The 256,628-nt window shown below is 40.6% G+C and overlaps 11 protein-coding genes and 3 long non-coding RNA genes across 32 annotated transcripts in view; 8 read left to right on the top strand and 6 right to left on the bottom strand.

The window, feature by feature from the left end:
• The window catches only part of LOC147181029 (uncharacterized), an 11,295-nt gene extending 1,893 nt beyond the window's left edge, over positions 1 to 9,402 (top strand). The window contains exons 3-13 of the mRNA XM_086087431.1: positions 184 to 393; positions 1,104 to 1,202; positions 2,930 to 3,080; positions 4,025 to 4,338; positions 5,202 to 5,312; positions 5,635 to 5,785; positions 5,856 to 6,169; positions 6,260 to 6,361; positions 7,241 to 7,382; positions 7,463 to 7,573; positions 8,944 to 9,402. Coding sequence (XP_085943557.1) covers positions 184 to 393; positions 1,104 to 1,202; positions 2,930 to 3,080; positions 4,025 to 4,338; positions 5,202 to 5,312; positions 5,635 to 5,785; positions 5,856 to 6,169; positions 6,260 to 6,361; positions 7,241 to 7,382; positions 7,463 to 7,573; positions 8,944 to 8,999 — 1,761 coding nt within the window. The 3' untranslated portion in view covers positions 9,000 to 9,402. The remainder of the gene's footprint in view (positions 1 to 183; positions 394 to 1,103; positions 1,203 to 2,929; positions 3,081 to 4,024; positions 4,339 to 5,201; positions 5,313 to 5,634; positions 5,786 to 5,855; positions 6,170 to 6,259; positions 6,362 to 7,240; positions 7,383 to 7,462; positions 7,574 to 8,943) is intronic.
• A 3,678-nt stretch (positions 9,403 to 13,080) lies between these two features.
• hnrnpca (heterogeneous nuclear ribonucleoprotein C a) lies at positions 13,081 to 29,222 on the bottom strand. 3 transcript variants are annotated; one of them, XM_086077108.1, is made up of 9 exons: positions 29,017 to 29,222; positions 22,496 to 22,624; positions 20,205 to 20,473; positions 18,436 to 18,508; positions 18,307 to 18,354; positions 17,979 to 18,226; positions 15,164 to 15,277; positions 14,440 to 14,633; positions 13,081 to 13,621 (listed from the first exon to the last, which is right to left on the bottom strand). In XM_086077108.1, exons 2-9 carry the CDS (start codon positions 22,498 to 22,500, stop codon positions 13,514 to 13,516), a joined length of 1,059 nt encoding a protein of 352 aa, XP_085933234.1. In that variant the 5' UTR covers positions 22,501 to 22,624; positions 29,017 to 29,222; the 3' UTR covers positions 13,081 to 13,513. The 3 variants fall into 3 exon arrangements, with proteins under 3 accessions (XP_085933234.1, XP_085933224.1, XP_085933243.1); XM_086077098.1 differs by having other exon boundaries at positions 18,307 to 18,357; positions 29,017 to 29,212; XM_086077117.1 differs by lacking the exon at positions 22,496 to 22,624 and having other exon boundaries at positions 18,307 to 18,357; positions 29,017 to 29,212.
• A 2,275-nt stretch (positions 29,223 to 31,497) lies between these two features.
• Positions 31,498 to 44,518, top strand: LOC147181027 (uncharacterized). The gene is made up of 9 exons (XM_086084502.1): positions 31,498 to 31,613; positions 35,039 to 35,730; positions 35,820 to 35,981; positions 37,364 to 37,471; positions 40,257 to 40,329; positions 40,411 to 40,495; positions 43,434 to 43,486; positions 43,568 to 43,678; positions 43,865 to 44,518. Exons 2-9 carry the CDS (start codon positions 35,140 to 35,142, stop codon positions 43,966 to 43,968), a joined length of 1,287 nt encoding a protein of 428 aa, XP_085940628.1. The 5' UTR covers positions 31,498 to 31,613; positions 35,039 to 35,139; the 3' UTR covers positions 43,969 to 44,518.
• A 954-nt stretch (positions 44,519 to 45,472) lies between these two features.
• LOC147181026 (protein lifeguard 1) lies at positions 45,473 to 51,709 on the top strand. The gene is made up of 6 exons (XM_086077071.1): positions 45,473 to 45,565; positions 47,139 to 47,421; positions 48,323 to 48,523; positions 48,842 to 48,970; positions 49,038 to 49,181; positions 50,520 to 51,709. Exons 2-6 carry the CDS (start codon positions 47,140 to 47,142, stop codon positions 50,652 to 50,654), a joined length of 891 nt encoding a protein of 296 aa, XP_085933197.1. The 5' UTR covers positions 45,473 to 45,565; position 47,139; the 3' UTR covers positions 50,655 to 51,709.
• On the bottom strand, positions 48,590 to 77,759 carry parp2 (poly (ADP-ribose) polymerase 2). 6 transcript variants are annotated; one of them, XM_086077032.1, is made up of 18 exons: positions 77,447 to 77,759; positions 74,962 to 75,171; positions 73,862 to 74,038; positions 61,033 to 61,103; positions 60,888 to 60,938; positions 60,720 to 60,816; positions 60,579 to 60,654; positions 60,402 to 60,504; positions 59,092 to 59,245; positions 58,762 to 58,900; positions 58,370 to 58,433; positions 57,508 to 57,645; positions 57,291 to 57,418; positions 57,112 to 57,211; positions 56,249 to 56,347; positions 56,052 to 56,176; positions 55,140 to 55,310; positions 48,590 to 51,826 (listed from the first exon to the last, which is right to left on the bottom strand). In XM_086077032.1, exons 1-18 carry the CDS (start codon positions 77,514 to 77,516, stop codon positions 51,814 to 51,816), a joined length of 1,986 nt encoding a protein of 661 aa, XP_085933158.1. In that variant the 5' UTR covers positions 77,517 to 77,759; the 3' UTR covers positions 48,590 to 51,813. The 6 variants fall into 6 exon arrangements, with proteins under 6 accessions (XP_085933158.1, XP_085933148.1, XP_085933140.1 ...); XM_086077022.1 differs by having other exon boundaries at positions 73,862 to 74,035; positions 74,962 to 75,174; positions 77,447 to 77,758; XM_086077014.1 differs by having other exon boundaries at positions 74,962 to 75,174; positions 77,447 to 77,757.
• On the bottom strand, positions 62,752 to 73,833 carry LOC147181025 (uncharacterized). 3 transcript variants are annotated; one of them, XR_015094926.1, is made up of 5 exons: positions 73,338 to 73,833; positions 71,327 to 71,518; positions 65,386 to 65,505; positions 63,390 to 63,461; positions 62,752 to 63,235 (listed from the first exon to the last, which is right to left on the bottom strand). It is a non-coding gene; the product is annotated as an uncharacterized LOC147181025 (long non-coding RNA). The 3 variants fall into 3 exon arrangements; XR_015094925.1 differs by lacking the exon at positions 73,338 to 73,833 and adding an exon at positions 71,957 to 73,305; XR_015094929.1 differs by lacking the exon at positions 73,338 to 73,833 and adding an exon at positions 72,466 to 73,305.
• A 158-nt stretch (positions 77,760 to 77,917) lies between the features above and the next one.
• On the top strand, positions 77,918 to 83,335 carry mettl17 (methyltransferase like 17). The gene is made up of 13 exons (XM_086088362.1): positions 77,918 to 78,080; positions 78,464 to 78,605; positions 79,212 to 79,361; positions 79,430 to 79,517; positions 79,629 to 79,710; positions 79,780 to 79,853; positions 81,138 to 81,232; positions 81,326 to 81,396; positions 82,051 to 82,158; positions 82,233 to 82,352; positions 82,423 to 82,509; positions 82,609 to 82,805; positions 83,182 to 83,335. Exons 1-13 carry the CDS (start codon positions 78,006 to 78,008, stop codon positions 83,297 to 83,299), a joined length of 1,407 nt encoding a protein of 468 aa, XP_085944488.1. The 5' UTR covers positions 77,918 to 78,005; the 3' UTR covers positions 83,300 to 83,335.
• A 465-nt stretch (positions 83,336 to 83,800) lies between these two features.
• Positions 83,801 to 87,141, bottom strand: sdr39u1 (short chain dehydrogenase/reductase family 39U, member 1). Its single transcript, XM_086088375.1, has 6 exons — positions 86,997 to 87,141; positions 86,080 to 86,186; positions 85,917 to 85,999; positions 85,389 to 85,510; positions 85,158 to 85,310; positions 83,801 to 84,468 (listed from the first exon to the last, which is right to left on the bottom strand). The coding sequence occupies exons 1-6, from the start codon at positions 87,010 to 87,012 to the stop codon at positions 84,005 to 84,007; spliced, it is 945 nt and encodes a 314-aa protein (XP_085944501.1). The 5' UTR covers positions 87,013 to 87,141; the 3' UTR covers positions 83,801 to 84,004.
• Positions 87,142 to 88,161: 1,020 nt separating this feature from the next.
• LOC147181021 (acyl-coenzyme A thioesterase 3-like) lies at positions 88,162 to 92,643 on the top strand. Of its 2 annotated transcripts, none has more exons than XM_086076983.1 (5): positions 88,162 to 88,554; positions 90,392 to 90,869; positions 91,489 to 91,676; positions 91,882 to 92,252; positions 92,351 to 92,643. In XM_086076983.1, the coding sequence occupies exons 2-5, from the start codon at positions 90,398 to 90,400 to the stop codon at positions 92,601 to 92,603; spliced, it is 1,284 nt and encodes a 427-aa protein (XP_085933109.1). In that variant the 5' UTR covers positions 88,162 to 88,554; positions 90,392 to 90,397; the 3' UTR covers positions 92,604 to 92,643. The 2 variants fall into 2 exon arrangements, with proteins under 2 accessions (XP_085933109.1, XP_085933116.1); XM_086076990.1 differs by lacking the exon at positions 88,162 to 88,554 and adding an exon at positions 88,847 to 89,005.
• LOC147181019 (uncharacterized) lies at positions 91,298 to 117,958 on the bottom strand. 2 transcript variants are annotated; one of them, XR_015094924.1, is made up of 3 exons: positions 117,837 to 117,958; positions 112,954 to 113,097; positions 91,298 to 92,554 (listed from the first exon to the last, which is right to left on the bottom strand). It is a non-coding gene; the product is annotated as an uncharacterized LOC147181019 (long non-coding RNA). The 2 variants fall into 2 exon arrangements; XR_015094923.1 differs by lacking the exon at positions 117,837 to 117,958 and adding an exon at positions 116,386 to 116,525.
• On the top strand, positions 96,096 to 109,148 carry LOC147181020 (acyl-coenzyme A thioesterase 2, mitochondrial-like). The gene is made up of 6 exons (XM_086095495.1): positions 96,096 to 96,499; positions 97,013 to 97,069; positions 97,432 to 97,909; positions 98,108 to 98,295; positions 99,710 to 100,080; positions 103,722 to 109,148. Exons 3-6 carry the CDS (start codon positions 97,438 to 97,440, stop codon positions 103,945 to 103,947), a joined length of 1,257 nt encoding a protein of 418 aa, XP_085951621.1. The 5' UTR covers positions 96,096 to 96,499; positions 97,013 to 97,069; positions 97,432 to 97,437; the 3' UTR covers positions 103,948 to 109,148.
• On the top strand, positions 116,568 to 148,527 carry LOC147181018 (zinc finger E-box-binding homeobox 1-like). Of its 4 annotated transcripts, none has more exons than XM_086076971.1 (8): positions 116,568 to 116,619; positions 129,635 to 129,826; positions 132,598 to 132,792; positions 134,267 to 134,466; positions 136,540 to 136,663; positions 140,105 to 141,768; positions 143,661 to 143,829; positions 144,055 to 148,527. In XM_086076971.1, exons 1-8 carry the CDS (start codon positions 116,616 to 116,618, stop codon positions 144,711 to 144,713), a joined length of 3,207 nt encoding a protein of 1,068 aa, XP_085933097.1. In that variant the 5' UTR covers positions 116,568 to 116,615; the 3' UTR covers positions 144,714 to 148,527. The 4 variants fall into 4 exon arrangements, with proteins under 4 accessions (XP_085933097.1, XP_085933071.1, XP_085933080.1 ...); XM_086076945.1 differs by lacking the exon at positions 116,568 to 116,619 and adding an exon at positions 116,624 to 116,746; XM_086076954.1 differs by lacking the exon at positions 116,568 to 116,619 and adding an exon at positions 116,759 to 116,972.
• Positions 148,528 to 165,346: 16,819 nt separating this feature from the next.
• On the bottom strand, positions 165,347 to 241,930 carry LOC147181016 (contactin-associated protein-like 4). Of its 4 annotated transcripts, XM_086076838.1 has the most exons (24): positions 241,744 to 241,930; positions 225,860 to 225,970; positions 212,285 to 212,478; positions 210,177 to 210,324; positions 208,392 to 208,604; positions 205,483 to 205,658; positions 205,270 to 205,395; positions 201,499 to 201,778; positions 200,876 to 201,019; positions 200,640 to 200,814; positions 198,887 to 198,993; positions 197,481 to 197,600; positions 197,212 to 197,412; positions 195,888 to 196,050; positions 192,581 to 192,708; positions 188,329 to 188,499; positions 182,340 to 182,558; positions 180,510 to 180,749; positions 179,984 to 180,223; positions 175,513 to 175,646; positions 171,767 to 171,854; positions 170,168 to 170,386; positions 169,321 to 169,383; positions 165,347 to 168,071 (listed from the first exon to the last, which is right to left on the bottom strand). In XM_086076838.1, exons 1-24 carry the CDS (start codon positions 241,823 to 241,825, stop codon positions 167,875 to 167,877), a joined length of 3,939 nt encoding a protein of 1,312 aa, XP_085932964.1. In that variant the 5' UTR covers positions 241,826 to 241,930; the 3' UTR covers positions 165,347 to 167,874. The 4 variants fall into 4 exon arrangements, with proteins under 4 accessions (XP_085932964.1, XP_085932956.1, XP_085932972.1 ...); XM_086076830.1 differs by having other exon boundaries at positions 205,270 to 205,658; XM_086076846.1 differs by lacking the exon at positions 169,321 to 169,383.
• Positions 209,939 to 222,058, top strand: LOC147181017 (uncharacterized). Of its 2 annotated transcripts, XR_015094906.1 has the most exons (7): positions 209,939 to 210,008; positions 210,127 to 210,811; positions 212,303 to 212,494; positions 212,571 to 212,645; positions 212,739 to 212,878; positions 217,103 to 217,279; positions 221,423 to 222,058. It is a non-coding gene; the product is annotated as an uncharacterized LOC147181017 (long non-coding RNA). The 2 variants fall into 2 exon arrangements; XR_015094904.1 differs by having other exon boundaries at positions 212,571 to 212,878.
• Positions 241,931 to 256,628: the final 14,698 nt, after the last annotated feature.

Raw genomic sequence — 256,628 nt, 5'->3', positions numbered from 1 at the left:
TGAAGATTAAATTTCCATTGACGTTTACAAAACCACGCTGAAGACTACATACTCGATGTTTTCAGAGCAACAAAGTCCAAGACTCAAAATCACCTTTGGCGCTTCCTGTTTTTTTGTTTTGCAAAACTGTCCGACTTGCTTTCAGCAAATAATTAAAGGCAAATCTTTGCATGGTCTTCTCAGGCAAACGTCACCCGAGAAGGCTGCGACGTCACCAATCTGTGTCTGGAGACGCCAAACGACTGCGACCCTGCGGGCAACAACACCGAATGTCTGTTTGTGTCCTTGAACGCGGACGCGCCCATGTCCACCGACGGCTTCAACCTGTCCGTCAGTCTCAGCGGAAACTCCTCGGATTTAATTGCCTTTGGACTCACGCAGAATTTCAATATGGTGAGAGGAACATGAAACAATATCAGAGAGCCAGCCAAAAGAAATTGTCAAGAATATTTTGATGGTGCCCAGTAGAAGTCACGTAACTCCAAATTTCCGTTCGCCTTGAGATGTCAATAACTACTTGACTTTCTAACAACATTGAAGGCAACTAAAGGAAATAAACAAGAGTATATTGGTAGCGCGCAATAGAAATGAACCTGAAATACAATGATGTTTGCGTCATCATTAAAGGAAATGTATGAGTCAATTAGAAATCACTGCATTCCGTGAATCCAAAATACAAAGACGCCCACAGAGGGTAGCCACATTTTGTCTATGGATTTCACATTTGTAACTTTCCATCATCATGAGGAGAATATTGTACCGCTCAATAGAAATTAGTCATCTAATCATTTTGCGAACTTTTGTTTTGTTTATCCAACACCCTCACCACCGGGAGGTCCAAAAATGTCAGGAATTTTGTTTAATAGTGAAATGAATATCATGATGACAAGGAATTTATGGGAATTACACAATAGAAATCTCTGATTGAAACATTTGGGACTTGTGTGGTCTCATCAGAACCAACAAAAAAGCCAGCGTAGTGTTGGCAAGATTCCATTTATTTTCCAAATGACAAAACTTTTCACCATCTTTAGAATGGTTGATTGTCTTAAAGGCCGTTTTTGTGATCATGAATGAACTCATCAGTCTTTGTCATCACACAGAGCACCACCCAGCTGTTTGTCTGCGGAATCAACAACGGCTCATTTTTCTTCCAAACCCTGCAGAGGAGCTCGAACGGTACTCTGATGCCAAACGAGAGGGTAAGCCATCCATTCTTCCTTCTTTCCTGCCTGCCGTCGTCCCAAAACCATCTGTCCTAAAATGTCTTGTGATCAAACATTGTTGTTGAGCTCATGTGACGGCTTCGCATGCAATTAGTCAGTCAAAACCCGTTCCTGTGTCAACTCCAGCAAAAAGTGACAGCAGCTCGAGAATGTTCTCAGCAAAGTCAAAACCAAACGGCCTGAATAATTCTTATGGGAGTCGTTTGCAGGGAAATAGTTTAGACCGCTTTCATTTAGATTTTTGTAAATACATTCTTTTTCCACCAAAAAGCTATTTTTTGTTGATGCTGGTATTTTATAGAAGTCACTATAAAAAAAAATTAGCATAAAAGTCACAGAATACATCTTTTCACAAAAAAAATACGTGTTTTCTGCATTTTGGGGTCCAAAATGGGTGGTTTGGGTGAAACAAAGCCATGTTCTACTGATTACTAAAAAGAAGAAAAAATAATAATTTTGTGGTGAAAGAAGATTGTCCAATCTTTCGTCTGGTAGTTTCTGCATTGTACATAAAACCCAATATTTAACACGTATGATGAGACAAAATTCTCTAAATTGGTTGGCTGTCTCAATAGGTTTTCTTTTTTTTCTTTTTTAAAGGATGGCACTGAAAGACTTCTTTCAATTTTTATTTTATTTTAATCTTTTCATTCAAAACATTTTGACTATTTCATTTCAGTTAGCAATACAGAAATGCAGTGTAGCAAATGTTTTTCAGAGTTTTCAAAGTAAAAATATTTTTTTTCAAATGTTTTATTTTGGGGTGGTTGGGGGGGGGGGCAAAGCAGTCAGCTTTCTTGGAGGACAATATTTTTTTATTTCAAGGATTTGTACAACTTTAAATTAAACAAGGTATCTAATTATCAATACATTTAGCAATTAATTTGTGTTTAGTTGCTGATTAATTGATGAACTGCTGCACCTCTAACAAACACGCCAAAATAGAGCTGATTCCATAATGTCCTATTTGACATGCTTAAACCAAACTGCACGATTTTGATTATAATCAAGAAAAAACATGAGCGATTAGGAGCTATTTTTGTTGTCAACAAATGCAGCTTAAGATGTATATGCCATTAACAATGGGCAAAACATTGAAGAAGCAAGGATGGTCTAATCTCATGATTTTTCCCCCCGTGCAGTTGAGCGTGCCCTTGTAAACAAAAATATTTGAATTTTTTTTGTGTACCCTCAAATGCCATATAGGGTTCATTTTTATTGCCAAGATTTTTTTTCTTAACGATCTACTTTGTCAGGATAAAGTAATTTTTTCCCAAAGTTGGCAAAGGTTAAGAAACAAAACTCAAATATCACTTTTATTGTCATTGTAATATAGTCCAATTTTTTAACAGAATGTTTGTTTGTTTTTATTCTTTTGTTTCAAAAGCTTTTGCAATACATGAACAAAAAATCCCTCGTGCGATGATGTTGGATTGGCCTTAAAACTGGTTTAGTTTGTTTTACGCATGCCTCCATATATGGGCATGAACATGTAAAAAAAATATTTTAATGCAAATGATTTTTATGTATGACATCATACACCGACAACTTCATCAAAGTTACTTTGCAATGGAGGCCTCAAGGCTGTTTGTTCTGTGCACATGAATAACAAACAGAAGTTGTTGGGTTTTTTTCCCACCTGTTTACATCACGCCTCATGTGAGCCTCACCCTTCCTAACTTCTTTCCTTACCACTCCGTCAGAACACGAGCCAGATCCGCAGCAGAGTGAACGGCACCCTCATCCAATGTGAATTTATCATTCCAAATGTGAACACAAGCATGAAGGGCGAGACCTTGGACGGCACCACGGCCGTTGTCGTCGCGGGAGATGGAATGGTGAACGCTTCCACCGGTAAGTGGCGTGTCTTTTTTTTGGGTCTTTTCAATTGGCTGCTTTCACACCTGGAGTTTGACAAACGGGTTCATAAACAATGCCGTGTTAGAGCCCGGACGACCACGCCTCGCAGCAGGTCTTAGACCGGTTGATTTGGTTTGGACCTGGGAGGTTTCATCATGAGTAAGACAACGGTAGGAGAATTACAGGGAATATATCAATGCCGCCCAATAGAAATCATCTAGTTCCACGTTTGGTAATCTTAAAATCAAAGAAACATGTTCTATGGTAGCAACATTTTTTACGATTTCCGACATTCTGTCATTATTGAGGAGGAATTTACTTATGGAAACTTGAGAAGTACAAGGGAAAAATTATGATCACTTAATGGAAATCATGTTGTTACACACTTTATGAAGGAAAGAACCGAATCTTAAGGTTGCCAAATTCCATGGGTTTCCAAAACAAAGAACTTTATGACACCATTCAGGGGAATTTATGGGAATTACAAAAAAGATGCCAGTGCCTAATAGAAATCAGAAATCTTAATATTGTGATTTTTTGTTAAAAAAATAAATAAAAATAGACAATGGTTGACAAATTCTGTGAATTTTCGAAATTGAGAACGTTGCATCATCACTGAAGAGAGTTGGTGATAACCCAGAATGTATCTGCACGTCCCAATAGAAATCATGTATCACCAAATTTTACGAGTCTTATATTTGAAACACTAAAAAAACAATTTTCCAAATTGTGAACATTACACAATCGTGTAGTGAAGTTATTCCAAAAATTACCAAAAATTTGCTATTGCCACCCAATAAAAAAATCTCCAGATTCTGTGAATCCGAGTGTGAGTGCAAGTGTGAAAGCTTTTTACAGTACATACGTGAAGGGATTCATGTCTGGAAGTGGACGCATGGAAATGTTCTAATGTTCACTCTTGTTTCTGACTTCTTCAGGACTGACCGAGACTTTCACGCTCCGTCTGTTCACCGCTCAAGCAGTCAACCTCACCAACGCTGTTGGCACCGTCACCGTCACCGAACCCACCCCCGCCCCTCCAATTACTCTGAACATCAATCGGGGCGGCTGCGGAAACATCAAACTGTGCGTTGAGACACCGGACAACTGCAACCCTCAGGACGACGGCGAGTGTTTGTTCACGTCGTTGGACACCACCGATGCCACGATGGAAACCTTCAACATCTCGGTGGAGCTCGCCGGACAGTCCAGCGGATACGTCGCCATGGGACTCAGATCAAATCTGTTAGAGGTGAGATACAACCGGGATCGCCGAATGTTCGAAATCAAATGCGGTGATGAGATTTGGTGATTTTTTTTACCAAAAATGATTTAAAATTAATCTATGGGAATTACAAGGATTTTGGTGTCCAACAGAAATCTGACTATTTTATTGATAAAAAATACAAAAAAAAAGACCACCTAGTGTTGCAGAAATCTGCCCAGTTGAAAGAACAATTGTGAACTATCCATTATTAGGGAAAATTGTGTTGTTGCCCAATTGAAATTCTCTTTTTTTTCAAGTTATGTTTCAGGGGTATTAATGGGAATTACCAGGAATATTTTGTTTCCGCCCAAGAGAAATCACATATCTCAAAATTGTATGTAGTGCATATCGGTAGTTTTCTCCGAAATACAACGGAGCCTATCTAGAAGCAAAAATGTGGGATTTTTTCATATTTAATTGTGAACTTTAAATTATTATTCAGCTACATTTCTGGGAATTACCTGGAAGGTTTTGTTCCCACCCAACAGGAAACTGGTCACATCACGAAATATGATGGATTGCGTAGCTTCAAATGAACAAAGGAGTTTACCTACATGCAAAACCATGTGTTTAAAAAAAACGAAAACAAATATTTACTGTGAACTGTCCAGGAAACTATTGTTTCCCAAAACATAAATCTCTAAGTTGTGGTGACTTTTTTTTCTTAATTCAAAAGATTTTTATTTTGAAACTGTGAACTTTACATCAAGACTAAAGGGAGGACAACCAGGAAAATGTCTTCGCCCAATAGAAATCTCCAAGCCCATCTCGGGTTGCAGAACTCGGATTTGTGTGTGCTTTCAGTCATGAGTAGAATTTCATCCATCTTTCTATTTGTGTCTCCTCAGAGTGTCATCAATCTTTACATCTGCGGCAGAAACAGCAGTGACGACAACTCATTTGTGTTCCTCACACGGGACCTAAACACCACCAGCAATTCACTCACTCCAGTGCAAAGGGTGAGGCTTCCAATTTAATTCCACATAATTGCTATCTATCAGATGCTGGGGTGCGAGCAGGTCCCAAGTCTTACTTTCGAAATTCAAGCAAGTCCCAAGTTGAAAATCGAGCAAGTTGAGTCCTTACTAAATATACATTTTTTAAATCAAGTCATTAAAAGTCCTAAAATTGCCAACTTAAGTCTGACTCAAGTCAAGTCACATGACTATGGTGACTCAAGTCTCTGGTGTCAACAGCTCCTTGATAAATCCTCATTTGCCCCTAATTACACGCCATTTTGTCTAAATGTACACCATGTCTGCTGTTTCTCTGTCTTCACAGCAAGTGGCCGATGTCCGTTACGCCGTGAATGGCATGTCCATCCAATGTACCTTCACCATCGTCGGCATAAATTCCACTTCCATGAGCAGACAGGATATCACAGGAACCAGCAACATCGTGGTGTTGGGAACTGGAGCATCCATACAAGATGGTAAGTGAGACACTCGAACCTGTTGGCCATGACGATGAAGACATTCCTCACCCCTGCTTCCTTCCTCCAGATGTAATTAGTGCGTTTGTCAGCAATGAAAGCACCGAAGTCTTGGACATCTCGGACCCTGACGCCAACGTCGTCAACATCATCGCACCGGTGGTTTTGTCCTCTTTGAACATCACCCGGGAAGGCTGCGGCACCACCAATCTGTGTCTGGAGACGCCAAACGACTGCGACCCCGTGACCCAACCCATGTGTCAGTTCATGTCAAGCAATTCCTCCGTGTCCAGTAACGACATTTTCAACTTGACCGTCAGACTAAGTGGATATTCCATGGGATACGTGGCACTCGGACAGTCTCAGAGTCAGGATTTAACGGAGGTGAGGCAAACTGTCTGATCAGATGGCGTAGAACCAGAGGGAGGCGGTAGAAAACTGACGGCAGGATTTTCGTCTCCATTTTATTCACAGGGCACAAGCTCAGTTTTCGCCTGTGGAAACGACACTGGCGTATTATTCATCAGAACCTTCACCAGAAACAACACGGATGGCACTCTTACTTCAGTTAGCAGGGTGAGGTTTCCACTTGGCACTTGCCCATTGCTATCTCCTCATAATGCTACACTTGGGCATTTTCCCCCTCTCAAATATGAGCAGAACCAGTAAATTAAAGGTCCCGGGAGCAATGGTGCTTAACCTTGAAAATAAAATAAAATATATTCAAGATATAGAGTTCACTGGTGAGCAAAATGAAGAGGGAAAGTAGCCGTTAAAACAACCACCGCTGCTTTCACAAGATGGGGACCCAGGGGCAGCAGACACAATGAAAACAGCAGAGGCCCCAGATTGGAACCCTGTGGAACACCATACATTCCGTTATACATGTGAATTCATATCGCACATATTCATCCGACCAATTTCTTTTTTTTGCTCAACATAGTTAGTACGGAGGGGTTACAACAAAGACATCACACGATGTACCATGATCACAAGAGTCTAAAGTCGACTGAGTGCACCAAATTCCCCGCAGAACAATCAGGCCAAGCAATGTAGCGTGGTCGTCTTCAGCCAATGATGGCCACACAGGGCGGATCATCACCAATCATATGAGTCGGGTGTGTGTCTTGACCTCTGGCGAACCTCTGAGACTGACTTACAAGACAACTAGGTAAAAGCTTCAAGGGCAAGCTTCTTGAACCTGGAGATGATTAACCCACGAGCTGGGTTGGTAAATTACTAAATAAATTAGTTCACCGGGTACAGCTTCTAAACCACTTAAGAGTATTAGTTCCCAACAGGATTAGTAACTCTAAAGGTGCCCAGCATAGCAAGGTCAGAAACTTACCCCAGAAATAAAGCCAGGTTGTTTACTGCTCATTGCTATGAAAAAACCCAATACGTTGTCTAAGGCATGTTCTCAACAACCCTCCCAACACTACCTTCTCTCCACAGGACGTTGACAACTTGGCCATCGCGGTGGACAGAAGGTCCATCGAATGCCAGTTTACCCTCCTTAATTTGAACTCAGTGGACGCCAGGGAGACCAACGGGACCGTCGCACAGGTCTTCCTAGCAAACGGAACGTTGGCTGATGGTAAGTCCGAAAACGCTCAACCAAAAGTAAGCATAGAGGTGTTTTGGAGGGTTTCACCTCTCTTTGCCATCACTCTACAGATGGTAGTCTCAACGCTTTGAATGTCCTTGTGGCGCAGCGGTTGAACCTTACCTCACCCACTGGTCAGGTCATCATTATGAATGGCGCCCGGGCTGAAAGGAGCAGTGGCGGTAAGACAAAATTTAATTTTAAATAGCTCTTGGGCTGGGGGGGTGGGCGCGTTAATTGGGTCAAAAATGCCCCCACCCAAATTTTGGAGTTATTTAATGCAGAAAGGGTCATATTAAATTAGTAACCCACAAAGCAACCCAACCGACCCAATTTTTTGACCTAAGTAGAGGATTGGTAAAAAAAATAATTTAAAAACAGTTTTTACCCTACATTGTTTTATACAAAATGACCCTTTTTTTTTTTAACCCAAGTAAAGGATCGAACCAATATTTATGAGTTGTTTTACACTGAAAGAACCATTTCTTGACTCAAAGTTGGGTCAAATTGACCCATAAAGTGGATCGGTCCATTTTTGATCCATGATTGGGTTACTTTTGACCCAAATGTTTTTAGAGTGTTGGTTATTTAGTAGACCCAAATTTTGGGGTTAATTTAATAACCCAATTGAATTGGGTAAAAAATTAAACAACCCCGCTTTTGCGATTATTTAACCCAAAAAGGGTCCAATTAAATTAATAACACACAATGTTACCATTTTAGGGGGATTGTTTTGCGAGTTATTCATTCGACCCAACTTTTTGGGTTAAGTGAATGACCCAAAAAGTTGGGTTGGCCCCTCTTCGACACCAATTTTGGGGTATTTTTTACCCAACTGATTTTTGAGTGTATGCAAATGCATCTTGCATTGTTCCTGAAAGGATTAGGCCGCATCGTTTGGAATCAATGCAACCACAGAGATATCAAATCGACGCCTCCTTAAAATAATCGTCTATGGTTCCCCCCACCCAGATTTTTCAAGATGCACAAAAAATTGAACCATTTGCATCATGAGGAGATGATTTAGGCAAAAATTACTTTGTCAATTATTTTAAGAGGGTGACAAAAGACGCAGCAGGACAATCGACGACACACCGCCAATGCGCCAAGGGCCAACGTCAAAATACAAGCACAGACAATAATGACGTAGACATCAATGCTTTGTTAAGCTTTTATTTTGAAGTTGGCCACTGCATCTGCCGAGTGTTGAAAGCACACCTCACAACTTAACAAAAGTTCTCGCAGTCATAATACCAAATTGCTCCTCAAAAAGTTCCAAGGGCGAGAGTTAGGTTTCCGAACCTTTCTCGAGAGGAGCACTACCCAGAAACATTAGACAAGGGTTCTTGCAGTCTGAATTGCTCAATTGGTCCTCCAAAAGTTCCTTGCCTGAACATTTGGGACAACTCTCCCATCAGGCTTAGTAAACTTACCCCAAAAAGTCAAGTAAGACAAGAGTCTTGGCGGCAAAAAGAAATGCATTTGTCAATTGTCGGGTTCAAGTCATGGTGGAAAGTTACTCAAAAATGTGTCCATTCTCTTCCCCTCCCAGCCATGCTGATCCTGCTGAGCAGCCTCGTCACACTGCTGGCCGCGTTCCGAGGCTAAGAAGAGTCAGAAACAAGACGAGGCCGCCAACCGTTTTGCTGACGATAGTTACAGTGCTCGCCGCAATGCCTGTAAAAACACATCGTGTGTTCTGACACATTTTTTGTTTGTTTTTGTCTGTTTGCATGTATTCTTTTTTTGACTACTTAGCAGTGTAAAAAGCCGTTAGTGGGATTTGCGTTGAGCTGCGACGTCTCGTGTGACGGGTGCAGTCTTCATGAAAACAGCTCATTAGACTCTCTTAGTCGTGTCTCGTCTGACGAGTTTGAATTGTTTGAGTTAGAAACCCAGCCCTCATCACAATTATCTCTTATCCGTGTTCATTTGTTATCTGCCAGCGATGTAAAGTATTTATGGATGCCTAAACAGCATGAATAAAGTTGAAACTATGAGTAAACTTGAAGATTGTTCAGATGTGATTGTGACACATACGAGATCCAAAATGTCCTCCGCAAAACAGTCAACAAAGAACGGGAACTTTTTGCCTTGAGAAGAAATTCCGTTTTTGTTCTTAAGACTTAGTCAGTAGTGAACCGCTTAAAATCCTAGCCTGGTTTCCTTTTTCGATAGTTTGATATTCATATGCCTCCCGAGCAGAGCCCAAAAAAAAAGTTTCAAGAAGCTAAATTAGACACCACAAGTCTGCTTTTTTTTTTTTTTTTTTTTTTTTGCTTTGAAGCAGCCATTTTAGGCTCATTTGATCCATTTCCATGGGTTCTTCAAACAGAGACTGGTAAAGATTTCCTTAAACAATATTTCAACCATGCGTACAGTACTAGACAGATACATTTGAGTTTGCATTATTGCCTGTAGGAGTGCCGCGACAGCAACGTTTCATAACTCACTATGAACCACAAAGCTCTAATTAAACAATGCTTGAGTCATTATATGCTACAATTAAGTTCAATCAGGAAGTTTCTGACTCAAAGGCGAGGTGCTGTCGCCTCGCCTCACAGTGGAACGACAAATCTTCAACATTAAGCTGAACGGCACGTAATCAGCCCATGTGAGGAGATCATGTTTTCACTGCCATTTGTTGCTGGGATTATGCCAAAAGAAACTTTGCCAGTTCCCATAACTATTGGTTGGAGGGACAGAGCACCAAGAAGGGCGTGTGAAACCTCAGACCTTAATTTCCTCCTTGAGTATGCCAAAGTATGCAAGAGATGTTCGCTATTACAAATTATACACGTTTGGACTTGGCTGAGGTCTGTGCGAGTGACTTTCAAGCTCACTTCTTGCAACGTATATGCAGGTTGCTAACATTTTTAGGCCATTTGTGCCATGTGTGTCTTTGAGTATAATTTTACTTGTATGTAAACCACAGTCGATGCTCATTTCTTGTTGGCATGTTATGCAAGCAATATGGTCAATTCCGGTTACTCTCACATTAGCAACATGTCGATTCGATTATAACAAAAGATCAAGGGATGTCAAAATCGCAATCATGATTTAATTTAGTATTTAAGAAATGTCCTTTTTTAATTTTTTTTACTGATGATATCTTTATTGACAGACTCAAGTCCATTAAAACAAACAATACAACAAAACACAACAAACTAGAATAAGCACACAAAAAAATTAACCCTTGGTTTAAAAAACATACAGTTCATGTAACTAGTATTTCCAGAACATTGCAGTGTGCCTAAAATCACTTAAAGTAGCACTTAGGAACTTTTTAACCTTAATAAAATATTTTCATAACTCTTCTGATGAAACATAGACTTAAAACTAGTTGAATGGTACCTTTGCCATGGCCTGAGGGGGTCGGTATAATTTTTCCTGGCACCAAGCAACTTTGAGGAGGATGGTAGGAACACTGCCACACAAAAAAAACTACAAACGTGCCGACTGCTTTATGGCATACGTCACTTCCTCCTTTCCCCATTTGTTACAAAGATGGAAGTCAATTTGAATGTCAAAGCTCGATGGCATGAGCTAAAAAAAATGACGTAATGCGCTTGTCCTCATGGGAAATGAGGTCTTCCTTCAGGCATAACATTTTGTTCATATGGCGGCGCCATATTCAACATAAACTGAAAGTTCCTTAGTGTTGCTTTAAAGAGGGATCATTTATTGACTTTTTAATTCTGTTATCAGATCTGTTAATTCTGCACATAAATTTATAAATAAAATTCCTTAACAGCGCGTGAAATGTTGGAACATTTGAGGAAACAAACAAGAGACTTGCACTCTCCCAGCTAGGATATTTTAACAGGATTCGGAGAGCATCATTATATGCAACCATAATCTTATTCATTTTCCCTTTGCTAGAGTTGCGCCATAGATGTGGGGAATATAACGGAGTAGGCTCTGAAGAGTTCAATTTTGACATCATCAGAAACACATACTAAATTTGCGCGCAAGCATATTTGCTTGAGCATATTTGCTTGAGCATATTTGCTTCCTGCACTGTCGCAGTACGTCACCATCATCACTTAAATCATTCCTCAAAACATGGCCCAGATATTTAACCTCTGATACAATAATAAGTTCTTGTTTGGACAAATAAAAAGATGGAAACATTTGCTTTTGATCCGCCTTAGAGTTAATTATCATTACCAGTTTTCCTGGGGTTATAATGGATGTCATATTGCACCCCATACTTTTAGTTGCTGTAGACCGGCACGATAAAAGGTGTCATTAATACCAAGTCATCTGCATACATTAAATGATTAATGAGCCCATCACCCAACATACATCCAGTCTTACAGTCAGTTTCTTTGACAGTTCGTCCATGTGCAAATTGAACAGGACCGGTGACAATAACCCCCCCCCCCCCCATCTTACCCCAAAACTTGCATGTTTAAAAAAAAAAAAAAAAAATTTAAGTATGCCAGTAGTGCATAATACGTAGTAAGTATGAAGGAACCCCTCGCTCTTGCAGTTTGATAAAGAGTTTGCCATGGTTGATGCAATCAAAAGCCTTAGATGCATCCAAGAAGCACAAAAACACAGTTGAGTTGTGCCCATTATAGTTGGACACCACTTATTTTTTAATATGTTAACACATAAGTCTGTGATATGTTCCTTTTTAAAATCAAATTGATATTCAGAACTCTATGTATTCCTGGAGTCTGTCTAATAAAACTTGCTCTAAGACTTTTGATTTAAAAAAAAAAAGAAAAGAAAAAAAAGAAGACTTTAGATAGATGTTTTTCCTTTAAAAAGGAAAAAACTATGATCCTTTTATGAAGACAACTGACAACTAATTATCCATCCATCCATTTTCTTAACCGCTTGTCCTGACAAGGGTCGCGGGGTGACAACTAATTCAATTAAATTCATTCACAAAGGTTTCCAAATAATATAGACTAATGCAGTGAATGACATCTGTGACATTTTTAATACTTTTGAATATTAACTCATTCACTGCAATTGACGGATATAGACGTCAAAATTGTATTTGAACTATTTCTATTAGTTTAACATTTTTCCCCCCACTTTTGTTAACAAGAGTATGAAAACCTTGATTTTTTTTAAATTGTATTAGAACAGATATAAAATTTGTGATTAATCATGATTTAACAAGTGAAATCATGCGATTAATTACGATAAATTGTAATCTCCTGGCGCCCATCATTTTTAATAATCTTTTCTTTAAAAATATATATTTTTAAAGATTAAAAATTAAATAAAAAATGTTTTCTTTGTTTAAAAGAAAAGATTATAAAAAATTAGGGGCATTAGGTGATTACAATTTGTAATCGGAATTAATCGCATAACTACACTAGTTAACTCACGATTAATCACAAATGTTATATCTGTTCTAAATGTACAAGAAAAATGCTAGGTTTTAATACTCTTGTGAAACAAAAATGGGAAAAAAATGTTAAACTAATAGAAATAGTTAAAAGGATTTTTTTTTTAAGTCTATAGCTGTCAATGGCAGTGAATGAGTTAAACTTAAGGCAAATTTATGAGTTTGGGCAGAAAAATAATCCCTTTCCTTTACTTTCTAGAAATAAATAAAATTATATATTTGACGTTCCAATTTGTAATAGTGTGCAGTCTTCCAAACACATTGTGCAAATGCTACCATCCCCTAAAATCCTACTAAAATCCAAAACAAAGCGCTCCATTGTCATTTTAACATTTTATTGCAATTTATTCCTTTACAGTAAAACAGAAGGTGAAGAGTATAAAAAAATGGACACACGAGGCATCAAAGCAACTGACAGACAAGACGACGAAGGAAGCGAGCGAACATTTCTACGAGAGCTAAAAGAAAAACAACACGAGCGCGTGTGTGCGCACGTGTTGCTTGCCGGTTGGGACGCGCTAAAAAGAGGCTACACAGCAAATCACAGCAGCCACAAATGAATACACTAACTGTGTGTGTGTGTGTGCGTGTCTACGCGCCATGCTCGTTTCCGTGCACGTCTGCTTTTTTCCTTTTTTGTTTTTTTAATGGTTGTTGTCAAATCCACATTTGAGTGATAAAACGGAAGTCCGATTTCCTACTAGTAGCGTTACACCGCGATGAGCTGAAGTGCGGTCAGTCGGTCGGCGGCCTAGGAGTCGTTTTCGCCGTTGATGCTGTCGCCGTCGTCATCCCCTTCCACGTGCTCACCTTCCTCCTCCTCCTCCTCTTCCTCCTCCTCCTGCTCTTGGCTCTTCAGCTGTAGCAAAAAACAAAACAAAAAAATTCACATTAGAAATGTAGCACAGCAACATTTAGGAATGCTTAAAATTCAATTAGATCTAAGCGAAACAAGAAAAAACAGATTTAGATTTAGATTGCATGTTGGACTCCCACTATTAAATATTTTTAGAGTCGATTATTCGCCAGATTAAATTGAATATGTTTTCCTGATTGTCATTAACTGATGATTGTTGTTTATTTGGTACTGTTTAATGATTAAACAATACCAAATTGAAATCCCACAAGAGGGAGCGACGTACTCACCAACGTTTTGAAAAATGTGAAAGGCTCAAGATTGACTTCTGAGACTACATGTCAATGTTTTTCATAATATGACTACCAGCAACAATTATTTTGTCATAGATTAAACGGACTATACATTTTTTTTTTGTTGCATGAACTGATTATGATTCAGTTACTGGTTTGGTCTGTAACATGTCAGAAAATAGACAAACATTTTTTCAAGACTAAAAGGAGATGTTTGCAAAGGTCTTATTTTGAGAAAACGTGAGATAATCAGAAATTTGACAATATTTACAACTAACTGAGAGGCTGAAATCAGGGGATTTTGACTATTAAGTTAAACAGTGCCTCTAAATCAAGAGTCACCAACTCCGGTCCTCGAGGGCCCCTATCCACCTGCAGTGCCTGCTGATGAGCTGATCAATGAACCAGGTGCGTTGGAGGAGGGAAGCAGGACAGGGGCCCTCGAAGACCGGAGTTGGTTACCCCTGCGATTAATCTATTACTTTTGACACCTCTCGTCAGCAATTTTTTGGGGGGTGTCAGTCGTACCTCCTCCTCTTCCTCCAGCAGATCTCCCTCCTCTTCTTCGTCGTCGTCTTCCTCCTCTTCCTCCTCCTCCTCCTCTTCCTCCTCCTCAGTGTCGTTCAGCTCCTGGCTGTCCCGCTTGAGGGCCTCATCCTTCTTGTTGCTAGGATGAGGCGGGGAGGTCACTTCGCCAGGCTCGGGCTTAACGGCTTTGGACTCTGCCAGAACACAAACGGGATCGATTTCGAACAATCATTAAATGGCATTCGATCAATCTTGTGGAGGTGCCTTCCTGCCTCTCAAATTTCATGTTGCGAAGTGTAACCGGCCTTTTGCGGTGAGTTTTATGGAAAATCGTGGTAGCAAAGAATGGCCCACCCACACGCAAAACAATATAACCGATTTCTTGATCTCATCCAGAGTATGACTCAGATTCAACTTGTAGGACCCTTACTCTGGCTAAAATAACCCGAAACTGGCCCATTCAAATCAAAATAGACATCTTATCCTGTGGGTCTACGACACCTAACAAATTAAATACTCCTAAGGGAAACTGTCATTGGGGATATGCCCCACCCACAAGCATTGTCAAAAACTCAAAATTCCTTGCAGTTTACTATGACCCATCTGTCCGTTACAGGTGCTTTAAACTGGAAAAGAATGAGACAAAATCTCAGGAAGTGCATCTGGAAATGTGCAAAATGAGGCTAAAATGGCTGTCGACCTTCCCAACCATTAACTGGCGTACCAGACTTCTTGCTGTGGTCCTTCTCCATGCGCTCGAGGCTGTCCAGGAGGTCGTCCACTTTGCTCTTAATTTGAGTCAACTCGCGCTTGATGGTCTGCAGCTCGTCGAATTTCACTAAGAAGAAAAAAGGGACAACATCAGACTGGATGACAATTCACGGTGACTATTCATCTGAAGCCATGTGGGCCGCTACTCGCTACTTTTTTATATTCATTTTTTTTAAACACTAGAAAGTTTGTAACACAGTGCTTGGTTCATCATTCGTGCCCCCACTAAATTGCGGCTCTTTAGGGTTTAAAGGCAAGTCCGGATTTAGAGTTGAATGCCTTCAGTGTGGGGGCACCACAAAATCTACTTGAGGTCTAAATTGAAGAAAGGCAGCATAATGAATGTTTCCAAATAACACCCAGTAATAATTGTTCCCACAAAGCAGAGAGAACAACTAGTGTTGTCAGGCATGAAAAAAGGTCAGGTTTTGAAAAAAAAAAAGAAGACAAAAAAGGGGGGGGGGGGTGTTGCATGGGCGGTGGTGGTGCTTTAGAAGAGTGGTTCTCAACCGTGGTCTTCGAGTTCTCCTATCCAGCCTGTTTTCCATGTCTCCCACAAGCAACACAGGTGTTTCAAATGATCAGCTATCAGCAAGCTCTACATGAAGCCTGATAACAATCCTGACTGACCTCAGCTGTGTTAGCTGGGGAGACATGGAAAACAGGCTGGATAGGGGTACTTGAGGACCGGGGTTGAGAAACACTGCTTTCGAAGACCAAATCTATCTATGTATGATAAAAATACAGGGTCACGTTATGCGGAATAAGAAGGACTGGCAACTTCTCTCATGCAATGTGCAACAGCACAACATTTATGGGGTTAAATAAATGTAAACGGTTTTTGAACATATTTGCAACCTTCAGTGTTGGGAAAGTTCCTTTCCTGTGCAAAGTTGAGCACACAAATTTTAAAATGAACTGCTTCCCACTCCCTTTTTGAGTAGCACATGCTTTTTGCCATGATTATTTTCTGACTGTTTGTTATAATGTATTGCTATGTTTGGCTTTTGGAACATGACACATTTGTTCAATCTACTCAAAAACAAAACAAATCAACTTCCGTTCATAGTTCATAAACATTTTTCAAACTAAATTAATCGTTCATAGTTCATAATTCAAAGCTTTTGCTTCCACCCGCCCCGTCATTTTCAGTCTTGGGACTTCGTGGACTAAGCTGGGATCTGAGTAGGGGTGTTCGGCAATATATCGCGATATTACAGCGCGCAATTCTCGAATCTCTTCGATATGCGGCCGAACCGATTTTTAAACCTCAATTTTTTATGGAAATATTCAACAAAACGTCTTACTTAGGGTTAGGATTCACACATTAAGAATGGAAGAATGTTATATTAATGGAACATTAAGCCTTAATATTTTATTTTAGTGCTGTTCAAACATGAAACAGACTGCAACCTGTTTGTTAAATGCAGTGGCTCAGTTATAAGCCTGAATTTTCAGATAAATAAATACATTCTCATACATGTATAAGTTTACTGATTTGTATTTTCTAAATTTTAGTAAAAAATAAATAAAATAAAAAATAAATCGCAATAATCAATTCATAGATTTGTATCGGGATTAATCGGTATCGAATCGTGATTTATGAATCGTGATATGAATTGAATTGCCAGGTACTAGAGGCAATTCACACCCCTAGACCTGAGGGATTGTAATTTGTACCATACCATGTGGAAATGTGTGCTAGTATATTTGGATATCGGATATTTGTATACTTGAATTTTGAGGAAAGGAAAATTCCTTGAATCCTTGAAAATTAAAACTGTAAATATAAATCAAAAGAACAAGGAGACAGAATAAAGTTACATTTAATAACTAATTTTTCACAGATTGGTAAAAAAAAATTGGGCCTGTGAGTAGTGTTATCTTACCTGTGTGTATGTGTTTCCACAGCGTTTTGTGGGTGAATATTTGTTATTTGAAGGAATAGCACTCCCAAAGTCGATGCTAATTTCCCGGTAGCATGTAAATGGTTAGCGATGTTTTATAAATGAAGCAAATTGTATATAAATATACAATGTGTGTAATTCTTCGTTGAGTGTTTAGTTTTACAGTTAACTCCAACTGGGGTGTCATTACACAGCTTAAAGTAACACTAAGGAATTCTTAGTTTATGTTGATTATGGCGGCGCCAAATAGGACAAAAGCAGTATTGTTATGTCTGAAGGAAGACCAGATTTCCTATGAGGACAAGCGCATTGCGTCGTTTTTTTTTTTTTTTTAGCTCACTCGAGCAAGTGAAATCTGGGCCAATGTTGATCCTTGACTGTCTTTTCATCCAGGGTAGCTTTTGACGTATGCCATAAAGCAGTCAGCACATTTGTAGTTTTTTGATGTGGCAGTGTTCCTACCATCCTCCTCAATGTTGTATAGTGCCAGTAAAAATGATACAGACCCCCTCAGGCCATGGCATAGGTACCATTCAACTAGTTTTAGTCGATGTTTAATCAGAAGAGTTAAAAAAATATTTTATTAAGGTTGAAAAGTTCCTTAGTGCTGCTTTAAAGAATTCTTGGAGACGGCAGAAATACATACGCTCCGCGCGTCTGCAACACAAGCAACATGGGGCAACAAGACATCACATTTTGATGACGTATGCGCCTTGCGACTGTTTGCATCAACTGAGATTGCCAAATAATGGCCTTTTCCATCTAATAAAGGCTTGCTTCCGGTGCATTTACCTGATCTTTCTCTTTGTAGTCTAACAAGAGAAAACACAAAAGTATTTACATTTTTAAAAAAGTACTCACTACTTCTCGACGAGTAGGCCCTTGGGCTGCTCTTGGAGGACGAGGAGAAGCTGCTCTTGGTCCGCCGGCTGCTTCCTCCTCCTCCCCCCCCTCCACCACCACCACCACCACCTCCGCCGCCGCCGCCGCCACTGCCGCCACCTCCGCCACCACCACTAGTGAGGCTGACCCTTGGGCGCTTGGACGGGATAATGGCGCGGGAGAGCGGCGGAGGCGGGGCGGGCACACGGGATGGGTACGAGTACATTCTGTGGTGTCAAAACAAAATGACTTGTGAGAGCATTTTGCACCAAGAGATATGTTTCTGCAGCGCTGGCAACAGACTCACCTGTCGTAGTAGTCTCTCTGGAAGTCGTAGTCCAGCTCAAAGGAGGAACTGCTGCATGGGAGAGAGAGAGGGGTTAAAATTCAGAATTGTGTGAGTTAGCGTGCACTGTACAAAACTCGCTGCACTGACCTGTACATGTCGCCAGCTGAACGTTTGGTGGTTTTGGAACGGTGCGGTTTGGGCTCTCCGGCAAGGTTGATGTCTGAGGGGAAGAAACTAAAAGATTAATTTAAAAAGAAAAGACCTCCCCCTGAATACACTTCGCTGCTGATTGTGGCGAGGAAGTGAGAAGATATCACACCAAAAATATAGTGAAGGATAGGAAAGTGGGAGTTTCCTAAATGCTATACTTTGTCCAGGAGGTAATTGAAAATTCAGTGTGAGGGTTTAGTTAGGGTTATGGTTTAAGGTTAGAATAATCGTTGAGGTCAGGGTCTGAGTTAGGTTACTCATAATAGGGTAATGGTTGGGTCAGGATTAAGAGTTTGGGTATAGGGTGGCATTTGTTTCAGATAATGGTCGGGTTAATTTTAGAGTTGAGGCTACTTTTTGGTTCTGAACCTTTGTTGGTGCTCAACCCCCATCAGTTTCCTTTGCGCATTCCCCAAGACATCCTTTATGGAAAAATGTGACCCCCCAATTCAAGACATAGGTATGGGGTTTACTGGTGAACAAAATGAACAGCCTTTTCATCGAATCTGGCCCTCTTCACCTTTCATTCAGAAAGCGTATGCTCTTATCTCCATCTTCTTCCATCTTAAGGACGCATTCCTTTTGTTTTGCTCGATAGCTAGTTGTGCTGGGCTAGAATTGCTCACCTAGGCAATGCACATTGTGCAATTAGGACAATTTTCTTTAAAGAAATCACACAACGTGCCAACACACCCAAAAAAATCGATACTTTGATATTAATCGATAATAAATCTAGTGTGAATACAAGATATTCCATTATTTTGGTATCAATACTTTTCAGCCTTGCAGCCTCATTCAGATTACACTGACGCACGCTGCTTGTCGATGCCAACGGCGCCTGTTGCCAGCATTTAACGGCAGCTACAGCGCCTCTAAAGCTAATGCGACTAACGCTGCTCGGGTAGTGCAAGGGCTGTTTGATTACTTTTGTAATGACTGTGTGCACTTTGATAATGACAGCCTGATACAGTTGCCGTGCTGAATCTGATCATTTTATAACAAACCAGGCTTAATCCATGCCGATGATTTAGCCAATTAGCAAAAATTGCTAATGTGGTCACCTCGTCTCATAAATCAAAATCTATGGGGAGAATTTCTAGAGCGGAAAATGTATGCTTTAAAAAAAAAAAAGGGGGGGGGGTTGATTATGTAAAAATGAAAACCAATTCGACTTGGTCGCTCATTAAGTAAAACTTGTTTTATATAATTTTGTTATTTGGGCAAAAAAATATATTTTATCTGAATAGTCCATAGAATTTTTAATAGGATATCCAAATGCCAAAATATTTGATAGCTGCAGCCCTGAAACTATTCAGTAAGTGGAAAGAACTCAGCTGCAGCTGTTACTGTATGGCAGCAGCATTTGAAAAATGAGCCTGTAACAAAAGTGACTCTCCTTTTTATGTTTACATTTGCACTTAAGAGCTAGACCGTACATTTTCATGCAGGCTGCTCAATAAAAGAACATTTTGAACACTAGAACATTTATATTAGGCATTTTTTTTAAGTTATAAATTTTGCAAAGATCTCGTCTCGTGGGATTTGTGTCTTGTCTTAAGCTTAATTATCACCGTTAGTGTCAAGATTTAAGTAGGGTTAAGAGGAAGTTTATAGTTGGAAGTTTGGGTGTGTACAATGGACCACAGTCTACAGAATTTGTTTATTTTTAGATAGCCGTGTTGGTAGGAGTAAGAGGTCTTCCTTACCGAGCACTTGGCCGACAATCATCCGGCCGTCCTCCCCGCCGACGGCAGCGCGGGCGTTGCGCTCGTTGGCGAACTGCACAAAGGCGAAGCCCTTGTGCACGGAGCAGCCCACGATCTTGCCGTACTTGGAAAAGATGGCCTCCACGTCCGTCTTGTTGACCAGCAGGGTGTTGAGGTTGCCAATGAACACCCGCGAGTTGAGTGAGCGCGGATCTGTCTTGTTTGTGATGTTGCTGGCGGTCATCAGGCTGGCGGCGGTGGGCGAACGACTGGTGGGCGGGGGCGGTGGGTGGGGAGAAGACAAAACACAACGTGCGTTTAGCCACCGAGCGACACGCAAGAAGGGTAAATGTCTTCCAGATCGCCAAACGAAGAGCTGGAAATTTCTATAGAAGAGGTTCCTCCACCAAGGAAGTTTTGCTGTCATCATTTTTATTTTGGTGAAAGATACAGCTAAATCTACCGAACTGATGACCGGGAAACTTCCACAGGACTGTTTTGATTCGATTCCTTTCCATCAATGACATTATCCTCAAAAAGCACAGTGACTCAGGTTATGCTGTTTCAATTTACCGTACAAAATGCTAAGCCCTGGTGGAGTTCTGCTTTTGAGGCAAAGTGTTATTTTCTTCGCATTTTCGGGGTTTTTCCTCAAGTAGAAGTCATGGTGAATGTGTAAATTTAAGATTGTGGTGTTCCAAATTAGGATTGCCTTGCCTTGGTGGAAGTCTACACCTTGTTAAGTTTTTATAATATAATAATAAAAGATAGTCAGTGAAACTAGACAGCATGGATTACAAATCATTAAAGACATTTTTTGCTTCGGTAATCAATTCGACCATTTTGTGCTGCTCAAGACTACAAAAAGAGCTACTAGTAAGTGGCAACCTGCAAACAAGGATTCATCAATGGGTAACAAAATCGTAATATCAGACATTCCAATAAATTCAAACAAAAATTGACAAACAAAATCATGTTATCATAAAGATCGAAAAACAGTTAAATTGTCAAAAGCTGATAATGAGAAAACAAATAAAAGCCTCACTTGGTTAATTGAGATCATTTAATCAACATTTTATCAAAAGTTTTGTGTTTGTTTGAAAAACCAGCAAAGTTGAAACAGGAGGTTTGAAATAAATATTGCGCAAACATGAATGCTGCATTCGAGGATGGTCACCAGGAAGTGTGTCCGGGAATTCGGAAATCCTACTTGCGAAGTCAGGGGACCGACTGACTACAATGTGACGTCACTCTACAATGGCGACCCCCTTTGGAAACACAGACCGTCACGTGGATGGTAAAACACAATTTACTCGAGTATAAAACTAGATCACTTTCTTCAGTCATAAATATTCAACATAACTCCACATAACACAATGTGAACGTACATGACAGTATGCTGCCATCTCCCTGCATGAAATTATACGGTGAACTACTGAACTGTATGGAATGCTTATGAAATAAGATAAAAAATAATAAAGGAAGTAAAATTGCGAGAAAGCAAGTTTGCTGTAAGTCAAAATAAGTTTTGAGGACCAAAATAATAAACAATTTATAACTATCCGCCATTTCGGTTGTTTACTTTCGCCTCGAACGCTTTCAGGACTGGGAAAAGCCAAATGGGATAAGTCAGATTTCCGACCTTCCTCGAATGCAGCACAAATGCATCATTTCCTCAAATAGTGACCTCTGCTGGACTGAACACCTTGCCCCAAAAATGGGGCTGCCCATTTCAATGACCTTTAACTTATTGATGAATGGTCTCACCAAGAGTGTCAGTAGATGTTTTTACCACAACAATAAACCGCACACGTGGCATCTGTAAAGCTTAGAAGAGAACCAAAAAAACATGAAATTATGTTTTGATATTTTATTGAAAGAAGCCCCAAAATGTCGGCTATTCGACTTTACTGCATATAAAAATAAACGCCACCCACCAAACCAGTTCTCATGAGCCACCTTCTATTCTGTAGTTGTTAATAAACACCCTCGGCCAAATACAAGTTAATATGAAGATTACAAGTCTGAGATCACTTTTGGATGAAAAATAATCATCTTGATTTTCCTCAGCAAAATGTAATGGAGGAGCACGGTGACAATGTGTTTGTTATTCCTATGTCATTACTACTTTATTACTGTGTAATGATAATTTGGGGAAATAGAACGCAAGACCTCGTCAGATTCTCACCATTTAGTATCCCCCACAGAGCAAACATAAAACAGCAGCGGAATCAACAGTAGGGGGGGAGGGGGGTATTGTTTGAAGGTTGTTTGGATTAGTCATGACTCACTCCATAGCGTCTGTGTGCAGGGTAGTCGTCTGTTCTGCCTGACACTGTGGGGTGGGGCTCACTTTGGCCTGAGGTCTCGAACCTTCACCTTTTCGCCCCTCTTTTCTCTCTCTCGCCTGAGACTTTTAACTGAGGCGACAGAAAACAACAACCACACACCTCAGTCACGCTAAGCAGGGGTTACGGCGCAGCAAGTCATCTTACCTGTGTGCAGTGTAGGTAGGTAGGAGGAGTGTTGGTGGTGAAATGTTGAGTGGCTAGTAACAAACAAACACACAAGCGACCGATAACGAGCCACCTTGGAGGGCTAGCTAGTATTTCCAGTAATAGGACATGAAAGCACACCAATTTCTAGAATTTCATAGATGTATGAGGACCGACTTCAAGTACGAATCCCAATTTTTGAGGGACAAAAATAAGTCATTTTTAGAGGGGTGGCACATGGGCTTATTTTGTTTGGTCTGCACTCTTTATAACTCTTATTTGAAATGTTTGAAGATTGCCCCATCTCAGTGAAGGTTTGTGTTCAACTGAAGTGCATTTTAGCTGCAAAATGTTAGGGACTCCTTATTTTAAAAAATCCAACAAAAAGCTCACATTGCCATATTTTTCTTAATGCTTAAAGAGATCGTGCATGCTGCACCAAATTAGGATTGCCTGACACTGTGACATTATGACCTTGCCAAGTAATTTTTGCGGTAAAATTATACTTTCTAATAGTGATGGGAAAATGAAGCTTCATGAAGCACTTGATTTTATTTATTTTTTTAACTCGTCTAGATAGCACTCTTGGCATAAAGATGCAGCGGAAATGTAATCAATTGCCATTGAAACCAAGGGCACCATCTAGAAGAGTTAAAAAAAATATCAAGTGCGTTATATAGCTTCATTTGTCCATCACTGCTTTCCAGTAATTAAAATTAACATGATCCTTAATTTTGCCCTTTCTATGATGTTTGGGCTTATTTTGTGTATGCATGCACGCAACTAAGTGTCAGTTTTGCAGTAAATTTATATTTTCCTCAAGTTAGGAAAACACAGCACTTTACATCATTTTGCATTTTCTTAAAATAGTTTTCCTTGTTCCAAATTGGGATTCCCCAGCCTTGGTGGAGGTCTGAGTTGGACTGTTTCCTAAAATGGTTGGTTAATTGTAATGCAAGCACTCCAAGAGAGTGTTATTAGTTCATGTTATTTTTTTTATGCTACACTTACAATGCATGAACAACGAATAAAGGTTAATGCAACTGTATCAACGATACGGCTTTGGATATTGTCTTTATTAAATATGGTCTTCAACTAAAAAATAAATACATGTGAATTTAGGGGGGGGGGGGGAGACAGTATTTCCTGTGATAAATAAAAATTCCTTCAAACCCTTCTTGGTTATTATCAAACAAACATCTAAACAATTTTACTGTAATTGATGATAACTTGAATTAACATTTAATAGTTTACCATTTCAAGCAGTTTCTCTCAAGGGGTGTTCGTTTTAGGGCAATTCACAATTCCAAAATTTTGTATAAGCAGTATTTGTCTCATAAGTGCACAGCCATGAACCAACTGTAATAGGTTGTGTGCTAAAATGCTGGTTGCGCAAGTGAAGTTGCACAGAGGCTGTTGAAGAAAAATAAGATGATTATAGAAAAAAGGAAACCAATAGGTTGTTCGTTACTCATTGAATTGTATTTAGTATATAGTTTCAGAGAACACACGATTATTCTATACAATTATCATTAGTAAGCAGCAGCCCTAATTCAACCTCCATGTTACATTACTGTATTTTTGTTTAGTAAAATCCTTGCCCCTGAGATTAACCTAAAAAAATGCTCTTTGAAATTACTAAATTTATTGTTATATTAAAATAATAATAATAATTTTGAGCCTTGTAATTTAATTCCCGTTTGACATTCAAGCACATTATGCAGAATTTTCTAACTACAAAACTAAAACAAATACATGTTTTTGCTGATGCACTGTAAAAAAAAAAATATATATATTTCAATTTGAACATGTGGACTTGGCTTAATGTGCTAAATTTGTGCAGAAGCCAGATCTTGTAGCCACAAAGCCATATTAATGCGCCGCACATACTACTTTTATAAACACTATCATCCTACAAGTTAAAAAGGCTACTGAGGAACCTTAATCTGAACAAACGCTGAAAGAAAAATACACCAGATTAGTCTGGTCTCTGCCGCTAACTGTTGGTGGAACAGTCACCTGTGTGGATCAACTTGAATACAAATATACTTTTGAGTCCTACTATAAGTCTAACATGCACAAATACAAAGAAATGTTGTGTAAATCACCATGAAGTATTTCTGCTTCAGAGACAACCAGTAACTCATTTTGAGTTTGCCAAAACAAAAGAGTCACGTTTTAAAAATGCAACCCAAAAAACTGCAAAGGTAACATTTTGGGGAAACGCATTAGAGAAAGCCCACACACTCGTCACCATGATGCATCTCCTGTGAACACGAGGTCGTGCATTATGACATCACAAATATGCGACACTACCATAGGAGAGGGGAGGGGTTGAGGAGTTGGGCACAATTTGAGCCACAACCACAACAGATTTCTTTATTATCTGGTTTATTTGTTTGGCGTCAAATTGGTTGATAATTGCCAATAATGAACGGCCACCAATATTATCGTGCATCCCTACCTTCAACACAGACAAGGGCCTTTTTGTTTTAGGTGTTTAGTGTCATTTGGAAACGACTTGAAGGGTCCTATTGAGTTTTTTTAACAGCAGTCAGAAAACTGATTTATTAGACTTATGTAGCTAAGTAAACAGAATGTTTTGGGGTGATGAACACACTGTAATTTAACATGCCAAGTAGTTGCTGATGCTATTTTGATAAGAAATGTGCAGCAATTACAGTACATCTTTCAAACGCTCTTTGCTGGCTCACAATCGAACCTCTAAATTGAGAGTGAAATAATTGAGAGTTGAAATGGCATTTTATGAAAAAAAAAACACCTTTCACCACTCAAATGCTATAAGATAAACTGCTCAAGTGGGTTTTGCTTTTTTGTGCGTTTGTCTCGTGAAGATTGGTGACTAGGGGTGCACTGATCACAATTTTCTGGCCGATCACCGATCTTTTAAAAAGTCTGACCTGCCGATCCAGATTTTTTTTCATTACAAGCAACATATACCTTCAGTGTTCCAATCTTGTTTTATTAAAAAACAGTGAACAATATCGGTGAACTAATACAAATGGGTTGCTTTAACTGCACATGAAGTAGTTCTCTCAAATAGAAATGAAAATCCTATTAGTTATCTCAACAGAACAGGACAGTGGCTGACTTTTTCAGACCCCTAAAGAGGGAGATGAGATTGGTGGAAAAGATCAGTTCATTTAAGGGCTCTGCCGATCACCGATCTTCCAAAATCAAGTGGAAAAGCATCTTACTGTCTAACACACCAAAGTATCTGGCAGGTCAGTATAAAACGACCAACACAACTAATTGAACATCGATTTCGTATTACATCTGTGTCTTCAAGTAAAATGAGTCTCCAAAGTCTGACAAGTCCTACTTCATTTTTGTTTTATTGCACAGCACTTAACTTTTAACGTTTATTCACATACAAATATTCAGACGAGACTCGACACATTTTCTGGCTTCATTTTGGCAGTATGGAACTATTTTTTTGCATTCTTTTTGGCATGAAACAGTTTTGAAGTTTAAAGGCTAGCAGTGTCGGCCACGACCTATTGTAGCTGAAAAGGGTTGTCGCCATTTGGAAAACACATTTGATGAAAAACCATCTCTTATAATAGGCCAATGTTGCGCTAAAATGCTCTCGCTGGCACCAAGCAAACAATAAAAGATGCACAGGTGTCAACAAGGAAGTAAACTGAAGCTGCCCTACAAGTATTTCAAGATGTACCTCCTCCATGTGCGTCAATGGCCATTTCCGCAGGAATTTTTTTAATGAGCATGACAGGAGGTGAAACCCATAAATCAGGTTCCTATTAGAATTACTGCTGGATGACTGATTGGACAGAAGTGGGGAAGCATGTGAGATATGTCTGGCATTAAGTGCCTCCAGGTACACACGCGTAGCATCATATATACATACACAATGCAGGATGTAAGTTGTTTATTCGTAGCCAACAGGAATGAGATGGTTTAGCGAGATGCATGAAGTCATCGACGGTTGCTACCGTTTACCATTTTGAATGTGCAGAGTGTCGTTCAATTAAATATATCCTTGCAGGCTACAAAAAAAAAAGGCAATTTTGTGGAGTCTTGCATTAAAACGCTGTCAATTACCAAGTCTATTGAAATAAAAAGTCATGTTGAATGTCACTGTTGTCTTACCAAGTACCTTTTTGTGAAGACTTGAAATGTATGAATTTTTGGTTGCTGCCGTTTGCGATTTTTTATTTGCAACAATTACTGTCTTGATTACGTGAAAAATCATTTTTGTAGCTACCACTTATGTTTACTAATTTGCAAAAGTACAGTAGTTTAAATGTCAATTTTCACTATCGTCCACACAACAGTGCCCAAGGGCTCAGGTAACTACTTTCACGGCTCACCTGTTTTCTGGGTTTGGTCAGGTGACGTTTGTTGGGGTTTTAAGTGTGTGGGAGAAGAAAAAAAAATCACTTTCTTTAGAGCCACTTACAATTAAATAATATGCAAAGAGAATGGTAAAATATGTCACTGTTATCCTTTCCAGTCACTTTTGTGGGGACTTTCTACGTGAAAATGTATTTTGGTTGCCGCTATTTACGATCTCTAATGTGCAACAATCAAATATGCCACTGCCATCTTTTAAGTTAATTTTGCGCGTTCTTGCATGTATGAGAAACAAAATGTTTTGTCACAAAGTTCGGTTAGAAAGAAAATATTAATCACGATTATTTTTGATAATAATTGAAATCACAATTAGGACAATCATTTATTTTTTGGTACAAAACAAGAAAATGTTTAAACGGAAAAATTATTAAGACAAATAAAATGTGTTTAAACACTATAATTATGCATGTTCCTTTTGGATGAAACAAAATGTAATTAAAAAATATATAAATTCAAAAAAGGTGCAAATGTATAAATTTAAATAACTCAAAATTAGTATTAATGATCTTTTTTTGAAGGTTATACTGATTTTGTAATTGTGGAGTGTAATAATCAAAATTGTAATTTAATTTCAATTCATTGCACAGCCCATTGTCACATATTTGGTACTTTCATCTTTCCAAGTCAATTTTGTGTTATCTCATGTGCATGAAAATCAATTCAAGATCGCAGCTGCTTACATTTTTCTAATGTGCTAAAATTGTCAGTTAAATATATCTGTGTTGTCTTTATAAGTACATGTCTTGGGGTCTTGCAGGCATGAAATTTCATTTTTGTTGAATCAAATGTTGAATATGTTTCTGTCGTGATTTTAAGTTAACAGTGTGGTCTCACACATGAAAATACATTTTAGTGGGGGCTGCTCACAATTTCTAATGTGCACAGTACAGAGGGTTATGTTTTAGTATAATAAAACTTGGGAAGCATACATTTTCATCTGTCACCATAAATGTGATTTTCAGTTTCAGCTCCCTGCTGCTGTTTATTGGGACCACTGAAGAGGCAAGTAAAGAGGGGGTTTCATTTTTTTTCTCTTACAAATATAAACCACCATCATACTTTTTCAGTTAAACAGACTTTTAATTAATTAAAAATGTGAAAGTAACAAAACTGAAGCCACTTGTAGTCCAGATAAAATTGAGAGAAAAATGTCCCCTTGTCCTCAAAATGGCCCTCGTCCTCAAAATGGCCCCCCGTCATCCTCATCATCATGGGAGGGGGGGAAAAAAACACTCTCCAAAAAGAAAAAATTAAAAAATAACCGACTGTTCAGTCTGAGCCTGAAAAGCAAAACCATGTTTAAAAAAAAAAAAAAGGACCTAAACCACCCCAGCAAACGCGCCCCAATAGCGCCACCATCTGCCTTCAAAGAGCATCACATGCTCCCCTTGCGCTTAGCCTGAGCTAGGCTAGCGCTAGCGTGGCTAACATTAGCCAGGGAGCTAAAAATGCGCAGCAAACATCTCAATATCCACCAAAAAAGATAGCAAAACCGGCAAAAGTCTGCGACGTGTGGTCGATAATCAGGAAGGGGAGGTAAAACTACCAAACCAGACGAGTTAACTAGGGCTAATCTTAGCCGTGTGCGTGTGAGTGAAAGGGGGAGGGGGATCGTCGTCTAAAAAGCTTGCCAAAAACACATCAGTCCAGTCAAATGGTAGGATTCCCCAACAATCGCCACAAAAATATACCTAGGCCAACTTGCAAAACTGGAAGAAACTGCAGCTAGGATGCTTCCAAAATGTTTTGTTTTTTTGTCGTTCAAACCACAAGCATTTTTTTTTTAATCAGGGGAGCAGCAGGAGGAGGATGGCGACTAGCGTCTAGCTCGGCAAAATCGAAAAAGCATCGCTGAAAAAAAAATCCAAAAAGAAAAGAAAAAGGAAGGAAAAATGAAAAATAGCTGGGAACAAAATACTCACCGCGACCCTTTACGAGCACAAAATGCCTTGCTTTTCGGTAAAATCGCTCAAATTTTGTGATATTTAGGTCGTCCTTTAGGCGAGCGCAGGCTTCTTTTCGTGAAGCCTCCGGTGAGCAGCGAGCTAGCGTTCGTCGTCTTCTTCAGCTAACGTCACGGGCTAATGGCGCATTAGGGATGCTGCGTTTACTGCACGGCGCGGCGCCAGCGAGCGGGTGGTTGTGGGGCGGGAGCTTTTCTGCGCTCGGTGAGATATGGCTCAAGAGCTCATGGCGGGGAGCCGGTGTGCCTGGTTATGTACAACCGCGCTCACTTGTTATCAAATCAGCAGATATTTTATTTTTACTGGAGCTACATTAAAAATAAATCACATTAACACTCAAAGTGGACATAGAACGTTTGGCTAAGTACTGTCCCAATCGTATATCAGCAGCAAATATAGTAGCTTGTAATCAGTTTAGCTCAGCAATTCGTAGAAACAACAGAAACGTCGCTGGTGTACTTCTGAAGTCTGCCAACAGAGGTTACTGTTGGACTATGATGTCAATTGATTTGAAACGTATTCCAAACGCGAAGCTAATATTCAATGAATAAATACTGTACACGGAAACAAACTATTAACTAACTACAATATATTTTTTTAACAAGCCGTGATTAAACGGTTAACACTTTCAAAATCGCCTGCGGAGAATACTTTTTTAAAACCCTCACAAACATTAAAACATCTGGGATAAACCTCCACTAAGTGTTTTCTATGAAAAGCGGGGATTATCCACAGACATTTATTCTTTATCAAGGACTATAGTTCTAGCTGTTGAATGTAACTATGGTTGTATTATACTGCCTCCAGGTGGCCAAGTTGGGCACACCAGAAGGCTCAGCATCAGCATGGTCATTAGATTGAAGCAAACGTGACAAAAACCTGTTTATTTTACATTGTGTTTAGGCCAATACTGCATGTTTTATCAAATACAATATTATGGAGTGCCGTTGTCATAAAGTTTGACATCCAGCAGTGACAATGCAGATATTTGGCCCCCATGTATCAATATTGCAATGTCATATGTTGCTATTTTATCCCAGAATGAATACATTCTATTGTTTATTGAGGTTATTTTGACAAAATCACTTTATTTGGATTAGAAGCAATACCAGATGTTTACCACATGGCCTTCTCATCAATGATTAGTAACAACATCATGTGAGTTGCATTCACTTGAGGTCCAAAAATATGTTTATGTATCTTAATTTTATCTTACTCTTTTGCCAATTGTCCATCTGGTTCTGCAGTGTTTGTCTCCGACTTTGTGTTTGTTTGTGTTTGTGTGTGCGCGCGCGTGTGTCTGAAATTTCCTGGGATTCTCCAATAAAAAGTGTGGCTTGCAATTCCAGAGTGTAACCAGATCCGTCCTTTGTGTAGCTCCTCCATCAGGCTCATGCCGGGAGCAGATGTTTGAAGAGGGGCTTCACCTCCCCTATAGTTTAGTTATGATGACATTCACACATGTGATAGCAAAAACATCTCAGCTCAATTTGTTCACCGACAACAGCTTGAAGAAATTCTTTATTGTTTTAGTAAGAGGAATTGTGTGAAAATGCAATATGCACAGCAGACCATTTTACAACCCTCTTCGCAACATTCTCGATCGCAAGTACGGGCGATAGCACCAGAGCCACTTGAGTAGATGATTGGAGCTCATTGCCATTGATCTCCTGAGAAAAAAAAACTCACATATTTGGTCAGGCTTTTAAGAGCTGTGTCATTTTGAAGCAATAGAAGGTCACCAAAGTTAGAAATGGCACTCAAGGGTCATAATATTGTGGCCTGTCAGTATACAGTACTGTATATATATCTTTTCCACAGATTTTACATCCTGTATTCTGATATTAAAAATGTTATTTAGCATTTTCTTCTTGAAGTCTTAAAATAAAAATAGTTTTACACATTTTTCTTTTTTTTGGGGGGTGGCAGGTTCTTGTGATGAAGAATACAGTGATAATAATATTAAAAACAATATAAATTGTAATTATTTTTGTTTTGAGCAAATATTTTTTCTTTTGTGGTTCCATAAGGAAATATTATTGGTGATAATAATAATTAAAAAATAATAATGATAGTATTTATTTATATTTTTAATTCTTTTTAATAATTAAGCATTATAATAATAATAATAAAAATAATGATAGTATTTTATTTATTTATTTTTATTATTATTATCATTGCGCCAATTATGATATAATAATAATAATAATAATAATTGTTATTGTTATTATTTAATTATTATTATTATTATTATTATTATTATTTAATGGTGACTGCTATTCAAATCAATAGTAATGATAAATACTTTTTTATGTATGTATTTATTTATTTATTTTTGCAGCATGTGCACGCACCACACATGCAAGCGTTGGCTCCAGCGGGCACGCGCACTCTGGCAGACAGCTCGGACCGGAGCAGAGTTGAGACGTCAAAGACGCTCAGCATTCTTGCAGAAGTCAGCACTCAGCAGCAAGCTGGCTTCACCTGATTTGCGACACGCTCTGACCTCAACCTCACGCTCGGTGTCAAGTGGATGTTAAGGAACATGCCATGACGTGAGTGTATGTATTCTACTTTTATTCCAAATTTGAAGAGTTTGTCTGTTGAGTGTGCAACAAATACTGTAGCTATATTGTAGCCAATATTGCACAATAATTGTTCAGTTACAAAGAATGGTAGATAATTATAGGCATATTTGTTATGAATAAGAATTCACTGACACTACACAATTTGGATTTTATGCAACTTCTTTACAATTGATATCTACAGTCATAAATGTACGACATCTAATAACTATCGTCTGTGATTGCTATCGGCATGTGTTGTTGATGATTGTGTTTTACCAAAATATATGATAGACTTTACACCGATCTGATCAGCTGGATTTGGTTCGGACGATATTATGCATTTATGCAAAATCAATTACATCATTGATCGGGTCCGCAAAATATCACGTACATGTTATTTTCAATGTTTATCTGATTTTTGAATAATTTTTTGGGCTTATATTTTTTTTTTTCCATACATTTCAATTTTCACTATTAGTGTGCTGGGCCAGTCCCAATACCCCGCGAATGGCGGCGGCTGACTGTAAAGTTGTTTGAATAGATATATTTATATCTTTATATCTTCTGATTGAATCGGTCTTACTGTTTTTCTCAAACTGACTGGTCGTTGAAAAATCCTGTTTGCGTAAAGCGTAATATCAACTATCTCAAAATTGTTGTATCGTGGTATTATCGTTAGCGAGACATCATCGCAATATCTTATTATGTGTGATTCCCACCCTGATTTCCTAATGATCCCCCTGAGCGTTGTGAGGGGGTGGGGTGGGGGTGACGATTCTTCCCTGCAAAAAAGTTGGGTAGGTTGACAAAAGACTGACTCCAAACTCCCAAACTATGGGGGCTCAATGCCCAGGGGCAGTGGTTTAATCTCGGGTGCAAAAGTTGGAAAAACACCCACCCCCAATCCAGGAGCTCCAGGATCTGAAACCATGGAAGGTAGAATCTCAGAATCCAAATTCCAAATATGGCGTGGAGACAATTTAATTAATTACCGTCCGATGAGAATACCCTACCCCTAAAGGTGTGAGCACAACTTAGTAGGCCTCACACGATGATGTTATTTTGAAAACGGGGGCCCTGAGCTCCACAAGTGTAAACTATCGGACCGCGGCCAACTATCGACGCGACTGTGGACATACGGGGGGCTCACGGGTCGTTAAAAAAGCCCGGCAACGGGTTGTGAAAACAGTTACGTCATTGAAGAGTTATCTGGGCCGTAAGATGTAAGAATAGCGCATCGACGTGCGTGCATCTCTGGATCCTAGTGACATTTTTCACTCGCCATCTGGACCAGGAGGCACGAGCGTTTGTAAGTCAAGAGCACACATTTGCTGGTTTTGAAAGGCCACAGCTGTGTTTAGCTAAACTCAGCCAGCGCGTTTTTAAAAGACACCACATGAGACCGGGTTGCCATTTTGCCGTAGAGTGTGCTGGCTCGCAGTGGGTTTTGTGGGAAAACTTTTCTTAGTTTTACCGTAACACTCTTCTTTATGGACCACAGCCCAGAGTGTTTTTTCTTGATGGTTGGATTCCTTGTGGAACTCTGCATGGGGGACTGATGTGATGCTTCATAAAGCCTATCAGTATCATTAGGCTTAAAACTGCCCCTAATCCAAACCCCTCATTAAGGTAACACTACTCCAAACACAATTCCCAACCCCAAAATGATACTAACCCTAACCTAAACCTATCCCTAACCTGAGAGGACCTTAACCACTAACCATAGCTATAACCCCTAAGCTTCCTTAGCTAACAGTAACACTGTGGCTGTGTCCGAATGTCCACTGTTAACCCCAAACCCCTCATTCATTATAGTCCCGCACAATATACGTAGTGGCCTAATATATAGTGTCCTCATTCTGTTTGGCGATTCGGAAAGCCAGCTCACTACTTTCTCCTTTTTCGCATATTACGTGACCAACGTCCACACACCGGCGAATAAATCCTGACCTATTTATTGTTAATAAAAATGTTTTAAAACTGTATTTTGTTTTCTTTGTCGTACATAGTTTCAACTAAAACAAATTATTTCCTTAGTATATAGTTAAAGTATAGTTTCGATGTTCAATACTTTTCAAAGTGCATTGTGGGTAATTTTGAGGTCACTAAATTTTTGCTCCCTGGACATTCGGACACCCCTACAAAATGGCGTGAGCCCTGAGTAGTGCCCTAGTGTGCTCGACACGATTCGCAACTCCAAATCCAAAATGATACTAACCCTAATCTAAACCTATCCCTAACCTGAGTGAACCTTAACCCTTAACCATAGCTAATGCTAACCCCTATAGCTTGGCTTAGCTAACAGTAACTAGTATGCCAAGCAAAACCTTAACCATAGCTAACAATAAACCTAGCCCACAATTTCGATACCCTAACCCTATCCTTTAGCCCAAACACTAATGTAGCTATCGTTCATCCCCATCCCTAACAAAACAAAACGTACCACCCTAACATAGCTAACTTTAACATTAGCAAATCTTAATCACTTAGCCCTAGCTAAAACTATCTTCTTATCCTGCCATATCACTAAGCCTACTCTCGCTAAACTCGCCTGCAGGCAGCATGGGTTCACAATTTTAAACGCTGTATAAATTTTAAAATGATTTTATTTCAATAAATAATTGCTTAATTTATTATAATTTTGTTAATTGTACATACTATTTTACAATGAGAATGAATTATTTTGTTATTAAAATTAACTTTTTACATAGGCTACACATTCTAACATTTCTTTTAACTTCATCCATGAATGAACTGGCTCATCTGTCCATTTTAAAAATGTAACACTTAATGATAGAAGTTTGCTCACCCCTGTTCCAACCTGAGCAAAACTTAACCCCTGACCCCAAACTGCGAATCCCGAAGCTCGTCCATCTTTGCAGATACACATTGTAAATCTCTCTAAATAGGATTGGCTCTCAATTCCCACGCCTCCATGTTACAGTAAGGACCATAAAACAGTAAACCAGACTATACCAGTAAACCACGTGCGTGAAGCATACACTTAGAGACCGGCTGGTCTGTCAGAAGTCCACTTACTCATCGTCTGAGCCGCATCCGCATTAAAGAACCCGGCCGGGTCGTACCCATGACTCATTACCCGCTGTGAATGACATCAGCCACATATGAGTGAAGCCACTTGAGATGGTTTGTCAGTCCCAACGACCAAAATTGTGGACCAGGTTTCAGGCATTAATTTTTGCTGCCTCAAAAGTGTGCCTAAAAACTTGGGTCAATAAAAACCAAATAGTCAGAAGGACTTTTCTAGGATTGTAAAAACTTCTCGCAAAAGTGTTTTCCTAAACATGAACACTAGAACCAGACCAAAGTCATTGGTGTAAACCCTAAAGATTCCTAATGAAAGGGACTTTTCTTGGATTGTAAATTTTTGGTATCATGTTTTCACCACACAGCACAGTGAAGATGTCTGTGGAGACCCCACATGTTGAAAATGTGACGCTCTAGAGCTCAGAGAAGTTCGGGACAGCTTGACGGCATCCCACTGACACCCGAGATGTGGCCCCCAGACTTCGGACCCACGGATTTCGGACCACCGGACGCTCAGATGACTCATCCGGGTTTTTATGAAGACGTGGAGGACCAGCAGGGACCGCCGTATTCCGGGGTTCAGTCGTCCATCCTCTTGGGTGGCGTTGGGGCGTGCTGTGCATCTCGGACTTCTATAGGCTCTATGGAGCTCAGCTGTAGGTCAAACCCTGACAGAACTGAGACGAGATCCTCCACTAGTCCTAAAACCTCCCAGGGGTTCTCCAATAGTTCCCAAACTCCCCTACCTGCGCCCTACAATCTCCCTGGTTGGATCACATCTCAAAAACTCCTGGAGGACCGTCTCTGCGTAAAACAAGAGCCCGCAGAGGACATTTTATATGACCAGCAGTGTCTTTGGACTGACTGCAGAGCCACCTGCAAGAGTCGGGAGGAACTCGCAAGACACATTGAAAAAGCACACGTGGACCAACGTAAGGGCGAGGAATTCGCCTGCTTCTGGGCCGACTGCATCCGGCGCCGGAAGCCCTTCAATGCACGGTACAAGCTGCTCATCCATATGAGGGTGCACTCCGGGGAAAAGCCCAACAAGTGCATGGTGAGTTGGTACGACAAAGGAACAGATTTCATTGAGAAAAAGATCAATAGATTTTAAAAATGGTGATGTCTCGGTTGCAATTTCTACAGTTTGAAGGCTGCTCCAAAGCATTTTCCCGCCTGGAGAACCTGAAGATCCACCTGAGGAGCCACACGGGGGAGAAGCCATACGTCTGCCAGCACCCGGGCTGCTTCAAGGCCTTCAGCAACTCCAGCGATCGCGCCAAGCACCAACGGACGCACCTCGACACGGTTGGTCAACTATTTATCATCCGCAGCGTTTTAACTGGTTCATTTCTGTTTCAAAAAAAAGGGAAATTTGACTTCCTGTAAGTTTGGGCAAAATAGCACATTTGTTCCAAACATGCTTCACACTTTGTTTGTAATCCGGTGAGAAATAATGGCGCTATTAACAATAGTAATCATTTAAAGATAAAAATCTATGTTTGAAGATCATTGCTGGAAATATGCAAAGACTGAAAACTGGTTTTCACAGTTTGTTTTCCAAATTTTTTGGGGGGTGCGGCAAAATTAGTATCTCTGGCATAAATCACACTGCACCTTTTTAGGTATCAGTGGTTTTGTGGTGCAACTGTGACTTGTAGTTAGCTAGCGAGCTATGCCTGCGCCCCGAGAATGCAACATGATCTCTTTGGATAGTCCACCGGCATGGCCCCTTAGAGTGCTTTATTGTCGACCCCGAGCGCGCATACATTACACAGAGAAAGACTGAAAACTCGGGGGGCGTGGGGAGTAAAAAACAAGCCAACAAAAAAACAGACGTGACAGACAGTGGCTGTAAACGGCATAGGAGATGACGTCTGAGCCGCAAGTATTCAGAATCCCTGGAAAAGTGATTTTGGTGACACATTTTTTAACTCCGAAACTCATTTTGTGCTAAACTGTTAACAACAAGGACATGGACATGAATATAGAAATGTGTGCAAAACTGCATCAGCACTCACACAACTCTTGCATAGTTGCCTGACTGGGCTCTTTTTTTTTTTTTTAAGATTGTGAAATCTCAATGCCCGCTGAGAATCGATGCCGTGAGCCACAATTATTTTTACAACTGCCGGCAAGCGATGAAGTGTGAGCATTGATCCGGCAAATGTTACACTAGTGAATTGTTATTGTAACAAAGCGAAAGAGCCCCCCACCCTCCTTCTTGTGGCTTCACGGAGGCAAGCTTGTTGCCGGGCGAATCAAGAGCTTGGAAAATGGATGGACACTTGCCCAAAAAAAAAAAAAAAAGACTCCTGTTGTCGTACTCTTCAGGTCATAAGTGAGCGTGCTTAGCGGGAGACTCGTTTGTTTTGATGGCTCTAGAATGCCTGTTGCCCAAAACACTTTTCCCTGAAGTATTCAGAGAAATTGAGGGAAATATGCGTCTCCTGATCCCAATACCGTACCGCTGTTGTGCGTTGTGCATGCTGGATGTGGTTTAGCTTTAATGCTAGTTGGTGACAAACATTTAAGCCTTGGTGGAGGTCTGCTCTCTCTCCAGTTTCAAAGGTAGACAACCCGTTTAGCCATTCCAGGTTTATTTTGAATGTTGACATTTTCTTTTCTCCTCATCAAGCATGTTGTTGCCCGCCACATAAAACCACCCGTTGCTGTTTTTTTGGTCACAGAAGCCGTACGCCTGCCAAATCCCGGGCTGCACCAAACGCTACACCGACCCAAGCTCTCTGAGAAAACACGTCAAAACTCATTGGGCCAAAGGTGACCAGGAGGCTAAGGTACAACAGTGTAACACGGATATGCATGGACCTGCATTGCACTGCGTTCATTTTGCTTGTATTCGTAGTGCGATACTTTTTTCGCACAGGTGTTACGACTGAGAAGAGTAATACCGTACCTTTTTTTTGACCCAAATATAATAAGCTGAAAAAGAATGACGTTTTTATCCATCACACAAACCGCGCAGTGACAATCGACGAAGTCTTTCTCTGAACGCTCATTTTGTTTGTTTCTGTGGCTTTTTCAATGAAGCCAAATTGCCTCTCATATGTTTTAGGTACCTGGAAAAGTAATAGCACACCTGTCCCAATCAAGCCGCACATTTTGGCCTTTTTGGCGCAATGTCATCAGTTGAGACATTTCTTCCATATTTGCGGCCATCTCCTTGAACCTTACAGATACGGACCACAGAGCGGTGGGCAGTGATGCAAGTCGTAGCTAAGACTTTTGAGAAATGACAAACACCTTCCAGTCCGTCATTGCACGACGAACGGGTGTTTGCAGAATTAGCATGCCATAAACTGGAGCATTCCACGCACATACCCTGGAAGTTACGATGAGGGAGCCCATTGTTCTGTGCTATCTGGACCCCATTTGTTGTCTTTGGAGGCAAGTGACACGCTGAGAGGTTTTGTTGGTTTTAAGCACAACCACGTGTGAGCTCGCGTGCCGCAACATGCGCCAAACTGCACTTTGAGGATTTGAGCCAAGAACCACACAGGATGAGGACCGGGAACCACATGGGATTTGACCCTGAAACCGTAAAGGATTTGGACCATACAATGTGCACCACCAAGCATATGGTGTATGGATGTGATTCCAGATAGGATTTGAACTAGAAACCGTATGGGATGTGGATCAGGAACCACATTGAGTATGGATCTGGAACCATATGGAGCTTGTTCCAGAAAGGATTTAGACGATACACATATGAGTTGGACCAGGGACTACATAACGTGTGTACCTTTAATAGGGAGGTCAACCTTAAAAAATTCTTGACAATATGTTATATGAGACCTCACTAGTCTAAACATGACATTCTGATTCATATTACATTTGTGGAATATGAGTTGTGCAGGAAAATTCAGCACACCCGTAGTGAATTCCCTAGCAGAAGTGCAATTCTTCCAAAATGGCAACATGAAACCAAAGTGGCTGATTTCCGGTTTAATTTTGGTCATGGGTCCTTGAGAGTAAAAAAAAATAATCATTTTATTATTATTGTTTGCTCATGTATCTTGTTATAATGTCATGTCTAAAATATTAAGAGCTTCTTGGTGAAATTGGTGGCAAGTTAATTTTTTTTTTCGAGTTTCTGAGTGAGAACAGGCGGTATATTCGTCGTAATAAAAACTATGTATCAATACCAAGCCTTATTTCAAGGTATTGGTACTCACGACGGCGAACGTGACTGTTTTACGATCAGGAACTAGTAATTAGAATATCAAATTGCCATTAATTTCATGCAATTTTATGGGAATATACTATATTGGGATATATATATATATATATATAGATAGATAGATAGATAGATAGATAGATAGATAGATAGATAGATAGATAGATAGATAGATAGATAGATAGATAGATAGATAGATAGATAGATAGATAGATAGATAGGTCTTTCTTTTTATTGTCATTGTTTCTTGTTGTTTTTTAAAAAAAGATTTTTAGTATCAAAAGTACTGGTGGTATCAGTATTTGGTATCGGTATTGATGACTACTCAAGAGCTGAGTACTCGTACTGCTATCAGTCTGAAAAAAAAGTGGCATCAAACATCAACCCCAACCAAAACCAAATCGATATAGTTAATCAATTAATTGCTTTGCATATCCCTAATCAAAACATAAATGTGTTCAAAGACGTGTTTTGTTGTGGTTCTAGATCAGATTAAGGGTACTTAAAGTGGAAGTCAACCTTAAACATTTCTTGACAATAATGTTGTACGTGACCTCACTAGTCTAAACATGACATGATTAATATTACATTTGTGAAATATGAGTTATGCAACAAAATCCAGCCGTTTTTATCCATCTCAGGTGGCGGCCATTTTGCCACTTGCTGTCGACTGAAGATGACATCACAGTTGCTCACAGCTCACCTGTTTTCTGAAGCTGAGCTGTGATTGGTTGTTACCTAAAACCTGAACAACTGTAATGTCAAAATGGCCGCCTTCTGGATTTTGCTACGTATTTAGACTAGTGGGGCTGCCTATATGTTATTGTCAATAATGTTGTTGTTTTTTTGGGGGTGGGGGGCTGGGGGGGTTTACTTCCCCTTTAACAAAACTGAATTTGAATTAAAAGATTTGAACCTAAACCCACACAAAAAGAATTTGTACCGTGTTAAACGTAAAATTTGTACCTGGAACCAAATTGGATTCGAAATTGGTTACACATTGGATTTGGACCTAAACTACATACGGTTTAGACAACAACAAAAAAACACACCTGATATGGACCTGTAAACACATTGGATTTGGATCAGAAATCATACTGCATTTGAACCTGGTCTCAAGATTTCAGTCCAGGGGCCAAATTCGGTTTAGGCAAAAGGATTTAGACCTGGAACCACAAGTTATTCCGGCCAGGAATTGTACAGGGTTTGTAGCTGGAGCCACACACGTTTAGACCGTGAACCACATTGGATTTATGCCTGAAACACCGTCGGATTTGGACCTGGAACCACACCTAATTTGGATTTGTAACCACATGTACACACTTGTTATAAACCCAAACAGTTTTATTGATACCTTTTACTAAATCTATTTTTCATTTTCACAGGTACACTTGTACTCGGTACCAGAATCGGACCTGTTGAACGGCTCATCTCTTCCGAGCTTAAACGACTTTCCAGGTGTACTACCTGTACACAACCTGCACAACTCCCCCCACCAAACCCTTGTGGTTGACTAATACTCAACTGTGTCTCTTTCAGGTTCTTACACACATGGAGGTAGCTTGGTGTCCGCGCCCCCCCAAGTGGACATCCACTATCTCTGCACGGAGGGAAACTTCCACGGGTCTGTGAAATGCTCCACTTCCTGTTTGATTTTTCTATTTTTGTTGTTGTTTACTTAAAATCTTAGTGTTCCGACATCTGGGGAGTTCGGCTCCAGAAGTTCCACTGTGGTTCTGTTAAGTTGACATCCAAGTAAAACTTCAGATGCTTTGGACACAGGAAGTGAGTAAGAACATGTCGTCCAATCAGATGCGAGTGCAGCTGGCCAGCCACCATCAGGCTGATTTATGAAGCTTCCAGCAACGCCAGGTCACCCCCCCCCCCCACACTAATCCTCCCCCACCTCGAGGGACCCACAAGAAGGAACGCTCCATCGTCCATCCAAACCCCCGTTACGACCCCCCCCCCCCCTGCATATCATCCCTGCAGTTGCTTTTCTTTTTGCACTTGGCAGCCTTCGGTTTCCATGTTGAGTCAGAGTGTTTGTGCACAGTCAGTACATTCCTGAAAATGCCCCTATACCCCCCCCCCAAGCTAAGGTGAAAAAAGTATAATTATAGTAATAAGAAAATGTTTCCACTCAAGGAGATATTTTTTTAGGGGTGTCAAAATGAGTGCGTTAATTTTGAGTTAATTTAAAGTTCCTTTAATGCCACCCCAAAAAAAAATTTTAACGCACGATTAATGACCTGTACTTGGGGAATTCCAGTCGCAACGGAGCAGACACATCCACTATATTATTATTGCAGAATTTCACAATTGAGTTACTTCATGTGAAAGATTAGATAGCTCTTAATATGAAAAGAAAAATGCACCGAGCTGTCACCAATGTCTTACAAATGCAACTATGCCATCTAGTGGCAGATTTATGACCTCAATACAAATCAATATCATTATCATTATTTTTTTTTACAGTACAGTACATCTTTTTAATTTTAACTCGATTTTATGAATTATTTTGAAATTACTGTGTCAATGACAAAAAAATGCAGTCATATTTTATTCTATTAGTTCAACATTTTTTCCACTTTCATGCTAACAAGAATATGAAAACGTATTCTATTGTACATTTTATTGTACATTTAGAACAGATATAAAATTTGCAATTAATCATGAGTTAACTATCTAAGTCATGCAATTAATTGCGATTAAAAATCACCTGACACCCCTATTTTTTTCTTTAATTCTTAAATATTTGAGGACCAACGTTTGTTTCGACATATTGTCTAAATTTTGTCATTTCAGATACTACAAGCGCTCTTAGAGGCTGCTTTTAGTAATGAGAGCAATCTGACTGGACACATTTAACGCATATAATCTACCTTAGAAGTTTGGGAAATTTCTACTTTTGCTCAAAAACGACCCACGAAATGAACAAATGACCCCAAATGGACCCTTCAAACCAAAATGGCCTACTTTCAGGCAGAGATTCTGGATACTTTTTTGTGGGTCAACTCATGATAAACATCGCTATTAAATTTCATGTAGCATTAGAACAGAGAGCCACTATCCATGTCTCCCTCCTTCAGCGCAGCTGAATCTAATGATCAGCTCATCAGCAAGCTTTGTAGAAGCCCGATAACGATCCCGAGCATGAGTCAGGTGTGCTGGCGGAGAGAAACTCGAGGACCGAACTTGCCCACCCCTGCATCAGAGGATCTTCAACAAGCGACCCGTCATTTGGCCCCAGCCATGATTCCCATTTGGGGGCGTTTGAATCACGTAGCAAACATGCGTCAGAGCGTCCGAAGCATCGTTAACTTCACCGCACGACTTTTAGCAAGCACGAGGTCATCCAGGCATTCTAAACGTCAGACGTCAGAGCCTCCCCAGGAGATCAGTTTATGCAAGCAGCTTGGAACCAGGCCAAGATTCAACCAAACTATACTCACAATCTTACTTACTTGCATATGGACAGCCTGCATCTCTCTTACGAAGGAGTGAGAAACAGAGAAGTATGAATGTGAATTCAAAAAGAAAGCTTTTAAAAAAAACAAAGTTTCACCAATGAACACATCATTGGACAGATGTCCTTAACAGGACCCACGAAAAAAAGTCTCAAAGTGTAAGTCACTAATCACTAAACACTAATCTGATTAATATCATGTTTGTGGGAAATGAATTAAGCAGCAAAATACACCCGTTTTTTATCCATCTCAGGGGGCAGCCATTTTGACATTTGCTGTCGACTGAAAATGACACCACAGTTGCTGAGGGTGCAGATTAACGATCAATCACGGCTCACCTGTTTTCTAGGTTTGGTCATGTGACATTCACAAGCTGAAGCGCGATTGGTCGGAGCAACTGTGAAGGCAAAATGGCCGCCCCGAGATAGATACAAATGAGTGGATTTTTGCTTAATTCATATTTCCCAGATGCATAATCAATCAGAACGCTGTGTTTAAACTAGAGGGGCCAATAGAACATATCACAACTGTAAATAGAATTTTTGGGTTGACTTCACCTTTAACTCATTCACTCCCAGACATTTTCACTGGAGCAATCCCCTTCGCTCCCGGCTGTTTTTCTGGATTTTGACTGATTTTGCAAGGCCCACAGAATATTGTGTTCGATTGCTATAAAAAACATGGAACCTACCAAAACAAAGATGAGAGTCTCTTCTTTCATCAGGAAGAAAAAAATATTTGCAGCAATTAGCATTAGAATATAGTTATATAAGTTTCATCATTATTCACAAATCTGTTTAAAACATTGGGGATCTCTTATACTCTGCTTCCACCTGCTGACCGTTTTTGTAATAACTACCATTGCTTTAAGGGTTCTCTTCAGTTCAGAGACTGCATCAAATCCTTCTGTATGCTCTAGCACAAAAGTTTTTGGGACAATGCCAATATTTAAAATAAAACGTTTTTATACGTTTTTGGGAGCAAATGGGTTAAGGAGCGTACCTGAAATCGAACAGGTAGCCATCCATCTTGCATTTAGTGAGAATTTTTTTTAAACTATTGCTGGGATTTATGTCGCATTTTGATTGACAGGAGGAACGCGCCGTTTACAACCTCACATGATGCCCGACTGCAGCAACAACAAGGTAGTCATGGCAACCAGCCACCGCAACAACCCCAGGATCACAAATGCGGCTTCACTCTAGTTTGACTCCGCTTTGCTTTAGCGTTTCTCGGTGGACTCGTTGGGGAGAGGAGGGCGTCTCGGCCAGTCGTTGACGGAGGCTTTGTCGAACCTTCGGCATATTTTCCGCAAGCCTCAGCAGCGCCCCCTACAGGTAGGCCATGTTCAATAAAAGAAAGGTACAATCAAAAGTGAATTCAGTGATTCTGTTGTGCACACGAGGGGAGCTCATACTGCACTTTGATAATCACTGGTTGAGTGCATACAAGATTAGTCGTGGATACTGATCCACATGCTGCTTCACCAAGTCATGTGAATCTGTATTCTCCCCTCCTTCCAGGGTTTGACTTGATCCACAACCTTGGTGACGATGACTTCCTGTTCCACACAGGAGCTGTGGACCGCCGCCTCGGTCTCGTGGATGCCGTCTACCTGGACTCGTGAACACTATGCCAAAAACAGTAACAACAAAAACAAATCCCTTTATTTTTGGGGATCCGTTTTTGCAACCATTAGGGTATTTTGGAATTTACTTACACAACTGCAGAAGGAAGATGGCTGTTATTTTCAGTGCCCAAAAAAATCCAAGAGCTGTTTCCTTCTCAATTTTGCCATTAAAAGCACTTTAACCGTTTTGCTCTCTATGTCAATAAAGTTGTTGCAACATGATAGGTTCAATTGGCAATTTAGGGATGTTGTGCTAACTTCAAGCCATGAATAGCATTTTTATTTACAATTGTACAACTTGCATAGCCTATCTGTTGTTGTAACGCTGCCACCTAGTGTACATATATATATAATCATGCATAATATCCATTCATCCATTTTCCAAACCGCTTATCCTCGCGAGGGTCACGGGTCAATTTAAGTCATTTGTATGAAACTTTTCTTTGAAAGGTGAAACTTTTTCTATAAATACAGCTTTACTTAAAAAAGAAAAAGACTATTTCCTTCCAAAAGAATGACATTTTCTTGAATGTGTACAATGTAACAGATTTGTTTTTGCAAATAAATAATATAAAAAGTATATATATATATATATGTATATATATATATATGTATATATATATATATGTATATATATATATATGTATATATATATATATATATATATATATATATATATATATATATATATATAAACAAAAACAAAAAAAAGAAGATTCCCCCCAAAAGGTGGTTATTTTTTGGGGTGGAGTTCTTGAAATGTTTGTTTTCTCCAAATATTTTTTTTCTCAGTAGATACAGTAAAATTACAACTTCACATTTTCCCCACTAAGAAATGTACCTTTTCTTTCCCCCTCTAAATGTATATTTTAAAAGCTTTTCACTCTCAAATAATTGACTTCTTTTTTTTTTAACTAAAATGATGATAATGATAAATATGACCACTATTACTAAAATTCATACCTTCTTTTTTTAATTAAAATATATTTGTGAAAAACGTATCTTCCTTGAAAAATACAAGCTTTTTTTTCCTCATTTCCAACTTATCTAATTTACCACCTCACCCCATACTCAGTTACTTTGGCTAATGACCACCACCATCATCATCATCATCATCATCATAATAATAATGTTCTTAAATGGAATTTTCGTTAGTGGCACATGCTTGTTCTTTTCCGATTTTGTACTCTTGGTTCTTTTAAACATCTTATTTCACATTCTAAAGCAGTTGTTTCATCAAGTCTTGATGAAAGTAATAGAACACCACAGGATATGTCTCCATATTGCAACACTTCCATAACGTCACATTTCAATTTGGATTTTCTTGTGTACGAGATGTTTACATTAACTTTAACAGTTTTTTTTTTTTATCTCAATAAACAATGTTTATAAAACAGTGTCAACGTGTTCCTTCTTTGCTTGTTAATTTGGTTTTCATTTCAAGTAAAATGTTAATGATTACCATGTGAAACAGCGGCAGTGGAGTTTCCAGTTGCCTTTTTTTTTGTTGGTTTGGTTGAACTTCCCCTACAAAAGTGTCAGGAAGTGGTCTCGCACCTTAGAGTTGTCGGTCGTACACAAGCAGCAAAAACAGGTAAGAGCCGCACTTTCTCACCATCAATAATTTCATCAAATCACTTTTTTTTTTTTCATTAGGGGATTAAAGTACATTAAAGATAATTTTTAACTCATTCATTGCCATTGACGGCTAAAGACGTCAAAAATTCATTTGAACTATTTCTATTAGTTTAACATTTTTTCCCACTTTTGTTAAGAGTATGAAAACCTAGATCTGTTTAATTGTACATTAAGAACAGATGTAAAATTTGTGGTTAATTGTGAGTTAGCTAGAGAAGTCATGCGATTAATTACAATTAAAAAATGTAATCGCCTGACGTCCCTAGTTTTTAATAATCTTTTCTCTTTCTTTTTTTCAAATTGCATCAGGTGATTATCATTTTTAATTGTAATTAATCGCACGACTTTAATAGTTCTAGATTTTCATACTCTTGTTAACAAAAGTGGAAAAAAAAATTAAACTAATAGATATGGTCAAAATGAAATTCTGACGTCTTTAGCCGTCAACGGCAGTGAATGAGTTCAAGTGTTTTGTGTCCAGCATGTATAAACTGTTTTTCTTAGTCAATTTATTGTATTAATATTATGTTATTTTTTTAATGTGTGTTTATATATATATATACATATTCTTTTTTTAACATGTGAACAAATAAAATATATTACAAAACCATAAAAGTAAAAACAATGTATAATATTAAATTAGTACTTTAGTTATGCACCCTATAGTTCTTTTTTTTTTTTTATCTGATCTTGAATGCATCCTTGGCTCTAAAGTCTGAAAAGAGAGATATAATATTGGTGCATATAAATGCTGGAATGCATGTGCAGAAAAATTGCTTATTTAGCAAAATGACATTAGGTGTTTAACTTTGTATGAATAAAATCCATTACATTTCTCGATGATTTAATATACTTATTCTAAATAAAACCCTTTAAAAAAAAAATCTATCAACGCACCTTTCCTGCCAAACACCAATGTTTACCAGTGACTTTGAATGTCTCTTTACACTCAACATCCTTTTTTTTTTTTTATCTTCAGGACGTGTATATTCTCGATTTTGTTGTTTTAAAACTGAGGGATAATAATAAATACATAATAAATATAATTGTCAAATTAGAGAATATAGGGAGAATAAAGTGCAAGATTTCAGGGGACTTTTGCAACTTTTGTAACCTGGCGACGTGATGCAACACAGGCTTGGCCAACCATGTTTCACACCCTTTAAGTGTTATTAAAAAAAATCAAAATGATTCGACTCAAACCACTTCAACTTCAAACTAGTCAGTCCATTTAGCTTAATGCTGACCTTATTGACATGCTAACAATTAGCGTTGATTTGTGCTTTTGAAACGGTTTAAGCAACAGATATTTGCACACAACCATAGCAACTTCAAGTTTCCCGTTCTGCATTTCAAATTCAATTAATTCCACATTTCAGTTCGCCGCCAGCTCTTCAACATTCACACGCAATTGAATTCCGTACTTTCGATTTCAAATCATCACATACAGTTTTTACAATGACAATAGCATTAAAAGAAAAAGGTGCTAATCAATGTTTGTTTTTTTTTGGTCCATTTTTCATAACTAGAATGTCGGATCAAGGTGAGACGATGTTCGAGCCCCCAGGTTCCGATTTGTCCGTTCAACAAACACCGCCACCGTACGAAGAACCGGTGCAGCAAGAGCCGCCGCCCTACTCCCATGACTTATTGGAGGATGGCGAGATCAAAGGTGAAACGGCGGGATGCGACGTGACAGAGGGCGAGCAGTCCTGCCCCGATACCAAAGCTGAGGGTCAGCCGGAGGAGGTCCCGCTGGCCGAGACGTCGGCTTTTGAAGACAAGACGGTCAGGAGGGCGTTTGTTCGCAAGGTTGGTGACGCGCCAGATGTTTAGCCTGGAATGGCGCTAGTGACAAAAAGTCAGAAAAGTGTTGGAATTGTCTGACAATTAAAGGCTAGGAAAGTCACTTGCATAACTTTCTTTTCCATTCAACAATACTATTTGATAAGAAAAAAAAATTACCAATTTATTCTCAGAAGATTACAAACTTTTCTCTCTCTAAAAAAAACAACTCATGATACTATGAATTTTTCAGTTTGTGTAAGATTACCATTTTTTTCTTCCTTTCACTTTTTTGTCACTCGAAAAAAAATCATTAAAAAAAATTAACTTTTCAACTTCACTATTGTGTGTATATATATATATATTAGGGGTGTGCCCCAAAAAAATCGATTCTCATAAGAATCGCCATTCTCATTTAGTACGATTCAAAATCGATTTTATTTAAATTATTTTATATTGTCTTGCCTTTGTCTGTGTGCGCCTTTATTTGGAGCGCTGTTCATGTTGTACCCGGTTTGGTCACTGAGGGGGCAGTGTGGTTCCACGCGGTCTGATACACTGTTAAGTTGTAGCCAATTTATAGAGTCGAAGAAAAAAAGTCACGATCAAGTTATTCCAATAAAAATTGTTTTTGTGCAGTGTGGAGCCGTTCTTTTGAGTGATAAAAGTGCCGCGAGTAGCGCGCTAATTAGCATTAGCGAGTCAGACGAGTAGATCATTACAATTCCTTGCACATCTATAGATTGAAGCAAAAATCATTGTCAATCAAATCATTTTGAATCAAAAATCGTTCTTAAACGAAAATCGATTCTGAATCGAACTGCATACTCAAAAATCTGAATCGAATCGTGAGACATTCAAAGATTCCCACCCCTAATATATATATATATTTTTTTTTTGACTGATTGAATGGGCGTCTCCGATGTAGGTGTTCTGCATCCTGACGGTGCAGCTGGTGTTCACGTTCAGCGTGGTGTCTCTGTTCACCTTCTCCACGGTGGTGAAGAAGGCGGTGCAGAAGAACATTTGGGTCTACGTCAGCTCCTTCATCATCTTCGCCGTTGTCTGCATCGCCCTCAACTGTGCCAAGTCCCTCCGCCGCAAATACCCCTGGAACATCATCGGTCTGGTGTGTGTGCCACCCCCCCCCCCCCCCTGAAGGCCTAATATATAGTACCCCAAAGATTGGTTATGGTGTTCCTCAGGGATCAACTCGAGAGCCCCCGTTATTCTCCTTCATTGCCTTTTTAAACCCCATGGGTTTGTCAAATGAATAGCAATGTCATTATAGACATTTACCACTGGTATCCTTTCTAGGTTAATGTTTTTAAAAAGTGTTTCAAATTTGGGTTTGAAGCCCACATTAAAGTTTTTAACCATGGTTAAGATGCCAAGCACGATTCAGGGTTCAAGCCAATGTGTGTGTGTTTTTTTTTAACGTCCTCAGACCATAGTGACGCTGAGCCTATCATACGTGGTGGGCACCATGGCATCCTACCATGACACCCGCGCCGTCATCATCACCATGGCGACCACCTTGGCTATCTCCCTCACCATCATCGCCTTCTCGGCGCAGGTCAGGTTTGACCCGCGACATTTGTAAGACAATGGCATTGTGACGGGACTGGTTACGCCACACACAGACACGCTACGACTTCTCCTGCTGCTACGGCCTGCTGCTCATCCTAGTGGTGGACTTGGTGATGTTCGGCGTGTTCAGCAGCTTCTACTACACGCACATACCTCAGGTTTGCTACGGCTGCTTGGGCGCTCTGGTGTATTCTCTGGTAAGAACCGCAACGACTCGACGTAACATGTATCGAAGTTGGGTTGCAAGCATGGATTAGCATTTCAAGTTTGGGTAGGAAGTGTTACGATGCAACATGCTCAGGCACGCGTCCTCAGTTCCTTCAAATTTCAATTTGGGTTAGAGTTTCAAATGAGTTCAAACAAGGGTTAGGTTTTCAAATTGGGGTTAGATTTCAAGAGGTTTTTTTCCCTTTCTTTTAACTAGGATGAGTTTCAAATTAAGGTTTGTGCCATGAGATAGGATTTCAAATGAAGTTATCAAGACTGACTGTGTCTTTAAAGTGAGGTTTAAAACAAGAGTTGGGGTTTCAAATTAAGGTGTCAAGGCTGGGTTAGGTTATGGTTTAAAAGTCAGGTTTTAAACAAGAGTTGTGGTTTAAAATTTAGGTTTGGCTGGATTTACTATTGGGCTTTCAGACCAGAATTAGGGTTTCAAAGTCATCTTTCAAGTCTGGATGGGGTACTTAAAAAACAAGTTTCAAGACAGGTTTAGGATTTTAAATTGGGATTAGGGTTTGAAAAAAGTTTCAAAGGGGTGTAAAACAAGGTTAATTTAAGTCAGATTTCAAATTAGGCTTTGAAGACAGGGTTTGGTTTTGAATTAACATTGCAAGGTTATGGGTCCAAGTAGTATTTGGCTTTCAAATTAGGGTTTCAATACAGGGGTGGAATTTAAAATGAGGGTATAAATACAGTTTTAGGGTTTCAAACTAGGTGTAGTATTCCAAATTATGTTTTTAAAGAGGAAGTCAACCCCCCAAAATGTTCTTGACAATATGTTCTGAGCAGACCCTCTAGTCTAAATATGGTATTCTGGTTAATATGCAAATATGAGTTCAGCAGCAAAATGCAGCAGTTTTTATCAATATCAGAAGGCAGCCATTTTGCCACTTCTTGTTGAGTTAAAATGACATAAGAGTTGCTCAGGTCTCAAGTAACAACCAATCACAGCTCCGTTTCAGAAAACTGCGATGGATAAAAATAGCTGGATTTTGTTGCATAACTTATATTTCACTAATGTAATATTAATCAGAATGTCATGTTTAGACTAGTCAGGTTACATATTATTATCAAGAATTGTTTATGGGTGACTTCCCCTTTAAAACATGGTTTAGGTTTCAAAGTACGATTTCAAATTAGGATGTGAAATCAGAGTCTGGGTTTCGAAACAGGGTTTAAGATTAAAGTTAGGGTTTCAAAATCGATATTCAAGCCTGGATTCGAGTTTCAAACTCGGTTTAAAATGATGCTTTCCAATTAGGGTTTGAAGTGCGACCTAACGACTTTCCCGACTTGCCGTTGTCTTCCTGGCTCAGTTCCTGATGTGCGACTGCCAGCTGATGATGGGTGTGCTGAGCTACCGCCTGGACCCCGAGGAGTACGTCAGCGCAGCTCTCACCATCTACCTGGATGTCATGCTCATCTTCATCTACCTGATGGGGAGGCACTGACACCCTCCAAAACGACTCCGCCTTCTGCCGATCATCTGTTCTGCTTCTCTTCCTGCTTCTCAACAGTCATGATAGCATTTGTCAACGCATCACAGGCAGACATTTTGTGGCTCTGAATGAAAACGGTTTCAATTGTTCAACAGCAGCAAATGTGCCATTCAAATCTAATTTTTGAGCTTCTATATCTTATGTCAATTAATAATCTATAAAAAAAAAAAAAAGATTTTTACTTCAAAGTATAGTGGTTTTAAAGTAGGGTTTCAATCCTGTGTTAAGGTTTCAAACTAGGGTCAGAGTTTGAATGGAATGTTTCAAGACAGGCTTATTTCAAGCCTGGGATAGGGTTTCAAACTAGAGTTTAGGTTTCCAATTTGGGTTTCAAGCCTGGGTTAGGGTTTTAAACCTGGATTAGGGTTGTGGGTTAGGTTTAAGAGTTTTTAAGTCGGGTTTCCAGTCTGGTTCGGCGTTCAAAATTGGTTTCAAGTGAAGGTTTGAAGCCAGGGTTGGGAATTCAAATTTAGATTTTGAGCCAGAATTCTGATTTAAAGTTAGGGCTTGAATGTCAGATTTCAAGCCTAGATTAGTTTAATATTTGGTTATGGTTTCAAGCGAAAATTTTAAGTTTGGGTTAGGAATTCAAAGTAAGGTTCCAAGTCTCAGTTTTCCGGTTAGGGTTACAAGCCTGGCTGAGGATTTCAAGATAGGGTTACAGTTCCAAGCCTTTGTGTTAAGGTTTTAAACTATGGTTAGTGTTTCAAGGCAAGAGTAGTATTTCAAAGTTAGGTTTCAAGGCTGTAATTGGGTTTAAATACAGGATTAAGGTTTTAAGACTACATTTTAAGTAGTGATGCACCGAATATTCGGCTACCGAAATTTCTCCCCTTCTGCACCCGGTGTTCCGTCCCACCACGCGGCTGGAGGTGGGGTGGGCGCGGGTGCCCTCGCCGCTTCGCTGTCCGGCCCCTCTCCGGCACCGATGCCTGGGTACGGGGGGTCCCCGGGGTTCGGAGTCTGGGGGTCTGGTGGTTGGAGATGGGGGTGTCTGGGGGCCTGGGACTGGGTTGTGGTGGGCGGCGGGGGTGGATGTGGGTGGGGGGATGTGGGCCGGTGGGGTGCCTGGCGGGCCTCCTGTGCCAGTTGCAGTTGTTGGACTCGGCCGTTACAAAATTTTACTGGAATAAAAAAAAAAGCAAAGATTAGTCTATCTACTCTTCAGAAAAATTAATCCAAAGGAGGTCTAGAGGCACCAAATTTTATGCACTACTATATAGCTAACCAGCTACAATATATCATTTTATGGGCACAACCCAACAGAGATACTAACTGTTGGCTGGAACTAGAACAGAAGGATTGTAATAACCTCAGACTTCTAGATTTACTCTTTATTACAACATCGATTAAGCGACATAATTGTTCTAAAAATCCAATGATTTCCGCCACCCTGACTGCCTGGTGGAAGGCACTAGAAATGACAAAAGCCCAAGTGGAGCCCAGCGGGCTTTCTCCCCTATGGCATAACCCCGACTTTCAACTTAACAACCAATCATTTTATTTGAATGTGTGGGAGCAGAAAGGAATTACACATCTCCACCATCTCTTCTCAGATAATATGTTTATATCATATACATCCTTGCTCCAAAAATACAAAATCAAAAACGGAAATTTTTTACATTATCTGCAAGTTAAAAGTATGATAAAGAAACAAATTCCAACACTTCGGGGTACGCTCCAACCGCCTGTTTTAGCTAAAGATATTACCAAGCTTTCTCCGACAACAACAAAAAACCTCTCAAAAATATATAAGTTACTTTCATATACTGATAAAACGTCTTTACTAATCTCGAAATGGGAGACAGACTTGTATATAGCTTCGGAATCTGACTTTTGTGAAAACGTATATAAAATGACAAAACACACAAATTTACAACTTATCCAATATAAATTTATTCATAGAACATACATTACTCAATAAATGATGAAGAAAATGGGACTCTGAGACTCCAACATTTGTCTCCAGTGTTTCCAAAACACTACAGACACTTATTTTCATGCTTTATGGTTATGTACTCCGGTTATGTGTTTCTGGACTAAAGTCTTAGAAAAACGTTCCGCTGTCTTGGACTGTAGGATACCTTTATCTCCAAACTTGTGTTTGCTAGGTGACTTAACAACTGACTTAGCACATAAACAATTTCAATATACACTTGTAGCCCCTACTATCGCAAAAAAACCAAAAAATAAACAAACTCTGAATATCGACCAATGGTCTAACCTCCTCATAAATCACATTTTAATGGAAAAAATATCTGCCTCAAATAAAAACCAAATATCAAAATTTAAAGAAACATGGTCTACGTATATAGAATATTTTAACCTAAACCTGGTTACTTAATTCTGCCTGTTAGCGAGAGCCACCGCAGCGTGATAACTTGCATTGATGTTTCTGTATTTGGCAATTTGTAACTAATGGTTGTGTTTTTATAGTCAGGAACCCGGCTGCTGCCAACAGGATCGAGCAGATTTGCCTCCAATGGGCCCTAAGGGTTAATATTCGGATTCACTGCATGCCAGTGGGTTAATTCTGTGGGTGCTGTCCCCCCTGGCTGGGCGTGGGCGGGTCTGCCCCTCTGTTGGCTGCTGGGTGGCGGCTGCGTCTTGGCCGTTCCCTGGGTCTCTTGGGGGGTGCTGCGTTGCGGGGCTCTCCCTGGTGTCCGGGGCGGCGCCGCCCGTCGCTCCGGGCCCGGCGACGCGGTTCGGGGCCTGTGGGCCGCCGGGGTGCACCGTGGTTCCCTCTCCCCTCCCCCTTCCTCCCCCTTGCTGCCTCTCCCTCCTCGCCTCTCCCCGCCCGTCCTCCGCCTCCCTGTCCCTTTTCCCTCGTCACCCTTCTTCCTCCACTCCCCCTCTCTCTGCGTCCCTGCCGCTGCCCCCTGCCCTTCTTGTCGTCTCCTTCCCCCGTCCCTTCCCCCTCCCCTGTCCGCCTTCCTCCCCCTCCCCTGAGCCGGGGGCTCCATCCGTGGCCCGGATCTCGGGGCTCCGGGGGCCGGGCGAGTGGGAGGGGTGGTGTTGTGCCCGCCCCGCTCCGGTCGACCTCCTGGCACCTCGGGCGGGCCCCAGTACCCGTGGGGCGAGCCCTATCGCCCGCCGGGCTGGTCCCATATGCCCGCCGGGGTCCCGGTGGGGTGGGTGGGGGTTTGGTGGGCGGGTGCGCCTCCTGTATAGAGCAGTGCTGTAATCCCCTGTCCGTGTCCGCGCCACCGGTGGGGGTGGGTGGCTTGGTTGGGGATGGGGGGTGTCTGGGGGCGTCTATGGGCCGGTGGGGTGCCTGGCGGGCCTCCTGTGCCCCGTCCTGCTGCGTTGGGGGCGCGGGCCGTGTTGGGGTGCGCTCCTGGCTCCTGGGTTTGCTCTCCTGCCGGTGGCCCCTGCGGGGTTGTCCCTTGGCGCTGCCAAGGCCTGGGGGGCTCTGGGGGGTTGTGCTTGCTCTGTCCTGGCCGGGGTCGACGGCGCCCCTCTTTGGTGGAGATTTTCATGCATGCCAGATCCACCACACCAGCATCTATCGAAATTCAAACACAATCTGCTTCTTCCTCTGGTCGTTGAATCGGTGGAAGCTGATGTCTGTGGATCTCACTCTGCTTCGTCTGTCCTTCCTTCCTTTCCTCGGTCTCTCCGGTTTGTTGGAGTTTAGATGTTTCTGGGGTTGGTGAAAGACTGGTTGGTGGCCCGGTGGATGGTGGGTGGTGTCTGGTCGTTGCTGGATTTCACTTTCCTTTCTTTTCTTTGGTCCTTCCTCAGGTCTCCTGGCAACCTCGCGACTAACTGGATTCTGAAGTATTCGGTTTAGGTGAACAGTATGGGATTTTTAATAGGTTTTAGGTGAACTAATGAGTACACACTCACACGTGCACACACACGCACATTCAAAATAAAAAAAAATAAAAAAGAGAGAGCAATGATGACATGTCTAATCAATAAAATTACCGAATGAACAATACTGAGCTCTCAGAAAAAAAATAAAATAATAATAAAATAAATAAAGGTTTCAAGCGATTTAAAATGAGTTATAAAACAAGGTTAGGGCTTCAAATGAGGTTTCAAGCCTGGGTTAGGATTTCCAGATTTCAATCAATGGTTAGGGATTCAAATGGCCAATTCCATAAATATACACAATAAACATCCTCACAATATACAGAGGATACAAAAAGTCTACACACTCCTGTTCAAATGCAAGGCTTTTGTTATATAAATATATATGTATTAAAACAAAAAACAGACCAAAATAAATAATTGAAAAACACTTTTCACCTTTAATGTGTGCCTACAGTAAATAAGACTTCATATGCATATTTTCAAACTGGAGTATTTTGGATGCTAACAGCTGAATTTATTGCAACATTCCTCGATGTGAGGCACATTAGTAAGCAGTAAAATATTCTAGCATGACATGATGCTGTCCCATAAAGACACGTTCACATAAGCGTAGGTTACCACAGGGAGGCATAGTTGAAGTTGACCCTCAGCAGGTAGCGCATGCGCGTCTGAGCCGGGTTGTACACGATGAATTCGTTGTACAGGAGCGAGTAAGCTACGTCCTTAGACAACCCAGCCGTCTTCTTTGTCGTCTTGACGCCAGGGCCCATCGGAACCGTCATGCCCTTCCTGAGAAATGTCCAACAATTAATAAATGAATGTGACACAAGGACAAACATAACATGGTTCCTGTTGGGAACATTATAGATGTTACTGCGAAATAAAACGGTTTAATTTGACCAGGAACATCAATGCTGTTGCCCGGGTCAAACTGACCCATCACTATTGTTCTTGAGGACCAAACTTAACAGTACTGTTACATGCGCCCCAGGTTAAAATTTACCCGGAAATATTGTGGTTCCTGAGAAACAAACTGAACAAGTGACGCTGGTAAAAATGACCAGGGATTATTATTGATTTTCCCTGATGAACACACCTTGGGTCAAACTGACCCAAGAATATTACTGCTTTTGAAGAAGGAGACAAAAACAAGGTGAAACACATCCTGGGTCAAATGTACTTGGGTAATATGATGGCTTTTCATTGGTTAAACATGGTATGGGTCAAATTGACCCGGTCAGTATTGCTTATCCTGAATATAAAAAGGTCTAGGTCAAATTGACCCTGGAATAATATTGCTACTCCTGAGAAACAAACCTAACAAGGAGGGTTACACATGCTCCGGGTCAAACTGACCCGGAACAGTACCACTTTCAATGAGTTAAAACACAGTAGTGTGTTAAATTGACCCAGGAACATTTGATCTGTTCATGAGAAACGAAAAGTGTAGGAGGGTTTACCACGCTACGGGTCAAACGGTTTGTTCCTGGGTCACATTGACAAATTGATGCATTGAGAACAAGTACTTACAGAGTGACGAAATTCTGAGGGTCAGGTCCAAGCTGCCCGATGCCCTTCGTACTGAGTTTGCCCGCTGGCAGGTTATTGGCGTTGTAGTTAGAGGCAAGGAGCTCGTTACTGTCTCCCAGGGCAACCTGTAAATACACGCATCAGCGGCCATTCGTACAAATGCAGAAACAAAACAGTTACCGATGCGAGTCGGATACCTCACACAGCAGCAGCAGTCCGACTTGGTTGTGGTTCCTGGCAAAACAGTAGTTGGCGCTCTTGGAAGACATGTCGGCGAAGTAGATGCCTTTGCCAAACTGCATTCATGCATACACAAAGTTTATGATTACAGACTATATTGTTTACAGATAACCTCCTTCGTGCAGGTAAAACTATTATCTATTTATCATGTGCAGTGTCACGTTATTATTGTACTCGATTACCTCCGCCAAGGCACACTTTTTTTTTTTGTCGATTTCAGTGAAACTTCATGTCAACAGTTTAAAATGTAACATACATGTTATACAGTAAATGGATATAAATAAAGACAAAAGCGAATCAGTACCAACATAAAATAAAAATGAGTATATACAAATTTTCATTAAAATACAGAAAAAAAATTGACATTTCTAAAAACAAATAAATACAGAAAATTAAAACCTATAACAAGTAAATGAAATAGAAAATATGCATGTAGTACAAAATAAATAACATAAATCAAAATCAAAATGTATCCATAAAAACCATAAGTCTAAAATACACTTAGAACTAAATAACAGAAAATACATAAACAAAAGTGTAATTATAGGCCACTGTACCATTATATGCAGCTTGAACACTGCACTGAAATACAAGCAAATTGAAACTAATAAATAATTCAACTAAAATGAAATGCACTTAATTTAAAAAAAATATTGTACCAAAAGAATTTTTGGGAAACCAACTCAGTGTTTCTTTCGCATGCCACCAGAGGGAGCCCACCTATCACACTGAGAATCACTATCCTTGACGGTGATTGTTCACTCATTAATTTCACAAACGCCTCAGCGGATGTCTGTGCTCACAAGATGATTTTCCCTACCATGTGACCTGTGACAGGAGCTTCAGGGGGCGCCACTCTCAGTCCCTGGCTGAGGATGCCCACCCAGTTAGAGAGACGGGACCCGTGCCACAGCAGCGTCCTGGCATAAAACAAACAACCAAACGATATCTATGGTGGTAGACGGCCAGCGGTTATCCCGCCCGCTCTGCCATCCAGACCTGTTGTGAATGTGTGACAGGAAGTGGCTGCTCTCGCCATCGCGGTCCACGGCAAAGACGTCCATCACTCTCATTGTGTAGTCGCAGTGCGTAGAGGCGTGCGTGGACTGCAGGTACTTTTCGATCACCTTTGCGTGAAAAAATGCAAAAGGAAAACAAATAGTCAAAGACATCAATGACACGCTGGTAGAAAGGCCTCCCAACTCGAAAAGTGAACCTTGTATTCTTCGCCGATGGGGTCCAGGGGCTCAAGCAGGCAGTTGAGGGAGCGGTAGTGGCGGTCCAGAGGATGCTCGTCGTGGCCATCGCCGCCGCTCTCGACCATTTTCACCGCGATCTGGATGTCACTAAGGGCCTGAGAACAGGCACATTAAAAGGGAGTTTTAAGAGCTTTGTGCTAATTAAAGACCTCGCCTTTATTAAATGTGACACGCTATTTTCAGAAAATTGGTAATATTACGACACACAACTTGGGACCTCTCCTCTCCTTCAAAATTGTGCCGACAAGGAATTCAATATAGGCTTAACATTGCATCACAGTAATGGTACGAATAGTGAGTAAATGTAAGACTTTTTAGGCCACTTTTATCAAAACTAAGACCTCTTGTCTACAGATTTAATACTACAAAATTAGAGACAGATTTAATACTACAAAATTAAGGACCTCTCCTTCATTAATTGTGACAAACAGGAGCTGGGGACAACTTTATTTCACAAGATTTGTGTATTTTTTATATATATATATATATATATATATATATATATATATATATATATATATATATTATGGAATCTGCAGGTTTAAGGAAGGCACAAGTAAGAGTTTTTAAGAAAATAATAAAAAATTAAACACCTCTCCATTATATTTGACCACAATGAGCAGTCAAGGCAAATTCTCTACTATCGCTATCATTATAGCACAATATTTTGAAAGACTTCTAAGACCGCTGACCTCAAATTTAAGACCTTCCACTTATTAAAAGGTGACTCTCATGGGGGGGGGGGGGGGGGGGGTACATATATTTACATTCAAGCTACTTTAACACATGATTAATCGCACACCAAACTCAAAATGTTACCTCTAGCAACTCAATCTTTTTCTTCAGCTCGTCTTCTGTCCGGATGAGAGGTGGCGTTTTTAGCCTTGGGGGAGACAAAGGATAAAAGTTTACAAATACATACCGGTAAATAATCATTATCACCTTGTTAAATGAATGGCCGAAGTCATATTTTGATATAAATTCTTTTTTTCGCATGATGCTTGCCACCTCTGCTATAATGGGCTACATCTTTTAATTATTACTACTAATTAAAAAGATCATTCAATTCTACCCCTGAAATGAAATCCTTAGTAAATATAATCAGTATTTGGTTCAGTAAAAAAATAATAATACTGACGTGGGCCATTATTTCAGGAATTATTTTAGGAGGGTGACGATATGTTACTATAATAAAGTAGTATTCTTCGCACCCAAAATCATGCGGGATGCGGGTGTAAAACTGATTGCAAGCTTCCACCAGCTCGCGGCCACCATTTTTCCTCTTCAGACATGCCTCGATCCTCTTGAGAGCCGTATAGCCAGCGCTGATCTGCTCCGTGGTCAGCTTGCCTACAGTACAACATGATAGAATAGAATAAGCTGTGATATTTGTTTTAATACATCGAGACTGAATCCAACAAGTGCATGTAGAACCTGCAAGTGAATAATAAATGCAATATACTGGACGCAGGCGTAATTATGAGCAGCGGCTTCTTGCTAGATTTAACCACGTCGTGTGCACGCTATCGTTTTAGACTGACCAAGGGGAGCCTTGCGAATGTCAAACTTCATCTCCAGCACCACCTCTTCCATGGCTTTGACGTCACAGATGAGATCCAGCAGAGACTGGACCTTCACGTTCAGCTTGGAGGTCTTCTTCAGTGCTTCGGGGACCGTAGGGGTCGGCTTCTTCTCCTGCATACAGGAAAACAAATAGAGGGAAACAACACTTAATGGGCATGACAAGACAACATTCAGCGAGCGTCGAGGTCTAGAAACGTTAGTTCGTTAAAGCAACACTAAGGAACTTTTTAACCTTCAGAAAATATTTTCACAACTCTTCTGATGAACATTGACGTACAACTACCGTCGTTGAATGGTACCTTTGTCATGGCCTCAAGGGTCTATATCGCTTTTACTGACACTAAGCAAAAAAATACAAATGTGCTGACTGCTTCACGGCATACGTCACTTTCCCCTTCCATTACAAAGACGGAAGTCGATTCGAATGTCTACCCGCGACTGCTGCTGTCATGGCAGAAGATGGAAAACAACCGAAAAGGTTTGTCTGAGCCGACAAAAAGAAAAAGAAAAAAGGGAAGCTACCCTGATAAAAGGACAGTCAAGGATCAACGTTGGCCCGGCTTTCACCCACTGGAATGAGCTCAAAGACAACGCTATGCGCTGGTCCTCATGAGAAATGTGGTCTTCGTTCAGGCAAAACACTGCCGCTTTTGTCCATATGGAAGAAAACTCAAAGTTCCTTAGTGTTGCATTCAACATTTGAAGGAAAAAAGAGGTAGAAAAAAGATAATTAAAGAAAAAACATTTAATGGGGAAAAATTATTTAAAAAATGGAAAACTATTTTTTTATGACAAAAAAGAGACAAATAGAGCTAAAAAATAAATTAAAAAAGAAGCAGAAAAGGATTTTATTTAATACAAACAAGAAAAAGGCAGGAAAGGGGAACAACATAAAATGGTATGGGCAAACGGAAAAAAGAACGAGAGGGAAAATCATTTTGAAAAGGAGAATAAAAACGACAAAAGCAAAGAGAAAAAAATTGGGGAACAATGAGAACAACTTGAAAAAGACATTTGAAAAAATAAAAACACAAAAAAAGGGGGGAACGGATGCAAATGATAAAAGAAAAAAAAGAGTAAAATAGAAAAAGGGAGAAAAAAAGACTAATAAATAAAACTTGAAAAATGAGAAAAGCCAAGAGTTTAAAATGAAAAAAAGGGGGAACTTAGTAGAGAATGTAAAATGTGGGAAACAAATTAAAAATGGTGAAAAGGGGGAAAAAATAATTTTTTTTATCTTAACATTTAAATAAAAATAAAAAACTACCTCTGAACTTGTGCTGTAGTCCACATAGACCATGTCGTACTTTCCAGCCACCTTCTCAAAGCTCGCCCTGCCCTCCCACACATTGTTGGTCTTATCCAAGAACCTGAAGCCAAAACCCCCCCCCACAATTAACCATTTTTAAAAATCCACGTAGTGACCAGTCAACCATCATCTCACTTTTTCTTGAAGATATCTTTGGCCTTCAGCAGATCACCACCACAAGACGCCATGCTGGACTGACCCACTTTGCCCACTGGGGGACACCAAAGAGTCAGTTTAAAAATGTAAAAACATTTGAGCGCACCACAAAGCACTCACCTCTGCCCCACCTCATCCACACACTGAACACCTTGGCCACGTCATCCTCAAGCAGCTGGATCAAGTAATATTTGTTGTTGTTTACCTGAAGATTGGTCTACAGAAAACAAAAGAAAACAAAAGCTGGCTTCTTTGCACAACTTCAAATAAAGTCTCAAAGCAATTTACTTGGTTCATCATCACGTCGTAAACGTCCGCTCCTTCGCTGTAAACGTGGGCCTGCCCCGAAAGACACAAATACTCACATTAACCCCAACCCAAACCCTTCTCAGCGTAAAATGTAGCCACGTTTGTTTTATTTGGGAGCGGTTACCTTCCCGAGCTTAGCTTTGCATTCCACATCCACCGGCGCTTTTCCCTTCATGACAACTGTCTTCACAACTTCTGGAATGAGAATGAAACACACCAGGTATGAGTGGCAACGTGACAAGATTTCCCAAACTATGTCTCAACTCACCTCAACTTGAGAACAGTGCACCAAGAATTTTCAAAATCGGAAAAAGGGTTACACAATTGTTTTTTGGAGGAATGTTGTTCTATATTGCTTATAGAAAATCTAAACAGTACAAAACAGTACAACCCCCTTGTATATCTGGCCAGCGTAGATTTTTGCTATGGGCAATGAGGGCGATCGCTCAGGGCGCACAACAGATGACCCCGGAGTCAAGTGTGTGTGTGTGTGGGGGGGGATTGCGACTGCAGAGGGGGGAGGAAGCGAGGGATAGACAAACTTGTCGGTCGAGAGTCGGCATGAAGTGAACACGTCACACATCAGTGAATGTTGTGCCCAAGCAAGACACAAGACGGTGCATCCAAAGTCCTATATTAACGTTGGAAATAATGGTATCGGTTACTCGTTAGTACTTGCCGATGCCACTAATGTAATGCAGTATCAGGGCCTCTGCAGATACTGGTATCGGAACAACACTAGTTAGAGGATTGTAGAGACATTTGAAGCGTTCATCCATGTTTTTGTTTTTTTAAACAAAATCCATCCAAGCCACTTGTCACGCTGCTAGTGTAAGGATCAAACACATAAAAAAATTTTTTTATGTAAACACTAAGGCTAGTTCACACTGCAGGGCGTGATGCCCAATTCAGATTTTTTTTGTTAAATCCGATCTTTTTATGGACTGTTCACATTACAAAAACAAATGTGACTTCAATGTGAACGCAACGCGCCCGTGATGTTAGTTGCATGCGCAAAGAGCACACATCTATTGATGTGCACCCAAAACAAATGACGTCACGTTGCAGACTTTACGTAAATAAATAAGGCCCGTCTCGACGCAACGTTCTCTCTCCAGCCAAGCCGCCACGCGCTACTGATTGGTGGGCTGGTGTTAAGCGTTGGATTCATGTGTCTTGCCTGCATAAATTATGCAAATTAAGCTGTGCGAACGCCCGCTCTCGATTGGTTGACTGTTTTCACGATCGCTCATGTTTGGCTGCTGTCCTCGGCTTCCTCGAGCGTCAGTGTTTACAATCAGAGCAGAAACCCGTCAAACAAGCATTTGGACAATTGTAAATTTAAGAAAGGCATCAAACAATTAATTTACTATCAATAAAAAGTATAGATTAATTTGATAATCAGTAAATCAATGCACCTCTAAAATTGATTATGATTCAGTGACTGGTTTGGTCTACAGAATGTAAGAAAATTAACATAAATGTTGATTATTGTTTTCCAAAGTAAACACAGATGGCCTTATTTTGATTCAAAATGAAGATAAGATAAGATAATCAAGTCTGCTTTCATGGAGGACTTCAGAAATCTGAGAATATTTACTGTCGAGTGGCTGGAATTTCGAGGATCCGCCGCAGCTGCAAATAATTGTCTCTTAAGGATACCAATTGTCAAAATAGCTGGCAATTAATTTTGTTATTTGATTAAGCATTGCACCCCTATCGTGAAGTCATAAAGCTTCACTTTCAGAATAGGTAACCTGTAAAACGTATATGGACCGCATTTAGCATATAAACAAACATAACTGTACAATGCAGACAAATACTGAAATAAAACTGACGGACCTGAACTTTTGATGTGACTCAAATATCAATCATGACATAATGGAGGTACAAAGGGTTGTTTACGCATGTATAAACTTTATTTTGTTAACAAAAAGTGTAAAAAGTCAACATAGTAAAATAAAGTGGTTTTCTTATACTGCAATTTCACATTTTTCATCAGAATAGGAAAAAAAAAAAAGATAAAAAATACAAGCCTGTTCACTTTTTAGTAGCATTGTCACTCAGACATTTGTTCCAGTTGTTTCAAAGTTACCGTTGTAGTGTCGCCTCGTAAATCAATTTATTAATTTCAAATTTGACCCGTTCCTTGTGTTGGGGTGGCATTCGTTGCAGTGAGGGAACCAGGCTTTTCAGGAACAGCTCATCTTCAGAGGGACGGGGGCGTGGAGCAGAGTAAATATGCCGTTTTAACAAACTTAACAGTTGTTCCAGAATTTCACTTTCCTTATCACACGCTGTAGCGCTCCTTTTACCGTTTCTCATTTCTGTAGGAAATATTCGGGAAAGTTTACATTCATTATTGAAATGAGTGCACAACAAAGATGGAAGCAAAAATAAATAGTGCATAACTTTAAGTGGTTAAGTATGTAACTATTATCGATTATTTATACCATAAAAATCCTATCCAAGTATACGTACCCACAGACGATCTTTTGACAGAAGCCGCACTTTGGGGCTTCTGTTCACCCTCACCCAACAGATCCAATTCATCTGTAAATAAAAATAAATAAATGGAGAGTGTGTGTTTGTGCGAGTGTGTTAGAGAGAGATGGCCAGACAGAGGGCCTCATTAAATGTGCAGAAATGTTGCTACTCTGCACATAAGTTTGAACGTGAATGCAAAATCACTGTCAAGTCCATATTGCAATTTTACGTGATTTAAACGAAAACTAATGAAAACTATTTTCTTTACCCCACTGTGTGTACAATTGGGTTTCCATCCAAATGTTTTAAAATGTTTAAGCGAATTTAGTGAAAATGAGCAAAACGAACATGTGACTTATGCCCGTTAGCATTTGTTGTTATTTTGCGAATATTGAGCAGAGGATGATATCATGAGAGCATGTCTCTGCCACAACACGCAAGGCTGACCGTCAACAAAAGATGTTCGATGTCCAGAAATACTTCAATTTCTTCGTCCCCCAAATATACTGGTACCTATAATTAGCCTCCACCAACTAATATTATTAAAATATGCGCATCCAGTCAAAACATGAGCTATGTTGTCCGGTCCTGTCATTATTTACAGGGCTTTAAGTAAAAAAAATAAATCCTGAGCCTGAACTTTTTCCGAGGAGCGGTGGTGCAGTGTCCAACGTGCTGATTCCTTGTTCGACAGACATCAAGCCATCGCAATTGGATTTGTGGGCGTGTATGGACTGGCCATTTGGTAAACTCATGAAATTCCCGATGGCCAGTCCTCCCCAAGTGTCAGGTCATCTCTTTCATTATCCACTTATATTATGTACAGTACAGTATAATAGCACTACGGGTTGCAGTCCCCTTTAGTGCTGCAACTATCGAATATTTAGGTATTCAAATTTTCTACGGAAAATTCTATTGAATGATCAGGTATTTGGATAAAAAAAAATTCACATGGTAAAATAACAATTATAAATACAGAAGACATAAAAAAAATATATTTCTACTTAATAATGATCGACCAAGTTTCTTTTCTAGATAATTTACTTTATTTTTTTATTTTTTTAACTTAAATTGTGCTTAACAGCACATTATTTTCCTGTCTAGAAAGTTCGAGAGATTTTCGACAAATCTCTCCCCAAGGATTTTGGAATGACCTTCCGTTAAATATGAGGAATCTTCCCTCTCTACCCACTCTTAAAAAACATCTTTGTTCTTTGCCGTTTGACTCATCATTGTTTCAATGTTTTATGGTGCCTGCTGTATTTTATTATTTATTTATTTATTTTATTGACTTACCTACTTGTGTTATTTTATTGACTTATTCATTTACCCACTTAAGATAATTATTCATGTATTTGGTGTTATTTTTGTTTTACCTGTCTTAATTCCATGACTGATTTTACTCCATGTAGAACACTTTGTATGAAATAAAATTCCGAGTTAAGTAGTTTTTGGTCTGTGAGACAAAGTGACGTCAGAACCACAGGTGTGATTTTGCCGACTGTCAAGTGCACAATTGAGTGAGCTCGGTTTATTAAACTGATCTTTAGGAACGGCAACTGTGTCTGGCTTTCAGTATCAAAGTGTGCAAATCATCACGTCGATTAGGCTGCCTTTGAAAAGTGCAAAACACTGGCAACAGGCGACGTGCAATACATAGCCAGCGTAATTAAGTCTTTGTTAATTTGGCGATTCGAACGTGATTTCTGTACGAAGTTGTTGTGTTGACTTTGGTTTAATTGTTTACACAGGCAATAAGAACGGCAGACACACGTTCCGCAGGACTCGTCAAGTCATCCGTTTCGCCGCGACTGGCAAAACGCTTCAAAAACGCTATTTTTGCATACGCATGGTCTAAAGAGGTTCTAAATGTATTTGCAGAATATGTAAACAAATTCATATAACACATTTCAAGTACGAATATATTGATGAATGTTTGTATTTGCGCGTACACAAGGTTAGTCAATGAGGCTCAGAGAGAGTGACCAACCTTCTGTGTCAATCTCGGATTGCCCCGTAGCCTCTGGATCGTCTTCCTGTGCCAGTCCTGTTGTCGTCTCTTGCGCCTTCCGTTCGTTCCTTAAATGCAGGTCACTGAGGCGTCTTTCCTCTAACAGACAAAAACAAAAAACAAAACATCAACATCGCTACATAGTCAAAAAAATCATTAACATTTGAGGCAAGACAACGCGCAAATTAACCAGAAAGTTCAGTCAAATTGACCCACACAACGGATGAAAATATTAGGGATAGACCGATAATCGGCTAGGTAGATAATTGGCGCCGATATTCAGAATTTAGGGCGCTTTTCTCCTCAGTCTGCTCTGAGTCAGCGGCTGTTGACTCCCTGCAGCATTGGCCCGCCCACAGCATCATCTGATTGGTTGCTCGTGCAGTGCTAACAGCCAATAAGCAGCAATTAGCGGCTATTTGGGAGTTATCCCAGGGTTAGCGTGCAGGTGAACAGTTAGCCCACGAGCTAACCGTTAGCTCGCGAATTAGCGGCTATTAGCCCGCGAGCTAACCAGCTAGCTTGCAAATGAACGGCTATTAGGTTAGCCCGTGAGCTAATGGTTAGCTTGCGGGCTAACCTAATAACCATTTTTTTAGCGGCTATTTGGGAGTTAGCCCGCGAATTAGTGACTATTTGGGAGTTGGCATTATAGTTGGTGCAAGAGCTGATGGCAAACAAAAAAAACCTTTAAGATGTTGCAAATCACAAAAGCTGTTTAATAAACATGTGCTTGAAGGCATTTAAGCAGTCAAGTGCTGGAGTTTTTATTATTATTCTATTATTAAAAATGTTGACACCAACTTTTTTTTTTCCTGCAAATGTATATCGGCTTCAAATATCGATTATCGGCCTCCCTGAAGCGTATCGAAAAAAAGAAAATGCGCATTTTGGCAATGGAAACAGGTTTTGCGAATAAGCGACAAGACCAGATATACGTCGCACGTTTTGACCGATACTACGTCACACGCACGTTTGTAGTCACAATAACTGGCGGCTGATAAGTAAGATATGTTTGGGGAGACGAAGAAACACGAGTCTTTTTAGAATTAAAGAAAAAAAACATGAATGCAATTTTAGATGGCTTTATTAACATCAGCTCTCAATGCAACGACACACTTCACTTACATGCGGGAGGGAAGCCAACAAGACAAACTACTTCCGTTCAGTCCGTCAAAACCAACATTCCCACCTGGACCTCCCCATTGTCCCAAAGTTCCGTCACTACAACGTCATCTCGCGACGCATATTTGCAAAAGAAGAGAGGACGGAAACGGGCATAAGTCGCATGTCCGTTTTGCGCATTTTCACAAAATTCGCATAAAAATGTCGAAACATTTGGATGGAAACCTGGCTAGTTTCAACTCTCTGGTTTTCAGTTTCACTTCTCTCTTTTTTTTTTTTCAGTTTCAACTTATTGGCAGTGTTTTAACGTGGGGGGGCGGGGTTGTGGTTGGAGGCGGGGCTTTGAGCGCAAGAACGCCTTCCAGCTTTTCAGGAGAGGAGAGAGGAGAGCACGCCCTTTGTTGGCTTAAGGCAATATTCATGGATACAAGTTCGCCAGGAACCCCTAAACGAATTCATTAGGACTATAATGTCAATCTCAAGAGTGTAGGTAGTAGTTATTTAAAAAAAAAAAAAAAAAAATCTACACTCACTCACAAATATAAACATGCTCTCCCAGGTGGGGAAGCAAACTCATGCCGCCCACATTGAAGGCAAGCGATGATACAGAGTGTAGGTAGTACTACGTAGTAGTGGTATTACAGTATTTAGTTTGTATTTAGCTGTTCCAGCAGCACAATACTTGGCATAGACATAAAAACAAAAATGAAATGCATGGCAGTAAATAATACAAGATGAATTTTTTTAAATATATTTTGGGGAAAAGTGTTGCTATACAGTCAAAATTAAATATAGTGTCAGCATAGGAACTCCATTAGCACAATTCCATTGCAAGTGCCTACACGATTTTATTTTGTCATGAAAATAACAATTTATGGTAGTTAAGAATTAAAAACACAAAACAATACAAGAGGAATTTTTTTTTAGAGGAAAAGCTCACATTACATGAAAGCTATCACGGTTTAACAATTATTACGTATTATGTAAAAACTTGAAAATTATCAGTTAAAAGTGTGAATCTTATGTAAAACAGTATCATGTAAAAAATGTGAAAATGATCCCGTAAATAAAACGTGAAACTCAATGTTGAAAACCGGAAGTTCCTACGCAAGTTCATTTTGGAACGAGCACCATCTATTTCCTGCCCTGGCAGCATCGCATCGCGACAGTTGAGCCAACCTCACAGTGGAGGTCTGCATCCATCCAGTATGTGCTAGTCAGTAATCACAGGCAAAAGCAATACAATACGCAGTTTGTTTTACCGTTTAAAAGGAAGCATTTGCATTGCGTTGCATTGTGTTGTGTTAGTATCAGAAATGTTCGGAATTATCAATACTGTATATATAATTTACCCCTACACAAAACAGCAATTATTTTCATCGTCACAAAACAACAATTATTTTCTCCTTCAAAAATCTAAACGACTCACCAAGCAACTCGTCGGCGAGTTCTCACCGTCTTTTCTTCTTTACATGTTTGCTTCCACTGCAGTGCTGTTTCAGCGAAAGCCAACCTCCCCTACTGTAGCTGATCACTTTCCCATCGCAAAGACGGCAAATCGCTTTCCCCGGATCTCGGTGTTTAAAAAAGAACTCCGAGAGACGGCATCCATCAACCTGCTTATCCAGCCAGGACCAATTCCATGGTTTCTTGATCCCTGCATCTAAGCCTGACACTGTTCCGCTATCTCTTTTATGGAGGATGCATTTTTGCCACGACATGTTGAATTAAGTCTAACGTATAAAAAAACAAAGACACCGAGGGCAGCCAAAACGCGTTTTATAGCAAAAAACACGTTTTATAGCAAAAAACACGTTTTATCGCAAAAAACACGTTTTATAGCAAAAAACACGTTTTATCGCAAGGGTGCGGCCATATTATAGGTACGAGACAATGAGCCGACTCCGCCCATATTCGTGACGCCATATTTGTGTGACACGTCACGCCAAGTCGGTTTGAGCTCCTCTCAGAGAACGCTCTGGCTGGTTAAAATATTGTTTTTTTGTACGATGCCGACGAAAATGGTACATGCCAAAATTTCAAAGATGGCGTCTTCGTTCTGCTCGGATCCTTTCCTTAATTCTCTACATGTTGACGAAATGTAAAAAGCATTTTGTGCCTTTATTCAAGCTATTTTCACTGACAATGAGTTTTGTTTTTTTTGTCACGTAACCTACATATCGTGTTCTCGTGCGTTATGAATTCCCGAACGAGAACAAGCTTCGTATTCTGGTATTTTTTTCTTAACCAAACATAATAGCAGATATCTAGTCCAGTTGTGCGCAAACCTTGGTGCCGCGCACGCGCATTTCTGGTACTGATGGTCCAAATAAACAGTTATGTCACCGGAAGAAAATATAAAAATTTAAAAACTGAGCATACGCCAATCAAGTACAGAAGTCACATTACAAACAATCCAAGCTTGTTTGTTGCATTTTTTTTTTTGTAGTTCATTTTTTTTTCTTTTTTTTTAAGAGCTCAGTATTTATTGTTCATTCGGAAATGTCATCATCATTGCTCTTTTATTATTATTATTATTTTTTTTTATATATATATATATATATATATTTTTTTTTTTTTGTGTGTGTGTGTGTGTGTGGGTGAGTATGTGTATGTGCGTGCGTGCGTGCGTGCGTGCGTGAGTGCGTGCGTGTATTTGTTAGCTCACCAGAAAACCTATTAGAAAAAATCTCATACCGTTCACCTAAACCGAACACCAGGAGACCCGAGGGGACCAAAGAAAACCAAGGAAGGTGAAATCCAGCACCGACCAGACACCCCCCACCAGAACTCCTCCCCAGCCCAAGAAACATCCAGACCCCAACAAATCCAAAAAACATAAAATCAGGGAGGCCTCAAGAGACCAAAGGAGAGACCGAGAAAAGGAAGGAAGGACAGACGAAGCCGCGTGAGATCCGCAGACACCAGCCTCCACCGATTCAATAACCTGAGGAGGAAACAGATTGTGTCTGAGTTTCGGTAGATGCTGGTGTGGTGGATCTGGCATGCATGAAAATCTCCACCAAAGAGGGGAGCCGTCGACCCCCGCCGGAACAGAGCAAGCGCAACACCTCAGGGCCCCCCAGGCCGCGGCAGCGCCAAAGGACGACCCCCGGGCCCCGCCAGGGCCACCGGCCGGAGAGCAAACCCAGGAGCAGGAGCGCCCCCCGCCCCAACACGGCCCGCGCTCCCGGCCCAACGCAGCAGGACGGGGCACTGCAGGCCCACCAGGCACCCCACCGGCCCCCAACCCCCGCACCCCCCACGACTCCCCGCCCCCCATCCACCCCCGCCACCCACCCCCAGACCGCAGCACTGCTCTATACTGCGGCCCCCAACCGATGGCACCCCCACACGCCCCCCCCCCCCCCCACAAGTTGTGTGGTGTATTAAAATTGGAGGGGAGTTGTAGGGTGAAGACCCTTTCTTTTCTTTCTTGAAGACCTTTTTGTAGTTCTTATAAACTAAAAACAGTGGGCGACACTTCGTGAATCTGCATCTATGGATACATTTTGGCTAACATTTTCATGATTAACACATCCAGATAATATGATTTATAGGGATGTTCAGTACCACTTTTTTTTAGACCGATACAGATACTCAAATCTTTAGTACTCACCGATACCAAGTGCCGTTACCATTAGTACTTATGATGCATGAAATTTCCCCAAAAACAATGACAGATATATATATTTTTAAATACCTATATATAGCAATTTGAGCACATTTCCTTAATATTACTTGAAATTATTGGCAATTATATTTTTTCAATTTGCTCATAAAAGTCATTTTGCATAGAGCACACAATAAAATGAATTTCAAAAAACAGATAAATAAAATGAAACAAATAATCCAGCGGCCAGAAAAAAAAGTCCCAATCAAAATATGTGGTTGTACAACTTCTTTTTAAGGAATACGGTGAAGTGCAAAGAATTCAATTCAATACAAAAGTGTTTCAAGTAATTTAGTAATATCTACCATGTTAAGAAATTATCAAGCTGTTTAGAGTGTGTGATGTTTAATTATATCTTGTTTTGATATCCATGCTTTTAATTTGGAAGGCTGCTCTGTATTTCCGTTTCCTGTTCGTCATTCATCTCATAGCAGTTCAGTAGTCAATGATAATATACGATATAATATACAAAGATCTGTCTGCACTTCAGAGCTAATTAAATTGTTGAGTACAACTGAATCCTTAATGGAGCCCCCTGTGGTGGTCAATAAATGCTAAATAACCATTTCAGCCTTTAGTTCCTGACTGAAAAACGGCCGCAAGAGCAGGGGCCGATAACAGTATCGATATCCGTCGCAAGTATTAAAACCGTGAAATGTGTCCTGGTATCGGTACTCGTCTATCCCTAATGATTTATGTAATGTGTTAACGGCGATGTCTGAATAGCTGTCCTCAATTGCTTCACCTGGATAAATAAAGTTTGAATAAAAAACAAACCTATTTGAGTAAATATTTTAGTTTTCTCTAGGACAATGCATTATTTTCCTAATTTTACTCAACTGTTCGCATCTTCAACTACTGCCTGACAAGTGCGAAACATGCTAAGTACAGTATTTATTTTTCTTTGTATAGATGGCCACATAGTAGTCCGAGTCAAACCATGCATTGTGTACACTAGTGTTTTTGTTCCATTTTTAACCGCACAAAACATTTACAGCTAAAAAATGTCCAAGACTAAAGCATCGCCTTCATTTAATTTGCACAATAAACATGTCAAGAATGTTGATTCAAAGTTGAATATACTATCATCATTCATTGTCTCCATTATTGGTTTGCACATACCTTGAAGCCAGCGCTGTCCAAACTCGGTCCTCAATCCAACGCACCTGTTCCAGTGAACAGGATCGTTATCAGGCTTATGCGTAGCTTGCTGATGAGCTTCAGGTGGGTTGGAGAAGAGAAACATCCAAAACCTGCAGCACTCCGGCCCTCGAGGACCGGGGCTTGCCACCCCTGCGGCTTAAGCAATTCAAGCTGGAAGGTAATGATGGTTTTATATGAGCATGCTGCTTGCAATGAGCTACGGTTTACACATGATCCGAATAATTGACGAAGAGTTATCGCAAAAATAAGCAGTGATTAGTCGATTATCAAAAACATCATTTGCGGCAGCCCAAGCTAGCTTGTTTCACTGTCAACTACAGGGAGTGCAGAATTATTAGGCAAATTAGTATTTTGACCACATCATCCTCTTTATGCATGTGGTCCCACTCCAAGCGCTATAGGCTTGCAAGCCTACTACCAATTAAGCATATCAGTGATGTGCATCTCTGTAATGAGAAAGGGTGTGGTCTAATGGCAAAAATATATTGATTGTAAATGTCATGGTGCCAACACATTTCAAAAAAAGTTGGGACAAGTAGCAATAAGAGGCTGGAAAAGTCAATTGCACACAGCTGGAAGACCAGTTACCACTAATGAGGTCCATTGGCAACTTGATTGGAGTATAAAAAGAGCTTCTCGGAGTGGCAGTGTCTCTCAGAAGCAAAGATGGATAGAGAATCACCAATTCCTCCAATGTTGTGCAGAAAGACAGTGGAGAAATATCAGAAAGGTGTTTACCAGTGAAATATTGCAAAAAGGTTGAAGTAACAATCATCTACAGTGCATTACATCATCCAAAGATTCAGAAAATCTGGAACAATCTCTATGTAAGGGTCAAGGCAGAAAAATCAGACTGGATGCCCATGATCTTCGGGCCCTTAAACGGCACTGCACCGCAAACAGGAATGCTTTACTGTAAGGGAAATCACAGAAAGGGCTCAGCAATACTTCCAGAAAACATTGTGGGCGAACACAATCCATTGTTTCAGATGAAACGCGACAGTACAAAGAAGAAGCCATTTCTAAAGCAGACCAAGAAGCGCAGGCGTTTCTCTAGGCCAGGGATTATTTCAAATGGAGCGTGGCAAAGTGGAAACCTGTTTTGTTGTCAGACATCTGGAAAGGCATCGGCAATGCAGAAAGGTATATTCAGATTGGAGAACAACACATGCTCCCATCCAGGCATCATCACTTTCGGAGAAGATCTTGCATTTCTCAACACGATAATGCCAGACCACATGCAGCACCAATTACAACATCATGGCTGCGTATGAAAAGGATCCGGGTATTGAAATGGCCAGCCTGCAGTCCACTTCTTTCACTTCTAGAGCACATTTGGCGCATCATAAAGGGGAAGGTGCAACAAAGAAAGCCCAAGACAGTTGAACAGTTAGAGAGACGCGTGTTAGACAAGAATGGGACAGCATAACGATTTGTAAACTTGAGAAACTTGTTTTCTCGATCCCCAGACGTTTGCAGACTGTTGTAAGAATAAGAGGGGATGCCTCACGGTGGTGAAAATGGCTTTGTCCCAATTTTTTGTAGATTTGTTGACACCATGGAATTTTAAATCAACATAGTTTTCCCTTCAAATGATACATTTTATCAGTAATTTTTTTAACCTATTCTCTATGTTCTATTCTGAATAAAATATTAAAATTTGCCACTTCCACATAATTGCATTCAGTTTTCATTCAGAATTTGTATAGTGTCCCAACTTTTTGGGAATTGGGCTTGTTTTTGTGTTTTGTTAAGTTGCCTAATAATTATGCACACACAATAGTCACCTGCACACGCAGATATCCTCCTAAGATACTAAAACTAAAAAAGCCCCACTCCAACTTCCAAAAATATTCAGCTTTGATATTTTATGAGTCGTTTGTGTTCACTGACAACATAATAAAATGAATCTTAAAAAATACAACTTGCCTAAATAATAATAATAAACAATTAACATAAATATACTTACCAGATACGGTAACTTCGTTGTCCCCCATTTTCCAGGCCAGCTCTTTTGTTTCCGTACAGTCCTGGCATCGGTAGCAGGAGTTAACAAAAAGCTCTGGGTGCCCACAAACAGCGGCGATCATTTTATCCTCCGTCGTTCTGCCCAACGACTCCGGGAAGTTGTGTAAGACGCAGAACATTCTCGACGCCGAATGGCTGTTGTGACGAAGCAGCACCCCAATTTGTGGCTCGCGTTGAAATTTTCAAACTTTCGCCTGACTCGCATTCAATCAAACACACCTTTCATAATACCCAGCATAAATTGATGCCTATTTGCGGCAATACATTAACTTTTTTTTTGTCATCGTATCGCACGGATAGATCACTTTGCATCTTAGCATGTTGAGCGCTAATGCGTGTCAGTTGTGGCCATGCAGCTAGTGTATAAATGTTTTATTTTGTTACCATTTGTAATAAAGTGATTGAAAGCACCCCGGTGGCTGAGTGCATCTGCTCAAGCACACCAGGTGTGCGAATCCAACGCACCTTCACTTGGCGTCTCTTCCTTGAGTTTCTTCTTTGTGGTGCTGGCCTGGCTTGTGCTCTTGCCTCGTTTCCTCTTGCCTTTGGTAGGCTGCTCCTTGCTCTCCTCCGCTTCCTGTTTCACCTCCACCGGACCCCCGTTGGGAGCACTGGGGTCTGCCACTGTGTCATCAGAACCTGCTTGAAATATGATACAAGAAACTGAGTGAGTATTTTACATGGTGATAGACTGATGTGATGTTTTTTTTCAGGGCCAATACCGATATCGAGTATCGTCAAGGAGACCGATAATCGATATTCGGAGCTGGTATTAATTTGCAGTAGAGTGGACCTCTGCATACTCAGGTCATCAAATCATCATCAAATTTGTTGTTCAATATTTCAGTTTTGTTTTTTTGTTTTTGTTTTTAAATGGGGCAGAGGGTACGCATATTGAATGTTTATCAGTGTTTTGTTTTTTATAATTTGGGGGTTTAACATTGTTTCCCCTTCCAAATGCATTTTAATGAGCATCAATAATAAACAAACTTTCATTATTTGTGGGCCAGTTTGGTCTTTACCCCCCCGAGAATACCGGGGGTCCACTGCAAAAGAGAAAATATTGGCATCAAAATGTAAAAAAATTTAATACAAACTTTTGTTTTTACTCACAACTGTTAACTAAGCATGTTTGCTAAAAGAACTGTTCAAATTTGCAGCATATTGAAGATTTTTCTTTTACTTTTGCACATATAGAGAATAGATGCTTAGTTTGTTTGTTTGTTTTATTACAAAAAGTGCAGGTAGCTCCAGAGCCATTGGCTTGTCTTAAGTTAAATGAAAACCCAGACCCTTGTTTGAAACGGTAAACCGGACCCTTGCTTTCACTTCAAATTTTAAACCCTAACCTTTGTCTCAAACCTTGGTTTCTAAGTACACTCATAAGAAACCTAAAAGCCTGTTTGAACTCTAACATGAAACCATACTCTTTGTTTAAAACAGTAACCCTGGTTCAAAACTCTCAAATTGAATCACTTCTCAAAAGTTATCAAATTTCAGGTCGATTTGTAGTTTTCCATTTGTATTGCTGTCTAATAAAAAATGAATGTTAAACACAGCCTCACCTGCTTTTAGTGTCTGTGTGCGGATCTTCCTCTTGTACTTGGTGACGGCGTTGACCTGGACCATCTTCTTCAGGTCCACCTGGTAGACTGACCCTGAACCCAAAGTCAGGGACACGGAGGTCGTCCCCGAGGTCTTGGCGGAGTCCAGCAGGACACAGTCGGATGGAGAGTATGCCTCCCACTGGCCTTCATTGCCCTGCCACTGCCACACTACTGACATGTCACATGACACTGTCGTTAGCCAGGTAAGGGACCATTTCTGGTCTGTTAATGACATAGCAAGGCAAGGAAGATTTTTCATTTAAGGTTGCATAACCTGGGCAAGGAACCACGGTACAAACTTACATGACATATGCAGACAAGAGGATTTAGCTATGGAAAGGAAGTGCCATTATAGGTACTTTTATGGCTTAGCCATACAAACGAACACCAATTTTGATACATTGTATGAAGAATCATTTTAAATGCATTCATGGCTTAGCCCTCATAACCAGGAAAGCAACCATTTTAGGCACTTTAGTGATTTATCTCGACAAGGAACTCGGGTTGGAAAATTACGGGAGTTTTCAAATGCATGGGAATTAGCGGGAGTTGTAGTGTGTGTGCGTGTGTGTGTGTGTAACAACTTGTAGTGTGTTACATTTATGAAATCAAAGAACCGCAAAAGGGAACACAAAACAGTACTTCGTGAAAGGAAAACATTTTGAACTCCGAAAAAAAAGACTTTGAAATAGAATAGTCGATGTCTATTTGAGTTCATATTCATGAAATTAAAGCCAAGCTTAAAATTATCCACCGTCAGCAAACCAAAAATTTAATCTCCTTGTACATCGTGTCACCTTCATTTTCACATCCGATTGCAAGTTGCCATATATAAGGCTTGTTTTGAATATAGTTCATGTAGGTATAGGCATAACATTAAACATTCCGTTTTTTTGGGGGGGGAGGGGGAACTTTCTTTTCTTTGATTGGATCCATGGCTTACCAAACGGAGTCAATGGTCGCACATTGCCGTGTGACGCTGCGCTGACGCATACATTGATTTGTTTTATCTTAACATAACATCACTCAGGGGTTTGAGGATCCACCAAGGAAAGAGTGGGTTGCTTGAGTGAGCAGAGACAAGGGCCTCGCATTGACAAGTACTTCTTACGAAGCAACCAGTCAAATCAGTCGATTGAAGCACAGCGACAGGACAAAAACCAAAGTTCGCAGAGCATCAATATCCGTCACTGAGGATAATACAAGCCCATAAATGCTGGTGGAGGACCCCGGCCAACCTCAGAGGCCTCCCAAGGAGGAAAAGATCAAAGGGCGCAGACCGAGTGTGAAGTGGCCCAACGCTGTTGAAGAGAAAGAGGGGGAACGAAGCATGACCTCATACGTTAAGAAATGGCTCGGGGTCCCACGCTGTCCGACTAACATCAGCCTTTATGGCAAAGGGGTCCTTGAATTGCCTATAACAAGCCTAACCGAAGAGTAAAAGTGCTCTAAAGACCCGGCAGCAGACGCTCAGCAGAAAGGGTGGAATACAAAAGTCTATCCGGCTGAAGTGGGATGCAGGGGGTTTGTGGCTTCTTCCACCATTAGCCTGTTGAAGCTCCTTGGGATTCACGGACAGGCTGTGCGGCAGACAATAAGATCAGTCTCTGAAGCAGCCGAGAGGAGCAGCAGGTGGATATGGGCGAAGAGGAAAGATCCTGACTGGGCTCAAAAGAGTGGCGGTACTGCCCGCTCGCTAAAACATGCCACCTTTTAAAATTGGGTAACTCTTATGATTGGGTATAAAACGCAAGCTCAGGCGTGATCACCCTGTAGCTGGCCACCTTTGATGAGGGTGTCTAGTGTTGAAAGGCCGAAACACCCACTGATTTAAAGGAACACTACTGATGATGTGTCCCAATTTTTTTTTTTTTTTAAAAGGCCAGTGAATGGTATTGCTCTCCTCTCCATGTCAAAATACAGCTCCCATACTTTCAAAGCGTACCTCATGTGAATACCATCTATTGGCACAATGGATATTTTACCATCATATCGTGTGTTTAATGATTCTAATATTACAAAAGCACCATTTAGTTACATTTGCAAAATGAACAAAGAACAAATTAAAGGCAGTAATTGTTTTTATTCATGTTTCAAAGTCACAGATGTGGCTTTAAAGACGCAGGGTGCAGTCCCTTGAACTAGCTGGACGCACCATATTCTGAATAATACGTACACACGAACGTCATGAATGATTATAATAAACGCCATCACTTATGTCCACTCAAGCACGATTCCTGCCATTTCGAGACTACTGTATGAGACATTGTTTGGAGTCTGTGGACAATAAACACGTTTAGTACAACACTCAGATCTTCGCCGACATAATCAGTGATGAGTTATACAACAGTAGATGTTTTCTATACCACATATGAAGAGCGATCAAGAGTACCACAGCGTTCATGTGCATCCACTGTCGTAGTACCAGCATGCAAGCGCTCACCTGTCTCCGGTGGGCTGGCTTTATTTTCGGGCACAGTTCTGCTTCTGGAACTTCTTGTTGACCTCCTCATAACTGTTAGTAAAATGAATGATTAAAAGCGATAAGTCCGCACCACGCAGCGTAAACAAAATCGGTTGGATAAAAAGTGGGCGGAAAACTTTCCACTTCCTGGTCAGTAAGCCGGCAAAGCCAGAGATCGTAAATTAAAAAGTGAGCGATGCTTTGCTTAAACATTTTGGACAAGGAGGAGGAAAGGAACCGCTGTTTGTTTTCAACGCATGCGCGCTGGTCGTGTTTCTTTACATCTTGGAATTAATAACGAACAAATAAAAACGCAAATAATTTATTCAATGTTTAGTAAAGTATAACAATAAAAATTATGTCTCAGAGTGAGACAATGTATCCACTGAACATCAGGAACAAAGGTGTGATGAACAAATGTTCCGCCTTATTCGTCACACGGAGTTATTTTGTCAACGCATCCAGGAAATGCGCTCATAGTGTGGCTGGAAATTTCACCCTCATTTAATTGCAATTTATAAATTAAAAGTTGGATAATATGGCGACACAGAGCTACGTTTCTTGCGTTTTATGCCAGCGGGCGAATGTTGTGAGGAGGATAACAGCGAGCAGGGTGAGGTCATTTGGGGAAAGATGTCATTGAATGCCACATTGGACGCAGCATATTTTATTATTATATATAATTGTTTATTGAACAATAGGGAACAAACGACGCAGCATCGTTACAAGCTAGTTTTCCCACTGTCAAATTTCGTTGAATAATATATTTTATTCGTAATTATTTGTAGTTACGTGTTAGTTTACGTTTCTTGACGCGTTTGCCACAAGTAAGTACATTTGACCGCAAAGTTCTACTGTATCGCTGAATTTACTGCAAAACATTATGACTACACCAGGCAGTAGGTTTTGAATCTTGTCTTGCGTACTAACACAGGAATACTAGTCCTAACTCACCACGGTGTTGTCATTTAACAGTTTTTAAAATCTAATTCCCAGAGCTTTAGTGCCGCTGCAAACCCTCAGCCCAAAGGGGATTTCCTCAAAGGAGAGCCACACAAGCGACACCCGGGGGTGACCCACCTCAAAACCTTGTGCCTCCCCGATGAACTTCTGGTGGCCACCCGCTCCATTATCCAGAGTAAGTTCCAGAACCATATTTGCTATTATCACTTATTTGGACAAGGAAGTTGGTATCCTTACAACTTAGCCAAACGTGTAACCATTTTTGATATCTTATTGATTGTGCTTGACAAGGATTTTTTTGGGGTAGCAAACAGCTTTGAGTAACCAACAGTTAGGTAATTGGGACAGGGCTTGGCTAAGAAAGAACCCCCCCCCCCTTTTTTTTTTTACCTCAATAACTTGGTTGGATAAGGACACAGTTTTGGTTCCTTTTGGTTTAGTGGGCAAGGACCCTTTTATTGTCATCTTAATGGCTTTGCTTGACAAGGAACTATTTTAGGTAACTTCATTACTTATTAGCCAGGCTAGGAACCATCTTAGGTAATGTCTTATCTGGGCAAAAGAACCATTTTTGGTACTGAATGGTTTAACTGGACAAGTAACCATTTTAGGTAACTTAGCTAGACAAGGAAACAATTTAGTTAACGTTATGACTTAGCTAGAGTATCGTAATGATTTTGCTAATGACTTTGATAGGCAAGGAACCACTTTAGGCACTTTATCAGGTAGACATCAGTGTCTTTCATTATTTACAATATTATTATATGATATAATTTCTTAGGGTCTCAGGTGACGCAGCTTCCCGACCGCATTCACAAGCTGACCAACTACCTGTGGAGCAGGAAGCGAGCTGTGGAGGATTCAGCAGTGAGGAAGAAAGCTGTCAGTCTGGAGAAGGAACTGTGGAAGAAGGCCATAGAGGAAGCAGGAGGTGGGTAATATTAATATTTGCAAATATAGGAATATTCGTCATGTTTGTTTCTTCTTTTCACATTGTAGATTTAGATGAGCAAACAGTGGCTGACCGCATCAACAAGAAAGTGTTGTCGGAGCTCCGGCGGGCATTTTATCACTGGACCCCTTTGAAGTACTTAAACGCATCACAATTAATATTCCTTTGTGGAATGCGAACCATGGATTTCTGTAATTTGTCATTATTTACATAATTGAGCATATGTCACTTTTTTTTTTTTTAAAGGTATGACGAGGAGCTTGGCGTGGTTTATATGGCGGCCAAGATGGCCGGAGGCTATGCCGCCGTGAGGAGGGCTCTCAACGAGGTCCGTTAAAAATTGCTGTCGTAGCAAGTGAAAATGAATATTTAACGTTTTGTTTCTTGTCACTCTCAGATAAAGAAACGTGATCCCACCTTTGCTCCTCAATCCCTCCTGGATTTTGGGTCAGGGCTGGGAACGGTCGCCTGGTAAGTGGGCTTAAGGGTGTTTTTACATGTAGCTATTGATGGCAAAACGAGGCTTTCTGAAGCTCTGAACCTTTTTTAAACCACTGTGTCATAAAATGGTTCACTATCCGAAGCTTCATTCCGTACCCTTGGGTGGCCTCTAGTGTCAGGAGGGATAATTGTACATTTGGGTTTATCATCCAAAAGAAATATGTGACACGCTTCTTGTGAAAAATAAATAAATAATACAGTCAAATAGTAATAATAATTAAAATTGTGTTTTATGAATTTGTACTCCATCGCAGAAATTACAGCCATGAACAACACTTAAAAAAAATAAAATAAAATAAAATGACTTTGAAATTTTGATTGGCATTCATATTTTCTTTGAGATTGTGCTTGGTATATACTGTGCACTGCTTAGTGCATTGAATGCTTGAGTAACTCAACCAAAGCAGTCAGCTGACTCGGTGGGAATGAAGCAGTGAAGTGGTTCGAACGTCATCAGTGACGTCAACTGAAGCAAGCGCCGGCCCACTGCTTCACTGCAAGTCGCCTATCGAGTTCAAAGCGTGCTTTGGAGGAGCTTCAGTGTTAAAGGTAGCATCACGACATAAAGTCCAAACTGGATTCAGGTCTGTAGCAGATAGAAATATTAAATAAAAAAGACACATAAGACGTCTTTAAGTCATTCTGTTTTGGTGAAATTGTGCAGTGTGAACACAAAGTGATCCAAGTTCACTTTTGCAATATCTCAAACTGAGGCCCGCTGATTCCACATAAGTGGACCAGAATGAGAACCGGATCTTCTTTTCATTTAACTTCGGTTTTAGTTTGCTGTGGTTTTTTTGTCGCAGTTAAAAACGGAATTATATTGTTTTAAAGTGAATTAAAAGCAAAACAAGGACTCAATTAGTTAAGCTTTCACATTGTGAGGTAATTCTGATCCAGTTCTCTTTCCGGTGTACCGTACTTTACTTCAGTAAATGTCATGCAAACACAAGGCCAAGTGACCAGACACCACTTTAACGTAAACATTGCAATAGGTTGGCAAAAACTCAGTAATGGAAGTACGCGGCAAAGTAAACAACGACTACTTTGTGTTTACATTGTACAAGTTTGCTGAAATGTTCCAAGACTTTCAGTGAACTAAAATTGAGACCACCTCTTGAAGTTGCTTTCATAGTTATTTTCAAAGCAAACCAAGAGAAAAGGGACTCAATTCTGGATGTGTTCACATTGTGCATTCATTTGAAAATGGAACCAAATCATTTTCTGATCCAAATCTGTCATTGAATTCCACAGGGCGTCCCATGCTTACTGGGCTGACACTCTGAATGAGCTGGTGTGCGTGGACATGTCAGGGCCCATGAACATTTTGGCAGAACGGCTTCTTAAGTGTAAGCTTGCTCACCCCGCAAATTAAAATAATAATAATCAAAGCTGACATAAGATTGGGTTTAACAAATTTATTTTTTTCTGTGGTTGTGAAGGTGACGACGAACACGGTGAAGCTCACATCAAACACGTTTACTTCAGGCAGTTCCTCCCCGTATCCCCCAAGGTGAGATCCAGTCCAGTTGGACATGGAACCATTTTAGGCACCTTTATGACTTAGCTGCCTGCACAAGGAAGCATTTTTGGTACATTCGATAAACATATTGGTAACGTTTAGCGGGGCAGGAACCCATTTTAATACCGTGATTTCATAAGCAAGCAGGAAACCATTTTTCTAACGTTTACATTGTTGCCAAGCTAGCGAATCATTTTGCTAGCCTAATGACATAGCCAAGTAATGGGATATTTTAGGTCCTTGATTCCGGTCTCACGGAGTTGCATCATTTGTCCTCAAATTTAAATGTAACCCTGACACATTCATGACTTAGCCAGACAAGAAACCAGTTAGGGCACCATTGGCTTAGCTGGACAAACAACCCTTTTTAGCCACTTTCATGACTTTGTTGATGATTTTGGTTTCTAAATGACAGACAATAAAGGAATTATTTTTGGTACCTTTGTAACATATTCATAACATAGCCAAATGGAAAATGTTTTGTACTTTTTGTAACTTAACATTAGCTGGAACCAATTTTGCTACCTTTCATGCCATAGCCAAGCAAATAACAACCTTTGGTACCTTAAGGACTTAGCTGGACAAGAAAGCATTTTTGGCACCTTTTATAACGTAGCCAAATGCGGACTACTTTTGTTCTCTCAGGTGCAGTTTGACTTGGTGGCATCTGCCTTCACGTTGTCGGAAATTCCCAGCGCAAAGGAGCGGGAAGAGGCGGTGATCACGTTGTGGAGGAAGACTGCCTCCTACTTGGTGTGTAGCGCATACTATAGTAATAGTATAGCAGAATAAATCAAATGGAATACTGATGACTGTTTTTGTTTTAGTTATTGGTGGAAAACGGCACCAAAGAAGGCCATCAGATGTTAATGGAGGCCCGGGACACTCTACTACAGAACAAAGACAAAATCGTATACGACACCAGGCCTGCTTCGGTGTTTGCGCCGGTATTTATTTTGATAATTTATATTTATTGCTGCAATGATAGATTGTGATACATCTTACTTGTTTTTTTAGTGTCCTCACGAAGCCAAGTGTCCCAAACTTGCGCTAGCGTCCATCGTGCCTTGCAACTTCCAGCAGGCGTACATGCCATTATACGGGGTAGGTGCTTAAATGTTTATGTATAACCCATGCTAAGGTAGTTAGCATTAAACTGCTAACTTACAACACAGTAATTTTTACATTTCATGCTGATTTTAGAACAACAGTCAGACGGAGAAGTTCAGCTACCTGATTATGACCAGAGAGCGGCGCCGGCCCTTAGAGGCAGACACAGTGGTGGACTGGTCCAGGTTGATAGCGCCCCTGCAGGCCAGGACGAGGCATGTGCACTGCAGTTTGTGTCGCTCCGATGGACGTCTGGAACACGTGGTGGTGACTGCCAGCAAACATGGACGGTGAGCTAGCCCCAGCTAAGGAGGTTGATGGCAAACGAAGTTTGCAGTTTGAATGCTCGATCAGCAGTTTACTGCTAATTTCCTCATTAGGGGTCAAAACAACAGCAGCATGTGATTGAACAAGTTAAAGTGCTCCTCTATTGTAAGAATTAATGCCATGCTAATGTCCTGAGCATAAGTTGTAAGTTAGCAGTTGAATGCTAACTTCTCTAGTATGAGTTTTGGGGGGCAGTATATTACTGAAGTGTAAGAAATAAGGTCATAATAACTTATTTAAGTTAGCAGTTTTTATGCTAACCGCTTTAGCATTAGTAGTGCTGAAATAAACATTCTGAGCCTTTCCTGAAGAAGCTATTTCATTTTTTCCCCCATTTAGAGACGTGTACCGCTGCGCCCGGAGCAGCGAATGGGGTGACCGAATTCCTCTAGCCCGACACGACGACTACGACGACCAAAATGAAAAAGACAACGATGGAGAACCTACAACATGCTAATATGTTAATAAAATGTAGCTACAAGCTTCTAATGAAGTTAGCATTGCCTTATTTCCCCTACAGCCCATGCTAAGGAAGTTAGCACTAAATTGCTTAATTAAAACCCATGGGGGATTTTTTGATTTTATTTTTTGATGATTATATGATGTCTCGCACAACTCATACCAAAGAAGATGCTGTGAAATCTGATAACTTATAACTCATGCTAAGGATTTTTTTTTTTTATCATGTTAAGGAAGTTAACATTACCTTATTCATTTCGGTAGAGGAACAACCAAACATTTTTGGGTAATATACTGCCTCCTATACTCCATACTAAGAAAGTTATAATTAAATTGGTAACTTAGCAGCACTTAAGAGCAGAAAAGAGTGGCTTTTTTGTAATTTTCTGCACCCCAAAAACGAATTTGACTCATTCTAAGAAAGTTAAACTACACTCACCACCAACGCTAAATAAATTAGCATCCTATGTTGCTTATGACATAGTGATGACAAATGATAGAGGTTTTAAGATTTATTTGGAGTTTCCTTTTATACAGTATGAACACATGCAGATGTAAAACGCTGCATCAGTCAAGCTAATCATGCTAAGGAAGTTAGCATCACCATATTTCTTACAGTAGAGGAGCAATCCCAGTTTTTATGGTATTACGTTGCCCCTTATTGGTGGACTTTGAGGTATTTCTTGTAATGTAGTGTAAGTTTTTAACTGGTGACGATTTCTTTGAGGGCCGACGTTAAGTCTGGGTACTTGTATTGGAACCCAGTCTCCAAAGTCCTTTTGGGTACCACCTTCTGGCCCTCAGCCAGTATCACGGCTCTCTCCGAGCCCAACAGAGCATTGAGCACAAAGGCGGGCACAGGGAAGATGGTGGGGCGGCTCAGCAGCCGACCCAGCTCCTTGGTGAACTCGTAGTTGGTGTTAAGGGCTGGCGCCACCCCATTGAGGACCTGGCGGGAGTAGGGCAACGCACCAGAGGAGGGCTCAGAGGAGGGTGGGGCGTTGGATGGGGAGGGCGGCTCCAGGGATTGGGCGATGATGCCAGCCAGGTCCGACACGTGGATCCACGGGAAGGGCTGCCGGCCAGAGCCCAGGGTGCCGCCCAGGCCCAGCCAGAAAGGAAGGAGCATCTGCTTCATAGCTCCACCATCACGACCCAACACTGCCCCTGGTGGACGGAGGATCAAACAACAGGGTATGTAAAAAAGTGGAAAAATAGATGTTTGACAGGATTTAGGATTAGAAAAACCTCATGATTATTGTTGTAAATATTTGCTACATTATAAAAAAAAAATTACGGATTTATTAGTGGAAGAAACATATTAGAATAATTGCAGTGTATTGTCACACTTAATGTGTAAATGTATTATTTTTCAGGATATATTAGTAAAATAGCAAAATATCACAATGATTACAGTGCATTCAATTTTACGTTAGATTTTTCTACAATAATTGAAACATTTTGTTTATTGGTCAATGTTTTTCACAGCAAAAATAAAAAATAATTGAAAATATTTAATATAAGAATTTTCTCAAATGTAAATTGTTAATGTATTGTGATTTATGATCGGACATACCAATAAACACAATACAAAAACTCATGTTTTAAGAATGATGGCAAAATGCAGTATTGACATAAAATACTATTTAGGAATTATAATCTGTAAAAAGGCAAACTATTACCATGATTATTGTACACTAAAAACTATTTCCACAATTAAATAAAAAAATACATAATAACCTCTTAACAGGAAGACTACTTAAGCGTTAGCACATATTTCAAGACCAATGTAATTTTTCACCTTGTGAGTATATGTGTAAAATGGCATGTATAATGATGTAACATTTCTTACATACCAGGTCTAACTACCACTTGCTTGGTGGTGTTTGTCATACTCTCTGGCAATAGTGCAGCAGCTTCCCACTCTTTCACCAGCCTGGAAAGGAGATCAAACGGCGTCCACTCGCTGTCTTCCGTGTACTCGGCTGTCAGGCTCGGTTTGTAGCACGCTGCAGTCACAAAACAAAAGCTGATTGCTAGTATTTCAAAAGAAAACAGGATTAAACAGTTTACGACTAATAACAAACCTACGCCCGACACCAGGACCCACGAGTGTGGAGGACTCGGGGAGCCCGCGATAGCGTCAGCCAGAGCTTTTGTGCTGTCGATGCGACTGGAAACCAAATCCTTCTTGTAGCTTTCGTTCCACCTGGGGAAAAAAAAGAAAATTGTCACTTGAATAACTGTCAAGAAAAGTGAGAGCAAGAATTGTGATGTAGATTTTTGTTTATTTTTTTTTACTTTTGTTGATTATTGCTGATTGTGCACTAACCATATCACATGTACATTGATGATTGAATGTACATGTGCCGTGGACTTTTTTTTTTTTTTTTTTACTTTGCGGAATATTTCTAGTCATCTTTATTTCTACAGTGCAAGGTGACAGCCATCATGACGAATTATCGAGAGGGGCAATCATTTTAATTGACACGCACGCATATGCCTGTGCGTGCAGTGGTCATCTTTTTGACTCAATGGATTCATTGCCCCCCCCCCCCCATTCCCCCCATTCTAGGAAGATGGCTGCGTTCTACAACTGTAACGGTCAAACGCACCATCGCAGCGGGTTCATGAGATTCTCTCCTGCCAAGTTGACAGCACTCTCACATGGCGGGAGGCCAGACGACTCCAACTCACCCTGGCGGATGCAAAAAGGAAGGGCCAGGTTGTGATGTATTAGAATACAGACGAAATGTGATATATCTTAAATGACTGTACCCATGTTATCCTCCCGGGACCGGGATGGCGGGAGATCACTGTGACTTCGTGGCCTTTGTCTCGGAGAAGGCGAGTCAACTCACGACCCACAAAGCCAGATCCACCCCCTATGCGGAAATCAAATAGGTAGGTTGGATGGGTAGATAATATAAGTATACATAAGGATGTGACGAAGTTAGGATGTAAGACTGACCCTGAATGCAGCAGCTGACTTACATTTGGTAAAAACATGGCTAACTTAACCACACTTTGTTTATGAAGACAACTAGGAAACGTGTACTGGTATGCAACTCAACCTGGGAAATCATACTTTACAAATTTATAAACATACTGTACTTTAGTCCGGACTCTTAGTCCAATACAGACATACATAAAACGGAGACACACGCGTACACAATAAAACAATACTAAAAAAAAACGGAAAACTTTATACAGTCATTGGATACACACAATAAAAACAGGGAACGCGGTTATAGTCACACCTCCACATCCTGGTCTGACACCGATCACAGTACTGTACTGCACTTAATGTCAGCCAAAGACAAGACAACACATCTTCATTCACTCAAACGACAAATAGAACTAAACATAAGCTCCAGCAGGGTGGCTTGTAATTTTAATTCACCAAAACAAAACAGTGAGAATAGTGCGCATGCGTATAACACATGCTTACGAAACGTGCATACAGTTTAACTTTGGCGAAAGACAGACACTCTTGTCTTTTCCATAATACAACGTTGGTGATATGTATTATTAGTACTGTATTTGCATGTTTTGATTATCAGTGTAGGCATTACAAAAAAAAAGTGCTGAAAGTATAATACCAGAATGCTAACAACAACTAGCAAGGTAGTTGTCCTAGTCACATTGACCTGTTCTTCAAATAAATATTTGACAGTTTCGTGAAGGTTACATACCTATGACGACTCTCATAGTAAATCAAATCCAGTAATCCAGTGTTATTATGTAATTAAATAAACGTGGCGTCAGGTGTAACAAATAGTACGAGGACGACCTATCAGCTGGTTTGGTCTTTTGGATCTTCCGCAGCCCGTAGTCAAGGTAGTGACGTCAATTTGTAGTCCAAGAAGCGCGGAAGTTATTTAATTGCCGTTATTGACTGTTCCTTCTTCCGTAACATACACTTATTTATCTTTTTTTTTTTTTAAGTAATCGATATATCACACGGTGTTTAAATGTTAACACAGGAAATACATTGTATTCATTTTCTCCCGTCTCCTCTTTTTTTATTTGGTTGTTCTTCTTGTTTTTTATCTACTGTACTTGTTTAATACCGCTTTCTATTGGATGGCACGTGCAACTATAAGTAGACAAAAAGTGGATATTATGCCGTGACATGCAACTCGCCACTTGCAAATTCTGCGTAAATAAATGTGTACTAGCTCATGGTTACTGATAGAGTAGACAATATTTTTGTACTCTTTGCGTGTTCCAATAAATTGAAGTTGAGTCTCTGTGAAGAAGTCCCTTTGCAAAGGTAATTAATCAGAAGCTTCTGATCACACAAATGAAGTCACCCAAGCAGTGATCTGTTCAAAAGTGTGTCTCCTCCTCCAGCACACAGCACATTTATTGAAAATCAGTCAATACAAGAAAATCCCTCTCCCCTCCCATCAGCAAGTTCCCATAGGTACAAAATCAGATTAGACTTCAACAGCAGTATATCAGCCTGTCATTGGACTCTCTTTGACCGAACAGAGACTCCTACAAACTATACTCCCTTTAGATAATATAGAAAAGAAACCTGTTACCTTCCTCTTTCCCAGGCAAGAGAGACAGATAAGAAAACAATCGACAGCACTATTCATTGAGCTATACTGAGTTAACATAATTATACCTACATCTACACAGTTATAACTAAATTCAAAACAGTTAAAATATAAAGTAAAACAGTAAAAATGTTAACAATGTTAACATTACCCAAGCGCGTGGTCAAGGGTTCGACTCTAGCTTTGTAAAAAAAAAAAAAGAAAAAAGAAGAAGAAGCGTACTACAAGGATATGGAGCTAAATTTAACCACGCCCTGTGCATGACTCGGCGATTGGCCTATCAGAGCCGCTCACGGCAAATTATCGCTAGCAGGAGAGTTGCGGGTCAATATCCACACTCCCTAGATTAAATGCATAGCGCGAAACGGCAGCGTAACAAAACCTACCGCATTCACTGTTAAAAGCGATCCCACGTATACACAGAATGGGTCACTTGGTGGTAACTACATTGGCACAACAAATGTTTCCAACAGCTGAGTTGTGAAGTCCCGCCTTCGCTGGTGAAGCCAAACTGAACTTTCCCGTTAAACTCGCGCACGATTGTAACATTGCACTGAAAATGCAGGAAAATACAGCTTGCAGTGACGCTTGTGAGTTTTAACGTCGCTTTTTCGAGAGAAGACAAGACGCCAGGGACACTTAAAACCGGACCGTAGTGACTCAACTTTTCAATTTGTCCTTCGAGGTAAGTTAGTTTGTTTTCGTCTCGTAAAATCTGTGTTCTTGTACATTAGTGCAATTTTTTGGGGTCAAAAACAAATGGTGCTTGCATCACTATGATCTTGTGAAATTGACAGAAACGCTGCACAGATTGTCAGCTTTGCTTTTGTAATCTTTGCCCTGCAGCAGCAACTTCGTGTTTACGCAGTCTGTTCATGCATAGTTCAAAGACGGTCAAAGGTGCACCTTTTCCTCACGTAAAAGTAACATTTTGTTTCAGACCTATTCGACAAAATGCTGGCGACTCATTGAATTCATCATAATAACGATTGTGACAATCAAACCGCCTTTGAGTAAAGCTTAAAACGCTAGATTTAGATAGATAGATTCGAAACGTTTGTTTTGTCTTTTAAACGCCCTTTCTTTTTACCACCGTAGTGGGGAGCAGTGGCGTGCACAAGGTGGTGGGCCGAGGGGTATGTGACCCTTGGGTTTGTAATGTATGGAAATACCTGCAGTCTCGGTTTGAGTAAGCAATGTTGCCAACTTTGTAACTTTCATGCTAAATCTGGCGATTTATTTCCAAAGCCTGTTGGCGACTTTTTTCTTCTTCTTTTTTTTTCAAACACAACTAGCAACAATCTAGCAACTTTTTTCTGGTGTAATTTACAGTGGGTTTTTTTTACTCACTTTTTGCCTCTCCCATTACTTAATTCTCTTACACCATACTATTACATGCAAATAGCCAATTATGCAATTTAGGCAATGACGTACGTATTTAGCTACTTCTAGCGACTTTAGGACAGCCAATAGCTACTTTCCTTACTGGGGAGTTGGCAACACTCTGACTCATATTAGAGAACATGACCGCTTAGCAGATGTCTGTGTTAAGTGAAGACTAATATGATTGAAATTCCTTGTCCTTTGTCAGAAGTCTCTCTGAAGCATATTGTACTAACTGCAGACTTTTAGGAAGACCAGAGAGATGCTACAATAGTCAAAGCGAGTAACAAACGTATGAATCTCTGCGTCACTAGAAATGGAACCTAAGTGCTTTACATAGCCTCACATTCACCCATTCACACGCCAGTGGTCAGCTGCTTCCATGCAGGGCGCTGCCAGGTCCAGTGGGAGCAAATCGGGGTTCAGTGTCTTGCTCAAGGTCACTTTGACATGGTCACCAGAGGTGAGGATCGAACCCACAACCTTACAGATGGGAGACTGCCACTGAGCCACGCCGCCCCCACTAGCAGATAGAATGGGAGGATCTTAGCAAAATTGTGGAGGTTAAAAAAATAAATAGTTCTAGTAATATTTTTAATGTGCATTTGAAAAGAGTCGAATACAACACAAAGATTATTTTTTTTGAGTCAGTTTGAGTCATAGTACATTTATCAAGACTCAGAGTGGTGTCCTGAGGTGCCAATGATGAGCAGGGCCAACAGTCAACATTTTATCGGGGCAAAAAATTGAAGACAACCATTGTTTAATCTCAGCGAGGCATGCCTCCATCTTAAAGCAATTGCATGGATTTGTTATTTCCAAAAGCATATACTGTATAATTGATTGGGTATTATCAGCATAACACTGAACTAATGTTATATTTATGTACTGTATAATATCACCAAGTGGAAGCATGTACATAAATCATAGAGGGTCGAATACCAATCCCTGCGGGTCTCCACTTAAAATTACAAGACTCAGAAGTCACATTGCCATGGATTATATGGCGTGTCCTCTCTGAGAAGAAAGAACGAAACCACGAAAGTGCTGAGCGTGAAAAATACTGCCGAGGAGAACTGATTATTTTTCTACATCTGTCCACTGTAGTGACTCATGCTTTCTCTCTTGCTCCCTTTAAGTTGAACATGTCGTCTCAAGTGCGCCTCCGTCTTCTCCCGAGCGCCCGCTGCCTTTTCGACGAGCCCATCCACATGAAGGTGGCGGGTCTGGGGTCCGGGCAGGTGGTCACCCTGAGGGCCCGGACCACCGACCAGCAGGGTGTGGTCTTCCGCTCGGCGGCCATCTACCGGGCGGATGACAGCGGGGAGCTGGACCTCTGCCGGGACGCCGCCCTGTGCGGCACCTACGAGGGTGTGGAGCCAATGGGCTTGCTGTGGTCCATGCGAGCCAGCGTCGCCTTTAAATATTTCCAGTGGAATAAAGCGCTGAGTCCCCATGTGGTCAGGTTCTCGGTGCATGACGGCGTGGACGTGGAAGAGGAGGAGCGGGGAGGTGCCCTGGCGGAGGCCACCAATGAGAGGGTCCTAATGGGGGAGGGCCTCGCACGTGAGGTCGTCAACCTTGGGAAGTGCACTGCAGTGTTGTTCACACCGCCAGGTTAGAACCAGGCTTCATTTCAAACCCTACATATTGTTTGAAAACCTTCTCAGAAACCGAAGCACTAACTTGAAATCTTAACCATGTCTTGGATCTGTAATTTCAAACTTAACCTTAACATTTGCTCGAAACTATGGAAGTGTGAAAAAGGGGCAAATTTAAAAAAAAAAAGTTTTTGCACAAACATGACAAGATTGAATTTTGTTTTGTTTTCAATTTTATTTCGAACATGTATATTAAGAAAAAACTAGCTGATTATAAAAGTACATGCGTGAAGACAAAATATAAAAAAAAAACATAAAACAAAACAGCAAACGCAACAAAAGCAACATAAAAAGTTCCACACAGTCATGAGTAGGAAGAAGCATAAACTTATCAGGTCCCCTTTAACATACGTTACACAATAAATAGTAGGCATATATAAGGTCTCATTATTCTCATATGTGACCATTTTGGTCGCAGTGTCAACCCTGAGAGCTTTATTTGAAAACCTTACCTTGGCTTCACGCCCCAATTTGAAACTCTAACCCATAATTGAAACCCTTATTTGAGGGCTGAACTTGAACCATATTTAAATGACACCCTGACCAATGCTGACAATTTCATCCGACGACTCTAGGTGAAGGTCCATTCCCGGGTGTGCTGGATTTGTCCCCTTTCGCTTCGGAGAAGCGAGCCAGCCTGTTGGCCAACAAAGGTTTCGTGGTCCTGAGCATGCCCGTCTTCTCCGACAAGCCCACAAACGTCAAGAATCTTGAACTGGACAATTTTCAGGAGGGGCTACGTTTCTTACAACAGCATCCTCAGGTGACCACACTGTAAACGCTGACATCACCAGGAATTAGGAAACCTATGCCTTGTCGGAATTATAATTGGGTAGATGCCACAGACTTCCAGGTTTTACACATCGGCGCAGTTTCCGGCCCCTGCTGGCCGCGTTCCAACACTCGCATATCACATATCGTCGGACCCTAGGATTAGGTGTCATGTGCTTCATTGTTTGTGCTTCCAGGTGGGCAGCGACGGGCTGGGCGTGATCGGGCGTTGCAAAGGGGGCGACATCGCCCTGTCCTTGGCGTCCTTCGTACCGGGCGTGCGTGCTGTGGTCTGGATCAACGCCTGCAGCGCCAACATCAGAACGCCTCTGCACTACCGGGGTCGAGAGATCCTCTCCGCCGTGACCTTTGACCTGACCAAGATCCTACCTACCGCCGACGGCGCCAACATCATCAAGTACGGCGTCGGTGACCCTGACAGCGAAGAGAACCGGACCAGCCTGGTCCCCGTGGAGAAAGCCACTGCCGACTTCCTGTTTCTGGCTTCTGAGGACAGCCTCAACTTCGACTGCCAGACTTACATGGAGAGCATGGCAGCGCGACTCAGGCAATTGCTTTTTATTGTTATCATTATTATTTGTGGGGAAAAAAGAGACTTTGTCCTTGACAAAAAACAACCTTAATTTTTCTTTTCGGCGGACTTAGGCGGGCCGGGAATGACAGCGTGGAGACGGCGTCCTACCCGCGGGCCGGGCATCACCTGGAGCCGCCCTACGGGCCCCACTGCTACTCGGGTGTGCACGCGTTCCTGCGCAGACCCGTCTTGTGGGGCGGCGAGCCCCGAGCCCACACACACGCCGAGGTGCTCGCCTGGAAGAAGGTGGAGGAGTTTTTCAGGAGTCGGCTGAGCTGCAGACACACAAGAGAGAGAGAGAGAGCGAGAGAAATAATTAATTAAATTACAATTAAAGATTTGTGCACATACAAATTAATATCAACATTAAGTGTCATATTTTGGGATCATAGTAAAGCTCTGTTCTCAAAAAGAAATAATGAACTGAGTTTTAAATAAAGTTTTCAAGTGTTTGACAGGTGGCATATGACAAGTTGGGTCAAACCATTCTGGTATGGGGGAAATGCTGGGTTTTTAGGACACTGAAATTGAATAGCCTACTGAATATAAAATTAATTTTATGAACGTATTTATATATATTTTTAGAAATATTTACAATGTACTTTTTGAATATATTTTAAAATCTCACGTACCCCCTGGAGTGCCTTCACGTACCCCCATTTGAGAACCACTGTGCTCACAGACCCCTCCGTGAGTCATCACCTTATCGGTGTGGAGAGGTTTGCGTGTCCCAATGAGCCTAGGAGCTATGTTGTCCGGGGCTTCATGCCCCTGGTAGGGTCACTCATGGCAAACAGGTCCTAGGTGAGGGACCAGACAAAGCATGGCTCAAATGATCCCAATGATGAACACAAACTTTGGATCTTCGTTTCCCTTGCCCGGACGCGGGTCACCGGGGCCCCCTCTGGAGCTAGGCCTAGAGGTGGGGCTCGAAGGCAAGCGTCTGGTGGCCGGGCCTATACCCATGGGGCCCGGCCGGGCACAGCCCGAAAAGGCAACGTGGGTCGGGTCCCCCTTCCCATGGGCTCACCACAGGTGGAAGAAGCCAAAGGGGTCGGGTGCGCAGTGAGTTGGGTGCCAGCCAAAGGCGGGGGCCTTGGCGGTCCGACCCCCGGCTACTGAAGCTAGCTCTGGCAGGGAAGGAGCCCGAGCTGGTGAGCGAGGCTGAGAAGTTCCGACTAGATATAGTCTCGCCTCCAACGCTCACGTGGGTAATGACAGTGAGACGGGATAAGATGATGGTCCGACCAGGAAGACCCAAACGTATTGTCAGGGTCTGCTGGGAACGTCTGGTAGAATCCCCTGTCAGAAAGAGTTTCAACACCCACCTCCGGCAGAACTCCCTTGTCCCGAGGGAGGCGGGGGACATTGAGTCCGAGTGGACCATGTTCCGCGCTTCCATTGTTGAGGCGGCCGATCGGAGCTGTGGCCGTAAGGTGGTTGGTGCCTGTCGTGGCGGCAATCCTCGAACCTAAGGGATGCCGTCAAGCTGAAGAAGGAGTCCTATTGGGCCTTTTTAGCCTGTGGGACTCCGGAGGCTGCTGACAGGTACCGGCTGGCCAAGCGGAATGCGGCTTCGGCGGTCGCTGAGGCAAAAACTCGGACATGGGAGGAGTTCGGTGAGGCCATGGAAAACGACTTCCGGACGGCTTCGAGGAAATTCTCGTCGAGCATCCGGCGTCTCAGGAGAGGAAAGCAGTGCGCCATTGACACTGTGTATAGTGGAGATGGGGTGCTGTTGACCTCGACTCGGGACGTCGTGAATCGGTGGGGAGAATACTACGAAGACCTCCTCAATTCCACCGACACGCCTTCCTTTGAGGAAGCAGGGTCTGGGGACTCTGAGGTGGCCCCCCCTATCTCTGGGGTCGAAGTCACTGAGGTGGTTGGAAAGCTTCTCGGTGGCAGGGCCTCGGGGGTGGATGAGGTTCGCCCGGAGTTCCTAAAGGCTCTGGATGGTGTGTGGTTGACACGTCTCTACAGCATCGCGTGGACATCGGGGACAGTGCCTCTGGATTGGCAGACCGGGGTGGTGGTCCCCCTTTTTAAGAAGGGGGACCGGAGGGTGTGTTCCAACTTTCGAGGGATCACACTCCTCAGCCTCCCAGGTAAGGTCTATTCAGGGGTGCTGAAGAGGAGGGTCCGTCGGGAAGTCGAATCTCGGATTCAGGAGGAGCAGTGTGGTTTTCGTCCCGGCCGTGCAACAGTGGACCAGCTCTACACCCTCGGCCGGATCCTCGAGGGTGCGTGGGAGTTCGCCCAACCAGTCCACATGTGCTTTGTGGACTTGGAGAAGGCGTTTGACCGTGTCCCTCGGGGAGTCCTGTGGGGGGTGCTTCGGGAGTATGGGGTACCGGGCCCCCTGATACGGGCTATTCGGTCCCCGTACGACCGATGTCAGAGTTTGGTCCGCATTGCCGGCAGTAAGTCGAATTTGTTTCCTGTGAGGGTTGGACTCCGCCAAGGTTGCCCTCTGTCACCGATTCTGTTCATAACTTTTATGGGCAGAATTTCTAGGCATAGCCGAAGCGTTGAGGGGGTCCGGTTTGGTGGCCTCAACATTGCAACGTTGTGGTGAAGAAGGAGCTGAGCCGAAAGGCAAAGCTCTCGATTTACCAGTCGACGTTCCTGCCCTCACCTATGGTCACGAGCTGTGGGTCGTGACCGAAAGAACAAGAACAAGATCAAGTGGCCGAAATGAGTTTCTTCCGAAGGGTAGCCGGGCCCTCCCTTAGAGATAGGTGTGAGAAGCTCGGTCATCCGGGAGGGACTCCGTGCCGAGCCGCTACTCTTCCGCGTTGAGAGGAACCAGTTGAGGTGGCTCGGGCATCTCGTTCGGATGCCTCCTGGACGCCTCCCTGGGAAGGTGTTCCGGGCATGTCCCACCGGCGGGAGGCCCCGGGGAAGACCCAGGACACGCTGGGGAGACTACGTCTTATTTTTAAATAAATCTGGAAGATTATCCTTTCCCCAAGAAATATTACTTTTAAAATTGTTATTTTCATAGATAAAAATACATTCATAAACGATATAACTTTACTATTGTAAGATTGTGCCCCCCCCCCCCCCCAAAAAAAACATTTATTTTTAAATGATTGAGAGATCATTCAAATAATGATGTGCAATACCAGTCTCAATCCAGATCATCTGTCGAGCCACTGCGGTAAAAAAGAAAGAAAAAATGAAATTAAACAAAATTAATCCATTATGAACTTAATGAATTGTGAACCACTAATTGATAACATTTGTTATGATTATTTCAGTCTTTAAATCATTGCATTGATGTCATCGGATTGATTGAAATGCTCATTTGTTCATTGCTTGAAGTTGTTCAGAGATTTGTGACCTGCTCAATTTATAAGGATTAAACATATGAATTTTTTTTCTTGTATTGCTTCATTTCGAGTTTAAGTTTTTGAAAGAACGGTGAAGACAAATGAGGCAAGTGAGACTGACTTAACACTGATCAAAAAATAATAATCTTGATTTAAACTGTTCATTGTCAGTTTTTTTTCTTTCTTTCAGTATGCTGCCACACCAGGAAAAAAAAGTTCAATGCCATGTTAAAACGTGAAAACATTTCACATGTTGAAACATGAAACGTGAAACGTTTGGTGATAAATGATTCGTTAAAGATGAAATTATCTTTTTGTTGTACATGAAATTTGACCTCTGCGTTTGACCCATCGCAGCAACAAACACACACAGATGGCACACACCGGAGCAGGGGGCTGCTTATGTATCAGGCGGTTCAGAGTATCAAGTATTGCTCAAGCACACCGCAGCCGTGTGCACACAATATGATTAATACTTATTCTGTGGTCTGCAGGTTGACCCGCTTTTAAAAATTCTGCTACTACTCTATCCACAACTGGATTTTTACTTCATAAACTAGCTAAAGATGACATTTAACGATATTAAAAAGTCATTCATAGCCATTGACATTTGACAGGCAGCTGACTGGCAGTGAAGCTTCGGGCTGACCTGGTTGAAACTTGTACGGGTTTTTTTGTTGTGCGCATGCGCGGTCGATAAGAGACAGCTCGCTCACTTCTTTTCCACGGCGGTGGATCCAAACTCAACTTTACCGTCCCGTTAATCTTGCACTTACAATACGCACAAATGTAATCTTGCAGCGACACTAATGACGTTTCACGACGCCTTCTCGAGAGAACACAACACCCCGGGATACTTTTAACGCCGAGCATTCGTCCTTCGTGGTAAGTTTACGTGACAGCAAAAATCCAGTTACTATTATGTTTTTTGTCTCGTAAAATCAGTGTTCCTGCACTTTATTTGTGAAAGCAGCTGGTGCAGTAAGATAGAAACGACACATGTTTGCTTTGTCTATCTTTTTACCTGCCCACCTGCCTGCCTACCTACCTACCTAACTAGTACCTAAGGGTGGGAATCTTTGAATGTCTCAGATTTTTGTGCGTTTAGATTCAGAATCGATTCTCGATTAAGAACGATTTTTTTATTCAAAATTGTTTGATTGACAATGATTTTTGCTCCAATCTATAGATGTGCAAGGAATTGTAATGATCTACTCCAGTCTGACTCGCTAATGCTAATTAGCGCGCTACTCGCGGCACTTTTATCACTCAAAAGAACGGCTCCATGCTGAATACCCCCCAATTTTTATTGAAATAACGTGATTGTGACTTTTTTCTTCTACTCTCTAATGTGGCTACAACTAACATTAAACCGTGTGGAACCACACTGTCCCCAAGTGGCCAAATCGGATACAACATGAACAGCGCTCCAAACAAAGGCACGCACAGACAAAGGTAAGACAGTATAAAATAATTTAAATAAAATCGCTTTTGGAACATTTAAAATCGATTCTCAATCGTACTAAATGAGAATCGCGATTCTTATGAGAATCGATTTTTTGGCACACCCCTACTACCTAGTACCTACCTACCTACCTACCGACTTTGTTAACCCCTCCAACCTGGGCCAACCCAATATCAAAAATAGTCCTTCACATTAGTCAGGGCCCAAGAAGTAGCTCTCACTAACAAAAAGGTTGATCAATCAATCAATCATGAATTGTTGAAATAATCAATAGAATAAAATCAAGTCTAAAAAATACAGTATTTGAAAGTCCACTATCGTGACTGATGCTTCCTTTCTTGCTCCCCTGAAGTTGAGCATGTCATCTCAAGTGCGCCTCCATCTTCTCCCGAGCGCCCGCTGCCTTTTCGACGAGCCCATCCACGTCAAGGTGACCGGTCTGCGGTCCAGGCAGGTGGTCACCATTAGAGCCCGAGCCACCGATGAGCGGGCGGTGGTCTTCCATTCGGCGGCCATCTACCGGGCGGGCGACAGCGGGGAGCTGGACCTCCGTCAGGACGCCGCCCTGTGCGGCACGTACGAGGGTGTGGAGCCCATGGGCCTGCTGTGGTCCATGCGGGCCAGCGCCCCCCACAAATATTTCCACTGGAATAAGGCGTTGAGTCCCCACATAGTCAGGTTCTCAGTGCACAACGGCGTTGACGTGGAAGAGCAGGAGCGAGGAGGCGCCCTGGCGGAGGCCACCAACGAGAGGGTCCTGATGGTGGAGGGCCTCGCTCGGGAAGTCGTCAACCTCGGGAAGTGTACCGGAGTGTTATTCACACCGCCAGGTTAGAACCAAGCGTCATTCCAACTACTAGGGTCCAATGATTAATCGGCCAAAAATGTCAAAATTACCCAATTTGTGGATCAGTCCGTTTTTGACCCAACAGTTTTTAAACGTTTTTAACCTTAACCCTAACTTCAGACTTGATTCGAAACCCTAACCAAAGTGCCGACCGTGCTTTAATTTGTTGCGACAACGGCAGGTGGCGGTCCGTTCTCGGGCGTGCTGGATTTGTCCACCTTTGCGTCGGAGAAGAGAGCCAGCCTGTTGGCCAACAAAGGCTTCGTGGTCTTGAGCGTGCCCGTCTTGTACGACAAGCCCAGCAACATCAGGTTTCTGGAGCTGGACTACTACCAAGAGGCTCTGCGCTTTTTGCAGCGGCACCCCAAGGTGACTGCGCCAGGAATCAAGACACCGACACCTTGTTGTTCCTAATTAGAATTTGAAACCGTAACCCAGTCTTCAATCCCTAATCTTCGTTTGAGACGCTAACCGTGGCTCAAAAGCTTTATTTAAAACTTGGACTGCGGAAGCAAAGATACCAGTACCAGGTGATAGGGCTTGGCAATTGTGGCAAAAAATCTAATCAAAAATAACAATTACTTTGATTGATATTGAAATCATGATTAACTCATTCACTCCCAGCCATTTTCACTGAAGCAATCCTCTTCACTTCCTTCTGTTTTATCGAATTTTGACTGATTTTTGCAAGGCCCACAGAAGATTGTGTTCTATTGCTATAAAAACATGGCCAAAAGAAAGATTACAGTCTCTTCTTTCATCAGGAAAAAAAAAGTAAATTTCTATCTGTTTCCGTTTTGCAGCAATTAGCATTAGAAGTTAGCTAAGTTTCATCGTTATTCACAAATCTATTTAGAAGTGTGAGTAAATTTGCTTTTTTTCAACATAGCCCTGGTTGATCTCTTTTGCTCTACTGCCACCTGCTGACCATTTGTGTAATAACTACCATTTCTTCAACCGTTATTTGCAGTTGAGAGGCTGTATCAAAGCTTTCTGTATGCTCTAGTATGAAAAAAAACCCATGAACAACTTATAAATAAGTCTTTGGGACACTTAAAACATTTAAAATAGAACTTAATTAAAGAAATTAATATGTTTTTGGGAGCAAATGAGTAAATAAACAATTCTTCATTGATTTCAGAACTTATTCGTGACCTAAGTTTTTTAATACTTTGTCCTGCTCTCGCAAAAACATATTTATACGTTTTAAATGTTTTTTTTATGCTAGAGCATACAGAAAGCTTTGATAAGTTTCTGACGTGAAGAGGTCACTTAAAGCAATGGTGGTTATTACAAAAAACGGCCGGTAGCATTAGAATATAAGAGATCAGCCAGGGCCATGTTTCTCTTTTTCCCAGTGATTTTAACAGGTTTGTGAATAATGATGAAAGTTAGCTATATTCTAATGCTAATTGCTGCAAAACAAAAACAGATACAAATATACTTTTTTTCCTAATGAAAGAAGAGACTCTAATATTTATTTTGGTAGGTTCCATGTTTTTATAGCAATAGAACACATTATTCCGTGGGCCTTGCAAAATCAGTCAAAATCCAGTAAAACAGCCGGGAGCGAAGGGGGTTGCTTCAGTTTAAGCGGCTGGGAGTGAATGAGTTAACCACTCACTATTCAAAAATAGATAGCAGTGATAATTGATTTCATAGCATTTCTACTTGCTCAGGGTGAACTTCATGGAGGAAACCGCAGCACCAAATATCGTCATCGGCCTAAAAAAAAACACTTTTCGTATAAGTCATGTCACATACTTAGTTGTTGCGCTTCTAGGTGGGCAGTGACGGGCTGGGCGTGATCGGGCGTTCCAAAGCGGGCGACATCGCCTTGTCCTTGGCGTCTTTCGTGCCAGGCGTGCGTGCGTTGATCTGGATCAACGCCTGCAGCGCCAACATTGGAGCACCTTTACACTACCGCGGCCGACGGATCCTCTCTCCTTTGACCAGCGACCCGGCCAAGGTCATAGCCACCTCTGAGGGCGCCAGCATCATAAAGTTCATCTTCGGGGATCCCGACGGTGAGGACAACCGGAGCAGTCGGGTCCCTGTGGAGCAAGCCGACGCCCACTTCCTCTTCCTGGCGTCCGAGAATGACCTCAACTACGACAGCCGGGCGTATATGGAGAGCATTGCGGCGCGACTCAGGTGGGTAGATCATGGGACCCCCCCCCATGAAAATGGGAATGTTAAATAAATTGTTTGTGAATAAAATATTTAATGCTAATTTTTACATTATTTCATTGATATTTAATTCGGCCATGATTAGTCAACCCTCTATTTAATAAAGTTAAATTTTATATAAAATTGTTTATATTAATAAAATTTATTTTCATGTTCATTTTAAAATTGCATTGTTTACAATGTTATCATAATAATCACACCACCATTTAATAAAATACAGTAAGTCATATTTGATTAATTTGATAGTTTATGTAAAACATTTTCTTCTTGCGAGATACCTACATTTTTCTAAAAAAAAAAAAAAGGAAAAAAAGATTGTACTACTAAGATTTAGAATTTTTATCTCAGAAGAAAGTTGTTGCTCTAAAATGATTGTGACCTTTTAATTTAAAAAATATATAACATTATTCTTGAAAATAAGACCTTTATTCTAAAAAAGATTGTGACATTTTTCTTGTAAAAGTAAGATCGTATTTTCATATTATTGCGACAGTATCCTTGTGACGTAATGACAATTTTCCTTGGGAAAATAAACATTTTTTACGTGTAAAATTATGACTTTTTACTCCCCATAAAAACACTTAATTCTAATTCGGATTCGTAGAATTCCTACAATTGGGGTTCCAACATTTTTTTTTAATGAAACATTGTGTCTTGTACTACTCCACCTTTTTATATATATATATATATATATATATATATATATATATATATATATATATACACCCACGTTCAACGCTCACGTGGGTAATGACAGTGAGACCTGGAGGGGCGTGATTGGGAGGAACGGCTCCCCCGATCGAAACCCGAGCGGTGTTTTGTTGTTGGACTTCTGTGCTCGTCACGGACTGACCATAACGAACACCATGTTCAAGCACAAGGGTGTCCATATGTGCACTTGGCACCAGGACACCCTAGGCCGCAGTTCGATGATCGACTTTGTAGTCGTGTCATCGGATTTGCGGCCGTATGTGTTGGACACTCGGGTTAAGAGAGGGGCGGAGCTGTCAACTGATCACCACCTGGTGGTGTGTTGGCTCCGATGGCGGGGTAAGATGCTGGTCCGACCAGGCAGGCCCAAACGTATTGTGAGGGTCTGCTGGGAACGTCTGGCAGAATCCCCTGTCAGAAAGAGTTTCAACGCCCACCTCCGGCAGAGCTTCTCCGTTGTCCCGGGGGAGGCGGGGGACGTTGAGTCCGAATGGACCATGTTCCGTGCTTCCATTGTTGAAGCGGCCGATCGGAGCTGTGGCCGTAAGGTGGTTGGTGCCTGTCGGGGCGGCAATCCTCGAACCCGCTGGTGGACACCAGCGGTAAGGGATGCCGTCAAACTGAAGAAGGAGTCCTATTGGGCCTTTTTGGCCTGTGGGACTCCGGAGGCTGCTGACAGGTACCGACTGGCCAAGCGGAATGCGGCTTCGGTGGTCGCTGAGGCAAAAACTCGGACATGGGAGGAGTTCGGTGAGGCCATGGAGAACGACTTCCGGACGGCTTCGAGGAAATTCTGGTCCACCATCCGGCGTCTCAGGAGGGGAAAGCAGTGCGCCATTAACACTGTGTATAGTGGAGATGGGGTGCTGTTGACCTCGACTCGGGACGTCGTGAATCGGTGGGGAGAATACTTCGAAGACCTCCTCAATTCCACCAACATGCCTTCCTTTGAGGAAGCAGGGTCTGGGGACTCTGAGGTGGGCCCCCCTATCTCTGGGGTCGAAGTCACTGAAGTGGTTGGAAAGCTTCTCGGTGGCAGGGCCTCGGGGGTGGATGAGGTTCGCCCGGAGTTCCTAAAGGCTCTGGATGGTGTGTGGTTGACACGTCTCTACAACATCGCGTGGACATCAGGGACAGTGCCTCTGGATTGGCAGACCGGGGTGGTGGTTCCTCTTTTTAAGAAGGGGGACCGGAGGGTGTGTTCCAACTTTAGAGGGATCACACTCCTCAGCCTCCCAGGTAAGGTCTATTCAGGGGTGCTGCAGAGGAGGGTCCGTCGGGAAGTTGAATCTCGGATTCAGGAGGAGCAGTGTGGTTTTCGTCCCGGCCGTGCAACAGTGGACCAGCTCTACACCCTCAGCAGGATCCTTGAGGGTGCGTGGGAGTTCGCCCAACCAGTCCACATGTGTTTTGTGGACTTGGAGAAGGCGTTTGACCGTGTCCCTCGGGGAGTCCTGTGGGGGGTGCTTCGGGAGTATGGGGTACCGGGCCCCCTGATACGGGCTATTCGGTCCCTGTACGACCGATGTCAGAGTTTGGTCCGCATTGCCGGCAGTAAGTCGAATTCGTTTCCTGTGAGGGTCGGACTCCGCCAAGGTTGCCCTTTGTCACCGATTCTGTTCGTAATTTTTATGGACAGAATTTCTAGGCGCAGCCGGAGTGTCGAGGGGGTACGGTTTGGTGGCCTCAACATTGCATCTCTGCTTTTTGCAGATGATGTGGTGCTGCTGGCTTCTTCAAGCCGTGATCTCCAGTTTGCAGCCGAGTGTGAAGCGGTTGGGATGGGGATCAGCACCTCCAAATCCGAGACCATGGTCCTCAGTCGGAAAAGGGTGGAGTGCTCTCTGCGGGTCTGGGATGAGGTCCTGCCCCAAGTGGAGGAGTTCAAGTATCTTGGGGTCTTGTTCACGAGTGAGGGTAGGTTAGAGCGGAAGATCGACAGACGGATCGGTGCAGCGTCTGCAGTGATGCGGACGCTGTATCGGTCCGTTGTGGTGAAGAAGGAGCTGAGCCGAAAGGCAAAGCTCTCGATTTACCGGTCGATCTACGTTCCTGTCCTCACCTATGGTCACGAGCTGTGGGTCGTGACCGAAAGAACGAGATCCCGGATACAAGCGGCCGAAATGAGTTTCCTCCGCAGGGTAGCCGGGCTCTCCCTTAGAGATAGGGTGAGAAGCTCGGTCATTCAGGAGGGACTCAGCGTCGAGCCGCTACTCCTCCACGTTGAGAGGAACCAGTTGAGGTGGCTGGGGCATCTGGTTCGGATGCCTCCTGGGCGCCTCCCTGGGGAGGTGTTCCGGGCATGTCCTACCGGTAGGAGGCCCCGGGGACGACCCAGGACACGCTGGAGAGACTACGTCTCACGGCTGGCCTGGGAACGCCTTGGGATCCCATCGGAGGAGCTGGCTGAAGTGGCTAGGGAGAGGGAAGTATGGGCTTCCCTGCTAAAGCTGCTGCCCCCGCGACCCGACCCCGGATAAGCGGAATTGAAGACGGAACGGAATATATATATATATATATATATATATATAAAAAGAACAATGCACCATAGAAAAACATTTTCTCGAGATTGTGATTTTACTCAATTCAAACTTTTTTCAAATAAAATATTTAACTTAATTCTCATATTTAAACTTATTTAATTCTGGCTTAACCCTAACCCTAAAAAAAATCTTGTAAAATTCCAACCAATAATTCTCTCAAGATCATAACTTTATTCTAATGAAATGTTACTTCACTCTTAAGATTCTGACATTTAAAAAAACTAAGAAACTACTTTATTCTTATAAGATTCAAACTTCTTTCCTCAGCGAAAAAATACAACTTGATACTTTTAAAATTCCGATTTGTTGTCTTGCCAAAAACTGACTCATTTTTCTTCTGGATGGACTCAGGCGGGCCGGGAAGGACAATGTGGAGACGGTGTGCTACCCGCGAGCCGGGCACCTGCTTGAGCCGCCCTATAGCCCCCACTGCCGCTCGAGTCTGCATGGGCTGCTGCGTGAATTCGTCCTGTGGGGCGGCGAGCCCCAAGCCCACGCCTGCGCCGAGGTACTTGCCTGGACCAAGGTGGTGGAGTTCTTCAGGAAGCAGCTGAGCTGCGGAAACGCCAACACTTAAGCCAAATTGTAAAGTGAAGGTCTCTCAATCGTCCAAAAATCGCAATATTCGATGGGGATGTGTTTTTTATCTTTATGATTTAAAAAGAGGAAAAAGTGCATTACCAGTTTCTTGATTCAACTTGTATTTACTAAAAATATTTTTACAGTTTAACATTAATAGTAAGTATAGATGACAAACTAAATCGTATGCAATATTATGACTTTGTTCTCGAAAAATAACTTCATTATTCTGATAAGATTCAGATTTTTTTCCTAAATTTTTTTTAAACCTCCAAGCAGGGTAACAAGATGGCGTCCATATGTCATGTGACCAGCAGTTAACCAATCGCAGTTGACCGCTGGGTACATGACATATGGACACCATCTTGTTACCTTGCTGAAACCGAGTTGGCCAAACTCTATATACGGCTGATTGCAACATTAAATAATTTTTTTTTACTGAAAATCAGATTTTATTCTCAGAAGAAATATGAAATCTTGCTAAATTATGACATAATTCTAAAAAAAAATGACTATTCACGCTAAATTATGACTTTACTATAAAAAAAAAACAACTTTATTCTCTTGAGCTCAGACCATTTTCCTACAAAAAATTATTCTCATAAAATTCTCGACAAAATATATTGATTTATATATATATTTAAAAGTGTACTTTCGAATCAAAATTTCAAAATTAAATATATAAAAGTTTATTTTTCTGAGATAACCCTAATTATTAGACTTTACACTGATTTGATTGGCTGGATCGGGATTGGACGATATTTAGCATTTTTATGCAAAATCGATTATTGGCTGTAATGTCTTAACAATGATGTCATTTATCAGCCCTGTGAAATAAGATGTTACATGCTTTATTAAATGTTTTTTAACTCTTTGACTGCCAGACGTTTTCAGAAAAGGGATGCCGCCAGTGCCAGCCGATTTAAGCATTTTGACTGATTTTCAAGGTCCACAGAAAATGTTCTGTTTGGACTATGGAAACACACGTACTACCAAATGAAAGAATCATCTTTCATCAGAAAAAAAGAGTTTGTTTCTACCTTATTCCGTTCTTTAGTAATCAACAATAGAAAATGGTTAGTTTGACCCAATTTCGCCTGTGTTGGACCAAAATACGGAGAAATCAAGCTTTTAGTGAAACGATATTATTTCATGCATTCTAGTGAATTTGACACTTCTTTTTGTCCATGAATGATGCCACAAACACCTAAATAGTGCTTTACTTCTATAAAACACTACCACCAAGAATGAAAAAGTGTTTTTTGATAGCAAAATACGTTTATTTACATTCAACAGTGTAACAATTTGACAACAATTTGGCAAACTATTTACAAATGTGTGCAACTGTGGTGCTATTTACAAATATGTGGATGTTTCAACGACAGTTTTTCTTTTTGTAACACTCTCCTGCGTGCAAAGAGACGTAACAGCATTTGCACAACAGATTGCCTCTTCGCGTGCGCCACTTTCTTGCCGGCCGTTTTTTTCCGGGGAATAGCAAGTATATACTGCAGTGTGTCATCAAGTCTAATATCAGGATCATGCTACGGTTTCGTTACGGTGGTGTTACGTCTTGCTTCCCCGTGTCCTTCAGTTGCTATACCGGGTGGTAGGAGATGTTCTGATCCATTTTATCCACTCCATTCATGGTGGCATCGTAGTCCAGAAACAGTGTCTTCTCCGTGATCAGACTGTACCCGCTCCTCCGATGAATATGCATTGGACTCGGGGTACTCTTCATTGTCCGATCGAATGTCCGCTTGTGCAGCTCCGCGTTTTCCGGCGTTAGCAGCGCTAGCCGGTGAGGCTTACTACGTGATCGTAAACACGTCCAGGCTTCCAACTTTGGCGTCAAACTCGCAGTCATCATCATCATCATCATCAATCTGCATTGGTCGATGCCAACTCTCCATCGCCCGATCGAATGTCCGCTTGTGCAGAAGTACCCGGCCGGCTATTGTGCGCGTTTTCCGGCCTTAGCAGCGCTAGCCGCGCTAAGCCGGTGAGGCTTACTACGTGTTCATAACAGTCACGCCAAAGCTTCCAACTTTGGCGTAGAGCTCGTTGTCATCATCATCATCATCATCAATCTGCATTGGTCGATGCCAACTCTCCATCGCCCGATCGAATGTCCGATTGTGTAGAAGTACCCGGCCGGCTATTGTGCGCGTTTTCCGGCCTTAGCAGCGCTAGCCGCGCTAGCCGCGCTAAGCCGGTGAGGCTTACTACGTGTTCATAACAGTCACGCCAAAGCTTCCAACTTTGGCGTAGAGGAGTCATCATCATCGTTGACATCAATGCGCTTTTTAGTATTGATTGATGCTTTCCGTCTTTGAAAAAAATGCTCAAGCGTGAGCTGCTTGCAACCGGTTGCTTGGGCAGCCATTGTGGGCTTATTCAGCCATGTCTCCTCAACACTCTAGCTCCGCCTCACGTCTTCTACTGACGCCCACGGTGGGCGGCCCATCCAACCTTGTGCAAAGAGAGTCATCGCTGCCCTCTAGGGGCCAAAACGAGTCTTTGACTAATCAGATCTGCCTGATACTTTCAGCACAGCTGCCCAAGGCTTTCCTGCACCCGTTTTTGAAAAAAAAAAAAAAAAAACATAGGGGACGTCTTTTAACGTCCTCGGCGCCCTTCCCTAGGTTTATGCTAAACGTTTTATAACGTTTATGGCAGTCAAAGAGTTAACAAAACAAAACAGTCCTGTGCCATCTTGTGTCTGGTTTTAATTTGGGAACTGGTTTTAACTTTGGCCACAGTCCCACTATGTATCGGTCCCAAAAAAAACGCAAAGAAGTATTTGTCTTCATGGTAAATAAATACCTGTGCAATAATTATCAACATAACAAGTCCTCCTTTTGGATCATGCTACAGGTTGGTTTTGAAAAGGATGAATGGCTTTTCACTTAGTGGAGAGCTTCCTTTCATCAAGTTGACCGCCATTTTGACTAGTGACAAACTCGGAATTGTCAATACACGTAAATTTGATTAGTGAGGTAACGGCGTGGTCGTTTAATTTGTCAGCACCTCTCTGTTGTGTTTCAGTTTTGTTTATTTTGGGTGTGTTTGTGGTGTTTGTCTTGTTTTCCTTAGTTCTTCCCCTGTCTCGTTATGTCCGATTACGTCCACCTGTGTGTCTTTTCCCTTCCCAGTGTGTTTGACCAATATTGTGTTCCCCAGGTTCCTCATTAGTGTTGGTGTATTTAGGCCCCGTCCACACGAAAGCCAGTTTCAATGTATCCTCACAAGTTTCTTACCGTTCAGGCCGTTCGTCCACATGACGGCGCAGTTTCGGAGCTTGAAACTGATCACTTTTGAAAGCGGGCTCTAGAGTGGAAAGATTTCAAAATGCGCCCCGTACGTGTCCGTCTGGACACCATATGTAGGATACTCCTCTAGCGATGACGTAATGGTCGCAGCTCGATGACTACTAATTGTCGCAGTTTGATGACGTAAGCGCCCATTCTCGCGTGAGTGCGCGCGAACCGTCAGTCTGTCAACAACAATGGCGGATAGTCGTGTGGTAGTCGTTTTGCGCAGCCTCCTTCGCTTGCTCATGCTTTTGCAGCAAAATATTTAGCTTCTTTATTCCCACGTTCAAGAAGCGGTGTCGTGTGGTAGTCGTTTTGCGCAGCCTCCTTCGCTTGCTTATGCTTTTGCAGCAAAATATTTAGCTTCTTTATTCCCACGTTCAAGAAGCGGTGTTTTACTTCAATCAGCCGCCATTGTCACATCTTCTGTGTTCGTCTTTTTTATGTTGTTTTGATAAATGTAAAGCCATGTTTGTTCTGTAGATTGCAATAAAGCTAGAAAAAAAAGTGTTCGTCTTCTTCGCTGATTCTTCTTCTACGCTTTCCGCTAACTCCCTGTGGCTGCGCTACAGCGCCACTCCAGACTTGGCATATACATTACAGCCTCAGCGTCTTCTTTTGGACACACGCAAGTCTTGAAATGCTTCTGTGTGTGCGAGATTTGTTTGAGGAACGAAGCCGGCTTTGCTTTCGTCTGGACGGGGCCTTAGTCTGTTGTGTTTGTTGTGTCTGTGTCGTTGTCGTTGTCGATGTCGAAGTACTGTGTGGGAGTTTTGGTTTTCTTGACGCGTCAAGCTAAGCCTCGTCACAGTTAAGTCGTCTCTGTTTCAGTCTAGTTGTCTACGTCTCTGTCTAGTCGTCCTCATCACAGTTAAATTGCCCACGTACTGCCAAGAAGCCCATGTTCAGTCAAGCCAGCCACAGTCATGGTGGCCAGTCTCCTCTCGCCTAGTCCAGTCGTGGCGACCAGTCTCCTCTTGCCCAGTCCTGCGGTGGCGACCAGTCTACCCCGTCACGCCCAGTCGTGGCGACCAGTCTACCCCGTCACACCCAGTCGTGGCGACCTGTCTACCCGTCACGCCCAGTCGTGGCGACCTGTCTTCTCACTTCCTGTGCAGTCACGTTCCGTCCAGCCCTTGTCCCCTCACCTTACTTCCTTTTTTTTTTTCTTTGAGAGAGCTCAGTATCGTATTCGGTAATCTTACTGATTCGACATGTCATCATCATTGCTCTCGCTCTCCTTTTTTTTCTTCTTCTCTTTTTCTTTTTTTTGTACTGAGTATGTGCGTGTGTGTGTGTGTGTGTGAGTGTGTGCTCATTAATTCATCTAAAACCTATAAAAAATCCCATACCGTTCACCTAAACCGAATACTTCAGAATCCAGCTAGAGTCGTGAAGTTGTCAGGAGACCCGAGGAAGGATCAAAGAAAAGTGAAATCCAGCACCGACCAACACCACCTACTACCCACAGGGTTACCAACCAGAATCTTTTACCAACCCCATAAACATCTAAATTCCAACAAATTAGGGAGACCTCAAGAGACCAAAGGAAAGACTGAGGAAAGGAAGGAAGGATAGATGAAGTAGAGACATCAGCCTCCACCGATTCAACGACCAGAGGAAGAAGCAGATTGTGTTTTGGTAGATGCTGGTGTGGTGGATCTGGCCTGCATGAAAACCTCCGCCAAAGAGGGGAGCCGTCGACCCCGGCCAGGACAGAGCAAGCACAACCCCCCAGGTCTCCCCAGGCCAAGGCACAACCTCCGGGCCCCGCAGGGGCCACCGGCTGTAGAGCAAACCCAGGAGCGCCCCCCCACCCCAACACGGCCCGCGCCCCAAGCCCAACGTAGCAGAACAGGGCACGGCCCTCACTTTACTTCCTATGTTTTAATAAAGTTCCTCACATGCCCTTCATTCATGTCTCCCTGTCGTGTTTCCCCGCATTTGGGTCCACCCTCTGGCAACTATTCCCACCGACCGTGACACTCGCTCTGTGTTGTCGTGTGTGGGTCCCCACATAACAGAGACAATGAAAGGAAAATAAACTGTTTCTTAAACCCAGCGGCACATGTTTTTCAGCCAGTAGCTGACAATAGACACTTGAGCACATGGTGTATAAATGAAAATATTTCGTTGATAGGTTAAAGACGAGCATGGGTGTGTTTCCATCGCATTCAGTAGACACGCCCACACCATCCAACCGCTGGAAGGCGGGCTCTGTTTTTTATGATTTTGTAGCCTTTTTATGTTTGGTGATTTTTTTTTTTATTCCATCAAATTTGCAATTTATAGTTTGTACCGTTATAGATTACTGTGGCAATGTAATTGCACCCCCCCCCCCTCCCCCAACCCCTTTGTCAACCAAATAAACGATAGCCGTGAGAAAAGAATGGAGAGCCATGGAAAACTTGATCACGTGTCCCCACCCCAAATCATATCGCGTGTGAGGTCAGGGTGGCTGAGGGCGGGGCATCAGGTATGCTTGGAAAGAAAAACAAGCACCATGTGGTTTTTAATGCAGAGCAGGCCTCAAATCTCAAGTCACCCGAGGACCTTGAACGCACCTCAGGAGGGGAAACAACTCGCGCATTCCTCACGCCAGCTATGTCAAGTATGCGCTGAGCTGAGCTTCCACGACGGTGCTTACCTGAGCTATGCGTGCTCATTCATTATTTTATTTTTTTTAAATAATAAATAATCATTCATTTTTCTTTCGTCATTACATAAGTAAATAAGTAAGTAAATACAGTGACGTATAAAACATATATAAATGACATAGGAAATTAAAATGTAAAGAATGAAGTAGTTTTTGCCACATTTTAAAAGCTTCAAAGTGTATTGTGCTGTTGCTTCTGGCGTGTGTGAATTGACCACAAGGGGGCAGTCTAATACAGACATAGATAAACATGGAGATGGTCGCAGCTCATTAAGATGCAGCAATATTTGGTGATCTTCACAGAGGATAAAGAATATCTGTCTGTGGGTATTATATTATGTCTTCATGTGTAGTAGCTCCATTGTTTGAGTTCAAATAACCAAAGGATTGTAAAAGCATGATGCTGATGCTATTTGTTAGCTCATCTGTAGCATTTTATATTGCTTGTTAGAATAATCTTAACAGATTTATAATACTTTGAGGATTATTTCTATTTGTTGGTCATTCATTTATATTGTGCAAGGCGGTGGTAATCGTAAATAACTAGCAAGAAATGCAGTGGCAGGAAATCATGATAAGTACGTCATGAGAGTGCAGATGAATGAATGTGATGAACTTTTTTTTCTTTAGTTAGTCATTTATTTCTAATGTGAAAGGTGGCAAGCGGAGAAATCACATTAATCATGATATGTAAGTTACGAGACTGAAGGTGACTGAATTTGTCATGGACTTTTTTTTACTTTTTTTTTTACTTTGTAGTTTATTTCTAGTCGCTCTGCTTACGGTATTTCCGTTGATTATTATAAATACTGTCACATTAATTATACCACACTGAGCGTGCTTATGCTATGAGCGTGACTGAGTATGTTATGGATTTTTTTATTTTGTGGATTATTTCTATTCAATTAGTGTCTATTTTTCAAGGAAGCAGTTATGAATAACTGGTGAGAGGATCCATTGCATTTTACAGCATTTACACATACGGCATATACATGTGTCTGTGTCTGATTGAGTGTGTTGCGGACTATTTTGACTTTGTGGATTATTATTTGCCGCGCTGCATATTTCTATTGTGCAAGTTGCCGGTTGTCATAAAATAACTCGTGGGATGAGGCGACACATTAATTGTAACATGTAAATATGTCCATGCAACCAAGCGCCCAGTGGCCTTTTTTGTCTTTGTGGATTATTCCTAGTTCTGTTTATTTCCATTGTGTAGTTGGCTCGGAATTGTAAACTGCTAACTCGCTTAACTACGTCAGCGGGTGCACTCTGTGTATTTCTGTAATATGAATATGACAGTGTTCTGGACAGCATCTGCTACGCAGCTGGGTGATGTTGCTCATTCTGTAAAACAGGAGGATGTGCTTATAATATATATATTTTTAAATCCCGGGTTTTTACCTGTTCTCCCTCTGAGAGGACGTCATCGAGACCGGGTCGAGGCGACATAGGTAGCGGGACAAAGTGACCTTTTTGCTGGTAATGAGGAAGTGGAAAATGGCCCACATTCATCTATTATTTGTTATCTTTAATTCAACAAATGGATTTAAAATGGAGGACCTTCATGACATGTATGATAATGCAGCAGACTGAGAATCATTTCTAGTGCTTAGAGAGGTTCCAAACATTACTAATAACCCTGTCCTGAAAATTACAACCACAATTAATATTAAACAATAAGATTTACTGTTCATTAGTCAAACACTTCCCAGAAATGCATGGGAATAAATATAATCTTATTAATCCAATCACAGTTAGTTTTTAGTTATTAAAAAATATAAATATAAAACAAAAAGAAGCTGCTCAAGATTAAAATACAAAAATATTCAAAATGTATATTATATACATTTTTGAAAAAAAATCTGTAAAGAAAATAAAAAAACAAGAAATATATATATATATATATATATATATATATATATATATATATGTAGCCCTATAATCTAAACACAGTTCAGCATTTTGATTTATATTGCATTTGTGGAATATGAATCAAGCAGAAAAATCTGTTTTTATCCACCTCAGGGGGTGGCCATTTTGCCACTTGCTGTCAAGTGAAAATGACATCACAATGCCTCAGTGCTCAGGTAACGACTAATCAAGGCTCACTTGTTTTCTGAGTTTGGCCATGTGACGTTTGCAAGCAATATTAATCAGAATACCTTTTTGAAAAATATACAAAACAAGAAGAAGATGGCAACAGAGCTAACAGTGATGCTAATAAAATCTGTTACATTCCAAATGCAGTCACCATGCACACATGTTTAAATTAGTGACGCACACACACACACGCACACACTCGCACACATAAACACCGCTTCCATCTGGAGCCTATTACGGTGGTTCCCACCCACAGGAAGGGGGCTATCATTTGCGAGTGACAGGTACAAGGATCTCAGCTCTGCTGTTGTGTGATTCTTTGGATAGTCTGCAAGGGCCTTCATATTTTGAACTAGAAGGATATTTGTTGAAAATGTTATTCATCCCGGCAACTGCCTGTCTTTTGCTTGTCATCTCTTCCTTTTCCTTTCCTCTTCCCGAGTGTGCCGAGTAATCCACGCTCATGTTGAATAATGTCACGCAGGTGAGTCATCACGATTTCACGTCAAAGCTGACTCACCCACTGTCCCCTCACTCCTTGCCCCCATCCTCACCTTTTTTCCCATCATGCACCGGACCTGGTGGGTATGGGAGTCATGCATATAACGTATTATTTTATGTTCAATGTGTTCGTGTAACATTCATTCATGTTTGTGTGTTCTTTTCCATATATGGGCGTGAGGGTCATGTGACATATCTGGAGCAGTGGTCATTAGACAAAAAACAAAAAAATTAGGTCATTACTCAGCAGCCTCCAGGCAGATGTGTGAACAGCAGGCAGCACTCAAACATACATGCACATGTATATTCTTTCTCACACACAGACACACACACACACACACTCACATTAAACACACGCAATCAAAAACGCGCACACACACATACAAGGCGATGATTGTTGTAGTGATATCAACTGTGTGACTCAGCGTACCAAAAAAATAAGACCCAGCCGTCGCCGCTCGTCGCTGCCGAACTTCATCAATATGGTGGTCAAGATGGCAACAGGAAGTGTCCGCTCACCGCCAACAGGAAATGAATGTGGCATCACGAACCTCATTGTCTTCCTTGTGGAAGCCTCGGTTAGAAAAACACAAATAAAAATCTGGTTTATAGTTACAAAATTAGGACCTGTCGAAGCCTGACACATTTACACGCTGCATTAGCATTTAGCATTGACATGAGCAATTTAGCAAAATGATATCCAAGAAATACATAAACATGTTATTCTCGTGCTTATCTAATGTCATGCTAAAGGCTAACAACTCTTAATCCTGGATTATCTGATAAAAATCCACCAAAACCCACAAGAATCTTACCACACCATTTTTTCTAAGATGTTTCTCATGCTTATTTTATGCTAATGCTAAGTGCTATCAATAACACCTCTCAGAGCAGGATCATTTGCTAAATGCCTCAAAGACAATCAAAAATGACAAGAGGTTTATCTTTCACAGCGCATTAGCATTTACCATTAGCAATTCAGCAAGGTGGCAACACATTAAAGGTTTTTAACGCCCCCCACTCCCCCATCCCCCACCCACTGATTGAGCCCGAGGGTCTTCGGCATTGTTCTCTAATGAACCCAGTAAAGAAGAGAAGAAATTTAATTTGCATTTCCTGCTCAGAAATGTTGAATAAAAGCTCCATTTCCTCACGGGATGCACGTGAAGCAGCATGGGGCTCACCTGTGGAGGTGTTGTCATGTAAGACCCCCCCCCCCCCCAAAAAAAACAAGCAAACAAAAAACAAACAAAGAGGACACTCATACAGACATTTACGTGTACCTTAATACCTGTGAGAATTTAAATTACTTTACATTAGGAAGTCTTTACAAAAAAATACAATAAAATTGTACATAATACAAAATGAAGGAATAACGGTACACTTTTTTTTGTTCATGAACCTCATGAATTGGCCTGTGAGTTAACTGTTTTTAATTTTTGTTACTTTAGTTTTCGTGACTTTTTATTATTTTGTGCCAGAATGAAATAACAAAACCATTAAATAAAAAATAAAAATATGAATTGGTTTATGGAATATTTAGAAATAGATTTAAAAAAAAAAATCCGCTCATTTATTAAATTGTAATTACTTTCTATTTCTGACATTTACACATTCAGTGACTTTGTGTTTTGACTGGCTTTAAATGCATGATGATGTTGCCTTCAGAGTCAGTCTGAAATCATAGTTTCACCACAACAATTGTGGTCAGAAGAGGAACAACGTTTCATTTCTTAATAAAAGGTCAATAATATTATTTTTTTACCCACTTATTTCAAGAAAACGTGTCTCAATGAGAAACATTAAAGTAAATGCTAAATTTCGTTAGCTCAAATTATAGATATAGTTGAAGCATTCATCACTAACTGTACACCTCTGCAATGATTTGTCTATATGCAGTCTTTCCCCGAAAGAGCAGTGAAAGACTCACGCGTGGAGTTCAGGCGCACCTGGCACACGCCGGGGGTGTGGAAACCCGATATTCTGCAGGTACAAGAATAGCCCGATGGGCACGGCAAAAGCCACCTCACTGACATGCTGTAGCCTCCTGTCGAGCCAAGGGGCCGCTGCCTAGGTGCTATATATGTTATGTAAGTTTTATATTTTTAAGAACAAGGGAGACGTGCAGAGTAGGTGTGACGGAGTAGTTAGAAGTGGAAGTGGGACTACATCAGGGATCAGCTCTGAGCCCCTTCTTGTTCGCTATGGTAATGGCCAGGATGGCAGACGAGGTTAGACAGGAATCTCCATGGACTATGATGTTGGCAGATGACATTGTGATCTGGAGTGAGAGCAGGGAACAGGTGGAGGAGAAGCTAGAGGCGTGGAGGTTTGCCCTGGAAAGGAGGGGAATGAAGGTTAGCCGTAGCAAGACGGAGTATCTGTGTGTGAATGGGAGGGACCCAAGTAGGAGAGTGAGGTTACAGGGAGAAGAGACCAAGAAGGTTTAAGTATTCAACAGTCCAGAGCAATGGAGAGTGTGGAAAATGAAGTGAAGAAGCGTGTGCAGGCAGGCTGGAACAGGTGGAGAAAAGTGTCAGGTGTGATGTGTGATAGAAGAGTTTCAGCTAAAATGAAAGGAAAGGTTTATCAAACTGTGGCGATACCAGCAATGCTGTTTGGTCTGGAGAAAAGTGCCACTGAGGAAAAGACAGAAGGCAGAGCTGGAGGTGGCAGAGATGAAGATGCTGAGGTTCTCTTTGGGAGTGACCGGGATGGATAGAATCAGGAATTAGTACATCAGAGGGACAGCACATGTTGGAGTCTTTGGCGATAAAGCCGGAGAGGCCAGATTGAGATGGTTTGGACATGTCCAGAGGAGAGATAGTCAGTGTATTGGCAGAAGGATGCTGAGTTTCCAAATTACAGGCAGGAGGTCTCGAGGAAGACCAAAGAGGAGGTGTTAAAGAAGACATGAAGGTAGTTGGTGTGAGAGCAGAGTATGCAGAGGACAGGGTGAGATGGAGGCAACTGAATCGCTGTGGCGACCCCTGAAGGGAAAAGCTGAAAGGAAAAGAAGAAGACTTAAAGTCTATATATACATATATAAAATTATGTAGGCTATTATACTATTAACAACAAACCAACTATTTGTTTTAATTACATTAAAAATATCTAATAATTTAAGACAAATAACAGATATATCGCCTAAAAAATAAGTTAATGAGTAAGAATACATTTTGATGAACCAATCTAGAAGACAACTGTGTGCGCGCGCCCTTGCGTGTTTTTTTTTTTAAACGGCACTACACATGCCTGCGTGTGCCACCCGTATAACGTGAATTTGAGTTACATATTCAAGTACATAATGACACAAGTTTTGTATTTAAGCTGTTTCTTTACAGTTATGTGTACAGTAAAAAGAAGCCGTGGAAAGAACGACTCCGAGTAGGTGTTTGCCGTACAGCAAGAAATACCGTCGCAAACTAGGTGTTAGACGTGAAAGAAAGGAGGGGAGAGATTGGTGTCTATGGTAACGAATTAGAAGGTGTTGGCCGTAAAGTGGAAGACAGCGTCGCAAACCAGGTGTCCTCATTGGGGGAACACAGTAACTAGAAATTAAAGGTTAAAAACACGTCATTCTATGATACGTTGAGGTCAAATTTGAAGCGTTAATGCTTTCAGGTGCGGTTTTTACATCATAACAGTTTAGGAAACGGGGGAAGAGGGGAAAGGTGACGTCGTAAATTTGGAAGCAACGTCGCAAACCAGGTGGGTGAAGGATCCATGGTAACGGATGAGAAGGTGTTTGCCGAAAAGCTGTGCGCAGCGTCGCAAACCAGGTGTTCAGCACGAGAAAATCAAAGCAGGGGTGTCAAAGCGGGCACGCTAGGTTCTATCGTAATTAACGCGAAGGTGTTACCATAAAGTAGTAGAACAGCCAGCCAGGTGACGAAAGGTGAAAGATAGAGGGGGGGACTTGTGGTAACGACAAAGAAGGTATTAGCCGTAAAGCGGGAAGCAGCGTCGCAAACCAGGTGTTCAGCCCCCGGAGGGAGAGGGAGGGGTGATGTGACGTCGTAAAGCAGGAGGCACCGTCGCAAACCAGGTGTTCGGAAAGGAGGAGGGGGAAGGTGACGTCGTAAAGCAGACATGGGTGGGTGAGGAAGGGGGGGTGGGGGGTGACTCGCGAGTGGCTGTGTGCTTCACTCGCAGCGAGGCGATCATGGCGGATGGCCCCAGGTGTAAGCGCAGAAAACAGGCCAACCCGAAACGGAGCAGCGGTGAGTGTTAAACTCCGCCCGGGTCGGGCCACCGCCGCCGTGCGGAGCGGGACCTGGACCGGACCCCCACTCCCCTCCCTCCCGGACTTGTTGCGGTCGACTTTGGTGGACTTTAATGGGGGGGCGGTGTTTTTTTTTTGTTTTTTTTTGGTGTACCGTTATACCTGGATGGCGTCTCTCCCTCCGCCTAGCGGTACTCTCGCTGAACCGTTATCCGTTACAATAAGTAAGGGAAGCGCTTGTTTTGTGACTTTTCTGATTTATTTCAACCACTTTATGCACTTTTGCAAGTGACTTTTTCCCCTCTCCACAACAACGTGGCCCCCACTTACGGGGCGCACTTTGAGAACGACAGGCGGATGAAAGCTAGGGCCGGGGCGAGGCTCGGCCCGGCTCGGGAGGACCGCCGAACCGGGCCGTGGGAGTACGACAACTCGGCGGGTGTCGTTTTGATGGTGGGAGCCTGGCTCCGGGGGTCGTGGCTAAGTGCACTATTTTCGCACGAGGTTTAGTGATGGCAAAGAGATGGGATGTTTATTATTTCGTGGCCACTTCCTCCCCCCCCCCCCCTTCCTCCTCCTCTTCTTCCTTTTGCTCCTCCTCCCTGCTGCTGCTCAAATGTTGCCTCGTTTAAGGTAAGCGTGGAAGTGATTATGCAAAAAAGGGGAAAAAAACTACTTTCATCTTCGGCGTCATCTCTCACACCGGACTCGCTTAACTAATCCGTTAATTCTATGCAAACCCGCGTGGAAATGCGTGTCTACGCCACAGAAAGTGAACCACATGTCATCGTCTAGTCAGTATTTTACGCATTTGTAATTCGGCGCAGGTTTTGAGTAGAAAAACACACACGATGTCCTACTTTGCATAATGTATTTACATTAGCCTGCTAATAATAGGGACCGTTATCCGCGCGTGGATGGGAGGGGGTGGAGAACACCTTTTCCCCCCACCCCCCTCTCCTGTCGTGATGACATCACGACGGTGCGTCCGTCCAGGAGCCATCATCATCACCATCCTCCTCATCCTCATCATTTTTACCTGAAGGCGGCTCGCGATGGCTTAGAAATCATAAGAATTAAAAGAATACCTGCAGAAGCTCGACCGGAAACGGATCTCGTGGCGTGGGTGTCGCGAGGACCTCGACACGCACACACACAAGGGGCTGCAAAGCAAATGACAACCTGCGCAGGTAGCGGTGCTTTTTTGCTCTCTTCTTATTCTTCTTTTTTGCTTTTTATAATCTCGCGGGATTTATGTCGTCGTGACCCATTTGTGCGTGATTTTATTTCCTCGCCTCCTTTTATTTTTATTGCGCGTTTCATTGGTGCAAAAAAATAATAATAATAATCCACGCGTGGTGTTTCGGTGTCCATTGTGCTGTGCGGTTCATTCGCACTTTTATCGGTTCAATGGCGGCCGTCACTGCAGTGGAGGAAGGCGGGAGACGGGTTGGGGTGGGGTCGAGTGGCCCTTCACCCTCCCCGGATTGAGGCTCGCTTGGCTCCGTCGCGCCGCACAGGTGATGCTAAACCTCCGCCAAGGTGCCTTTTTGGAGGGTTGTTTCTGCGGCGCATGGTGCGTTCACGGTCCTTGGAGGACGTGGTGGGTTTACGGGAGGGGGGTGGTGGCTCTAGGTGCTGTCATGGCCGCAGGTGTTGTCCTCCCCCCGCCCCCTTTTTAGCTTTATGCACGAGGCGAGGCCATTTGATGAAGATGATGTGGGTGATGATGACGATGATGACCTGGTTTGTAGATCATAGTGGAAACCACGTGAATCACATCACGTCATAGACGAGGGTGACGCTTGCGTGGCATGATTGACGGTTGGTTATTTGCATATTAAATATGCCAACTATTAAATTCAATAAGGGATGTATGAGTAAAAGGGATACAAATATGATACAGTAATGCAAGAAAATTAACTGAAAATGTTCTTAACCATGATAAAAATGTAATTATTTTTTAAAAATTACATATGTAAGGTCAATAGGGTTCAAATGCTACTGGGAAACAACAATGAATTACAAAACATAACATCACATACTGAAATGTACTAATTACATCTCACAAAATAAAGTAAGATTTTTTAAAAACTATTTTGTATTATGAATATGAATACATTAATTGTATTTATGTCAGTACATTATAATTTAAGGTTGAAATGTCATGAGTAAAAATTCTTAAACTCCCCCCGAACAATGTGAAATGACAAGAATATAGTTGTAAACAGTTGGAGAATAAATCGTGATCTTATTGAGGAGAAAAAAAATCATAAAATTAAGTAATACAGTATTATAATAAATATTATAAATAATTATGTATACATTTTAGAGTTCGGACTCGCACTCAAAATCTCCATTTGCCATTAATGTCAACATCGTAGTCCAACAAATGAAAAATTAAATTTGATCAAAATGGAGTCACTTATATAGCGCTTTATTATTAGCATATGTTTACAAAACCATGTTCACTTCTCTCATTTAAACATATCGTAGTGTAGTCTACATCGGTGTGTTGACGCATCGTATCAACCCGCGGAAGAGTTAACCTTTGTAGTTTAAAATAACTTACTTAACCTCCAGGATCCTGCGCCGTATACCATGACCAACGGAAGAACCCAGGATGTTTTTTTCCTCTTTGCTCGCATTTTAAATTCAACCTCGTTGTATTGGTGCTATTCGTCTTAGCTAGCGCTAGCTAACATGGTTCGTTTCTCAGGTCTGGCGTCCAAGTTTGCAAACTCCCTTTTATTTTGTTGTAGGACAGCATCAGTCCAACAGCGTGGCAGTTGAATTTAATGCCCATTAGCCGGCCAAATCTTCCCATACACATGCAACTACTTCCGGGCGTCTGCTCGACATTCGTAGCTTTCACGCATCTGCGCTACCAACGTAGATACGTATAGTAAATCATTATAAGTATATAATGATGGAAAAAGTCTATGTAACAAGAATACTTTTTTTTTTTAATTGAAACGTGAAATTACAAAAATAGTAAGAGACTAAAATCATGAGATCACGAGAAAAGATGAAAACTGTCACAAAGTAAAATTGTAATATAAAATGTCAATTTTTCTTGTGAGGTAGTTGCTTCAACCCAGCACATTGGGTGGAAGATACTGAAGAATGTGTAATGTAACATTCTTGGCGGCCGGATGGCTCAGCCACACCACTGACTTCGGACACAAGATTGGGGGTTTAAATCCCGGTCAGTGTAAGCAAGCAAAATAAATCAATAAATAAACTGCCAAACGTTTGCGAGTGACTTGCTTTGACAGGAGAAAGTTACTGCATATTCGTCTTAAAACATTTTTTGTTAATAAACTTCAGCAACCTGGGAACCTATTTCTTGGTAGCTGTAACTCATCAGTATGGCTAGTTATTAGCCCTAGCTATTTCACCCAATATAGGTTACATTTGAGCAGTCTGTTGTGTATATATATTGGTATCTTTGTGTCTGCCCCTGACATTGACTGGCTACCAGTCTGTTATTTGTCTGAATGGGCTCTGATGTTGACTGGTGAGTGGCGACCAGTTCATTGTTTGTGTATTTGTAACCTAAATTTGGCTGGCGACCAGTACAGGGCCCCGTAGTCCTCGTGTTGTGCAGTACTTCCTTCTTTGGAGTCTTGTGACTTTTTTTCCCCCGGCCAATCAGCAGCATCTTCCTGCTCATTAGATCAGCTTGATTGGGGTTCAGGTTTTACTGTCTTGTGTATTCTTCACATATTTTAATTTCATGTATGACAGGGGTTCAAAGGTCAACAGGCTGTTATTGGCTGTTGGTTGCTGCCATGTGATGCTGACATGTTACTTTCTCTTTGCTGGTGTGTGTGCGTGTGCGTGCGTGTGTTACAAATAGAATGACAAAGCACAACAGGACGTCTTTAGCAAGTTAGCATCACGTCCTCCGCCCCTTTTTTGCCTTTTATGGTCTGTATCGGGGGAGGCGCCTACTGGACCACGGATGCTACTGCTGCTCTGTGACTAATTGAGCCATACAGCATGTGTGTGTGTCAAAGTGGGGAAACTGCTTCTTTCCTTACTGGCTTTGCATGACAACTTTGCTTTTGTTTTTGTAATGACATGTGTTAAGGAATCACATAATGAGCCCGTGATACAAACTGTGTCAGTAAGTTGTCTGATTAACAGCAGACGTGTACTATTGAATATGAATTGTACTGTAAGCGCACTTCACATCACAATGAAGGAGGAAAAATAATTATGAGAAAAATAGTTGCAATGTTAGCAGAATAAAGTCTGATTAATTTAATTAGGCTATAAAATTGAGAGAGAAAAGTCACAACGTTAGCACAATATAGTTTACAAGAATAAAGTTATGTTAAAAAAAAGAAGTTGTCTGGGTAGCGAGTATAAGTCATAATATTGTATAGGACCTGACTGATTGATTGATGTTTTAAAATTGTCAAAAATCAGCTGATTGCCCCCTTCCCCCACACACACACACTTGATATTTTAAAATTGTCAAAAATCAGCTGATTAACCCCCCCCACACACACACACACTTGATATTTTAAAATTGTCAATAATCAGCTGATTGCCCCCCCCCCCTTCACACACACACACAAACACATTACAACAAAGACATTAATGACATGACATGTAAGGAATAATCGGTTCAGAAAATGGATGGATGGATTCTAAAAAAAAAGAGAAAGAAATGCCAAAACAAATTTTCCATTTTTTGCAAATTTTCTCTTCAGTTCAATCAATGTTCTGCCTGAAGAGAAAGTTGTAATATGTCACATCAAAAAATTTCATAAATCTCAACATAAGTATGTTCTTTTTGTTTGTTTGTTTAAAGTAAAAGTGAGAATAATTGGATTGTGAAAACTATAATTGCTAATAAAGGCTTATTATATAATTTTTTTTCTATTCTTTTCTATGTCAGACTAAATTTAGCATTGGTGTCACTTGACTGCACGCGCTCCTTATGAGTCTTATTTTGACCGAAAGAGGAAGTTACAAGACTAAAGCTGAAACCAACGAGTGAGAGCATTAAGCTAGCGTGTTAGCATGTTGGCGTGGTGTTGCTGTGCTCTCCCAGGAGTGGGGCGTGGCCCTAGCTATATGACAATGAAGTGTTTGCTTGGGAGCCGTAACGCCCCTTGTGCCCCCTTTAAGAGGTCAGAGTTCACCCCCGTTGCCCCCCCCCCCACCCCCAAAATCCCAACGCTTTGTGTTAGCCCTTCAGAGCACATGTGCAAGTCGGCACAATGTGGACGCTTAAGTAATCTCATTACATCATCACACGCTAAAATGCTGTGATGTCATCAGTTCTCTTCATGATGCTTTTAACACAAAAACAAAACAAATACTCGTTAAGATGACAGTTTTTACCTTTGTTGAAGGGGAAGTGAGAGTGTAAGCTATAGCAAAGGATGATAACAGAACCAAGAGAGAGAAGAGGGACAACAAAAGCAACAAATTGTGGTGTTTGTTTTGTGAGTGGCCAGACAGCGAGAAGAGACCACAAAATCAAATACACCTTCTGGTACCTGATTTGAGCAAAAAAAAAAAGTTCAGAGGGGGCTAACAGAAGGGAAAAGGGGGAACAGAACACTATTAACCAGACAATAACAACACCTGCTAACATGTAGCTCGAGAAGGTACAGACACAGAGATAAAAACAAACAAACAAAAAACACTTTCTGTTTCCGTCTTCATGAGAGAGGATTAAAAAAATAACAAAAGACAATACCAGCCAGTAATTAGCTAATATGGAGACAGAAGAAAAACCAAACAGCAAAAACAAATACTTTTTTTATTTGTCTTCGCACCTGAAATACATGCTCAATTGGATTCAGGTCACTACCTACACTCTAAAACCAGTTGGGTCAAAAATAACCCAACTATGGGTAAAAAAAAAAGAAATTTGACCAATCTTCTACTCGGGTCAAATTGACCCAACTTTCTGGGTTTGTTTTTTACAAAATGAAGTAAAGGCTCTGATCAATATTTATGAGTTGTTTTACACTAAAAGACTCATTTCTTGACTCAAAGTTGGGTCAAATTGACCCATAAAGTGGATCGGTCCATTTTTGATCCATAATTGGGTTACTTTTTTTTGACCCAACTGTTTTTAGAGTGTAGCATTTGCCTTTGTAAAACTCTTCGCAGTATGCTTTGGGTTTGGGCTGGACTGGCCATCTGGCATACAGGGCAGATGACTGGTAGGCCGGCGCCTTTTGGGGCTGATGCGCTGTAATTATTTTCCTCCTTTATATTCAAGAGACTGGCCCACAATTTAGATGGAGCAGCCCATTACTTAATCCATTTACAATATAGATAGCAAACATCAACATCTGTGGCAGATCTACGAGGTAGCCAAAGGTGCTCAAGAGTGGGGCCTGACTATTGGGCCTATGTCAAATTTCCAGGGCTGATTTTTTTGTGCCAATCCAGCCCTGCTTTGGGTCATTGTCCATCTGCACTGTGAAGCACTGACTGAAAGCTTCAGAACGCATCCTGCTGCTTTTGATAGTTAAGTTCCTTTTGGCAATCGAACCATAACAACACCCGCTGGGTGCAAACAAACTAACACATTTGGAAACACCTGCTTGCCTGTCTTTCAGTTTTTCTTTTTGTGTCTTTTAGCTTCTACCTACTGTTACTCACGTGTCTTTTTTTGTCCTCGCTGTTAACTCTCACTCTTTTTTTTCGCTGTTTGTTGTCTCCTTTCTTTCTCTCAGACATATAGAAGATATACAGTGCCATATATCCTATGTAAGATATGCGAGTTTTAATCCTTTCTTCATTTTTAATGACAATTTTTTAAGCGCACCAGATTACAGTTGAGCCAAATCCTTCTTTTTGAGTCGTACCGTTCTATAATTATGCAACAGATGAATGATGCATCATCACGTCTTCTTCATGTGATCATATTCATCAAAACACTTTTTTTTAGATGAAGGAATTCCATGTGTGTTTGTTGCCCAAAAAAAAGGCAGCAATTCAAGCTGTATGTGTGTGTGTGTGCGTGTGTATAAGACAAATCCTCCTCCCCCCTCCAGTGTGGGCGGTGGGAAAGTCCTGTGTCTCTCTTGTGGCAGTGTTGAATTTGCATATCTCTCCGTCCTACTTTCTCTTTCTTTCTTTGGCTGGGCCTGAGAGGCTCAAAAGAAGCAGCTGGTTGCACTAAAGGGGGGGAAAAATAGAGTGAAGTGCACCGCACCGAGCACTTACTGTAGGTAGACTCACTTACATAACGAGTACTGCAGCTCGTCTTAAAATATGGAGAATAAATAACGATCATGTCAGTGATTAATGTGGGGTTTGCATTAAGGACCACTTGTTGCTAGGTGGAGTTCGTCAGGCCTCAATCCCACAAAAAATCTACAGAATTTATACATTAAAAAAAAAAAAAAATATATATATATATATATACTACAATAAATGTATTATCATATGTGTTACAATTTTAGTAACAGGACCATTTTCTCCCTGGTCACAAATTTGCAAGGACCACTTGTTACTAGGCAGACTTTGTCAGGCTCAAGCCTACAAAAAAACAAGCAAAAACAAAGTCGGCAGAATTTATCTTTAAAAAAATAATAATAATAAACTGGCTGTACAAATATGTAATAATAGTTATTATTTAGAAATTATTTATGATTTTTGTAAAAGATCAACCCAATTCCACACCAGAGCAAAGGTTATCAAGGTTGCAACTTGTTTGTGAAGTTTGGGTTTATTTTATTTTATCACCAAAAAAGTGTTACAAAATCATCAAAAGGAATGTTATTTTTCTAATTTAATTTACATACAATATAAGTGTAATAATGTATTTTTTCATGCCCACCAGAAGACAAAAAAAAAAGCCAGGATGAGGGATATTTTTTATTTTAATTAAATGTTATCATTATATTTGTACAATTTTAATACTATAAATTTCAGGGGTGAGCAAACTCGGTCCTCGAGGAGCAGGGTCCTGCAGGATTAAGATGTTTCCCTTCCCCAACACACCTGATTCATATGATTAGCTCATCATCAGCAAGCTCTGCATAAGCCTGATAACGATCCTGTTCATTGGAATGATTTGGAAGAGGGATACCTCTAAAACCGATTAAAAAAAAAAGTATGAATAATATTCTTACTTGATTATATTAGTTCACTAGGTAAAATTGTAAAAATAATAATAATAATAAAGCGCCACAATTTATTGATTTAGATATATTTATTTTTTCACATTTATTTGTGTAATTCAGCAATTTTGTCCAACTGTCACATGTCTGTGAGGACCAATGCTACAAAAGAAAAAAATAAATAAAATAAAAGATAGTGGTTAGAATGAATCACATTTAAAAATATATAATTTACTGTACAAAATCTCATTCATTTCTTTATTTAAATGTGCTGACGTGCTAAAGTGCAACTTGATTATTAGCATTTAAAAAATGATTGCAACTACTGGAGTTGCGTGGAAGGTACTCAAATGAAATACAGGTGTGTGTGTTTGTGTGTGTGCGTCCTGGGGGTCTATGTCGATGAATCTGTTAGCGTAAAGTCTCGGCGCCTCGGAGACCGACACGTCCCCACGGAGGAGTGCTAATGGAGGCCACCCGGGCCTTATTGATGGCGTGTAATGCTATTGTAATGGAAACCGCTAATGCTAAATGCTAACTGCGCTTTTCTAGCGTGACACATGAGTGCACTTCCCGTTCGGCTGCGCCTTGTCAAATTAAAAGCAATGTTTGAAAAAAGTCAAAGTAGAATGTACATGGTGACTTTTAGCTAAACTGCCCTGTGTTGTGTGTGAATGAACATGTACACACCTGCACCTACAGTGGATACAAAAAGTCTACACACTACTGTTCAAAATGCCGGTTCATTTGTGATAACCAAAAATGAGACCAAGATAATTTCATCTACCTACCTACCTACCTTTCTACCTACCTACAGCATTATATTACTATTCTTAAAATTCCTCACCCATTTCCCCTCTCCCTTCACCAATCTCTCCCCCCAACACTCCCCATACCCCCCAAATAGTGGACACATACATTCCGTATTCCGTATTATGCTAAATGCTACGTTGTATAAACACAATAATTAGTGGTTATTTTTAGAATAAGAACACATCCTGCTGGGCCTTGGAGAGGCGGTACCACTCTATTGTAGAAACGCAAGCGTGTGCATACATACTCATATTGTGTCACAGGACACTAACTGTGTGTGTGTGTGTATCTCTTTTTTTAATTGGTCCACCGTAATCGTAGCAGTTTGAGATTTATCACAGTGAGCGCGTCACCTGAAGCAGGAAGTGACAGAGGGACGCAAACAGGAAGTGACCGATTTGTACCCCACTTCCTGACGTGTCACTTCCTGCATGGGCACCTGGCCTCCATGTCACTTCCTGTCGCGTCTTATGATGGTGCGTGTGTTGATGTAGGCCAAAGGTACTTCTCACCACTGTTCCTATGTAGTAGCCGTGCATCCTGAGTAGTGTGTGTCCTTAGTAATACTACAATCTTCTGGACACATAAAGTCCTACATAGGATAAAGAGGACTGCAGGAGTAAAGTGCTATTTATAATATGACAGAGGATTGTGGTTCTACGTTGAATATGGGACTACTTAGGATACAGTATTACATAGGACACACAGTATTACTTACCACAATTTATGGTATGACTTATATTGCACTACACGTAGGATACAGTACTTAATAGGATACATTACTACATAGGATACACTGATACAGTTCTACATAGGGTAATGGACAACATACTAAGGCCTAGATACACCAATCCGTCGTCGGCTCAATGTGACCGACGCCTAACCCCTGTTGCGTCGGCCCAGACGTCGGCACGTCGCGTAGAAAAATGACGTAAATACAAACCGACCCCGACTATTACATACCTTTAGCGCATGCGCGATAAGTAATTTCCCTCCGTACCAACGGCGCCGGTAGACTTTATTCCTAAAGGCAACCGGAAACCTCTTTACGGGGATATAGAAATGTAAACAATGCATACCGGTTACTTTCACTAATTACAAACAGTTGCTATACTTCTCAAGTATAAAAGTAAATCCGACTTGCTCTATCCAGTCACGTCCCCATGTCATGCCATAGTTTGGCTTTCATACCTTTGTCGGCATACCCTTTAACGGTAATAATGTAACGTCTTGCAAGAACTCCACCAGCAAACGTTGGTTGGGATGTCACTCTTTCATTTATCTTAACAAACGCTACTGTTAGCCGTAGCCGACGCTAGAAAATCGAATACAACTCATGAGGGACTAGCAGAAAAGCCAAGAACACACGCAACCAACCCGCACGTAACTTCCCGCCCCTGCCGCGAGACCTGTGTTGCGTTTACTAACAGTCGGACATAAGAGTGCTAAACAGAAATGGCAACACGGGAACACACAACACACTTAGTTACAATATCATACAATGCTGGTCATTTTCCCGATCTTCTGTCCAGACAGACATTGTACGTTCAAATGACAATGCGCAAAATGAGAAAAAAAAAAGAAGGTCCAGGCTTTTCATCAGTACTGTTTATCCGCGTTCGTCACTTCCGCTTCTTGCCCCGTGCGCTGATTCGCTAGCTACCAGCCAATCACAGTGATCAAATGCCCAGACGCCGATTCAACATGTCGAATTTGCTGGAACCCGCCCACAACGTATTCCAACTCGATCCGACTTTATGACAACGCTGTCCGACCCCCGACGTTGGATTGGTGTATCTAGACCTTTAGGATGCACAACTATGTAAGGACTAAATAAGATTAGGTACCACCTATACCAGAGGTGGCCATCGAGGGCCGGAGTCCTGCAGGTTTTGCATGTTGCCCTTCTCCAACACAACTAATACATGATCAGCTCATCAGCAAGCTCTGCTTAAGCCTGATAACGATCCTGTTGATTGGAATCAGCTTGTGTTGGAAGAGAGAAACCTCTAAAACCTGCAGGACTCCGGCACTCGAGGACCGAGATTGCCCACCACTGACCTATAATTTTTTTTAGCAATGTGTGTCATATGTAGCATTGTATCCTAGCTGCGTTACTCCTAAGTATTACACCATACAGTATAGCTACAGAACTGTATAGGATACGCTTCTAAAGCAGGGGTGGGCAATCTCGGCCCTCAAGGGCCGGAGTCCTGCAGGTTTTGGAGGTTTCCCTCTTCCAACACAAGCTGATTCCAATCAACAGGATCGTTATCAGGCTTATGCAGAGCTTGCTGATGAGCTGATCATATATCAGCTGTGTTGGAGAAGGGAAACATCCAAAACCTTGCAGGACTGCGGCCCTCGAGGACTGAGTTTGCCCACCCCATCAGCTGATTTAAATTTCAACCTTTCAATACTAATTATTTCACATTATACGAGTGATCTAAATTGATGAGCTGTGAGGTAAAGGAAGGAAAACTATACACGACTGTCCCTTTAAGAGGGCCTGCAGCTGCTCTCTGTGTTGCAGTCTGGTCACATCTAGCTGCAGACAGACAGACACATACATGAACACACGCACACACACACACACACTGGGGTAATTGTCTGCTGGGGGTTTGGCGGGCTTTCCATGCCACACAGCTGCACTGGGTCAACACACACACACACACACACATTAGTTGTGGCCTGGTGATGCGCTTCACATCAATGTTGCTCACCTGTGGCAACCACTCATAGACTTCCTCCTTCCTCGTTGTGTTTTTGCGCTACTTATTTGTACCTACCCTGCAGTCGACCTCAGTATTTTGCTTGTTATTTCTTGCTTGGGGTCACCAGCGTTGGCGTGAGGTCCACTCACTCGTGAGGGTGACATCTGTCCTGAACAGGAAGCGCTGGCAGGCCCTTCACAATAAACTGCTGATGTTGCATTTAGTCTTGGCTAATTACTAAATATAAAGTTGATCTAAATGTAGTTTTTTCCCCCTACTTACCACATACATGTACGACGCCATACTTATTTACATGCTTACATAATTACTTACATTGACATGTTTACATACTATTTTAGCATTATTATATACTTTAATAGACACATACTTAAATATTTAATTGCATACTTCATTTCATTACATACTTAACTGCATACTTTATTACATATGTTATGACATACCTACATAGACACATTGTCATAATTACATAAAGTATTTCATATTTACGTTGACAAATTAACATTATCTAATGTGAGATACACACATTTTCATACTTAATTTCATTCTTGCATTAATACATACAACATAAACAATTACATAGATTCATGCGTACAAACTTAATTACATGCTCAAAGAGACAGATATATAATTATACATTTACATACTAAGGCATGCTTATTTACATACTTAGATAAACACATACTTAATGGGCTCTTTGCACAAATCCACTACTTCCTGAACTCAATACCACTCCTTCATTTCCTGTCTTTCATGAGTGGACAAACTGATTAATCCAGGTGTGCCAGACCTCAGTAACCATGACGACAGTGAGCAGACACAGCTGGATTAATCAGTTTGTCCACTCATGAAAGACAGGAAATGAAGGAGTGGTGTAGAGTTCAGGAAGTAGCCGAGCTGTGCAAAGAGCCCATTACAGGGGAGGGGACTTATATACATATTTACATACTTGCATAGATGTATGCTTAAATAAATGATGACTCAATACACATGCAGTACACATAAGCACATAAATTATGAGGCGCTTAATCACGTCGGTGCATACTGAGAAAGATGATTATGTACGTACTTACATGCACGTCATATGGGTAGAGCAATGTGTGTGTGTTTGTGGCCCTGTGGTGTCTGTTGACATTGTCATCATGTGTCTAATCATCTCGATGTTGTGTGATCATGACTTTGCATCTTGTTACGTGCGCTAACTTTGTCTTTTTTTCTCTTCCCGTTGTCTCACAGTGACAAACTCGAACGGCGGCTTGGAGGCCAGCAGCTCCGACTCGGACGATGACGACAAGCTACACATCGTGGAGGACGAAATCCCGCTGGAGGCCGATGGGACCGCTGTGGCAAGGAGGGACCGCCGCAATGCCAAAGACGCAACAGACACCGACAACGCAGTATTAGCACACAACGGAGCCTGCAATGAAGGTAAGAAGAACACGTCACCTACAAGATGAGTCAAAATGAGAAGTACAAAACTGTGAAAATTTGTTGGACAAAAAGTGTTGGGACACATACAGGAACTTTAAATAGGCAGAAAAGGAAGGATGGAAGGAAGGAGTGATGATGATGGGAGGTAAGAAGGAAGGAGACAAGGTTGTATGAAAGGAAGGATGGAAGGAAATTGGAATGGATGGAAAGAAGCAAATGAGAGGAAGGGAGAAAGGATGGGAGGAAGGAATTATGGCAGTTGGGAAGGAAGGGAAGTAATGAGGATAGGAAGGTAGAAATGAAATGAGAGAGACAGAAAATTGGAAGGAAAGAGGTGAGGGCGGAAGAAAGAATAGAAAAAAGCAGGAAAGAAAGTAAGGAAATAGGGATGTTAGAAGAATGACCAAGGTTCCTGCGGGGTCTAAAAAAAAGTCTTAAAAAGTCTAAAATTCTGAAACTTAAATTTGAGGCCTTAAATGTCTTAAAAACACCCATATTTTCATGTCAAGTATAAAAATGTACTTACCCAAGTCTCAAATTCTTATATCCGCTCACTCCATTCCGAGAACTTTCTGTAGAAAAAAAAAAGCCTGTTGCGTTGTTGTTTCTACTGCCTGCGTGCTAAAAAACGTCAACACCAAAAGCAAAGGGGGGCATTTGAGGGGGTGCGTTTGTATTGTAGTCAGTGTAGCTCGAGCGGTCGGGTAGTTCGTATCGGTTAGCCTAGCATCTAGCTTGTTGCATTCGGATCACGGCAGATAAAAGCCTTCGATCGCCGCAAATAGTTTTAAATTGGTCGGTGCCTGTGGCGGACATTGAGTTTGATGCTCCGTGCAGCATTCTCATCAATTAGTCTTGTATTTGTCTTTATTCACTTCAATTTGAAGTTAGCACATGACGCTAACCCGTCACTTCGCGGCTCTCTTCTTTGGATGTCTATGAAGTACGTCAATAATGCGGGTGCGCCCCAGTGTGCCACCAAGTGTTCAGATGGACACACTACAGTTTGTGCGGAGAACGTTTAAATGGGAGCAACTCTGGCTCACTGTTGCATTGAATTTAATTATTTGCACTTGCCTTGAAAAAAAACTTGTACAGCCACATATTTTAAATGTGACATTTATGGCCACTAGATATTTTACTTTTATTTTATTTACGTATTTAGTTTTTAAAATGCATTGTATTGTTTATTGTACAGGTTGTCTGGACACCGGTAAAAATAGGAATAGAGGAATGGAGGAAGGATGGGAGGAAATAGGTGAGAGATGGATGGGAGGTTGGGAGGGAGGAAGATGTTAGGAAGAAGGGGGAATGAAGAAACTAGAAAATAGAAAGGAAGATCGGGAAGGATGATGCAAGGGTTAGAAGGAAGGTGTGAAGGAAGGAAGGCAGCAAAGATGAATGAATATGGATGATACCAAGGAAGGGTGGAAGTAATAAAAAAAAATCAAGAATGTATTGAAGAAAGGGAGGAGAGATCGAAGGAAGGACGGAAAGAAGGAAGGAAGGAAGGAAGAGAAAATGTACACGATCAAAAGGGACACACACAGAAAGTAAGTGAAAAAGTGTGTGTCGTTTGGACCAAACTATCAGAAAGAAAGAAAGAGATGAAAGGATTTGAAAGAAAGAAAAAAGAACAAATGAAGCGCCGGCAGGTGGAGGTGAAGGCGAAGGGAGGGAAGCAGATGTGGAAAAATTGGAATGATGAGGTCATGGGAAGCCCAGATCATGTGGCTAAAAGTAGAGACCTGTCCCAGACCGAGTTTTGCAGGAAGAGGCGCGGCATTTGGCGCTCGTCTAGCCTCCATTAATAATACTCTGTCTCCATGGTGATGCGGGAAACCTCCTGACAGGGAAAAAAAGTTCAACAACACATACATGCACACACATACGCACGCGCACACACTTCCCGTTCCTAAAACACGACACCGGTGACGCAATGCACGTCTGGACCAACAGGTGGCGGGATTATGTCAGACATCATACACCGTGTGAAAAAAAAAAAAATCCAGATTATCCAGATATCAGTGACATATTCATATCTATATAATCGTTTTTTTATTATTTTTATTAACACTACTACTAACTAGGTTGTGCGGCCTCAAGAAAATACTGTTTACGTTATTTGGTATGATTTCATAATTGATATTTTGTGATAATCTTGGGGCAATATTCACAAAGTGGTCTTGAATTTGTTTGCAATTTCCTCTTTATCATAAATTACCAAATGGTTCTTAATGAAATAGTTTGGATAGATTAGTTTTGCCTTGCATTCATTCAAGACTTTATTTATTATACCCCAGGTATTTTTTTTTACCACTTTTACTTTTCTCTAGTAATTTGGTGAAGTAATCAATTTTTTCGTCTTTTTAGGATGGATACAAGTTTATTTTTATATATTTTTTATACCTAGACTCTGCATCTTTTGTTCTTTGTTTGAAAACCATTCTATATAGAATATTTTTTTTCTTGCAAGCATTTTCCAACCCATTTGTCATCCAAGGATTGTGAGAAGCTTTTTTTCTGCTTTGTGCATGAAGTGTAATCTTTATACACTATTTATCATACGAATTCACGAGTGTGGTCTTGAAAGAATTATAAGCATTATTGATGTCGTTTATGTGTACGTGATCCCAGTTCTGTCGCTTCAAATCTTCTCTTAAGAGTTCTACTGGCTTGTAGTGCCCTCTAGTGGTGTCTACGTGGAACAACAGCGCAAGCCCAGTGTCAAGATGCATCATTCAAAACACGTTTGTGTGTGTTTTCAGTGAAAGAAGAGTGTGTGTCCGGAGAAGAAGATGAAGATGGAGGAGGAGGAGAGGTTGAGGCGGAGGTTGTAGTGAAGAAAGAAGTGGAGGAGGAGGAAGAGGAGATCCTTCAGAATGGAGACACGGCCGTCCTCTACCCGGAAGCCCCCGACGATGAGCAGAGTCCCACGGAGGCGGGGGGTGCGGACGAAAACGGTAACACGAGCAAATGTTGTGTATTGACTGTAATAAATATGTACTGCATGCACTTGCGTTCAAATAAGTCCATTTCAATTCACCTAACTTGTGTGTTTTTGTATTACATCAATTTCATTGAAAAATAATATCTATAGCTTGTAAAGATCAAAAGCAATTTGGTCTTGAACATGCATTTTTATGAGCATCAAAGGTGATTACGAGCCAGAGTCGATTTCATAAACATGAAAGATCATTATTATTCCGTTTCGTGTTAATAAAAAAAGGCCATTTAGTCTTCAATGAAACAAACACGCTTTTGATTTTGTCTTCATTCTGTAATGAATGAATGTAACGTACATATTTTCATAAATATTACCAGCAATTAGGTCTTCAATTAACCAAATGTTATAAACATCAGGACATTTAGTTGTCAATAAACCAAATATTACCACAGGTTTTTGTAAACATTAAAACTCATTCAATGCCATTGACGGCTAAAAACGTCAAAAATTCATTTGAACTATTTCTATTAGTTTAACATTTTTTTCACACTTTTGTTAACAAGGGTATGAAAACCTAGAATTTTTTTTCGTTGTACATTTAGAACAGATATGACATTTGTGGTTAATCGTGAGTTAACTAGTTGAAGTCATGCGATTAATTACGATTAAAATTGTAATCACCTGACGCCCCAAATTTTTAATAATATTTTCTTTGTCTTTCTTTTTTCATTCATTCACTGCCATTGACGGCTATAAACGTTGAAAATGTATTTTAACTATTTCTATTAGTTTAACATTTTTTTCCACTTTAGTTAACAAGGGTATGAAAACCTAGAATTTTTTTTCATTGTACATTTACAACAGATATGACATTTGTGATTAATTGTGAGTTAACTCGTGAAGTCATGCGATTAATTACGATTTAAATTTGAATCACCTGACGCCCCAAATTTGTAATAATATATATATATATATTTTTTAGTTCATTCACTGCCATTGACGGCTCTAAACGTCGAAAATTAATTTGAACTATTTCTATTAGTTTAACATTTAGAGTATGAAAACCTAGAATTGTTTTCATTGTACATTTAGAACAGATATATATTTTGAGATTAATCGTGAGTTAACTAGTGAAGTCATACGATTAATTACAAAAAAAAAAAAAAGAATTGCCTGTCGCCCCTAATTTTTAATAATCTTTTTTTTAAATGGCAGCCATTTTTTTTATGGCAGTGAATGAGTTAAGGAAAATGTTGAGCTTTTGACAAACCAAAGTTATGTGTTTTTATAAATATTAAAGGCAATTGAATGTCTAACGAACCAAATATAATATTGTAATTATTGAGGACAAATGAGTTGTCAAACCTCACAAGCGTTATTTTTAAACACATAAAAGATGATTTTGAGTCATTCTTGCCATAAACATCAGTCGTCCATGAACACGCCATAAGTTTTCATTTCCCCCCCCCCCCTGTCCGCTTCGCCACCAGGCACGCCGGAAACGTTTCAGCTGCACACGTGTCCGTACTGCTCGCGGGGCTACAAGCGCAACGCTTCGCTGAAGGAGCACATCAAGTACCGGCACGAGACCAGCGAAGACAACTACAGATGCTCGCACTGCAGCTACACCTTCACATACCGCTCGCAACTCGAGAGGCACATGAGCCATCACCGGGGCAACAAGGAGCAGGTACAGACAAAAACACACTTTTTTTTCTTTTTTTTTTACAAATTAGGGACCTTCTAGTGTGTGAGGTCCAAATTTGGACAAGATTTCAAGGTTATTTTTGTCTTCCCTTGGAAATGGCTAAATTTACCCAAAAATGGTTGCTCGGAGACAAAATTGGAGATTTCCTGTGCAAAATTTTGGACTTCCTGTGGCTTTTCAGGAGTGCGTTGTTTTGATTTTTGTGTGTGTGGGTCTACTCATGATAGCGATGCCAACCAAATTTCACCCTGCTAAGAGATGCTGTCTTCAGGGGATGTATTTAAAGAGAAAGTGTGTAGGATTTTGTGCCATCTAGTGGTGAACTAATAAAACATTTCCCCCTCTTTTGTTGACAAGAGTATGAAAAGCTAGAATTGTTTTATTGTACATTTAGAACAAATATGAAATTTGTGATTAATCGTGAGTTATCTAGTGAAGTCATGCGATTAATTACGATTTAAATTTGAATCACCTGACGCCCCAAATTTTTAATAATATTTTCTTTTTCTTTTCTTTTTTTATTCATTGACGGCTATAAACGTTGAAAATGTATTTTAACAATTTCTATTAGTTTAACATTTTTTTCCACTTTTGTTAAGAGTATGAGAACCTAGAACTTTTTTTCATTGTACATTTAGAACAGATCTCAAATTTGTGATTAATCGTGAGTTAACTAGTGAAGTCATGCGATTAATTACGATAGTGTGTAGGATTTTGTGCCATCTAGTGGTGAACTAATAATGAATTCATAAAAAAAACACTATTCATTTCTATCACATCAACATACATTTTTCATATGATCGTAGTTCTAGTAATCGCTTATATTACATCTTACGTCTTACAGGAGGCTGACATGTTTCGCCGCCATCTTTATTTGATATGGATACCTGAAGGAGAAGAACTTTGCGAATGTAGTCAGCCTCCTCTGGTGGTGCTTTGCATCTCGTGTTGGACCCAATGGGTCGAACGCCGCTCACCTTTCACAGCTGGGGCCTGCAGGTGGTCGTCACTGAGTCCCGTGATTCGGGCTCCTGCGAGCCACGTTTGTTAGTCACTCTTCCTGTTTGCTTGCCCGCTCACTCCAAATAATAATTGGTAGTCATTTTAACACTGTGGTGCTCGTGCTTCAAAATCATTGCATTCTAATAGTTCAGCACTAGATGGCACTAAATCCTACACACTGTCCCTTTAAAAACTATTTTTGAGTTGAGTTTCATGTTTTATGGTCGCCACTCTCTGCTGCTCACAAGCAATGAGAAAAACTCAAATCTTTACAATTTTACATCTTTCACCTGACTAGTTATGGTGGTTCGGACAAAATGTTTTTTTTTTTTTTAAGTTATTACTTTGACACTTGGGAATGGCCAAAATGAATCCCAAAATGGCCGTTTTCAAAGCAAAATGGCAGACTTCCTGTGTGTTTTGGGGTACGGCTTCTTGGGGCTTTTTCAAAGATGATCACGTTCAGAGCTGAATTACAAAAAACTGATTCCAGTTGAAAGAGAGCTTTTGAAAAACAAAACCAAACAAAAAACTGCATTTTATGTTTGTCAGGGTTGTAACTTGTACCACAGCCAATTCGACCAGGCCAGGTAGACTTATGTAGCTCAGGTTGTCCCCACTATTGACAATTACAAAGTCAAACAAGGGCCGAAAGATAATGAATGATTAACTGGAGTAAGCTGCAGGTGCGACCCAAAGCACCTCTGCTCACCTACTTATGCAAACAATTTTTTAACAGAACCATGATATCCCAGTGGAATCATTGATTTATTTTTTAATTTTTTAATAATTAACATTTTCTAACGGATTACTTAACATCTGTTAGTCCACCCACACCTGCTCTCTTCTGGAAACCACCCCACCTATACATCCCCAGTGGAGCAGTCCACCTCATGTTGGCCCCTCCTCCTTGCTGACGCGTGCTCTAACCTGCCTTTTTTCTCTCTTCTCTTTAGCACTAACGGGGCTGTTTTAATCCGGTTGTTTTAGCCAAATGATTTTTATTTTGGTCGCATCGGTGTGTGACGCCGTCTGTTTGATTTCCCGCCTCAGCGTCACGTGCAGACGTCCGGTGGCGGTGGAAGTGGAGGAGGCGCTCGTAAATTCAAGTGCACAGAGTGCTTCAAGGCCTTCAAGTACAAACACCACCTGAAGGAGCACCTGCGCATACACAGCGGTGAGTGGCAAAATCAATACGGCGCTTGCTTAGGAGTGGACAAATTGTGTCAAAATTCTTACTTGTGGAAACATGAAAAGGAACAAATGTCATCAGTTATGCTAGACGGACTTGAGACGGAAGATTTTTCTGGTGGACATGGGTTTTGAGTATCGTCTTGGCTAAAGACGTTTGCCTACCCATTGACATTTTTTTTATGATGGTACATTGTCTTTTGTCATGTACCTGTAAATCTTTATGTTTCTTTTATACTGCCCCCGGGTGGCCAATGCAAGCACAACAGGACGTGCAGCACATTATCAAGTGAAATGATGCAAACGTGGCAATAACTGGCAAAAACTCTTTATTTTATCATCTTCAATACAGAAACATGTAAAGCCCTCATGTAACAAACAAGCACTCAACATTAAGAAAAAATATCAATGCAAAAATAATAATAAAACAAAAATAATAAAAAGTTTATTTACGTTCTATTTATGTCATTCCTTTATGATTTTATAACATAGAATATTACAGAGTGCTATTTTGCTATATATTTAATATACACACAATTGGGGTGTGCCAAAAAATCGATTCTCATAAGAATCACGATTCTCATTTAGTACAATTCAGAATCTATTTCAAATGTCCCAAAATCGATTTTATTTCAATTATTTTATACTGTCTTGCCTTTGTCTGTGTGTGCCTTTATTTGGAGCGCTATTCATGTTGTACCCGATTTGGCCACTGAGGGGCAGTGTGGTTCCAGGCGGTCTGATACACTGTTAAGTTATAGCAACATTAAAGAGTAGAAGGAAAAAGTCACGATCAAGTTATTCCAATAAAAGTTTTTTTTTTTCAGCGTGAAGCCGTTCTTTTGAGTGATAAAAGTGCCGCGAGTAGCACGCTAATTAGCATTAGCGACTGGAGTAGATCATTACAATTCCTTGCACATCTATAGATTGAAGCAAAAATCATTGTCAATCAAATCATTTTGAATCACCGTTCTTAAGCGAAAATCGACTCTGAATCGATTCGCACACCCCAAAATCTGAATCACATCGAATCGTGAGACATTCAAAGATTCCCACCCCTACTCATCAATAGCATTTCCATTTATTTCAATTGGGAACAATAATTTGAAATTTGAGAGAGTGAGCAGAAAAGTCAAGTCGTCTTTATTTATATCGCGCTTTCAAACAGCCTTAGCTGTCACAGAATGAATTAAACTCATGTCAAGACATGAATATAATATAATGGTAGGAAGTGACTGTGAAGGCTTGGAGGATTGCTTGTGAATTTTGACTGGTAGAAACATGAAAAGGAACGGATTTGACTCCAGCTATTAATTAGTTTTCGACTCTCTCAAGCTAAAGGTGTCAGGCTTCGGTGTCTGTGACACAATCTGGTTGACTGGTAGAAACTTGAAAATAAACGGATTTGACGCTAGCTAAGTCAAGTATTTGGGGCTGAACGCTTCCCAAAGTTAATACCGTTCTTGTTTCGCCACCTTAACAAAGAGGTGTTGAAGTTCAGGGATTGATTTAACATTTGACAAGTACAAAAGTGACACACAACATGGAATTTAGCTTTGGGATGACGACCTATTGATTTTGAGAGCTTTTTCAGGATTCAAATTGGTCAAAAAGTTAGTTGAGAAGTCACAAGCACCTCTGATTTTTACCTTTGACCCCAATTTTTGGACAATCTGTTCAGGTTAAAAAATACTTTACTTTTGATTCCAGCTATGGCCGATTATTGGTGCTGATATTCGGCATTTTGACGAATATTGGTATCGGTAGCAGCCGATAAAAAGATCTTTTTAAAACCGTGTTAACCTCAAGGGAGCTAAATTTTCAATTATTTTATAAGAGATGCTGTTGACCCAGGGAACGCTCTGCACTTTTTTGTGATTGTTTGAAATGATAACAAAGACAAGTAAAAATTTAACATTTCAGATAATTCAAAATTTTGTAAAAAAAAAAATTTACTGGAGAAAATAATATGGAGCTATTTACTTACGTTTTTACCTGGGAACTCCCTGAACTTTTTGCTAGAATTGTAAAACAAATGTGTCTATTGTTTAAAGAAAAAGAAAAAAACTGGAACATTTTGCAAATCTGAAAAGTTGTTCAATAAGTTAAAGTTAAATCATTAAATCCCATCCGTTTTCACTGAAGCCAACCCCCTTGTGTTCTATTAAGTGCCGTCAAAAGTTAAAGCGTTAACTAATTAATTCATCAAAAAAATTATCGCATTAATCATGTATTAATGCAGATTAAACACACTATGAATTATGACCACAGATTATCCTTTAGCTTGACAGCGGATAGTTAAGTTAAAGGTAGCACAGGTTGTGTTTGAGCAATAAACATAACTACGTGCATTTAAGTAAAGCATTTAATAAGTGTTGTAAAAGGTTCATGTCGAACTATTGGGGTAATTTTTTCCCATTTTAAATTATGCAAGTAATTAACTGTTTAGAAAAAGAGGAAGATGTGAGTGTGCGGTTGATCACAAAATATTGAAGACGTCCTCATAAGATTAAATGTTGAAAGAATTAACACATAACAGGTGTTCTCCAAATTTGGCGGGCAAAAAATGTTGCTAAAAAGCGTTTTTAATTCATTTAATTCTAAAATGTGATTAATCGGATTAATTTTTTTTATCGTTTGACAGCTCTAGTTCTATTGCTATAAAACGTGGAACCTACCAAAAGAAAGATTAGATTTCATCTGTTTCTGTTTTGCAGCAATTAGCATTAATATATAGCTAAGTTTCATCATTATTCACAAATTTGTTGAAAACACGGGGGAAAAGAGCTTGTTGCAACATGGTTGATCTCTTATACTCTGCTGCCACCTGTTGGCCGTTTTTTGTTGTTGTAATGACTACCATTGCTTTAAGCGACCTCTTCAGGTCAGAGGTTGCATCAAAGCCTTCTCTAGCATAAACCCCCCCATAAAAAACAAATAAATATGTTTTTGGGACTATGGCAATATTTAAAATAGAACGTTTTTATACGTTTTTTGGAGCAAATGAGGTAACTGGAATTTGAATTTTTGTTTATTTTCACACCAATATTTGTTTCCCTTTTTACTGAGAATGAATATCTAATAATCGGTATTGGTATTGGCCTTGAATTTTTGTTTTCCGGCCTATCGCTAATGTCAAGTGCCTTTCGTGTGAAGATCGCTCCAACTCAATAGGGTTCTTGTTCTGTCATCATCTGTAAAGGTTTGATGATGGGTTGAAAATGTTGCCGCTTGCACATTTTTTGACTTTCAAATACTAACCTCTGAACAGGCTGGTAGAAACAGCAGGGTTCTTGCTCTGAGTCTCCGACGGACTGATTCCCTTCTTCAACTCGATCATCACATGACATGAACTTCTGTGTCGTCCTGACACTTTGCAGGGAGTTCTGTTTCAACCGTATTTTTTTTTGTTTTTTTTGCTTTCCAGGCGAGAAACCATACGAGTGCTCCAACTGCAAGAAGCGATTCTCCCACTCAGGCTCATACAGCTCACACATCAGCAGCAAGAAGTGCGTAAGCGTCGCCAGCGCCCCCAACGGCCTGGCCCGCAAGCCTGTCAAGTCGCCGCCGACTGCCGCTGACGTCCCGCGGGTCGCCATCACCGCAGCCCGCGTGGAAAGCAAACCCCTCCAAGAGCAGCTCCCCGTCACGCAAATCAAATCAGAGGCGACCGAGCACTCCGGCAAGCCGGCCGTGGTGGCGACGCCGGCGCCCAATGGGGCGGCGCCCCTGGCCCAACCCCTGTCTCAGGGCATAGCTATGGTGCTACCCACTGTGGGTCTGGTGCCACCCATTAACCTCAACCTGGGTGATCTGCAGAACGTTTTAAAAGTGGCTCTGGATGGGAACGTTTTGAGGCAAATTCTTGGGACGGCCAACGGGACCGCAGTGCAGGGCAAGCCGGGGATTGTGTTGCACCAACCTCAGCAGCAGATCATCAGCCTGCCTGCTTTTGTGGACCACGACGGGACCACCAAGATCATCATCAACTACAGCATCGGACCCGCGCCTGCCACCACCGCCACTACCGCCACCTCTGCCCAACCTATGCCACTTATTGTCAAAAACAACATTGTGCCGGCTGCACCCATCCCGACCAAAACAGACAAGCCGCCTATTCCCAAAGTGGACCTCAGCCTGGTTAAGGATGAGCCCGAAGAATCTGTGCTCATCACGGAAACAAAAACAGACCAAGCAATATCCATCAAGACGGAAGAAGCTGAGGGGCTTCCATCCGACTCCGGGTCCAGCACTTGCTCGCTCTGCGATGAATGCCCCGAGCACCTGGAGGCGCTGCACCTGCTCCAGCACCACAAGGCAGCCAACGGGGAAGCGGTAGACTCGGCCGCCTTGGACCCGTCCTTCGCCGCCTTGCTGAGTGACGCCGGGGTGACGCTGCAGCAGGAGCCGGCGGTGGACGATCTCCTGAACCTCCTCAAGACCTACTTCGCATCCAACGCCAACCCCAACCAAGCGGAGCTGGAGAAGGTCTCTGACTCGGTTCGTATTCCCGTGGGTGTGGTGCAGAAGTGGTTTGCCAAGATGAACTCTGGGACAAACGGCTGCCAAGAAAAGACACAGTTCAAACAGACTGAATCCCAAAACAGTGAGTCGGAGGACACCAAGCAGGTCGCATGTAGACCCCAGTCTGATTCCCCGTCGTTAAACACCAGCGACTTGGTCATCGTCAAAAGCGAGCCAGAGGACCCCAAGGAGCAGGAGTCCCAGGCAGAACCCTTGGACCTGTCTCTTCCAAAGCAACTCGCCGCTCCCACTTCTGCTGCACCCTCAGAGGATGCTCCACCTGCCATAAAATCGCCGCAGCCAATGAACCTGACCTGCCTGAGGAAGGAGCAAGTGGGCGGTCGCACTGTCTACATGGTCACACCTCAGAAGCGCAGCACTGCCGTCAGCATTGTGCCTAACACGCAGCTGCCCACCCTGGTGGCCTTCACGGGTCAGGGCGCGGTGGGCTGCCTCGGCGCCCTGGGGTGCTCGGCCAAGCGGACCATCCTCATCCCACAGCTCACCTATACCTACGCCAACACGACTGGAGACGCAGCCAAGACGGTCGTGCTCAATGGACACAAGGTATGAATGTCTTTATGAACAGTAGCGGTTCTCGTACATAACCTTGTGGCACTCCGCATGCCGATCATTTATATGGCAGTTCCGTGAAGCTCGTAAATCAATTCACTAGTCAATGATCCAATCAATATTGCTGCTTGAAATTAATAGACATCTATTCTAGACGGACCTAAAAAATCATGTGTTCTTAGTAGTAAAGAAGAACAAAAGAGAATGTGAAGAAATACACTGGTTTTATAACGTGTACAGTGTTTCCCACAGATTTGAAATCTACTTGGGTGGGTGGTCTCCGGTAGGGGGGATGGGAGGTGGGTTGCAGGGGAGATGGGTCTCAGTCCTGTTACTACGTCTCTTGTAGCTTTCACGATCCACAAGTGAGTGACGGCGAACTAACGTTACATGCGGTATATCCTGTCGCGACACGTTTTTGTTTTTTTTAAATACATTTTTCCTAAATTTTCTTGAAAACTTCTTGGGTGGCGACCAATTTACTTGGGTGGCCCGCCCAAGTATTAACATGGTGCGGGACCACTAGATGTCACTATATCATCGAATGCAGTCAAAGCACATCCATTTCGATGCACGCACACTACAGTGGCTCATAGGGACCATATTTCGCAAGCCTACCACCAATTCTTATTTTTGCGTGAGTGAACGAGCATCTTAGCGAGCGACGTCAACTTGGCAGCTCGTATGAAGCCCGGCGAGTGACGCCACAGGACCAAGCGAGCCGGATTTAGCCAGAGCAGCTAACGAGCGGCTAGCGGGAGTTATTAGGAGCCATAGGCTGCAGTGGCTAATCAGCAGCTAGTGGGAGAAGTTAGTAAAAAAAAAAAAAAAGAGCTAGTAAAAGTATGCGAGAGCATAGCAGAAGGTGACAAGCGACGGAAAAGCAAATCACGGGACTTAGCAACGACCACCTGCAGGCCTCAGCTGTGGAAGGTAAGCGGCGAGGTCGACTCATTGGGTCCAACGCTAGATGCAAGCTACCAGGGCTAACTACGTTCTTGAAGTTGCCCATTGGGCATCCGTAGCAGGAAGATGGCGGCGTGAGCCTCTTGTAAGGTGAGGCTCCTGCTGTGTAATATAATTAGTGATTACTAGACCTACGATTATATATTTTTAAAAAAATTACGTTGATGTGATGCAACATTTTTTTTTTGCATTTTATTGAAATCAATATTGGGTTTTTAAATTGAAGGATTAGTTCACCACTAGATGGCGCTAAAGATTACACATGCTTCCTTTTTTTTGTTTTTGACTGCACCAACTTTGAGCTTTCAAAACTGGTGCCATGCTAACAAACATTTCTTTGGTGATCCAGAGGGGAGGCTTTAGTTGAGAGACCTTGTGGCTATGGTGCTACTTTAAACCACCATTTTATGGAAAGAAGCTAACTGTGTGATTTGTGAGTAGAGGCACATAAAGAACCACTTGGAGAACAGTCAAGAACATCAAGGAATAGGAAAGAATTACAGTATTACAAAAAAATATTCAAGAGCCAATTGGAGAACAAAGTCAAGAACCATCCTTGGCAAGAACTAACTTAAGAATCACACTGAGACAACTTAACAATCATAAAAAAATAATTAAAAAAAGTCAGGAACCGCGTCACGAACTAATGTAAGGATCCAGTCAACAAACACTGAAGAACCAACTTAATTATGTGTGTTGTCAAGAAACAACAACCCCATCCAGAAAACAAGAACCGTATCAAGAACCAGTTCTCAAGTAAAGAACCAACTCGAGAACCACGTTGAACCAAACCAAGAACCAGCTAAGGAAAGCAGTCGAGCACGGCACAAACCAAGTCAAGTGACTTATTTACAAAGCTCCATGTCCGGTATTTGAAGGCAATGCAACTTGAACTTTAATTTCTTGTTTTTTCCGTGCAGACGCCGGACCCGAGCGCGGACGCGGCGGCAGACGCGGCGGCAGAAGAGCAGAAGGAGACGTCGCCCGTGAAGAAACCGTGTCTGGAAAACGGCGCCTATGCCTGCGACCTTTGCAACAAGGTCTTCCAGAAGGGGAGCTCTTTGCTCAGGCACAAATACGAACACACGGGTATGTTGGACGAGGTGGTCTGACCCAGAAGTGGGGAATTTGGGTCAGATTAAGTCCGTATTATTTAGTAGTCAAGTTGGGGCTTGCTTGGCAAAAAGCCTTTTGTTTAGCTTGAAACCTGTAACGTAAGACTCGAGGCATGTGACTTACTGAATTCCACCTCGGGTCTGAACCCCTGCGCCCAAATCAGCTCTTTTGTGACGTTTCCTTTTTTTGCGTTTGCAGGAAAGCGGCCTCACGAGTGCCCCGTGTGCAAGAAGGCCTTCAAGCACAAGCACCATCTGATCGAGCACTCGCGCCTGCACTCGGGCGAGAAGCCCTACCAGTGCAACAAGTGCGGAAAGCGCTTCTCGCACTCGGGCTCCTACTCGCAGCACATGAATCACCGCTACTCCTACTGCAAGCGGGACGGCTCAGATTATGGCCTCAGCCCGGACGGCGATGCCGCCGCCACCGTCACGGGCAGCCCGGATGCCGCGCTGGACTCCGACGTCGGCGAGAGCGAGGACGACGACGACGACGACGAAGCCATGTGCGTCGACGACATCCGGGTCGTCCAGGTAGACGACGGCGAGTGCGAAGTCTACGAGGGTAACTTTGACGACGACGAAGAAGACGATGAAGACAATGAGGAAGATGAAGAAAAAGAACACAAAGAAGCCAAGGAGAAAAACTTGGGCGTGGATGAGTTTGCGTGCCAGGTGGTGGAGGTGGAGCTGAAGCACGACCAGACGCAGGAGCTCGCCGCCGAGGACAAAGTGGACAAGGCGGCGGGGGACGGCATCCGCCTGGAGCAGATGGCGGACTGCGCGTACAAAAGCATCAGGGACTGGTCGGACAGCGAGGAATCCTCCGATGACCAAGCTGCGACGGACGCCAAATAAGCCAACCCTCCCACTTCCAGATCGAGTTCAGTAGGGAACATAGACCCTTTGGAAAATGGACCGCCCCCCCCCCCCCCTCTAGAATATGGACCCACCGCCCCACTAAAAATGATATAGAAACCTTGACAGATTTGAAATCTGTCATCTTATTGTTAGTCAGTACTTTTAGTCACACGTGTAATGACATGATCGTGTTTGGCAGCCTTCCCCAAAATGTTTACGATTGCCTACAGATGCCGAGATGTCGAAACAGAACTCATCAACTCCATTATAGTTCCTTGGCACCAAGAGGCCACAAGATGGCAGTAAAACACTACTTTTGTTTATATGAAGCTCCTTCATTCACTTCAAAATAGTTCTTTGGTGCCAAGATGGCACCGAAATACTACTTTTGTTGCTTTTACCTGAGCACAGAAAGAGAATTGTGAGTTTGTGAATACTGAACCACGAATATGAGGTGTCTCACGGCACATACAAATATGTATGTCGGTCCATATTTTAGTTGGGGTGGAGGTGTGGGTTCTTGAAGTCAGATTCTATGGGGCCCATTTGCAATCTTAGATCAGTTCTGACTCGGACTCCGGCTCTGATTCTGGCTCTGACTCTTGACTCTGACTCCGGTTGGCTGCTTTTGTCTGACTCGGACTCCGGCTCCGATTCTGGCTCTGACTCTGACTCCGGTTGGCTGCTTTTAACGGTCCACTACTGTGTCCAAACACCCAGGTGTGCCTGAATTTTTTTCTTTCTCGTGCAAATATCAGTGTTACAAGTGTTTATAGATGCTTTGCTTCGTTTTACTAACTCAATTATTATTACTTTTGGGTTGCCAACGTTTCCGACGTCATCAGTATTTTCCTCAAGTTATACGAACAAAAGTTGCTGCACTACGGTTTCCCCATCCGTCGCCCTTTCAGTGTTATTAGCCGGCGTTTGTTTTCATTCATGACTGTTAGCCTTAAGGAAAACAAAAAAGTATTCCCCCCCCCACCCATCCATGAGCAAAATGGGCGGCGCCCCCCCCTGCCTTATGCAAGACCTGCGTGCTGTTAAAAGTGCCATTGAACAGTGTTGTCGTCGTCTCCTCACTCGCGCGGAGGGTGTTAACAAACGTCTGTTTATTTACGTCACGTGTTACTTTGGCTCGTTTCGCACGATGCCTTCTTCATGTCTGTTACGAGCGCCCGGTGCCACGTTCGTGTCTGTTTGACCGCCCGCTAACCGCAGCCGCCGCACGTCATGCCATCAATCATTGACATCACTTTAAAGAGGAAGTCAACCCCCGAAACATTTCTTGACAATATGTTCAATGCAGCCCCGCTAGTCTACGGTATTCTGGTTAATATTGCGTTAGTGGAATATGAGTTGAATAGCAAAATCCAGCAGTTTTTATCAATATCAGAAAGCGGCCATTTTGCCACTTGCTGTCGAGTGAAAATGACATCCCACTTGCTCAGGTAACAACCAATCACAGCTCCGCTTCAGAAAACAGGTGAGCTGTGATTGGTCGATGCCAGAGCCCTGAGCAACTGTGATGTCGTCCTCAGTCGACAGCAAGTGGCAAAATGGCCGCCACCTAAGATGGATAAAAACAACTGGATTTTGCTGCATAACTCATATTCCACCAATTTAATATTATTATTATAATCCGAATGTCTTGTTTAGATTAGTGAGGTCACATATAATATATTATTGTCAAGAAATGTTGAAGGTTGACTTCCCTTTTAATGATTTATTTGAATTATTATTATTATTATTATTTTTGTGCTAAAATCAGTAAATTTTCAGTCCAGTTAAAACAAGACCAAACGTTGCAAGGATTTTCACAATTTAAAAGAAAGTTGTTTTAATTTAAACATTTAATAAAATGTTAAAAAACATAGCATTTGTAAAGAATGAAGTGTACAATTTTAATAATAATGACGTTGATTATAATTTTTTTTTTAACTTCTTGCAATTTCTAAAGCCATAAGATTTTTGGTGTCTTTTTTTTCCCTTTTTTTGTACGTTAACAAAAAAACTATTTAAAAAAAAAAAGTATTCTTTAATATTGTTTAGTTCAAATTATACTACAAAGTTGTAATTGTTTTTTACATTCAAAAATCTGATGTGTTTTTAGCACTTTTTTTCTCCCAATTTTTTTTTCTTATTCTTAGAACAGAATAAGCTCAAGTAAATTTTTAAATACACATTTCTACGTTCATTCATCTATACATTTTTAAAGAATAGTTTACAAATCACGACACAATGTTAACAATTTTCATAGTTCTAAATTTTGGGGGTGTGGGTCAGTGGTAGAGGGGTCGCCTCACAACCTTGAGGTTGTGGGTTCAATCCCAGGCCATTGTGACCATGTCAAAGTATCCTTGAGCAAGATGGTGAAGCCACACTTGCTCCCGATGCTGTGCCATCAGAAGCTAAAATGAGTACCGGTAGTCTAAATGTAAAACATTTACCGCCCCCCCCCCCCAAAAAAAACAAACATCCATTGCATTTTGTTAAGCAGTCCAAGTAAATCAGAAACACAATTTTAATCATTTTCACCATATTGGTTAGATATCAGCTTGCTACTCAAATTTGGCACACAATATTTAATTAGCTCCACGTTTTTCTTTTTCTTTTTTGTGTGCATATTTTATTTTTATTTTTTAAGAAAGGCGGTCATTCCAAAGAAGTAAAAGCTCAAGTTTACAAGATTAGTCCCCTCACATTTTTGGTTTTATTTATTTTTCCTAATTGTGATCTGTAATTCAGCTCCAGTTAGATTTTTTTTTAAACCATCAGCATACAAATTTTAATGATTTTTGTGATTGTTTTAAAATGTATTTTTCTTTATTTTTTTTAAACAGATTATGAAAATTTCAATTTAACACAAATTTATACTTTCATCTTAAATGTCCCTCTTTTTTTTGCCATGTTTAAAAATGGCATTGTGATTTGTAAAGCAGTAAAACCTCGTTTAATCACAAATGGAAACAATTTAAATATTTTTCAGATCTTATATCCATTGCAAAACCGTAAAAGGTAAAGTTTACAATTATTTTTTAAAAACACCTACATCATTTTGACAATTCTCTTTTGTGAAATCTTTATTTTTTTTTTTAACGAAACGTTTACACACCTAAAACGATGACACTTAATTTTGTCGCACTTGTTCAGGTTGAAAATGGCGGCGCGCTCTCCCGCACTTTGGGCGGCAAACGTTAGCCAACGTGGCACTCGCGCAGTATTTCTTAGTTTTGTCTTTACCGGAACAGTATTTGTTTTTTGTTTTTTGTTGTTGTTGGATTTGAGCGTGCGTTTTTAACAAAGCCAGTATTACAAAGTCTTTACACAACTTTTCTTTCTTTCATTTTGAAATATTTGTGTCTTATTTTTTTTTGTATTTCCCTTATGTCGGTTATTTATTACACATTATTATTGGTAGGATGAATTGATAATAATAATATATTTTAGTATGAAAAACAATAAATCAAACAAGCTAAGCCCAGCACGTGGTTCTGGGACTTTTGGGGTTTGTTTTACAGAAAAAAAACATGAAAAACAAAACAAACAAAATAAAAAAGCAAAAATATTCATCTTGTATTCTATGACAGTGTTAAAAAAAAATGAAGAAAAGTGTTACACGTCGTCGTGATGAAGCTACTGATTGAAAACGCATGAGATGAAGCTCCAATCCTTGTTTTTTTTGTTTGTTTGTTGCTTTTGATCTTTTTTCTTCTTTGGTCTGTTTTGGTCGTGCCATTGTTGCATCATGTTGGTCTTTTTTTTTGTAATGTTTGTCCCCTTCACAATAAACATGTGACTGCATCCCTGACATCTGATTGTCTCCGCCTTGATGTTTTCGAAATAAAAATCATGCAATTTTCGACTCCAGTACTTTTGACGCTGCGCACCCCCTTAAATGGTGCACCTCCATGTCCCCTCACACACTTTAAAAAACATCGAAGCTTATAAGTAAAACAATTTTTTTTAAGCCTATTCATGGCAAAATAAATGGATTTAAAGAAATTAGTACAGTTGAATTTCACTGTCACACATTTTTTTTTTAGTTTTATGATTTTATTGAACATATAAATACAAAGAAAACACATTACAAGTCTAAAATATAAATTCAAAAGTGGTAGGAGGAAGTTAAAAAAAATTCTGCCATGCACCCCCTTTCAGTATTCTGACAATGTTGGCGCACCTCATCACTCCCGCACTCGCCCTTAAAAAACATAACTGAAAGCTGATTTCTAAACATCCATGGCACAAGTGGAAAGTTAGGGCACGTTGAGTCGTTCTCAAACCTTTTAGGCTTTTATCATGTTGGTGCACCCGCGCTCCCTTGGACACACCCGGGGGAAAAAAAGGCATCATGTTGCAAATTAAATGGTTTAAACAAAATGCATTTACCGGCTTCCCAAACTTTGTAGGCTTTAAACCAGTTGGTGCACCCCCTCTCCCTCGAACACACCTGAAAAAAGGGCAAACAAGCCTGTTTATAGCCCAAAAGGCTACATTATAGACATTGACATTTACATTAGTAGTTCATTCTACTCAAAGAGTTAGTGCACCCTGTATTAAAGAAAAAAGATTAAAGAACCCCTTCAACATCACGAAAGATCTGGCGCACCCCCTCAAAACATAGCCTATTTATAGCCAATAAAGTCTCAATGTTGAAAAAATAAAGTTATTAAAGTGTATACGCTGAATTGATGTCGCAGATCAGAGCCTTTCCCAACTTTTGAAGCTGCAACCCGCAAGCCCCCTTCGAATCATCAAAGAAAATCTGCAAATAGCTCTTAAACGCCTCATGTTTCGTCATGGAATGCTTCACTGTAAACGGGTAAAAAAGAAAAAAGAAAAGAAAGCTGGCTGTAATAAACAGGTGTCCACTAGATGGCACAAGAAGACAAGCCAATGTTGTCATTGTTACGGACACGTCAGTTTCACTTAATTTGAAAAAAAAAAAATGGTTTAATCTATCTGAAAAATAAGAGCAAAGTGCAGCAGACACAAAAAATAGGAAGTAAATGTAATGAAAAGAATAAAAAGCATGTGTGTGTGTGATAACGTAACTAAGTGCAACATTTAAGTGTGCTGAATGTAAATGTGAGACGGCAGCAGCAGCGGTGGCATAACAAAAGGGCACCTGAGTGCTTTGCTAAAACGCTGTGATAAATATTCACGCAGCGCACCTGATGATGTGTTTTTGCCACTGAAAAGCATAAAATGTCTTTTTCTAAAGCACAAAAGTGCGTCAGGACGATAATGATGTTGCTATGACTGCCAGTCACACAAAGAGAAGACAGAAGTCTGCACCTAAAAAAGAACGTTTTTATCAAGAGTTGAGGAAGATCTTAGAGCAAAACTCAACAAGGGCACATGAAAGTAGGCAACATGTTTATGGCTTTCATTATAGTACACACTATAATCATGCACACACTGGACCAATGGTTGTTTTTTTGTTTTTTACAATACACCCAAATCGAGCACAATGTGATGTAACATGAAGGTAAGGAGAACAATGAGTGTGTGCTTGTGTATCCTCATTAAAATGACTAAAAGGTATATTAACGTTAGTGCAAATGGGTGTGCTTGTCTTATTAGTTAAAAACAAAATTCAAACCACTGTCTCTTAAATAACTTGAAATTAAACTCGGAAACTGTTGTTGTTTTTCTTTTAATGAAACATTGTTTAAACCACACACTTGCCATGGTTGGCATGGTTTTCTATTTTCATTTTACCATGCAAAAAATAAAAAATAAAAATCCCAAGAAAACAAAAGTAAAAAACAAACATGAATCATAAATAATGTTTTTTTTAAATAGTTATCATATGTAGAAATATAAGTTAAATTAAAAATAAATAGAATAAATAAATAAATACATAAATACATAATTGCATAAATGGTAAATAAAACAAATAATAATACATTAATACAATTAACAAACTGTACCAATAAAAGTAAAAAAACAAAGATGAAAATAGAAGTAAAGGTAAAAATAAACAGAAACAATAAATAAAAATACATAAATAATAATGGCAAAATGAAATATAAATGAAATATAAATTAAATATAAATGAAATATAAATGAAATATAATAAATAAATACATAAATATGATTAAAACCAAAAATAAAAGTAAAAGCAAAACGAAACATCAAACAAAATATAAAACCCTCTCCAGTAAAGCAAAAACAAACGAGACGACTTTAGGTCTTTCCGACCTACCTGTCTCCTCACCCCCGTTGCCAGGCAACCGCAACAACTCCCTGATGTTACGTCAGCTTACCTCTATGAGGATTAGCGCTCGATTCAAGTTGTGAAAATCGTCTCGTTTGCCCCAAATCTGGCTGACAGCTTCTCTGGCAGCGCAGATTTGATTGCCCGCGTTAGCACTTTTCACTTGAAAGGACGCCATTAAAAGCTTATTTTATGAAGATATTTTGGAAAAAGGTGCACACCCCAACAGCGCTTCCCCAAATCCTCTTTTCACTCACTTGAGTGAAAGTGTCGCTGTCAGCAGCACCTGAACACACACACACACACACCCACAGACACCCACACACACACACACACACACACACACACCTGGCTTTAAATACATCCATTTGCAAATGTATTATTCATGTGGGCCCGTGTAAGCACTAATGTATTTTTACCTGATGTTTAATGCATTGCAGCACAGCAGCATGCTGAGACATGTTGTGTAATAATAGCTGGCCAACATGTCATCAAAGCTCCTGGACGCTGCAAATATTGTCAGAAAACTCCAGCATCCAAAGCCCAATAGCAATGTAAGAACAGGCAAGGCTAATAGTTCCAGTTGAAATGGAAAACGTATACAATCAAACGTATTCAAATGTAGCTTGCTTACCTGTTATTTTTAAAGCACAGTTCAGTTGTATTTAACTTTAAAATACGATACATTTCCATTTAATCGCTAAATGTTTTTAAAAACGAAAGTTATGAATCATTATTTATATGACCGTTTTTATTTTATATGTATTATTTATATTTATGTGTACTTTTTATATTTATTAAATAGTTTTTTTCTTTTCTTATATTCAAGTGCAGTGTTAATGTTGAAACTTTGCATGATGATAGACATTTAAAAAATCAGCACGTGAATGTTTAAGTAAAAAAACTACACAAAAAAACATAAATTAAAGTAAAAATCTTGATTAAAAAAACTCATCTAGAAATCTGCATTTAAAACAACAACATAAATTAACTAAATAAATGTAAAAAAACCAACTACAAATTCAAATTGTGAATATAATAATGAAAATAAAAGTAAAAAAAAAAATCTATAAAAATTATAATAAAATATTTACTAAGAAATTTGAAAATAAATTCTTAAAATAAACAAATAAATAAATTAACAGTAAATAAATAAATACATGTAGTAGTTATTATTATCATCATTATTATTACCATTATTGTTATTATTATTATTATTAGTACTAGTAGTAGTAGTAGTAGTAAGAGTAGTAGTAGGCTGTTACATATACAGATTTTGTGTGATGATTTTTTGTTGTTGGAGTTATGGAATGTACACCTGAAAGCACAGTTGTTTTCAACATATTTCAAAGTTTTCGGATGAAAAACAAGACTATACACCAATTTTAGCAAGCAAATTTACATTTTTGACTGATTTTCTGACCTTAAATAAACAAATAAATCAAATCACCAAAACATCTCTATATCTGATCGCATTTCATCTTATGTGGGAAAAATTAGCATGCTAGCATTAGCATGTTGGAGGGTGATTTTTGTCAGTGAAGCTTATTTGCACGGGGATGCCAAAATGAAGGATTTTAGAATTTATTTCCTTTTCTAAACAATAGACAAAAGGATCCGTAGGGCCGTCGTGATGGAGTCGTCGAGGCGTGAGGTTCGGAATGTTCGGATTAGAGCGGTGGCGTCTGGCACAGCGTGTGGCTCTGCTTGAGCTTCCACTGAATGTGAATGCGTTTCTGTTTTTGCCGCGATAAAACAATAGCGGCGACGATGTTGATTGTTCGGGAGGAGGGTTTGAATGACAAAGGCAGGACGCACCTTTTTCAAAGCAAATGTTTAATTTTTGCCCTTTATGTCTAGACTGGAAAATTGATTGTGATTATTTACCATGTGCGCTGTTATTTCCTTACTAGAAGCCATTTTGTTCGGGTAAGGGTAGGGGATGCATAGGGAATAGGGATTGGTTTCGGGCTAGTGTTAGAGGTTAGAAAAAGGGGTCAGAGGTTTAGGGTTTAGGGTTGATCCCTGACTACTAAAGTTAGGGTTAGATTTAATGTTTGGGTTTGGGCAGAGCTCCAGAATGCCCTTTACTGGTGGAATTTTGTCCTAGAATGAAATATATATATATAAAATAATGTGTGGGTAAAGTTTTCCTCAGCTTACATACTGTATGTGCAATCAGTAAAATTGCTCGTTTTTAAATTCTTCTTACTAAATATTTTTTGGTTGCTGACTTCTGCTCTACAACCTCGCCTAGTTTTTTGGGTGATATTGCGCAAATGTCAAGTCCAAAAGAAGAAGAAGAAAGCAGAGAAACAAATTCAAAACACATTTGCTGATAATACTGCCAATTTGACATTTTGAGTGTTAAAGCTGTATAACTAACTAACTAGTATTAGGGTCTCAAAGTCGGGTTAGGGTTTCTAACTACTAATACGTTTTCAAGTTTGGGTTTCAAACTACGTTTACGGTATCAAATTTAGGTTTCAAAGTAGGGCTTCAAACTAGCGTTATGGTTTGAGAGTCAGGTTTCAAACTAGGATTGGCGATTTGAATTAGGGTTTCAAACTAGTGTTAGGTTTCAAAATAGGTCTTAAACTAGGATTAGGGTATTCAATTAGTTTTCAATTAGGGTTAGGCTTTCAAAGTAGAGTTTTAAAGTAGAGTTAGGGTTTCAAAATTGAGTTTTATACCAGGGGTGGGGTTTCAAATTAGGATTTTAAAGTAAGTCGAGGCTTTGGGGAAATGGGGAAACTTGACCTTGTTTGACCTTATGGTGGAAAACTACAGCATTTGAAAATCACTTCAGATCTTCTTTCCTTCTACTTTGTGTGATTTTGTGTCAAAACAGAAGGCGAGCCCCAATGCAAACTTTTATTCACACCTGCAGGCAACGACAACCCTCACGCTCTGCATCATTCAGCGTAAACATCCTGTAGGCACTAAAATCAGGCCTTCAAAATAAAAGCATGCCAGCTGGTGCTGCAAGCTGCTCGGCATCCTCCTCAAGCCAAAAATAGTTCACTACCAAATAGTCAACATCACACATTAAACCAATGACTAAATAGTTGAACACTTGATGAAACTTTCAAACTGTGTTACCGTGGCTTAAACTTTTATTTTGTAATGCAGTACGGTGTATTTGTACAGTACAGTTCAGTTGTATTCAAAGCTACTGAATGCAGAATATTCCATTTCCAGAGCGGTATATAGAGAGAATTTTGGCCAACTCGGTTTCAGAGCTACTACGCTGTGATTGGTCAACTGTTGGTTACGTGACATATGGACGCCATGTTGTTACTCTGCTGCTTCGATTACGTAATGTATTGCAGTGGACTGCACCTCTTTTTTTAATGACCATTTAAGCCTATTTGTAGAGCTAAGTATGTTCTGACTGTGTAACTTGGCATAAAAACGTTGAGAACTAAAACTGCTCTAAAATGTCATTTGGTGACTAATCGACGAGTCTGTAGTGTATAAATGGTAAATTGAGGTAAGGTAATTGATAGCCCCGGAATGACAGATAAAATAAAGCGCTAAGTGGTTTCATCATCAGCTCTTTTAATAGGAACGCTACAATTTCAAGTCATCGCTTTAAAATTGCTGTTAGATAAAAAGAAAAGTGCCTTGCAAGCTGTGTTGCATACGACGGCAAATTTGAGGCATTGAAAAGAAAATCACCAAGTATGTAAAATTAATAGTGTTGTTCCGATACCGATACTGCATTAAAACAGTGGTGTCGGTATCAGTGAGTACAAACAAATAACATGCCGATACCATTCATTCTGACGATAATATAGGACTTTGGATGCAGCATCTTGTGTCTTGCTCGTGCACGACATTCACTGATATGTGACGTGTTCACTGCATGCCGAGCTAAGATATCCTATTGGCCCTTGAATGCTGTGAACCAATGGCAGGACAACTTCTTCATGTTGAGGAAGAAAAAAAACGTAGGTATCGGTATGGTATCGGCATCGGCCGATACTACAAAGCTGGGTATTGGAATCGGTATCGGGGGCCAAAAAACGGTATCGGAACAACACTAAAAATGAAGCTTCAAAATCGTGACAAATCAAATCGATCAATCCTTTCTCAAATGCAGTCAGCTAAATGTGATGAAACCACGCCCTTCTCAACTGTCAATCAACTTCAGGAACCTGGAAAAATGGAAGCTACTTTGCATAGCATTTTTCTTATGCATACACATCACTACGTTTGAGCCACAAAATTATATTTACTTAAAGCCAGCAGTTGCTGGAATCCATCCCACTAAGTTGTCGTCGGGCAACAATGAGGCACTCTAAAGAATGCGAGTGTGTGAAAACCCCAGCCCACGCACTGGGGATTAAAGTCAGACTTTTTTCTATTTTAAAAATGTTGCCCTCCTTCCTATTCCAAATTTCTCTGATTTACTTGCGAGCACTGACGGCTGAACAACGAGGCACTCTAAAGCGGCCACGCCAGCAGAATACCTGAAACAAAAAACAGCTTTATTTCCACAACTCAGTACTACATAGTTGTCAGTCCTTGCGCGTTTTCAGCAATTATCTCCAAACATGTATCACGACAAATCTCAGAATTCACTTTACAGGCGCTCAACACAGGTAATCCCCCGCTTCACTTTGATTTACAATCTATACAACCTGTTGTTGCTATTATTTGTTAGCATGCTATTTGATGAGCAACGTTGTCATCGAGCGACTCGCGTTGCCACGCCCGGCAGGAAGTAAAGAAAATACATCTCCTCTCATAGCAGGCCTCCTCTAATGACAAAGCCCACCACCCACCGTTTGTAATCTGAGCGTCTGCTGAGACGATTGGCGTAATTACCACAATTTCTCCTGCGCATGACGGGCCGGCCCTGCAGGAGGTCAGAGAAAAGTATCTCTGTTTCATTCATGACTGAACTTGAGCGTTTTGGCTATTTGGAGGATGGGACTAATGTATATATATATTTTTTTTTCACATGACCCTGCGTGAGTTTGTTTGCAGCTCAGGATGCCGTGGGTCTCATTTATATTTTTGTGCGTCACTGCGGTTTGTCTCTGCCGAAAAAATGCCTGCCGTGTTGAGTGCCGTTTTGAAATGGGCAACACGTGTGGCACATTTGTTGATCGTTCCAAGAAATATTCTGAACAAGAAATATTCAAGCTCAGTCATGGGTGAAGTAAGGGTGAGGGTCTGTAATGTTGTCTCAATAATGATAAATTGCGATACGGCGATATTAAAATATCAGCTTCATCATATCATGATCTGTTAAAAAGGCGAGTTTGTATTCCATTTGTGCAGTTCCAGCATCCTCTGGTGGTTAGTTTATTAGTGCAATTAGGAATGTTTTAGCCACTTTCATTTTAATAGTGGCTATTCGTCCTATTAGAGAAATAGGAAGATTATTCCAGCGCTCCAAGTCACTATAAATGCTATCCAAAAGTGGAGTAAAGTTTAAATGAATTAAATCTGTTAATTTAGGTGAGATTTTTATGCCTAAGTATTTTAAATTACCTATAGGAAATGAGTAGTGTGGGTCCCGGCTTGCAGGGTTCCATACATTTTCTGTAATAGGTAGAAGTGTTGATTTTGTCCAGTTAATAGAATAATCTGATAACTGTGAGAATTTAGTTATTAAGTTAAATACTTCGCCTAACGAAATAGCAGGCTTTTCTAAATAAAGTAAAATATCATCGGCATATAGATTAATTTTATGTCCTGTTACCCCAGAGTGAATTCCTTGAATCCTTCTTTCCTGGCATATGGCTAATGCAAGCGGTTCAATAAATATTGCAAATATTAAAGGCGACAGTGGGCACCCCTGTCTTGTGCCTCTCTGTAGAGTAAAACTCTGAGATATAATCCCATTAGTAGTAACTGTAGCTTGAGGAGAATCATATAATACGGACACCCAGTGAATAAATGACTTCCCAAAGCCAAATTGATTTAAAACAGCAAAGAGGAAGGACCAGTTAACTTTGTCGAAAGCTCTTTCTGCATCCAATGATATAATAACTGCCTTTTATTTTTATCATGCCGCTGTGACATGCTAATAAGGTTAAAAAACCTCCTAATATTTTTAGTAGAGTGACGACCTTTAATAAAGCCTGTTTGGTCGCTATGAATGATTGTCGAGATTACTGTTTCTAGTCTAGATGCAAAAGCCTTAGTGATAATTTTAATATCAGTGTTAATTAGTGAAATCGGACGGTAACTTGATGGAAGGGCGGGGTCTTTTTCTGGCTTTAATGAAAGTTTAATTGCTGCTGTATTCATGTGTGGGCGTATGTGACCATTAGTTTTAATTTCTGTTACTACTCTTAAGAATAGTGGAGCAAGCATTAACCAGAAGTGCTTAAAAAATATAGCCGGATAACCATCCGGGCCGGGTGCTTTGCCATTTGGCATACTATCTAGAGCACTGTAAAACTCGTTTATAGTCAGTGGCGCATCTAAAATATCTTTATATTCAGTAGTTAACTGAGGTATATTTCAGCTACTGAGGAATGCCTCAATATGCTCTGGGTTAGGCTTGTTAGTTTCTGAGTATAGGTTGCGATAATAGTTATAAAAAATTTGATTAATTTCTTTTGGTGATGGTGTGCATTCACCAGTTGTCCCTTTAATAGCCGTTATAAGCGATTTTTCCCGATTGCGTTGAAGTTGGTTTGCAAGAAATGTACCTGATTTGTTATTATATTCAAAGTTGTTGTATCTCAATTGTTGTATTATAAACTCTGACTTTTTAGTTAGCATATCGTCTAACTGTATTTTTGTATTTTGTAAGTCAGTCCATATTTGGTTATTTGGGTTTATTGCGTACTCATCCGTCAGTTGTTTAATTTTATCTTTTTCTAATTTTTGATCCCGTTTCTTTTTATAAGATGAATATGATATCATTTTACCTCTAATTACCGCTTTCCCAGCTTCCTAGAGAAGAGATAGAGATAATTCTGGAGAGTCACGTATTTCCAAAAAGTCTGCCCACCAAGGGAGACTGTTGCATGGTCGCTCATAATAATAGGATGTATTTTTTGGAACAGTTTTATCAGCAATAGAGTTATTTGTAAGAAAACAAATCAATGATCTCATCGCAATTGTAATCCCTCGAAGTAATCCCCATTTTTAATAAATGTATCTGTAACCTGATGACATGTTTTTTCCTGTAACTGTAATGGAATCTGATTACGTAACGTTGTCATGTATTCCGTCACTCCCCAAGCCTGCGTATCACGAGGTTCATATTGTGATCATTTTCTTATCGTTACATTTGGATATAGTTGCATCCCCATTTGGGTTCGAACAAGAGCTGAGATGACCTTACTCGTGCTTTTTTAAAGAATTCCAAGATGAGTCCTAACCCTTATGTAATCCCTGACGCTAATTAAACCCTAAACCTAACCCCATATGATAACCATCATTCCATATTGTAGCGTTCCAATCAAAAAGAGCCAACGTTAGCTTCCGCGCCATTACTCATGCGTCCTTCCAGGACAATCAATTAAGATTTACCAAATGTCTCTCCTGCAGAAATGGCAGATGCTATCTCTCTCTTTCTCTCTCTCTCTCTTTCTCTCTCTCTCTCTCTCCTTCTCCGCTTTCAAGCCTCACAGTGCTGACGAGAGGGTACGCCCACCCCCTCATCATACCCGCCACCCCAGCACTGTGCGAATGGCAGCGTGGGATTAAAAGGCGACACGCAAGATGGGAGCGACACTCAGCAGGCCCGCGGGGCCAACTCGCTCTGTTCACGGCACTGCTGCTTCTGTTCTGTTGCGTCGAGGCGCAAACTGTTTAGTTTACGTTGCGGGGGGAAAAAAACTGAAGCTCATATGGGGATAGAGATGATCGCCTCGAGATACAATGTCAATTGCCCCCCTGTTGGTTTAGGACACCATCAGCATTTTTTTTTAATGTATTTATTGTTTATTCTTGATTTAAAAAAAAGTGCTCTCATGTCATAAGCCTTTGAACGTGTTGGAATCTTTTGACGGTAGCTTCGACATCATCGCGATAACGAGTGGGTGAAGTTAGCCTAAATTGGCATGAATTTGAATAGTAAACAGTTTGTTTGGTTTCGTTGAACATATATATATATTTTATCTTAGTGGGGGAAAGTGTTTTAAAAACGTTTTTTTAATAGCACATCCCCTGTACAAGAAACACAATTTGTTCTTTGATTGTTAATTGTGATAACCAGTGAAGGCTTGAGATAAAAAAAAATTATGACGACGTCATTAAAAATTCCTCAGGAGACGGTAAATAACATCTCTTTTGACCGGGTACATCGGCTTGGAGCCCGTAGAGGCAACAAACCCCGTCCTATTATTGCCAAGTTTGAGCATTTTAAACAGAAATTATTTGTTAAAAGTAAAGGACGGGAGCTTAAAGGGACCTCATTTGGAATGAATGATCAATTTCCGAGAGAGATCAATGAGCGGCGAAAGGTACTGTTTCCTATAATGAAACAAAATAGGCAGGAGGGTAAACGGACTACGATAGCCGTTGATAAGTTATATATCGATGGCCAACTATTCCGGAACCCCAATTCCACTCCCTGGCTGTTCTAATTAGCATTGGTGGAACTAAACTTAGTTTGATTACTAGGTGTATACATATACTGTATATGTGGTTATAAAACCAAAAATATGAATACTTATTATGTTTAGGCTATATTATAAATATAATATTAATACACAACTATATCTAAAGTATATTTAAATAAATAAAAAATCTCGCTTGGGTTACTGGTGTATTGTTATGTTTAATCCCATGTTAATTTCCTTCACTTTCACCTCCCTACTCGTTTTTGCACTGTTTTATTTACTTACACGTTACCTTACACGTTACCTTACACGTTACCTTACACATTACCTTACACGTTACCTTATACGTTACCTCATATTTTATACAAACTATATAAATCACCTAACCACTTTGATTCTATCCTATAACATGCCAGTGGTGGCAAATGGCCTATACAGATATATACATAGGACTGAGTTTATATTATTTGTATGCATAAATTAGTTCTGGTTTCCTGGAATGTTTGTGGCGCTCGCTCACAGGCAAAAAGAATAAAAACTTTAGACCATCTCTTAAAATTAAAAGCAGATATTTGCCTCCTACAAGAAACCCACCTACAAAAATCTGAAGAAAAATTACTTATTGATAAAAAATTTTAGCCAAGCGTACTCTGCCCCTTATAACAGTAGACAAAGGGGAGTCTGTATACTCATACATAAGAATTTACTCTTTACTCTAAATAATACAATAACAGACCCAGAGGGCCGATACATTATTATTCAGGTGACTATATTTAATAAAATATATACATTCGGTAATTTATATGCCCCTAATAATGATGATCCGGCTTTTTTCCATGAATTTTTCTCTAAGCTGTTTGAATTAGCAGCGAACTCTACTATTATTATTGGAGGAGACTTTAACACAACCTTAAATCCATTAATAGATCGTTCTAATAAAACAACATGTATAAGGCGATCACAATCTACAAAAGTAATAGGGGAATATATGGATGACTTTGGCCTCGTCGACAGCTGGAGACTTAAAAACCCAAATAAGAAGGAATTTACCTTATTTTCCGCTGTGCACCGGTCCTTTTCAAGAATTGATTTTTTTCTTACAAATAATTCTATTGCTGATAAAACCGTTACAAAAATACATCCTATTATTATTAGCGACCATGCACCAGTCTCCCTTTCCCTACAAGTTGATTATACCTTTAAACCACCACCTACATGGCGTTTTAACATCTCACTACTAAACGACGCAGAATTTGACAAAATTATAAGAAAAGAATGGGCAGACTTTTTGGAAATAAATGACTCTCCAGACCTATCTCCAGCTCTTCTCTGGGAAGCTGGGAAAGCAGTAATTAGAGGTAAAATTATATCATATTCATCTTATAAAAAGAAACAGGATCAAAAATTAGAAAAAGACTTGGAAGATAAAATTAAACAACTGACGGATGAGTACGCAATAAACCCAAATAACCAAATATGGACTGACTTACAAAATACAAAAATACAGTTAGACGATATGTTAACTAAAAAGACAGAGTTTATAATACAACAATTGAGATACAACAACTTTGAATATAATAACAAATCAGGTAAATTTCTTGCAAACCAACTTCAACGTAATCGGGAAAAATCGCTTATAACGGCTATTAAAGGGACAACTGGTGAATGTACACAATCACCAGAAGAAATTAATCAAATTTTTTATAATTATTATCACAACCTATACTCAGAAACTAATAAACCTAACCCAGAGCATATTGAGGCATTCCTCAGTAGCTTAAATATACCTCAGGTAACTACTGAATATAAAGATATGTTAGATGCACCACTTACTATAAACGAGTTGTACAGTGCTCTAGATAGTATGCCAAATGGCAAAGCACCTGGCCCGGAGGGTTATCCGGCTATATTTTTAAAGCACTTCTGGTCAATGCTTGCTCCACTATTCTTAAGAGTAGTAACAGAAATTAAAACTAATGGTCACATACGCCCACACATGAATACAGCAGCAATTAAACTTTTATTAAAGCCAGAAAAAGACCCCACCCTTCCATCAAGTTACCGTCCGATTTCACTAATTAACACTGATATTAAAATTATCACTAAGGCTTTTACATCTAGATTAGAAACAGTAATCCCGACAATCATTCATAGCGACCAAACAGGCTTTATTAAAGAGCGTCACTCTACTAATAATATTAGAAGGCTCTTTAACCTTATTAGTATGTCACAGCGGCATGATAAAAAGGCAGTTATTATATCATTGGATGCAGAAAAAGCTTTTGATAAAGTTAACTGGTCCTTCCTCTTTGCTGTTTTAAATAAATTTGGCTTTGGGAAGTCATTTATTCACTGGGTCAGTATTATATGATTCTCCTAAAGCTACTGTTACTACTAATGGGATTATATCTAAGAGTTTTACTCTACAGAGAGGCACAAGACAGGGGTGCCCACTGTCGCCTTTATTATTTGCAATATTTATTGAACCGCTTGCATTAGCCATACGCCAGGAAAGAATGATTCAAGGAATTCACTCTGGGGTAACAGAACATAAAATTAATCTATATGCCGATGATATTTTACTTTATTTAGAAAAGCCTGCTATTTCGTTAGGGGAAGTATTTAACTTAATAACTAAATTCTCACAGTTATCAGACTATTCTATTAACTGGACAAAATCAACACTTCTACCTATTACAGAAAATTCATGGAACCCTGCAAGCCAGGACCCACACTACTCATTTCCTATAGGTAATTTAAAATACTTAGGCATAAAAATCTCACCTAAATTAACTGATTTAATTCATTTAAACTTTACTCCACTTCTGGATAGCATTTATAGTGACTTGGAGCGCTGGAATAATCTTCCTATTTCTCTAATAGGACGAATAGACACTATTAAAATGAAAGTTTTACCCAAAATAAACTATTTTTTCTTAATGATTCCATTTAAACCTACGGCTAACTGGTTCCAGTTGTTGGACTCAGCCGTTACAAAATTTTACTGGAAAAAAAAAGAAGCAAAGATTAGTCTATCTACTCTTCAGAAAAATAAATCCAAAGGAGGTCTAGAGGCACCAAATTTTATGCACTATTATATAGCCAACCAGCTACAATATATTATTTTATGGGCACAACCCAATAGAGATACTAACTGTTGGCTGGAACTAGAACAGAAGGATTGTAATAACCTCAGACTTCTAGATTTACTCTTTATTACAACATCGATTAAGCGACATAATTGTTTTAAAAATCCAATGATTTCCGCCACCCTGACTGCCTGGTGGAAGGCACTAGAAATGACAAAAGCCCAAGTGTAGCCCAGCGGGCTTTCTCCCCTATGGCATAACCCCGACTTTCAAATTAACAACCAATCGTTTTATTTGAATGTGTGGGAGCAGAAAGGAATTACACATCTCCACCATCTCTTCTCAGATAATATGTTTATATCATATACATCCTTGCTCCAAAAATATAAAATAAAAAACGGAAACTTTTTACATTATTTGCAAGTTAAAAGTATGATAAAGAAACAAATTCCAACACTCCAGGGTACGCTCCAACCGCCTGTTTTAGCTAAAGATATTACCAAGCTTTCTCCGACAACAACAAAAAAACTCTCAAAAATATATAAGTTACTTTCATATACTGATAAAACGTCTTTACCCATCTCAAAATGGGAAACAGACTTGTCTATAGCTCCGGAATCTGTCTTTTGGATTCAAGTTTGTGAAAACGTTTTTAAAATGACAAAACACACAAATTTACAACTTATCCAATATAAAATTATTCACAGAACATACATTACTCAATATATGATGAAGAAAATGGGACTCTCAGACTCCGACATTTGTCTCCAGTGTTTACAAAACACTACAGACACTTATTTTCATGCTTTATGGTTATGTACTCCGGTTATGTGTTTCTGGACTAAAGTCTTAGAAAAACTTTCCACTCTCTTGGACTGTAGGATACCGTTCTCTCCAAACTTGTGTTTGCTAGGTGACTTAACAACAATTGACTTACCACATAAACAATTTCAATCTATACTTGTAGCCCTTACTATCGCAAAAAAACCAATTCTTGTTAACTGGAAAAATAAACAAACTTTGAATATCGACCAATGGTCTAACCTCCTCATAAATCATATTTTAATGGAAAAAATATCTGCCTCAAATAAAAACCAAATGTCAAAATTTAAAGAAACATGGTCTACGTATATAGAATTTTTTAACCTAAACTTGGATCTTAATTCTGCCTGTTAGCGAGAGCCACAGCAGCGTTATAACTTGCATTGATGTTTCTGTATTAGGCAATTTGTAACTAATGGTTGCGTTTCTATAGTCAGGAAACCGGATGCTGTCAGCGGGATCGAGCGGATTCACCTCCGATGGGCACCAGGGGTTGATATTCGGATTCACGGCATGCCAGTGGGTTAATTCTGTGGGTGCTGTCCCCCCTGGCTGGGCGTGGGCGGGTCTGCCCCTCTGTTGGCTGCTGGGTGGCGGCTGCGTCTTGGCCGTTCCCTGGGTCTCTTGGGGGGTGCTGCGTTGCGGGGCTTTCCCTGGTGTCGGGGGCGGCGCCGTTCCAGCGCGGTCCGTCGCTCTGGGCCCGGCGACGCGGTTCGGGGCCTGTGGGCCGCCGGGGTGCCCGGTGGTTCCCTCTCCCCTCCCCCTTCCTCCCCCTTGCTGCCTCTCCCTCCTCGCCTCTCCCCGCCCGTCCTCCGCCTCCCTGTCCCTTCTCCCTCGTCACCCTTCCTCCTCCTCTCCCCCTCTCTCTGCGTCCCTGCCGCTGCCCCCTGCCCTTCTTGTCGTCTCCTTCCCCCCTCCCTTCCCCCTCCCCGGTACGCCTTCCTTCCCCTCCCCTGGGCCGGGGGCTCCATCCATGGCCCGGGTCTCGGTGCTACGGGGGCCGGCGGGGGTGGCTGGGGTTTGATGTCATGCCCGCCCCGCTCCAGTGGGCGTCCTGGCACCTCGGGCGGGACCCAGTATCCGGGGGGCGAGCCCTATCGCCCCGCCGGACGGGTCCCATATGCCCGCCGGGGTCCTGGTGGGGTGGGTGAGGGCTTGGTGGGCCGGTGCGCTGGGGAGGAGTTCTGGTGGGGGGGTGTCTGGTCGGTGCTGGATTTCACCTTCCTTGGTTTTCTTTGGTCCCCTCGGGTCTCCTGGTGTTCGGTTTAGGTGAACGGTATGAGATTTTTTCTAATAGGTTTTCTGGTGAGCTAACAAATACACGCACGCACGCACGCACATACACATACTCACCCACACACACAAAAAAATAAAAAATAAATAAATAAATAAATAAAAGAGCAATGATGATGACATTTCCGAATGAACAATACTGAGCTCTTAAAGAGCAAAAAACGAAGAAAAAAAGAAAAAAAGAAGAAAGAAAAAAAAAGAAAAAAAAGTGAAGGCTTTTATGCAGCAAGAATGAGCTGGTTGTTCTGTTTGAATTGGGTTTTTTTGTGATGCCAGAATCTAATTAAAACATTTTTTTTTAAATCAAATTTGTTCAAGAGAAATAATAGCAGACACGCTGAGATCCAGTCGGACATTTTGTTTTTGATTGCATTTCAATAGCGCGATCAATTAATTAGAGTAACGAGCGGAGGTGTTCCTCGTATCAGCAGAATACAAACATCTGGTTGAATTCATTGTTATCAATCACAATAACAAGCAAAGGTGTTGACTATTCTGTTTCATCTTTTGATGCCAGAATATATTTATTAAATGTCCACGTATTTGATCCAATTTACAGAATCAAACGCACATTTTATCCTTTGACGGCATCCATCGAGCAGTAAATGAAAAGCGATTAGGTTTATATTAGCGCCAACGTGAATGTTGTGCTAATAAAAGAAAAGGAGGGTTGTGGTTATTTTATTTAGAAAACATCTTTTAATATCGTGTGTCAACAAACACCAACAAGAAGAAAATGTGCATCAAATAGGTTGGGACGTAATTATAGCAGCTCACTCAAACTCATTGACATCATTAAATTAGCTTCAAACATTATCATCACTATCAAAAGTAGTGAGACAGCGCCAGGATGTGAGAAGAAAATGTGAACAGAAATATTGGGATACCTTATAGGTAAGCTGGAAAAGTATTCGGACACCCACAGACATTTTGACAAGAGTGTTTGGACACGTATACAGGAAGTGAAAAGATGCGGTCAAAAGTAATGGGACACCTATAGTACAAATGAGAAGAGAACGTGGATTTTGTGCAAAGGGGGTCACTCGCAGGAGCCATAAAGAAAATGTGGACAAAAGTAGGCTATTGGAAGATGTGTAGTTTGGACATAAGTATTGGGACATCGAGAGGAAAATTGGACAAACGGTCAAAAGTAATGGGGCAACTTTGTAATGTGAAAATGTGAACAAAACATGGGGGGTTGTGCAAAAGTATTGGGTCATTTACAGGAGCCAAAAAGCATATGTGGACAAAAGTATTGGGACACATTTTTGAGGTGAAAATGTAAATGTGGAGCTTTGACAAAAGTTGACCTCAAGTACATTTGTGTACACAAGTGCTGGGACAACTGCAGTCACTCAACGAGCAAAAAGAAAATGAGCAGTTTGGACAAAAGTATTGGGACACCTACAAGAAGTAAAAAAGTGAAGAAAATGTTGACTTCATATTAGGGCTGGGCGATAGGGACGAAAAATATCACATTTCCATTTATTTTCAGTCATTCAGGACGATTAGGATTTTTATCTAATAAACCCCCAAAACATGTATTTAAAGGTTTCATTAATCCAAAAATAATTCCTGTGCAAAATGTTCAGACAATAATATATACTGATTCTAAATCAATTTTAACACAAACTTAACATTCATTGTTTGTGCTTAAATGCCGCAATGTAATGTCATGTCTTGTAAACCACCCATCCAGCATATCGGGCAAAATTGACATTTGGATGGAACTGAACATAGAAACAACAGCTTTTAATAATCCAGAAGACAAAACTCGATTTCACGATATAGCAACCATTTAGTTTTTAAAATAATGATTACCGGTAATCAAGACCTACTTCATAGTTGACACAATGTATTCACATTCTGCAAAAAAAAACTCTGCTCTCTTTTAAGTCATTTCCTTTGCCTGAACCGACCTTCTGCCAGCCAAGCTCTTTTAATTATTTTCTACCTTTTTGCTCGAGGAGCAGCAGAAGGAAAGAAAAATCAAAACGGCGGAAAAGAGAAAAAAAAAGTTCTACCAAGATGAAATGCGGAGACGCGCCTTGAAATTGTGGAAAGTTTCCCTCATTAAAACGCCTGCCGCCTGCTTGACAAACAGCTGCCGCGTGTGCTGTCTATCTATCAGCTTGGCTTCGCTCCATCGCAACGCGTCTTCATTACGTCCATGAGCGCCCGCCGCTACGTCGCTCTCGTCGCCGTCAAAAGGAGCTCTTCCGAAAACAAGCGCCGCCAACGCCGCCGCCGCCGAGACAGACGCCGGCGGCCTCCTTTTGGAGATGCTTCAAAGCTTCAAAAGCTCTCGGGGGACTTTTTAGCGAGCTGCCGCAAGCTCGCAGCAGGCGGGAGAAACATGAAATAAAAATGACAAAGAACCATAAAGTCAGCTTTTGAGGAAATAAAGACGTTTCACGGACGTGTTTTGGATTTGGTGTCTCACATTGGCAGCCTTGATAGGATTAATAATTCAGTAGGACAGCAAGAACAAAGCGAGTCATCGACAAATGGATGTCGTTCACCAGTGTCACGAGACCTCCGCCAAGGCAACAAAAGGGGTGGGGTGTCATATTTATGCTTTTTCATAGATGAGATCAGATCAGAATTTTAATCTTTTTTTTTCTTTTTTTTTAGTAAAGTCAAAGCACACACACCCAGAATGAAACACACATTTTGTTCTTTTTGCTATTCATCGCAATCAAATACATATCTCTTTGCGCACCTTTATCTAAATTGTGTCTTTTAATCACAATCAAAAAATGCTTGAAAAAAATAATAGTACACATGCTCGTTTGTTCTTCGCGTTGAAATTTGTTGAGCGGTATCACAATAATCCCCCCCAAAATACATTTCCAAATGCGCACCTTTTGTGTCTTTTTCACACATGACTTTCTTCAGGTTTTGATCGGCCAAAATGTCCTCGTCGTTCCTTTTTGCTTTGGCATGTACCTTACAGCCTGCAACACCAGCGATGTACTTGAGGACATGCTGGAATCATTCCGATTATGTAATGTTTCTTCAACGCTCCGCTTGAAAAATTAAAGAATCATTTCAAAATCGTCCCAAAATTCATACAAAGACACAAAGTCACCGTTGACACTGTTGAATATGTACACGTGTGTACAACTATTTACACAGCATGTCCCATCGTGGTGTCAAGTTCTGCCGTATGCACTCCTTTCCCCGCCTTTTTAAATGAAGTATTCCTTTGGGTTTTGCCCCGAGGCATTCTGGGAGTCCGTCTGGTGTTCAAAGGGTAAATCCTGGCTTTCCTCACGATGGCTGTTTTTCACTTCCTGGTTCCGGTACGTCTCCTTTCGCCGGTACAGGAACTTGGCAGCCACGGCGAGGCCGGCCACCGTCACGAAGATGATCACCGCGATCATGCCTGTCAGGAAAAGTCACAATAAGCTGAATTACTAGGCGGAATCACCAGAAAACAATCTCTAAATCTGTTCATGTTTATATTTCATGTAAAAGTATTTTTGCATCAGCCTATGGTCAGTTATGACCAAGCGACATGAATTCTGCCAAGCAACAGGAAACGGAAATAAGTAATGATGAGTCAAAAGCACCACCAAATGGCATTCCTTCTTTTGTTTCATAACGCTGCTTTATATTAGTATACAAAGCAATGACTGAATTTTCAAATTCCAACTTGTTCGTGTGGCAAAGGGGCAGTTATGATCGAGCCCCATGAATTCTGCCTAGCAACAGGAAGGGGAAGGGAGAAGAGGTGCAACAAAGATTAAAGTATTCAAGAAGAAATGATAACATAATGTGAGAAAACTATGATAAAAGGTTGACAATGTGCATTATATAAGAACAAAGTATTCCTTTGTGGAATTAAGTCATGCCATAACTTGATGAGATATCACTGGGCAAGAACAAAATAATTGTTAGGGCGAGATTTGGGGCAGAGTAGGCAATGCCCCACCGGCTCCATCAGATGGCAGTGGTTTACTTTCTTCCTGACACAGAATGCATGTTATAATTTATTTAAAATAAATAAATAAATAACAACAGATTTTTCAAAAAGCTATGACTCCATTTGGGGCAGATGAGACAGTGCCTCACCAAATCCAGCCGGTTTAATTTTTTATTTTTTAAATACACCATACGGTATATATTTTATTATTAAAACACAGTAATGAGTGAAAATTGCAATTTGAATTTTGATCAAGCTTCATATATTCCGCCTAGCAAAACCTGGCTATGCTAAGAAAAAGTATGAAAAGTTGTAGCGTACAAAATATGCTTATTAAAAAAATAATAAAAATTTCATATTTCATACAGAGCAGTGATTGAATTCTGAAATGCCAGTATTATATAGGCTATGGGGCAATTATGATCAAGCCTCATTAATTCTGCATAGCTACAAGTGGCCACTCTATGAAAGAGTATTTAGGAACACTATGTGAAAAAAGAAAATTCATATAAAAAAAAAAAAACTTAAAAAAAATGAAGTCATAATATTAACAGAATAAAGTCATAATACTCCCCAAAATATTTGATTAAAAAAAAAAAAAAGTTGTTGGCGACATTTGGGGCAGATGAGGTAGTGCCCCACCAGATGAGAATTTTTTCCCTAATTGTTTTTGTAATTCAGTATAAGCAGCGATGAAAATGTTCGGTACCTCCAATGAGCGCCGAGTCTGTCCGCATGGCATTGACTAAAGGCTGGCCAGAACCTGACGGGTCTACAGCAGAGGAAGACAGGAAGGAGAGGAAGAGAAAGAAGACAAGAAGGACAAGAGGAAAAGTTAGGGCAAAGCAGAGTGTGACATCATGCAGATGTCTGATGAGGCGCAAAGCGACCAGGCGGAAATAAACAGATTAATTAGACAGATCCTAGCGACGCAGGCGGAACACTCAGCACAGCGGAAATACTTAAGTGATATCTTATCATCTGTCCAACCGTCCATCCATCCATTCAACCCTCCTTTTCTCCTCTTTTGTATCTATCGAAAGTCAAGCAAAATCTGTCAGACGCATGTCATGGACTGACAATGCGAAATAATAAAACCATCAAAAGAAAAATAATAAACATTTAATTAGCAAATATTTAAATGCCACTTTACCGTTTTATCATATATCAATAGAATGTAAAGAATTCTCGTTTGTGCATCGTGATAACTTAAAGGGAATTGCTCTGCGTTCCTTGTCCACCGGGGGCAGTATAATACACACGGACATCCTCCACGTAGATTTGATGGTCAACTGTTGAGGACCATTGGCCGTTGCAACTAAGCTGCAATAATATCAATGCTAGTTTCATTAGCCAGTCTATGGTGTTTTACCATAGCTAGCGCTCACAACTCACATTTTTGCTTGCAACTTAAGATGAAAAAATAAATAAACTGCCAAATGACAGCTCAAACTTTTATGTCCGGTCACTCGTAAAATGTGCTCTGATGGAAAAATAATTAATTAAAAATGTTGTTAGCATTAGCATTATTAGCTGTTAGCTGTAAAGTTTGTCACCTGACAGGTGCGGTGTGTTGTGCGCGGCGAAGGGATTGGAGGCGGCCGGCGAACCGCAGTTGGAGCGGACCAGCGGCCTGCTGACGTCCACGGTTCCGCCATGCGGCCGGAGCAGCGCCTCCTTGAGGGGGCTGATGGAATTAAAGCGAACCACCGACAGACAGCCACTGAAGCCCAGCGAAGACAAGCGGACCAGATCCGGATCCACCTCGTTGGTCTCTGTGGGGAATGAGGACAACATTCCTTTGAGATTTGAGTGCACTAGCTGACAACTAATTTGGTGTAATGATACACACAAATATTTTATTTCCTTATTTTTGACTTTTTTCCTATTCTTACAAGTTTTACCTAAATTCTCACAACTTTTTTTTCATATTCTTGTCACCTTTTTTCTTGTATTTTGTGAGTTTTTTGCATTTTATTGTGACTTCACCCCTGTATTAATATTTGTACAATATTTTCCAGAATTCTTGTGCCTTTTTTTCTCATGTATTCTTACTTTTTCTGTGGCTATTGCCATTTTTTTCTCTTTTTCGACTTTTTCTTGAACTTTGTTTTCATATCATACGACTTTTATGTTATGTAATTTGCAACCAATTTTTTTTGCATTCTTATGACTTCCATTCCTAGTATTTTTCTTGTTTTTTTATGAGTTGGTTTTCCTATTCTTTTTACTCATAGTGATTTTTTTTCTCATAGTCTCACCAATTTTTTTTCTTGTATTTGTATTACTTTTTCTACATATTCTTACCATTTTTTCCCTTGTATTCTTTCTCACTTAGTAAATTGTTGTTATTGCTATTCTTGTGACTGTTCGTGTATTAGGAATTTTTCTCATATTTCACTTTTTTTCCTCATATTACGGCTTTCCCCAACATGTTTTTTTTTGCATTATTGCAAATATTTATTTAGTGTTTTCTTGAAAATTTCTAAGTTTCTTGTATTCATATGTTCCCCCCCCCCTTTTTTTATGCTCTCATGATTGTTTTCTACTTGTTTAAAATCTTTTCAGACAAAAAAAAAATGTGAATAGGCACAAACTAGTGCATTTTTCGGCCATTTGTTTTACTCATTTTCGACAGAATATTTCACGAGTGGTGTTTCACAAATCGGCAGGGGTTCATTGTTCATCATCACGACTGTGCGTGACTGACACATGTGGCCTAAAAGCTCCTTTAGGCCCAAACCTTCCATCATGTCGCCACCACCCACCGTGTTTGCGCCTCCATTTGTGGCGCTGATGGATGACGGGGTTGGCGGCAAGCGACAGATAATCCACTTTCTCATGGCTTTACCTCCATGACGATTTGACAACAGCACTGGTGGGAAGCACGCCGACGCCCTCTAACTTGTAAGTGTGAGCATTTGACCTTAACAGGCCACTTGTTTGACTGACAGACCCCCCCCCCCATCCCCTTCACCCCCCAGCTTCCTGTTAAATTGGTGCATCTGAGGCATAACGATAGAGCCAAGCGTTATCGTCTTGTACCTTAAAGACAGAACTTATCAAAGTGGGGCAGAACCATATCTGAAGTGCGCATCAAGTTATTGCCTGCATCAGTGTAACAATGTTTCTTCCAACTATTTTCTTCCGCTCACCTTGTACTTTGCCTAGCAACAGTGACTTGATGCCATTGAATTCTCCGTCAGACGTCAAGTTGAAGCCTTCTATGGTAGTTTGGTCAATCTGGATAAGAGAAACACAATGTGGCCTTATGATAATCGCGAGGAAAGTGTTGATGAACAGTTGGCGACATAAGGACGGATTGTACCCTTCGCCGTGTCATTAGAATAGGTTGGCAATACCTTGCTCTCAGCAGTCGACCGTGGGACTTGGGGAACGCGCCTCGGCATGATTAGAAACTCACGTGAAAAGCATTCAATCAAGTGCGCAAAGTTCTACCAATGGAGGCGGTTTTAATGAGGGCAGAGGAAAGAAAGGCAATTTCTCCCATCAAAAATCTTAAACGTTTTAGCCATGTGACAGCAAAGATTTCAAGAAACTTTTTCCTGACGTTTGACTTGCGTCAAGTATCATTTGACTGCTTTTATAATTTAAGGGATTTTGTTAACATGCAATTTCTGCCATTAGGGGGGCATTTACATTTGGTTGAGTTCTGGCCATGTGGATTTGACGTCCTCTCTTATGGCTATTCATCAAACTTAGCTGTTATTCTTCACCAGTATGCTTAGTCAAATCCACAATTGAACGTTGGCCATCTGTCTGTCATCTGTCATACGTGGCTCAAATTTGGCATAATGGTCACTCCAAACCTAAATGGCAGGCCCTGTTTTTTTTTTGTATTTTTTCCAGGCATGGCTTTTGGTGGAAAATCCAGGTCCAGAAAGTAAAATTCCTGCCACAGTTTGCCAGGTGCTAGCTAGCTAGCAAGCTCCCATGGTGCTCATTTACCTGCTAGGGAGTTAGCTAGCTAGCTGGGGGTAAAGCCAAACTGCGGCAGGGTTTTTACTTTCTGGACTTGGATTTGCCACCTCTGCTTTTGAGACTCTTTTTTGCGTCTCCTCGTGCGAGGTGATTCTTGCATCCAGAGCTGAATTTTCCTGTCTAAAGGAGGAGTTCGCTTTTGAGAGACCCCCAGCAAAGTAAAAAATGACCTTAAGAGGGCTGTTCAAACCTCAATGAATGACTTCTTCTCTCTTTTCGGGAATGGCTTCTTAAGACTTTTTTTTGTGAGTCTCCTTGTGACAGACATGCCTACCAAATTTCATGTTGTGTGTTGAGGGCTGAATTTTCATTTTGAAAAACTGTAGCTTAGCTTAAGTGATCCCTAAAATGGCCGCTTGAAGTCAAAATTGCTGACTTCCTATGACTTTCCTGTCATGGCTACTTGACGTTAATGGGGGTCTACTCATGACACATATGCCTACCAAATATCATGTTGGTAAATGAAACAAGCTTCAGGGTTTGAATTTTCCAAAATCCATGAGCTATTTCATGTACTGTAACATCAGCATTTGATTTCCAGTTATCAGAAACTAATATAGACATCAGGCAGCTCCACACCTCTGTTTCGCATTCTTCTTTAACATGATCGTGTTTGTCAAGTCAAAAAACGAACATCTCCAGCTCTTCTTTTCCGAATCCCGGGCTAAACCTTTTCACAAGTGAACCGTGTCTGCGCTCTGCAGTATATCTCGTCAGACAGACGGTGAACCTTTAACTCCAGGTGACCCTGGGCAGCCCGGAACAGACTCCCCCTGCTCGGAAGTCCGACGTCGTTTGTGGGGCTAAAGCCTTAAATCCTGTCAGAAATCTTTTAAGTTCTTTCTTCAAACGGATGAGCCAGCCAGCCGGCTAGTCAGTTGGAGCTCCTTTCATGTCAAGCAAGCCATTCAAGTGATTCCTAGAAAAAAGATGCACTGAACGGAAGAAATAACGAACATAAATTACAAGCTTTAGCCAATCTTTTGTTCCCAGAACTTTACTCATATCATCAAGTCTTGTGATAAGCACTGTCTGATTGTTTTAAAATTTGCATAAGCACTTGGAACAATTGTGTTAGGAACAATGCTAATGATAAGGCAACACTCCAGGGCTGGTACAACGACATACACGTCACTATATAGCGATACAAGGTTGTCGTATAAGCATTGTCTTATCATTTTAAAGTTTGAACAATGATTTACAGTTTTAGCGACAAGGCTAATGCTAACTCAACAGGAGAAGTGGCAGGCTGGCCCACGAGAACGTTCATATCAGGAGTCCTGTGATATTTGTTAAATTCATTTTGACCTATTTTTTTTCTCTCACTAAAACTGGCGTAAAGTACAGTAATTGATTAGATAATAAAATCAATAATACAATAAACATTTTTTTTTACTATTTCATTCTTAAAATAAAATATTTGAAATATTTTAAATTTACATTAGATTTTTTTACAAATCCAATCGACAAAAAAAGGCCCATCTTTATGTTTTAACGTTAGCGATGATGCTACTGCTAACACAACAAGAGAGGTGTCCAAACTGGTCCAATAATGGCAACGACAGAGACACTTTTGACCTGATAACAGTTAATAACAATCTAGCGTAGCATCCGCCCAATAGTGGCAGATGTTTCTTATTTATTGCTGCTTTAAATACATATGATTGATGTCGCAGGAGACGCGATTAGAAAGACGTTAATGTAGCGAGAGAAGGTCACCTTGGGTTTCATCTTCTGACAATTAGACGGCGAGATGACTTTATACATCATCGAGTGCCAAGAAAATGATGAATATTTCATCAGAGGCGCTTCACATGTTCCTGATGCAACTTTGTCATCTCGATGAGGGCCGGTCGTCGTAACTCTACAAAAATGGTAACGATTAAGTGAATTATGTTGAAACGAGACTTGGATGTTGAGTTTGCCAACTTGGCAACAAAGTAAAGCAGCTGCATGTTTGCGTCTTCAAAGGATGTTAATGTGTATTATTTTTATTTATTTATACATTTGCTTTGATGTGAGAACAAAATGGCTGGATTCCTGTTCAGTTTCCGGCATGGCTTCTTCAAACGTCTTTTCGTGTCCTGTTACGAAAGATATACGCCCCCAATTTCATGTTAGTGTGAAATGGCCGACTTCCTGTTTAATTTTAGGCATTGGTTTTTTAGACGTTTTTGTGTCCTTTCAGAACAGAACAGGTGTTTGAGGCTAATCTTTTGTTATTTTGTTTTAACTTTCTAGGTGGCATGACAGAGTGCTGCTTCACACCAAAATGGCTGACTAATAATTCAGCTTCAGGCAAAGGTTCTTGAGACGTTCTTGTTCTTCCCTTTGTGATAGACATTCCCACCAAGTTTTATGTCAATTAGATAAATTGGCGTCATGGGCTAGTTATTTTTAAACTAACTCATTCACTCCCAGCCATTTTCACTGAAGCAACCCCCTTCGCTCCCGGCTGTTTTACTGGATTTTGACTAATTTTGCAAGGTCCAAAGATAATTCTGTTCTATTGCTAGAAAAACATGGGACATGGATTAGAGTCTCCTCTTTCATCAGGAGAAATGTATATTTGCAGCAATTAGCATTAGAATATAGCTAAGGATCATCATTATTCACAAACCTGTTAAAAACACTGGGAAAAAGAGCTTGTTGCAACATGGCCCTTGCTGATCTCTTATACTCTACTGCCACCTGCTGGCCATTTTTTGTAATAACTACCATTGCTTTAAGCGACCTCTTTATGTCAGAAGCTGTATCAAAGCCTTCTGTATGTGCTAGCATAAAAAACATTAAAAAAACAACAACATATAAATAAATTTTTGTATTAAAGTAAAGTATTAAAAAACTTATTAATGAGTTCATAATATTTGTATGTTCAATTTTGTTTGTTTCGCGTTACCTGCAGAGACACGGCGTCCATCACTCTGCTGACGAGCACAGTATGCAGACGACCGTCGGCTAAACCCTTGAGTTGGCTCCTCAACACTTCGGCTTCCTTGCTGCCGTGGAGCTTGTAGCGCACTTCCAGCTTATCTGAACACACACACACACACACACACACACACACACACACCCACACACACACACACACACACACACACACACACACACACACACACACACACACACACACACACACACACACACACATACACACAATTTCAACCGTTTCTTATTTCTTATCTTGCCCAAGCATCCCTTATTATTATTACAAAGTTGCATCGTTCATCCGAGTGCTGAATCTCAATGAGGAGCTTTGCGTATTAAAGAGGATTAGAGCTCATTGCCTATCAATAACAGTAATTAATTTTGTTAATATTACACCGGCATTAGGAGGAGACTTAACGGAGGTCTTTGAGGCAGCGCAGGGATAAAACACATTGTCCTTCACATGGACTATTTAGAGCCGCTTTCAAATACGCTAATTAATCCCGTAAAGAAGAGCGCTGGGCTGGGAGGTTATTTTTATAACAGCAAATGGATGAAACAATACACCGCCCAGAAAACCTTGCCAAGATTTTAATAGCCTATTTAGCATACGACGTTAGCATTTAGTGCTATTTTAGTAGCACTTGATTGGACTCCGCTCTAAAAAAGACAGACGGGAATAGCACCCAGTTGAGTGAAGACCTCCGCGCCAAGGTTGAAATGTGAGCAATTTGTTTGGGGTCATCAAACTTGCTCTGACAAAAATGAAAATTCTGTCAAACATAGGTGTCTGGGACAAGCAGTAGAGATCTGACAAATGGACAAGTTGATTTTTAAAGGATCCCCTATAGTAGTTGCTTCAAAACTAAATTGCAGACCTGCTGTACGTTTTCAGGCTTTTCTGCGGGCCTATTTATGATACATACTGTAAGTAGTTAAGCGAAACTGGCTTCAGGCGCTGATTTCCTTATTTTGGGGATCCCCTAAAATAAAACCGATCCTGTCCACCAATCTCATCTCCTTTCGCAGAGGTCTGAAGAAGTCAGCCACTGCCCTCTTCTGCTGTGAGATGACTAATAGGCTTTCCATTTTTATCTGAGAGAACTGCTTTATGTGTAGTTAAAACAGCCTGTGTGCTCTGTTTCGCAGGTATGGTTCAATGTTTTACAATAGAACAAGATAAGAACATTGAAAGTGTTGGTTAATGGTAAAAATCAGGATTGCAAAATTGGGATCAAAGGTCAGGCTTTTTAACTTAATCGTTTCACTGAAGCAACCCCCTTCGCTCCCGGCTCTTTTACTGCATTTTGACTGATTTTCAAGGCTCACAGAATATTGCTATAAAAACATGGAACCTGCCAAAAGAAAGATTAGAGTCTCTTTTTTCATCAGGAAAAAAAAGTATATTTCTGTCCGTTTCTGTTTTCCAGCAATTATCATTAGAATATAGCTTAGTTTCATCATTAAATAGAACGTATTTATACGTTTTCGGGAGCAAATGAGATCAGTGACTGGCCAGAAAATTGTGATCTGTGCTCACCTATAAATGAATCATAATTTCACTAATCTTTCTAGTATATATGGTTCAAATTCGGTAGCAATTGGACAGAATCTCAAAAAAATTTCTGCTTCAAACAAACATTGCAGACTTCCCGTTTATTTTTCAGGCTTACCCTTACAAAAAAGTAGTATACTTTAAGTACACAATATACATTTATTTTTCAAGTATACTTATTCTTGTACTAAAATAAACTTTAAGTAAACTCCTTGGGCCTAAATTGGCCCATTTTAGTACACTTAAAAGTATACTTAAGTATATATAAAAGACATTAATAAGTATACTTTATAGTATACTTATAGTATAGTATATTTAAGTACACTATTAGGTATACTTAAGTCCACAGTTCAGTTTACAGCACAAAGCCCAGTGGTGAATTGACGGGATCAAACCGGCGAACTCTGGTACCAAAGGTAGTGACCTTAAACTATCCAGCAATATGACGGTTAGGGCTTTATAAATAAATGTAACCTAGAATTTCGGTCCGTTTCTTAGACAGCGAGTGCCTTCTAAGTATATACGACAGTATGTAAACTTTTAGTGTATGTTTCAGTATACTTAACATTTACTTGCTGGAGTATACGCCCAATAAGTACAAGAAAAGTAAACTGGAAGTATACTTTCCTTTTTTTGACTATACTTCAAGTATACTTAAATATACTTATTTTTGATAAGGGTTATCTTCTTCAGACTTTTTGGGGGTCTACTCCAAATAGATTAATCTTCAAAATTTCATGTTACCAAGTGAAAGTGGCTTTGAGGGCTGAATTAAAAAAAATTCAACATCAGGTCTTTACTACAGTAGCGTTTTATTGCGAATCATTCTTTGTCACCATACTCTGCCCAGTGCCCACAGACAAAGACGAAAACTAAAATGTTTATTTTAACACTTCAGCAACACTCACCTGTCTAGTAAACGAGCTTTCAAATTTACTACCAGTTAGAACGTTAATCTGTTTTTACACCACACATCAATAATGGACGCCTCGCGTTGTCCGGTTAGCTTCTGTTGCTAATGGCGCTACTGTGCTGCAGTATCTCAGAATACAAAAGAGGAGACGTTTAGCGTCAACCTTGATGTGGCCATAAACACAAACAGTCGACAAAGTTACGTGAGAGTTTTATTGTGACCTTCCGTTGAAAAGCGCTGGTCATGTCTCACTAATGACACCAGTGGACTTTCCCTCCTCGCAGCCCAGGCTAAAAAGCTAATAACGGGTGCAGCTGGAGCGATTAAAAAGGCAACAGAGGCTGACAGGATGACTGTGGCCGCAGGAGGAAGCGACTGACAGAGCTTGATAGGATTGCTAAAGTGAAAGAAGAGTAGAGGAAGACGCGGGAAAAAAGGGGGGGGGCAAGGGGGTCAACATCAGGTGAAGACGATGCGCTTGGTCAACAAGATAAGACGGGATGCAGTAAAGATGAGCGTCTGAGAAGAAAATGAAAGGTGAGGATTTGACGTTTATTTTTTATTTTTTGGGGGAAAATCATCAAACTTTGATGCCATGCTCCAACCACATTACAGAGTAAAGGCAGAAAAGCTTTGCAATTTAGCATCAACCATGTGTCTAGCTAACGTCCTCGTCATTAGCCTGTTGAAATACAAGCCTTGGAATGTGCCCAAAATGGCTGCTTCAAACAATGTTGGCTGACGTCCCATACCATTTTTAGCATGGGTCCTTGAGACTTTTTTGCTACCAGTTATGATAGACATATGCACCCAATTATGTGCTGATAGGAGAAACAGGTGTCAGGGGCTGTTTTTTTCCCCTAGCTTTCCAGGTGGTGCAGCTGAGTGTGAAATGGCTGCTTTAAACCAAAATGGACGTCATCTTCACTTTCATGCATGGGTTCTTAAGATTTTTTTCATGCAGTCAAGATAAATTCTACCAAGTTTTGTGTTGATCTGTGAAACTGGTGTAAGGCCCCCCCCCAAAAAAACTTTACACGGGAGCTACAGAATGCAAAAGGGCTCATTTGAAGAAAAAAAAGAAGGCCAAATTCCTGTTCAATTTCAGGCATAGGTGCTTGAACCTTGAACATTTTTCATGTCCACCAAATTTTGTGATGATCAGTGAAACTGCTGATTTTTAAAAATTACCTTCTAGGGTACAGATGGATAATTTAACTCATTCACTCCCAGACATTTTTACTGAAGCAATCCCCTTCACTCCCGGCTGTTTTACTGGAGGCCCACAGACTATTGTGTTCTATTGCTATAAAAAAACATGGAACCTACCAAAAGAAAGATTAGAGTCTCTTCTTTCATCAGGAAAAAAGTATATTTCTATCTGTTTCCGTTTTGCAGCAATTAGCATTAGAATATAGCTAAGTTTTATCATTATTCACAAATCTTTTTAGAACTGTGAGTAAATGAGCTTTTTTTTCAACATGACCCTGGTTGATCTCTTTTGCTCTGCTGCCACCTGCTGGCTGTTTGTGTAATAACTTCCATTTCTTTAACCGTTCTTTGCAGTATGCACTAGCAAAAAATAAAAACATAAAAAAACATATTTATACGTTTTTTGGGAGCAAATTATTAAATGATGGAGGGGGGGGCATACTTTTTCATCAGCGCTAATGGGGGTGCCATATAGGACCTCCCACTTCCTAAACAGATGCATGACACATTTTTTTAACAGGATATAATACATGCCGGCCCACAATAACGAAAACCCCATATAATTGATGCTCATTGAAATGCAATAGGAAAATTGGGGGATTTTTATTTGTTTGTACAACCCCCCACCTCCCCCTCCCAAAATTTTCAAAATCCGCTGATATGTGCCAATATGCAATTTCACATTAAAAATATGGGCTGGCTCCAAAACAAAAAAAATCTTCTAAAACATTTTCGTCAGGGTAACAAAGTTTTTTTCCTCACCATGCTTGTTGATGAGCAGCGCCAGGTACTCGCGCTGGTACGATGACACGTAGAGCAGCAGTGCAGGACTTTGGCTGGTTCGGAAGCTCAGCGACACATTCTCCGCTCTCAGGCTGACATCGGACAAGATGGAGGATGGCGACGGTAGCTTTGCGCTGACGTTCCCGCTGCTCCGCTCAGAGGCGTCCAAGTGGAAAGCGTAGCGGACAGATGTTGTCGGCTTGAAGGCAGCTGACATCTCTGGAGAGAGGACGCAGATTTAGTGTTGCCCATCACCAAATTTGAACCATCAATAGATGGTTCCAATTTGTAATGGGCTACATTAGCTTAAAATGGCCGCTTCAAAACAAAATGGCTGACGACCTGAACATTTTATCATGTGCGTTTTGATTCCTTTTTTGCGGGTCTACTTATGATGGACATTCCCACCACATTTCAGCTTGCCAAATAAAAGTGGATTCAGTGGTAGAACTTAAAAAAATGTCCCGATCTGACATAGAACAACTAACTAGGACTGGACGCTCACCCGTATGACAGAAGACTCCGTCATAAGCCGACTGGTTGCAGTCGCAGCGGAAGCCGTTGTTCCTCTCCATGCAGCGGCCGTGGTTGCGGCATAGCGCTCCGTAGCTGTCGCAATGACCCGGACAGCCGGGCCGGACGCCGGGCGTGATGCGCGCCCTTTCCTCCAGGTCCAGGGTGGCGCCGTTGAGCTGCAGGGAGCGGATGCAACCACGGAAACCCTTCTGGCGGGATGCTGTCCCACCTACACGTGCATATGATCATTATTATTCGATCATTTTGACACATGCTTATGATGTGTTTAGGATTTATGCTTTTATTTCATCCTAATTTATTGTCCTTTTTTAACCTTCGCAATTTTGGGGGTAATTACGTTAGCCTTGTTTTAACGTCTACAACTTTTGGGAGATTTACTGTATTGTATAAATATATATTTTTAATGTACCCAGGTTTGGGGGATTTATGGTAGTTTTAATTTAACACGCACCAATTTTAGAGTTCTTACTATAATCTTATTTCAACCTGCGGTCATTTTTATGGATTTAATTAAGTCTTACTTTAAGCTGGTGCAATTTGAGGAAAAGTTATTTCATTTCCTTCTAACCTGCGTAACATTAGGGGAATTTAAGGTAGGAAATGCATCAATCCTATTGCACCAAACCGTTCCCACTCTCATATAATCTTTGGGATCAAGGGTGGCGGTGAATAATGATGCTTCATATCCTCTCCGGAAAACAAATCCACCGGAGTGCTCAGGTAAACACGTTTGGCACATTACTGGCTAAAATCAATATATTTTCTGCCGCTTCCTGATGCAATCTGCTCACTTGTTGACGGACATGAAGTGACGTCCGTGCTGAGATTTGCACAACAATAAAACCTCACCGATGGATTTAGCTCTCTGAAGATGGACAAACAGCGTCAGCGTCGAAGTGGTGATAAACAGACCGACCGGTGGCTGTATTGATGAAGTTTTGTCGTAGCTCGTTAATGGCTAATTACATGACGGACTTGATTAATGACCTCTACCCCCTGCGGTTCAGGTGGTTCAATTAACGATTATTTTAAGAGCCTCGCAAGAATAAATCACATTGGGAAGTTTATTAGCGAGCCGTGCTGACTGGAGCATTTTTCTTATTTGTTCTGTGGTTAGGGAGATAATGAAGCTAAGCTAACCAACACAGGGGCTAAAATCTAATGCCCTGTTTGTTTCTACTTAGGAGTTCAGTTCTGTATAGCACAGTACACAGATTCAGGCATTTGCATTGCATAGGGTATATTAATATTTTACAGTCGCACAAAGACAGGGTCAGGAGCTAATAAAGCTAAGATAATAAACGTACACATCAAACATTAACGACTTACTACCACTGAGGGGTTTGGTTTGGGATGGGACATACATTCATGGTAAAGGATTTCACAAATACTTTTCAATTACACACAAGTGAGAGTTCGATCGAGCCTACATTTGTTAGCCGGTAGTTAAAGAAGCTAAGCTAATGAGAAAGTCCTGTTTAGTTCAGGTCGGCTCGGCGTGGTATATATACATATTAGGGTAAACATTCATTTGTTAAGTGCCTAAAACACAGGAGCTAATGAAGCTAAGCTAAAAAATAAAATAAAAATGTACGCACTACACACTTACACCTCATGGTTCAGTTCAGTTTGGTACGGTACGATTATTCGCTAATTTCTGTTGCAAATGGTATACTAATATTTCACACTTGCACAAAACTGAGAAGCAAATGCACATTTGTTACGTGAGAAAGAAGTTAATAAACATTTCCCCCCCAAAAAATTTCCACCTAAGTGTTCATCAACTTGATTGTCTCACCGATGAAGAGCTGGCTGTTGAGCTGCAGGTGAACGTGTCCGTCGGCAGGTGCCTGGCGGGTGGCGGCGGGCATGGCGTCCAATCGCAGCGACGCCTCCTTCACGTTACGTTCCACGCGAACCCGATGCCAGCGCTCGTCGTTCAGTGGGGAGTTCGAGTCCACGCCAACTTCCAGGGGACCGTTGCCCACGTCGAAGGAGAACAGAACCCGGGTGGGAGCTGGTGGCGGACAACATAGAGATCATATTTATTTTGTGAACAAATCACAATTTGGGTCTTCAATAAAAATGCAATCTTTTTTGTTAAACTTGTTAGAGTCTAAAATGTCCTTCACGTTTAAAAATTTTGGAGGGTAAAATACTTCTTAATTGATTTTTTTGTTAACAAAAATACATACATTCATTTCATTTAAGACAAAATTGCACTGTTCCGTACGTCAAAGTTTACAAACTCATGTTTGTTGGTGTGAATCGAATACGCTGAACTCTCTTCGATGAACTTGATGCACTTGTAGCTGTTTTTGTAAAATCTTTCATTTTGTCAGAATTGACATAGCATTTAGTCTTAAGTGAATTGAGTTACTCTGACTTACGTGTGTGGTCACGGAACAAATCAAGCTCGTACCTCAATGCACCGCTATATTGCCGAATCATTTTGCCGAAATGAAGCACTATTCTCCTCATCCATATTTACACCTCCAAATCTGCTGTTTTTTCATCATACACAGCAAAATCGTCAGTGTTAGATTAACACCGAGAAATGTAAACTCTAACAGTAGAAAAGTGTTGATATGTGTCCACACCAGTGAGTGTAAATCTGACACTTTCCAAAATGTTATTATTTTTTTTTTGTTTACACTTAACCAGTGTTACTCCAACACTGTATATTGTTAAAAATCTACACTGGTAAACACTGAGTAGTGTTGAAAGTACTCTACACTAGTGTCAGTGTCAATTTAACTCAAACTACACTTTTACTCTGGTAAAAGGTATTTAATTTACAGGATATAGCCAGACGCGTATTTAGCCCTTTTTTGGGGGTGCTTTTTTTTTTAACAAGCTAGAAACTTTAAAATTAATATTTAAACAACGAAACGACAGTACACCCCCCATTTGATTGAAAATGGTTTGATCCACCTTGACTCCTCCCACCTGTGCTTTTGCATACAAGCGCAGGCGTGCGAGCGGAGCACGTTGTCCACCTCGAGTCCAGTCACCGGGTATGTTTGTCTCGTTTTTCATTGGAGTGGCCGGTGTGAAACCATGACTCATATAGGGGTGGTTATAAGTTCATACCTGAATTGTCTAAATGAGTGGTTCTTAACCATGCAGCCATACCGTTCGCATGTCGACCTTGTGCATTCAACATACAACAATAAATAACCAAAACAAGTCAATTTTGGCTTTTCATGGACTAACATAGGCTGAAATTCAGGCAACGTGACAACTGTGTCCAAAAACACACCCGCGGGGGGTGGGGTGGCCGGGTACGACGTGCCTCGGCCATTTTCTAGTTGAGTGAAAGTGTTCCTTACTTTTACCAGGATATGTGAAAAGTTTCTTACCTTCTACCACTCAACACCAACACATTATTTTCATTACTAGTCTGCTTTTTTGCTTCTCAATCATGTTGCTACTTGCTAATGAGGAAAACAAAAGTTAATATGAATGTCTCTATTGAGCTGCTATTGGCTAGCATGCTAACATGTGTGGCGTGTGTGCGTGCGTGCGTACGTGTGTCTGGACAGAAGAAAGTAGCGTCATGGAGTAAGTCATAGACATGAGATTGTTTTTCAGCAAACAAAAGCGCCATTTTGAAGTATTTGCATTAAAGACAAGATGTAAAAAGGCAGACACAAACAGTGCTAAAGTCAATTTGTTTTGTTAATATGTTCTATATCACATGTGTCAGGATCCGGTCCTCAAGGGTCTGAGTCCTGCATGTTTTCGAGGTTTCTCTACTCCAACGCACCCGATTCAATGATCAGGATCATTATCAGGCTCCTGCAGAGTTTGCTGATGAGCTTAAATATGAATCAGCCGTTTTGAACAAGGGAAACCTCTAAAACATGACTCAGGCTATGTCAAGACGAAAGCAAAGCTGGCTTCGTTCCTCAAACAAATCTCGTACGCACAGAAGCGTTTCAAGACTTGCGTGTGTCTAAAAGAAGACGCTGAGGACGTTTAACGGCTGTAATGTATATGCCAAGTCTGGAGTGGCGCTGTAGCGCAGCCACAGGGAGTTAGCGGAATGTGAAGAAGACAAACTTTTTTTCCTAACTTTATTGCAATCTACAGAAAAAACATGGCTTTGCATGTATCAAAACAACATGAAAAAGACGAACACAGAAGATGTGACAATGGCGGGTGATTGAAGTAAAACACCGCTTCTTGAACGTGGGAATAAAGAAGCTAAATATTTTGCTGCAAAAGCATAAGCAAGCTAAGGAGGCTGCGCAAAACGACTACCACATGGCTATCCGCCATTGTTGTTGGCAGACTGACGGTTCACGCGCAGTCACGCGAGAATGGGCGCTTACGTCATCAAACTGCGACAATACGTCGTCATCGAGCTGCGACCATTACGTCATCACTGGGGGAGTATCCTGCATGTGGTGTCCAGACGGACGCGTACGAGGCGCAGTATGAAATCTTTCCACTCTGGAGCCCGCTTTCAAAAGTGATCGGTTTCAAGCTCCGAAACGGCGCCATCGTGTGGACGAACGGTTTAAACGGTAAGAAACTCGTGAGGATACATTGAAACGGGCTTTCGTGTGGACGGACTGGGCCTCAGGCCCTCGAGGACCGGACTTTGACACCACAGTTTTATATGATGTGTCTGCACGTGACCCATACACACACTTGTACATGCATTATTATTAGTATTATTTTGTATTCAAGCGCATTTGTTTTTAATGTGTATGTTAATGTACACAGTAAAGACAAGTATAGTCAAAAAACAAGGGAAGTACCCCCAAACTACGACAAATTACCTATCACATAACCCCCCCCGCTATCTTTGTAGCACCCAAGCACCTCAAGTTTTTCCTCCTTACAAGGCCCTCAAAGCGCTTTTGACTAGCGATGACACGACACGGCATCAGGAGCAACTTTGGGGTTCAGTATGTTGCTCAAGGATATTTTGACATAGTTACACTGGCCTGGGATCAAACCCATGCTCTCAGGATTGGGAGACAACCACTCTACCACTGAGACACACTGTCCCGACAACAACTGGATTATCGCTATTGAAATGTCAACAGCAGGCTGGAAAATTGGAAAACTTCTTCACTAGAAATGAGGGTGTGGTCAATTTAACACTCATGTTAGTGCTATTCGGGTTACACCCAACATCCACCCCGACATTGAGGGAAATTTACTCTGACAGTGTAAATTTAACACCGACCGATTCGCTGCGCATGTACAGTACGACAATACGGGAAAAAGACAGTGACGAGCCTTGCGAAAGCGACTTCTGGGTGTCATTTCGATGTGATTTAGTTTGCATGAGAATGAGACGGTTGTTTACGACGTGAAACTTTGACGAGTCCGCACACTTTCATTTGTGGCGCCGCCACGGTCGACGTGGGAATTGAAGGGGACAAAAACAGCAGCTAATGCAGGGACGCCCCGGGGAAATCACGAGGTTCCAGCTCGGAATACTGCCGCTCCGCTCCCATCGCGGGGTAACTCTGTCGCCAGGCTCCCGAGATACGGAGGGAGTCGGAATATTGTTTCGTCTCCTCCTCCCGCCCGCCGCCGGCGTTCTGCTTGGCCAGCACTCTGCTAAATCTTTCAGGAGGCCGACACGCTCCGGAGGCACTCCGGCACGCGGCGATCCATAACCGGCCTGAGGCAATTATATCAACAGCGCAAATGAAAGTGGTCACACAATACGGAATAGCTTCTTCTTCTTCTTCTCAAGCCCCGGAGGCTCGGACTGGTGCACAGATACCAGCCTCGACGCTTGCAGAAATGGAGTCGAGTGTCAGGCACACAATTGAAGTAGCCCGAGGAGTGAACCCTGAGGGACTCCGTAGTAATAGGAGACACAAACACCGGATCGAGATTAGCTTTCCTTGGCGCTGACGCTTTGTGTTTGTAGTAGACTCCAGGTACTGGTAAAGTTGACAAAACCATGTACCTAAGGTGGATAAAGATGAAATTGTCGTTATTTAAAAAACTCAGTTTTTTTAGAGAGATTAGTTTACGATGCGTACAGTATGTTAACGTCCTGTAATCTGATGAGACTTTAGTGAAAAGAACGTGTTTTCGTAAACGTTGAAAATTAATTGCCTTAAATGTTTATGAAAAACAGTTAGCTTAGTTAAAATATATATATATATTTTTTAATCGAAGTTTACAAAAATAAGTACATCAGGTTCATCAAAGACTCTAAAACATGTTTCACATTTACAAAAAAAATCTGTTTGTAAAAGATCCCAAAACTGATTGTTAGTGAAAATTGAGGCTGGGATTATCGAGTCCTCAATCGATTCGATTTCGATTCACAAGAGTTCAGTTTGATTCGATTCAATTTTTCTCACAATTTGATACAATTCACTCCAATTCAATTCATTATTGATTAATTATGGAACATCAATTATTTTTAAATATCAAGGACATGATAAAACCTCCACAAACATTACATTCCAAATAAAATTTTGCAGACACAGTAACTAGTTTAATGGAAAAAACAAATCAAAACGTGTTATAATCAGTTATGTGTTACACAAACATTGACATCAGCAAAGATGAGATGAAAATATTTTCATAATTCTAATTCAATAATTGTAAATATAAATTAAAAATATTCAGAATTGTCTTAAAGTGCAATAAGTCAGGTCTTCCACAAATGTAAGAAAATATGTTTGAATTCATCTGAACAGCAAATTCCAAGAAAACAGAAAGCTACAAAAAAATTGGCCTTTAATATTATATATTTTTATGAGTTTATATAAAAAAAGAGATATTAACACTTAAAACGATTAGTATCGATTATTTAAAAATTTTAAACAAAGCCCTATTTTATACCCCACACATTTCTTGAATAAGCAGGAGATACACTGCCAATAAGCATTTGCACCGCAAAAATATTTATTTTTTCCTTTATTTTTTTTTAATCGTAGAATCTGTGAATCTGAGGGTATTGAACCACAAATATGCAGATGTCCGCTGTAATCCATTCCAGCCCCTCCCCAAACAAAAAAACAAACAAAAAAACAAAAAAAACAAAAAAAACTTTTTTTTTTAAATGTGTTTTTAAATTAGCAAAACAGCACTCCATAATACTGTACTTTAAAAAAAAAATATATATTTAATTAAATAGGATGTAAAGATTTTTGTTGTGTTGATGTTGATAAATTCCTGCAGTGATGTGGACACAAATGAATAAGAGTTTCACAGCTAATGTAAGTGACCCAACAACTGCTGTATTATTAGTCATTTTTGGCAGGAGAAATTATGCGTCAGCATTACACTAGCGATTTTAAGTTATGTTGTTATGGTATTCTAAAAACACAACATGCATTTCACTTTGTGTTATGTTTAGCTTGACTGTAAACTTTGATGGTATCAAACGGCCTGAAGAATCTTTTTTGAACAATCTGCCAAACTGCTGCTTGATGAAAAGAAGTGGCAATGTTATATGTTGGTGGGAAGTATTTTTATTGTCTGGTTATTCTTTGTGAAAGGTACCGCTAAACGGGACCAAAGCAGATTTGGGGTCAATAATAATAATAATATCGAGGCGTAACCCAGGCGGGTCAGTGAACGTGAAAGGCAGTCGCGGAAGACGGGATGGGGTTGTGAAGTGTAACACCTGACACTCAAGGATCCCATCATGGGATTGTGTATCGGCTATGCGAACGACACGGCCCTAATGCGGCACTTTTGCAGGATCTCAGCCTGAAACAAGCTAAATGGGCTAATTTAATTGTCTATTAATACATATCACGGCATATTGGGCAACCTCTGAGGCGCAAACTCACAGCTCAGCTCGATGCGAATGAAGTCCCTGATGCCCAGGTTCTCCAGGAAGACGCCGGAGGGAGCGCCGGTCTTGAACAGGAAGGAGATGTCGGCACTCAGCTCGCCGTGGAACGTCGGGAAGTGGAGGTAGGACGTCTCTGTGGCGAAGAAGGCAGCGTTCCAGAAATTCTCTGGGGGGAGCGAATGATTGGAATCATGAATTGATGCATTTTTAATGATTCAAGAATGGATTTATACACTGATTGAAGTGGCACAATTGAGATGTGAGTCATTGGCAGCGTAAAAAGAAAACAAATATACACGGACTTATTTTCTGACGCTTCGATTGGGAGTACTTTTTTTTATTACTCTTTTTGCGTGATTCTTCAATTCAGACTTTGATTCGGTCTCTTCATTTTGGATTTTCATTCAGACATTTGCATAAACGATCTCGTTTGTCTGACTTGTCTATGGCAATTCTCCAATTTTGACTCTCCTTTGCCAGACTTTCCCCCCCAAGACCATTCTTCTCTGACACTTCGGTTCAAACTCTTCTTTTTAGACTTTGAGGCTTCTTTATAATTTTTTTCCATCCAACTATTTGATTCAGACCTTTCTTTCCTCACTTATCTTCTAAGACACACTGATTCCCATTTTTGCTTTCAGGACTCATCTTGACTCTTTTTTTTTGTCTGACACTTCAATTTGGATTTTTCCAAGCAACAAGTTTACAGGCTAATTTGTTGTTTAACTCTTCTCTGACTTTTTGATGAAGATACATTTTTTCAGACTCTTTGACTCTGACTCTTCTTTTCAGATTCATTTTTATCAATTCAATTTGGACTCTTCAATTCTGACTCTTTGATTCTCTTGTTTGCACTTGTTTTCATTCATACTCTATTTATTTGTAGATTTTTTTAAAACAATTTTTATTAGACTTTTTGCTGTTGTCAAAAACTGACTTTTCGAATCACACTTAAATTTGGACTCTTATTGTTTAAATCTAATTTTGTGAGACTCTTCTTCCCCAACTCTTTCATTTAGAATCTTGAATCAGGACTCCCTTCATAATGAATCTTTTCCTACTCTTTTCCTACTTTCTGACTCTTCTCATCCAGACAATTTCTGACTAATTTTGGTCGCTTTTGAACCGGACTGTTCTTTCCAGACTCTACTTTTCAAACTTCTTTCCTGACTCAGCTTTTCCACATTTTCTTTTCAGATTCTCCTTATTCAGACTCCTTTCCCAACTCGTCTTTTCTGACTCTTCTTCTAGACTCCAAACATTAAATTACATATCATAAACATGAAATATGAGAGGTGTTTAGACATCAACTATGATCTAAATGTGCACTTAAAGCTGCTCCATGTAGGAAATTGAATTTTGAATTGCCAATGCCACATGTGGTCGAAAAATGAAACTGCACACTCCCTAAAAAAAAAAGAAAAAAAGAAAACAAAGAAACTGCACACTCCGTTCTTTACATGCAAGCTGTTTGCACTTCTGAGAACTCAACAGTGGCTGGAATCGTCATAACCAATTAGCTATGTTTACAAAAGTAAGAAAAGTTTTATACAATTCTTGTTTGAGAAACTGTAGGTCTACAATATACTTGACATGATACAATTCATTGTAGTGGCTTGCCGTAGCTACAATAGTCTATTGTCACCGAGGAAAATAAGGCGACATCTAGCCTGAATGCAATGCCACGGAATGAACCGTCTTTTCTTCATAACATCATACATTTCAATTTCATCCATTTTTGGCTTTTCTCTCATGCTAAATGTCGCCGTGCACTTCACTTTCATCCTCGGTTACGACCGAAAAGTGGGCACGCTTGAGGCAACTGATATTTGAAAACAACACAACACATATTTTGTGTTGCCAGTATCATCACTTCTCACCTTTGGAGTAGAAAGAAAGACATTTGTGCATCACTTTTCAAGCCCAAGTTAGATCTCATCTCTCTCCACCGCTCAAATGCGAAACCAATCTTGTCTTAAGTTCTTGCCTGACGTCAATCTTTTTGTGGCACTTGTCATGGTTTTCCTTTTTTTCGTAACTGCGGGTGTCTGGGGAGTGCTAGATGCCGATCTTTTCCGAGCAAAGGTAGAATCCATTACAGCGAAATACTGGTTTTTCTCACCTCATTTGAAGTCATTTCTTCGTTTGTCAACTGCGGCTTTAAGATCGTGCACTGTACTCGCACGCGCACAATGAACGAGCCTGACACAGATGCTGCAGTTACGCTTTGGGCCAGAGGTGGCAGTCGCGAGTAAAAAAAAAAGTGACAAACTGCACAAAGATCCTTTAAGTACCATTAACGTGACGTTTTCACAAATCAGACCTTGACACTAAGCAGCAAGTGGACGAAACCATTTTTGTTTCTGAAACTGAATTATCTTTATCTCCACCATGTTACAAACAGAAATTCATTTAGCTATAAATGTATGTGTTTTTGCATAGCGACAAAAGTTGAATCCAACCTCTTTTAACTCTTTTACTGCCAAAAACGTTAAATAACGTTTAGTAAAAATCCACGGAAGGGCGCCAAAGACGTTAAAAGACGTTCACTATGGTTTTTTTTGGTTTTTTTGGAAACGGGTGGAGGAAAGCCTTGGGCAGCTGTGCTGAAAGTATCAAGCAGATCTAGTTAGTATAATGACTCGTTTTGGCCCCTAGATGGCAGCGATGACTCTCTTTGGACAAGATTGGGTGGGCGTCAGTAGAAGACGTGAGGCAAAGCTAGAGTGTTGAGGGGAGAATGGCTGAGGAAGCGAAAATGGCGACCGGTTGCAAGCAGCTCACGCTTGAGCATTTTTTCAAAGACGGAAAGCATCGATCAATACTAAAAAGTGCATTGATGTCGACGATGATGATGATGGTGACTCCGAGCTTGACGCCGAAGTTGGAAGCGTGGACGCGCGACTATGATCACGTCACAAAGCCTCACCGGCTAGCGATGCTAACGCCGGAAAACGCGGAGCACAACCGAGCACACAGGCGGACTTTCAATCGGACGATATAGGAACTGAAGGACATGAGGGAGCGAGACGTAACTGTAGCATGATCCTGATAGTAGACTTGATGGCAACACACACTGCAGTATATACTTGCTATTCCCCGGAAAAAACGGCCAGCAAGAAAGTGTAGCGTCTGCACGCGAAGAGGCAATCGCAGTGAATCTAATCTGCAAATCCTGTTGCGTCTCCTTGCACGCAGGGGACTGTTACACAAAAAGAAAAACTGTAGTTGAAACATCCACATAATTGTAAATAGTACCACAGTTGCACACATTTGTAAATAGTTTGCCAAATTGTTGTGTCAAATTGTTACACTGTTGAATGTAAATAAACATATTTTGCTATCAAAAAACACTTTTTCATTCTTGGTGGTAGTGTTTTATAGAAGTAAAGCACTATTTAGGTGTTTGTGGCATCATTCATGGACAAAAAGAAGTGTAAAATTCACTAGAGTGCATGAAATTACATCGTTTCACTAAAAGCTTGATTTCTCCGTATTTTGATCCAAAACAAGCGCATTTGGATGAAACTAACCATTTTCTATTGTTGATTACTGAAGAACGGAATAAGGTAGAAACAAACTTTTTTTTCTGATGAAAGATGAGAGTTCAATCTTTTCCTTCATTTGGTAGTATGTGTGTTTCCATAGTCCAAACAGAACATTTTCTGTGGACCTTGAAAGATCAGTCAAAATGCTTAAATCGGCTTAAATCCCTTTTCTGAAAACGTCTGGCAGTCAAAGAGTTAACAAAAAAATAGCATTGTGGCCATGTCAAAAATTATTTTTAGTATATGCCGCGGGCCGCCGAAAATGCATGGTGGGCCGCAAATGGCCCCCGGGCCGTAGTTTGGACACCACTGAGCCAGAGCGCGAGTACCCATTGTGAACAGCTGAGGTGCTAATATGCTAATTATAAGTCGTTTGAGCCATATATGGTCAAATAGAAAAAGGCTAATGTAAATATATTTTTGGACAAAATCCTACATAGAGCAGCTTTAAAATCTGAATTGGAGATGAAATCAGAGATGGATTCTTGGTCTTGCACTGTAACTCCATCTTAAAATATCATATTCATATGCATATTGTATGTGGGACTCAAACCTGTGGCCTTTTTGTTACAGTCCAACTGCTTCACCACTCAAGCGCAGTCATCCCCATGTGACTACGTTTAACTCATGTATGAATGTTTCTGCGCGTTTTTCCACTGTACGCATAACTTATTTATTTCCATAGGCGACTGGACTTACTGTCGCCATGGCAACGCAGCGGCCCCACCCTGTACGCGGCCTCCGCGCCAGGCCGCCGCACATCGCCCAGTGCCAGGGACCGCACGGGGAGGCTCTCCTTGTGGACCAGCAAGCCCGAGTCCTCAGCCCTGCAGGAAGGAAAATATGTACGGTATACAGCATGATTATGACATTTGCTGCTTTATTATTCATACTTATCATGTCATGCTTGTCTGTGCTAATTCAATCCAGGACCAAAAGGTAGCACCTTGTATAAAATATTGAAATATGGAGCCAGTAGAAATCGAGGTTTGAGCTGAGAAATGACAGGAAAATGTAAAGCACAAGTACTAACAGTGTGAATAAAACATGGGAGGTTGCAAAGAGCAAACGCAGTATGTGCAGCCTCATAAAACTTTTACGTTCGGTTAGCTGAAGACTGTAAAATGTTCTGCATTGTTGAGGTAAACATTGAAATCTTAGGTTTGTGCAAAACATTCACAAAAACAACGTTCAATGTTTTAAGGAAAGCCATTTTTAGGTTCTTGAAGGTTCTTGACATATGGTTGGTATTTAGGGGAAAAAAAAGGACGTGTACATATTAGATCAGTTAAAGTATTCAACGTTTACATTTATGGTTGTGTTGTATACATCTCTAATATAGCACATTTACACCTTATTGGCTGTCACACCATGGTGAGGTTGTCTTGTCATTTCCTGTTTTATTTTGAAAATTCTGACTCCTTTCGTTTCAGGTCACTTGCCCTCCCTCGTGTGGTGTCAGTGTCCATCCTGATTCCTGATTGTGTCCACCTGTTTCCCATTACCCTCATGTGTTAAATGGTCTGCGTCTCCCCTGTCTTGTGCCTAAGTGTTTTCGTCAGAGCCACTCAAGCCAGTCATAGTCCTCAGCCTTGTTGTCCTGTATCTAGTCATAACTTTTGTTTGTATTTTTGTATAGCCACAGTATGGTTTTGTTTAGGAATTATATTGTTTGTTTGTAGTTTAGACATCTTCCCTTTTTGGAGCGCCTTTAGTTAACTTTTAATAGCCTTGGTTTTTTCCCTCTAAACGAGGAGTTTTTTTTGTTTAATAAATATTTGCCTTGGCCTCAAACCCCTATCTCTGCGTCTGAGTCCTAAAACTGCCACGTCGTGTCATTGCCGCAATATTGTCACCATAATGTCTAATAATTGATGTTCTATACAGGCCTAACATTATATTCATTGGTTATACACCTCTCATGTAGCAATCGAAACCTGTCCAAATATGGTCAATTTGTTGTTTTTCACAAATCGACAGCATTGGTCTGTCCCCATGTCATCTGTTATTTACACACATTATTAAATTTAAAGTGTTGAAAATGGCTTGAGAACAAATCTATTCACTATCTTGGATCTTGGACACTTGAACGGTCTGAGAAGTGTTGAAAAACTCCGCCTCTTCCTTCACTCTGCGGGAGCCATGCGTCATTTTGCTGCCTCAAGATTGAAAGTCTGGATGGTTTTCTTTTTTTCTTTCTTTCTTTTTTTTCAACAAAACGGAGTTAAAATTGACGAGATAGAGTAAGCCTGTTTTATTATAAATGGATAGCTGTAATGCTTCAATGCAGAAGGAACAAGTCAGCCATTAAGGTGCAGTAAGTGAGAGCAGCTTAATTTCCGCCAAACATATTGCTTATTGTCAGCTCATCGATTTATCACTCATTGTCCGAATTTGAATTTGATTTCAATACAACTCTAATAAATCATAATACATGTATATGCTTTTCTAATGAAAAATACATTTTCATGCATGCAGATGGATTTTTGTTGTTGTTTTATGCCGATCTCCAGTTTATCGAAAGGATGAGTTAATTTTTTTTATTTTGAAATGTATAAGCACAGCTGGTCAAATGTAAAAGGGAGATAAATGGTATTGAAAATGAACAGCATTTTTTTTTTATTGTCCTTTGTATCATGATTTGAGGAGGCAATTATTTTGTAAATTGTCTCATGTAGCTGTATATTTATTTGCAGTGGAGTATTTGTTCAAGTATTTGCTTACTGTTCGTTTTTGTGTTTTAGAAGCCCATGTGGGATGGACAGTCACCTTCAGGCTTGGGGAGTAACGGAATACATGTACCGCCATTACGTAATCAGATTGCAAAATTTTTTTAACAGTATTTCACAACAGTTACAGGAAAAAACATGTCATCTGTTTACAGGTACATTTATTGAAATTGGGGATTACTTCGAGGGATTACAATTTCTACGATGAGAAAGAGTGCGAAAGAGGGTCGAGAGAGAGTGCGAAAGAGGGCGAGAGAGAGAGAGAGAGACAGAGCGAGAGAGCGAGAGAGCGGGAGAGAAGGACAGGTTGAGAGAGAGCGCGTGCACGACCGCGTGAGACCGTTGCTACATGTCGGGGAGCAAACGAACTGACTAGTCGCGTCCTCCACACGCGGGCAGTTTGAAAAAGCTTCACGGACGGGAGGAGGAAATGGCGACCGGTACTCACTGGAACTTAATCGGAGCGAAAGTTTGAGCTGAGAGTCCAGCGGCATACAACGCGCTGTAGGTAGCTTCTTGCTAGCTAGCCCGCTAGCCATACAACCGTAATGTGAGTTACACCTTCCAAACAAATCTTCCTCCCACCAATTCAGTTCATTTTGCAGTTGATGTCACACATCGTCATCCTCATTGGATGACTATCTATCCATCCATCCATCCATCCATCTCAAACTGTGACGTGTGGTTGCTTTCAGTGACAGTTCGAAAATAGCATATTGCCTTTAATCAATCAATCAATCAATCAATTACATGCTTTTTAATTACACAAGGATTGTTACTATTTGTAGGCTGCCCGGGTCCCTATCACCCGCAAATAGCAGGGGCACATTGTAAAGAATATACTGTATATTGCTGTGATATTTATTTTTTATTTTGTCTTCATGAGCATACTCAATATTGGAGTAATCCAAAAGTAATCCAGTTACATTACTTTTCTATTATGGTACTTGGATTACATTACTAACGACATTTTTTATTTTAGCAGGTAACTCGTAACTGTAATGGATTACATTTTAAAAGTAACCCTCCCAACCCTGCAAATAAGTAGCATTAATGTAGCATATTTAGACCGTATCTAACAGTCTGTGCTTTGACGTATCAGATTTTTATTCGATTCCAAATCGTTTCGATGCAAAAAGTGTTTGTTTACGAAAACACATTCTGTGTGTTTGTTTTGTTGAAGACTGCATGAAAAACAACAACTTTCTCTTATATATGTGTCTTTAACCCTTTTAGGGTACATATGTTTTAAGTGTTGACTATTTGTGTGTATTTACCATTCTGCGCTGTCAGCGTCACAGTTGCAGTAACGTTTGGGGTCCAAGCAGTCTCCCTGCAGGCCACATGCGCATTGCTGGCTGCCTGGCTGAGCTCCGGCCCAATAATTCTGACGGCCACCTGGGGCGGCGCCGCCTAGCCACCAGCTCAAGGGGGAGCCATCTGGAATTCACCGCAAACATTCACATGTCAAACAACGGCTACTTCTCTGAATCTTCATTTCGGTTCGGACTCTTCTTTCCAGACTCTTGATGTCTGAGGTCTTAATTGATTCTAGTTTCATCCCTATTTTGTTCTCCAGACTCATTAGTTCTTTCCTGATTCTTCTTTGTTGACTCCTCAAACTTTTTGATTATTTTTCAACATGTTTTGGGGGTGCTGTTGTCTTGCTTTTCTTTCTTATTTTTGAGCCCCTTTCTTCTGACTCGCCTTTTTCAGACTCCTCTTTTTGACTCTTGGATTCAGACACTTCAATCAAGGCTCTTCTTTTTAAACTACTGTCTGCACTCTTTGGACTTGTTTTTTTCCCCTTAGTTTAACTTTCAGACTTTCTCTGCTGACTTTACCTTTCCGACAATTTTGACTACTTGGCTCTTCTTTTCTGGACTCTTCTTTCCTGACTTCGTCCAACTGAATTTACTTTCCAGACTCCAGTTTTCTGACTCTTTTCCTTCTTAAGTTTACTTTTTCGACTCTTAGGGCTTGATTTTTGTAAAAAGCGCACTTGCCCTAAAAATTGGCACATCTTGATTTACACGCTAGGGCAAGTCTAGTTTTGTTTGGGAATTTGGCAGTTCATGTTGTGCCATGCTAGTTGTTCAGGTTGATTGAGGACATTTTTCACTGGTGCACCGGACACTGTGGTGGCTTACATGTAGACCAGACTTTAGACCAGCTCAGAGCAGGTCTAAGTTGTGGCGCAGGTGGTGGTAAGGTGATTGTGGTGAATTTGGTTGAGGTGCAGGCAGATCGATTCTGGCCTCCGGTGATATGTACAGTGGATGTTATCTTATTTCATTCATATAGATGACAACAGCGTGTATGGAACCCTCCGAATCATTCTAGAAATCTATTCATTGAATGCATTATTATTACTATCAGCATCATCAGTTATGCGCATGTGTGCATGTTGGTGGGGATGACTCTTCTTTTTGGACTCTTCTTTACAGATTACTTTCCTTACTCATATTTTCCGACTCATCTTTCAGGCCTCTTCTTTTCCGAACCTGTTTCTGGAGTGTTCTTTTCCCACTCCTGCCAGACTACTTTTCTTACTCATCTTTTCACACAAATTTTTCATCAATGAACAAAATGTGGCCTCACCTGGAGTGTTGAGGAGGCGGGACTTCCTGCAGTGGAAGGCCATTTCCTGTTGGCAGTGGTCTGATTGGCCGATTACTGCCACCAGCTGCTCCTCGTTGGCAGAGTAGTGCAGTCGCACAATGTGCTGATGTTCACCACTAGATGGCCTCACTGGGGTCAACTCGGTGTTGTTGTGTCCGATCTCCATCCAAGTGTTGTTTTCTGGCGGACAAAATGGAGGATGAAGAAAAACAACCACACACATGTTAATGAAACAATGTGTGTGTCACCTGTCATGTTGCAGTAAACCAATTGCGGTTTGATGGGGCCGCTGCCGTCCACGTCAATGTAGAAATATCCTGACGTGTTGCCATTGTGTTTGTACGCCTCGCAGGATTGTTCGTACACCGCTAGGAGAGAAACAAGTAGAAAAGTTTATAGAAGGATGCGGAGTTCAACAACGTCAGGAATTACATTAGCTAATTTTCTTAGTGATTTATAGCGACGTAACATAGGAACATTTACAGTATTTAGCGAAATACCCATGAGGAAGTAATGCTTCTAGAGTTGTCGAGAAAAATACCCTGCTAAATTTAAATAGTCTTAGATATTTTTTTTCTCTGATACTGTACATGAAAGTAAGGGTGTCAAAATGAGTGCACTAATTTTGACTTAATTGAAAGTTCCTTTAATGCAACAAATTTTTTGTAACGCGTGATTAATGACCACCCCTAAATCCCAGTCGCAACGCAACAGGCACGTCCACGTCAAAATTGTGCAGTGATAAATTAAATAATAATGCATATATTTGTGGAGACCGGGGTCAAGTTGTATTTTACAATTTCAAAAATATGCAGAATTTCACTAGTTACTTAATGTTAAAGATTAGATAGCTCTTAATATGAAAAGAAAATGCACTGTGCTGTCACCAATGTCTTACAAATGCAATTATGCTATCTAGTGGCAGAAAAATTATCTCAACACAAATCAATATCACACTCTTTTTTTTTTTACAGTACAGTACATATTTTTAATTTTAACTTAATTTTATGAATTATTATGAAATTATTGTATCAATGACTAAAAGATGCAGTCATATTTCTTTTAGTTTAACATTTTTTTCCCCACTTTTGTGTTAGCAAGAGTATGAAAACTTCAAAAAATAATTATTGTACATTTTATTACATTTAGAACAGATATAAAATTTGCGATTAATCATGTTGTTAACTATTGAAGTCATGCAATTAATTACGGTTAAAAATTTCAATCACCTGACACCCCTACATGAAAGACATGTTAGAGTCCACAACTTAGCTAAGATATTTTAATAAAAAATAAATAAATGCGGTGATGGGGCAGGGGATGTTTTCTGGAATATACAGTTGTTTTTTTCGAAAACTTGAAAAACATTATACAATCTTTAGTGTAGCTAACAAGTATTTTTGTAAATGTTTCCCTTTCTGGGGTCACTTAACTTTTTGGGTCTCCCCCTCCCCTCCAAAACCATTTAAGACATTCAAGAGCTGGTGGTCAATCTATTTTTTGGGCTGTGCAAAAGCGACTTATAAAGAAATACAGCAGCTGATCCAAATGAAATGTTGCAGTGTGCTGACTCCGGCTGAGGTTGCAGGGCCTCTCTTTTATTTATTTATTTTCCGATATTTTTATTTAGGAGACTGGGGCCGCAGTGACTCACAGCTGTGGCAGGTGGCGCCGCCATAGCCGCTGTCGCTGCAGTTGCAGTGGAAGTGCGTCCAGGATTGAGTGCAGCGCCCGCCATGCTCGCAGCGACTCGGAGAACACCTGAAAACGCAAAAAAATAAATAACGTAAATTTTTTTGGGGGGGGGTGTTTATGGTCAAAGTAAACTTGGAAAAATTTCGAAAGCTAGGATGTACAAAAGAAAACATAAATTACTGTATAGTTAACTTTTAAATTCCAATATCATTTTATGCTGATCTATTTAAAAAATTCCCCCCTTTTTAGTGTTTTTTTTTTAATGTTCATTTAATTACTGATCAACTAAATAAAATAAAATACTTATATTGACTTTTTCCAATGTTATCTTTTTTTTTTTTGTCCTTTTATTTAGCCCATTGAACAAAATATATGTGTATATATATATTTTGAAAAAAAAGTGTATTTGCGAATACGTAGCCTTGCTGCTCACCCTTAACACCAAACCTAAATACTCAACCTGAGAGTTTTGAGAGTTTTAATTTGACTGTTGATTCATTTGACCCAAATGGAAACGTGGGCTCCGTTTTGTTCCTGATGCGCTACAGTTAGAATCCTGGAGTGTTGTTGGGCGTCATAATAAGCTCCCGTGAAGTATGACTACCGCGCTGACCCTCCGTTGAAAAACAACATTTTCCACCTGACTTGCGTTCAATTCAATCAGCGCGATCACCAAGCGTACGGCTGCAATGCGCAAACCGCTAACAACACGATGGATGCAAATTGAAGGAGTCGTGACCTAGGCAAGGACGCCAGCTCGCTTCGTTAAGCCTTGGCTCATTTTATTCCCAACACGTTTCTAGCCGCGTGTTTTTTTTTTACGCCCTACAGGCTTGATAATTGTTGTGAACGTCGCGTTAATTGAGCGACGATTCGGCAGCCAGACCAAACTAAACGATTAGTTCTGCATCGGTGGCATCGCTCCGTGAGATGTTAGCGCTCTGAGAGTCTGAGGCTCGATTAATGCCACGTGATTCAAGTGATATGATAATGATTTTTTTTTTTAATTAGTCCATGAGGCTATTGGAATGTTTCCAAATGAATTATGAACCTATGAAGAAATGTAACTTTAAATATTATATACATATAGTCCCCCTCTTAAAATAATTGCCTAAGTCTTTTTTTTTTAAATCTTTTTTTTTCTTCCTAAATCATCTCCTTATGATGCAAATTGTTAAATTTTTTGGTGTTTCCTGAAAAATCTGAAAAAAATGACTCGGGCGATTATTTTAAGAAGGTATTGATATACATTCTGCATGTACAGTAAATATGAGAGCTGCATACACATTCAATATGTAAACATGCTACATTAGAGGTGTATAGAACATGAAATAAAATTGAATATTGTAAATTACAGTTGTATAGGACATTAAATATGAGGTAAATATATATTGGGTTTGTATAAAACCTTCCATATTATGCAAATGAAATACACAAGAGCTGTATCGATTGTCTATCATGTTGGTGTAAAGAACATTAAATATGATTTAAATATTTATTGAGGTAAATATGGTACATCAGGGTTGTATGGAACATTGCTATAGGACATTATGTTATTGGTTTAGATATTAAAAATGTAAATCAGATAAATGTGAGTTGTATCGGACAGTAAATATGCTACATTAAAACTGTCATACTGTAACATGTTGTTGCTTAGTCAGGAAGCTAATGCCTTAGCATAGTATGGACCGAATTCCTCGTTAGAACCCGACCTGTCGATGATGCCGCATATGTCAATCAGAAGGTTGCTGTAGTTTCCCAGCATCTTTTGCTGCACCAGGATGAGGTCCACTTGTTGCTGGTCAAGGGTCAGCTGGCGAAGGCAACCTTGGAAGGAGGCGAAAGGGTTCGTGCAGTCCTCCCGCCCCTCGTCCTCCGCAGGACAACCTTGAACAACAATTTCAAGTGTGACTGCATAGAAGTACGATAACGTGGTATATTCGCCTACCGCTGAAGAAGAGGTTCCTCTCCATGGCGACGGTGAAGGAAGGACTGGAGTGAGCTATGTGGTCTTCGTCCACGCTGATGCTCAGGTGCCCTCGTCTAGACTTCAGATCCACCGAATGCCACTGACCATCATCCAGACCGGACGCTAACAACCAGTCCACACAGACTCACAATTCAGGACTGCATGCATTTTTTTACATATCCGTAAAAAAATAAAAATAATATCCAAACCTAACCCTAACATGGCCTATAACCCCAATTGAACCCTAACCTAATCTGATCCTCAACCTAACACAGGGGCATAAATCTGAATGTGAAAATGGGAAGACTTTCTAGGTGCCCTAAGCATGTTGGGGGGCCACTGTGAAGCCCCCGGCTCCTTCCTGATCAACAAATTAGTTACATTTTTTTCAGATAAGTTAGAAATATGTCCCCAGAACCACTTTACACGCCTTTAAAAAAAACAAAAAACCATTGCTCTGCAATAAGATACAGGAAATATTTGATGGTTATTTATAGCTTAGGTCATGGACATACTGGCCAGGCCCACTTGAGATCAAATTTGGGTGAAAGTGGAAATGAGTTTGACACCCCTGCTCTATGGTTTTCATGCTCTCTACTGACCTGCCTTGAGCTCCAGCAGCACCCTGTCAGCCTTCTGTACCCGCAGCCTGAGCCGGCCGTCGCTCAGGTACACCCAGACAACACCGCCCTGCCCAGGGAGCTGAAAGGTGAACAGGAGCCCTTCCTTGTTCCACGTCCTGAAATGGAGCCCCACGGACACTCCCCCTACGGGCAAGGTGGTCGCTGCCCCGGCCCCTGACAACTGGAGAAAGCCTCGGGGCCCGGGGAAGGTGGCGGCTACCACCAGAGTCTGGTGGGAGCACGTGAAGGTGACATTGCCCTGGGAGACAAAAACAAAAACAAAAAAACATTACAAAAGCAAAAACATGAATATTAATCAACTGCGGGGTGGGGGCGTGTCCGTGTGACTTCGGGTCACCGTGGTCCTCATCAGCAAGTCTCCTTAAATGTGACATTAGCTAGATTAGCATAACCATGAGCGGCCAATAGCATTAAAAAGCAAAATGGGGGGAAAGTCAAATGAAGGACATATTATTTATGGTGGGATGCAATGCGACATCATGACAATACTGACCAGATTTGACTGTGATGCAACAAAGTTTATTATTGCTTATTGTTGTCATTTTTCATGTGCGTCCCTTATCAAACAAATTACGAATAGCTTTTGTTGTCTTTTCTTTTTTCTTTTTGTTGTTTTTTCTCTCTGTTCCCTCTCAGAAGAGGTGTTGTTATTGGTTTTGATTTGTGTTCTTTCTCTCAAAACCAAGTCCCAGCAAATATTATTGCTATCGTTGTCTTTTGCTATTGTGTTTTGTTGACTCCCATTCCAGGAGTTAAGTTATTGCTGTTGTTTTCTTTTGTCATTGTTATTTTATTGTCTCTTCAATCTGCCTGCAGTCACACAGATGACATGTAAAGATTGTTTGTGATGCAGTTTGAGTGCATTCAGGTTCATGAGGGGCATGGAAAGTCACCTTAAAGGAAAAAAAAAGAAAAAAAATAAGCCGCTTCAGTCAAAACACACACACACACACACTCACACAAACAGATTGTCTTTGTCCTTTAGAGAAATCATCACTTGAAGAGCCTCCATTGGAGCGTTAACCAAGCATGCGAATAGCTTCACTTTCTTCCTCCAGTATTCATCATTTTTGTGAGAACTTCTTTAATAGAAATGCTCCCCAGTGAGTATGAATTTTGAAAATCAAGGGAGGTCCACATGGCCAATATGGAGGCATTATGCTGAGAGACTACTTTGCTCTCACGCCTCATTTATTATAAAAAGCCAATACGGGACAAGCATAACCTATATATCAATGCAGTCAGACGGCAAGTTGCCATTTATTGAACAACACTGAGATGACAAAAAATAAATAAATATTTGAAATGCGAACATTTAATGACCCTTTGAATGTTTTTCTATTAGAATTATGGATGATGTTTTCATTGCATTGCCAAGCAGATAAAATAGATTAGCATCAATATATATTAATAAAATATAATAAAATATGATTAGCATCATAGCTAACTTGCTATAAACTCAACATGTCTCATTTGATTCTTGGTATCTTGTGAACTAGCTTAAAGCCATCTTTTTAAACCATTTTAAAAATGCATTTCATAGCTAGTTAACTGAAAACTTTGTATAAACTAGCTTACCTTCATAACTAACTAGTCAAACTCTTGCCACAAAGAGTTATCAGTATTCATTGCTCACTAGCTGTTAAGTGTTGTAACTCATTTTACGGTATACTTGTGAACTCTTAATATTATTGGTTGTAATCAGTTTAAAATATGTATTTTTCATTGCTAGCTACATGTAAAACTGACTGATTAAATAGCTATATACTTAATTTAGCTTTTTAGCTAAGTAGCCATAAGCTAACAAAATTTTATTGCTCACTGGTTGTAAAGTGTTTCGTTTGATACTTGGGTACTAGTAGCTAATTAGTAAACTAATGTAATTTTATAGCTAGCAACCAGTAAAAAATAAAATAAAAACATTTCATAGCAGCTACCAGTAAACTACATTAGCATCGCTTCATTTTAAAGCAAGCAATCTTTATTTTTTTTTATTTTTTTTTCATAAGTAGTTAGCAGGTTAATAGTTAGGAACCGGGACAATGTTCACGCTTCATTAGGAGCAATCTTAATTTCATGGCTTGTGCCCAGTAAGGTCTTCTTAAATAGCTAGCTACTTGTAAACATGGCTAAGTAACACCAAGCAAACAGTAAGTATCACAGTTCACAGCTAGTCGCCATAACTAGCTTGATTTCAAAGCTAATTATTCGAATTGTGGTAATAAAAAAAAACTAACCCTAAAAAAAAATTTTGAATAAAAACATAAGTGTTGGTGTTCTGGGAAGCATGAAATTTTGGGGGGAAATTACTTGCAAGCTTGAAGCCAATAAGATGTTTTATTCCATACGTAACTATTTGTAAACGATCTTCAGCTAATAGGTTTCGAATCGTCTTAATCACTAACTACCGGAAACATGTTTAGATTTATTATGTATAGCTGCCAGCAAACTATCATAAGAGTTAAATAAATGTACGTTAACAAAAAGCAACCGTGAAAAATGTTTACGTTTTATAGCTAGTACCGAAAAAAGCCTTTTTCATCGCTAGCAACAATGAGTACTACGTTACTTGTTTCCAACAGTAACACACAGTAACACATTAACTACATAAAACTAGTTACCATCAAGGTATTTGGTATTTAGAGTGGCCAGGCCAGCTAGCAGTAAAATAGTTTCATTTCATAGCTAGCAATCAGTCACGTTTCAAAAACATAGTATCTGAAAATTAGCTTAATTTCACAGCTAGCAACCAGTGGGATACTTGATTCTAATTTCAAATGGTGTCAAATTATTGGTCTTAAAATGCATTCGAGGAGTGTTTGAAGTCATATTTAATCCACTCAGAGTGAACCAGTTCCGCCCTCAAAGCATTTGAGTAAAATATAAACAACAAAGATGGCTGATTCCAATAGATTATTTGTTGTTCTAGTTAATGCAGCCATTCCAAATCACATTGTGTCACGTGAACATATGTCTTTGTATTTACATTTGCCTCGAAAACCTTGAGGTCGGAACTGACACAATCCGAGTGGGATCAATCCGATTTCCCACTTCCCTCGAATGCAGCATTTTTCCTTAGTGCAACGTCGCTCTCCGCTCATTGAAAAGCATTGGACTTTGGATCAATATAATTTTATTTGTGAAGATTATTTTAATTTGAAATTGTGAGAAAATGTTGTTTGACTATTGTAACAATATGCTTGGTTTGTATGATAGTCACAGGCAAAAGCAATACAATACGCCGTGGACATTAAGTGTTGCATTGTGGAAAAAGCAGAATTGGTCAGATGCTCGGAATTGTCAGTGATGCCACGAGGACAAAAAAATTAACTGAAAAGAAGATCATCTACGTTTCTGCATGACTGCTAGATAGCATTTCAATCAGTCATGATTAGTCACATATTTTTGTATTTTTGCGATTAACAATATGGCCATTAAAAGTCTTTAATTCCTTCCTTCCAAGCTTTGAAACTAGTTCTTAAGAACAGTGGTGTATTTGCATGATTGGGCCAGTGGGGCAGTGCCCCACCATAACCCCCATCTACACAACAAAGGCTAACATCAAAGGTAAAACAATGTAACTTGAATTACTTGCTAGATTGTTAAAGAAATCCATCGTTTATTAAAATGTTGCTGGCAAAATGTGAAGCCAATTAGCGCAAATGTGAAGGACATCACTGGCCGTCCGTCTGACGTTTGACCTTATTAAGAAAGCTGTCATTGACTGACCGTCACGGACGCACGCCGGTCGCCGCGTCTGGCCATTGCGACCAGGTTATGGTGGTTGTACACCAAATTCTCGAGGCAGCCTTGGAATCTCTCATCGGGAATGTCGGGAAATCCCCCGACACTCAGCTGAAAGACACCAGGATGGAAAACGTAACGTGAATCACAACGTCGGCAGAAACCAATGCAGATGGTGGCGACGAGTTTTTGGAAGACCTGCTGGACACGCCAGTGGTGGAAATGTGGTGGTAGGGCCACGGTCTCTGTGTGTTGATCCACAGTGAGGTTGCACCGGCTAGCGTGACATTCCATGACCACTGAGTGCCACTGTTGATCATCCAAGAGGCTGCCTAACGAGGCCAGATGACGACGACCGAGACTAGAAGTCCACCCTAGGAAAAAAAAAAGAAAAAGAGATGGTGTCAAGGTGATTTTACATCAGGACTGGACCAGATAAAAAAAAAAATAAGAAGAAGAAAAATAATTCCTTCAGATCCAGCAGATGATACTGTGGAGTAAACAATTGACATAAAAATCACCAGATAAAAAAATAAATAAAAAAATGGTGGGGGAAAAACTGATTTTTAAATACCATGTTAATACTAAATAAATACAGTACTGCTTTTTGTTACTGGTTTTGTTTAGTATTTTTTTTTTCTGTTCTATTGACATCATTTCTATATTTTCTCTTTGCATTTAAATGTCATTACTGCCTAGCAAAAAAAAAGTTTGGCACGACTTGACAAAGAATATGAGCCATTCTTTTGCTCTTTTTCGCTTTGTGCCAGTTTTGGAATGGTGTGGTTTTACGATGAATCATGTCAACGATTTGTGATCTGCGTGGTTCGAGTGTTAAAAAAGACAAAACACAAGAACAACTTTCTGACAAGACATGAAAAAGGTTGCAAGAAAAGTTTTGTGTATTCTGAAGACAATGTTGTCTCCCAGCGGGAGGTTCAAAGTCTGGTTGTCTTATCTCATCTTCATCTTCATCACCATCACAAGAGGAAAAAAGTTGAGATGCAAAGCCAAATATTCCGTCGTTGACGCCAAACGTGAGATGTTATAAATCTTAGATGAGCGTTGGCGGCTCCAAATTAGCGGGGCCGGGCTCCCGGTGGCCCAGCTCTGCCGGGAGAACTAAGGAAGGAAAAGTTCCAGTAGAAACCCAACGCAGTCGTTAAAAATGCATCCGGTGGTGTCGTGGGAGGCCGAGGAGGAAGATGATGGACAAAAACATCTTCATCCCAAAATGAGGAGGCGGGAGTTTGTCTTCTTGTCAACAACTTATTTACAATCCGGGGAATACATTTCTTATTTTGTCACTGGAGCGTGATAACAAGATTAGCTTTTGAGTGACACCAACTGCATAAAGTGAGAAAACATATTACATACAGCTTTTGTATTGGAATGCGTTAAATTGTAGCATTATTATTATTATTATTAGTGTATTGTTTTAGTAGTTCTAAATTCATAGTTCTTAGAATTTCTAGGCGCAGCCAAGGCGCTGAGGGGTTCCGGTTTGGTGGCCTCAGTATTGCATCTCTGCTTTTTGCAGATGATGTGGTGCTGTTGGCTTCTTCAAGCCGTGATCTTCAACTCTCACTGCAGCGGTTCGCGTGAAGCGGTTGGGATGAAGATCAGCACCTCCAAATCCGAGACCATGGTCCTCAGTCAGAAAAGGGTGGAGTGCCCTCACCGAGTCGGGGGATGAGATCCTGCCCCAAGTGGAGGAGTTTAAGTATCTCGTGGTCTTGTTTACGAGTGAGGGCAGGTTGGAGCGGGAGATCGACAGGCGGATCGGTGATGCGGACTCTGTGTCGGTCCGTTGTGGTGACCCTCACCTATGGTCACGAGCTGTGGGTCGTGACCGAAAGAACAAGATCCCGGATACAAGCGGCTGAAATGAGTTTCCTCCGCAGGGTGTCCGGGCTCTCCCTTAGAGAAGCTCGGTCATCCGGGAGGGACTCAGGGTCGAGCCGCTACTCCTCCTCGTTGAGAGGAACCAGTTGAAGTGGCTCGGGCATCTGGTTCGGATGCCTCCTGGACGCCTCCCTGGGGAGGTGTTCCGGGCATGTCCTACCGGCGGGAGGCCCAGGGGACGACCCAGGACACGCTGGAGAGACTATGTCTCTCGGCTGGCCTGGGAACACCTTAATAATAATAATAATAATAATAATAATAATAATAATAATAATAATAATGACAACAACATATACATTTCATTTGTTTTTTCAGCTTTTCAGAAGATTCAAAGACACATTACAAGGATAAAACAGTTTTTTTTTAAAAACAGAGTCAAAAGAAAAATGTACGCAGGACTTCGAAAGTAGTAGAAGCAACATTAGAAGTAATTTTATTTTGCTCGTTATTTCCAGTCAATTCTACAGTCAATTTGTTACGGTGTAGTACAGTAAATAATTAGATGTAATAGTAGTGGTAGTGATAGATGTAGCGTTTAAGCTTTTGTCGTCATTGTTGTGATTGTAGGAGTAGCTGTCGTGGTAATAGTTTTGTCAGGATGGTGGTGGACACAAACACCCAAAAACTAAACAAAATCCCAACCCCACAGAACCGAAACATGACAGTTTAGTTGTTGTGATTAGTAGTAGTAGTATTGCTGTGGTTCCTGTTGCTATCCATATGTTGAGTACATATTTCCAATTTCGTATTGAAATGTATTTGTTGCTAAAGAGAGAAAGACGAGACACATGAAGATAGAGTTCATTAGGAAAATTAAAAGAGAAGGGGAAAAAAAGGATGTACAAAAAACATGAAAATCAAAAGAGAAGTTCATAAGCAGAGGAAATGTGAAGTTTCAGTCAAAAGCAGACAAAGAGAAGATGATTGCTTCCGAGTGAATAATGCACAAGGAGTGAATATGAAAGATTCTTCTCAAGTTTCACTTGAGCGCTCCAAGCTAATGAAAAAAGTAGGAAATGAAAATGTGAGTCACAAGTGTGTAAATGTATCTTTTATCATCATTTTACGACTTTCAACAATTACAGCAGAACACCCACAAAGGATATTAAAGCTACAGCCGACAAGTTCAGACCTTCCAAAACCTATACAACCCTACCTTGAAATCTGCAACCTAACCCTGACCCTAGCAAGCATGTTGTTACCTTGTTGGTGTCCCGTGACGGCCATAAGCACTTTTCCCGCCTTGAGCTCCGCACTGAGTCCAAGTCCCGAGGCTCCTCGAGCGTGAAGCAGCATCCCGCGATTCTTCAGACTCTTGAATTTGAACGACACCTCCTGCTCCCCGTCCTCCTTCTCCTGGCTCCACGAGTACGCCGCCGTGCCGCTCTCGCCGTCCAGCGACATCACGTCGGAGGCTGCCGAGCGCAAGGCAGGAAGAAGGCCGTGAAATGCGTCAAGTGGAAGTTCTAGCATCATGACAGGACAGAAACATTCGAAGAGCACTAACAGCTGTTTGCTCTTAAAACAAGAAGCTCTACAACTAAAACAGGCTTGACTTGAAGCCCTCATTTGAAACCCAAATCCTTTCTTGAAACCCTACTTTAAAACACTTGTCTTGAAACCCCAATTAAAACCCTAAACCTGTCTTGAAACCTTATTTTCAAACCCTAACCGTGGTCTAAAACGTTAATTTGAAAGCTTGAAACACTAACTCAGGATTGAAATACTCATTTGAAATCCAAATACTGGCTCGAAACCCTAATCTGTGATTGAAACCATAGTTTAGGCTTGAAACCCTATTTCGAAACCTTAGTCCTGCTTTGAAACCCCAATCCTGTCTTGAAGCCTTTCTTTGAAACCCAAGCCTTATCATGTTTTGGAACCACAGCCTTGATTCAAAACCCTAATTTAAAAAAAAAAAACTAAACCTGTCTTGAAAACCTTCTTTAGAACCCTAACTGTGGTCTAAAACTCTAATTTGAAACCCTAATATTGTTTCTTAAACCTAATTTGAGACCCTAAACTGTGATTGAAACCTCAGCCCTGACTTGAAATCCTGATGTTGTCTTTGCTTGAAGCCCTAATTAGAAACCATAATCCTGCTTTGAAACCCTAATCCTACCTTTAAAACCCTAATCCTTTCTTGAAGCCTTACTATGAAAGCCTTAATTGCAAATCCCAAACCAGTGTTTGAAATTCTAACTGTTCTAAAACCCTAATTTTAAACCCCAGTCTTTGTTTGAAACCCTAACGATGTCTTAAAATCCGAGTTTGAAACCTTCATATGAAATACAAACCCTTTTTTGAAAGTCTAAATATGGCTCAAAACCCTTCTTTAAAACCTCAGCCCTGACTTGAAACCCCAATTTTGAAACCCTAATCCTGTCTTGAACCCTTTCTCGGAAACCCTAGCCCTGCTTATGAAACCCTTCTTTGAAACCCCAATCCTGTTTTGAATCCTTACTTTGAAAGTCCAGCTTGAAACCCTAATTGCAAATCCCTCACCTGTTTGAAATCTTAACCGATTTAAAACCCAAATTTTAAACCCCTACCTTTGTTTGAAACCTTAACAATGGCTTAAAATTCCAGTTTGAAACACTCATATGAAACACAAACCCTTTTTTGAAATGCCCAATTTGATACCATAACCTTTTTTTTTAACCCCTCTAATTTGCAACTTAATTTAAAATGCTAACTCTAGTTTTAAACGCTAACCTTGCCTGAAACCCTCACTTGTCTGCCTTATGGCTGCACCTTCAATAAAATATGTCGACGTGCGAAATGCGGGGTTGGTGCTGTGTCTTACGTAAGAGAACGAGGTAAGAATTAAAACCCGCTTGTGTGTCTGTCGCAGCTAGACTGCCAGAAAAACAAAACAACATTCGAATGGGAGGAGGTTGAGGTGTGATATGATGCTTTTATCTTCCCACATGAAAGCCTGATGGTCCTCTGGCGTCTCTCCTAACGAGCGGAGGCGGGCGACTCACTGTAAGGACAGCCGTAGACCTCCAGCCGCAGTCCAATGCGTCCGCCGGGGTTCCAACCCACGGGAAGCAGACGCACGAAGCGAGCGATGGCCGTCTGCTGCAGCTTGTGCTGAACCACGCTGTCCGCGTTGATGTTGCCTGAGAAAGACTGAGGATGACAAAAGACTTTTGTTTACACTTTTGTATACATTTTCCCCACTTTTTCACTTCCTGTGGGTATCCTAAAACGTTTGTTCAACCTCCCCGTTTGGTGTTCTGATACTTCTGCCCGCAAATTCTCCAGTGTACAGTATACTGTACCACAAAAACACAGTTTCCCAATCTCGCGACCCACAGCAGAGTACCTCGCCTCCTTTTTATCATCATCATCATCTGGTGCATCTGTCTTGCTGCATTTTTAATCAGGCAGCACGCCGGACATTTTAATTTAGCCTACGGCTGCGTTGCGGTCTGCCCGGGCATGTTGGCGGACAGCTAAATAGTGCCGGGTGGCTCAGAAATGGCAACAAGCTCATACTCCGCTCTGCATGCAATATTAACGAGGAGTCAAAACACTCGTGATAAATTGCCAAGATGGACTGATCTAATTACTGCTGGTTTGAGAGCTTAAGTATGATTGTGATTTATTACTTCAGGTACTGTACATTTTTGCCTCGACATTTTGATCTAGCTAGAATTGTTAGCTCAGCTGGCTAACCTCACTAGCTCTATTTTTCACATTTTTTAAGAGCTGGGTCTCGGGGGAGGTCTGCATTCCACTGAGTAACGTCAAAGCTTAGAATGGTCTAAATAAGGCATGGGTGACAAAGGGGATAGAGAATGCATGTAAAAAGAAAAACATTTTATACAAAGGATTTATTCAATTGAAAACTATGGGAGCTGAAATTAAGACCTACAAAAATAAACAATTGAATATTATACGAACAAGTAAGAAAGATCATTACCATGCATTACTAGAGCAGAATAAAGGCAACACACGAGAAACGTGAAAAATACTAAATCATGTAATTAAAAATAGCTATCAAAAATAGATTATTCAGAATATTTTATAAAAGATAAAACATATTGTTATTGAATAAATTATTATATTTATATATGAATATAAAAGTATTTTGTTAATGTTGGCAGTAATTTGGCAAAAGAAATCCCTGAGCTGAGAAACAAACATGAAATAGATAAGCACATAAAAAAAATTATCATCCAAACCAAAGCAAGACCTACAGCTTAAGGCTGTGGAAAGGAATAATTGAAAAGTTTGGTTTGAGAAATTTAGTTCCACAATTTTGGCGGACGTCCGCGCTCCATTCAGTGACTTTCTTCTTTTATATGCATGCGTGTCTTATATGCATCCAGACCATTTTCCAAGAAACTTTGTGGAAAAGGCAAAGGACTTCGGTGTAAAAAGTTGGGCATCCAAGATTGTTTTTAAACATTTGTCATCTGCAAAATCATGTTTAAATAAACAACAACTAATACATCAATTTTAGAGAAGCTTTGTACAGATGATGAAAAAGGAATATTGGTGTGAAAACTTGGAGATAAAGCATTACAAAATGATAACAATAATAATAATTTGATATCAGTTTGGCCTTGGCAGAGGTCGACGTAGCAAAAAGCCCCCCCGCCGCTTTCCCCACCCCAAAAAAATTAACAAAAAACAACAACAACTACTCAACTGATTTCCGAGACACCTTGTGCTGAAGGAGAATGAATTTTGTGGTGAGAAGTTGGGGAGCAAGCATTTGTTCCCATCTTTGTTAACAGTCCAGCTGAGTGTGGAGATCTGCGTAACAAACTAGCAAAAACCTCTAAGATTATAGAAAGGAAGAGGAAAATTTGGTGTGAGAAGTTGGCTATCAAACTTTTTTTTCACATTTGTAAACAAATTGGTTTTGGCTATTGAAACTATAAAAAAAAAAAAAGACTTAACTGACTTCTAATAAACACAAAGAAGAGAGAATTTTGATGTAAGAAGTTGGACTGCAAATATATATATGTCTTCACATCTGGCCCTGGCAGAGGTCACACTCGTTTTACATGCACGTGTATACTGTTTGTGCAAAATAATTTTGGTGTGAGAAGTCGGGCTCCAGAATTCGTACACATACCCCAATGCTGTCCTCCAGCCGGTGCTGCTTCCAGTTGTGACCGGTGTCACTGAACATGAGCAGATAAGACGTCAGCCAATCAGAGCTGCCATAGCGTCCCTGCGTGGACACCGCCGTGATGGTTGTCCGTTCCCCGAGGTCCACCTCCAACCACTGAGACGAATCGGACGCCAGTGGAGACCAACCTCCTGCACCTGAAGACAAAACAATGTATTGTTGTCCCCAAAATTTTTATTCACGCCAACAAAGCCAGTTTTTTTTCCTGAATTGTTGTCCTGTGTCTCAGGTACCAAAGTGGGACAGCAGAACTGAAATCACCTTGACCTGACCTATAATATTAAAGGTGCCGCCTGTGTGTAAGGTACCAATGCGAGATGGGCAGTGAGGTTGAATCACAAATTTTCCAGCTTTGACATACTGTAGTATCAGAGGTTGAACATCACCTGTGTGTAAGGTACTGATGGAAAGGAGGGGGTAGAAGTCAATCCATGAGTTTGGAGGTGTACCAGAGGAGAAATGTCACCTGTGTATGAGGCGCCAAGACTCAATGGGGGGCTTGAAGTCAACCCACAAATTTGGAGTGGACCAAAATAGGTATGCCACCTGTGTGTAAGGTACTGATGGGGTGGGTGTTTTAAGTAGATTGGTATATTTTCTGACTAGCAATGTAACATCAGAGGAATATCGATGCCAGTGTGTAAGGTACCGAAGACAGTTGGGGGGCGGTTACAGTTGACCCATTAATTGCTCTGGTTTTACCATAGTATCGAGGCGGAACACATGTGCGTGTAAGGTACCGATGGGGATGAGGCAGTTAGAGGCCAACCCATTAAATTGCATGTGCAAGGGTAGGATGCTACTTGTGTGTAAGGTACCCCCCAAAAATAGGTGGCTTGAAGCCAACCCACGAATTTGGAGGTGTACCAGAGGTGGCACACTGCCTGTGCGTAAGGTACAAGATGTGGGATGGATGTTCTTGTAATTTTCTGGCTTTCGGTGTAACCTCTGTAGCAAAATGCTGGCGATGTGTAAGGTATGAAGTCAACCTGCAAATTTGCCAGCTTCAGAAATTTCCATCTTTGTGTAAGGTACCAAGATGGGGGTTGACGTTGACATGCAAACTTCACTGAGTCTGATGTAGTATCAGAGGCTGAATGTCACATATGGGTATGCGTGAATTTAGAAGTGTGACAGAGGAGGAACACCATCTGTGTGCAAGGCATCAAAACAAAATAGTGGGCTTAAAGAAATTCTATGAATTTGGAAATGTACCCAGAGGTAGCATGACGACTGTGTGTAAGGTACCTATTGATTAAAGTCCAAACAAAATCTGGCTTCTGATTTAGCAACTGAGGCAGAACACTGGCTGTGTATAAGGTAGCAATGAGGGAGGAAGGGGTTGAAGTCTACACATGAATTTACCAGCATTCAAATTCACCTCCTGTGTGTAAGGGGCTTCGACCAGAGTGTAAAATTTACAGTAAAATCTGACTTTCACTGACACACTCTTTTGTGTTTAATTAAAGCAACTGTCACTAACCTTGTTGAAAATAAAAATACACCACGGGGTCTCCGATAGGCCAACTTGCTGTGTGAAAGGGCCCTAAAAAGTCACCTTCATGCTTCTTCGCAGCTTTCAATTCAGAAGGCTGCTGGCGTTGTTTTGAATGCAGCACGTCACATTTCCATTCGTCTTCATAATGTCAATAGACGGCGCAACTCTGCCAAATCCCCAACGAGGGTCCCGCGTGAAAGGTGCCACCGACGCACCTTTTAATTCCCATTCATCACCTGCGCTTGACAATCTCGTTTGATCACTCGTCCGACCAGACGTTGACGTCTGGATTCCAAAGTGGCGGCAGCACGGACGGCTGATGAGATTCTCTTGAAAGCATGTGACCGTTTGTTTTTCTATCGCCAGACAAATTTTTCATTCGCAAACGTCCTCACGGACAAAATCAAAGTGATCGGCCTCGGCTGAGGTCTGCGCTACAAAATGACCTCCCCCAAGTACAAAATTTGGATTGGCAGCAGTATTAGCAGGCATGATTTGGGTGTGAGAAGTTGGACATTAAGGATCTGTTAGAATCTGTTGGTGGAGACTTTCAAGTCGTGTATGTGTAGCGCGACAGAAATATGTAAATAGGGCAAAAACAATGCACTAAACTGTGTGAGTTTAGTGAGGGGGGGGGGGTGCTTGGGCATCCAGAACTTTTCAAGAAATGTTGGGATTTTGGATCATTTTTGAGTTACATTCTTGTTTTCTATGTTTGTCCCAGTTGAACTATATTAAAAACAACTACCAATTTCTGAGAAAAAGAATTTTGGTGGGATCCACAATTTTAATATTATTATTATTTATTTATTTGTTTACAGCTTGGCCTTCGTAGAGGTCTGCACTAGCTGAGTTACATTCTATTATTTGCGTGCCCCCGCAGAATTACACATTTAAAAACAGCTACTGCACTGATTTTGAAAAAAATTATTATGTTCTCAGAAGTTGGGTTGTACAATTTTTTCATTATTACTATTTACAAATGTTGGGGCTTCGTCTCTGGTTTATGATCTACTGAGTTTCTTGCTAGGAAAAAAACTAGGGTTGTTGAGACAAACAGGAAGTAATTTTGGAGTGAGAAGTTGGGATCAGGGAATTTTGTTTACATTTGTTAGCAACTTGGCTTTAGCATAGGTCTGGTACATTCTAGTTTTACCAATAAATTGATTTTTGAAAAAGGAATGTTAGTGTCAGAAGTTGGGATCAATGATTCTATTAAAAACTAAACAATTTTGAAAACAGTATTGCTTTGGCGTAAGGTCTGGGCTCAACTGAGCGCTATGCTTGTAAATACTAATGTAGTAGAGAGAAGAAGAATAAATGATGGTGTGAGAAGTTGGGATCCATGAAAATATTTTTGAACAGTTTGAGTTTACAGGTTTGTGCTCTTCTGCTAAGGTTGTGGAGATGAAGGAAGGAAATAATATGAGAGTCTGAGAAGTTGGAATTGTAAACAGTTGAGCCTTGGTAGTTCTACACATTACTGAGTGATGGATTAGAACAAACTACTACAGTTGTGAAAAAATAAGCTATCTTGGTGTGAGAAGTTACTCCTATCCCCCCCCCCCCCACCCCGTCCCCATTTTGTAACTCAAATGTCACGTCTTTCCTCTTGTTAACAGAGCTCTTGTTGGTTAATTGAGCTGATTTTGAGTGGACGGATGAATTATTACGATGCACAGAGCGACATTGTGTCCGATGCTAAAGGCTCTCTCTATTAATTAAAGCCGGAAAATGTAAACGTTGACGTGAACTTTGAAGGGGCTAAAAGGGCAAACTCTAATAAGCTGCAGATGTCAAGACGACGAGCGGACGCTTTGACCTTTTCCGCAAAACGCAGGTATGAAAGGAAAACGGGAGAAGGAAATGGACGTATGCCCTGTGGGACACCTTGGAAAACTTCAGTGCTGCCTGTTCATTGCAATGAGATGGAGGCAGATGCAGTAATATTAACCCTCTTTTTAGCACTCAGCTACGACAGAGACTTATTGTTATATGAGAATGTTTTCATTATATGTATTATTTGTACTTTATTAGTATGTTGTATGTTGCTTTTGTTTGGTGTCCCTGAGTGGACTATTAAAACCGTATCTTTATTAATAAGCTGATTTATTAATAATATTTTACAGATTTATTATATCCAAATATTACTAATTCATTACCATTATTTTTCATCAGGGATCAAATAAGAAAAAAAATATATATCACTAATTAATGATTTGTTATAAATTATTATTTCTATATATTTTTATTTAACTGTGTTGTATTTTTATACTGTATTTATTTAAAATATATCTTTTTTAATTTAGCTATCCATCCATACATTTTCTTAACTGTTTTTTCCTCACAAGGGTCGCGGGGTGCAGGAGCCCATCTTAGCCAGCTTCGGGCAGTAGGCGGAGTACACCCTGAACCAGCCAATTGCAGTTAATTTAGCTATTTAGTGCATTTTAATTTCATTTAAAGATTCATTAGAATTAATTTAAGTTGTATTAGTGTTTTGACTTTGCCATTTGAAGCCCTTTTACAAAAGTGTAATGTAGTTTGGTTATATTAATTATAATTTATTTTTTAAATTAATCTATTATCATAGTTTTTAGTTTAATGTAAGTGTCAGATTATAATTTATTGTAAATGTTTTGATATAGATTTTATTTAATCTAATTGTGTTTTTATTTTAATTCACTGCAATTGCGCTTATTTTAATTTGATTTAATATAATTGTAATTATCTTTAATTTACTGTGAATGCATTTTTAATGTATTTTTTTTAATCTTCATTTAAAAAAAATTCATGTATTAATTCAGTTGAATGCAAATGTTTTTTTTACTCCATATAATGTAATTTAGCTATCCAAATCTAATTTAAATGTATTTATTTTGATTTAATTTAATGTAGGATAATTGTACATACGTATTATAATTAAATTTGATGTCATTGCTGTTATTGTGATGCATTGAATTAATGAATCATTTATTTTAATGGGATTTATTTAATGTAATTCAATGTCACACATTTGATTTATTTGAATGTCCTTTTTTTCCCATTTACTTTTTCTATTCCTTAAGTAAGCCAACATGCTTGCCAGGTTTCTTTGAATTCCAAACAAATCTAAAGTGGACAAATCTTCATGGAACAGATGGCGGCGGACCTTTTGGCCGTCTGCTCTTTATCAAGCGTGAATTCTGAGTGTATTACGCTGTCACTTCGCTCCCGCCGTCAACTGACACCTGACACCTCTCAATTTGTCTGTCTCGGACTAGCGGAGCGGAGCCCTCGTAACGAGGAACAAGGACGCCGGCGCAGATGGACGACCGCCAAGACGACAATGACGACGGAGACGACCAATAAGACAACCGCCGAGACGACGTCTGTCGCGTGGACGACAGGCTAACAAGATGTTTAATAATGCAAAGACATTCCAGCTGCCGCCACAAAAGGTAACCAGGAGAGTGAAAGGATAACCTGAGTGGTTGCCAGGTCTCATTTAGACTCATATTCAAGTCACTTACTTACTTACTTACATACACTTACTTACATACACTTACTTACATACACTTACTTACTTTTACTTACACTTACTTACTTACACTTACTTACTTACTTACTTACTTACTTACTTACTTTTACTTACATACACTTACTTACATACACTTACTTACATACACTTACTTACTTACTTACTTTTACTTACATACACTTACTTACTTACACTTACTTACTTTTACTTACTTACTTACTAACTTACTTACTTACTTACTTACTTACTTACTTACTTACTTACTTACTTACTTACTTACTTACTTACTTACTTACTTAGCTTCTGTCAAAGAACCCCATGAAGAGTAGCTTATGGTGATCCAAAATAGTAAATAATAAATAAACTCACTTTGAGTAGTTACCTTCCTCAGCATTTTTGTTTGTTACCTCCGTCAACTAGCTACTTACTTCAACTAGTTAACATGAGTAGTTATCTGCTTTACCTGCAAAGTAGTTATTACTTGCTTACTCACTTTCTGTGGTTTGTTAATTACTGTACATAGTTTGTTACTGTAGTTAGGTAGTTACTGAAGGTATTGACATAGTTTGCTATTGCACTTAATATGATATTGTGGTTTGCGTTAGTTTATAGTTTGTTACCTTAGTCGTTAGTTACTGCAGAAATTTAATAGTTAGTTTGTTACAGTAGTTAGTCCGTCCGTTACTGTAGTCAGTTACTGTTTTTAGTTCTTTAGTACCAGATTTTGTTTGTTAGTTACTGTAATAATATTGTAGTTGCATAGTTACTTTATTTAGCTTCCTACTGTTGTATTTCTTTTTGTAGTTGTTATTGTAGTTATTGTATTTAGTTGATTACTGTTACTGTAGTTAAGTTTTTTAAATATATATATAGTTACTGCAGTTTTTTAGTTACTGAAGGAATGTAGCTGGTTACTTAGTGAAATACATAGTTCATTGCAATTAGTTTGTTACCTAGTTAAAGTCATCTTCTAACTGCTAACTGGAGTTGGTTACATATTGTTGCTACATTTTGTTTGTTGTTCTAGTAAGTTAATGCATAGTTACCAACTGAAGTTAGTAGCGTAGTTATTTGGTTGCATGGTTACTGTATTTAGATATTTGTACTCTTGTTAGCTACATATTTGTTACCAGTAATTAGTTACTGTAGTTATCAAGTTGCATAGTTAGCATCTGTAGTTGTTTGTTTCCATAAAAAGTTACTGTAGTTAGTTCCTTAGTTTTTCACTTGTTACTGTGTAGTTATATCTGTTGTAGTCAAATGTTAACTGAATTATTGTATACAGTTTAATCATACAGTCAGTAGCATAGAGAGTCATTTGCTACTTGATTCGCCATCTCTCAACCGCTGCCACATAGCAGCTTGTAATTAAACTTTAATTATACTTTTAAATCCAAGTCTTTTGGGGGGGAAAAAAGCGATTACAGCAGCACAATTATTTTCTTGAAGTCTGTGTAATTGCGTCGCCATGGCGTGGGAACGTCAGGAAGCGCTCAGACATAAAGGGCGCTATTAACATTTGGCACGCGGCACTGGAGCTGGATTGCTACGTTAGCGATGCGCTAACTGTTACAGTGGCGAGCAATTACGGCAAGATACTTCAAAAAAGAGCAGGGGGGAAAGGAAAAAGATCTTTTGTTCCAGTTGGAAAAGAGATTCTTGTTCAAGATGAGGAAACGCTGCCAAACAAAGACTGCTTGTTAACAATTCTAACTTTACACAGACGATAAAAATAACACAATAGGCCTAACAGTTTTGATTGGCACTCAGAGACATTCATCCAACTTAGCGCTTAATTATTGACCTTGTTTGCACTGCAGGGAGATCGTTAGCTGGTTAGCTACTTTGTTTCTTAGTGACTAGATATACTGTATTTTGTTACCAGATTTAGTTACTGTAATTCATTTATTCCTCTGTTACTTAACTGAAGTTAAATAGTTAGTAATTAGATCATTACTGTAGTTAGTCAATTTGTTACTGCAATTAGTCAGTCAGTTAGTTAACTACTGTAGTTCTCTTGTTGGTTAGTTAGTTAGTTAGTTCACCTCATAGGATTAAATAGCTTCTTTTTTTTTTTTTATAAATAAACTGGTAAAATGTACTCAAACTCTCCTTGTAAAATGTTTTTTCAAGTAAATATTACTTATTTTTGACAGTGCAAGATGATAAAAACATATTCTCATTCATATCACAAGTAGTAAATAAAATGGTAAATGTGCGGTGTGCTTTACAACTTGCTTCGCTGGCGAGACAAAAGTTTGTTCCTAAAGATGCCAGTTCAAAGGGGACTTATTCAAACGAGCTGCAGTTTTTGCAGGTGTATTATTTATTCTGATTTTGTTTTTTCATTTATATTATACATTTATTTTCAAGGCAAATATTTGTTTTTATGTTTAATTTGAATTCAAAAGAAGACAATGCCCTGAGAATTAAATCTTCAAATTAAGGAGATGAATATAAAAGATTTCCAATTAATAATCAGTTCCGTTACATTCTACTTTTGAAGAATCATCAACAAGGGGTACGAGTGTGGGGCTACTCATGATATGACGCAAGCAAAGGTACGAGGGTACAAAAGTCAAAAACAGTCGGGAAAAACACCATATAGGACAACATGGCTTGGCAAAGACCTGTGCTCTCCCGAGTCTGCTCGTTTGTTTGTTTAGTTGTTGTTGTTGTTGTTGTAATACGCGATTAAAGGTGAGGTGAGGCAGACGAAAGAGAGGATTTGTGAAATATTGCTGACAGGAAACAAAGCTCATTTAGCATCCTGACGATGGAAGTGAGATAAAATGCACATTTAAGAGCGACGCAATCACCAGGGCGTCACTCACACAATCCATGTTCATTTACGCTCAGGCTGGGATCCTCCATCTTCCTCACTGCACACACAGGAACACTTCATCTATTGATTCCTTCACTTGCTTAATACACACACATAGTCCCCTTGTCTTTGCTACATCGTGGGGCCCATACACGCGTGTTTTTCCAGGTTTAACTACCATTGTGGGGACCGAATTCAAATTTTGGTGGTCCCCACAAGTTCAGACTTCTTTTTGAGGGTCAAGACTTGGTTTTAGAGTTGAGGTTTGAATTGGGTTATGGTTGAGGTTAGGGTAAGGAATGGGGGTAGGCAATCATTTTTGATGGTTGGGGTTAGGAGGAGGGGCTAGGAAATGCATTATGTCAATGAGAATCCCCCACTATGATACAAAGACAAGTTTGTGTGTGTGTGTGTGTGGGGGGGGTGTGTGTGTGTGTGTGTGTGTGTGTTTACATATTTGGGGGTTTTACTATCATTGTGGGGACATTGTGGGACATTTTGGTGGTCCCCATGAGTCCAAAGCTCTTTTTGAGGGTCAAAAAGGGTTTTAGAGTTTAGGTTTGAATTCGGTTATGGTTGAGGTTAGGGTAAGGAATGGGGGTAGGCAATCATTTTTTATGGTTGGGGTTAGGGGAAGGGGCAAGGAAATGCCTTATGTCAGTGAGATGGCCCCACAAAGACAGTAAAACAAACGTGTGTGTGTGGGGGGGGGGGGTGCGTGCGTGTGTGCGTGTGTCCGCTGGGGGATGCTCAACACTGATATCACACGAGATTTCAGGTTCCATAGGAAAAACTGCAACTCCCGTAAATATCAGCCTCTCACACAGATGAACCAATATCTTGGTCAGAATGACCAATTTGTATCGGTTAGCCCAATCACCAATATATAAATTGGTTGAAAACACCTACTATTCTAAAGTGGTTGTTTTAACCAAAGGATCTGTCGGACACATAACTACCAGCTAGATTGATCAAATGTAACCTGTTTTTTTGGTAGATTTGACCAATCTGTTTTTAGAGTGTAGTTATTATAGTATAATAGTACTGTTACTGCAGTTTGTTGCCTAGTTGATATGCTCGTGCGGTTGATCCTGCAGTGAGTTCGCTTTTACTGCAGTTTATACGTTTGTTACTGTAGTCGGTGAATTGTATAGTTTGTCACTGCAGTTAGTTTATCACGGTAGTTTGTTTTTGTACTTAAAGGTGTACTCAAGGATCTTTTGTCGCTGCGTCTTCCAGGTGGATCATCTTAAAGATGAGTTCTCCATCCCATCAATCAATCTGCCATAACGACGTCGTGCGTGCTCGTTCCTAACTGCGCATGCGCACTTGGAGTGTTTGTAGCATGTAGCCGCTGAGCTACGGATTCAGCCATTCATCGTTGTAGCTCGACCGATCTCACCGCATACTGTCCTTTGAAAATGGCTTGAGAGCCGCAAGAGGACACCCGTCTATGAAGTGAGGCCGGCTGCAGAGACTGATGAAGATGATGAAGATGAGCTCGCAAGTTCCCGACATTTGATCACCGTTTCCCCCGGAACGAGCAGGGCAGCTGGTCGGATGGTCTTCCGCATGCGCATTTTTTAAAAAGTGACAAACGGACGTTTGACTTCTACTTTTCGAGAAGATCCTTGAATAAAAGTTGTTGTTGTAGTTCATAATGTAGTTTGTAACTCTAGTTAGTTCATTACTTAGTTGATGAATTATATAGTTCTTTTCAGCAGTTAGCTTGTTACTGAAGTGATTTATTTGAGTTCTTTTTGTTACTGTAGTTTGTTGCCTACAATTACATTGCTACTATATTAAGGGCTCTAACTCATTATTATTTTAATAATTGAAAATGGATAGATGGATGGATGATTAATCTGTGGATTAGTTTGTGGATAAAATATATATATTTTTTACTTTTCATCCCTTTATTCAAAAACATGACATTGTGTGCACAAAATACCTAAATTGGTTACGATTCTGTTCCTGGTTTGGGCTGTAACAGACAGAAAGTCAAAAAATGTTGATTATTGTTTTGCCAATGAAAGCAGATGTTTGCAAATGTCACACAGGGCATCTGTCTGCTTTCGTGGACAACTACAGAAATCAGAGAGAGTTGAGGGTTGAGAGGCAGAAAGTCCAAGCGGATCATTTTAAGCTAAGCAAAGTCTAAAAGATTCAAATGATGTCAAAAGTCTGATTCTGGAAAAACAATGATCGATTAATCTGATCATCGATGAGTTGTTCCTGTCGCTTAGCGTCAGCAGTTAGCTACATTCATTTCGATTCATTCTATGATGACCTATTGCTAAGGTCATTACATTGTCTGTTACTGTAGTTAACTGCTGTAGTTTATTACTGTAGTTACTTCATTGCATAGTTCACTGTTACTTTATCACTGTAGTTTGTTAGTTACTGTAGCATTATTTAATAACATAGTTTGGTGCAGTTGTTTATTTACGACTATAGTTATTATTATTATGATGATGATGATGATGATGATGATGATGATGATTATGCTATTCATACAATATTGCGTGACTAGTTTATACAGTTGAGTAACAGCAAAAAAAATTAACTGTAGAATGTAAAACGGGCATTAACGTGTTTTAGCGTTCTGTTTTACTGTTAACAGTAGTTCATAAATTATTTTTTTTTTTTTACACATGTATGAGATTTAAGAGAGTTAAAAGGCCAGCAGATGACTGCGTAACGCTGTGTGACAAACGACACAGAATTACAACCTGCCTGCACTTTCCACTGGGTTACATGTGCACTATTTGGCTCTTGCAGTCTAATGGAGCGCGCAGCATCTGGAGCACATTAACGGCGTGCTAAGGGGAAACTTTTCACAGGTAAAGAGACAGAGATATTTTTACAAGAGAGCTTTTATCGGCTGCGGGAGGCCACAAACGTCGGATCGATGCCGCTGCGAACGTCGCTCTGCCAGCACATTCGCTCCATCGGGCAACGGCAGGCTTGATTTTGTTTTTTTTCTCCTTTTTCTGCTTGTTTGGCTTGCCTCACTTTAACAAAAATCAATGCCCAACTCCGGATCCAGCAGTTCCCCTTAATTTCCTTTATCATTCCGACAACAACTCCACCACTTTGTGTGCCAAGACACACTGGGAAGTTTGTGTTGCGCATCCCCCGGGCGGTCTTTTATTGACGCCAATTGTCATGGAGTCTTTACTTTGAATGTAACTTGGGGAAATTTAGATGATTATGCTTAAAGGAAACTTATTAAGCAAGTGTTTCACAATTTAAAAACGTTCCCTGGTGTCTTAAAAACATGTCGGTGGCATTCTTTACTAAAAAAATACCCCAAGCATCAAGAATTAATCGTTCATAAGAAGCAAACGTTAAATCACTTAAAGGGGGAATTCAACCCCCTTAAAATATTCTTGACAATAACATGTTTTATGCAGCCCCACTGGTCTAAATACGGTATTCTGTTTTTATCAATATCGGAAAGCGGCCATTTTGCCACTTGCTGTCAACTGAAAATTACATCACAGTTGCTCAGGTCTCAGGTAACAACCAATCACAGCTCAGCTTCAGAAAACGGGTAAGCGGTGATTGGTCGTTGCTTGAGCCCTGAGCAACTGTGATGTCATCTTCAGTCGACAGCAAGTGGCAAAATGGCCGCCCCCCTGTGATGGATAAAATAGGCTGGATTTTGCTTCATAACTCATATTCCACAAATGTAATATTAATCAGAATGTCATGTTTAGACTAGTGAAGTCACACATAACATATTTTGGTCAAAAACATTTTAAGGTTGCCTTCCCCTATAAAGTGAGCAACCACAGAGATTGTATTGGTTGACGCAGAATTTCATCACCAAACTACTGAATGATGCTTGTGAATTAATGGCGCAGTATGGCACAAAGTACATTTTCATTTATATGTCCCAGGGGATATATTACTGAAAGTTGACTTTCCATTTTTGCATACACATAGTTGTGTCTGAAAATTGTAAATGGACTGAACTTATCTACACCATATAGCGCTCAAAGCACTTTACAAGCCATTCACACATCAGTGTGCTTCCAGCTCCCACTGGAGTAAATTAGGGTTCAGTGTCTTGCTCAAGGACACTTGGGCATGGTCACCAGGGCCGAGGATCAATCCCATGATCCCATCCTATGCTCCCCACCCCACCCCACAGCACCCCCGCACCCCCAAGACGAGACCGAAGACAAAGTTTTCATCCGTTGCCGTGATTGGTCAAAACAAAGGTGAACAAGATGCCGCATCGTCCAATCAGCTCGAAGTTTTGTACAGAATGTCCCGCCTTTACCGCCTTTCCCAAGCAAATCAGTGTGGAGCAGTCCCAGATTAATATTGTGGATAGCTCCCTTGAGTGAATCACTATAGCAATCTGGCTATTGCAAGGTTATCTTTCCCATGGATATAATAGGGGCCCTTGTGGTGAACCCTGGGGGACACCAAGGATTCCTGGTGTATTAGCCCCCAAAGAATTAGATTAGGATGCATCAGGTGCATAGCAACTAGGACTGGTTTAAAAAAATAAAATAAAATAATTCCTTTTTGAACCTGATATCGATTTGTAAAACCATGAATCGATTCTTTTAATATCTCTTTTTCCCATGAATTCATAAGAAAATAGAATTTCAAGGCTGATTTAAAATATATATATATATATATATATATATATATATATATATATATTACAGTTTTCTTGAAATTTATTGTTGACATGATTTTAAAAGTATTTTCTTACATTTATGAAAGACCTGACTTATTGCACCTCAAGACAATTTTGAATCTTTTAAATTTATGTTTACAATTATTGAATTAGAATTGAGAAAATATTTTCATCTCATTTTTGCTGATGTCAATGTTTGCATAAACCTTAAGTGATTATAACACCTGTTATTTTCATGAATAAACTGAACCATTTAACCAGTTACTGCCTCTGCAAAATTTAATTTGGAATTTAATGTTTGTGGAGTTTTTATCATAACTTTGATATTTAATAAAAATGTATAAAATGTTCATAAATAATCAATATCGGATTGAATTGAGGTGAATCGAATTGGAAAAAAATATAAATCAAATCGAACTGCACTCAAGTGAATCGAAATCAAATCGATTGAGGAAACTAGAATCAATACCAGCCCCAATAACAATACACAATAGCACGAAGCCATAAATATATGAATGATATCCATGAAAAATTATTTGCCCTCTTCTCAAATTGATCGTTTCCTCACTTTCATGTTTAAGATCGTCCAACAAATGTGATTTCATACAAATAGAACCCAAGTAAACATAAAATTCTGTTATTTTATTTTATTTAGAAAAACTATTCAATGGTACCGGGCCCGTGTGGAAAAGTACTTGATATTTATATTGACATTAAATGTATATTTGTTTCATGATCTTAAACATGAAAGTGGGGAGACTGTGCAAAGTATGGTAAGAATTTGACAAGATGGCAAATACTTTTTCACAGCGCTGGGTTAAAACGGTCAACTTAAGTGGCATCAGATGCTTTCCAACATATTTATTTTCTATTGAGACATGATAGGTGGAGCGATGATAAATGAAAGACAATGCTTCAGGGCCCGAGTGGAGATCAATGGGATAATTGTATTTCCATACCGCAGCAGAAAGACGATGTGTCGCCATGACCTTGTCGAGGTGGGAATTGCCACTCACCGTCTCGTCTGTTCAGCTTGGCGAAGACGGGAGCGTGACTCGCAGACAGCTGGGAGGAGCTTCGGAAGGCCGACGGCGACAGGTTGGACACCAGAGCGCTGTCGCACGCGTCTGTGGATGCAAAACGGTCAAAGTCTGCGTTAAGGCACAAACATTTGATTTCATCAGAGGCTTCAGTTGTTGTTATGTGTCACCATACTTTTGTTCAACGGTAGCATTACTTCCTGTATGTTGGAGGACCAATTCTTAGCATGTTTTATTCACATTTTGACTTCTTGTACTTTTGTCTCATTTCTTGGAGGACATTTGTTTTTTCTTTTGCACTTGTTTTGGTGTTCCAATACTTCTGTACAAGCTCAATTTTGGCTTCCTTTCATGGTCCCAATACTTTTATTCACATTTTCTTCACTTTTACTCCAACTTCCAATTTCCTTTAGCTGTCCTAATACTTTTGTCCACAGAGATCCAAATGTTTCCAAGTTTTGTTCTTTTTCTTTTTCTATTTTTGGTGTCCCAATGCAAATACATCATTTTCACTTCCTGTAGGTGCCCCAATACATTTGTCCAGCTACCATTTTCACTTAATTTAGACGGGCCAATATTTAAAAATACTTTTTCTACATTTTTCATATTGTGTAGGTGTCAGAATTCTTATTACTGCCCCACCCCCGTTATTCTCACTTGCTGTATGTGTCCCAATACTTTTATCTAGGGATGTCCTGTCGCGTTTGTCTTGTGTTCCTGTGTGTTCCGCCTGTCTCGTTATGTCTGATTACGTCCACCTGTGTGTCTTTCCCCTTCCCAGTGTGTTTGACCAATCAGTGCCCTCACCCTATTGTGTTTCTCATTAGTGTTGGTGTATTTAGTCTGTTGTCTTTGTCCATTCGGTGTGGAATCATTGTTGATGTCAGATCTACGTTTTGGAAGCCTTGCGGCTGTTGTTTTTGTCCCCAGTCAAGCCACAGTAAGTCACCCTTTATCTCTGTCCAGTCGTCCATGTCACCCACCGTTAGTCGTCTTTGTCTCAGTCCAGTCGTCCACATCGTAGTTAAGTCTTCTTCGTCACGTCCAGTCGCCCTCGTCTCCTATTCTACAAAGTTGTCCGCGTCTCCTTCCTGTTTCCACGTTCTACAAAGTTCCGCCAAGCTTCCCAAGTGCCGCCTCTATCAACGAATAAGTTGCCTCCATTTAACCCTGTCCTATAAATACTCTGCTCTCACACCAACAACCATGTCCTCTTTAACTACATCCATAAACCTTCTGCATCCTTCTGCCAATATACTGACTATCTCCTCTGGACATGTCTAAACCATCTCAGTCTGGCCTCTCTGACTCATTCCTGATTCTATCCATCCTGGTCACTCCCAAAGAGAACCTCAGCATCTTCATCTCTGCCACCTCCAGCTCTGCCTCCTGTCTTTTCCTCAGTGGCACCGTCTCCAGACCAAACAACATGGCTGGTCTCACCACAGTTTGATAAACCTTTCCTTTCATTTTAGCTGAAACTCTTCTATCACACCTGACACTTTTCTCCACCTGTTCCAGCCTGCCTGCACCCGCTTCTTCACTTCCGCCAAGCTTCCCAAGTGCCGCCGAGTTGCCCCGGTCACAGTCAAGCTCTCATTTCTAGTTCATGATGGTAAAACGGCCACAAGAGGGCGGCCAATACCGGTATCGGTTCACGCTCATCATTACTTTTATCCATTTTCTTTATTTCCTGTACTTCAATCCATATTTTCTTAACTTGTTCGCCTACTGTCGCCCCAATACTTTTGTGCAAAGACCATTTTCACTTCCTTTTGGTGTCCCAATAACTTTGTGCAACTTCCTGTACACGTCCCAGTACTTTTGTCCAAGCTTCACATTTTCTTCACGTCGGTGCCCTGATACTTTTGTCCACATTTTCTTCACTTATTCAACTTCCCGTAGGTGTCCCAATACTTTTGCCAAAACTCCCCTCCGAGGTTGTGAAAAAGAGGAAATGGAGTCGTTTTTTTTTTTGGGTCCTGGAAAAACTGATCTAAATACTCGTCGGAGTGTTCAAACGGCCAACACGGACGGACGTGACCCCGACTACTTGGCGGAATGTTAAGCGAGCGCACTTTGCTGGCCGTCACAGCACTTGTACTTTTTTCGATGTGTCGGCCGCACTTGAACAAGACGCTGGAGAAACTCATCTCTTTTCCTCATGTTTAACATTCCGCACATGTATATAACAACACCGCCAGGAAATAGACATTTCAATTTTTTTAAGACTTGGTCAGGGGGAAGATTTGGAGAAATTAAGGTTTCGCGCTAGGGTTAGGAGTTCATGTTAGGGTTTGGGGGTTTAAAGGGAAACCCATTTAGTCATTTTCAACAGTCAGAAGTTCATATTTTCTCTATAATTAATGCGATAGCTTTATTATTTTTCATATACTGTACCTTTTTTAAAAATAAAAAAAATGCCACTTGTTGGCTGGAAATAACATCACGTGTTCTCGGGTAACAACCAATCATGGCTCAGTTCACATGACCAAACCCAGAAAACAAGTGAACCGTGATTGGTCATTTTCTGAGCCCTGAGTGATGTCAGTTTTTTGTCGTCTGCAAATGGCAAAATGTGTTTTGAAAGGTATGAATTGTACATGAAAAATAATGAAGGGTATCAAATTATAGACAAAATACATATATATAACTTCTTACTGCTGAAAACGGCTTACTGAGTCAAGTAAACTTATTTCATTGATACGATATTCACCTATTAGCGTATCAATAATGAAATAAGTCAAAACATAAGGGGTAGGACTAGATACGTTTTCAACTTCTTCCAACTCTGATATTATTGACAAATTATTCTCCTTCCTATTCTTTTTCTTTCTTTTTTCTTTTTTACTTCTACTTGAATTGTGTTTATATTTATATGTTCAATACAATTCTAAATTCCAAGTATCCCTTTAAGTTAGAATTTCAAATTAGGGTTAGGGGTTCTGAAAAGGGTTTCAAATTAGTGTTCCATGCCAAGGTCACATTTCAATTTGTGGTTGAATTTCACGCTACGGTTAGGGTTTCAACCAAGAGTTAGGGTTTTAAAATATGGTTCTAAATATGGGTTAGGGTTTCAAAATTAGGTTTCATGTTAAGGTTTCAAGCCTGGAGTAAGTATTCAAGCCCTAATTAGGGTTAGGATTTACAAATTGGAGTTTCAAGCTTGGGAAGGGGTTTGAAATTAGGGGTTTCGAGCCTGAGTTGGGATATCAAATTGGGGTTTCAAGCTCGGGAGTATGGTTTCAAATAATGGTAAGAGTTTCTAATTGGGCATAGGATGCTAAATCTTGGCAGCTTGTTGTTGTTTGTTAACTTTATTGTTCAAAAACGTCACTCATGGGGCCTTTTCCCACGGTGACTTTTTCAGGTTTGTGATTTGAAAGAAGCCCACACTGTAACTTTCTCATCTCTAAACCAAGACCAGAGATGAGTAGAAGCTCACGACCAACTCAGTCATGACATTTAAAGAAAGATATCAAAGATAAATAGATAGGAACTTTATTCCTCTAATAAAACTAATACATGCATTTTTATAAAGGTCAGCCATTTTAATTGTGTGTAATCTCAATGAAGGATGAAGAAATTAATCTCGGTTCTGCACCAATTGTTGCAGCAGGATACATTATTTTTTGTAAAGGCCAAACAGGAGATACAATTCATCTACTGGAACGCATTTGTCTTCAATAGTAACAAAAAAAAACATATTCATCTATTCTATCCTACCTAATACACAGCAGCTATAGCCTGTACTTAAACTATAGTATTGTATGAATTTGAATCACAAGGCAAGTTGATTCACATAGCCCTTAATCACAAGAATCTCAAAGGGCTTCACATTTGATTTGGCGAATATTAACGTCATAGCTCGCTACTGTGTATCAATCATATCGATTGTTTTTATACGCATTGTATTGCAACAAGTCAAAATGTATGCAACTATTGTAATTTATCGATCAAAATCGATCTCGTATCTACCTGTAATGTATCGCAACAACAATGTATTTGCGTTGTGTTGCAAAAAAGTCACTTGTCTCGAGCCCAGCTGTCTGGAATGCAGCATTTTTGTTCAGTTTCCATTTTGCTTCGCACTTAAAAGTTGTCAAAAGTCACGAAAGAGTTGCAGTCAAGTTGAGTGGGGAAAAAAAGAAATCAGCATTTAAGCGTGTCCATCCCGAGATTCAAAATTAATCTGCCCCAGCATTTGAGACTTCTCCAGGGACAATTAAACCCCCCCGTAACTCATCGAGGCAGGCGAGAAGGAATGAGAACCCACAGCTCATTGTCCACTTTTTCTTTTTTGAATAACAAAGAGCCCGGAGGGTCCAGGACGGAGGCGGGGACCCTGAATACAGATGAGCTCCATCCATCAGCCCCAACAAACACACACACACAAGGTCTTGCACTTTGGCGCTCTTTTACGCCTAAAAAAAAAAAAAAAAAAAAGTCCCAAAGCGCTTTGCTGCGTTTTTGGGGTTCATTCCGATCACGTCGGAATGTTGTTTTGGTGATCGCACTCAGGCAGAAAACATCAATGCGCAGCTTCTACCTCAGATTCTGCTACGATAACACACTTTTATCTTGCCTAAAAGAAAAGAAAAAATCATTGCATGAAAATAATTACAATATACTACGAGAATTATATCGTAACCTTAAAGGGGTAACGTTAAGTCAAACTCATATGGATCAAGTTTGTATGTCATCATTTTACAAATCAAAGTTTTTCAGAAAAATAATGATTACCAAAAAAATGTCATCTGAAATCACAAAGTGACCAGAACATTGAATTTTTTTGCTGAATTGTACTAGAATAGGGATGATTTTTTTTTTAGATGTGTTCCTGTGCCCAGTTTCCAGTGAGTGCACGTAAGAAGGGTTAATGCATCACGGAGGCCGCGTGAAACAACTCCGATCGCCTTTAGTGCTGAGAGCTAATCTAGCTCTTAGCGTCGAGTACTTCCTCACATCATTTACATTCCCTGAGTGTGGATGGAACAAGCTGATTAAGACTGTTGCATTATTCAACAGGAGCCGGCGTGTGTGTGTGTGCGTGTGTGTGTGTGTGTGCGTGCGTGCGTGTGTGTGTGGCCAAGGCGTTAATTGATTAATTGAAATGCAGAGGCACTAACAAACAGCCCGAAGGTGAAGACACGGCGCTGGAGTGCTCGCCTCCTCGTTTCATTAGCATCACGTTAGCGCAAAATTAGCGAGCAGAGAGGCAGGATGAGAAAAAATATATGCAATTACTGCAACAAGCTACTCACTCCACACACTTACCTACTTACTTACTTCAACCAGCTACTTACTTTTATATGGTTACTCTCGTTAATGAGTTTTCTTCAACAAGCTACTGCATTTATTTATCTCACTTCAACAAGTTACTGAAATCAACTGGTTACTACACTTAACCAGATGTCATCTAGCTACTTACGTATTTTAACTACTCACTTCAACTTATGTCCTTTAATGAGCTAGTACCTTCTTCCTTCTACACGTTATTTTCTTTAACTTTCTTTTTTTTTTTACTTCAACTACTGTTATTTACTTCAACAAGCTAGTTTACTGTATGTCAACAAGCTATGTAGGTCATCAAGCTACTTACTGCCCTTAACAAACTTTTTTTCATTTAACTGGTTAGTTGAACTACCCACTCATTTCATTTGGTCACTTTAATTAGTTACTACCATTATCATGCCATCTAGCTTCTGTCTGAGTAACTGACTAACTTGCTAACAAGTTACTACCTTAAAAGTGGGGACTACTTTAACAAGTAACTCACTTAAGTAATTACTTATTTTAATTTATTACCGTATTTCTTTCAACAAGCTTCTTACTTCATCTACTTGCTTTCAGATACTTATTACAGCTTAACGGGTTAGGTTAATGTAGTAACTATTTCCAACTAGTTACTATTTGCGCGATGTCGTCTTAGTGAGTAACGTCACTCTTCACTCTTCAAGTTTTTCCCGCAACAACGACCTAAGTCATTCACTACTGTCTCTCTTCGGCTGGATGTTGGATTTTTATTCCTTCTCCGCAGAAAAAACAAAAAAGACTTCAACGAGTCGCATTTCTGACGTCACTCCGCTCTTCTCTCATTGGTTCATTCCACTGTCTGTTAGCTCAGGTTTGCCCCGCCTCAGAAATGCGACTGATAGGACGGTTGACGAGACTCACTCCCTGGTAAAGCGGCGAGTGAGTCTGGATTTCCAGGCTAGTTCTACACTTCAACTGGTTACTAACAAATTAGTCACTTTTCATTGGTTACTTCTAATAGCTACTCACTTCAACAAGTTAATTACTGTGCTGCTCTTCAAGTAGTTATTTTCAATTGCTTATTTATTACAAGTTATGTGAAGAAGCTACGTTCTTCAGCTAGTTACTATGTTCTTTAGGATCCACTTACTTTAGGTAGTTAGTTAGTTATTTCAAGTAGTTACTTGCACAAGTTACCTCCTTCAAGGAGCTAAATGTACTTCAACTAGTTTGTCATCATTAGTGTGTTGTACACATAGCAACATATAATAGGTTTGGCTATTACCCACTGTTAGACTTTGAGCTGTTTCATTTTTTTGTGTCCTCGTAATTCATGCGAAGAGGACAGACAGTGAGAATTGATGGTCTCACGCATGCTTCAAGTGAACATCATTGGAAAAGAATGGTTTCTGCATTATTTCTCCGTTAGTAATCCATTTATTTACCTATTAGCAACCCTTTTATTTCCCTCTTAGTATTCCATTTGATGTGTTTTTCAAATGTAATTCATCCTTCGCCTTAATGTCTCAGTCACGCGTGGCCCAACATGTTTAAAAAATGATCTCAATGAGAAAAACAACACATTTATATTTTGTCATGTGATGACTCTGTCACCATCACGCGAATGCATTAGCACCAAATGCACACTGAGAGTGATGGGATTCATCAGCACAACAACAAAAATCATCATTCTACTGCAGATAGCAGTAAATGGTTTATAGCATCACTTATGAAAGATGGAAGGGAAATGTGCAACTTTCCAACTGTATGGCCCGCTATTTTGAGGCGAATGTTTCTTGGTGTGTAGCAACTAAATTTCCATACAACCAACTAGCTAACACACAAGCTAACTAGATCTTTAGCTATCAAACTAACTAACTAACTAAACTCACCTACTGTAACTAACTGACTAACTAGCAAACTAAGGTGGTGCCAGAAAGCTTGTAGTATGTTGGGAGAAAGAAGTGGCAAACTATCTGCTGAAACCTAGCTAGCTACTTACCTACCTACTAGCTAACTAAATAAGCTCCCTAACTAGCAGGCTCGGATGTTTGAACACAGAAGTGGTTAATTAGCTGTCCCGGTACTTACATTAGTAATTAACCACATAAGTGGCAAACAAGATAACTTGTTAACACACTAATTAACTAAAGAGATATTTAGCTAACTAAGACTTTGATGGTAAAGCTAAAATAGGACAGTTAATAACCAACTCAAACAGGAGCAGATAAGACTAAAATGTTAGTCAAGTCACGATCTGAGTCCCTTGCACTATCTGAGGCGCCATCTTTGACCGTTAACTACGGCAACAACTCAAGGTCAAAACACGTAGGTGAAGTTTATGCAATCTGCATTTATACGGTATGCATTTGTAAAAAGCTTGTGTAATAGGAAATGCTTTTCATCGTCTTCTTGCTCCAGGAAGGATGGATGGGCACAATAAGGAATTTATTACACATGTTTATTTTGAAATACAAATCATGACTCTATATTCAATATAAAAATACAGGGGCGTGGTGTATTGCTGCTGTATTACATTCATGTAATATACCAGTCGCTATTCCTCTGCTTCAAGACAATGAATCCAGAGAGCAGATGGCAGCTCACACACGCACGCACAATACGCACACGCGCACAAGCACACGCATTCATCGTAGTAAGTCAGTGAGGGATAAAATGGGAAAAATAATAGAAGCTGTCACTCGGGTTGTGAGGAACAACTGTGGGAATGCCACCGGGCAAAAAAATACGTGGAAAAAAGTATTGGGGCACATGCAACTTAAGTCAGTAAATTGACCTCCACCAAGGCCCAAAAAAATAACGCCAAATAGTAGCTATTTCAAGATGGTAGTTGTCTGTTGTTGCTAAGCAGAATTCATAGGGTTGAAAAATGGTTCACCCATAAACCAGTTGAAATGTTTAATATAGAGCAACACACTATTTTAATAAACCCAAAACAGATATATAATATTGGCTCTATTAAATATAAAATGTTGAGTTTTCCAAAAGATCATTTATAAACATAAAAAAAAAAAAATCATGTGACAAAATGACAAATCCCAAGCCAAAAAGATGTTTTTAGTCAGTTATTGCTAAGCAGAGTTCATAGGGCTCATGGAGCCCCACTAGTCTGTATTAAATATAGAATTTTTATATTGGCCATAGTTTTCCAAAAAGCACAGTTTTTTGAACCAAAGTGGGACATTTTGTCTAAACAAAATAAATGACATCAAGTGATACAGTTGGTGTTAAGCAGAATTCAAAGACACACCCAGTTGCACCATGGGTTATTGTAAAACTTGGCTTTACCTAACTAGTGGCCCCACTAAATTGTTTGACTGACCCCCCCAAAAAAATGTCACATTAAAACTACAACTCAATCAGATCACAATGCACGTTTGCAGTTACAAATAGTTGTTATTAAAGTTGAAGTTCAAAGGCCCCTGTGGGTCAATGAAAACAGATTTCACAAAGAAAAAGGCTCGAGACATTCTTTTCCCAATGAAAACATGATGAATAGCCGGCGGCAAAGTCTTGGAGGTCGTTCCTCTTATCTGGATCATGCCCTGGTCTGGTGGAAACGTTTCCACGACCATCACTACCCGACTGATAATAAAATCTCAGCCTTCCCTGACTTAATAAAGCCCCATTCATCCCTCTCGACCTTGACTTTCGCCTTTCATGGCCGCGCTTATTTCCATAAGTGAATCTGAAGAGGAAATATGAGCACAAAGCAAACTGGCTCCAGTGCCACCATGTTGTTTTGTTCAGCTGAAGGACGCTTGATGATGAGCTGCGAAGTTTAATGGAGGGAAGCTAATGTTCCCCTCAAGCTTCCTCGGTTTAAACAAGCAACTCCTTTAAGAGGAGCTTGACTTTCTGCCTCGAGCGTGCCGGTAATTACTCTCGAGTGCAGGAAGAAAAACATGGCTCCACGACGCCGTCACTCTTCCACGGTCCCAAAAGAGGTGCTAACGCTAACGTTGGAGGTTGCTTCGGAGCCACGGCGTCATGGGTCTTTAAAACCTAAAAGCAAGCGGTCAAATGAAAGTTTCAAGGGTTTACCCATACATTTAATTGACTTCACAAATTAGCTGGGTGGTGCCCCCGAGGACGTTATTCAAATTCATGACCCCGAAGCTGGATGAAATAGCAACAGTGTTAGATTAACTCCGCCTTGAACCTGCAAATCTCCAGTTTGAGAGACAAGTCCTTTCTTCCTTGTTTGTCGCTGGGAAACCCCAACAGACGAAAGGAGTTTGGGCCAATCAAGTCGTTTTCAGTTAAAGTTGTAGCCTCGAAAAAAAAAATACGAGGACAGGATGTGACGACAGTTTTGCCCACTGCAAATTTGAATTGGCTCCAGTTGAACTGATGTACGTTTGATCACGTTAAAGTTCATTACAACGTCCAACATATCTTGTGGATGGATAGCTCAGTTGTATGGTCAAGGACTTGGGTTAGAGCAGGGGGTGACAAACATACGGCCCGTCGGCCGGATCAGGCCCGACCCGTGAGATGATCTTGTAAAGTAAAAAAAAATAATAATGTCGGACCTATTAAATCAGACAGCCAAAATCAAAGCATATCCATTTGTAATTTCACAAGCAATCCTCAGATGAGCAATGCAACTTGTACACGGAATTGACCTGGATGTCATTATTTTACACACAACCCAAAGTTACGGTTTGTTGAAATAAATAAATAAATAAATAAAACAATAGACCAACATAAATTAAACATTAATGTGCTGAATATGACACACGTTCAGCTCGTGGTAACACAAACACACACTCTAAAAACAGTTGGGTGAAAAGTAACCCAATTATGGATCAAAAATGGACCGATCCACTTTATGGGTTATTTTATACAAAATGACCCAAGTAAAGGATATGACCAATATTTATGAGTTGTTTGACACGAAAAGACCCATTTCTTGACTCAAAAGGATCGGTCCATTTTTGACCCATCGTCGGGTTATTTTTGACCCAACTGTTTTTAGAGTGCATATGACATGGATTAACGTCCTAAAACTTCATTTACTGCGCCACACAATGCATTCTGGGACCAATATATATGCAAAACTGCGTTCCATTTGCATCTGTGTTTTTGTTTTGTTTTTTTGGGAACAATATAGTTACAGTTGAGGCCCGCTATTTAGAGCTGGCCTGCAAATCTGAAACCGACGCCAATTGTTTTTAAGTTATATACCATGATTTTAATGTTCCGGCCCACTTATGAGTGTCTGAGAAGAGTTAATTGTCTACTCCGGTCGTGTTCATTTAACTCTGCTTAGGGAGTTAAAAAGAAAAAGTGTGAAATATTGAACTATTTGTTGAGTTACTTCTGAAAGGTTTGGAGCTACGTAAACTCTTTGGTAGACATGTTTTATCATGATTTGACCCACAACAAAGTTTCAAAAACCCATGCTGTAGAATGCAAAGGGAGTCTTCTGAATTGGTTTGAAACAGGCCCAGTTTACGGACTTCAACACGAAATTCTAAAGATAACTCAGATCATTAGTACTCATTGAGAATTCAGTCCTTGAAGCCAGTTTCGCTCAGCAGCATAACATTTGGTAGACCCACAAAAAGCCTCAAGAAGCCACGCCTGAAAAGACACAGGAAGTCTGCCATTTTTTGTTTGTTTGAAGCAAAGAAGGACCGTGTTTCATCAGTTTCTGCCTTTTAAACAGACACTGCAGTGGCCCAGCAATTGACAGCTCCCCACTGTCATATTAGCTTCTGCTGTTTCGGTGTTCAGTGCATTGCTTTGTTATTAGCATTTCGATTCCCAGTCTTCTTGATTTGCTTTGACAGTTGGCAACCTTTTTAATTTGTGTATATACGTTACGTATATATATATATATATATATATATATATATATATATATATATATATATATATATATATATATATATATATATATATATATATATTTATTAACATGACAGGAGTAGACAATTAACTCTTCTCAGACACGCTTAGTCAGGGGCCACATGGAGGAAAATATTTTACCAAGTGGGCCGGAACGTTAAAATCATGGTATATAACTTAAAAACAATAGACATCAGTTGTACACAGATTTGCAGGCCAGCTTTATATACAGTATACTGTAGGTATATAAACAGGCTTGGGGAGTAACGGAATACATGTACCGCCGTTACGTAATCAGATTGAAAAAATAAATGTAACTGTATTCCATTACAGTTACAGGAAATAACATGTAATCAGATTACAGGTAAAACAATTTTTTTTAATGGGGATTACTTCGAGGGATTACAATTTCTACGATGAGAGAAAGTGCGAAAGAGGGCGGGCGAGAGAGAGAAGGACAGAGTGAGAGAGTGCGCGCCCGCGCGGGACCATTGCTACATGTCGGGGAGGTGGGAACGAACGAACTGACTAGTCGCGTCCTCCACACGCGGGCAGTTGGAAAAAGCTTCACGGACGGGAGGAGGAAATGGCGACCGGTACTCACTGGAATTTAGTCGGAGCGAAAGTTTGAGCTGAGAGTCCAGCGGCATGCTACGCGCTGTAGGTAGCTTCTTGCTAGCTAGCCCGCTAGCCTACAACCATAATGTGAATTACACCTTCCAAACAAATCTTCCTCCCACCAATTCACTATTTAAACATCATACACAACATATACACGGCTAAACTTGTGACTGGGATATCATCATCTTCATTGTATCTATCAATCTATCTATCTATCTGTCTATCAAACTGGGAGTTGTGGTTGCTATTAGTGACAGTTTGAAAACAGCATATGGCCTTCAATCAATCAATCAATCGCCTACATGCTTTTTAATTACACAAGGATTTTTTACTATTTGTAGGCTGTCTCTATCACCCGCAAATAAAAGGGGCACATTGTATAGAATATACTGTATATTGCGGTGATATTTATTTTGTCTTCATGAGCATACTCAATATTGGAATAATCCAAAAGTAATCCAGTTACATGACTTTAATATGATGGTACTTGGATTACGTTACTAACTACATTTTTTAGCAGGTAACTTGTAACTGTAATGGATTACATTTTAAAAGTAACCCTCCCAACCCTGTATATAAATATATACGTTTAATGTGGCTCCTTAGTTTGAGACGTAATCATACAGATCTTAGCTCTCATTTGGCGTTAGTAGAGAGTTGGCATTCAATCATTATCTTTACGTCTTCGCGTCGTAGACGATTATCACTTTGAATCTTACACCAACAAGCAAACAGCTTTTAACCTCTACAGCAGGCGGCAGTCATTCGCCATCGTTCGTCACCTCAGGCGGTGAAGAAACGCCGCCGCCTGAGTTCTGCCATTAAAATCCCAAATGGAAATAAGAGGAGACCTCCGCAGGAAGGAGTGAGCAAACTAACGGGCGAGCTAGTGACCGTCGGCATGCAAATGAGCGCAGCGTGCGGTGCCATTATGTGTCATTAGGCTGCGATTAAAGTCGTTTGCTCTTGTCGGGGAGATCTGTGGCGTGGAGATGAAATGCAGACAGAAAGGGAGATCATACGTGATGATGAGAACACGTGGCAGGCAGAGGGAGTGTGCGCGAGTGTGTGTACGTGCCTGTGTGTGAATGACCCAATCGATCAAAAGCTATTGGTTCCAAATTGGGCACACGAACAAATGATCCTTCACAAGCACTCAGATGTGAGATTTGATCACGTCATGATTTCTCTCACACATTTTTCTGTGTTTTGTCGAGAGCAACAACTCTGATGATTTTTTTTTAATCAAAGCTCCCAGGATAAAATATCAGTTTGTTAATATCGAAACTGAAATCGGTTTCTAGGTGAATATATAAATGATAAAGTATTTACTCAGAACTGTTGATTTTCTTCACTTTTCACTACTTTATATGCACTGTTATCCAATTAGCCCCTTAGCGTCACATAAAACGATACTACTCGGATACCAGCCTTCCCTTTGCCGCAATCAATTCCCAGGACAAAATACCAATATTGAAATAGCTTTACTGAGATAGTACCCTTTCCGATAATAGAATCGATTCCCAGGAGAAAATATTGCTACTGCTATACCAGCTCTTCCAATACTGGAATGCGGAATTAGCAACTCACGGCGTTACGGTACATCAGTAGTAAAAAGCACTTGACGTTGCCGTTACTGTAACCTGATTATATTGATGTTAGCACTTTAACATGAGCATTCCCAGGCTGCTTCTGACTTATTTATCATCGTGAGGCCTGAGGTCACAATTTTGTGCATTAGCTTCCCACCTCCGTGTTGGGTTATTTTAGAAGCGCCCCCGATAGCATTACAGTACCAAGGAAAGGCGAATACAGAGATGAGCTGCAACATCATCATCATCATCATCATCATCATCATCATCATCATCACCTTCATCACTATATCCATAATCCTTGTGTTTATATATGGATCACAATATGTTTTTACTTTGTGTGGAAAAGCGTCAACATGGTAGCATATGCTGTCCGAAAGCTAAACAAATGCTACATGGACAAAGTATGGGCAAACAATCAACCAATCAGAGCCCGGTGCTCGCTTTCCCCTCGTCACTCTCACGCAACTGTCAAATTCCAATTCTTGGACTCAAGTCTTCCCGATTCTGGAATCAGCTTCTAGGAGAAAACTTTGATACTGAAGCATTGATGCTCAGACAGACGGATCGATCTTCCAAATACTGGAATTGATTCTCAGGCGAAAATATTGAGACTGAAGTATCTGTACCAATAACAGCCCTCCTAATATTGGTATTAATTTCCAGGAGAAAATATCAACATTTCGATACCAGTATTGAATCAATCCCCAGGAAAAAAAACTTTAATACTCTGATATCAGCCTTACCAACACTGACTACATTTACATGCAGTCAATAACCCTTTCAAAACCCCAATATTGGCAATATTCAGGTTTCGAAAGGCCACGTAAACACGTGCAAAAACCCGAATGTCGCTGGCCAAAACCTCGTAAAACACAATTTGGCAAATTTCGTATTTTTTCAAAAATCTATACTTTTGGTCAGTCCACACGTGTGGGTGTCATTTTTATAAATTATTGACAAATCTGACTTATTCTCTTTGATGGTGCAATGTAAATGGTTGAAAAAAAATGTCATTTTGGGGAACTCCTGAAAAGTGGCGATTTTTGCAGGTACAAGGTTTTGGCCTGAGACCACCAATAAGCTATTATTTAATTCGGGTGTTTTTTCTCCACGCCATTTTCACCTTATTTTCTGTCTACACAGCTAAAAGTCCACAGTGTGTATCTATGTACACATATTCTGCATATACGGCTTCTGACCTCAAGGAGCATGTTTTTTTTGTTGTTTGTCTTTTTGCCATACTAAAATCAAGTGTAATGGCACATCCACTACAGTAGGTGGCAGTGGCCCTCCCATTGTCAGAGTGTGAGCAAGTCCTCTGCAGAAGTGTCGTTGTGGCGGAGGGTTTCTGTCTCCCTGGGGGTCGGCGGGGGGTGATTGTCATAACAAAAAATTATTGAGAAGCATTGATATATACATATATATGTACAATGCCATCATTTTCAAAACTGGGGTTGATTCCCACAAGAACATTTTGATTCACTGATACCAACCTTCTTCATTCCCAGGAGAGCATATCAAGAGTCTGACCAACGCACTGAAAACTGGAAATGTATAGTATATAAATACAAAAAAATTTTTTGACTTCAATCTTGACAAATCCATCTTCTGCTTTACAGAAGAATGTGTTATGTATCCTGTATTGTTCCAAATGTACCATTTTGGTCTTTTTTTTTTTCAGCCTGAAGGCAGACAGCAAATCATAACTTTTTGCTGCATTTTGTCAGATGAAGCACGCGCTCTGTGAAGATAAGTTTTAGCTGTCTTTGTCGCCCCCTAGCGGCCACGGAAGCGGCACATGCCCTCCAAAAACAGCCTTTATGTTTTGTCTTCCTCCAGAGCGCACACTCATAGAAATGATGAACAAGAAGATGAAACAGATGGAGAAGAAAAGGAGGGAGAGGAGGAGGAGGCTGACGACACATTTTCACACTCAGGATGAAGAAGAGGAGACATCAAATGTACCCCCCAGGGGAAAAAGAAGAAAATGGAGAGAACAAATGACGTCCTAGATGCATTCAACTTTTTTTGCATCTTGACGAGCTACCTTCTGACCCTCTTGAGGATGACTCACTGCATGCACGAAGAGTGAAGATGATCCTCATCATAATCTTTTCTTCACACTTTATAGATGAAAAGATAAAAAACACACACATCTATTTTCTCTCCATTAAAGATCCAAGACGTAAGCTTCAAGGCTCTATTTGCATATCCAACATCAAAGAAATGAGCAAGTCTAACATTTTAATTGCAACTTTTCCCACTCGCGTTCCATTTTTAACGCGCGTCCATGCTTATTTGCGCATACAAAATGCGCCACCGGACACGCGCGCACAAGTTTGCCACACCGAAGCAGCACCGCGAAGTGGACCGAGCCTCGCAGCTGGCGCACGCCGGCCCAGCGAGCTCCGCAGCCGGCCGCGCTCCGCTGCGTCTCTACCGTCCTCCACCGGAGGGCAAGAAAGAGAAAGAAAAAAAAGTGCAGAGATGAAAGCAACCAGCAACGCTCACCTTGCGCTCGAGTCCCGGCACACAACATCAGCCAGAGCGCAAACAAACAAATCCACACGCTTCTGCTTCGAGGTGAATCCATCGTGATGACGACGAGATGAGGAGGATGGTGCCTTCTCCTCTTTGCCTCTTCTTCTCTTCTGGTGGTGCAAGTGCGCTCGGAAGGAGGAGATGTGAGGGACAGCCGGAGATGGAGGGAGGGGAGACGAGAGAGAGAGAGAGAGAGAGAGAGAGAGAGAGAGAGAGAGAGAGAGAGAGAGAGAGAGAGAGAGAGAGAGAGAGAGAGAGAGAGAGAGAGAGAGAGAGAGAGAGAGAGAGAGAGAGAGAAACAAGAGCGAGAGAGCAAGCAGTGAGATAGAGAGAGGAGAGTGAGGAAAGAGACCCTCAAATGGGCATAAAGAGAAGATTTGGGAAGATGGGGAAAGACAAAATGAGAGGGGAGAATGAGGGAAGGGAGGAAGGGAGGTAGAAGGATGAAAGCGAGAGTGAGAGAAGAGATAAGAAGGATGGAAGGAAGGTGGGAGCGAGAAGGAAGAAAGCAGGCAGAGAGAACGGAAAGGTAAGATGGTGAGAGGAAGAAAGTTTGAAGAGAGAAAGGGACGGGAGGGCGCAAGGATGGAAGAAAGAACAAAGGAAGGTTTGTCGGCGAGAGGGAAGGTGGGACAGAAGGAAGGAAGAGAGAGGGGGAGGGGGGGGTTCAGAAGAGAGCAGTCAAAGAAGAAAGGTGTGTAAGAGAGAGAGAGAGAGAGAGAGTGAAAGAGAAAGAGAGAGATGGAAGGGGTAAGAAAGAAAGCAAGAATGGAGAGATGGGAGGAAGCAGGAGAGAATGAGGGAGCGAGAAGGAGAGAGGGGAGGGTAAGACGATGGGTGGGGGTAGAGTGAAGTGAGGTTAGAAGGTGGGAGAAAGTGAAGCACGCCAAATTTGGACCTCATATGGCCAGATGGACAAAGCTGAATTGCCAGGCATTTTAGTTTTGGTCAGGGCAGAGCATGGCAGCAAACACAAACCCTGAAGCCAAACTGGCTTCCGAGAGCAACACGTAATTCGCTGCATGTCTATCAAGAGTAGACCCGCAAAAAAAGCCAAGCCCGAAAAGATACAGGAAGTCTGCCATTTTGGTTCCAAGTGGCTATTTTAAGATGTCGTTCTGTTTAATGTTTTGGCTTGTTTCCTCTTGTTTGGTTTTCGTCTCCACCTGTTCTCGTCAGCAATGTTCCTTGTCAACCTGTCAACCAATCGGCTCCCTTCACCCCTCGTAACTTGTCCAGGCTTTGTTTGTATTAATGCTGCGTTCGAGGAAAGTCGGAAATCAGATTTTTCCCAGTTGGATTTTCCCAGTTCCAACCTGAAAATGTTTGAGGTGAAAGTAAACAACCAAAATGGCGGATAGTGATAAATTAGTTTTTTGCCTTCTCAGAATAAATTAAATAGAAGAGGAATAATGATGAATAATGTCAATATTATGTAAATATCTCATTTCATAAGCATGCCATACAGTTCAGTAGTTCACTGTATAATTTCATGCATACTGTCACGTTCATTGTGTTACGTGAAGTCGAATATTTCTGAATGAAGAAAGCTATCTATAGTTATATACTTATGTAAATTGTGTTTTGCCATTCACGGTCTGTGGGCGTTCTCGTACACACTTCCTGATATGGAGCCGGAAAATTCCGATTTCCTTGAATGCAACATTAGTTCCCAGGGTTTGTTCAGTCTTTGTCCGCAAATGTGTTTCTAATGTGGCGGTTTTAAGTAACTTTGGCCATTTCCAGGGATCCTTTAAAGATATTACTATATTAAATTTTTGGTCTGATTGCTACCAAATTGGAACCACGCATACTAGACAGATGGACCGCACTCAATTGCTACATTTAAATGCCCCTGGTAATGAACTGAAAAAAATTCTATCTACAAACTCTTTAAACGTGCTTCACAGACATTTACCCGCAAACAGGAAAATGCATTTGATGGTGAGCTTTTCATGCTTTGTGCAATTTACTTTAGCATCTGCTTGGTCAAATTAAGGGTTTAGAATCCCCTTCTGCTTTGGAATTACTGCTTTAGAAGAAAAAACAGCTGAAAGTCAATTCAAAGACTTTTGTTTGTTTGTGTGGTGGGGAGGGAGGAAAAAAACAAAACAAAAAACGATTATTTCCTCCGCCAGCTGAGGAATGTTTGTGCACTGGCTGTCTATTTGCAAAAAGGAATCGTTTGGATCTGAACAGTCAGTCAGGGTGCAAATGTGTCCGAGGGGCTCGATGAAGATGCTTGGCTTTATCGGAGCTGACGCGTCAGCAGCCTCCAAAGTGGACCGAACGTCTGCGCCGCGATAAGCCGTCCATGTTTTATCCGCGCTGCACTCTTAGCATTTTATCTGAGATCAGACGCCGCTAAGACTGTTTTTGTCCATCCAGAAATCCCTCAGTGTGCAGATTCTTCCTTTTATGTGAATGGAAGAACCACTGTGGATGCTTTCCGCGTGTGATAATGACTCAGACGAAGAGTGTTAGTCAATTTAACAAGGGACTCGCTTTGTTGTGGTGGGAAATCGGGGAACGCACTTCTTATTCAGTTATCAAACTTTTTAACATTCTGCACGCATAACCTGAACTCGCGTTTCATCAATTAGCACCAACCATCTTTATACTTTATAAGGTTCAAATGTAAAATTAACTTATTCACTGCCATTGACGGCTATAGACGTCAAAAATTCATTTGAATTATTTCTTAGTTTCACATTTTTTTCCACTTTTGTTAAGAGTATGAAAACCTAGAAAAAAAATTATTGTACGTTTAGAACAGATATAACATTTTTGATTAATCGTGAGTTAACTAGTGAAGTCATGTGATTAATTACAATTAAAAATTTTAATCGCCCCTAATTAAAAAAAAAAAAGATTATTAAAAATTAGGAGCATCAGACGATATTTTTTTTAATTGTAATTAATCGCACGACTTCAATAGTTAACTCATGATTAATCGCAAATTTTATATCTGTTCTAAACGTACAATAAAAAAATTCTAGGTTTTCATACTCTTGTTAACAAAAGTAGAAAAAAATTGAAACTAATAGAAATAGTATTAATATGAATATGTGAATGAGTTAACCTCAATGTCAAGTTTGTCTTTAAGGACCCCCAGAAAATTACCCTAAAGGTAGCGTCTCACCGAGCGGCGAAAGCTTGCGAACGTAGCAAATGTTAGTTTTTCGTCAGGGCTCGTTAAAGATTGTTTTTTTTTTTTTAAAGGACGCAAAGGCATTTGCAAACAGTTTTAGTGGTAGTAAACAGTTCTTATTTTCGGCAAGAAATTTTGAACATGTTTTATGTTTGCTTCGCTCGCAAACACTCGCAAGCCTTCGCCATTCAGTGAGATTCTACCTTAAAATGGATCGATTCAAACCAGAATGGCAGACCTGCATCTTTTTGGACATGAATCTTGAAAACATTTTCTGGGTCTATTCATGATAAACATGTCGACCAAATGTCATATTGTTGAATGGAACTGGCTTCGGGCTGAGGTTTCCAAAATGTAATCAAATTTTGAGCTTGGTGTTTTATTGCAAATCATCAAATATTGCTGCCAAAATGGCAGACTTTCTGTGTGTGTTTTTTTTTTTTTTTTGCAGCATGGCTTCTTGAGACTTTTTTTTGGTGGGGCTACTCATTCTAGGCATGCCTTCCAAATTTCCGATTGTTACTGCAGATTTTCCCCCAAAACTCATGGGCTGAGCTATTAGTTTAATGTTTTATGACATGTCATCATATTTTTTTCACCACAATTCGTCTACATATGACAAAACTCAACCACTTCACATTTTATCGTCATCCATCAGTCTACTGTAAGTGCCATAGTTCCAATTTGGTAGCAATGGTCCATAAATAAATGTTCCAATTTTAAAATGTTCAAAATGCGAATAAATCAGACCTCTGTCAATTGAGGTTCTGGAACACGTTTTGCTGTGATTTGTTTGTCTTCCTATATTAACTCTGCCTAGCAACAAGTGACCGTAGGCTATTCTATAGATTAACAGTGCTGTTGATTTGCTTGCAAACTGCAACAATTTTTTAAAATTAATATTGTCCTTTTTTGTTTTATGATTTAAAAAAAAAAACTTTTTGGAAAGGGGTCTGCGTAAAAAAAAAGAAGATTTATGCCAAGACTGGTACATTTGTATTTTATTATTAAGCAAAAAACGTAAACAATAAAATAAAATAAGATAAAATACTCAAATAAATAAATACATTCTGCTTTAACATGTTAAACATTTCTTTTTCTTTTTTTTTTACATTGTCAGCATTTGAATGTACGGTTTACGTCAAGAATGGTACATTTAAATTTTTGTTGTATTTTCGATGCCCTATCCCATCAAATTTTCCTTCATATAAGTATACATGGTAGCAAATTAATACAAATAAATAAATTGGGAGGAGTTTGCATTTGAAAATGGATTATACAGTTGGGAGGGGTTACATTTTCTAAATCGCATGTAATGACTTCCTTTCTGTACAAACTGTTACCGCAAAGTACCGTTTTGTATTGCTCCACTTTAGTTCAATAGCTTTAAATGTGTTTTGACTTCCTTTTTGTAACCATTATTTGTATGTTTGCTTTTCTTTCTTTCTTTTTTTATCCGGATGAGTACAAATGTTTACCGGTAAATTCTTATTTTCTTTTCATTTTGGATGCCCTATCTCCCCATGCGACCCATCCCAGCTGTCAGTCAGTCCACCCCTTTGCTCGTCAGTGTGTCCATCTCCCGTCAGCCTCTCGCTTCTCACATGTCCCTTCGCTGCCATCAGTTTCCTCCCAGCTGGGTTACTTCCCGTCACAGCTGACAAGTGCCTCATCCCCTTCGCCATCTACAAACATCCATCAGCAAGGACGAGGAGGAGGAAGAAGGAGTAGGACGAGATGTTGCTGTCTTTCAGACAGCGGCAACAAAGCCCGATGGTCTGACCTCAATCTGGTGCCATACCCGCAACATTCCGCTTTCATTACAAACACAACAGGTGTGGGGAGGGTGGGGGGGCTATCACCACAAGCCAGGTAATCATTCCATTTGTGTGCGGACCATCCCCATTCTTGTGTGTTTTCAGATATCTTTTTCAGATTTTTCGGATTATGGCATTTTGTAGTTTTTTTAATGTTAGTTAGCAGGATAACGTTAAAACTGAGGAGGCAAATTTTCATGAATTCTGCTAAAACCAAACAAAACGTCATTTTGGTGATGGTTGTAGTTTAATGTTGTTTTGCAGGATCGCGCTAAAACTGCTTGAGCAAATTTCCACTAATTCTGCAAAAATCGAACAAAATCTGATTTTGTGAGATGCCGAGTTAAGGTGCAGATCCAATCTGAGCGGCTAAATAGCGGCCTGGAACCTGGTTTCTTTGTGTGTTTCGTAGTTGTACAACAGTATAAACTCCTTGGACAAATTTCCACAAACTGTACTAAAATTTGATGTAAAAACTTTTGGAAATTTGGCGAGAATCCTGGAAAAAGGTGCACATCCTATCCAGGCGTCAGTCTTTTTTCGTTGTGTTTCAATGTATGTTAGTTGGTTAGTTAGTTAGTGGGAGTCCTCGAGTTAAGGCCTTATTCCGTTCCTACACTGGCGATGTAACCCGAATTTCGACTTAAGTCGGATTTTACCATTAAAAGTCGATATCTACATCAAAATACTTGGTACAGTAATTTAAAAAAAACATATTTGGGAAGAGCCGGAACCAATATTTCGTGTTTCATATACATTAATTTCTGACGGACGGCAGAGCGGAGCTCATTCAAATTAAAGGTGCATTGTGCAGTTTAAAAAGGTCATATTAAAGCTTTTTCTCCATCATGCATGCTCCACCAATGCCCAGATGAGTACGAAGAGCCCAGACTGTTTTACTCTGACTTCACCTATCAGCTTTTATCTTCCCTTTATAGTAGAGCGTGCGGACTCTCACACTCCACAGTGTCTTTGTGGAGGGGCGGAGTTTTTCTTACCTCATTTGAAGTCTTATCTCCCTTTGTCAACTGCGGCTGTCGCTTTAAGATCGTGCACGTACTCGCACCATAAACGAGCCTGATACAGATGATGCAGTTACGCTTTGGGCCAGAGGTGGCAGTCACGAGTGAAAAAAGTGACAAACTGCACAAAGATCATTTAAGCATGGAAATGTGACGCGGCTGACACGACCTTTATGTGATCCACCTGTGTTTGCCTGAACGTACTCGTTTGTCAACCAATCAGTCTGTCACTTGTGTTTTGCCCAGGTGTGTCTCGTCACGTCAATTAGTTCATGTGTATTTAGTCCCCTGTGTTTGGTTCAGTTCTTGTTGGTCCATTGTTTGTTTGCTTGTAGCTGTTTGATCATGCCATATGTTTTGAACTTTGTTGTTTTTGTTTTCTTTGCACTTTGTCTTGTTTGCCTCCTTGTTTTTCTTTAATTAAAGAAAACATTATTTTTTTCACTTCTTCCTCCACGCTTCTATTTCCCTGCACTTGAGTCCTCACCCGCACCCCCTTGTGACACCGTAAAGTCGAAAAGACGTAGGTCGCGTACGACGTAACTCGAGGAGTCCTTGTAGTTATTTAGTTAGCTAGCGAGCTATCCAGCTTGCTCGCTAGTTCATTTGTTCGCACTGTTTGTTCAGTTATGCTAAAACTGTTCAGCTACATTTTAAAATCTGTTGCACAAATCCATAAAATCTTGATAAAGATGCAGATCCATTTCAAGTGTTGTTAAAAGTGTGTTAGTCGGCTCGGCCGGTCATTCAATTGCGCTAAAACTGTTCAGCTAAATTTTCCAAAAAACTTTGGCAAAATCTACAAAAAAAACCTCTGTTTGCTGGGAATCTGGGTAAAGCAGCAGATCCTATCCAAGTACTAAAAGTGTGAGATGGGGATATTTTTTGTTAGATGTCATTTTATACATCAACAATCAATCCATATGACACGAAAATACAGAATATATTTCCCCACTGACGTCTTTTGGCATAAACTAAACAGCCAAATCTTTGCGTACTTCTGCCTTGATACCGTGTTGGAAAAGTTCAGAACCAAAATCTTGCGTCATCACCCATTTGCGACACAAAAGGAACCTCTAACCCCTACAGACAAGGTAACAAACGATTCCCAGGAATCACATTTCTGGGAGTTGCTTTTCCAAAAGAATCACTTTTTAGTTTCCATCCTTACTTATGATACTACTTTCTTTTTTTTTTATGCCAGGTTGACGTCTATGCCCCTTTGTGTGGATGCCATTCGTACGACATAAAAAAAAGCTGGGAGAGTGTTTCCTTTTCCAGGCCGTGTGAAAGAGGCCGAAGAGCAGAGCACAGGTGAGTGCTGATGTGGAAAACGAGGCCCCTGCGGGAGATTTCCTTTTGCCAGCTCTCCCACGTTTATCAACTCACATTCACATTCACACGGGGCGCCCTCCTGAGATGTCGTCCCTTTATTCCGCCATGAAAGACGGAGGAAAGTGTTAGGACAAAAGCTCCGCGGTGACACGTTTAACCCTCTCCAGGCAGGCGTTGCATATTTGAAACAATTAATTGCTTATCCGCTAATTAATCCACATTCATATATTTTTTGCCTTTTTGATTCAAAAGTACCACTGCAGACTTCCGTTGTGCATTAGCAACAAACAGTTTCCCGGTAGCTTAACGAGATGGCAAGCTCTCTCACTTTCAAAATGTCTGCCTTCTTGGCTTCACTGAAATGGATTTTCTTGGCATCAATTTCATGTAAGTATCACTACCAATCTCCTTTATTTTGAAACCAATTCTGCATAAGATGACTCAGGAGAATATAGAGATAGAGTATATGGCAATTTGTAGGTTATATCTCCTCTAGGTTTTACCCCACGGGCAGCTGCATTTCATTATTGCAGATTTGTAACGCGCGCCAATGAATGCCATATGCTTTATCTATTGGTTTGCCGATATTTTGAGCAACAATCAATAACTAGGGTTATTTTCCTATCACCAGTGTTTGCTTATTATTGAGGTGTCATTGATGGTATATTTGATGGAAAATGAAATAATTTGGAGTGAAGTTACACACTATCAGAGGCAGTTTTGATCTAAAGTAATAATAGTAATAGTAATAATAATCATAACCAGACTAGACATCAGACTAGACCTGTAGTGGGCAAACTCGGTCCTCGAGGGCCGGAGTCCTGCCCGGCCCGGAGTGTGCCCACCCCTGGACTAGACTGATCCGATCATTTTCCCATTCATGCTGATGAACATGGACGATTTCTCCGGGTGCTCCGGTTTCCTCCCACATCCCTCAATTAACCTGCCAGGTTAATTGAACTCTCCAAGTTGTCTATAGGTGTATCGGTGTGAGTGTGGATGGTTGTTCGTCTCTGTGTGCCCTGCGATTGGCTGGCAACCAGTTCAGGGTGTACCCCGCCTACCGCCCGAAGCCAGCTGGGATAGGCTCCAGCGCCTCACGCGAACCTTGTGAGGACGAGCGGTTAAGAAAATGGATGGATGGATAAAGTTTAATTTGAGCCTCAGAGGGTTCAACGTGCAACATGTGTTCTCTGTGTGTGATTTTGAAAAGCCGCACAAAGAGAAAATGAGGTATTTTCTGCAGATTAGTGAGGAAGCTTGGTGTCACACTGCAAACGACCTCTGACACTCAAGTTAATTGCTTCTCGTCTTTTTGTGAACACCTGAAAGACCCCCCCCCCCCCCCCCGACACACCACACTTCTTAAATAGTCTTTTTTCTTAAAAGAATATGACTACCTTCTTTGAGAAATAGTACTTTTGATGTTTGAAAAGTGTTTTTTCCCCTCTTTTAAAAATCTGTTTAAAACATTTGTTGTACAAAAATATTTTTTCTACAAAAATTCACAACTTAATTATCCTTTGCCTTTCTTTAAAAAAAATCATTTTGATAAATGAAATCATCCCTTTTAAAAATATTTTTTCCTCAAAAAGATGGAAATAAGTGAATCTAAAAGAATAGGAATTGTTCTTTTTTTTGATGAACTGATTTTTTTATGTTTTTCTTGTGCCAGTTGAGCAGCAATTAACAGAAGGTCTGTGCGAACGTGTCGCAGACCTGCTGCCTGCCTCAAGCAAGCTGCAGGCTTCATCAAACACACACACACACACAAAGGCTATTCCTCACAATTGGAGCATCAATAAAAATGAGCGTAAATGTGATTCAAGCAGCACTTTTCCATGTGGGCCAGTCATTGTGTGTAAAAAAGAAACAAGCAAAGATGCAGGCCAAGAATAATAAAAAGAAGCTTATTATTTAGCAGTTAACTTTCTGCAGGACGGCATCTTGCTCACAAATTCTCAATTCCTGACTTCTAGTTTGGTGGCAGATGACGTTTAGACTTTTACCGCCCATTGTGGTGGGCTGTTCCTCTGTTGTTGTAGCAACAAAGAAGCTGGCCTGAAGGGGAGTGACCTCGACTTTCTTCCTTTTATTCTTACGCACAAACACATCAGCAAACAAAAACACTGCTACAGGCCGGCATGCCTGCTTTAAGGGCGCCTAATAAGTGCATGAACGTCATGGAGAAAAGGCGAATGAGTGAGAGGGGGCTCACCAGCAAGCGTTTCAGAAGCCTAATAATGATCCTGATCATATGAGTCATATCAGGTGTGTTGGAGGAGGGAAACATCTAAAACTGTCAGGTATACTGTCAGGAATGTGGTGGTGGAGGACCCGAATGCGGGGAAGTCGAGGCGAGAAAGCAGAGGTGGACTCTAAAAAGGGTTTCTTTCTTTAATTCAACAAAAACAAGGAGGCAGCAAGACACAGGTAAAAACAAACAAAACAACAAAGTCCTAATCAAAATTGTGGCAAGGTGTGGGCCGAAACAACAAGGCAAGACAAGGAGACATACAGCACCAGCGACAAACAAACAATGGACCAACAAGAAGTGAACCAAAAGCAGGGGACTAAATACACACTAACTAAACTTACTTAACTAAAACAAGGGACACCGGGACAAGACACACATGGCTGGGGGCACTGATTGGCTGTCACAAGAAGGAGAGTAGACAAGGACAGGTGGACAAGACCACACAAAGGGAGACAAGGAGAACAACTAAACTGACCACAATGGAACACAAAAAACCCAAACCAAAACTTGAGGGGACTTGAGACTGCCGTGGAGCAGAGATGGTGACTTGGGGCTGCAGCAGCACCAGCAATGTTGCTAGGGGATGCAGCGGCACCGGCGAAGCGGCCAGGGGATGCAGCGGTACGGGCGAAGCGGCCAGGGGCTGCAGCGACACAGGCGAAGCGGCCAGGGGCTGCAGCGACACAGGCGAAGCGGCCAGGGGCTGCAGCGACACAGGCGAAGCGGCCAGGGGCTGCAGCGACACAGGCGAAGCGGCCGGGGGCTGCAGTAGAATAGGTGAAGCAGCTGGAGCTTGCCGTGGCACAGGCGAAGCGGCCGGGGCCTGCAGCTTGGCTTGCCATTGCCTGGTTCTTCGTCTCCTTTGAGCTGGGGCTTGTGCTTGGCTTGACTGAATCTGAATCAGTGTTTACGAAAACAGTGGGGTGACAAAATTGTGTCGTATGATAAGGACTTAAATGCACTAAGAGGATCAGGTGAACGGGAGACAGAGGACAAGGGGGAACCCTAGATTGAATGAACTGGGTTGGGCAGCAGGCTCACGGCACTTGGAGGCTGGTCAGCGGAGTGCCGGTCGGCGTCACGAGTCCGGTCTTGGTTGGTTCATTCTGTCAGGTTCTGTCAAGAATGTGGTAGTGAAGGACCCAAATGCAGAGAAGTTGAGGTGAGAAGGCAGAGGTGGAGTCCAAAAAGGGTTTCTTTAATTAAACAAAAACAAGGAGACAGCAAAGCACAGGTAAAAACAAACAAAACAACAAAGTCCTAATCAAAATTGTGGCAAGGCGTGGGCCGAAACAACAAGACAAGACAAGGAGACATACAGCACCAGCGACAAACAAACAATGGACCAAAAAGAACTGAACCAAAAACAGGGGACTAAATACACACTAATGACACAACAAGGGACACCTGGACAAGACACACATGGCTGGGGGCACTGATTGGCTGACACAAGAGGGAGAGTAGACAAGGACAGGTGGACAAGATCACCAGGGGGAGACAAGGAAAACACAACAAAACTGTTCACAATGGAACCAAAAGCAAACAAGAACACAGAAAAACCCAAACCAAAAAAACATACTGAACCCAAAACATGACAAAAACAACGCAACCCTCCCAGGTTCTTGGTTTGACCCATAACAACGCTATTGACAACAAAAATGCTTTTCTTCGACAACCTTCGGAAATCTTTGGAAATGACGTCACACGGGGGAGTTGTGAGGTCAGTCAGCCATTGTACTGTATTGTTGATCGTCCCCTTGCATTGTTATTCGGTAAGATGCCAAGGCGCTATGTGGCGGTGTCCTGCTTGTTGTACCAATGGCCAAAAGATAACAGGGCACGTAAATGCACCGCTTTTGTCTGCGGGAGCCCTGGTTGAGGACTTGCAGGCACGTGATGTGTGTCTATTGGGTTCTCATGCCTGCCAGTCCACAATTAAGGCCTTTGACTTTTGGGGATTGATCAAAAGTAATGTGAGTACATTGTTAAATACGTAAATAAAATACAACCAAACTCAGTTTTGCTCCGCTGTTTAAAAAAAAAAAAAAAAAAACATACGCTAGCAAGTGAAAGCATGCTACCGTATGTTTTGAGCTACATGTTGAACCGTGCCTTAACTTGTGAAAATACGGTAGGTAATCTCACAGTGCTAAATTACAGCACGGCACAACATCAAAGTTCAAACAATAACGCTAGACTAATAACCACAGCGAATATATCTTACCAATCTTCTAATCTCCATTGGTCTCATCTCCACTCCATGTCAGGCCGTTCAGGCACAACATTTTCAGCGACCTGATCAGCATCTGGCTCGTACATCAATGGTCCAAAATATAACATGCCAACCTCCTCCAACTCTTCAAAGACTTGGATTTCCTCATTTAAGCTCGAAATATCGCTTTCTGGATCCATTTTGAACTGGCTATGTATGTTTTAGGAAAAACTATTATTTTTGTCAAATATTCAAACTATGAATTATTTTTTCATGCTTTATTTTTGGGACAATGTTTAATTACTTCACTTGTGACCCTTTTTGGCATTTTATGAAATTACCTCACATTTGGCCTTTAACTAATTTATTCCCCAAAACATACGTTCTATTTTAAATGTTTAAGTATCCCAAAGACATATTTGTACGTTTTTTAAATGTTTTTTTATGCTACAGCATACAGAAGGCTTTGATACAGCCTCTCAAATGCACAGAAGGGTTGAAGCAATGGCAAGAAGGTGGCAGCATAGTATAAGAGATCAACCAGGGCCATGTTGCAAACAAGCTCATTTACCCACAGTTCTAAACAGATTTGTGAATAATGATGAAACTTAGCTCTATTCAAATACTAATTTCTGCAAAACCGAAACAGATAGAAATGTACTTTTTTTTCCTGATGAAAGCACATAATATTTTCTTTTGGTAGGTAGCAATAGAACACAATATTCTGTGGGCCTTGCAAAATCAGTAAAAATCCAGTAAAACTGCCGGGAGCGAAGGGGGTTGCTTCAGTAAAAATGGCTGGGAGTGAATGAGTTAAGAGGCTAAGTTTACAAGTAGAACAATAGAAACACTGCTAATGGCAAGTGGTGGCAAAGTGGTAATAATCTGGCATCTTCCTTCCACTTCCGATTTGTCGCGGTCATTGGATGTGCGCCCATCCACACTCACCCAGGCCAGGATAAAAAACAAGAGCAAGGCCGACAGACAATCGTGAATCACTGCTAGGCTTTCATTAACCCACATTTGAAATGTTCTTTGAAGGCATTGAGTCTTTTCCTTTTTTGGTTGGAGTATGTTTTGTTCCATATATCATGAATTAGCCGCCAATCAAAGGCAGCTAAATCCGGCAGCAGGATAATTGCTTTCGATAAGTGATTGACAGCGACATGGCTTTAGATCATTGATTGACGGATACTGGGCGGGTTTTTCATACGCGTGAATGTTTGACAGCACGAATCAAGCTGCTTCCAAAGTGTACATAACATGACATAGTACAATTGTACATACATGAATTGTATTGTATTGCAATATTAATGTACTCAATTATACACGATCATAGATTTTTTTTTGGTTCAATTATTTTAAATATTATTATAAGGTAGAAGCTAGCATGTTGCAAAAATCAGAACAACGAGGAAAGAGCAGAACACGGAAGGAGATGTGACGGTTGCCTGTTTTCTGCTTTTTATGTTTGTGTACTTGACATTGATGGATGGTTTGAGTGAGAGGAGACGATGTCTCGATAAAGAATTCGAAAGTCCATTCGTCCCTTCACGTTGAACACTTTATTCTTGAACCCTATTCTTTTTGTCAAGTGTAACATAATCTTATAAAAATAATATGAAATCCAAGCCTGTTGCATTTTCATCCTTCATTTTCAAACTTAAGCATTACATTACCCTCTTTATCATATTTGTTTTATCTTATATTATTTTTTACAAGTCTGGGGACATAGTGGGGTAATCTGGGACCTCAGGGTTTGTATTTTGTGTCGTGGAAATGTGTGTTGGTATGACTTAAGTCCTTGGATAGATTTGCATCCTTGAATTTTGAGGAAAATAAAATTGTGTGAATAATTTGAAAAAATGTTTAAAAAAAAAATGTTAAATTAAAATACTGCATACTAAAACAGTAATTGTTCCTGCGCATTTTGGCCTCTTAGGGGCAGTGTGGTGCCGTGCTACCATGGTTTACATGCTTACAATGAGAACAGAAGAAAGTTGCGATTTAATTCTATTAAAATAACTTGTTTTTCACAAATTGGGAAGTATTTGTGCCTTGGAGTAGTGTTATCTTACCTGTGGGTATGTGTTTCCACAGCATTTGTGTGTGAATATTCGTTATTTGAAGGACTATTACGCCCAAAGTTGATGCTAACTTCCGATTAGCTTTTTGAATGGGATCTGCCATGCTCTTTAGCATTAGCGCTAGCCTAGCGATGTTTTAAAAGCGAAGCATGTTTTGTATTTAAATACACACTGTATGTAATTCTCCTTATTGTGTGTTTAGTTTTACAGTTAACTCCAACTGGAAGGTGTTAAGTTATTAACATTGTTTTTCAGTTTTAAATTATATTTTAGTCGTTTTAGATTTAGTTAACTCAGTATGGCTAAATGAATAGCATTTTTATGTGTCTCACACTCCTGAGAAAATAAGGGAGTGTATGGGTCTGGTATCTGTCTCTTCCGAAGGAGACGGGCCGATGTGTGATTGTTTTTCTCTAATCTGATTTATAGCTATGGGAACTTGCTGAACTTGCAGAAGGGAGGAGAGAGGGATTTTCTTGTATTCATTTAGTTGTAACCAGGTGTGTTGTGGGCTGACCTTTTTATGAACCCTCTTTGTGAATAAATAACGATGTGAGCCAAGAGGAAGAGACACATTTGAACAGAGACATCGCTTGGATGGTTTGTCTATGTGGACCAGAAGCTTCTGGTAATTAAAACCTTTGCAAAGGAACTTCTTCAACAGAATCTCACCATTCAGTTAATTGAACACGCAAAGAGTACAATACTTAATATTGTCTACTCTAACAAATGGTGACCACCGACGCTGAATTATAACGAATGGTCTCCTCCGTTGAACCAAACGGATGGTGTTATTTTGACGTGGAACAAGCTGCGGCGTTCAAGGACGGGCGGAACTTCTAGGCCTAAATAAATAAAGTACGGTAAGTGGAGATCTTTATCCACGTAGAAGAAGTTTTGTCTGTCTGGTCCGCTGCAGCTGGTTTTTTCGTCTTCCAAAATTGTCTAAATTTTAAAAGAGATCTGTGTGAACG

Source organism: Leptonotus elevatus, chromosome 1 (assembly GCF_054856555.1).
Source record: "Leptonotus elevatus isolate MCC_2025b chromosome 1, RoL_Lele_1.0, whole genome shotgun sequence".
Taxonomy (NCBI): Eukaryota; Metazoa; Chordata; class Actinopteri; order Syngnathiformes; family Syngnathidae; genus Leptonotus; species Leptonotus elevatus.
Note: the sequence above shows the minus strand (reverse complement) of the source record. Positions and strands in the feature narration are given on the sequence as shown.

What these genes read in the sequence shown, in the direction of transcription:
- LOC147181026 (XM_086077071.1), top strand. Translation starts at nt 47,140, where the DNA reads ATGTCGGATCAAGGTGAGACGATGTTCGAGCCCCCAGGTTCCGATTTG. An exon ending in TCATCGCCTTCTCGGCGCAG is followed by an intron (nt 48,971 to 49,037) that starts GTCAGGTTTGAC and finishes CGCCACACACAG; the next exon opens with ACACGCTACGACTTCTCCTG. An exon ending in GCGCTCTGGTGTATTCTCTG is followed by an intron (nt 49,182 to 50,519) that starts GTAAGAACCGCA and finishes TTCCTGGCTCAG; the next exon opens with TTCCTGATGTGCGACTGCCA.
- parp2 (XM_086077014.1), bottom strand. Translation starts at nt 77,516, where the DNA reads ATGAGGAGGTCAACAAGAAGTTCCAGAAGCAGAACTGTGCCCGAAAAT. An exon ending in CGCATCCCGCATGATTTTGG is followed by an intron (nt 58,434 to 58,761) that starts GTGCGAAGAATA and finishes GTCTCCCCCAAG; the next exon opens with GCTAAAAACGCCACCTCTCA. An exon ending in CCATCGGCGAAGAATACAAG is followed by an intron (nt 57,419 to 57,507) that starts GTTCACTTTTCG and finishes TTTCACGCAAAG; the next exon opens with GTGATCGAAAAGTACCTGCA.
- hnrnpca (XM_086077098.1), bottom strand. An exon ending in GATTGTCGGCCAAGTGCTCG is followed by an intron (nt 18,509 to 20,204) that starts GTAAGGAAGACC and finishes TCTTCCCCTCAG; the next exon opens with ACATCAACCTTGCCGGAGAG. An exon ending in GGCCTACTCGTCGAGAAGTA is followed by an intron (nt 15,278 to 17,978) that starts GTGAGTACTTTT and finishes TTTTCTTCTTAG; the next exon opens with TGAAATTCGACGAGCTGCAG.
- LOC147181020 (XM_086095495.1), top strand. Translation starts at nt 97,438, where the DNA reads ATGTCATCTCAAGTGCGCCTCCATCTTCTCCCGAGCGCCCGCTGCCTT. An exon ending in TTTTGCAGCGGCACCCCAAG is followed by an intron (nt 98,296 to 99,709) that starts GTGACTGCGCCA and finishes TTGCGCTTCTAG; the next exon opens with GTGGGCAGTGACGGGCTGGG. An exon ending in AGCATTGCGGCGCGACTCAG is followed by an intron (nt 100,081 to 103,721) that starts GTGGGTAGATCA and finishes GGATGGACTCAG; the next exon opens with GCGGGCCGGGAAGGACAATG.
- sdr39u1 (XM_086088375.1), bottom strand. An exon ending in GTCCCGGGAGGATAACATGG is followed by an intron (nt 86,000 to 86,079) that starts GTACAGTCATTT and finishes TGCATCCGCCAG; the next exon opens with GGTGAGTTGGAGTCGTCTGG. An exon ending in GGTCCTGGTGTCGGGCGTAG is followed by an intron (nt 85,311 to 85,388) that starts GTTTGTTATTAG and finishes TTGTGACTGCAG; the next exon opens with CGTGCTACAAACCGAGCCTG.
- LOC147181018 (XM_086076945.1), top strand. Translation starts at nt 116,689, where the DNA reads ATGGCGGATGGCCCCAGGTGTAAGCGCAGAAAACAGGCCAACCCGAAA. An exon ending in CAACGGAGCCTGCAATGAAG is followed by an intron (nt 129,827 to 132,597) that starts GTAAGAAGAACA and finishes GTGTGTTTTCAG; the next exon opens with TGAAAGAAGAGTGTGTGTCC. An exon ending in ACCGGGGCAACAAGGAGCAG is followed by an intron (nt 134,467 to 136,539) that starts GTACAGACAAAA and finishes TTCCCGCCTCAG; the next exon opens with CGTCACGTGCAGACGTCCGG.
- LOC147181027 (XM_086084502.1), top strand. Translation starts at nt 35,140, where the DNA reads ATGTGGCCCCCAGACTTCGGACCCACGGATTTCGGACCACCGGACGCT. An exon ending in AACGGACGCACCTCGACACG is followed by an intron (nt 35,982 to 37,363) that starts GTTGGTCAACTA and finishes TTTTGGTCACAG; the next exon opens with AAGCCGTACGCCTGCCAAAT. An exon ending in AAGGTGACCAGGAGGCTAAG is followed by an intron (nt 37,472 to 40,256) that starts GTACAACAGTGT and finishes TCATTTTCACAG; the next exon opens with GTACACTTGTACTCGGTACC.
- mettl17 (XM_086088362.1), top strand. Translation starts at nt 78,006, where the DNA reads ATGGCGACACAGAGCTACGTTTCTTGCGTTTTATGCCAGCGGGCGAAT. An exon ending in GGAGGATAACAGCGAGCAGG is followed by an intron (nt 78,081 to 78,463) that starts GTGAGGTCATTT and finishes TCTAATTCCCAG; the next exon opens with AGCTTTAGTGCCGCTGCAAA. An exon ending in CACCCGCTCCATTATCCAGA is followed by an intron (nt 78,606 to 79,211) that starts GTAAGTTCCAGA and finishes ATAATTTCTTAG; the next exon opens with GGTCTCAGGTGACGCAGCTT.
- LOC147181016 (XM_086076830.1), bottom strand. Translation starts at nt 241,825, where the DNA reads ATGGATTCACCTCGAAGCAGAAGCGTGTGGATTTGTTTGTTTGCGCTC. An exon ending in GCTGCGTTGCCATGGCGACA is followed by an intron (nt 188,500 to 192,580) that starts GTAAGTCCAGTC and finishes CGCTCCCCCCAG; the next exon opens with AGAATTTCTGGAACGCTGCC. An exon ending in TGGACGCCGTGTCTCTGCAG is followed by an intron (nt 171,855 to 175,512) that starts GTAACGCGAAAC and finishes TCTCTTATCCAG; the next exon opens with ATTGACCAAACTACCATAGA.
- LOC147181021 (XM_086076983.1), top strand. Translation starts at nt 90,398, where the DNA reads ATGTCGTCTCAAGTGCGCCTCCGTCTTCTCCCGAGCGCCCGCTGCCTT. An exon ending in TCTTACAACAGCATCCTCAG is followed by an intron (nt 91,677 to 91,881) that starts GTGACCACACTG and finishes TTGTGCTTCCAG; the next exon opens with GTGGGCAGCGACGGGCTGGG. An exon ending in AGCATGGCAGCGCGACTCAG is followed by an intron (nt 92,253 to 92,350) that starts GCAATTGCTTTT and finishes CGGCGGACTTAG; the next exon opens with GCGGGCCGGGAATGACAGCG.